This window comes from Pantherophis guttatus, chromosome 1, assembly GCF_059756535.1.
Source record: "Pantherophis guttatus breed Tessera chromosome 1, ASM5975653v1, whole genome shotgun sequence".
NCBI classification, from domain to species: Eukaryota; Metazoa; Chordata; class Lepidosauria; order Squamata; family Colubridae; genus Pantherophis; species Pantherophis guttatus.
Window position 1 is genome coordinate 305,957,175 of NC_142063.1, and position 243,793 is coordinate 306,200,967.

Genomic DNA, 243,793 nt, shown 5'->3' on the forward strand with positions numbered 1-243,793 from the left:
GGGCTTTATGACTAAATACTTGCTTGGCCCTTATGATCAGAGCACTTCCACATAAAGATTCTGCACCAGTTTAAAAGCAGATCCAGATCCAGTGACATCCACTTAGCCTCACAGTTTCATGACTTTTTGTGTTTTGTGAGTGTTTTGTTAGTACACCATGGCTTTATTTCTCTGTGGCCAATCTTGTCCCAATCCGAGTTTGGGGCCTGTAAGAAAAATGCCTCTGATGTCTTGCAGCCCCCCTTCCATACCCCCAAAGAACTAGTAAATTGGAAACTGCCAGCATTTTATAATCATAGTCCCCTCCTCCCACCACCAAACCACTAGGCGTGTTTTTCCCTTCACGTCTTTTGGTATGGAGAGAGAAGATCAGTTGTCTTTTGTGTTGCTGCAGCAGGACCTGCAGCTGATCAAAATATCACAACGAATTATCAGTAAGAACAAATTACATCACCAGGATCACCTGAAAAATGTATTAGAGAATTTGGGAGTGAAACAAGTGAGCATAAGAACACATACACTGTGGAAAAGCAAGCTCGGGGGTCTTCTTGTTTCTTGAAAAGAGAGAATGAATGTTTGTTAGTGTTAAAGGATCAAGCCATTACAGACAAGTTTAATCTGGATCCTGAAGGATTCGGTAACCATATGTCACAAATATATTTCTTAAATATGTTGATGATTATTGTAAGATAAAATATTGAAGTTTAACGTTTTATTTGAAATTGATCTTCCAATCAGTTGCAATCTTTTTGACAGATGTTCTTTCCTTTCCTGTAAACCCCTCAGAATAACTGAGGAGTTAGACGCCTCGAAATTGAATTAAATATATAAACATACTTAAAGCAAATCATTGGGAATTCTGTATACTAAGGAAACTTAAAAAATAGTAAACATTTTAATATGCTTGGAGTAAAACAATTCAACTTCTCTTTTAAAAAGTTGTGGTTATTTCTTTTGTCTATTCCTGAAATATAAATTGCACACTTACTACAAGTATTGGCAATAATCAATATAGTGGTAAAATTGCTATTAAATTATGTTGAAGCTGCAAATTAAAATCCCACCCTTGTTCACAGGATGCATGGTTTGACCATAGGATACATCGCTTCTCCTGTTTTCACTTTTGTTCAAATGGGAATTTGTCACAATCTTGCAGTTCAGGAAGAAATGTTTGGGATGCATTCATCTTATTTCTCAAAGAGAATTCTTCATGGGTGACATTAACCAAATCTGAATTTCAGGCCAAGAATAGGGATTAAAGCTGGAGAGATCAGTTCAAATTTCCATTCTGCTTTGATATACAGCGATTTCACACACCGCGCTGTTATGCTAAAATAAGGTTGAGTATTTTGTGGTTCAGTGTGTTTTAGAAACTCAGCCATTGTTGTATTATACAGGTTTTCACATTAGGTCACAATAGAATGCTATGTGAAGAATAATTGTGTTCTGTCAACTTGGTTTTAAGGTTTAGCACACAGTTTCAACCCAACAATTGTGTGTAATTTTGGACAAGTAACAATATTTTATCTTGACCTTTTCCTCTGAGTTTCTAAGATGATCAAATAATAGAAAAGATCACGCTCAATACCTTTTGCTCATTGTAAGAATGTTTAAATAAAAGTGCAAATAAAAGTGTGTTTGACAGCTAGATCAGAACTGAGCACGAGAGCCCTGCCCCCACTATGTTTGTTATATGCTAAAAGATTAAGTGCCAAATTTGAGTAGAATCCTGCCAGCGGGAGAACGCCAAGGAAAACAGATGAGTGGACATACCAGTGGTTTCTTTTGCACATGCTCTGAATGCTTTCTCCTTTTCAATTTGCTTCTTTGCAGCAGAAGAAACTTTTAGTGACTTCTATAATAGCTTTCAAAAATATCATATATAATTTCTGTAGCCAAATATATTATTATTTCTGCATTCTTGTCAGCACTAGCATATCCTCGCTTAGAAAATATAGTTTTGAGATATTATAAGAAATGCTTCCTTTGTTTCCTTTTTGAATACTACAGTATTTAAAATGATATGCTTTTCCTTCTTGCAGTCTAGAAAATTATACCCATAACATGAGCAGGATAGACATGATAGGGTCATCCATCAGAGTTAGCTGGCAGGAAAGAAAAACAATATGAGGCAAAATAGATATGTTATTTCAAAATCTTGCTGAAATGGCAAACTTGAGAAAGTCATTGTACTTAAACTTCAGTTTCCATCTTATGTAGCAGAGTTATTTATTTAGTAGTAGAATCATAATTTCTACATTGGCAAAAAAGTGGCATAAAATCTGTACACTAAATGCTAATACATTATGTGAGATATAAACTTGGAAATACTGCCTATAAATTTATATAGCAGCATCATACAGCCCACCAGAATGAAGAGAGTATTATAACTGATAATCCTGCACAACCTCATGTCCAATTTTTGGCAAATGGGCAAATCTAAGATAGTACCATTTACCTTCTTAAAGTTCTTGGTGTTAAATTGAGTTCCATCTGGACAGCACTTCAAAATGCAAATTCATGCAGTGTGTTTTTTCCTATCAGCTTACTCAAAGCAATAAAACTTACTTTGAGTAACTTTCCTTATTCAAGATGGATCCGTACTGCATTTTTTAAAAAACAAAAACAGAATTTACTTCTTTTCTGTGTTTTGTTTTAGAGATTTATTTTAATTGTATTTATGAAAACATTATTTTATGGTTCCAATCAACAATACACTCTCCACAAAATTCTTTTCTTCTTAATTCCAACCAGGCATTTATTTTGCTCTTCATTCCATCCCTACTGTCTGGGGTGGGGGAAAGTGTGTTGGGTGCTGGCGATGAAGAGCATTAATTTACTAGAGGTATCTAAGATTGAGGGCATTTGGAAAATATTCTTAATATGAACCTTCTGTGCCCCTGGCTAACATCCAACTCAGCAGCTCATCAAACAAATGGTAAAAGACACATGGGTGAAAAGGCCGGCGAGCTTTTTAATGGCATGACCAAGAATTCTCTTTGATTAACAAATCTGTTAATGACCATCATTCTTCATACAAACAAAAAAGTGATTTCCTTTTCTTTTTATTTTTAAGTCATGATTTAAAATTAGGAAAATGCCATGTGAATCTGTACACAGCTTCTGTGTGACGCATGCCAAACTTGTGGCGCTGAGAACTTTGCCATGCATTTAAACCAGATTTTTACTTTTTTTTACTTTTTTACTCTCATTTGCAATTGTACATTCTTGTTGTAATGTGTAAAACATTCTAAACCTGCTTTCAGAAAACCATAAAAAAAGAAGAAGAAAATACAAAGAGGTGGTTTATCATGGAATCGGACAATGTTTTGACTAAACAATATCTCAACTGATATCCTGTCTGCCAATCAGATACATTTGTTCTGTGCTGCGGGACACAGTGTTAATACAGAACTGTTCCTGGTGGGACATTTATGATCTTAAAAAACACGCCCTATCACCCATTAACAATGCAAAGTTATCAGCAGTCTGCTATTAAATTCAGTCCAAAGACATACCCATATTGTTTACATTACACAACATGTTGCCTTTCATAGGAGACATATATAGCATCCTGTTTTGCTATGCTTTTCATTTGTCAGAATAGGTGGCTCATGCTATCCTTCATCTCTTGACTGAAACACATCTGGTTTTGCAGTTACTCTATATTTCAGATTAGCCTGAGAAACAAAGTTGTAAGAGATTATATACATTCCCAAGTGACCCAAAGATTAAAAACAATCTATGGGAAAATTCAGCCCACAAAATCTCCCCCAAAACCCCCCAGAAATCTCTTTCCCGGTCTATAAGTATTCTGCCATCCAGGTTAGCAAATTCTTCCTACTCCCATTCAGAAAAACAAGGAAATATGGCATTTTGGTTCTAAAAAGTTAATTTCTCGGGGTGCATGGTAACATAAAAAGATGATTATAATAAGCATGGGAATGAAGTTGCTTAACCTCCTGGGGTCATAACCTTTGTCTCATATTTACAACTCCAGTTGTATACTGTATTATACAGGAATACATATTCTGCTAAATGTACCGGTCCAAACAGCAAATGACAGAAAAACTCCACCAAGAAATTGTTTTGTTTCTTTAACCCCTGCATAAGGTCTAATATAATTCAATGTCCCTTGCTACTTTATTGTATTTCACATCTTCTTACTCATTAGATTTTTGGTTTTGTTGATGATAGAAAGAGAAAGGTGGCATTGTGATATGTGCTAAATTCTGGGAAAGGGAGTGTGGGGCAAGATAACTACTTTCAATGGCACTAACTCTATGTTACCCTTTGAAACCAAATTTATAATGCATAAATGCAAAGATTCTGACACTAGGACATCCTTGATAGATGGCTGTCTACTGTCCAGTTTCTTCCAGCAAAGGAATATCCCGACCCCACCCCCCGGTGCAGTCCCAGATCCACTCTCAAATTGCTCTGAGCATTAAGACATTCCTCTACCTACACTGTCTCCTTAGCTGAGGGACTCTAGTCTGATCATCTGGGGCAGCAGAGAACAAGTCTTTGCCTTCATCACTGCTCTTTTCCTTGAGAAATTTGTTTTCCACAATCCCGACTAGCTGCATGGGTCTACTCTCCAAAGAGCCAGTATAATCTTTAACAAATCTTTTCTTCCTTATAATTCAGCCTTTGGGCTCTTGGTCTGAAATGCATTTCAATTCACCCTTTTTCACTCTTATATTAGGGATGAGTGGGGTGAATCTGTTCAGAATCCACTGTTGGTTCTCTCCTCCTTTTTCAACTTTTTTTAATGATAATTGCTGGAGTTGTAGGGGGAAAACAAGTATGTACCGGACTGCACCTCATAATTTTCAGTGTTTCATAATAAAAGAAAATTATAAAAGTGCCATTTAAAAGATTACCCATTGCAAATCTACTTGAATGAAGGTACTACAAGGCTTTTGTCTATGCAGAGGGTTAATAGGAGCTTCATTACCCAGTAATTACTTTTCAAAACACTTGTCACCCCCCATCCACTACCACCCATCCACCATAATTGTATTATGGTGAAGTGTTCTTCCCATTTCTTTTGATCAACACTGTTGCTTATGAAACTAAAGCATCACCCATACACAACAAGGAAACAGAAGTGCAAAAGAAAATACTATAATGGGGGAAGGAAAACGATAACAACAATGAAGGATGTCCAGGCTGGCTGATTTGTTGAAACAGATAGTGGAAAATGAGGGGAAATGGGTCAGGGTACCTGGAGTTCTGAACAGAAACACTCAATGTTATATTGTTTAAAAGGTAATATAAAGAATATATCTGTGTGTTTTGCTTAAATTGTTATAGAAATTAATTTTAATGGAAATCTCAATAAAAACTATGCTATTTATATTTAATTCTCACAAGGTCTTCCTAGGACACGAAGTTGGTTCTTAATCTGCTGTTGAAATAGATGGGAAGAATGAGTTCATAATCAGATGACTGGGGCCTTAAAGCAAGCAGTATATTAAAGATGCTAGTCTTAGCCAGATAATGCCCAACCAAATCTAGCCCGATTGTTCATGCTGATTCACACAATAATCAAATGGCAAAGATCTGACTGGGTTACAGTAAAAATGTGAGGTCTGTGGAGGTGCTGAAGCCTGAAAGCCTCCTCAGACAAGCACCTTGTTTTCAAAGTCCTTTTACTTTACTTATTCATCTTGTAGCCCGCATTTCCTGATTTCCCCTCTCTCCCTCTCCCAATTCTACTTCCCTTCCTGACTCCCAAAAATCATCCCAACTGAATCTGCAGAAGACACTCCCCATTTTTAATTAGCACAACAGGAAAGGAAGTGAGCAAGCATAGCAAGAGGAAGAATTTCTGTTCCTGCTGCTCTCACTGAATAATTAGAAAGAAAAGACAGAAATAGGTTTGGGAGCTGGAGATGGTTTGAAGAACTGAGGCGGGCACAAATATTTTTTTTTAAAAAACCTGCCAATCATTTTATTAATACCAGAATTATTCATGTATGCATGTTTGATCTATTATATCTGTTCATTTAAAAAAAACATGCACTTGTAATATAGGTTACCTGGCAAAGACTTGGTCCCAAAAGCCAGGCTAGAAATGCACTAAATAGTGTAAAAAATGAGGCTGCACTATAAACCTGTGTAGATAACATTAACAGGGATCCCACCATCCCTAGTTAATATACCAATTTAATTTATTATAAATGTAATAGAAAAGTGTAGCATCAATCAACAGGTCTAAAATACAAGTACTTAGGAGCAATAATCACAGCTTGTCCTCTGTAATTAATATCATTGTACTAGCTCTGAAAAATGAATGGGCTGAATGCATAATGTACTATGATGTTAAGGAAATAGATTAATTGGAGCTGTCTCATATGTTCAGGTTCTGGGCAAAAAAAAAATATCAGAGTCAGCAATTATAAGCAAAATACTATAAAAGGAAATATGAAGGAACTATGAATTCTTGAGGACATAAAAAAAAAACAGTATTCAGGATTCAAAGGACACAATGAAGTACTGTAGATGTAACAATCTGTAACCCTAAGAAGAAATATAAGTGCTTTTTTTACTTTAGAGCAGTGGTGGGATTCAACCAGTTCGCACCACTTCGGGAGAACCGGTTGTTAACTTTCTGAGTAGTTTGGCAAACTGGTTGTTGGAAGAAATCATTAGGGCAGAGAACCGGTTGTTAAATTACTTGAATCCCACCACTGCTTTAGAGTGATGCTTGCTTACCGTATTGCATGGCACCATAGGTAACATGAGCAACTAGCAATCCATGAAATCTCGTTTTTGACCTGGAGTTTTGATAATAGTCCTGATGGAGTATTATTTGGATCTCTGAAACAAAGCACTCGTTCCATCAAGATTCACAGCTGTCTCAATCACCACCAAGGACTAAAGCTGAATACAGCTCAGGCTTGCTGCTACAACAGCAATATTATTTGTTGCAAATGAAAGTAATATTATTTGTCTCTATGCTGCCTTTTTTCTGCCCATGATCAACATTTATGCTTGATACATATTCAAGTAAATATGTACAAATGTCTTAGAGGAATATTGATTCCCACAGTTCCTCATCCTGCACGATAATTATATTTACAGCATACAGTACATGCTATTGATTCTGTACTTCGTTTCTTTTTATGTGCCAAGAGGTATAACATGTTTGTGCCCAACACTAATACTATTTGGAGGGCAGATTAAAACTTTCTTGCTCTTCCAGTATTGCTATACATATACACTGATATATGACATATTTAAGAATTAGAGTTGTATACCAATAGAACAGATCTGCTTACCACATATCACCCAATTAAAATAATTTAGGTCTCCTAAACAGTAACTATTTCATTTACAATGAGTAATGCTTGACCACGGGCATCTCTAGACAGAATAGCTATTAATTCTGGATTAAACCAGAAAGTAATATTATTATTCTATTGCATGGAGGAGGGCAGGACTGAATTGTGGCTGTGTATGAGTAGACTGAATGCCTCCCTGCCTCCTACATCGTGAGGTCTAGGACATAATATGTCAAAATGTTCTATGTCCAAGAACTTACAGCCACAGGTTCAAGCAAAAAGTAATGTGCAGGTCTTTCTTCCCTTTCTACATTTGGGGTACAGAGGAGGAGGGGGAGGGGGAGGAGGAGGAAGAGGAAGAGGGTGAGAAAGACTGCTAATTCTGTTTTTAGGCTAAAACAGTTTCTTTTTGAACTGTTTTTCTTACTGGAATCGGGAACATATACAGGAACCTTCTATACGCCACATCCCATTTCTCATATGGTCAAAAAAATCACAGGGATAACATTCTGAAAAACTGACCAGAAGGGGAAGGAAAAAGCCTCCTTTGTCCAGGCTTGTGCTCAGATTTGTACCTAATGTTTACATAGCATCTTGATTTTGGGATAAGAATTAGCTGGCCCAGACGCAGAGAAGAGTTTATACCTATTCATTTTTTCTTGAATAAAATCTAAGTTTCTGAATTGATGGGAAGGATTCAGGCTTTCACAGATGAATGAGTGCATATATCGGTTGGCTGGTTTCATATATTGTGCTGAACAACAAATTATTGTTCACTGACCTTAGTGGCTGGGTTCACAGAAGTAACACAAACAAGCAAACCATATTATGACTTAGCACAATATGTGAGTGAAGCCAATGTATGTATGTTTTTTTTTTTTAAAAAAAACAAATAAACATAAAAGGAGGAATGATGGACTGGGTCATGATATTCTTGCCCCATCATTCTTTGCTTATATAAAAACAAAGGTTTAAAGTAGTGAGTCTCTTGAAGTAATCAATCAATGTTGTAGATAGCACTTTTAGGCTTCCCACTTTTTATTCTTTTACTACCAAGCACAAAGGATGACCAAGATGATTGACAGCTATTTTCCAATGCTATTGGCACATCCCTATTTTACATGTGAGGTCTAGAATTGAATAGGCCAAGATGTTCTATGCCTAACAATGTCTTTGGAGAGCAATATGGCCAAGCTCAATAAAATGGCCCAGTCTTCTCTTCAGATACAAATCCCAACATATATATAAGATATTCAATAATATTAATCTCAAATAGCTGTCAGAATAATAAATTCTATCAACATAAGCTTTATAATTTAAATGCTCCTACATCTCAAAGGGGGCTACTGATGACTATATTATAAATAATATAATTATTATATTATTTATAATTGTCCCCTCAAATCCTGGATGAAATCCACTAATTCAGCTTCTATCAGTGGTTCCCAACTGGCAAAGTCTGGCCAGATTCTAAGGCAGTCTTGTTTATTACCAAGGAAAAAAACCAGGTTAGATTAGATGTTCTTATGGCTCACGAGATGCTCACTACTTTCCTGCTTTTTCAGATATATCTAGGCATCCTGCAAATAAGATCATTTGTCCATCTACCATTAATATTCATCCAGATTCACAAGGGTCATGCTGGGTCCCAGTCAGGGATCTTACTCTTTTCTATCTCTCGAATACATTCAAGTAAAAAAAACTTCATTCAAGTAGATTGGGCCTATCTATATGCAAGACTTAATCTATATTAAGAAAACTAAAATCATGCCTCTTGATTCCTGGCAAATAGATGAGGAAGAAATGGAGGTAGTGACAGATTTTATTTTCCTGGACTCCAAGATCACCGCAGATGGGGACTACAGCCAAGAAATTAAAAGACGCTTCATCCTGGGGAGGAAAGCTATGGCAAACCTAGACAGCATACTAAAAAGCAGACATCACCCTGCCAACAAAGGTGCGTATACTCAAGGCTATGGTTTTCCCAGTTACAATGTATGGCTGTGAAAGTTGGACCATAAGAAAGGCTGAGCATCAAAGAATTGAGGCCTTTGAACTATGGTGCTGGAGAAGATTCCTCCGAGTCCCTTGGACTGCAAGGCAATCAAACCGATCAGTCCTAGAGGAGATCAACCTGACTGCTCTTTAGAAGGCCAGATTCTGAAGATGAAACTCAAATACTTTGACCACCTAATGAGAAGGAAGGACTCACTGGAGAAGAGCCTAATGTTGGGAACGATTGAGGGCAAAAGAAGAAGGGGACAACAGAGAATGAGGTGGCTGGATGGAGTCACTGAAGCATTAGGCGTGAGCTTAAATGGACTCTGGGGGTTGGTAGAGGACAGGAAGGCCTGGAGGAATGTTGTCCATGGGGTCACAATGGGTCAGACACAACTTTGTGACTAACAACAACAACAACAATATGCAAGACGTGTGTTCTGCCACGAAACTCAGCCCCTTTCCACTAGGATGTGAGAATATCTAGTGGAGGACTGAGAAAAGAGGTTTTTAATGAGGGCAGGTGGGAAAGTTAATGAAAGAAATGGGGAGGATAGAATTATTTGTGTAAACATTTAAACAAACAAAGAAATAAAAAGCAGAAATTATTCAAAGAGGCATGACAAACACTATCACCCTTGTGGCCTTGGAAGCTAGGAATAGCCTGAAGTATGACTGGGAGGCTCTTGCTTACTATGGGTTCCTAGAGTTGCAGAACAGAAAAGTCTGGATGTTATGAGGCAAAAGGAAAAACATAGATATATATTAAAAAGGAAAGAAATATTGTAAAATCATAGTGTTTCTTATCAAAACCTCATTGCAATTGTGTCTCAACTAAAATCACACTGTAGTACCAACTAATGTATCAAAAAAATAATCTGAGTTGTTTCTATTGTTGTTTCTTTGTTGTTTCATCAACATGATCTTACCAAAACAAAGACTTGTGGCTTATATTGCTATATATTCCAATATATTCCAATATCTCAGGGGTTGCCACAAAGAAGAGGGAGTCAAGCTATTCTCCAAAGCACCTGAGGGTAGAACAAGAAGCAATGGGTGGAAATTAATCAAGGAGAGAAGCAATTTAGAACTAAGGAGAAATTTCTTGACAGTTAGAACAATTAATCAGTGGAACAACTTGCCTCCAGCACTGGGAATTTTAAAAAAGATGTTGGATAACCATTGTCTGAAGTGGTGGGCAGGGTTTCCTGCCTGGGCAGGGGGTTGGACTAGAAGACCTCCAAGGTCCCTTCCAACTCTGTTATTCTATGCTCTTAGCCCTGTCCTGGAATTCTGCTCTAAGCCTTAATAATCCTCTCATAGAACCACAAGCCCCATGGTTCCTCAGGTGTATGTCATAACAATTATTCTATTGATTAAATAGGGTATTCTAGACATTCTCAAATTATCCTCCGTTGAAAAGATGGGCATGAGATTAACAGTATATTATCTTTTTTTAAGGTCACCTTCTAATACAATATCAAAAATAGTCAACATCTCTTTGATGCAAGAACATTCACTGGTAATCTTGGGCCTTGATTATCTATTGATAAAATAATTATCACAGATATTTTCCTTTAACTGCCAATCGAGTCCCAAATTCCCACCAAGAAAAGTAGTAATATTGAATAGCCAGAATCTATTTATCTCTTACTAAGAAGTTGCAAGTGTCATTTTATTAAGTTTACACAGCATCAAAAAATTAGTTTAAAGAAATGAATGGAAACAAATTCCATTCATACTTCATATAGCTCTGCTTGACAGTTGAAAGGTGAAAAGAAAACAAGAATATCTAGAATTAATAATAAATTAGCCTGATCTGCTCAAATCCTTCACTTCTTACTTTTTATCATTGCAATTTACAGATTCACATAGATGGTGGGAGAATATTATTCAGTACTATTACAAGAGCCAAGCATTCATATATTTCCTTTTTTTTTTTTGCAAGTCTCCATATCTAAAGCTAGATTCTTAGATATAAGTACTTAGTTATAATGTGTTTCCTGATCATAATGGCAAGTTCATATAACTTTTCAGGCCAGCGCACAGAAGGGAGGGGGTACCATGAAGGGAGGGGTATCCCCCAAATTAGCCAGCTTCAAAAGCTTTATCGGGATTTATCAAGCGCCAGGTTGAAAACCAAATAATTTGAGAGGTGCCAAACACCAATGATTGTCTGGCAGCTGAATTTCTAGAATAAGCAGGTACTATCATTGCAAGGCATTTAGAAATGGAAAGCCTGTTTTAAAAAAAAAACATAAAAATTAAAAACTGCATGTCCAACATATCCTAGAAGGAGAGGCAGTCCATGTTTTAAAATGCCTTATATTTGGATTTTGAAAAAAATACCATAGAGTGGAGCCCTATTGGTTCCCTAGGTCATTATTTAGGCTTTAGCTCTTTTCTTTGCACTTTTGCACTGTTTTTACCAATAAAGAGATCATGTAGAGCTCCCTGAGAACCTTTCACTGCTGCCTTTACACAAAACACTACTTCTGGTGGATATTAGCTTATGGACATAATGCCGAAGGGGAAAAACTGATGCCTCTCTACTTCAGAGCAATCTGGAACAGGTTGTCTCAATAAACCTAACACTTCTCTTTAGCAGCCTTCTGAGGACTGCTGCTACGGGATGCTATGCATCCAAAAGAAGCTGCAAAGGTACAGCTTCTCTCCCCTTGGCTGTTATTGACTCTTCATATAACTATAGGCAGGATAGCAATTAAGGGGTCTGATTGTGACTTTCTTTCTATTAATACACCAGCATTGCCAGAGCTACACAAAAGCAGGCTCAGAGAGAGAGTGGATGCCAAACAGGGACATCAATACATCTAGACCACCGAGAAGCTCATGCCGAGATTTCTCTTTCAGGTTCTGTGCAGCCCTTTTAATTTCTCCACTGACTGGGGCTGATGTGTGCTATAAAAAGCCATCTCTCCTAGCAATCTCTCAGGGTTCTGTAGTGTTGCTAACCGAGAAACTAAAGAAATGAGGATGAAGGAAAGAATATCAGGCACTAGGCAGGCTGCCTGAGTTGTTGCTTGGTGACCGGCAAAAGCAAGCATGAGCTGGCCAGGAGGCTCTCAGCCAGAGAGAGAGCTGGGATTGAGACGGCATGGGCATGTGTGGGCAAGTGAAGCACTGAAGTACAACTAGCTGCTATATGCATATATTTCCGACACATAAGGCTGTGCTGCGGCATCTCGAGTGTATATTATACGCAGAGGTTTTTCCAGCCTGGCAAGATGGTAGGTCGGTAGGTCTAATGGACTGGCAGCAGCAGATCATTATCTAGCAGTAGACTTGCCTTCTTGGAATACCTGTTTTCCTTTGGTTCCTGGAGTATGGGTTTTCCCTTTTGGTCCTTTTCTGAGCATACCTGGTGACACAGGAATATCTCCCAATAGGCCTATAGCCTGAGCCCTGGATGGAGCTTTGGGAGAAGACTGAGCCCATGGAGGAAATGTAGTCCCAGGCCTATGCGGTCGAGATGGTGATGGGCTTTCCTTTCTGGATAGGGATTGGCCTTTGGGGGAAGCACTGAGGTTTCGTGGAGGGAGAACAGGGCTTCTAGCTGGAAGATGGGAGGCTTTCCTTGGGCTGCTCTTCATGGAAGGGGTAGCAGGAGTTGGGGTAGCTTTCATCCGGGGATCACCAGATATGTTCACAAATGGCCTTTGCCCCTGAATCCTGCAAGAAGAAAAGAAGGGGAAAGCACAACGTTTTTTTTTTGTAACCAGGTCACCACAAGTATCTTACTCTAAAAATTTACAACATATGATAGAAACTAATAGTCTGTAACAGGTTAAAAAGAAACATATGGTGGCCAAGTGCTACCACATGCCACAACAAAGAAGAGGACAAGGTCAGTTATCACCCGGGGGTCATCATGAACGATCTGCACATGCGCAGAAGCATGCATGCGCGCATGAAGCTTCTGCGCGCATGCATACTCCCGTTGCAAACCGATAGCAGAGGTAAGTAGAACCCACCCCTGATCCTAATGCCTATTTTTAGTGTGTGACTCACATTTGCACTGTGACATGGTTATGCATATTTTGTCATTCTTGCCTTCTCTGTGGATACCCATATTTGGACATGTTTATACAGTGTTTGCTTCAGCCAAGATGTTATTTGCATGGTAGAGGTGAGATGCAGGTTATGTATTTGCAGGAACAGCATCACCTTTGCTGAAAGTCACATAAACCAAGCATATAAGCCACTTCTGTTAAAGAAGCAAACACTACATACTGAGTGAGCATTTAAAGGTAGAGAATTTCCGTTAAGATACTGGTTTCTTTTATTGAAGTATTTAAATGATATTTTGTGTTTATTTTCTAATTCATTGCCTTGTACAGTATATATTATTTGGAGGAAAGACAGGATACACATTAAATGAACAAGAAATAGATTTTTCTTTCCTTGTTTCTACAGCCCAGCAGAGGGGGCTAAGCTCCATTTGGCAGGCATCTCTTTCAGCCAGTCTCCAAGATGAGAGAGAGTCCTCTCAGCAGGCAGCAACAACTTGCAACCTTCCCTGCAGGCTTCCCCATTGACTTTCTGGGGAAGCCAATCGAAAATATTGTAAATGGTGATCACATGATCGCAGGGTGCTTGGAAACTAATCATAATTGTGAAAAGGTTGCCAAGTGCCTGAATTGTGGTCATGTGATTGGGAGTGGATGCACCATGGCATTTTATAGGATGTAAAACATCCCATCTGAGGCTACAGTAACTTCAGCTGGTAGTTAAATGACCAGTTGTAAGTTGAGGACTACCTGCAAGGAAAGTAAACATTAGAGAATCTAGATGCAGCTATGTAACTACGTAACTTGTAGCTAAGATAATAAAAGTCATAGACAGTTGATACATATGTCAGAATTGTTATCTCCAACCTTATAAATAGGAACGTCTAGTATACAATATTAAGTTGAAAAAATCTCCAGTAGGGAATACTAAACTAAGAGGCCATAAAATAGGCTTACTCCTTCAGTTGTGATTCCTGCCTAAAATGTCCTTTTTATATCTTTTATTTCTAAATACCCCTGTAGAATTTTTTTGTGTTCCAATCTGGTTTTAAAAAGTTTCCATGACCCCAATGGAGTCTCTTTTAAATGCAAAAATACCAACTTCCATCTAATTTTGAAGGCAAAGCCATGGGATGTTTGGGAAGGCTCTGTAGGCAGCCTATTTTAAAATTATTGTCTAACATCATAGCATGATTAATCTGGGAAAAAATGGTCGATTACAGTCTAGTGGATAGGTTGGGTAAATATAAAGAAGGAGCTGAGGAGACAGCAAGGACAAAAGTAACTCTAAATCCGACTGCTTGCTGAATCAGAAAGAAGTACCACATACCTTATGGACCCAGCTGCATCACCGGTACTTCTACTTGGTGCTGCTGGCGGAAGGGCGGAAGGGCTCCCATATTTTAGTTCTATCACAGGTGGCTTTACAGGTACAATGGGGCGAGGGATTCTGCTCCTTATATTTAAACTTCTCTCCTCCATCTTTACCAGGGAAATTCTCTCCTGATTTCCAATCTTCCTTGGGGTGAAATCATCTGAATCATGAGTATCTTCCTCAGAACCAGTGGCCGACAAGGTTTCTGAAACCCGCTGCCTCTCATCACTAGAGGAAGCAGAAGATGAAGCTCCAGAAGCTAACCTGAACAGATGGCTTTGCCTTTTCTCCATCACCAGGCGGGCCAAATCCTGCTGTTTCAGTCTCTTGTATAGCCTTTCTTTGCCAGAGTGTGAAGCTGAAACATCTGATCCAGTGTCTTCTTCAGACAGCAAGACAGGAATCCGGCTTCTATACCTTACATTCAGTGGCTTTTTGGAAGTTTCTGCTAGAATATGTGGAAGCAACTCTGCTTGTCTAAGGGATTCATTTGCAAGGGTTTTATTATCAAGGCCAGGTTCTTCTGAAATTAACTTACTATCTTCTTCCACATCTGACTCGGGAATAAGTTTGCCCTTAAGTTCTAGCTCCTCTTCTTCTCCCATTTTAACACCATTCAGGAATACCAGTTCCCCTGCAGCTTCAGAGGTGGTTTCAATATGATTCACTGAGAAAGCACAACTTTCCATTTCTCCCCCTTCCAAGGCTGAATTCACACTCCCATTTTCTATCAGTACCTGATTTTCCTCTAATTCTTCCTCAACGATTACCTCTTCAAACTGCCCTGTATTAGAGTATTCCTCGTGCCTCATAAGCTGGCCACTGGAAGACATGATGTTTAGATGTGTCTTTTCGGCAATATGGACAAATGTGCGTTCAACTTTAGTAAAAGGGGAGGAGGTTGTGGCCACAGACATAGGAGGCTTTGGTTCAGACTTGAGGATGGAAGACAATGTTCCTGGCTCAGATACATCAAGCTGGCTTCCCATAGGCTGAGGTTTCTCACTTTGAGGAGTCAGTGCAGCAAGAGTTCCAAGATCAGCATCAGGAGCCAAGTCTGTATTCACAGGAGACTTTTTCAGGTCACCTGGTGAAAAAAGAACTAATGTTTTTGAGCCTTCCTCAAGTTCCAAGTCTCCTTCGGCAGCTGATGCTCGACCCTTGGATTCCTTCTGGTCATCTGCTAAAAGAGTGGATGGAGCACCTTCCTGACTACGCTCAGTACTTTTTTGACTCACTTCACTGCTTGTCTCACTCTGCAAATCAAGTTCTTCCCCTAAATTATCAAGTTCTTCATCATCATCATCATCATCCTCTTCCTCTTCCTCCTCTTCTTTTTCCTCCCTTTTTTCTTTGTATCTGCCATTTGCCAGTTGAAGATGAGCATTAGGTGGTTTACAAGGGGCAGTTAAGACAACATTTGAGAAATCCACTTTTTTTATTCGTTGGAGAATTTTGGATCTTTCCCTATTTTCTGATACATCCCTTTTGAAATCTTGGTAAGGCAAATTTAAAGGCACCACCCTGGGGAGACCATTCATTTCAAAAGGTTTCAGTGGGAATACCTGGAAAAAGACACACAAAAATAGTTGGTTATCCAGAATGTTAAAACTATATAAGCAATGTTGTAATAGCTGAAATTAGCCAGGAGAATTAAAACCACAAATGAATGGAGACCAAGAGCTGGGGACCCTTTCCTGTCAGCTTCACACCACTTGGGGGAGCATCTGTTTGGACCCCGCAGCAAGTAGAATCAAAGTGGAAAGTAGAAGGACTTTGTCTCCTTTCACCCCTTTCTTGGACTTATATCTTTCTCTCTCTGAGGGAGAAACATTTGCCCCGAATGTGAATGTTACTTATGCAAGGATTTCAAAATTATGCAGAGACCAAGAATCACAGGATGCCCCTCCCCAGTTTTCTCAAATAACAAGAATTAATGAGGTTATGTTTGAATAAAGATTCTGCAGGAAAAAATTGGTATTCATCATAATGGCAAATCCCTTACCACATGATATCAATACCCTGGTTTAAAGCCCAAGGGTAATTACTGGGATGCCTGAAGAACAGCTGGTAGAATTCCCCCTCATTCTTTTTCAGTATTCCATCTTCAGTATCCAGATCTAATACATATAGGAAGGAAGGAGAGGCAACTGCCTCCCACTAATCCGATGCTGCTGCTACTAAAAACAAAACCTGCCCTTCACCTCCTACTAGTGTGATGTCTGATTAACACTCCTAAGAGGTAACAATGCAAAAGGTTATTATTCAGTAAATACACTAGCAAAGCCCATGGGTCATCCTGTAAAAAGAAAAACGTAACTGGAACAGAAAGAAAACCAGTTAAAAAGAGGATATACACAGTAAAGATAAACATTTTATGGTTTCTAGCAACACATAGTAGCAGGAAGGTCATTTAATAAAAGGAAAGCTGTAGAAAAAAACAGAGATGTCCAGGGAGACATATATGACATTATTTTGAAGTGGAAATACTGTTATTTAAAAGAAAAAACTATCTGAAAATTGATGAATATTTCATGAAATGAGTAGGAAGCAAGCGTTACATGGGAAATAGGAACTAGATTACTGTACAGTTTGTTAAGCATCAATTAGACAATAACAAAAATTGCTTAATGTAATTGTGATTCTTCAAGTGATCATCTGTGCTTTCACATGTATAGGTGATACACTTTTATAGAATTAATGCCAGAAACCTTTTACAGCTACTTTCTACAAAACTTTATGAAAGTGGGCCCTGCATTGCATATGCTCCAAGCAGTTGCTCCAGTTATACTTTTCATGTCATATTACTGATATGTCATTCCAGCAGCTCTAAGTATTTGATAGATCAGGCATCAACCAAAGGAGGTGAATTAATCATATTAATGCATATAGCAGATATGAATGATTTGGAATATACATATATAACATCTTTCGTTAGATGGACAGTTTTAAGATTTAAATATAATAGAATTCTAATATCCCTAGAAACAATTATATCAGGAAGATATGGAATGTCTAAAAAATTTTTTATCCTTTTTCGCATACTCTAAAGGGAAATCTGACATTAAAAATTGGGAAGAAGATGGTGATGCAGAAAAATTGATTAACCCTGTGGCTGTTGAAAAGGAACTGAGGGTTGGGAGGGATCTTTTACAAAACTAGATCCCCATATCTGTGATGCACAGATATCATATTAAAAGTACACCTTCATATAACATGGATGAAGAGTTCATTGCCAGATAATATGAGAGTGGTCATAGGTTACATAAGAGATTTGATAGAAAGGAAACCAATGAACTTATTGTACAGCATTTGAGTAAGCTTCAAATTATTTTGGCGCATATTTTGGAGGTCATAGTTCCGGCAAAGATAGTTAAAGTATACTTTATACATTTAAAAGAGAAAGAATTAAGTAGTTACTGAAATCTACTTGATCAGATATGAATAATATTCAGTAATATAATTCTAAAGCAAAATAAGAACAAATAACAGGGTGCACATTCGCTGAAATCCCAGAGTCTCTTAAGGCAGTTAGATCTAACAGGTCTTACCTTCTTGCAGGGAAAAGTAGCAGCAGTAAACCAAAAGGCAATCATGACAAAAGACTGATGACACTGCCCCCCCACCTTGATCATATTGCAAGTATCTCAAGATTTAAAAAAAAAACTAACATATGACCTCCAGCACGCGTTGGGTCAATAATTTGGGTCAAATTCATGGTTGTCATGGTGACCATGAACTCCTGATGAGCCCCAAATTCAATGCTAACTGGAAGCAGCTTTATATTAGCTTGAGGAATTCAACTGTCAGACCAGCAATGGAATCCAGCAGTCAGATATGTGTTCACTTTACAACACGAAGGCCAGTGTAGCAACAACAAACCCAGCTGCTGTCTAGAACCTCACCTCAACCATAAAGATCTCATATCTGATTATCTACAGCACAGAGGCTCTGAAAGCTATCAGAACTTCTCAGATAATAACTGCCACTCCTTTGTCATATCCTGAGGTCACAACTGATGCCAAACACAGAAACAAGGTGGGCACATATCTGAAAGAGGAACCTCCCTGACTCTGGCCCTCCAAGTCTAATAGATGAGACTCCCCTCACCCTTTGATAGGAAAAACACTGTCCAAATGAATGCAATTATATTTATAAGGAATTCCTGTACACGTATTTTCAAAAATGGAAACATTGTTCCATCAATAACTATGGGGTCTTCAATTGCAAAGATATCTTTGAGAAATGTGCAATTTGCAGTTAAAGATGGACTTTGATCTTCGTTATGCTTTTGACCAGAACGTTTACCTTTACACTAGTACCAAACTCAGATACTCTTAACATAAATTTCCTGCTACAATTGAACTTGATGCCCTGGCATGCCTTGTTGCTCTCTTCTCCACTGCCTTAGTTAGTATTGCATTTCATTGCCCTCCCCATTTAGAAAGAATAGTTTACTCCAGAAGCATCAAACCGTTAATTGTTTTCTTAGGCTGACACGTTACTACACTGGTTTATCTCTGTCCCAAGGCCAATAAGAAGTCAGAGAAATGAGGAAGGGAGAAAACATTAGCAAAATCATAATACAGGGTCCAAAGAAGGAAGTTCAAGAAAATCTATCCTCTTATGCTGATAAATAAGATGTAAAATTTAGGCTAGTAGAGCAGGATATATCCTTCTCTCTATTAAATCCAAAATTTATCCCTCTCTTTAACTAATAAAAATCCTCCACAATGCTAATGCCAGGTAAGGAGTTAACAGGAGAGTTTGCATTTGGATTTGAAGTCTACATTACAAGAAGAGTGATGGTCTGGTGAAAAATGAGATAAAAAAAACACTGCCACAAGTTATGCCTTTGATTCTTTAATAAGGTTTTGGTAGTATACAAGCTTTTTTTTCCGATTGTCTGGATTAACATACATGGATTTAAAAAAGGCACAAAATCCATTGCACAGCTTCGGTTTAGTTTTTTTGTTGTTTTGTTTTAAAAGATGAAGTTGCTTGTTATTTGTGATTTCAAGTGTAGGATCTTACAGTACTCTGCAGCATTTACAGCATGTTCTACATACAAGTAATTCAGTGCATGCTTTTATACATAAGATAGAATTTCAAGTTCTGTCTTGCCATTAGTCTCTCTATATACAGAAGTTAATACAGTGCTTTTATCCAAAAAAAAAAAAAAAAGAAGCTTCAATTTTTTTTCTTACATGCTTGGTTTGCCCAGGGGAATAGTGCAAGCATATTATACAATGTCAGTACAAAAAGGTGAAAGGCAGGAGCGCAGAAAATTATCTTCAGTTCTAACAGGCAACACACACAAAGAATAAAAAGGCTCAGGGAAAACAAACTTTTGAACCCCTTCTGGTAACTTGGTCCTTCCGAATTATTTCCTGCTATGCCACAATAAAGTTATACCTCATAACTCTCCCAAGAAGGGTTTTAGGCCTTTTCAGTCGATGCTAAATATACATGTATCAGTCTGCAGTAATACCGGGATGATTCTAATTCCTGAGGTTTTCATTAAAAAGATATTTAAAATATTAAGAATTGGCACTCCATATAAGAAAAAAGCAACACAAAACAAACTTGGATGTTTGGAAAAACACACCAAGATAGTATGCTGCCATAGGACAAAAAGCTGGTGCAAATGTAATGTGATATGATATCTTCGCTGCTGGACCAAGCATTCATTTTCTAACATGAATTCCATTCTTTCTAAATTTCTTTTTAAAGAGCGTCCCATAAATACATCAATACTGATTGACACTCTGGTTTAGCTGAGAAGCGATGAGCCTTAAAATCAAAAATTTGACATCAGAAGTCCGTTATATGCACAATTAAGGCCCCAGGACTGTGTGTCGACTTTCACCCCTGCAAGTTTTCAGTGCTTTTTCTAGAAGCCTCAAAAACTATGATAGAAGAAAACTATATGACTGGGGAATAATTATATTAACCACATTTATTTTTTATTAAATTTAAATGGAAATAAAATTAAATTTAGTTTTTTGTTGTAGCCTCATCTTTTTGGAATGTGACTTTTGGTCTTTATGCTCTGGGACAGGGGTGGGCAATTGTGGCTCTTTCACAACCTGTGGACTTCAACTTCAATTGCTTAACGCATTGTAAGCCGCCCTGAGTCTCCAGAGAAGGGCGGCATATAAATCAAATCAAATCAAATAAATAAATAAATAAATAAACTCCCAAGCTGCTCTGGGAGTTGAAGTCTGGGTTGTAAAAGAGCCACAATTGCCCACCCCTGTTCTGGGACAACAGAGAAGAGGTTTTGATTGCACAGCCAGAGTAAGATGTGTGTGTGAGAGAAGGAGTGGTTTTACTCTAGAGAAAGAGAATATGATTCCACCATTAAGTCAAACTGTAGTTAGAAATTAATTCTTTGTATGCACACTGATCCTACAAAATCATCACTGTTGCATTTCTATACATATTGGGACCAGTGTGTAAACAGAAGAAAAAAAAGTATCCAATCCTTCTCGCCTTCAAAATCTTAGTACTGCCAACTGCTGACCCATAATAAACAGTAGCAGCAAGTGTTTGGGCTTAGGATAAGGCAAAAGAAATATACTCTAGTCCCTGAGGGTGCTGATGATTATAAGAGAAATCTAGAAAACCCAAGAAACACAACACAAGTTACATCAAGTGATCTCAGGCATAAGAAACTAGAAGATGCCTTAGTCCTGAGAAATGCAGATGTATTTCAACAAATAACAATCCAGCTCCCACAAGAAGTAATAAGCATGAGCTTAGTATATCCTGAAACTGGTATGATCCTTTGCAGGCAGAATATGTTATTCATTTAGAACTTGCAGATTTGGCAAATCTAGAATTTCAAGATGTTGTTAAAGAATTTGTAGGATACCTGCTTTGTAAAATATAAATTCAGCCCTTGCATGATTGCACTGTAATATGTCCATTCTCACCAACTTAGTATTCTAAATTCTGGACACATGTATTGTTTGATGGCTTTCAAAAGCTATTCCTCCATTTATAGTTATGGATAGGTCCCAATGTGTTTTCTGTGTTCCTGATTCATCAATGTAGCCTTGCACAATGTTAGCAACCATGGCTACCACTACTGGCAGGCTAAAGTACACTGCAATCTAAATTGTATGAATCAGAAGCACTGAAATTAACCCCTTATGAAATATTCCTTTCAGTCAATCCTTTTATTTTGAAACTCTTCATATATTGCTATGGTTCTACCTGCAGAGGTTTTGAGGAAAAAAAAAAACCCATCGGAAGACAGAAAAGGAGAGAAATTTCATTAACAATCTTTGTTCCAATCTTGGGGAGAAGTAATAAACTATAAAATATTCTGAAAATATTAGTATCTTTTTGGTACAGAGATAAGGCCAAATATAAGCAAGCTCTGTTTTTCTCAGGAAGGACCAAAGTGAAGGGGCAAGTAAGTGTCCTTTGAGCATCCTTCTTATTCTATTGTTACATGGAATAGCTTTTGCAATGTAGATGCATTTTATGTTTAGAGATAGTTTGCCTGCATTTGTGATGATTTATTGATAAGGAAGCTCTGTGATTTATTACAAAGAAGATATAATTAAGCTAGGTACACTGAAGAAACAGGATTCAACCAAAAGCATAGTACATTGTTAAAAAAAATAGATCATAAATTTGATTCTGAATGTTAAATTACATGCAGGTTAATGCAAAAATGGAGATCAACTTTCAACTCCAAGTTACATAATTATAGCAGCTTGTGTGTGTGTTTTACATTCATTATTTCATTTTTTTCAGTAGTTTGAATACTACAATGACTACCAATACATCAAATGGAGTGTTAAAAACATTTACTATAAATGTTATCCTTGTGCTATTGTGAAACTGCTAAAGCAGAACTAAATGTTACCATGATTCAATATACAGAAGTCTAACAATAAAAGGAGCTTGACCGACTGTTACTTTATAAGTGTTACCAAAACTAGCAACAACAAAAATACTCTTTACCAGTTTCATATCATTGTGGGGAAAGACAAAATCCAGAAAATCATTTTTCAATACTACATAGCTTCTATCAAGAATCCTTGTAAAATAAGGTAACGTAAATTGTAAGCTGTACAAAACTGCACAAGAATAATATTGTGATAACCTAACCCTTCAAAGCGATTGACTTTGATCTACAAGTCCAAAGCCAAACGCCTTAATCCAAATCCAAATGCAATGGGAAGCTGCTCGTCAACAACAACTTCAGCTCATTTATCAGCACAGGCTTGTGCTTAAGGGAGTGATAGCTTTTGATAGTAGTGACTTACAAAAAGGAAGGTTTTTTTATTTCAAAAGCAAAATTATCTACATGCCATAAATGGTATATTATTTTGTTTCTTCTAAAAACTGCCAAAAGTAGTTTTCCATTTGATTGAATTTCTTTGCAGTGTTAATTTCAAGATGAGACCTCACATAGTAAAGCAGTTCTCAGCTTGTACTATCATAAGCTCAGGCCCAAGCCATTGAGAAATAACAGAACAAAATCTGCACAAAATTCGCTGATTTTGATCCTATGCTCCTCTTTCAGTTGTTCAATAGATCAAAGACCAGAAGAAACAATAATGGACAAGATATACAATCAAAGATGAAAGTGTCATTTGGTGCTGAAATATTAAGGAATTACTCAAAATGGCAGGAGTGCTTCACCAATAACCACAAACATTTGATGTTGGGTCAGTGATGAAAAATATCTTAGAAAAGGGGTGCTGTCCTGTATTTTTATCTAACCCAACATCTGGTAGAAGAAAAATTAGTACTTTTTTAATGTACAAATTCATTGGGGGGGGGATGACCATAAAAGCAAAGCCCTAATTAAGGTTGGTATGGTAGATTATATCCAATGACTACATTATGTCCTGGAATACAACATACAAAATAAGCTGGGATATATATGTGCATATATTGCATCTTTAAGAAAATCTCTAGATACCTACATTGAAAATAAACAGAAAAGATTGGTTAAAGTTAAAATTAATTTAATTAATTATCTGATTTGTTAGGATTTCTAATATATTTATGCTAGAAAATAACCCACTTTTAGAAGTCAATTTGATCCCAAACCCACAACATAAGAATACACAAGGTAAACCTTTCCCCTCTTATTCTAATATTCTTATACTAAGGGATTTAATTAAGAATAATGGAAAATGAGGGAAGCATCACTACAATTCAGTAAGGAAGAAATGAAAGTGCATAACTATAATCTCATTTTTAGACATTCATATAAAATGGTATAGTATTATAAAGTTTTGACTATTTTATGTGAAAGACTGAAAGATAGAAGCCAGTTCACAAATCCATATTAGTGGACTCAAAGTAGTGGATCTATGGAATAATTCCATAGATATGTAAAACAAGATCCTGACCTTCTTTGGAAATGACTGGATGTCTTTCCCCACAATCAAAATAACATCCTTAGAGCCTAACCCAAATCTAGTTTGTACTCATCTTTCTTGTATCATCTCTAGAATATCAATTTTCCTATCAGGCCACAATCTATTACTAATTGGTGTTTAGCATCAGCATAAGGAGCTTTGAATGTAACTCTATTTTACTATCACAGATAGCAAAACCAAGCTTTTAAAAATCACTATGGAGCAGCTGTGTTAAATAAATAAATACTATGTGTGTACTGCATATATTGTGCACATGTTTTGTAAAGCACTTTAGAACATTTTGGATGAAAGATACTATAAAAAGCCAATATATTATCACATATACATCATTTGCTTATTGTATCACCTACCAGCCCAAAATCATTGACTGTGAAATTGTCTTCACAAACATTGTGATTTATAAGGAGCAAGCACCTTTAAAAGAAGGTTGAGAATTAGAACTATGATTGTAAGAAAAAATAGCCTAGAAACAGATTCAGGAACATTTATGCAGAATTCTAGATATTAATGTAACAGAGGCAGAAACATCCCTAAAGAAGGGAAATTTGGAAGAAAGGAAACAAGGTATGCAACAGATACGGAAGAAAGGAGAACAGAAATTATGATGACGTAAGGTGAGGAAAACTAGGCAAAAATCTATGGATTGAGCATGAGGTGAAAGGAAAGAAACAAGGAGGAAAGCAGAAAAAGTTCAATTTCTACTATTCAATGAAAAAAAGCCTTTTACGGACCAGTGGGCTCTTAGAGAACTATGATTTTTGTCTTAGGTTTCAAGAACTCCAGTCACTTTCAGCAGTTTTGAAAAAAAAATAACATGATAAATCAGTTCATAGACAAAGAGGTGTTATATATTATGAAACACAGAGCTAAGAATCCTATACAAAAGATTTTATCAATTATATTAAGATCTGGAAATCTTAGAAATTGAACTCAAAAAACTAGAGCAGTTTTTAACTGCTGTAATTAGAGTAGCATAATGGGTTTCAATCTCCATTACAAATCAAGGTTGCATCAATGAGGTATTTTAAACATTAAGTTGATTGGCTATTATCTTGCAGCTGGGGGTATTTTAATAACATACCACATTGTGATCAATGGAACTGTTTCCCCATTTTCATGATTCATGGAATAAACCTCAAGGGAATAAATCCCTCATAGGCTCTATTAAAATTATTGTTGTCTTTAATTATTTTGTTTTTAATAATTTCCTAAACTGTCTTCTCAAAGTGTACATTTCACTTACCACTTTATATACTATATAATATCAAATTGGAGATTAGAATGTACAATAGTACAGCTTCAGACTTTTGTCCAACTGGGACCTTTGCAGATATACTAAACCACAACATTCATCACCCATGATGTGTGATTATGAGAGTGGCAAGACATGATGGGAAGTTGAGAAGTAGGCTACAATGGGGTCGGTGAAGATTATGCTGCAGAAAGGTGCAACCAATTTGTGCCTTAAAGTGCAAAGTCATTTTTAAAATCTATAAATTGTGCACATGCAAATACACAAAACATGTTACAAGGAAATAACATTAAGGGGATGCATAACTTCTTTTCACTGTACTGCTCCATAGTGTTTATACCATGTCTTACAGCACTTAAGAAATGCTTTTAAAAACACATGAATGGCTTGATGAAAATTTAAATATTTTTGTAAGCCTTTAAAAGCAGGTAGAATTCTCAAGCAAAATTAAGATTACAAAGAGATGTGGGGACTGTGACCACACTAGAAAATTCCAAACAGCATATTACATATTTAAATGACCTTGAGGCAATCTTCTTGAGTCCCTGCACTCAAGTCATTCAAGACCTAGTCATCTTGCATTGGAACTACTGCAATGCGCTCTATATGGAGCTACCTTTGAAGAGCATTCAGAAGCTACAGTTGGTGCAAGTGCAGTGGTATGGGCAGCTTTTGGGGCCCCAAGAGTGGCCCATGTAACACCACTGCTCCGCGAACTGCACTGGCTGCTAGTTTGCTCCAGGTGCAATTTAAGGTGTTGGTAATCACCTTTAAAGCCCTTCATGGCATGGGTTCAGATTTCTTAAACATTACTTCTCTGCTATTGCTCCTGCCCTTTGAAACATCTTGCCCCTCCAGACTGAGGTTGGCTCCAACCCTCCTGACCTTCCCCAAGAGCTAAAAGACTTGGCCCTGCCAGTTGGCTCAGGACCACAATTGGGGAAAGGGCTTCACATTGGGGCTGGTTGATAGATTAATAAGAGATCCCATCTCCCTCCCCCAACTTCTTCCCTCACCATCTTTTAGTCAGGGTTGAGTATTTATATTTGTATATTTTAGTATATTTTAGTATACATATACACATATTGTGTATATGTTTTGTACAGTTTTATTTTTTAATATTGTAAGCTGCCCAGAGTTACCCTGTGATACGATGGGCGGCCAATAAATTTAATAAACAAACAAATCTTAAAGTTCTTTGCTTGGAAAACAGCAAGTCTGAGAATATTAGATATTCTCACGTATCTATATTTTGAAGCTCTTGTTTCATACATTATACAGTGGGCTTGTGTTATGGTTTTCATTTAAAAAGCAGTCTGATAAGAAATATACAAACTATTCAAAGTGGGTTAAAGCTGGATTGGTATATAAGATTGATTAATTAATTAATTAGGAGAATTCGCAAATTCTTTATTTGGCTTTGAAAGTTTTCGTCTTGGAGGCTTCTTTTTAATAAGGGCATTGTAAATAATCAAGTTCAAAAGAAATATACATTTTTTTGTTAGACCTACTGTATCTTAATTATTCTTTGTGTCCAGAAGGACTCTTAAACACATATCAGAATTATGTTGGTCTCTCACCTCATGGCCACATGAGTGTTATATAGGGAATTGCCTCTTTTCCATCATTTTTCAGACGACAGGTCATTCAATCCACAGGTTAAGTGTAATTTTATCCTCTCTCTCTAAATACACCTCTCCTGCGCGAGCTGCACTGGCGGTGGTCGTCCGGGTGCGATTCAAGGTGTTGGTGACCACCTTTAGAGCACTCCATGGCTTAGGACCTGGATATCTATGAGACCACCTTCTGCCACCGAGAGCCTCCCATCGGCCAGTACGCTCCCACAGAGAGGGGCTCCTCGAGGTGCCATTGGTCAAACAATGTCGACTGGCGGCCCCCAGGGGAAGAGCTTTCTCTGTGGGAGCACCTGCCCTCTGGAACGAGCTCCCCCCGGAGATACGGACGATTCCGGATTTACGTACTTTCCGCCGGGCCCTCAAGACTTTTTTATTTCAACAAGCCGGGCTGGCCTAACTTCTCTAATTGTTTAATTTTAATTTGAATTTTAAATGGGGTATTTTAATTGTTGGGCCAAATTGTTTAATATATTTTAAATTGCTTTTAAATTTTTGTATTCTATGTTTTTTACCTTTGGCTGTTCACCACCCTGAATCCTTCGGGAGAAGGGCGGTATATAAATTTAAATATAAATAAATAAATAAATAAATAAATTCTAGACACTGATCATTTATACTGATATGTGTATTGAAAAGCACATTTTGCTTTCAATAATAAAGTTGATTTGCACTAATGAGCTTTCTATTGTTGTATCTGCAGGCTACCCACCTGTCCTGGACAAGGTCATAAACAGGACCTGTGCAACCATTAGAGCAGGGCATTTTATGGGCCACTTTTGTGCTTTTTGTTTTGCTCTACATCTCCCAGAATTTTTTGCTGAGTATGCTTTTTTGAGAGGTGAAAGGAAAATGACAACCTGCATCAAAATGCTGAAATTCTAAACTGGTGTCACCATTTTAGACTTCATTCACTTCTTGAAAGCAAGCCAGGTACCAAAAAAGATTTGTTAGTATGCCATTTTAAACATAATCCTTTCCAGTTGATGCCAAGATAGGTCTGTGTTTAAGCATGCATGTTGCCTTTGGATTGAAGATATAAAACCCCCAAATTACATAATCTTTGGATTAAATATAATGTAACTAACTTTTCCCCCTACTTTTCTCCCTAGATTTGTACTATTTAGTTTCCATTCCACTAAATCACAAGATTGTGACTGTTATCTATTAAGACATACTATGAAGGAAAAGCATTACATGGGAAGCAAAGCTTTCTTCGTTGTTGACACCTGAGCTGTCCGTTAGATAATACTAACAAAGAGACAAAAAAGAACACAAATTTACATGAACTGTACATGTGCTTATATGTATTGTATGCACCTGTACAAATGTAGAAATAATTGTTATAATTTAAAAGTAACTACATAATCTCAACATATTAGGGAAGACTGATAAGAGACTTGTGCCTGCACAGTCTTTGGGGCAGGTGCTAATGCGAAACTTCAACACCTTGGGCTATCCCTTCTTTGGGTTACATTTGTTTACATTGAATTTGGAGATAGCTCTTTTTACAGAGGATGTCTTCAAATGCAGGACTGTTATCTGTAAAATAGGACACACATCTCCTACATTCAGCCTTAGCCATTCTATTCTTACTAATATAGCAAATATGAGAGATTTACAATAGACCTACAAAACTGCCATCAATTAAGAGCAATAACTATGAAATGCTGTGACAATAAACATAACTTAATGGGGGAAGCATGCCAGCTTGTGCTTAGACAATTCTACCCCTCCTAAGTACAGGAAACATTGGAAAATATAATTGAAGTTTCATGCTATATCTGAAAAAAACAAACAGACTATTTAAAAAAATTCAATATGAAGTAAAAAGTTTAAGTCAATTCTGATTTGGGAATCTACTTCAAGTTTCTGATAAATTGAAGTTCCAAATTTATACGGAAAAGTTTTAGTTATACTGAGTTCATAATGCAAATACCTAAAATCCCAGAAAATTCTATGGAAGTTCCATAACAGAAATTTCAAAATGGTACATTACTCAATCAATTTCTTTCATTTTTATTATTGTTTTACAATTACTCCCTCTTCTGCTTAACTGAAAATCTGTAGCAATGACATGCTTGAGCATTTCAAATATGTATTTTAACCCAGGTTCTGACTAATGGACACAATTTAAAATATTTTTTTCTAATTAAAAGCAGGTGGTTTTCCAACAAATTCTTTTTTTTTACATTGTCTTAAAAACTGACTGATGAAATAAGTATTGAAAGAAAAAAGGGGGAACCTTCTAATTAAATATAATTAATCTCTTCATGAATCAGCTAGTTCCTTCTTAATGCACAATGATTTTAATATCAAGAATGCACTAAGCCAGGCCAGAAAACTGGCAGGCAAACGGTTCCTAAAGATTAAACACCTTCATAGCATTCACTGCACGGATCAAGATAAAAACATGAATCAAGTCTATTATATCCTCATGCCTGAAAGGCTGAGCTGGGGATGTAGAAATGCAGCTAAAGCTATGCAGTGTGAGTTGCAAAGTAAAGGCAAACTCAAAGGGAAGCGAGATGTGCAATTTGACTTTGGTACAGAAACTGTAGTAAAAAGACAGTGATTTTTGACATTGTAATTTTTAAAATATGCATCTGTGAATCCTTCTTCCAGCTGACTCCAATTTCTCATGCATGTTTATACTTAAATTAACAAGAGTAAAATGTGAAAAGAAGGCCTCAACATCAGCACAGATTAATGCAAAACTCTGCAATGATTTTATCTTAGTGTGAAAATAGCTCTCTCTCTCATGTCTGTGTTGTCTCTTTGCTCAAGCCTTACTACTGTATCTTAATTATAGTCACTGTTACAGCCTCATACTTGCTACCCCACTGTTCCACACCATCCCCTTGCAGTACTGTACGGTGACCAGCATTTAATAAGCTATATGCAATTCTAGCTGTACTCTTGAATCATGATGAGCCTCTGAACCATGTAGTGGAGAATTAAGAGAGAGGCAAGTGTTCTGAGTCCTTTTCTTGGCAGGGGATTTAGACATTTACAATACCTTCTAGGCCAAAAGTTGACTGGGATTCAATATTGCATTAAATGGTGACAAATGGGGCAGGTGGGCTTTATTATTGCATTACAAAGGCTGCTGCTTTCCCCAGTACAGGCTATGTTTTGTGTGTGAAGCGGGCCCACACCTGCTGGAGCTGGGATCTGGAAATGCGGAGGACAGAAGGCATAAGTCTGTGGTTTCCTGCTGTGAGGGGCATGTGCCTGCGGTGGGGCATGCGCACGGGGCTGCTCTCCGCCGAACGGCTGCGCTGTATGAAAGTGCCGCCAAGGTGAGGGTACTGTTCTGTCTCCAGGGTTGAGGAGGAGAAAACGGAGGACGCCAGTCTTCTTAGGGGGCTGTACCTCGGGAGAGAGTGTTGAGAATGCCTGTCCTCCTCCAACTGCAAAAGACCAAGAAGAGTGGAGGAAAAGGTGTCAGGCAAAGACTTGACTCGCTCCTGGTTTGTGCTGTGCATGCTGCAGAAATCTTCACTGGCGGAGGGCAAACACTTCTGCTTTATAGGGACTTAACATAGCCTGCATGTTCACCCATCTCTAGGCTAATCTCCTACTGTTACATGAAGGGGCCCTTTAGAAGTAAGAGGTACACCTAGGCCTTACCACTGCACTTTCACAGAAGTGAGGCAGTTCCATACTTTCTCTATTACAGGTTTTTTGAATCAAATAATGGAAAGAGGATAACAGCTCTGAAATTAATTTTGTTTGCCTCCTCACTTTTCTATTAATCCCTCCACACCCTCTTCTAAGTGGAAAAAAGCAGTTGCTTGGATAGAAGTCTAAATTTTTTCTATATTCTACATTCATATTTTCTATATTCTTAAAACTAAAAGTCACATTTTAAAGTAAGGAGCTTTTAAAAAAAAACAAAACACAATGATATCTTATAATAAGAAGGTTTAATTTAGGCTACCTCAAGCCTATCTTGCTGTAGGGAAGCCACCTACAATACCTTGATTGGCAACTAAATAGAGATGCAAACTATACAACTGTAAACTCTAAAAAGTTACAATAATAGGCACAGCATGAATAGTTGGGGTCACTATCACACATGAATATGATTCCTCCTGCAAATTTTATTTGCATCTTAGGAAGAATAAAAACAGACCTTCAAATAATGTGAAAAGAATTGATACTAAACTAAAAGGAAGCTAGCAATATTTATTTCTAATTTGTTAGGCAACTTAGATTTCCAATATATTCTGCTCTTCTCAAATACTGTACACAGAAGCTGTACTATTTATAAAAGTTTCACACAAATTCCTTTCAATCTCTCTGCAGAATTTACAACAGGCCTTTGTACTGTCTCAATAGATTAATCTGAAGTTAAACTGAACATTAATGTAATACTAAAAGAGAAAGAAAGACTATGGCACTGCATTACTTAAAGTGAACTAGTATAAAATCATTATATTAAGTATTTCTCAGAATGAAGTATACAAAAATTCCATTTTTAATTGAGTTAATAGAGGAAAACTATAGCAGATACAGAGATCAAATGTAAAATGCCTGTGTTTTATACCTTCAGAATAATGTGGTGTATATGTCCTCTCTTTTCCTCTCTTTTATCCCAGCTACTCTCATATGCTTTTCTTCTTCAAATTCTCCATCCCCCATAACCTGATTAGATCCAACTGCCTTCCAAAAGAAGAGGTATTCCAATCTTATGAATAAGATCACTTATGAATCACCTAGTTGATCTTCTTTATCAACTTCTGTGCAAGTACAGTGATGTGCTATTCCTAAAAGTAGCCTTTGATGAGCCTAAAAGTTGAGCTCTTGATTTTTTAAAATTGCCTTGGCCTGTTAGACAAGGGAAAACTGAAGCTTGCATAATTATTATATGCTTTTACTGGCAGTTCATTCCATCCCTTTTTTCCTTTATTATTTAACATAAATCAAATGTGGATAATTCCTTCAATGTTAGAAGTCTTCTGTTGTGTTAATTGCTGTGTCCTGGACCTATCCTAGTTTGTTTTTTAAAAATCTGTACAATGATAGGATTTATATAGTGATGCCACTATTCATGTATTAAATAATGTATTTCTACTAACAAGCAAGCCACAAAAATATATTACTATGGCATGTTTGATGTATTTTATAATTGTCATATTATAGATTAATATAAATGTAGACATCATTAGGAAAAAGCAGTGATTAAATGTTATTAAAGGTCAGAGCACCTTTTTATTTCAGGATTCACAAACATTTTTTAAAATTAAAAACAGATAAATGAATCTTGATATAAAACACCCACGTAGGATAATTAAGCAATGCATTGTTAAATTAAGACAAGCATGAAAACACTGTCTCACGCCATATTGATAAATATTAATATTCTTAACAGAAGCCAGGAGCATGTTCCACAATACAACATTTAAGATTATTTTTAACATGAATATTCTTCATTTCAAAACTTTACACTTTTGGAATTTCAAAAGAATAAAAGAAATCTATGCAAAATAGATATAAAAATATATTACTTTCCTAAAAGTTACCAAATATTGCACTTTATCTAAGTACTATAAAACAAGGAGGTTAGAGCCCAAGCACAAAATGATTTGTTTAAGATATTGTGGGAATGACTAATGCATGCTTTACTGGATTTTGCCTTGTTCTTTCCTATATCCAAGATTCTAGCATCTAATATGGATTCTAGAATGATAATGGCACAGAAGATAATCGGACATGATAAAAAAAAAACAGGTCTGTTGATATTTTTTTCATATCTGCAGAATAGGCAGCATCTCAAGTTTAAGGCTGATAGAAAAATGGATCAAGAAAACCTAAAAGATTTGAATAAGTATAGTTTTCTGCATCTAGTTGAACTAGATTTAGGAACTTCAAAAGATGTATTGAATAAACTTGCAGAATCAATTAACAATTGCTATCATATATATGTGAGAAATAAAGTATTGTAGGGCAATTTTTTACTCATTAGCTCAATCTACTGGAGAACTACCTCCAAAGACTGCTTAATGAGTTCAAAATAGAGAAAATGATTGACTGGGTTATTACTAGGTTTGGTACTGGGCTCACCCTCAATATTTTTTCCTAATGACTTGGAAAGAAAATCTTACTAAAATGCAGATGTCACAAGATTAGATGGAATAATTAAGACTAGGGGGTAGGCTTCGAGTCAATGTTGACTCCTGGTAACTGCCTGGACAAGTCTCTGCATTTTTCTTGGCAAGATTTCCGAAGTGGCTTGGCATTGCCTTGTTCCAAGGGTTTAATAGAAGTGACTGGCCCAACATTACTCAACTGGATTTGTTCCTACAGTGAGACTAGAACTCAGTCTCCCGATTTTTAGTCTGGTGCCTTAACCACTACATCAAATTAGCTCTCTAATTAAGATCTAGAAGACAAAGAAAAGTCAGAATGATTTTTAATAGCCTAGAAAATTAGAAAAGCCATGTACAAAGACAATTTCTTATATTTAGAAAAATGGAATCAAATGCACAATTATAAGCTTGGAGAACTTATTTTAACAATATGAATCATTAGAGCAGAATATGAATCACAGCATGAAATTGCTGCAAAAAGAATAAATATAAATGTTAAAAGCTATGCTTCTTTTAAATCAAGCCATGCTTCCTTTGAATCAAGCTTGACTCCTTGAGTTCATGAATACCTCTCTGACGCTTTTTTCGCAATGACACAGAAGTGCTCACCTACTGCTTTGTCCTGAAATTTCCTGAAATTTCATGGTGGTTTCTCACCTAAATATTAATCAGACTCAACCAGTAGCTTTTTAAAGTCAGCCAGAATCAATCAGGTGTGTAATTTTCAGGATCTATTTAAAATAGCTTCCAAACAGAGAAAGCAATATTTTTATTCAAGTCAAGTTCTGCACCTTAAGTATTGTGTCCAATTCTAATCATCACGTACTTTTGCATATTGACTATAAGAGGTTCGATGTTAGAACCCTAACCCTTAAAAGTTAAAATTGATCAGGGGAAAAGAAAGTAAACCCTATAAACCCTAAAAAAATAGTAAAGCCTTGCAAGTTGACAGATTGAAAACAGAGTAGAGAAGCAATTAAGTTATAGGTAGATAGTTTCAACCGAACAGCTCGAAAAGCCTCTAAATGGTAAAGAGAATTCAGAAATTGAACCCCATACCTAGACACAGGTTACCATAACTATAAATGTATTCATGGGGAAACTGGAGATACTTTTCCCACATCATTCCTTTCTCTTCTTCCTTTTCAATGTTCATCTTTCTTGTTCCAGATTAACAAGAAAGTAAAAGGCTACTCTCTTTTTCAGCGTGGTACATTTTTGGCACATGACCTGTTAGGAATCCTTGCTTCTAATGTTTCTCCTAATGTGATTAAACTGTTTCAAGACAGTTTAATGTATTGAAAAAAAAGATGTGGAGACTCTAGAAAGAGTGCAGAGAAGAGCAACAAAGATGATTAGGGGATTGGAGGCTAAAACATATGAAGAACGGTTGCAAAAACTGGGTATGTCTCGTTTAATGAAAAGAAGGACTAGGGGAGACATTATAGCAGTGTCCCAATATCTCAAGGGCTGCCACAATGAAGAGAGAGTCAGGGTATTCTCCAAAGCACCTGAGTGTAGGACAAGAAGCAATGGGTGGAAACTTATCAAGGAGAGAAGCAACTTAGAACTAAGGAGAAATTTCCTGATATTTAGGACAATTCATCAGTGGAACAACTTGCCTCCAGAAGTTGTGAAAGCTCCAACACTAGAGGTTTTTAAGAAGATGTTGGATAACCACTTGTCTGAACTGGTGTAGGATTTCCTGCCTAAGTAAGGGGTTGGACTAGAAGACTTCCAAAGTCCCTTCCAACTATTCTATTCTATTCTATTCTATTCTATTCTATTCTATTCTATTCTATTCTATTCTATTCTATTCTATTCTATTCTATTCTATTCTATTCCATTCCATTCCATTCCATTCCATTCCATTCCATTCCATTCCATTCCATTCCATTCCATTCCATTCCATTCTATTCTAAGACTGTTAGGAAAAGTACAATTCCTGCTGCATGCTTCTGTGGCTGTATACCAGGTGAAAGGAGTAATGGTAATTGTATTTTTCCTAACATGTAAGAAACAGTTGAAATAGGGGGAAAGTGCATCCCTTGAATTTCCAGTGACTAAGGCAAAGCCTGAGACAGCTTCTGAATACAATAGCAATAGTAATAGCACTTAGACATAGAAACCGCTTCACAGTGTTTTATAGCCCTCTCTAAGTGATTTACAGAGCATATTACCTCCAACAATCTGGGTCCTCATTTTATCGACCTTGGAAGAATGGAAGGCTGAGTCAACCTTCAGCCGGTGAGACTTGAACTGCCAAACTGCTGGCAGCCGGCAGTCAGCAGAAATAGTCTGCAGTACTGCATTCTAACCACTGCTCAAAGCTGCAATATAGGGAAAGTTGGCCTCTTCCAGAAGACATTTGTATTTCAAGTTGGAAATAGCTGACAGGATTAGGTTGGTTACACCAGAAGACTGATTTTTTTATATAATCAGTTGATTTGGTGTATATGATATACTTCTGGTATATATAACCATATAGCTACAATAATCATACTTTGATAAATTAGTTAAAATCATATATTTCGTTTAATTGGGATATAAAACATTCAAAGAATGTGGAGAATACTCCTGTGAACATTTGTCAATCTGTAACAAGTTGTCATCTTTAAGTTTATTAATAGCCTACTTAAGCTATCTGAACTAAGGCTATTGTGCCAGCAATGAAAAATTATTCCTAGAAGTATCCTTTTTATCACAAGGTATAAAATTTAATGTATAAATCTAAATCATTAACACCTTTCTACCCAGTGAAGTTCTTCTGTATGGACACTGAGATCTTGACTTCTCCTTAGCTTCTCCTGAGTGGCCCTGTTCTCCTTCCTTCTGGAGTAAATAACACTTGAAGAATTGTAATACAGCTTTAGGCTTGTTAAACTATAGTTCAGCTTCTAGGTATAAAACAGTTCCAAAATTCAAATCAATACTTAAAACTTTTCACACATTCAGATTTTGTTCTATAAAACTCATGCTATAATTACAAACAGAAAAAGGATGTCCACCCTAACCATGGAAGTTCATTGAATGACTTTGGCTCAGTCATTCTCTCCCTCTCAGTACAACCAACCTGGTGTTGTGCGAGGAAAAATGGTTATTATGAAATTAAAAACTCCTGAAGAAAAGTTATTAAAGTTATGAAGAAGTTATTAAAGTTACAAATAAATAAACAGTTTTCAAATTGAAACAGAAAAATTCCCAAATGAATAAACAGTCAATTTCATGCTCAAAACAGCTGTTTTAAACTTGAAACAAGCTGTTTCAAGTTCATAATGCTCCAAATGAGAATTTTTTTGTCCAGTGTTACATTGAAAAAATAAAGATCCAGGTTTTTGCCTTTCTTTTCTCTTTATAGCTTAAGTTAAAATATTCAGTAGTTTACAAACAAAATTATGATATTTCATACCCATCCAGTGATACCTTCAGATCACTGGACATTAGATATTTTTGTTTGACTTTTAGGCATAGGTCTACCCAAGAAAAAACTTAGTACAGACATCAGATCATATGTCTCTTTAGAAATTAGAAGTTCATAATCCTACAAATTAAGCAAAAAGTATTATAGTCAGAAATAACACAGAACATATTATATGGCAGAATCTTTTGTTAAATATCAGAAATACCTCATTACAAATTGAAGATATTGATATTTATGCATCATAATCTTCCTAATTTTAAACAGATTTATTTTTTTTATTCAACTGAATTTTACTATAGAATAATGACTATTTAGTAAGATTAAATCCTGAACTCAGGGATTTTTTTAGCAAAAAAAAAAAAAAAAGCCAGAGTTCCTAATTTATCTTGTGAGCAAACACTACAGTCTTCTAACTCTGATAATGCAAGTTGAAAACATAAACCAAAAATTGACTGTGTGAATTCTGGTTTCTTGTTATTTTCAAACATTAACAGAGAGATTTACTTCTCAGTTAAGTATTATCAGGGTCAGAGTGTAAGTTATAAAAGACTTGCAAAAATTGCTAATTACAAATTTTCATTTGTTGCTTGCTCATGCTGTACACCTGATGAATACAGTTACCAAAGGGATTCATATAGTATGCAGTTGCATCAAACAAATGTATTCCCCAGGATATTTACCTTATTATATAAGAGTTTATAGAATAAAAGGGTATAAAGAAAATCTGTAAGTTATTTAGACCAGTATACTCAAACAACAGTACTGAGCTCCCTTCCTCAAGTTAGGGAAGAGAAAGGAGAGCAAAGGACAGAGATATACATACGATGGGGCAAAGAGAACAACTGTACTTGTGCTTCATCATGCAAATGATGTGAATCTTGTGCTTTGCATTTTCAGCATAATGCAATTGCTGTAAATTATATAGTTTATGTTATTTATGCAATATAGACCAAATTATTATGAGTTGTATTATACACCAATTCTGTACCAAAGAAAGACAGACCTTCTTGTCTCTACTTAAACATTCTGGGTAAAGGAATTGAACATTTCAACAAAGCATTTTTGGAGTCTAGGAATATAGTACTTTGTGAAAAATTTAGTCTTAATCACCAAAATAAAATAGAATAAAATGTTTTATGCCAGTTAGTTCTCATTATTTGAAGGGCTTAGGAGAAGATTGCTGTCAAAGTCACAAATGTTGCTTCAGCTCTCACTCATTATTTTACTATTGCAGGAAGCATGTTTAAACTTAATGTAGTGAAAAAAGTTGTAATAAAATACTACTAAAGAAATACATACATCCTTCCCTGACAAAAACAATGGCCCTTTTGTTTTTATCTTGGTTTGAGCGAGTTGAACTTGGCAATCACCGAGTTATTGGTGGAAATTAAGATATGCAAAGTTGAAAACCATTGGCAACTATTAATTAGTTGACAACAATGAGTTCACAACATTTCTCTGAAAAAAAGCATAGATGAGAGATCGCTCTCTAATCAGTTGTAAAAATTTGGAGAATGATACAGACATTCAAACATGCCCAACATTTCATAGCCTTAATCAGCTAGCACTAATATATTAAGATATGTTCTAAGAATTTGTTTTAACATCTCCTAAAGTGTATTTAAAGAGCAGAAGAAAATCAGTGGGTTTATTTGTACAAATTTGAATGTCTCATAGCATGGGGTTATATGGATATTACTGAATACTACCACATTCTACTGCTATAGTCCACCTTTTAATAGGCCATTTCCTTTGGGCTCCTTGGCAAAGGTGAGCAGGAAACACCAATAGAATATAATGCAATGCAATATGATGTACAAAATCCAAGTTACTAGTCCTTGTATATTAATTACATTAAAAATAAAGTTAATATTTTCCAAATGTTCTTCTGTACTAGGGAAATCCCCTCACGTGGCTTTCTTTTTGAATAGAATTTTAAATCAATTGAGGTTTTTTATTGAGACAATTAATTTATCAAAATACTATGGAATATGGTAGTAGAAAATAAGATATATTTGGAAAATGTGACAGATATTTTTATTTTTTAAAAAAGAAAAGGAAGTCAACAAAGAAAGGGGATGACTACCTGGAGTTTACTTAGATTTGAAATTTCAACAGTTGCCCCTTCCAGCAGTCATGTGACTGCATTTCTGGCACTTGGCAACCAGGCTGCATTTATCGCTGTTTGCAGCATCCCATGGTCACCAGACCACATTTTATGACAGTTTTGCTGAAAACTGGCATGTACGTCCAGTTTTGGGCAAAACCATGCCCATAATGAATGATTGGTTCAGTTAATAACTGTCACATTCATTTAATTAAAAAAAAAAAAAAGAGCCTTGGTAGTACAGTGGTCTAAAGCACCCTGTTATTAAGACCAGCTGCCTGCAATTACTGCAGGTTCGTATCTCACCAAGGCTCAAGATTGACTCAGCCTTCCATCCTTTCTAAGATAGGTAAATTGAGGACCCAGTTGTGGGGGCAATAAGCTGACTTTGTATAATTATACAAAAGAATGAAGGCTATTGCTTAGCGCATTGTAAGCCGCCCTGAGTCTCCGGAGAAGGGCGGCATATAAATCAAATTTAAAAAAAAAAAATAATAATCACCACAAAAATGGTCATAAAATTGGACTGGTCATGTGACCGGCCAGCTTTACAATCCTCACAAGTTATGACCGTGATGGGTAGGCTCCATTACAGTTGTAACTCAAGGATTAACTGTACAATTTCTTCACAGGGGATGAGCCATCTTTATTTAAATGTCAAGACACAAATTTCTTATGGAATTGAATTTAATTTCTGAAACTTCTTTAACTACAGAATGGGAGGCTAATAGAGCATTTATGAGACGGCAATTCATCTCTCACATATTAACTAGGACAATTATGCAAAAGCAAAATGATATCCTATTGAATTATCTGAAAAAATTGGAAACAAGTCACAAATTAAATTCAGGGTTAGATTTTAGTGCAAAAGATAAAAACTATACAGAATCAGCCTGATTTACTAAAAATAAATATATAAAAAGTTGAATCTTATCACAGAGAGATAATCTGAACAACGTAATAACGCAGACAAATTATTGCTTTACAATTGCAGGAAGAGCAGAATAAAAGAAGGATAACTTTGGAATGGAACCAAATCTGTCTCTACAATGAAAGGCATTAGTCAGCATTTCATTATTTTTAATGAAAAAATATATATATTATACATTATACATCTCCACCCCGGACCACCCCAATGATGCCCTTAAAGTGATGTCCCAGTGCCTGGAGGCTGTACGGATCTGGATGGGGAGGAACAGACTCAGGCTCCACCCATCCAAGACCGAGTGGCTGTGGTTTCCGACGTCCCAATATAGTCAATTGGTGCCATCACTGACTATTGGGGATGAGTCATTGCCCCCCACGGAGAGGGTTCGCAACTTAGGCGTCCTCTTGGACTCACGGCTGTCTTTAGAAGAACACTTGACGGCTGTGGCCGGGAGGTCTTTTTATCAGGTTCGCCTGATTCGCCAGTTGCGTCCCTTTCTGGATCGGGACTCGTTAAAAACGGTCACTCATGCCCTCGTCACTTCACGCCTGGACTACTGTAATGCTCTCTACATGGGACTCCCCTTGAAGAGCACCCGGAGGCTCCAGCTGGTCCAGAATGCGGCCACGCGGGTAGTTATGGGAGCAGCATGGCACTCCCATGTGGCTCCCCTCCTGCGCGAGCTGCACTGGCTCCCTGTGGTCTTCCGGGTGCGCTTCAAGGTCTTAGTTACCACCTTTAGAGCGCTCCATGGCTTAGGACCGGGGTACTTACGAGACCGCCTTCTGCCACCAATAGCCTCTCACCGCCCAGTATGCTCCCATAGAGAGGGGCTTCTCAGGGTGCCGTCAGCCAAACAATGTCGACTGGCGGCCCCCAGGGGGAGAGCCTTTTCTGTGAGGGCACCCACCATCTGGAACGAGCTCCCCCCAGAGATACAGAAGATTCCGGATCTGCGCACTTTCCGCCATGCCCTCAAAACATTCCTGTTTCAGCAGGCTGGCCTGGCCTAACTTTCCCTTTATATTGCTTTTTGATTTTATTTTAAACTGGGATGTCTTGAATTATCTAGGACCAGAATGTTTAGTATATTTTAATTGGTTTTTTATTATTAACGTTTGTATTACATGTATTTTTATCGTTCGCTGTTCACCGCCCTGAGTCCCTTAGGAATAGAGCGGTATATAAATTTAATAAATAAATAAAAAAATATATATAAATAAAATATTATACAGAGAGCAGCAATCTGACCCAGCAGAAACTGAAGAACATTTAAATACCCTGATTCCCCTAAAATAAGACAGCTCCTGATAATAAGCCCAATCGGGCTTTTGAGCGTATGCACTGAAGTAAGCCCCCCCCCCGAAAATAAGCCCTCCCTGAAAATATTTAAATGCATGCGCAGCCGGTCCCCGCCATTTCCTCAGGTTTTCTCCACGTGCCCCAAAATAATAAGATCTCCCCTAAAATAAGAACAAGCGCTTATTTCAGGGTTCAAAAAAATATAAGACAGGATCTTATTTTTTGGGGAAACACGGTAGTATATTACAAAAAAAATAACTGATCAACAAAAAAGGTTTTTAATCAACCTATAACTCAGAGGTGGATTCTAAAAATTTTTACTACCGGTTCTGTGGGTGTGGCTTATTATATGGGCATGGCTTGATGGTCATGTGACAATTCTCTAGGATTTAGTAGAGGTACTGGTCTACCAGGCTTTTAACTGCTTGCAGAGCTGTACCGGTCTACTCATTTGTTTTTGGAAGCACTGGTCTACCCATTTGTTTTTGAAGGCACCGGCCTACTCATTTGTTTTTGGAGGCACTGGTCTACCCATTTATTTTTGCAGGCACCGGTCTACTCATTTGTTTTTGGAGGCACCGGTCTACCACCACACTGCCTTTTAACACTGATCAGCTGTAGGGCAGCCCTTTGAAGCCCCGCGGCAAGAGTTTAAACCGTTTTTTTCCTTCTAGCCGATCAGCTGGGACTCAGGAGGCAGCAATAGATTGGGGGTGGGGCCAAATAAAAGGTAAGAATAATGCGGGGAGGGCAGAACCGGTTTGGTTACGTCATATCATCACCGCTACCGGCTCGGCAGAACCAGGCGGAACCGGGAGGAACCCACCCTGCTATAACTAAAGACAAAACTTAATGAATTTTAATTAAGCAATTAAAAATTTAAAAATGAATAAAACTGCATGATCCTATGGCATTTCAGCAATATATTATAAGATTTTTCAATAAATTCTGATTAAACGTTTAAATCAAGTAACAAACAAAACTCAGGCACATTCTGGAAACAGGCTTTTCATTGCTATGATTTATAAAGTAGGAATGGATTTGGCTCCTCCTTAAAGATATAGACCTGTTTTATTATTGAATGTGTATTATAAACTTCTTTAGCAATTCCTGCTAAGAGGATAAATGTTTTTTTAACTGAGATAATATATCCTGACCCTGACTTTGTCCAGAAGATATATATGAGAGAAAATATCAGATACATTTTGAAGGCTACTGGCAAGATAAACCAGAAGACCAAAGATAAGTTATTATTTTTCTTAATGCTGAAAAAGCCTTTGATCCTCTAAAATGATCTTTTTGGTTACAGATCTGCAAAAAAGTACGCTGTGACCTTAATTTATTTTCATGGGATATAGGGTACTATAAAGCAGTAATCCCCAACTTTTCTGGCACCAGAGACCGGTTTCATGGAAGACAATTCTTCCACAGCCCGCGGGGGGGGAGAGGGGAGGGGTTGCGTGCAACCTAAATTCTGTACATATGCAGATGAAGCTTTGCTTGTTCGCCCACCAATTGAGGGGCCTGATTCCTAAGAGTAATGAGCAGCCAAGGATTAAATTCAAAAACCTGTAAAAAAAATTTTTAAAGGTGTACAAATATGCCAGTTGCCTAACATGGATTTCAGAATGGATTGTATTTCTTTATTGTTCCATCATCTTAATGGAAGGGGCAGTATATATTTAGGTTAATATACATTAAAAAAAACCATTTTAAGAGACTATCAAACAATTTACTAAATGTTTGAGATAAATATAGGAAAATAATACGTCCATACTTTTCCTCTTGTGGCTCCTTACTGAATGTCTTTCTTTATGATGAAGAAAGCACTAAGAAATTTGCTTAATGGTGAGAAAATAGTCTGCTTAAATTATAACATATTAGTATTTAAGAGGACTCTCAAATTGTTTGCTATGCCATGCTCTTTCATGCTTAGTTGGTTCCAATATTCTCAAGTAAATAGTACAGCAAAACTAGCAAACGGTTACATGAATTATTAGGCTTACTTAAGACCAATTAAATTAAATTAATTAAAGGGACGTGGTGGCTCAGTGACTAAGACACTGAGCTTGTCGATCGAAAGGTCGGCAGTTCAGCGGTTCGAATCCCTAGTGCCACGTAACGGGGTGAGCTCCTGTTACTTGTCCCAGCTTCTGCCAACCTAGCAGTTTGAAAGCACATAAAAAAATGCAAGTAGAAAAATAGGGACCACTTTTGGTGGGAAGGTAACAATGTTCCGTGAGCCTTTGGCATTTAGACATGCTGGCCACATGACCACGGAGACATCTTCGGACAGCACTGGCTCTTCGGCTTTGAAACGGAGATGAGCACTGCCCTGTAGAGTCGGGAACGACTAGCACATATGTGCCAGGAGAACCTTTATCTTTAAGACCAATTTATCTTATCATCTTCATTATAATTTTCATATTAGTCCTACTTCCATCTATAATCACTATTTATATTTTTCTCTATTTTCTCCTATCCCCTCTCATTTGTCACTCCCTCATCTATGTATGGTGAAAGCTGAATTTGAGAATCCATAGCATATTAAAGACATCTAAATATTTTTCAGAGTTCTCTGATTATTTAAAAACAACTGTGAATCTAAGCAAAACATATGAACTATGGCATATATTTTCTGAAAGAGGTTCATCAGTACCTTGAACATGGGATATTGTAACTGTTGAATAAATAAAATAAGTATTGGAAGAATAGCTACAAATGTATAACTGAGAAAAAACAAATAAAAATACAAAATTATAATATATTGATTACTGAAGAAGTATAATGGTTAAACTTGTTTTGGGGGGCATGTATAATAGTTTTTTAAGATGTTATTTCTGACATGTAATGATAATTTTTTCTACAATACTGGGTATTTATATGACTTTCTTAAAGTGTTCTGCATAGTTTATTTTAATAAAGAAATAGACAACATGTGACTCATTTCCTTACTTAAACAGAGAACAAGAATGATCATCGGTGGGTTAAAAAAATCAGTGACAGCAGGAGCAACTTCTAATTTCCTGTCAGCTTCCCAACTTCCTTGTGGGAAGTTGGCAGCGAGCATCAGAAATGTATTTCCTCCTTTACTCTTTCCTTCCCAGCAGGTAAGTAAGTGGATGCAAAATGTGGAAGTACAAAATGTGGGGAGTATGTGACTCCACAAATGGCTGGCACAGTGCAAGTGCAGAGGGACTAGTAAAAGGTGCACCATTTCTCCATTAACTTTCTCCATGCAGGCTTTCCACCAGCAAAGACTTTGTTAGTGGGAAGGTGACAAGAAGCCTGGCAATCTTATCATTTCTTTCTAGTTCCCTTCCACCACAGCAGTGCAACAGTGGCACTGAGCAACAGGCACAAAGGGGCACAAAATCTTCTCCCAAATTCATTCCCTTAAAAATACAGCATTCTGTACATTAGCCCATTTGAGATTCTTTTGTTCGTGGAGTTTTGCCTTATGATTTCGCTCAATGAAAGGTTACAAAGCATCAAGCAGACACAAGAGTTTTAGTAATATATAGATGAGTGATGACTAACCTTTTTGCCATTGCGTGCCAAAAGCAGGGGGAGCGCAGGGGGTCGTGAGTGTGCGTGCCCACACCCATAATTCAATGCACCCCATCCCCCCGAACTCCCCCCACTTTTGGCACGCGATGGCCCGGTAAGCCTGTTTTTTGCTCTCCCCAGGCTCTAGAGCCTTTCTAGGAGCCTGGGGAGGGCGAAAATGGTCATCCCCCCTCCGGAAGCCAGAAACAGTCTGTTTCCCGACTTCCGGTGGGCTAGGAAGGCCCGAAAATCAGCTGGCCAGTGTGCGCATGCGTGCCGGACCTGAGCCAGGGCAACGCTCGCGTGCCCACCAATATGGCTCTGCGTGCCACCTGTGGCACGCGTGCCATAAGTTTGCCATCACGAATATAGATAATGTTCCTTAACTACCCAAAGAAGTAGTTCACAGGAATTGCAGCATCAAAAGGAAGTGAAATAAGTCTTGAATAAAAGCATAGCAAGCCAACCCAGATCTTGCCCTAGCTTGAAAAAGATTAGCTACATTGTCGCCCCAGTCACCAAGTCAAACAACATACAATGGCAACTGGGACTTGATTTTCCAAGGCCAAGAGATGAAGTCATAAAGCACGATTGCATCCCTAAGTGTTGTCACTTGTGTTGTGTATAAAGTTGCACAACAGCCATTGCACAGCTCAGGGAAGAAGCATGAGAAGCACCACACAGGTCAGGAAGGAAGCACATGGGTGCAAGAGTGGATCAGAGGAGGTGATAGGAATGTGCGAGAGGTAGCATGGAGGTTAGGGACACAGCACAAAGGTATGGAAAGAGGAAGTGAGAGCTGTGGGACAGGTCAAGAAAGGTGCAAAAGGGTGCAAAAGGATATGCAAGCAGTGAAGCATGTGTCAGGGACAGTGTGCATGGTTGAAAGAGTGCATGAGAGGCATGGTGAGGGTCAAGGAGGGTGCAAGGGAGTATGTGAGGAGGACAGCATGGGTCACAGAGCGTGCAAGGAGATGCCCTTGAGGTACTGTGCAGGTTGAAGACAGTACATAAGATGAGTGATAGGTATGGTGCAGGTTGGGGTGGGTGCATAAGAGTATATGAATGGCCAGCAAGAGGGAAAGGATACATAGGTAGGGAAATCTTAACCCAGAGATCTGCAACCTTCCCTGCTAGCTTCCTCACTGACTTTCTGGGAGCCACTTGGGATGGCCAGATGGGTGGCGTATAAATTTAATAATAAACAAATAGAAAGAGCAATAGCAATAGCACTTAGACTTATATACCGCTTTTACAGTGCTTTTACAGCCCTCTCTAAGTGGTTTACAGAGTCAGTATATTGCCCCCAACAATCTGGGTCCTCATTTTACCCACCTCTGAAGCATGGAAGGCTGAGTCAACCTTGAGCCAATGAAATTTGAACTGCAGGTAGCAGTCAGCTGAAGTAGCCTGCAGTACGGCACTCTAACCACTGCACCACCTCGGCTCTTAATAAATAAAATAAAGCTGGCATGGAAGATTGCAAATGGCAATCATATGATAGGGGAATGCTTAGCAACTGGTCATTAGTAGAAATGGGCTGCCAAGCACTTCGATCATGATCACATGATCATGGGGCTGCTGCAGGGGTGAAATGCTACCAGTTTGGTTTGGACCGGTCCAAGTGAACAGGTAGCGGAGATTGGGGCTGGTTCGCCGAACTGGTAGCAATTGCTGGCTGGCCACACCCCTGAACCTGTCTGTGGCCTGCAGCCCTGCCTTCCACTCAGCCTTCCCGGCATCCCCGTGGCCAGCTTGTGAAGGCAGGCTAGCGGAAGGCCACATGGAAGGCAGGCAAATATGGCAGGGCTGCAGGGAAAGGAGCTAGCAGCCTACTCCCTTCCCCGCAGCCCTGCCATGCTTGCCTGCCTTCCAGGCTGCCTTCCTGGCGGTCCCACATGCCCGCTTGCCTTCCAAGGTCAGCGTCCAGCCCGGCCCAGCCAGTGGGTGGATGGGCGGCCCTTGGTGGAAATGCAGAAGCTGAGCTGGGGCTGAAAGGGGTGGCGGTGGTGCTCTGGGAGGGCAAGTGGACATCCCTGGGCTGCTGCATATTCGCCTGCCCCGTTTCTGCAAAGGCAGAGCCCTCCCCCTGCAGGACGATCAAAAGAGGGGAGGGGGATGGTGAAGAAAAGGCTGCCTTCCACCCGGGCCCGCGTGCCTCCCATGCTGGCTCCGCGTGGCTTGGGGCTCCAAAGCGGCCCACTGGCTTCCCACCCGACCACCTGCCTGCTCTCTTTGACTGCTGGCACCACTCTGGGAACTCGGCCTGCAGAGTGGTGCTCCGGGGGAAAGAGGCTCAGCCGCGGCACTGCTTCCCGCCAGTGAAGAACCAGAGCGAGAGGAGCGGAAGCCTCCGGCGGCCGGTAGGGTGGAAGCCCCCCACATGCGGAGAGGGCCAGGCCGGCCGCGCCACTACAGAGCCTGCGGCACTTTCCCTTCGGCCTGTGTCACGGCGCTTATCCAGCCGAGCCAGTGCGGGTAGCCCTTCATCTTGCCGAAGATCAGGCCACCACACTTATAGTCATGCAGCCAGACGGAGCGGGACATGGCACGGGCAGAGAGGCCAATGCAGCCCCCGCCAAGGCCACCCTGGCTGAGTAGTTGCAGTTTCTCTGCAGCAACAGGCAACAAGCAACCCCGCTGTTGTTCGCTTTCATTTCGCAGCGGGAGAAGGAAGAAAGCGAACAGTGGTGGCGCGCCACATGCAAGTGTGCATGTGCAGCAGCCCCGGGACGTCCATGGCCAGCTTGCCCTCTCGGAGCACCGCTATTCGCTTTCATCAGCTGCAGCAGGCAACAGTGTGCATTTAAGAAGGGGAGCGTCTTGCATATGCTGCGCTGCCACCGTTCACTTTCTTTCTTCTCCCGCAGCGAAATAAAAGCAAACAACAGCGGGATTGCTTCAGGAAGGCAGCGGCGGCAGCCTTTTCCAAGCGTAGTGCATGGAGGCGAAGGCGGCTGTAGCACGCCTGTTGCTGCAGAGGCACTGCGATCACTCAGGGTGGCCTCGGTGGGGCTGCATTGGTCTCTCCGCCCACACCATGTCCCGCTCTGGCCGGCCATGTGACTATAAGTGCTGCAAACTGGTCTTTGGCAAAATGAAGGGCTACCTGCACTGGCACGGCTGGGTAACCGCCGCTGCACAGGCCGAAGGGAAAGCGCTGGAGTGTGGCATGGCCAGGCCTGTCCCTCCCCCCACGCACTTAAGAAGGGGAGAGCGGCTCTGGTAAATTTCGCTACAAGAAGCCTACAGCTGCTGCATCTTTCAGAACAAGAAGGCACACCGAAAAAAAGAGGCTGCAGCTGCAGGCATCTCACAACAGGGGAAAATAGGGTTTTAGAATAGAAAATAGAAATTTAAAAAATTTTCCTGCCAGGTTCTGTGAGCGTGGCTTGGTGGGGTTGGGGTCATGTGACTGAGTGGGCGTGGCTATTAGTGACATCAAGTTGGTTATGCCCACTCAGTCACAGGAACGCCCCACCAAGCCATGCCCACAGAACCGGTAGGGAAAATTTTTAGATTTCCCCACTGGGGTGGTGGGATGGCTGGAACTCTGAGAACTGGTCGTAAACAGCATTCTGACTGTTTATAGAATGCTGTAAACAGAATGCTGACTGGATGGTGGCCTATTTGTATTCAGAATAGGAGATTTTCTCTGGATGAGAAATAATAGAGAAAAATTGTTGTCTGTTCTGAACCAACTCAGTCTAGGAAAGTATACATTAGTGCCAAATTATCTTTTGATTCCATGCATAATAATACATATATATTTCAGGATTAGCACACAGATGTTGTCTAATTTGATTCTTCCAATCTACTGTCCTCATTCTATAGCAGAAGTGGACAACCTGTGCTTGAACTATAGCTTCCAGCATCCCTTATCATTGGCCATATTGGTTCAAACTAATGGAATAAAAGATTCAGCAACATCTACAAGGCCATAGGTTTCCCACCACCCTGGTGATCCTCAGGACTTTTTTACATCAAAAACAATTCACATGGATTCACTTCTAATGGAATTTGCTATAAAACATTACTGATGCTGGTGTAATAACACTAGTATCGATTCTTTAGATACACTCGATCTGGATATGATGCCCAGATGTGATGACTTCACTAAATAAAACAGACATCACTAAAATGAAAAACAATGGCAATATGAAGGAGATGGATTTCTTTTGCATATCTTACCTGTCTCTCGGGACCCATTGGCTCAGATTCTCGTCTCCGCTGCCGGATAGCTGGTGCTGAATATAAGGGGGACTGTGATGGGCTTCCTGGTTGTTGCTCATGTTTACTCTCAGAAACTGTGTGGCACTGCATTTCATTTCTGTGGGAACTGTCCTCCTCAGCCACAGGCTGCATACCTCGGACTCGCCCATCATGTATTTTGGGCCTGACTGCTGCTTCTGCACCCAATTGCCTCCTTTCGTCCCCTTCTTCTATGGGCTTTAGTTCCTCAGGTTCCTCATCTGTTGTCCCAGATGTGCTTGGTTCAGCGCCAGGATGGAAGTCCTTCAGTTCTGTCTCTTTATCAATTATAACCCACTCTTTGCTGTCAAAGTCCTCCTCCTCAGCCAGGGGCACTGATCGGAAAGCATTACTGAGAGCTTCATGCTCCACAGAAGCAGATACATCCATCCTGCCACTTGCCTGTCGGTCTACCTGACCAGTCTCAATAGAAAGCATCTGTGCTGGTTGAGAAGAGCATACAAGCCGGGAAGGAGAACAAGGTAAATCTACTCGGGATCTAAAAATAAAAACAAAAAAGGCCAGGTCAAATTAATTTTTAAAATTAAGAATTTAGGATTATTAAAGAATAATAGGGATGACTATTTCCTATAATCTAAGTTAAAGAACCTTCTGAGAATAGCTTCCCTAAAATAGGATCTGTTCCCTTCCAAATTCATTGAAAATTCAAAAGATCAAACTGAATATTAAAGCTGCCTTTCTTCAAGTATAACTCACTAGTCACATGTTTCTTTGGTACAGAATATTAGCAGAGTCAAACACCTGTAACCACCTGACCACTTTCCTCTCACAGCATGCCTTTGCTCGTCTGTGCAAGAAGATGGCCACTATGCAAGATGAGTGGACCCTATTCATTCTGTTGCCTCACGTATGGAATTATCTTCCAGGAAAAGAGGGAGTAATTTTTAACATCTACTAAATCATTTTCAGGCTACTTAACTTAAAAAACTTAATTTCATTTTATGCTTTTACATTTTATTTTTTTATTTTATTTTCCATTTGTCTAGACCTTTTTGCCGTCGTGTGCCAAAAGTGGGGGGAGCACAGAGGGGTTGCGTACGTGTGTGCCCACACCCATAATTCAATGCACCCCGCCCCCACGCATGTGACCCCTCTGCACTCCCCCCAGTTTTGGCATGTAATGGCCCAGTGGACTCGGTAGGCCTGTTTTTCAACCTCCCTAGGCTCCAGAGGCTTTCTTGGAGCCTAAGGAGGACAAAAACAGCCTTCCCCACGCCCACAGAGGCTGGAAACAGCCTATTTCCCAACTTCCGGCGGGCCTGGAAGGCCTGAAAAATCAGCTGGCTGGCACGTGCATGCATGCTGAAGCTGAACTAGGGCAACACTCGCATGCCCACCAATATGGCTCCACGTGCCACCTGTGGCACGCGTGCCATAGGTTCGCCATCACGGGTCTAGATGAACTAATACCCACTGAATTACATAAATATTGTACATTTCAATAAAACCCATTTATCTGTCTAAATCAGAGAGTTTTATATGAGTAAGTTATTAATTGACCAGCTACAGTTAGTAATTTTAAAATGTAAGCATAACAACTTAAAGATTCAGTAGAGATCTACAAGTCTTTGAAGTAATGAACTGCACAATTAAATTTCTTTTCTCCATCGCTTAGCATTGATAGGTCTGAGTAAAAAAAGGGGGGGGGGAATAATACCGATTCAAAATAAACTGACCATTTAAATCATAACTTAATGTTTGTTTGTTTGTTTGTTTTTTGTACTTCGAAGTCAACCAACTCCTTGATGAATTTGGGTGAGAAACAACATATGTCTGTGTGGGTTGGTTTTTTTTTTACAGTTGACATCAAAATTATCAAAAGAAAACAAAAACTATAGTCTCCACAACTATCCTGTTCCAAGGCCTGGGAGGACAACCAAATTTTTTAACAGTTTATGAAAAGTCATTACATACAGATCTCTGGTGGGATGCTATTTCAGCTTTTGCATTGCTTTCTTTGTCTCTTAGCTATATGCCCAAAGCTTGAATAAGAATGTATAAAAGCCACTTAATTGGCCCTAAGCAAACCTTCGTTCATGCTGATCAACTTTTCCATCAGCAGTGGAGAGGCGTTCCGACTCAGGACTATTCACACGGCGGTATCTCAGAGAACGTGCTTGGGTTGTAGGGGAGTCTGGCACTGCTCGCACTGGGGAGATGGGGCATACACCACTTTTCTGATCTTCTTCTGCTAAACACTGCGTCTGAAACAGAAAAGGAGAAACCCTTGAGAATAAGATAAATCCACAAAAATACGCATGATAGCAAGGATGATGCAGCCTATCATCTGACAGTGCTAATTAAATATCTGATTTCACACATGCATCAATCCTTGACAAGATTATACCTAGGAGAGTGTAAGAGTGATAGTGCAGTTTTGGGCAAGAACACATAATCCAATAAAATAACAGAATTCATGTTAAACATCAAGAGAGACATTGCAGTTTGTAATGTAACCCTTATATCTTTAGCTCAGTAAAGACATACACCTCATTTGAATGCCAGATAGAGTCAGTTTACATTAAAACATGCTTCCATGTCTAAAATTAGCTATTTTACTTAGGGTTGTATTGTTTACTCACAAAATCACTATTCTTTGGCAGAAAATGAAAAGATTAGTACACATTCAAAATGGTCAAAAAGCTTTACTTTGCTGATGCTGATCCTGAGTTTGTTGCGATTTACATCAGTCTCTTCCCAAACTTCTCCTTCATTGAAGGGAACATTTGGAGCCTGCCCTAAGTTATTTTCTGTTGGCCGGACAGATAAAATTGGGGGTGCATTCTCTTGGTCACTCAGGTGTTCTCCTTGCAAAACATCCTCTGTGTTCTCGCGAAGTAAATCTCCAGGAATTGGAGTGATATTAACCACACTAAAGGAGAAATAAAGTACGAACTTCAGATTACAAAACTAAATAATAATAATAATAATAATAATAATAATTATTATTATTATTATTATTATTATTATTATTATTATTATTATTACATTATTATTACATAATTATTATTTCTCGCAGTATCACAAAGACCTTCACTACTATACTATATATAATGTATACAAAGCCCATTGCAACAGAACATGAAGCTTTAAGTAAGTTGTCTTATCTCATCTTGAGATACCACTAAATTCAATGGATGGTTGAAACTGTTATTCCTCTTGCATTTTACTATTGAAAACAGCATATTCTTTATTGGCTTACTGTATGTCTATAATGCTTAGATTCTGACTGATGTTTATGATCTTTCAGGAGAATTGCCTTAATAGGATACAAGGCAACCAGAATACAAGGTCAAAAATTTCCACAGAACTATATGTCTTGATATAATTCTATAAGTATTTTCCCATGAAATAATTGTTATCCACTCCCACAGAAGATCTTTAAATAACATTGGCAGTGTATTTCTTCCTAATTGTCTTCACCAGATCCACTCAAATGGGAAATATTCACAAACTCAGAGAATCTCCCAAGATTTAAAAATTAGAGTGTTCTGAAGCAGCAAATTTTATGATGCAACAAGTCTTCTTCTATGAGAAGAGCTCTGTCGTTTACTCCTATTCATGACAGGAGGTCAGAAGGTGATATTTTCCTGTCCTTTCTTTAGCTCTCCCCACTCCAAAAAGATGAAGGACACATAGTTGGAGAAACTGCATTTCTGCATTCCCCACCACTAACCATGAACCACAGTATAAACTAGATAAACATTCTTTGGATTTCTGAAAAATTATATCCCTAAACAGTAGGACATATTTGGATTCAATCAACTCAAACATAATCACATATACTCAACATGTCAAGCTCATATATAGCATTAATGTTAGCATATCTGTTTTGGGGAAAGATCTGTAATTACAAATATATATTGACTGTATATCAAATAATTTGGCAGCACACCAAAAGGCCCTGTAGTGAGATTCCACAATATTGGTTACATGTAGTCTGCCACTCACCCAAACATGGCTGCAGTTTGCCTTGTATTCTGCTGAGGTGGGGTGGATGTACTTGTAGATAATAAAATATCTGTACCAGCTTTCTCCCAGTCAAAGGCCTCATTCTCAGTAATTCCCCTTTCCTTCATGCTATTTTCAAACACAGTCATGATCAGCTAGACAAAAACAAATTAGAATACTAAAGTTCAGATGTTTATCCACAATCAGAAATAGGAATATAGAAAGTCATTTTATAGGAGATGGAGAATGATCTACTTCATAGATTCACAACTTGAGCCCCAGAGCCACAAATAACCCCCAAATCATTGGATGCATCCTCTAAGCTTTGCAAAAAAACCCTTAAAAAGTCTAATTTTTTATTAAGTAGAAATTGAAAATCATTATATACTTGACTGAAGAGTATGCACCATAACTATATTTTCATTAAACATGAATGTGGATGAAACAGAATTTAGCTTATTCCATAACTGCATCATTATTTGAGTGTCCCCAAGTAAAAGCCATGAATACCTGCCAACTAGATCAGCTGCAGCTCTCCAGAATAGGCAAAGTATTTCCCAAAACATAGCTTTCTTAACTGGATGTTTTTTGGAATTCTTCTATAATATTCCCTTACTGCAAAATTACTGCCTCCTCCTTAAAAGAATCTCCTAATACATTTGTTTTTTTATTCATCTGATATATTAAAACAGATAGCTAAAAACAGGTTAACATCATTATGGGATTATCCACTGATTACAAATAACCCTAATTAAGGCAATCAGCATACAACTGAGAGGGAAGATCTGCTTGTAGGTTTTTATTATGATGGTCAGTCACACTGTCAGTCAAATGTTTAGATGGGATTTGGCCTTTTTTATCCACCTATTGAGTCCTTCCCAAGGATCTGTGATAGGCAAATGTTTGATAGTGTTAAAGTTATCGTTGTATGAGGTAAGCTGTTCTTACTAAAGCTTCCTTTTGCAATTGACTGATAGTGATGCCAATGATGTAAAGATGTTGTGGAATTGCAGCCAAAGTGTCTATTACTATTGGTATTGCCTTTGCTTTCTTTTGCCACAGTTTTTCTACTTCTGTTTGCAGTTCTTTGTATTTTGTGATTTTCTCTATTTCTTTCTCTTCTATTCTGTCTCCAGATATTGCAACGTCCAGTCTTTTTTGTCTTTCTTATCGACAATTGCAAAGTCTGAGGTAATATGGCAGGTGCTTGTCTGTTTGAATTCTAAAGTCCCAAAGCACTTTAGCTTCTTCGTTTTCTATTACTTTGTCCACTTTGTGGTCCCACAAGTTCTTGCTGGTGGGACCACAAATGGCAGGGAAATGGTATTTCTTGCAGATAGTCCACTGCACCATTGTTGCTACTGTGTCATGCCATTATTTGTAGTCAATCTGTGCAATTTTCTCAAAGGAGCTATGTAAGTAGTTTTTATATTGTTTAATGTAGTCATATATCACTTCCCATGCCAAACCACTGAAATGGTTTACAATAGAAACAGCAGCAAAACACGTAATAAACTAATCATAAAACAATAGTAATCTTCTGCCCATTTGCAGACGAGTAGGGTAACCAAAGAATCAGTACAAACAACATTGTCAGTGTAACTCAAAGTGAGATAGTTCAGTTTTATGGGAAGAGTAGGGTCAAGTACAGCTCTCCTGACACTACTTGATTTCTAAGTGGCTATGATTGGTTGTCCGTGATACTTTTCTAGATGGTCTTTGTGAGTTGGGAACATTATGTTAGAGTGATTTTGTTCCTTTCTGCAGGAATTGTCTCAGTAGTATTAGTATTTACACCTGGTTATGTATTCATTAGTATATGCAGGGTATTTTTGCCTTGCTCTAGAAGTTGCGGCTGGTGCAGAATAATGTTACAAGATTGCTGAGTGAACAGCTGTTCGTGCACATGTTGTATGTTTGCTGGAGCAACTAAACTAGCTCCCAATTATTACTGAGCCATATTGAAAAATTTGGTCATGATTTACAAAACTCTAAACAATTTGGGGCTAAAATAATCTTCATCTTTAGACACCTGTCTGATCACTGAGGGGAGGTCCTGCAACGTATACTGAAAACTACTGGTTCTTATTAAACCAGTTTCATGTGGGAAATCTAAATTATTGACTTGTTTCAAGATAGTAATAAAAATAGGATTTTACCTGATAATCTGGTTTGGTGAAATAATCCAGATTTGCAATGTGATCCAGAAAAAGGTGGAACTCAGAAGGCATATGTTTTAGCAGCATTCGATGTTCATATTTCTCCTTAATCATACCAACTTGTTCCTAAAGAGATCAAATTCATTTATTTGTTTGCATGTATGTATGTATGTATTAATTATATCCTGCTGTAATCATAAACAGGGTTTTGGTGGCTCACAAAAATAAGGAATGTACTAATACATAAGATAAATACATTAAAAAAAATAAAAACAAAATAAAAACATGTGCATTATACCCTAAAAGCTCTCCAGAAAAGCCCTCTGGAAAATTACAGATTCCATCATCATAGAATGCTACTTATAATAAATATCATTGGCAAATAATACAAAACAATACATGGCTTCAAGTTAAGATATTAACCTCTGTTCATTGTGGTGATTATATATAATTCCAGTATCAAAAGCAAAATTGTTTCTGAACACTGAAACTTTGACTGCTGGCATACACAATCAAGAAAATGTTCTGATGTACTGCTGTGCACATCCCATAGGCCTTTATAGAATCCAGCAGGTTTTTTTAAATTGTTTTATTATTCATCTTGAAAAGGGAGGTATTGAATTGTTGCTGACTATATTTTCTACCTTATCTTTAATCTTGCGCCATGGAAGTTGACCAACAGCAAACTCTACCAGCATGTAAAAAAGGGACCACAGATCATCATGTCGGCCCATTTCCTGCAAAAAAACAAAAAGTTACAAAATATTGTACCTAATTTAGCTGCTAACACTGTCCACAATGGCAGGAAACTATTGCTACCTAGGAGCTATTACAAAAACATCAATTGTATATGCAGTATATTATGTAATAAAACTTAACAGTTCATGTAACCAGAGTTAAAAATCAAAACCAGTAATTTCCATACATTCTAATTTCAGTGCAGTTTTCTGTATTGTCTTGTCTGTTGAGAAATTACTCCACATCAGTAATGTGGAGTAATTGTAATGAAACTCTATGATGCATGCTGCACATCTTGATGTGTCTGAACTACACAAGGTCAAAAAAGAACATGCCTACTATTTTGTAATACCAAAAGAGACATAAACAAGACTATAGCTGGAAGAAATTCGAAGTTGAAATTTATAGATTTCATGAAGACAAGCCCTTTTTTCCCCATTCTGCATTGTAGTATATGCCCGATTGTACTGGAACTGGCTTGATTTTACTGTTATTCTAAACAGTATCCTAAAATATGCCTAAATCCTTAAGCTGCTGCACTGAAGGAGATTTATCTTTTAACCTTCTTTGTACTGAAGAATAAGAATCCATGTTATATTCCAGTTATATCTTAACTTATTTAATTGCTAAGTGACTGAATGAGCTTTGCACAGTGAAGAGGCAGTTTAGAGCAAATCTATCCCAACATAATCCGCACTTCAACAAGGACATCTCTCATACTAGCCAGAAAAATATCCAAAAGCCCTCTAGCATTCATTGGAAACTAACAGCCTCTATGGGCAGACCATCCTAAAAATTCTCCCATTCAAAAAGAGTAATTGCTCAAAGTTCAAAGCTCAGCAGAAGAACCACCTATAAATTCCATCAGCTTCAAATCATCCAATTCATGTTCAGCAGGAAAGAAGCTTCCTTGTATACTTTTTGTTTAGATTACAATGTCTGTTCATGTTTGAACAGTCAAGCCACTAGTAACGCAATGTAAGGCAGTTGGCAAACTGCTGTGCTGGGAAAAAATATTAATAAACACTGCTTCATGCGTATAAATTCTGATATTCAAGATAATGGAATCTAATATTGCAGACTATCAGCATTCTAGACCTTTGTAACGGCAGAAAATTTATTAGAATGCCTCAATCATTAATAACCTATCATGTGAGTTAAGAAGAGCAGCATTTTGTGTTTCAATCCAGAATTCTTTTAAGCCTGGAGAATCTGAAGCAGTGGACAGGGGCCTCTGTAATATGAATTCCACTCCCTAGGAATTAGATCCATGTCTCTCCTTGCTCCTTCAGGCAGATGGAACAAGATGAATGCAGAGCAACAGCTTGCCTTCAGAAGTTGTGGATGCTCTAACACTGGAGATTTTTAAGAAGAGATTGGACAGTCAGGGACCACCTTACAAAATATGATTCCACCTATCCACTCCCAGCATCTACGATAAGCATGCTAAATATCCCACCAACCAGTGGTGGGTTGCTACCGGTTCGCCCCGGATGTGGCAAACTGGTAGCGGCGGTGGCGGGAGGCTTTGCCCACATGCCCAGATGGTTCTGCACATGCGCGGAAGCATCGTGCGTGCGCGCGAGCCCCCACGAGCAAACTGGTAGTGCCGGGATTTGCAACTCACTACTGCCACCGACCCACCCACCCTGTGTACAAAGGAACTGGAGTTCTTGCTAGCAGTCTGCAAACTGAGAAACATGCAGTCACTATAGATTCAATTGCTCATAATTTCAACAATTTATTTCAACAGGCTTTTGGACTATTAGCAAATGGTGAACAACTGATCATTTGTGGGAGCTGCTTCTTTTTAAATGGTGCAAATATTCTGTTTATGGTTTGCTCTTCTGAGTGCCCCACAGTCAGTTTGATTTGGGTAGTGCAAAATATTGCAAAGGGATACTTTTCCTTTAATCTCACTCATTTTACTCCTTCCATACACATAAAGATAACACTTACTCTATTTTTATGTGCATTCACTGACGCATACCGGACTGTTCCCCGGAAGCCAGCAACATTGCGAGGCTAATGGAAAGAAGATACATTAAATTTATTTTTTTTAATGTGAAAGTATGCAAAGCTGTCCACCTTTTCTTCGTTGTTTAGGTCCACAAACCATTTTGATGACAAATATTAAGATGAATTGATGGTCAAATTAGACATTTGGATTAAAGTTGATTTTTGAACTATCTTTTAGAAACAATAACACTTCCTGCTGGAAAACACCATTGTAAGATAAATTGAAATTATCAATTTTTTAAAAAAATCTAAAAAGATAAGATCTCCACAGAAAATACTATAGACTTCAGTGGACAAAGGATAACAAGCAACGTATTTTTTTCGAGTACAAAAACCACTGGCGTCAGAAACTTAAGAGCAAGCTAATGTCAAAAACATATTCCTTTGACTATACAGTAGAGGGATAACAACCTCAACTTTCTTAAGGGATAACAACCTCATCTTTCTTACCAAAGTACTTCAGTTGCTAACTCAGTTTCTTTCTACTGCTCCATCTTAATTCACATGGATAGAATCCCTTTGGTGCCAGGAAATAAAAAGTTCAGGAATATCCCTATATATTTTAAAGTACATTTGAAAATATCACATTTGAAAACTATCAGAAAGAAATATATAAATGTGTGTGTGTGCATGTGTGTTTGTATACAGAGTATTGTACATATACATTGTTTAAGAAAAAAACCAGGACGGATTATGATTCATAGATGAGCATAAATTCAGTGTCAATAATTTTGGTTCCTTTTATTGTGCTGAAAAAATTATCTATGAAAAACAAAGAAAGAGCAGCAACTGGGTCTCCATTGTACTAATGTTTTTGTTGGATTCCACAAAGTGTAGATAGGCAGTCATCTATCAGCATAACGCGTACCATTGGAGAATTGCCTTTTGCTCCCTGTAACTCCTCAAAAATGCTCCAAGAATTAGAAGGCCAAATACAAGGAGGTGGTACAATGCAGAGCATAAGGATAGGTATTCTGTTGTGCATCTAGTTGTGTAACTTTGGACAGAATCTTCTACCTTCAATTATTTAATAACTGAAGCCTGATTTTCAGAATTTACATGATGTACTGATACTAAAAGAGGGCCATTGCTTACTTAACTCCAAACCAGGAGTTTAGTCACATAAATTTCAGTCACATAAACATAAATCACCAGTGTTATATACTCTACTTCCTGGAACAAATTATTAAATAATCCTAGATGTTCTTCAGTATATTTGGAAATATATATTTTTAAAAATTATTATAAATAAAAAATAAATGTCACAATTGTATTGGCTTTAACAAATATTTTGGTCTCCTTAGCATATGCTAAAACAAAACTTTGAGGAACTGTCACTTCCTCTTATTGTTAGGATTCCACAATTTTGGGAACATGTTTCTAAAGGAAATATATCTTCATGGGTGTAAACAGGATTTGGCATCTTCAGCTTTTGCACAATAATTACAAATTTTAAATAGAGATTGTTCCTAAGGCCCAAAGGATCGTCAACATATGATTTATTGCAGTTCTACAAGGGCCAAATTCCCATAAATTCAAAATCCAGAAAGCTCCTGGCCTATGCATAAAATATTGAAAGCAAAAATTATTTCATGGAAACAAAATAAATGGAGAAAAAACTCAAGAATTATACTCATTATTAAAACAAACACAAACAAAAAAAATAAGAAGCATTATGATGGCTCACTCACAACTTATGGTTGAGATGGTTATAAGCAGCAGATGGGAAGCCAACGCATCAAACAGTCTCAAAAAACGAGCCCAAAAGAACTGTAAAACAAAGAGAAACCCAAAGAAAACCATGACAATAAAAATGCAAAATGGAGGAAACAAAACAGAAACAAATATAAAAACTGGATCAACATGATTATCTCTTCCCTTACAGAAGTGCCTTGTATCTCTTACTTGAGTTAGCTAAAGCTCATCATTCTCTAGATATCCTATCCACAGTAGTGCATTGTGGCCAGTGATGGGTTGCTATTGGTTCGCCCTGGATCAGGGGAACTGGTAGCGGTGGTGGCGGCAGGAGGCTCCGCCCAACTGCTCGGACGTCTCTGTGCATAAGCGCCCACGAGTGAACAGATAGCGGTCGAAATTGAAACCCACTACTGATTGTGGCTCATATTTTAGAGCAGTGGTCTCAATTTTACAACCTACGGGCAGATGCAGAACCTTCAAGTCATTTTCTATGACCTGCCACTAAGGACACTGGCCATCAAGGCTAGTTCCTTGAGTGGCATATAAGTGCTCAGGCTGAGTAACAGGAAGAACAACAGCAGGACCTGATCAGTTGTGCCACATAGTCAGCTCCGCAAACCTCTTGTGCCAAGTTCAACTGTTGTCTGGGAATCCCACCCACTCTCACGCTTCATGGCAAATGCTGCTTCCAAAGCAGTGCCAGGCTGTTTGGGCAGGAGCAATAGGAAGATGGGATTTGGCAACAAAAGAGATGCTGGAATTGCCCAGAGAAGGGAGACAGAAAATAGCTGAAAGGCAGAGGGACAAGACTGGCTACCCTATCTTGAGTTTTTCACAACTTTGCAAGAAATGGGAAAAACAGAAAGCAATAAGCAAGCAAGCAAAATCTCTTGAGAAAAAGGGCAGAAGAAAAAGGAAAGAGAAAGAAGTAAGAGAAAAGCAGGGATTTGGACAGCTCTTCATGGAATTATTTTCCCTTATCCTCTTCAATATGATCCTGGAAAAAAATTACATATCAACCCAGTAACAAACCAAATACTAATTAATGAAATCACTGAGAACTAATTGGTTGAAGTGAAATAACTGTTTTGCAAGAAACTTTACTGTTTTGCAGTACATTTTTAAAATATACTTTAATGGCATATCATGATATTCTCCATTTTTTATTTATTAAAGACTTTTGTATCAAAGACTTCAATGTTTTAACCCAAGCCAATAAACTACTCCTCAGATGGACCCAACAATTTGAGTTTGAGATTCCATTTCTAAGGAATGACCCAGTCTTTAGCAAGAGAATTATAGTCAATATCCTGTAGTCAATTTCAACAGCCTTTTGGTCCCTATGTTGTAGTTTGACAAAAGGTAAGATGGCACAATTTCTCAGCTAGATCTTCTTCACTGTTTGTTCTAGGCATGGCCATCATTTGAATCCTAGGGATCATACTATTCTTTATTTCCAAGGTCCTTATTTACTAAGGATAGCTTCTGTTTCTATTTCCTAGCAATTAGCTTTTATTTTTATTTTTTGAAGATTCTTTGGATACTTTTAAAAATCTGTTTGTGGGTTATTGGAGCTCACATTTTCTGGGAATAACCATGCCTCCCGATAAAGGAAAAGTATATGTATCTGTTTATGTATCAGCAAAAGAGAAATTACAATGCACTCTTACTCAAACATAGGTATATTCAGCAATTCTGGCCTTTCACCTGTATTTTAGGCAGATGGAAACCATATTCCATTTACTTTACAGTGTATGTATCTATTAATCTATATAAGCAAGAGGAGGAAACTTTGCAACAGCTACTGCAGAATGAGATGGGCAGACTTTTGACAAAATCGTATTAGGTAGATCCATCTTAATTGATCTGTGAAATAGGGAGGCAGCCAAAGCACCTGAGGCAGCTCCAATGAGATCTCTTTTATGTTATCATTTTCAAGTTGAGTTCTTAGTTTACTGAGGAAGGAGGGGGGGATATTTGAAAATTTGCCTAGAGCAATGAAGTCAGAAAACCGGAACTAAATTAAGTAAGCATTGCTAGATCTATCTGAATTTACACTGTGATGATAAAAGCAGTGATATTCTCTGTACTTAAGTAGTCTGAAAATTCCCACCTGGTGGCCCTATTCAGAATTATTTAGACCCTTTTATAGGAAGATGCAGGTGAGAAACATCTGTAGCTATACTGGATAAATTCATGGCTTGGCAGATAAATCCATAAATCAATTCATATACATTGTAGATTGGTAAGAAATGGGCAAAGCCCATGGTGATGACAGAGAAGGAATCTTGTGTTGTAATCTGGGGTATGTTTGGGTATGTAGGACCTGTGGAATCAGATAGGGATCACTGTAACATTAACACTACCAATTTGTAAATTTGACTCATGCCCCTACTGACTGCATTAGATGACAAGTTGAGGCATGAGGCTTTGGATCTGGAAGGCAATCTATGTAATTTAAGAGAGATGGGTAATGCCATTTGATTTGAATGAAGTAGTAGTTCTTGGATCCAGCCTTGTTTCATAATCCTTGCTTGGTCTCCAACCTCCCATCTGTTGAAGGTTATTGAGAAAGTGATAGGAATCAACTAGAGGATCCTAGAAAAACAGATTATTTGGATCCTTTCCAGTTTGTATTCAATCCCAGTTATGAGACAGAAATGGCATCGGTCATCTGATAGATGACCTTCATAGGGATCTAGATGACAGAAATATGCCCTCTTGGCTCCATTTAACTCTTGGTGGTATTCAATATTATCAAACATTGTATCATTTTGGACTGTTACATGCATTGGAATTATTAACACTGTTCTAATATGGATCTGCTCACACCTGAGTGGATGGTTCCTGTCAGTGGTCCTGGGGAAAAAGCACTTGAGTTCCAGTGTAGAAAACCACAGGGTTTAGTGTTTTCCTTTTTGTTATTTAAATGAAACCACTGAGAGAAGTCATCAGATGTTTCAGGGTGAAGTGTCACCAGTACACTTAATGTATATTCAGACTGGGCCAGAGATGCCATGGAAGTCTTGAACCTGTATCTGGAATCTGTGAAGATCTTGATGGACCAAAACAAGTTTAGAGTAAAACTTACTTCCCTATCCTACTCCTGAAAGATGAGGTTTGTAACATAGAAGTCCTCTTGACCTTCCAGTTCCTGCTCAAACAGCAAATGGAAATCCTGGCTAGGGCATATTCTTAGCTACCATGCTGAGAATATAACACAACCCTACTTGAGCCAGCATGCCTTACATCAGTAATTCATGCACTAATAGCTACTCGCTAAACTAATGCAGTGGGCTCTACATGAGACTACCTTTGGAGATAACTCAGAAATTGCATCTGGAACAACTTCATCAGTGTATTTTATAGGTGTTACATTGGCTGTCCATAGGCTTCTGAATTTAGTTCAAAACATGGGCCTGTCATCTCTAAAGCCCTTTATATCAAAGTGCCAGGTGATAAAAGGTTAATATCTTGCCAGAACTAATCTAGGTATCTAAAAAGGGGTTGTTGAGAATCCCTCTCACAAGAAAACATGAAGAATAGAGCAAATGTCAGTCCTCCTTCAAGTTAGTACTGATTTATGCAACACCCTCCCTCTCAAGTTACATGCAGACTTTGCCCTCTTAATATTTTATAATATATAAAATTATCTTAATGAGTTAATCTTCCACATGAAGTCACAGTTAATCTAAGGTCATTTATCATAGGTACTTAACTAGTGGATGTTATTGTTATATAGTGTTTATTGGTTTTAGATTTTGTTTGCTTGTTGTACATCACTAAGAATCTTTCCCTAGTCATTTAGATTATAAACGCTGTTATATTACAAGTAATGAATAGGTTTTATGTATAGTATGATTCTGCTGCCAATTTATAAAACATTTCTTTAGAATCTGTTCCGGATATGAAAATGTACATTTGATCAGATCGCAACAATGCCATTTCCATATGGGCGATATCCAAATGGAATATTCTTTTGAATCAGGGCTAGGCTGATTTTCATGAATATAAAACTCCATAGCATTGTTTTCCACTATCATATTAACAATAATCTTTCAAGAGATTATAAATTGTGAAGTGTGAATTGTACCAATTATGTATTATGTGCAGTGAGATGTTAAACATTAAGATTTTGTCTTTAAAAGAAGCCAGTATTTAACAGACAATTTTAAATTAAACAAAATTTATTTACACCAGGAAAAATGTAGCTTTCTGAAATATGCAATCATAAGAGTGGGTGTAGGTGAGCTGATTTCCACATAATTCAATTGTTGGTTTGCTTGTTTTGGAGTTAGTATGATGTGTAAGCACATCCACCAAGATGTCTAAGCCAAACAAAGCACATCAGGATTTTCTACCACATTAAGTAGGTTTTCAAGTATATGGACCTTATTTTCATCTGGGACTGGGAGCTGTTGAAGTTATCTCATTCCTTAGGGATCTACAAGTGGGGAGTAAAATAAAATAATAAGATAAAATGAAATGAAATCATATAATACGGATCTGTTTTGCCATAATTGATTTCTTGAAAAGTGAACGGATTCAATGCAAAGTTAGTATCTTCTTGAAATAAAGCCTTTGTATTTCATAAGCTCAAACATAACAGGCACAATTGCAAACAAAACATAAGAGAGATACAGTGATGGTTTCTACCCACCCCCATTAGCAGGCAATTTTTCTGCTCTGTTTAGAGCAAAATTTAGCAAAGCTTCTGAAAACCAAGTAAAACTGAAATGGAATTGGTAATTTAACTTGGTTGTGGGATCATGATGTGAAATGCCTTTAATTACAGAGACAATGATTAACTACCACCATAATACTGTTATGTCTTAGAGTGATAATGATTAATAAACATTTGTATCAATATTAGGAAATACCAGAATCAATAACGATCTTCATTTTTGGATTTGGATGCTCTATTTAAAAACTGGTCATGTTATAAATAGGATTTTGTTGTGGGTTTTTTCTTCTTCTTCTTCTTCAAATTTCTGATTTAGACAAAGCTTATCAGGAGCTTTTTCTGTCACATTCTGCTTCAGCCATACAGTCAAATCCAGAAACCAACTCATACTTACACATATATGCAATATCCTTAAACCAAGTATTGCAAACTGCTGCAATGCAGTCTGATTCATGAGGAAATAGCTTTAATCAATAATCTAGAGCTGAGTCAGCAGAACAGCAGCATGCAAAGTTTTCAATTCATGCAAATAAAAGAGACTTCTCATGATAAAATGCTGCGTATTTTTCATCATTTCAGAAATGCTCTCTGGAAAACCAAATAATTTTTAGCAAGGAGGTTTATTAAACTGGGAGGAGCATCACACTATCAAGATAGATGAGCCCAGTATCAATGGCAATCTAAGGCAATGTGTGTCACTGCATGCAGTATTTTAGATAACAGCTTTCACTGTCAAACTGCTCTTACAGTTTGGAAACTTTTCTAGTGGGTTTTTCTTCTTGTGCACCAAGATAGAGAGTAAAGCAGGAGGAAGAAAGAGAAAGAGAAAGGGTGGCTGCCATCTCATTCTGCACCTTCTGCCTGCACATTGTAATCAAATTTTTTTTAAAAAATGGTTTTAACAGTATTGATTGCAGATTTACTCTGCACTTTAATCTTTAACATACTGAATAGTGTGATACTTGTCTCTGTATCACAATCTTTTCTTTTAAAGCATTTTGAAGAAAAGATTGTGATACAGAGATTTTGAAGAAAAAGTAAAAATATAGAATAATTATATTGGTACTTAGAGCTTCCATTGCACAAAGTACAATTACCTGGTAAGTAAGATGGATTTAACTTTTCAAACTTTCAAGCTTATCATTAAGCTTTAATCCTAGTTTTGGTCACTGGCTGGAATAAGAAACTTCAGTATTCAGCTCTTCTTTGGGCTCATCTTGAGAGATCTCATTTGATCCCATTGAAATATTGGCAAATAGTGGGAGCAGTGTCTATGCAGTGATTAATTACAATGCCTACATTCAATCCTGAAAGATATGTATAGAAAATATTGCAGAGATAATATTAAATATTTACCCATTCAAAGCTACACGAAGCCAATGGGTACAGTCAGCATTGATTCACGGTATCATGATGATACCCAATGCTGCATTGCAACCTCATCCCATCATCAAATAGGAAATGCTATTAGTGTTTTGTTACAGTATCTGAAGACTGTTGGGAATTAGGCAGGATGAAATAGACTAAAAGTGAATCCCAGCAAGGTAAAGTTGCACTTTATCGATTCAGATACTGTGACTAGTCCAATGTTGACTTTGAAAGAAAGTCCCTGAATTGGGGATCCTTCTGAACTCAATGCTCCTTCTTGAAAGATAGGTGGACTATTTCGCCAGCTAGCTGGTAACCATTTATGGACCTTCCTAGAGCAAGAGGATATCTTAACTCATGCTCCATCACCACTAGTTTGGACCAATGCATTTTATTTGGCGATGCCTTTGAAGACTTCTTAGAAGATTCAATTAATCCAGAATGCAGCATCCAGCTATTAGCCAGTAATGAAGTTAGAAGGGACCTTGGAGGACTTCTAGTCCAACCCCCTACTTAGGCAGGAAACCCTACACCACTTGAGACGAATGGTTATCCAATGTCGTCTTAAAAACTTCCAGTGTTGGAGCATTCACAACTTCTCGAGACAAGTTGTTCCAATGGTTAATTGTTCTAACTGTCAGGAAATTTCTCCTTAGTTCTAGGTTGCTTCTCTCCTTGATTAGTTTCCACCCACTGCTTCTTGTCCTGCCCTCAGGTGCTTCGGACAATAGCTTGACTCCATCTTCTTTGTGGCAGCTCCTGAGATATTGGAACACTGCTATCATGTTTCCCCTAGTCCTTCTTTTCATTAAACTAGACATACCCAGTTCCTGCAACCATTCTTCATGTTTTAGCCTCCAATCCCCTAATCATCTTTGTTGCTCTCTCTGCACTTTTTAGAGTCTCAACATCTTCTTTACATCATGGTGACGAAAACTGGATGCAGTATTCCAAGTGTGGCCTTACCAAGGCAGTATAAAATAGTATTAACACTTCACATCATCTTGATTCTATCCCTCTTGCTTATGCAGCCTAGAACTGTGTTGGCTTTTTTGGCAGCTGCTGCCCACTACTGGCTCATATTTAAATGGTTGTCCACTAGGACTCCAAGATCCCTCTCACAATTATTACTATTGAGCTAGGTACCACATATACGGTACCTGTACATTTTGTTTTTCTTGCCTAAATGTAGAACCTTATTTTTTTCACCATTGAATTTCATTTTGTTAGATAGCGCCCAATGTTCAAGTCTGTCAAGATTCTTCTGTATCTTAAGCCTATCTTCCAGAGTGTTGGCTATTCCTGCTACCTTGGTGTCATCTGATGAGTCCCCCATCTATCCCCTCATCCAAATCATTGATGAAGATGTTGAAGAGTACTGGGCCTAGCGGTACCCCACTGCATACTTCCCTCCATGTAGGTGCAGTTCCATTGAGGATTACACGTTGAGTGCGGTTGGTCACCCAGTTTCAAATCCATCTGCTGGTAATGCTGTCTAACCCACATTTTTTCTGTTTTATCTAGTAGTAGATTATGGTCTACTTTATCAAATGCCTTACTGAAGTCAAGTAAATTGTATCGACAGCATTCCTCTGGTCCACTCATTTTGTCACTTTGTCAAAGAATGCAATAAGATTAGTCTGGCACTTGACAAACCCATGTTGGTTTTTGGTTATTACTTTGTTTGCTTCTAGGTATTCACTGATCATCATCAGGAATATTGTATAGGTGCTATGAATGCTATATTGCTCCCTATTAACTTCTGGATAAAATTCAAAGTTACCATGTGATTGCCATTTATAAAATCTAAAAGACTTGTCACACCTGACTTCTCTCTAACAGAAAATAATATTGATGATCATCAATTTCCATGATAAATAAGATTCAGGGGCTTAAAGGGGCTGAATTTCAGAACTGGTTACTTATCAGTGGAATAGTAAATAATAAAATATTACTACTTATGATAGTAAAATTGCGTTCAATATTTTGGTTTTGTAATTTAAATATTTTTGAAAATCAAACTGTTCAGAGGAATCTATGACTAGCATTAGGATGCCCAGTTTAGTTATTGGTTGATTTTTTGGTTTTATACTTTAATTAGTAACCATACTGTAGAATGTAGATACATTATTACTGCAATCTGCCAAGTATCTGGCAATACATTTTATAAATAAATAAACATAACACCATTTTTGTACCTGCTGCATTAGTTACTAAAAGTGTAAATACAAAGTACTGGTTTTAATCTATGAACCTCTTCATCACCTGTTTACTAGGTATTTTGAGGAATCGTTCCTTCAAATAAACCAGCTCATCTCATGATGAGGTTCCCCTTCTTTTTGAGGGTCTGAAGGCTCTCATTGCATTATTTCTCTACTGTAATCTCATTATTTTGAAACAGGCTTCCTTCCCTAAGAGGTTATTGCCCAAACTGATGCCATTTAGTAAGGCTATTAAAATAATCCTATTCCAAAGAACCTTTGTTACTTTCACCAGTGGGATTGGGCACATATTTGTTTTAACTGTTTTAAAATCTGTTTATTATTCTTATGCTACAAACCATACTGAAATACTGTAGAGAGGCACAGAAGAGCTATCATAAATCACTAAATTAACTGAAATCAAACAGAAGAATCTTATACCAGTAGAACCTTGCTCTTCAGCAGTTTCTTCTAACCCACTGGAGATTTTTAGGGATGGTAGCAGGAGAAAAAGTAAGATCGGTTATATATGCCACTACCACTCACATTACTAGGTTCAAATTTGCTTTTTCTGAATGAGCATGAATTCAGCATGAGCAGTGTGCTTTTTTAAAAAACTAAAAACAATCTTCTATAAAAGTTGTTAATGGGATAAAAGGATGAACAATTTACAGTGTTCTCTTTTTTTAGTACTGATATAAGTAACTGATAAAGAGACAAGACATATGTAAAGTAATATTTTATTTTGAAATCATATGTAATAACTCTTTGGCAATTCAGTTTTCATCTCAACAAATAGGTATGTTAAAGTGACAGCACTGCAGACATGAATAATACAACGGTGCCCTTGAGCATACTGGCAGTAATAAAAAATAAAGGTTTCCCTGTCAGTCATGGCCGACTCTAGGGCACAGTGGTCATCTCCATTTCTTGACTGAAGGAGCCAGCATTGTCCAAAGACAATTTCCGTGGTCATGTGGCCAGCAGGGATATATGCCAAAGGCACACAGAATGCTGTACATACAGCGTTCAGTGTGCCTTTGGCATGTACAGACTGGCAAAATAAAAATACACAAATACACCGATTGGCAGCATATAAATGAAAGTAATAAAAAGTGTAAAAATATTATGATACTGATAGAAGAAATATTTATAGCTCAGGTTTGGTGGAGTCCTTGGTGCTTTCTGAGTTTGGTTGTTTTATTGCAGGCATTTCATTACCAAACTAAGTAACATCATCAGTGCACTGTTGATGTTGCCTAGTTTGGTAATGAAACGTCTGCAAGAAAACAACCAAGCGCAGAGAGCACCAAGGACACCCACAAAAATATAATAGTTTTTTTTTAAAATCTGTTACAATAACAGAAAAAGAAATAGAAAAGACATCACTTACAGGTCGGACTTCACCATTAGTATTGGTATACTGCCGGGCCAGACCAAAGTCTAACATATAACATTTCCTGTAGGTTGAAGGCAGGCGTCCCATGGCAAAATTAGACTAAAGAGGAGCAACACAATAAGAAGATATGTTAATATATCAGTATCTCTTCACAGGTGATAAAGCCACTATCCAAAATCTGTTCCAGTTACTATTTTTATCGTATTTCCCATTATCAATCATTTTGCTGTTACATCTGTGATTAAACAAAGTTCTTGTATTTACTTCAGGAGGTTCCTGACAGACTAATATACCAATCTCAATTCAATCTCTGTTTCTAGTCATCTGAAAGTAGAACCTGTTGCCCTTCTATAATTTGTTCCAATTTCTCTAAACCCATTTTAAAATCTAATATCCAAACTGAATATAACATTTGAAGGGGGGCCCCAAGTGAAGCAGAATAAACTGATTTAATTATGTAGGAATCATCCTTGTATATCATATTTCTTGCAGATGCATTACATTATTAATTCATACTCAGTTTATAATCATTCCAAGATTTTTTTATAACTTTTTGCCAATGCAGTTCTTCTGTAATTATACATTTATGTATGTTTCCTATTGTCATATTTTTGTCTGTTGAATCTGATAATATCATTCTAAACCCATTTTTCTTCCAATATCAGCTTGTATTTTATTTCTAGCTCCTAGAATGTTAGCTATATATGCCGTTTTCGTCTGATTCCAACGACTGAGTGAAAAAGACTGTGCATGCGGAGACGGGGTAGGCGTGACCCCGGCTGCAGAGGAAAATGATTGGCACTCAGTCAGACCAATAGGAGTGAGGAGAACCCATGCGTAGGAATGTCAGAGCAGCGAGTCAGGGAAACACACTGATATTTTGCTATTGTTTGCTAAGAGGGGAAGAGTTCCCTTTTCCTTTTAAAATTTTTACATTAATATTATATATGTGTACAATAATACAAGATTATGTGTGAATGCATAGAAAAGTCTATGCATAAGAAAAATGAGGTTTGAAAGCACATGAGAAGGTGAACAGTATGCAGTTGGGCATGCAATCACTGTTAAATGTACTCTTGAAAACCAGACTTGGTAAAGGTATGTTTTCATCCCCAAAAGACCCTGGATTTTCAACAGTGCCTAGAGCAAAAGGAAGGATATCAATCCAACTCCTGCAAGAAATAAATATACACACAAACTTAGGAGTTTAAGAGGTCAGCTGGAGAAAGTGTTACTGGTATAAATAGAGCTTGTCTGGTATAATGGTTAATGTGTTAACCTAGAAACTGGAAGGCTGAGTTCTAGCCCTCACTTAGGAATGGACCTGTGTCACTCTCTCTCAGTCCAATCCACCTCACAGGGGACAATGAGATGGCAGCATTATGTACATTGCTTGAGGTTATATAAAAATAAATGGATATAAATCTAATAAATATTGTTTCAGTTTTCTCAAAATTTAAGTACTAGGAATAATTCTGAAATTCTTATCTGAATTTGAATTCCCTCTATTGAAGAGGGAATCATAGAAGGAATCCTCTTAGAAAGCCCTAGCCAATTTCACAAGAATATTTTCATTTTTTAATAAAACTAACAATTTAGTCCCCCAACCAGGGTTGTAGTATAGCTATTACTGTCTTTTTTGTTACTGATCTTTTTACATATGCATATTCTCATTTATTGATATAAAAAGTGATCACAAAACATGAAATGATAAAATGTCTTTGCAACTTGGAACTAGTTAAATACACAGGCCCATGTTGTAAGTGAGGCCTTACCTATCCCAAAACATAAAGTCATGGTTTTATGCGCTTCTCTCTCTAAAATTCATGCAATGCCCCTGAGAGGTATGTTTTCCAACTGCAAGGAGAATTGTTCTTAATAAACATCAATGCCAGGTAAAGCAAACTATGCAGAGAAGGTCAGCCACCAGACTCTACTTACAGGCTTGATATCTCGATGCAAGAATCCCACTGAGTGAATGGCTTCTATGGATTCTAAGATCTGCTTGCCTAATCGAAGAGTTGTGCTCAGTGTAAAAGTTCCTCGAGGCTGGCTTCTTCTGAGGTCTGCAAGATTCCGGCCCTGAAAATAAATGAATATCAGATATCTATACCAGATTTTATCAGCAGATATTATTTAATCCACCAGATGGAAAGAAAAAAATGATGTTCTGCTTGGATCAATTATGTTTATGTCAAAGAGATTCTTCTTGGCTCATTTTGACAAACAATCATCTGAAGATATAGCTGCAAGTTCTGTCTTCTGTTCAATCAATGCTGGTCTTCATTTGTAAGGAAAACAAATCTGTTAAGGAAGAACAACTGAACTATGTCTTTTGGCTATCAGCATTAAGTCTGTCCATCCAAAGGTGGACGGGTAAGCAATTTCATTAAGTTAAAAATCAGTTTAAGACAAAAGTCCGATTTTTCTCTTCTATCTGCTGAAAAATGAAATAAGCATACCAAGAGTCAGTTGGCAACTCCATAACCAGCAATTTTGGAGACACAAATAGCAACAATGAAATTTGAAAGGAGTGGGGGATTTTCCTCTATTGCCCCAGAATCAATGAGTGAAAATTAGAAAAATGAAGATTCAGGCTAGACATCAGGAAGAAGTTCTTGACTATATAAGTTGTCAGTCAACCACTAGAGGTCTTCAACAGAGGTTGGATAGCCATTTGTCAAGGAAGCTGTAGTAGGTCCTCCATGGAATGAACTAGATCAGCGGTCACCAACCAGTGGTCCACAGACCACTGGTGGTCCACGAGAAAATTTCGATGGACCACAGAAAAATTATTTGCATTTTTTATATTGTACTAGATACTATTTATTTTTTAAAAAAAATCATATTAGTGATCCACAGGATTTAAAATTATGAATTTAGTGGTCCCTGAGGTCCGAAAGGTTGGCGACCCCTGAACTAGATGATCCATATGGTCATTTCCAACTTTATTAATCTATTGTGAGGCAGGAGGAATGGAAGCAACTGTAAGATTATTGTGGAAAAAGAAAAGAAGCAATGATAGGAGAGTAGTCAAATAGTCCTCTCCCCATATCCTCTGGATCCTTGTAAAGACAGCCATCCTGCCTTATTTTCAGAGGCAAATGTCCGCATTAGTAGAGCCTTCTGAGACTTTCAGGTGATCCCTGAGAATAAGAAGGTGATTCCTTTTAACTCCTCCTCACTAGTCCTTTTCCATCTCTATGGTATTTCAAAAGAGAAAAAACTTTCCACATGTTTGGCTAGCCTGTAAAACTGATCATCCGGATAAGATACCATATCATCACTGAGGATATGGTAAATACAATTATAAAGGTTTTTTTTAAAAAAAAAAAAGCAGAAAAGCTTACCTGAAGTTGCATAACAACATAGTTAAACTTCTCATTCCTTCCACAGCCAATAAATCTGCAAACATGATCTTTACCTGCAAAATGTAAATTCCATGCTCAATCAATCAGAATGCAGTTAGCTTGCCACTATCATCTTATAAGAGGTGTTTTTCAAAGAGTCTTCCAGAATCCTTGTGACTTCTAAGTACAAAGCTCAAGGGACCACACACACACAAACATGAACCCACTAAAAACCTCAGACATCCAGGATTTCTTTGGTTTCCTGAATCATTCCATGTAGTTTGTACACTGTACTCTGCTCTACCATATAACCCTGAGCTTCTTTTTTTGCCCTATTTTTATCTTCCTTTCTGAGAATGAGCTGTTTGCCTTAATTGTTATCTTCGGAAAAAACACCTGCCAATTCCACCTGGTTCTATCCAAGCTATTTTTACCTGATCAATTTTAAGCTATGTCAGTGGTCACTGGAATCACATCCTTATTGTCCAGAGATCGAAATCAGTATCTGAAGTAATCAAGCAAGGGGAACTCATAGGAAACAGCTACTAAATTATAAATTCTAAATACTGATTATTTCCACTTTAACCAAACAGTTTCATACCTAAATCCCCTTGCTAAACTCAATCTCTACTGAAAATCCCCACAAATCACTATCAGAATTTCCATTTAGAAATCTATTTTCATGTCTCTTTCTGGGTAATTATGTACTCTGAACTGTGCTTAAGCAGTTTCAAGTGTTTCAGCTCATTTGAATTTAGATTAAAAAAAAGACTGTAAAATGTAGCCCGAATACATAGTATCTTTTTATAGTAATTCTTGGTGAATATACTTCAGTTGAACCTGTACTGGGACTTACAGTTAGCTCTTGCTGTCTTTTTTTTTTCTCTGAATTAAAAACTTTTGCTTTGCCACCTCCCCATTACTCCAGCTATTGGTTTCCTCCAATCAGCAAAGTTGGACTGTTACATGATTTCCCCAGCAATGCCCCTTTTAGTTTGGAAAGTGCTATTTGACTATTTCCAGAGGGCCTATAATCTGGAATGATATCATGCCCTCCCTTCACCAATCCTTGAAGGCTGATACAGGAAAATTCTCTTCCAGGAAAGGCAATGCCCCGTGACTCTGGACATACAGAATCAACGGAGAATGTGCTCCACCAAGGCTTGTGCTATAGAGACATTGGCACTACCCTCATCTCACTAATACTGTATAAACACCCATAGGACAAATAGGGTGCAGAGCACAATTTTATACCTCTCTGCTGCTTGCAGACAGTAATCCTGTTACAAGATAAGTATTGCAGATTCTGTGCAGCAGCAATTAAAATCTGTCAGATGATGGATGACCTGTGCCTCAGACCAACCTTAATATTTAACTTCTTAGTATTTAGTATTGTGATAGATTTCTGAGAACGAGCCATATATTAACTTTTATGTTTCTCCATTTTTAATTAATGTCTTTGCCCCTTTTTATAGATTTTTTAAAAGATTGGTGTGGGGTTTGTATGTATGTATATAAGCTTTTTTAAATGTTTTTTAACCATGTGTATTTTATATTGTTTAGTGCTTTAAATTGTTTGTATCCCACTCTTCTTTTGCTGCTTATAACCATAATAAAGATTGGATTATATTTGACTACTTTTTTCTCATTTTCACTTTTTCAAATAACATGCGTGTCCATAAGAGAGAGAGGCATAGTAACTAAGCCACTTACTCTTCTGTACATATATAAATATTTATTTATCCATATGCAAAGCTAGCAAATAACTTTTTGACTTTTATTGAGTGTAAGGGCAAATGTTTACTTAAGGTAGTAATTCTTCATCAGTTAAGAGTCTGAATGAGATTTTGTCTAATTGTTTTCCAAGTAAGTACTTATTGCCCAGGCTGATGAAACACATGCCATAAATCAAGTATTTGTAGATCACATATCTGGAATGAAGTACAAAATATAAGTTCCTGGCCAACTGCATATTTGCAGAACATAACATATAGGACACTAGTGTTATGTTTTATGTTCTTGGTATTATAATATATGCTGCAGTAACAAAAGCACTCCCTTCAGACTAAACCAGAGCATGTAGTTCTCTTGGAAGTGCAGGAAAAAATATTAATAGTGCATCTCCATAACATAGCTTACCTTGTCTAAAAGAGCTGCTTTCTCTGACAGGGTTCCAATTATTGGGGCTTTGGATATGAAACATGAAATGTCCAACAGAAAATTATAATCTTTCCTGACAAGCTACAATTAATGTAGCTCTTTGTAAAAAAAAACTGTGATAATTAAAATTGTATTAAAATCATTTGACATTGCAATATAAGAATTTAACTGAAAAGAAACATTGGATCTCAAACAAAGCTGTATTTTATGTTTAAATATGGTATATTGTCATGTATTAACACCAAACAGATAATAATGCAATCAAACTCTATAAACCTCCATACACTTTCCAAAATAATTATATCTCCTACCTTGTAGTTTTTTTAGAACAGCCACCTCCATCTTGAGGACTTGCTTTGGTTGCTGAGCTGACTCAACCTTCAGAGCTACATTCTCCCGAGTTAAAAGATCCATTGCTTCATAAATCTCACCAAAGCCACCACCACCAATCTTCTTCAACTAAATGGGACACAAAATCATCACAGTATTTAGCAATTAGGGAAATTCCACAGTTTACCTAGAAACCTTTGAAAAAAAGTACTAAGCCATGCAATATTGTTATATTGGATATAACTAAAAAGTGTACTTAAAGACACAAAACCAAAACCAAATAGTTGGTCTCTTAGGAATAATATGTGTAATAATAGACTTTAGCAAATATGGGCTAATAAAATCCAGGAAAGATATTAAGTGGCAGTAGATACAGAAAATTAAATAAAATTAAATGTACATTTAATAAATCATTAACATTTGTACCCTTTGCTATCAAGGCAACTTGAGTTAAAAGTAAAAGCAACCAGAATGCAAAAGATATAAAAATGAAATGATATTATGGGGAAGCATATTAAAACAGTTTTACCATTTTACGTAAGTCATCACTTGATGGAACCACAAAACATCATGGCCTACAGCCTATTCAAAATCCTTTCTAAATGCCTCTAAATCAAAGCAGAGATAGGGCTTAACAAACTTCTGGTAGAACTGGATTCCAGACAGCAGGAACAAAGAAGGATGTCTCCATGATCCCATAAGATTGGTACATGCTTATTGTGTTAGTTCTTATGAGACAACCAGAAAGGCAATCCAATAACCAGACTCCAAGTTATGTTACAGATATCAATTAGCAATTTGAATTGGTAACCAGCTCAGAAAGTATAGGTATCACATGGGCATATTGATGTATGCCCATAACTGCTTGCAAATTTGCATTCTCTATTAGATTCTGACTGATCAAGAGCAGCTCCATCTATAGCGCATCCAGGCGGCAGGCAATTGAGGCATAAGATACCATGAACAAGTTCTGCCGATAGAGGAGAAGGGTAGAAAATGGCACATTTTCTATTCAAAAGGCATCTGGCTATTGATAGCTTTTGCTCTTCCAAGAAAAGCCATCAGTTCCAAATGCACACCAGTTCTGCCTCAGAAATTCTACACAATGGAGAACTAAAAATGGAAAATCCCAGGCATACCTGATCCCAAGTCATTCATTTTTATTAGAATTAAAACTAAATCGATTCCTCCTCATCGAGTGGCTAACAGCCTCCAGACACTGAGACATCATTTCCACAGTCAGTCAGATGGGGCTCCAAATATACAACTGGTAATCATCTAGCAAAGTGATGATACCTGAATCCATGTTATCAAATTAGCTCCCCAAGCAGTCTCATTAGATATTAAATAGAAGAGGAAAGAGCACAGATCCCCTCCCCCTCCACTGATACCAACTTCAAAGAATGCAAAATAGTGTCTCCTTCTCCCAAAGTCCAGAAGAATACCATGATTGATGGTAATGGTCATTAAGAAGTCAAGCAGGTCCAGGAGAGTGGTATCATCTCTGTCCCAGTGCCACAAGATGTATCCACAAATAAGAACAATGTTTTTCAGCATTATATCCTGGCATGAAACTTTACTGAAAAGGGTCAAGATAATCTATTTCTTGTAGATCTTTGCTCAAAAGGAGAAGTGGAAAATTGCCCAATATCACTGGATCTAGTAAATATTTGTTAAGGTGAGAGCACATCACCACCTTTTTCCGGCAGGGAGAATCCCATTATTCAAGGATTAAATCACTTCCACTTTCCCTCCAGAAGATTTTTCCCAGATGACCTTGACTAAGTAAAAGAGGCTTGGATCTAACGGAGAGTGAGCACCCTAAAAGCCCTGAAAATTTCCTCTGCTTTCTCAAGTTTTACAAGCGTAAACTACTCCCAGTTAATGGATGAAAAATTGTCCTAGTAACCCCAGTCAGAGTCCTCTTTCAAAGAGATCTGAGGGATTTTATTCAACAAGGGCCTAGCATAATCTTTGCAAAGTAGCATGCATTAGCCTTTAGGATATGGTATTCCTCTGACCATGGTAATGATCAACTTAAACATGCTAATCAGAAACAGATCAAAGAAATAGTGGAGCTTCAAGTCAAAATAATTTGGATGCAAGATTCATTCTTCAAAAATAGTGAGTTTTCTTTTAAGCAGAGTGAGAGTAGTCCCTAGAGGTATTTATGGAAAAGTTCTTTTTTGAACTTTTTTTCATTGCCATCTGAATGAGATCTGAAAATAAAATCTAGCTAATATAGGGATTTTCACTCTTATTCAAAATTGAGGATTAATTATATTAATATTTTATATTTAATTATATTAATTATAAAAATTCTGCAAGGTAGAATTTTGCAGTTCTCCCAACAATCATCTTTGTATTATACTAGAATGAGGATTTTTCCTAACCTGCCTCTGTACATAATTAACAAACACAAGAATTTAGTGAGGAAGTTTTATTTTTTTATCCAGCAATTTTTGTTTACTGCTAGATATAATAGATGGGGATTATCTAGAAAAAATACCTCTTAAGAGTTAATGTCTGCTTGATAACATATAATCAAATAATCAAAACCAGATTTGGGAGCCAATATATATCTTCTCAAGTGGGGATCAGAAAAAATAGATTGAATAAATAATAAATTAATAAATGTAATTTTGATTGCAGATGATCTCCCTAACCAAAGGATAACTATCTATTACATTGCAGAATATGCCTCTGAAGTTCACAGTTTTCTTTTAAGGTTTTTTTTTTTACCTTTGAAAATGTTTGTTTCTATGTTTTTAAATTAATATTTACGCATTTTGCTATTTTTCTAAGCACTTTTTGGAGTACTAAAAATGTATTGGTGTGGGACTGTTTATTTCATTTTCCTTGATTTGATTTAATGATTTATGAAAATGCATACAGTTTTTATAGGTATTTGTTACTTTTAACTGTTTCCTATTTTAAGACGCTAGATATCTAAGAGGAGAAGGATTTCTTAAAATTAGTTTAACCTAAAGCTGATTATTTTTTAATTTTTATTTATTTATTTTAAAAAAAGTATATGAGATTAATTCAGCCAAGCATGGCACTTTCAGGAAATCCTTAACTTGTATTGCTGCCAACTTACTCCTTCAGGGAATGAATGAACGCAGAAAAGAGTCAACTTCTTTGAACTGATAATAAGTAAATGGGAAGTGTTAAAAAATAGAAATAGCATAGTATAAATAGAATACTAGGATTCTTGATTTCAAAGAAAACTAAAGCTGACTGCAATCAAACATATAGCTTTGATTTTTATATAAAAAAGAGATTTTAAATAATTAAATGATTTAAAGGTGTTCAAGATTAGTTGGAATTCCGAAAGAAACTAAACTTTAGCAATTCCAGTGAGGAGATTTTTTAAGCACATTAGAATAAATCAGTGCCTATTCATTTAGTGAAAATCTGAATACCAGAAATGCTCAGAGAGGCAATGAAAAGATGATGATCTTATATGCAGAGAACATGAAGTGGTAGCAATTTTGTCAGAAAAAGTAAACGCTCAGAAAGAACCAAGGATCAAGAATGCTAGGAACAACAAAAGAAACTACTTCAAGTTTGTTATAATAAAAGGAAGAGATTATAAATTTCAAAATTCCCTTCAAATGGAATTGAACTATAATTTCATATATATTAAACAATGTCTGCATTTTTAAAAGAATGTATGCTACAATGGGTGGCAGAGATGCAATCATGACCAAAGTTTCTTGGGACAATTTTTAGATACCACATCAAGATAAACAGACAACTAAACACAAGTTCAAAGCAAATAATTCTATAGAAGAATCCATCTAGGATTAGAAAACAAAACTTGCCATTTTAAATAAACTGAAGATGTTTTGTACAATGTCCACAGTTTAGTTTAGTTATCTTGTGTATCTTCTTAACCTAACTTCACTGCACCGTTTACTTGGGTTTTTTTAAATTATTGCATTTATTTATTTTTTAGCTGCCCAGACCAAAATATTTAATAAATAAGTAAGTATAGTTTATATCTCTATCTCTACATATAAGTACAAAAAATATTTCTTATTACACTAAGTACCTTTACACAGCAGTTCCATTCTTTATAGCAAGTAATAGGTGCCACAAAAAAAAGACCTGACCTACTTTTACTTCTAAGTATTAAGTACAACCAGTGGTGGGATTCAATTTTTTTACTACTGGTTCTCTGGGCATGGCTTGGTGGGCGTGGCATGGCTTGGTGGGCGTGGCTTGGTGGGCGTAGTAGGGAAGGATACTGTAAAATCTCCATTTCCACCTCACTCCAGGGGAAGGTTACTGCAAAATCCCCAGAGAATAGATGGGGGTGGGGCCAGTCAGAGGTGGTATTTACCGGGTCTCCAAACTACTCAAAATTTCCACTACCGGTTCTCCAGAACTGGTCAGAACCTGCTAAATACCACCTCTGAGTAAAACCCATAAATGGCCCGTGATGAGTTAAGTGATGCCGGGTCCTCCCTCTCTCTGGAACATCATTCCCCCAGAGATTAGAATGGCCCCCACTCTAACACTCTTCCGGAAGGCACTGAAGACCTGGTTCTGCCAGCAGGCCTGGGGAACCCAGAGCAGGATGGAGCCCATTAAATGGCTCATGTGATCTGCTCTTGACAGGGAGGGGGGGTGGGAGATGATTTTGTTATATTGTACTATATTAATTTATTTGATTCTTTTTGTTAGTTTTTATTGTTTGAAATGTTTTTATATTCTGTAAGCCGCATGAGTCGCCATGGGTGAATAGGCGTCAATATAAATTCAATCAATCAATCAATGCAATAGAGGCATCATATAAAGCATTCTGCATTGCCAATCTAGGAATAAACACTGTGACCTAAAGTAGATTGAGATTTGTTACATTTTACATTCATTATTTATTTATTTATTTATTTATTATATTTCTATACCGCCTTTCTCCCGTAGGACTCAAGGCGGTGTACAGTCAAGAAAAATATAGACACACAAACATCATAAAATTGCTAATTAAAATTATTACTTAGTTTGGTCAATTAAATAAAACCCAGAATTAGATAACATTTAAAAAATCATTCACATGTTTGTATGTTTAGCCCTGCCTGTTGGAACATCAGGGTCTTGAGGGCACGGCGGAAAGCACGGAGATCAGGGATATTCCGTATCTCCGGGGGCAGTTCATTCCAAAGGGTTGGAGCCCCCACAGAGAAGGCCCTCCCCCTGGGAGTCGCCAGTCGACATAATTTGACTGACAGTACCCTGAGTAGTCCCTCCCTGTGAGAACGAACTGGTCGGTGGGAGGCTATTGGTGGCAAAAGATGGTCTCGTAGGTACCCAGGTCCTAAGCCATGGAGTGCTTTAAAGGTGATAACTAACACCTTGAGTCGCACCCAGAAGACCACCGGGAGCCAGTGCAGCTCGCGTAGGAGAGGTGTTACATGGGCGTAACGAGCTGCGCCCATAATCACCCGTGCGGCTACGTTCTGGACCAGTTGGAGCCTCCGGGTGCTTTTCAAGGGGAGCCCCATGTAGAGAGCATTACAGTAGTCCACATTCATATTCATTTTTCATAGTAAATGTGGTAAGAATAACTAGAGTGCACTAACTATATGAGTACCAAAATCATAAATCCAGCTAAAATGTTTAGGTTTCTTAGTAGTACAAAATGAAATAATTTTGAGTTATTGATTAGAAAATGCTTGTTTGGGAATATAGCAGGGGAAAATAACCACAAATGTAAAACCAGTTGACGGACATGTATAGATAGAACAAAATATTTACTGATAGTTGCTGAGAGAGTACTTTCAGAATAGTAGAAAAAACTGTTCTAAAAAAATTAAAATGATATTCCCTAGCCATTTTTTAAAAATCTCTACTGTCAGCAATGTGAGCATCAAATGCTTAGAAAGCGATTAGAAATTGAAGTGTCATCTTGTTACATGAGAAGAACTAACAGCTCCATTTATCAAAGTACTGGCAGCCTACAGTATTTCAAAGGAGGTTTGACATTTGCATTAACATTTTACTGTTTTGCTATGGAAACTATGCAAGTATTAAAAGGGGAAAAATATCAGCCACAGCCCACCATTATAATTTTGTGCTTGGGGTCATGTCTCTAGGATTCCAGCTATGAAAATCAAGCAACATGCCAAAATGTTTCTGACAACAAGTGAGAAGATTCTGTCCCTGCTGGTCTCTGCAGTTCCATTTTGCCAAATAATTATGCAGTTCAGAGGATTGCTTCCAAGAAATAGGAAATATGTTAGCAAACTAAAAGGTGAGAAGAAACTATTTTACTTTACCAATATTCTACCCCATCAACCTCACTTAAATGATTATTGGAGGAAATGACAGGCAATAGCCCCTAATAGTATCAGACAAATCTAAGCTAGCCAGTAACTTTGGGCCAGTCATTTTCTCTCAACCTGAGGAATGAGGCAATGGGCAAACCACTTCTGAAAAAACCTTGCCAAGAAAAGTGCAGGAACTCATCCAGGCAGTCTACAAGAATCAGAAAAGATTGAACAAAAGAAAAAAAATTACAATATTTCTAGCCAGAAAGCTGCTAAGGGGCCATAAATGTTGTAAGAAAAATTGGCTTGTAGACCTGATATAAGACTTAGCAGGAGAAATGCCACAGAACAGTGAGAATGAACTTGAATTTAAGTTTCGTAGATTTAAAGTTCTTACACACACCTGAAGTTACCTGGTGATCTTAGCAATGAATGTATTTATATCTAAATTTCTGAGGATTGTCAAGATGATCAAATCTTGGGAAGGGAGGAGAGGAAGAAATCTTTACAGATTACCACATCCAAAGTGAGTATTCCACTGGTTACTTTCCACTGTCTTCCTTTGTTCTGTTAATCATTGAGAGATTAAGGGAAGGAAGATTGTATAATGGATCTTTCCTTCCTCATCTTTGGGATCATAGACACAGGAAAATTGGGTGTTCACAATGGATGATAATAGTGATTGTGTGATAGTATTATAGAATTCCAGTTTCAAGTTTTCCAAAAACTTGTAGATTGCTAGTACAGAAAAGTTACACAGAAAATTTAAAAACTGGCAATAATAATATCCCCTACCCAAAGGTAGAGTATCTTTGTGACATTCTTTGCAAGCTTCTTAAGCTAAACAAGGATTTTCCCTTTGGTTATTGAGAAATGTGGAGGTAGTGGAATTAAAAATTATAGCTTTTTCAAATATTGTCAGTCTCCTTAAATAGGAAAATCCTAGCTTCATAACAAATATCAATAAAATGTATATTCAGAAAATAAAGAAAAAAATATATCTTAAGGCCTCAGAAAGGGGATGAGGATTTCTTAATATATAACACTTTTGAGCTTTTCAGTCAAAATTCCCCTTTTCAAGATATTGTTCCCATTATGTTGAAGATAAATTTAAACATGGATAGAGATTAAAGAATCACATTTATATAGTCTAAATCTGGATGTAATTTTATATAGCTAAAGAACAGATTTAAAACAGGATGAAGAAAATCTGCAAATTCTTCCATGGAGTATGCAGCTGAAATCCAGAGTGACATTCAAACTTAGCATCCCAGCCTTCATCACGAATGCCTCACTGCGGTCTTTTCTAGAAAAATTAAAGGAAGTAAAAGCAGAGAGAGAAACTAGCAACTCTATCAAGACTAGATGATTGCTTTATTGGAGGAGCAATATTTAATAGACATAGAATATCTTAGGGTTAATTTGGCTAAATGCATAACTGGTACCATTCCTAAAGACAAAGAAGTCAAGAAAATATTCTTAAATCCTCTCACTAACCTTGAAATAATTTTTCTTGAGAAAAAGGAACACTATAAAGGGGACATACAAAAACCTGTAGTATTCTATTGAAGGTCCGGGAACACAAACAGACTGTTTGTGGGAACTGGGCATTGACAAAAATAAAGCTGACAAAATATAAAAATTATTTAGGGAAACAGATATTTTTAAAAGCTTTATCTGAAGAAATTAGGAAAAGTTCTCTGTAACTAATACATGTGTAATATCTTAAGGTCTGTATATAAGGATGATTGCAGGGGGTGTGTAATATAGGTAGTCCATAGCTCAAAATTTCTGTTGTTAAATGAGGTATTTGTTAAGTGAGTTTTACCCCAATTTAAAACCTTTCTTGTTAAGTGCATCACAGCAGTTGATAAGTTAATAACCCAGTTGTTAAGTGAACTTGGCTTTCCCATGGACTTTGCTTGTCAGAACTGAACTGCTTGTTTGGCAGTTCAGGTCTCACCACCTCAAAGTTGACTCAGCCTTCCATCCTTCCGAGGTTGGTAAAATGAGGACTGTTCTGACCTAGGCTTCCTTAGAAATTAAAAGCACAGACTTAGTCCCGGCAAACTTCTTTAATTCATACGGCTGTAAATTACTTTCATTTACAGTCCGTAAGGCTTGATAAACAGTCTTTCAGAGGAAGGTTATCAACACCCACCTATCTTACGTGGAACGCTGCCAAAGAGCTAATTTCCAGAGGCAGGGCAAGGCCAAACTTAGCACAGAGTCACAAACAGAATTTTCAAATCTTGAATTGGCCAGATGAACTAATTGCTTCCTGCAAAAGCTCACGTCCCGTTCATTTCTCTTTTATGTCTTATGGGAGGGGCTAATCATCTCCAAGCCTTACTCCTAAATCGACCCTGTTTCCTTAATTGTTCCTGTCTCTTGGCAGCTCTGCACATGGGAACAGGCTCACGCTGTTCTTCTGCCTCGCTGATGTCAGACTCCGGAGACTCCGGAGGCAGCAAAGAACCCCCAGATGGCCTTGGCCCCTTCTCTGCCTCCGACTCAGAGTCATTGTCCAAGCTTTCCCCAGACTCCAGGGCTGGCCTACGTTCCTCCCCAACCTCCTCACTGTCCAAATCTGCTGCTAGCTCTGCTGGCCGCTAGCGGGCCACAACAAGGACCCAGATTGTTGGAGGCAATATGCTGACTCTGTAAACCGCTTAGAGAGGGTTGTAAAAGCACTATGAAGTGGTATATAAGTCTAAGTCCTATTGCTATTTCTTTTAATTAATTGAAACTAAGTAGAACAATTAAGGTACCAGGTTAACTGTGAAACTGTGAGTTCTAATCCTGCTTTAGGCATAAAACCAGATGGGGGATCTGGAGTCAGTCATTTTTTCTCAGATCTGGGAAGAAGGCAGTTGCAAACCACTTCCAAAAACCTTGCCGAAGATATTGCAAGGACTAGTCCAGGTAGTTGCCAGGAATCAAAACTGACACAAAGACACACAAACACAGACATAAAGAATAACACATTTCTAAAATTTTAGTAACTATTCAGAAGTTGCATAAGCATTGTATAATATCTTATCCAAAAGATAACAATTTGGAACATGGGTTTGTTAAAAACAGATCATGCCAAATCAATCTTATTTCATTCTTTGATATAGTGACTAAATTAGTAAACCAGTGAAATGCTGTGGACATAGTAAACTTAGATTTCAGTAAGGCATTTGAAAAGTAGACCACAACCTACTTCTTGGTAAGCTAGAAAAATGTGGAATAGACAACATCACCATCAGATGGATTTGTAGCTAGCTGACAAACTATACTCAATGAGTAGTCCTTAATGGTACTACATCCATATGAAGAAAAGTAAGCAGTTGGGTATCACAAGGCTACATCTTAGGCCCAGTAAATGACTTAATTGAGGGAATAGAAGGGGAACTCATCAAATTTGCAGATGACACTAAACTGGCAGGAATAGCCAACACCCCAGAAGACGAGCTCAGGATCCAAAAAGATCTTGACAAACTTGAACGATGGGCCCTATCCAACAAAATGAATTTTAATGTGGACAAAAGTGAAGTTTTACATTTAGGCAGGAAAAATCAAAGGTATAAGTACAGATTAGGCAAAACGTGGCTCAAAAACAGTAACTGTGAAAGGGACCTTGGAGTCCTAGTGGATGACCATTTGAATATCAGCCAGCAGTGTGCAGTAGCCACCATAAAAAACCTAATACAATCCTGAGTTGTATAAACAGAGCATAGAATCAAGATCATGGGAAGTATTAGTTCAGCTTTATAAAAACCTAGTAAGACTACACCTGGAATACTGTAACCAATTTTGGTCACCAAAGTACAAAAAAGATGTTGAGGCTTTGGAAAAAGTTCAGAAAACAGCAACTAAGATGATCAAAGGCCTGGAGACTAAAACATATGAAGAACAGCTGCAGTCTACTCTAAAGAAAAGAAGAATTAGGGGCGACACAATAACAGTATTCCAGTATTTGAGGGGCTGCCACAAAGAAAAGGGGTTCAAATTATTCTACAAAGCACAAGAGGGTGGGGCAAGAAGCAATGATTGGAAACTAACCAAAGAGAGAAGCAACCTGGAATTAAGGAGAAACTTCCTAACAGTTAGGAAAATTAACCAGCGGAAGACCTTGCCTTCAGAAATTGTGGACGCTCCATCACTGAAAATTTTTAAGAATAGACTAGACAGTCACTTATCTGAAATGGTGTAGGTTCTCCTGCTTGAGCAGGGTGCTGGACTAGAAGACCTCCAAGGTCCCTTCCAGCTCTATTCTATTCTACTCTAAACTGCAAAATCATGCAATTGTAACCCTTAAGTGACAACCCAGAAAAGTCTCGCTTGCATAATCCAAGATGCATGGGTCATTGTGTAGGAATCAGTGAGAATCCCAGATAAGGCACACAGAGGTGCCAAAGGAGAGTGGGGGAGAGATCCAACGCATACATGCCAATTGAGAGGGGGGGTGCTATTGTACAGCATCTGAGGGAAGAAGGGAACAGGTGCATGCAAGCACAGGGAGGCCAATGGAAGGAGGGTATAGAAGTGTGTGTGTGAAGGGAAGCCAAGGGAGAAAGCACATCATGGTGCATGTGAAGGGAAGCTGAGATAAAGCAGGGTGTGGCATGGTGTGTATGAAGGGAAGCCAAGGGAAGGAGAGTGTAGGTATACGCAGAGAAGGGAGGCTGAGGGAAGGAGGGCCCAGGTCTGTGTGAATGCAGAGAGGCCAAAGGAAGGAGGGTGTGGTGCAGAAAGATCAGGAGTAACTTACCCTTGTTTGTTTTTTTTTGTTTTGTTTTGTTTTGTGTTTTGTTTTGTTTTGTTACACACACACGAACACACACACCGTATTTTTCGGCATCTAAGACTCTCCAGAGCACATCCGTTTTGGGGGGAGAAACCAAGAAAAAAAAATTCTGCCTCTACCTACCAGCATCCATCAGTATTCATCTGGCTAGCATCCTTGCAGCAAATAGCGAACAGCCTGGTCAGCTTCAGCACATTATTGCAGCCTGATTCAGCATGAACAGCTGATTGGTGGGGAGATCGCCACAGCACATCGCTGCCAATCACCACCGCCTGGAATCGCCCAAAAATGTGATGCACAGAGGCCATCTGATGCACAGAGGCTGAAAACGCGATGTGTAGAGGTGGCGATCAGCAGCAATGTGCTGTGGCGATCCCCGCAGCCTGGAAGAGGTATAAAACAGAGCATTCAGAGGCCAAAAACATGAGGCAGAGAGGCCAAAAACAAGAGGCAGAGGCCAAAAACAAGAGGCACGGAGGCGGCGATGGTTTGTGGCAATCCCTGCAGCTTGGAACAGCTGATTGGGTGTATTCCGGGAGGCTGATCCACCTGCTAATCAGCTGCTCATGCTGAATCAGGGGGAGATAATGTGCTGAAGCTGAAAACGGAGGCAGGGAGGCAGTGATGTGCTGTGGCGATCCCCGCAACCTGGAGCAGGTCTAAAACAGTGTGCAGAGGCTGAAAATGGCTGAAGAGTGGGGGCCAGCAGGTGGGCAGGGCTACATTTGGTGTATAAGATGCACCCAAATTTTCACCCTTTATTAGGGGGAAAAAAGTGTGTCTTATACTTCGAAAAATACGGGTACTTTCTTTTTTATTTCTATTTTCTACATGTTATTTATTGTAATTAAAATCCTTACTAACAATTGTGTGTATATATAAAAACACAAAAGGGAAAAGAAAATGAGCCCTTAAGACCTAGGTCTATCCCTAGAATGTGAGTTAGTGTGGATGACAGCCTCTATGCACACTGCTTGATTGGGTCCAATATATTGGGAATACTTCCAGAAAAAAAATATTAAAGAAACGACAAGACTTACATTTTAATTAAACTATATCATTTTCACATGACCTCTTTGAACATTTTTATAGTGAGCTCACTGAAGACACTAAAGCACCATCTGTCCAACATACCATGGATTATGGTTTGAGAAAATAAATGAATATTCCATCCGGCTACTTTCTACTACTCTACATAGTTTGCCACTGATTATCACCAGCTTCCTTAAGATTTCTCATATTATCCTTAATGATTGATGCCCACTACAAAAAGACTATTAGTTTCAATAAGCTAACCATAGTTCTGAAATTGCCCTGTGATTCTCAGTGATTTGGGTAACAATAATTTTCACATAGACATATAGCACTTAAACTGAACACCGTAGAAAGAATTTTTAGAGATAAGACTACTAAGACAAGCAATGCCAAAGAAGGAGAAAGAGGAAAGGAAGGAAGATTAAAATGTTAAAATAACTCAGATTGGTAAAAAACTGCATCTTCATTAAATTATTGTAGGAAACTACTGTTTTCTAAGCGTATCATTTGTAATAGCAAAGATGCTATATTTAGCACTTCAGTCTTCTCCTGCAAAAATACTATGCTTAATTCAATATGACATTGGATAAATGAATACAACAAAAGCTGGTCTTGCTGACTCCTGCCAAGTCCTTCATAGCAAGCATGAAAACCACATTAGCAATTGACCTCCTCAGTATTCTGAAGCTACACAAATAACCGGGAAGGAAAGCAAAGCAAATCTAGATACAATTACATTGCTGCAGATGAATTGGAAAAATGTCTCGGATATCTGCATCTTAAAATTGAGATATTATGTATAAATGGCATTAGCAGAGAAAGCACAGACATAAGTACTGTAATAGTTGTTATACAGAAACAGATTGTTATATAGAAACAGATTATGAATAATGTACAGAACTAAGCTTTGGCAACAGTTTAGTGGTTGGAGGGGAAATGATGGAATATGCTGAAATACAGTATTGGGGAGAAGTATTCAATGGTGCAATATTTTATTGTTGGTAAAAATAGGTAAAATAATGTTTTAAAGTAATTTGACATAGTGTAAATATCAGGCTGCGGTTATGTTTTACTGTACATAGCTGCAGCCTGATAATTTACAAGCAGCTGTAAATAGATCATGATAAAAAAACCCTCAAAGAATGCCCAGGTAGTGAAACAGTAACGTAAAAGTAATTTCTGCACAAGCCCACTTTTCCCATTTTTCAATGGTGATACTATTTTGTATACTTTTTTCTTCCATTCAACAGTGCCTGAGTCTCAGAGACTACCTGGACAAGTGCCTGCAATTTTCTTGGCAAGGTTTTTCAGAAGTGGTGTGCCACTAACTCTTTCCTAGGGATGAGAGAAAACAACCTAGATTAAGATTACCTAGGTGGCTTTGTGCCTAACGGCAGGACTAGAATTCACCATCTCCTGGTTTCTGATGCCTTAACCACTACACTGCACTGGTTCTATTAAGCAGCTGGAATACTGCATCCAGTTTTCATCACCACATTACAAAAAAGATGTTGAGACTTTGGAAAAAGTCCAAAGAAGAGCAACTAAGATGATTAAGGGCCCAGAGACAAAAACATATGAAGAACGGTTGCAGGATTTGGGTTTGGCCAGTCTAGAGAAACGAAGGACTGGGGGGACATGATAGCAGTAGCCCAGTATTTGAAAGTCTGCCATAAAGAAGAGGGGGTAAACTTATTTTTCAACGCACCAGAGGGCAGACAAGAAACAATGGATGGAAACTAATCAAGGAGAGAAGCAATCTAGAATTAAGGAGAACGTTCCTAACAGCGAGAGCAATTAACCAGTGGAACAACTTGCCATCAGAAGCTGTGGGTACTTTATCACTGGAGGTTTTTAAGAAGAGACTGGAAAGTCACTTGTCTAAAATGGTATAGGGTCTCCTGCTTGAGCAGGGGGTTGGACTAGAAAACCTCGAAGGTCCCTTCCAGCTCTATTCTGATTGATGCTACATTAATGCTCAAGGGCACACGAGTATCCCTAGGCCCCACTGACTAATGGCACCAACCCCTGCTGATGTGAAGATTAATCTTTTTAGAATGTTTCAGAAACAGAAATGGCATTGGCTCCACCTAAGCTTTTCCACCCTAAGCTACTGTCTATTCAGCCTTAGCTTAGTCAGTCTGAGTACATACTATTCAGGTGTGAGAGAATAACTAGGCAAAATAGAAAACATGTAACCATACAACAAAGAACTTAGCTGAATAAGTATAAAACAGCATCACAAAATCTGTTACAAGATAGCAAGGAAAAAGTGACTGCACACCAGATGATCTCCCAGTCCTTGCTGTATCCCTCCAGTTCTAAGATTAACAAAACTTATCTATTTGCATCTACTAAAGCTCACCATTCAAAAGGACTTCATCCAGAACGCATTATATAATAAGAACACCAGCTTACATTTTGTTCTCATAAAGCCTCATTAAAAACATCAGATACCACAGCATCTACCTGCATCTTGTGCAGGATTAAATTCATGTAACATTGTTTGGGAGGACAATAACCCCGGTGAACAAAATGATTATTCAAAGTGAGCAGGGCATGCTATGTTGAATAGGGATTGGATTTTCTGCCCCGTCTCCTACCCCTCAAGTTTGCAAGTTTTTGATTCTTTATATAAATTTTATTAATCCTCTAATAAGCTGTTATGAGTTTCCTGCTTCAAAACAGTGGCAATCCGTGCTGCTGGATTTTGGTGAGGTGGAGATTCTGTGGGCTGCAAAGACAATTTCAGGGTACATGCAGCCCTCAGTCTTTGAGGGTCGCTCACCTTGTATTGAAGACATTGTCTCTACCAGGGTAGCAGCTAATTCAGAGCATAACACAAATCCTTAGATTGGATTGGCAGGATAGAGATACAGGCATACACTCACCACTTTCCAACGGTCCTTTACCACATAGTTAGCCGGCAAAATGTCAACCTGTTCCCCTCCTCCGCTCATGTTTGGTTCGTCTTTGATAGCAGCTGCTAGGCACTGCATCTGCCAGCCAGAAAATAGTTTAGTAGCAGCTCCCAATTTAAATGAGCCATTTATCTAGAAAGAAGAGAAAATGTACACAAAAGGGGATGGGGAAACACAAAAGAGTTAATGCAGATTATAACGGGACAAATAGGTAGCAATCGGCAGTAACGTGTAAAGAAGGTGGCAAACTCACCTCAGGATCGAGCACAGCTTGCAATAAGCCTGGCTGGCTCAAGCAACTGCCCTCTTTAAAAATTCTTCATCTGTCCTCATGCACAAAGGAGCAGAAGCAACCATGCTGTGAGACGCGGCACAAAATTAAAAATAGTGGACAAGGTACTGGCTTTTACCATGCAGGATTTTCAGTGCTCAGGGACAGGAAAACTGAAAGCCAGTAACTCAGTAACTTGGTGGTAACAAGAAGGCCAGCAACAATTCAAGAGCCATAACTATCTTAATAATATGTATGATATTGCAGAATTAACCAGAGATTGATACTTTAAACAACACCTAGCTCAAGACTTGCCAAATACCACACACAGCTGGATTGAAGAAGAGCCAGAGTACTACAGATTGTAAAGTTTTAAAACATTATTTTCATGAGGCAACCATGAAACACATTGACAATGTGTTTTTGATCATCCAAATATATGAGGTTATATTAATAAATAATATACTATAAACAATAATTAAAAGACAGGGTAGTGTGAAAAGTAATGCAATATAATGATTAAGATACTTGATGGGATCCAGGCTCATGTTCTCATGGGAAAGCCTCTCTTGCATATCACGTTCTAATATCCCAAATCTCTCTCTCTCTCTCTCTCTCTCTCTCTCTCTCTCTCTCTCTCTCCATATATATATATATATATATATATATATATATATATATATATATACACACACACACACACACACACACACACACACGCATACATACATACATACCAGTGGTGAAATGTAAAATTTGTTACTATCAGTTCTGTGGGCATGGCTTGGTGGCGGGGGTGATGGTAATGTGACTGGGTGGGCGTTTTACTTTTAAAAGCATTTTTTCTACAACCTCTTCGACCGAAGAGGTTGTAAAAAAATGCTTTTAAAAGGCTCTGACAATCCCAGCTGAGTTCCCTGATCGTCAGAGGCTTTTGTTTTCTTTTAAAAGCATTTTTTTTCTTTTAAAAGAAAAAAAAGCCTCTGACGATCAGACAACTCAGCTGGGATCGTCAGAGCCTTTTAAAAGTATTTTTTTTTTACAACCTCTTCAGCCGAAGAAAAAATGCTTTTAAAAGAAAAAAAAAGCCTCTAATGATCGCGTGGCTCAACTGGGCATGTGGGGGAGCAGGGATTTTTGCTATCAGTTCTCCGAACCACATGCCACCATCTCTACTGGATCGGGTGATCCGGTCCGAACCGGGAACATTTCACCCCTGATATATACACACACATACATACACATATACACACACACACTAAAAAGCAGAGACATCACCCTGCCAACAAAAGTGTGTATAGTCAAGGCTATGGTTTTCCCAGTTGCAATGTATGGCTGTGAAATTTGGACCATAAGAAAGGCTGAGCACCAAAGAATTGAGGGCCTTTGAACTATGGTGCTGGAGAAGACTCCTGCAAGTCCCTTGGACTGCAAGGCAATCAAACCGGTCAGTCTTAGAGGAGATCAACCCTGACTGCTCTTTAGAAGGCCAGATCCTGAAGATGAAACTCAAATACTTTGGCCACCTAATGAGAAGGAAGGGCTCCCTGGAGAAGAGCCTAATGCTGGGAAAGATTGAGGGCAAAAGAAGAAGGGGACGACAGAGAACGAGGTGGCTGGATGGAGTCACTGAAGCAGTAAGCATGAGCTTAAATGAACTCCAGAGGATGGTAGAAGACGAAGACAGGAAGGCCTGGAGGAACCTTGTCCATGGGATCACGATGGGTCAGACACGACTTCGCAACAACAAAAATACATACACACGCACGCGCAAACACACATACATACATATATATATACATATTATATATATGTGTGTGTATATGTATGTATGTATGTGTGTGTGTGTGTGTGTGTGTGTGTATGTATGTATGTATGTATGTATATATATATATATAATGTTTTTCTTTCTTTTTCGTAGGTTTTATGTGTATTTCTCTTTAGCCAGGTTCTACCTACGTAAACCAAGATATTATGCAGCCCTAGTTGAGGCCTTATAAGGCTGAAATAGATCTATCTTAGTCTCCCAATGGGCAGCAGAGGGTCTGCTGGCTGCCAGAAGAAAAAAAAAAAAGCCCAGAAACTAGTGAATTGTGATTTCACTGAACTAGGGCTGCATAATATCTTGGTTTATGTAGGTAGAACCTGGCTAAAGATATATATATATATATATATATATATATATATATATATATATATATATATATATATATATATATATATATATATATATATATATACACGTGATATATTAGCTCTATAATTGAGTGGGAACATGAGCCTGGATCCCATCAAGTATCCATTGTATTGCATTGCTTTTCATGCTACCTTTTTTTAAATTATTGTTTATACCATAGTATATTATTTATTAATATAACCTCATATATTTGGATTATCAAAAACACATTGTCAATGAATAAAGAGAAAAATAGTCTTGCAATGTTACATTTTCCACTCCCAAAATTCACATGTGTTAACAGGTAATATATCTAAAGAGCACTACGACTGCAGCGGATTAAACAGGTAATAAATGTAAAGAGCATTAGGACTACAACAATTTCACTCCAAATCATTTCTTACAGCAAGGTGATATTGTTCTGCCTCATCTGTTTCTTCCTCTATTACATATGTAACTGCATTGAAGAATATTATAAACTTTTGGTGTTTTAAAAAAAAAAAGATGTTAAACTGGATATGCAAAAGAAAAATTATAGGTACTTTCTTCTGATTGTTACAGTTCTCACGTTAATCATAATGTATGGAAGAGTGTATCAAAATACTTTGTCAGCAATAAACAGCCAGAATATAACTGGATAAATAGAATTATTGGTTTCAAATTTTTAAAAAATGCTTTGTTTTTCAATTGGAAAACTAAATATCCTCTATCATATGTGCAGACTCTTTTAGCATGTGGTAATCCCCATTCTTTCAGTGGGGGCAGTTATGGGAGTTAATCAAAAGTAATAGGGAAACTATCATTTGAATGACAGAAACACAGAAACGCATTTCTCCTATTCCTGCTTCTTCTTGGATTGAGATGATAATCCAGAAAGCAAGAATCTACCAGTTCAACCAAATATGTTTGCATTGTTTGGCATGAATGGCTTAAAAAACAGGTTATTTTTATTTAAAAAAATCAGAGCAATTAAGCATATTATGTTTTGAAAATAAATTAACTGAAGAAAGTTAAAACTCTTTACTATAAATGTGCTTTCTGAATTGTTAAAGAAACTCATGAACAATTAACAATGGTAATTATTTTCCATAAATTGAAAGATGTAGGCCAATGCTGCATTTAACTTTCTTTTCAAAATATAATTGTGTAGTATCTTCTTTATGGACTGGAAGAAGGGATGAAAAAGATGCTAGTTATTAATAATGGAGATGGGAATCAGTTCTCCAACTGTCCATCTTCTCATTAAGCTCCCCCAGAATTGCATACTAATTCATGTAGCAACCATAATTTGCTTTGTTTCACTTTGTTTTGTTGTGTTTTACATTGTTTTGTGGATTAATGAACTCCAAAATAGTTATTGTTTATGAGGCCGAATTGTATTAAGTATGTTATCCTAGTTTGCTCACCAACAAGTTAAAATGAAGCGATTGCCTAAAATACAGATTTTTGAAATCTCTAGATTATTGTAATATGTTCCCACAGGACTGCCCTTAATGAACTTTTGGACATTTTAACCTGTGTAGAAATCTACAGTTAATGACAATCAGAGTTTGAGAAATGGCAATTTGGGGATTAAAATTCTCCCACTCACAGTGAAAGCATATATTGAATTTTCCATCATCAATAAGCCAACAGCCATCTTTTTTTCTGTAATTGGTTTCCTAGAAAAACATATAGTAGTAACAAGCAACTTACTGGGGTGCCCAAGCCAGTGGTGGGTTGCTACCAGTTCGCCCCGGATTGGGCAAACCGTAGTGGCGGTGATGGGAGGCTCCGCCCACCCACCCGGACGCTTCTGCGCATGCACAGAAGTGTCACACATGTGCATGAGCGCAGAAGCGTTGCACATGCGCACAAGCGTAGAAGTATCATGCGTGCGCACAAATGCCCACGAGTGAAGGGTTTTGGAACCCACCCCTGGCCCAAGCTCCATTAAAGTCTATAGTCCAAAAGACAGCAAAGCACCAACAAGCTATTTTGCAGCTGACAACTGGAAATGTGAAACTAAAAAAGGAGGGGAGGACTGAATCATAGAAAGCAGTGCCATCAGGAATTTAGCAGTCTGGTTTATAGAGCATTTTACTCCAGTATTGTTTTATTCTACAATAGCTGCCTACTCAATTATTCCAAATGCTGGTTACTACTTTAAACTCTAATCAACATGATATAATTTCCTTCTGCACATAATACAGTAATCACTCTATCAAGCATCTGAAGTGCAACTCTGTAAGATCACATTTACATATGGTAATGTGTAATGGTAGAGGCATTATGATCTTGTTTTTTCTAGTAGAAACATCGGTACTACTGAATCTTCTCCAAGGAACCCTTGTTCCAAGGCTAAACCAAACTAATTTTTAAAGAAAAGAACAAATTAAAAAGAGGTAAAATTCTTCTGATTGAATACCACCCAACTCCCAATGATAATGCCTTGGTAGTTTCCCAATCAATTATTAACTAAGCTTGAATAGTTCAGCTTCTCAGCACAAGTAAGGTCAGCCAAATGCTGCTCATGCGAAGCATAAAACAAAAAAAAAATCTTTTGGAAGTAGCCAATTTCTCTTCTTACTCCTTTTCTGCTTTTCTAATAGCATTATTCTCATATTTTTAATTATTGTGACTCCTTTTCTATAATATGGTTACATCATTTTTACTGTGTTATTGCTGAACTGAGTTTAATATTTGTACGGTAGTTTGCCGTTTCTTGAAATGATTTTGGTACCTGTTTTGTTTTACTTGAAGAGCACAATAAGAAATATTTTTATTCCCAACATAGAAGATACTTGTAAAGCCGAAGTAGTTGCATTTAATTCTGTTTTCCATTGACAAAAAGGGTTAGTAAGCCAACACTAAGAAATAAAAATTTTAAGTTTTTTTTTTTAAAAAAAAATCCCTTTACTGGCTCTGTTGCTTTATGCATTAACTAAATGTTCACATACAAAATCATTCATGAAACTAACTGCAACATGCACTGCACCTTATGAGATTCATAAGCAAAATTACACCAGGGCCTGCTTAATATCTAAACAATAATGTGATTTTATTGTTTTGGGTTTAGCTTGATGTGTAAACTGATTCTTCATATTCTATATGTAAATTAGACAAGCACACCTTGTTCAACAAAATAGTTAAAAATCTGACTTAGCATGCATTTATTAGGCCAAAGTGTTTACTAAACTCTCTCCCTCTTTCACATACACTCCACACATAAACATACAAATTAGGTCTGGCTTGGGCCAACCAAATCTTAGAAGCAATTTGGTTATCAGCATTTTTAGGCTGTTCAAGAACTTAAGCATATTTAAAAAGATAAGTCATTGTACTATTTTTGTCCATTGAACTAAAGCATGAAGCAGTATGCTCAGTAACATAGCCCAAAGGGATAATGTGATAAACTTGCTAGATAAGAATGTCAATTTAATCCTTGAGTCTAACACACCGTGTTATAAATCTCCAGCAGTTTCCAGCCTTACCAACCTCCAACAATTCAGGACCAGAAATTCCAATACACTTGAATAGGGTTAAAATGCTGAATTGCCAGTGGACTGCTAATGCATGATGTGGCATATTCATCTCTTTTTAAAATTTTCTGTATTCTTTGTGCATTCTTGTAATAATCACAGCTAACTATATCAAAGATGGGATGTGGATACTCATTCACCCAGCTCAGCATTTCAAGCACCCCAGCAACCACCTGCCATTTCAAAAGCTAAACTTGCAGATTGAAAAAGATTTCTTGCATTCAGGAAAAAAAGTAGGCAAACATTGAGAAGAGAATTTGGACAATGAGTCTTTTAAAACCTTTCTCTCAGACACACTAATCCTAGATTTCCATAACTTAAGATATATAGATTTAATCCAAAAATACTTTCAGCGAATAGAGGTAATGGAAAGTAGACATTAGAAAACTGGTATTCATTAATTTTTAGGTAACCAGCCATGGATATGGTCTCTGTCATCAGCTAGCTAGAAAATGCAGTGCCATTTGACTTTTCTTTTTCTATATTAGAACACAGTCTGGGAAATTTCAGTATAATTTGAGTTTTCTATTTTTATTGCAACTTTTGTTGATTTGCCTGTCTATATTCATGGTATGTCAGAAGAATTTCTCTACCCGGCATCAGCTCATGTATTACAGAAAACCATAACATTGAAGTATTAGAATTGTTTGCTTTTCTGGTGTTCTAGTGAGAAAGTTAACACCATTGTTGATTATCAGTAGCAGCTGCTTCTTTAGGAACTAAATTGGAACACCATATACAATAGAAATAATTAGGTTAAAACAGGCAGTTGAATAGAACAGGCAGGAAAAAAAAGTTGAGATTAAAAAAAAACCCTCTAGAGTATTATTTTCAGTACAGCAATCAGCTGATGCCCCCTACATGGAGGACAGCTAAACAAATGCAGGTTATAACCCTGTTTTATGTAATTAGTAGCTCTCTGTCAAGTCACACTGTAATTCAAATTCAAGTGCTGCATAAATCTCTTAATTATAAACTGAGAATAATTAAGGCTAGAAAAATTGTTCCACGTTGTATCTTTAGGATAAAAGCTTTAAATATGGAGTCTAGGGTGTTCAACAGTAAAGACTCTGTCAGATGAAGTCTGCTGTAGCCAAAATATAGACAGTAACATCCAAAATCTCTTCAGAATGCTCTATGGCCTCCATTCATCAAACAAAAGCTACGGAAAACTCTCTCACCATCTTACTAAAGGTCCTGTGAAACACTTTAAAGTGCTTTGTGCTGGAGAACTGCAGTATCCCAGGTTATTTCAGGATACATCCTCACCTCAGGAAGCCTATGAATTAGAATAAGCAATATTTATTCAAGTTATTGGAAACCACGATTCTACCACTATCAGATTGTTTACCATATCTGTTATTTGACCATTTAAAAGGAGTATAGTATTCATATACTTTTTAAAAATTTTATTGGACTTTCGAAAGTATGTAATAATTAATACAAACCTTATACTGGACACTTATTTGTAGAGCAGAATGAAAATTCCCAGCACGCTGAATGGATTTTGATAAGACTTATTCCCTCTCAAAATAAAGGGGACAAACAGTAGAAAGTTGCAAGGATCTAATTCATCCTCCAAAATGTAAAGCAACGCTTTCTCTACTTGCCCAGAATATAAAAGAAAAAGACACAGAGGGTTTAAAGAAAACTAAAATATTCTGAAAGCTTCTGAAGATGAGGATTTAAAAAAACCCCTCAACAGTTCCAGCAATTATCATGATTTTTCACTGACCACACACACATTGCAAGACAAATTTCACATTTACATGCTAGCCTTCTTTAGACATAGTAGCATATTTTATTCAACTTTTCCTTAACTGGTATGCTGAATGGTTATGGAAACCTAGGTAGTCTTAAAACCAAATGAAGATTTGAAATCAAATATCCTCAGTCTAAATCCAAACTACCTCAGGAGTTAGCAATCTTTTCAATCCAGGCACCATTATGCAAAAGCAGGGGCACGTACAGGTATGATTTTAAAGTGGGTCAAAATCTAATCCTTGCATCCACATATATACACACCTTCTCTTCAAGAGATGCCATCTACAGATGCTGCAGGCTCTTTGGCTGTTGCCATGTTGCCAAATCTTATGTAAGCTACCATATTGTATAAGTTATCAACATGAAACTCATTGAAATTACCATTTGGCATCAACATAGCACAATTATATTTTCTGTCCCTACTATTACTATGTTTTCTGACTTACACATTATTTTAAAGGTCACAAGAACAAATGTAACCAGCACACACAAAAAAACCTAAAGCTGACAACAAAATGTTTTATACTAATAAAATATTTCAAATCTTAACATTAAGTCCTAGAAACAGGAGGAGAGCAGCAAGTAAAGATTTCTATCTTGATCTTGAAATATTTATTTCTCAAGTAAAAATACTGAAAAAGATTTGAATATCTCTCAAAATTCCAGTGAAATAACATTCTGATCAAATAACAAAATTCTGATCAAATAACAGCTATAGTTCCTACCTCTGCTGTTTGGCCTCCTGTCCTCTGGGATGTCTGCTTCTCATTGAACTCAGGAAAGGCTTTCCCCTTAGAAATTTCTTACATCACAGGATTCAAGCTCTGGAAAAATGCAAAATTCACAGATCAGGAAAAGAGCTTTAGCCTGTATAAACTTGGAATATTACATTCCATCAATAATTCAAATAATTCCATTATCATTAGCTCTGATATGTCATATCACATATTGAAATATATCTCTTTTTACATACATGTAAAGTATTGAAGACACAGAATCTCCAGTATTAAGAAACACTGTTTCTTGCTGCTTTCCTATATCAACATTTTACTTTGGGGGTGTTATGAATTCCCCATTAAACCACCAAAATATTAATCAAAGCTGATTATCAAGACATACATTTTATTTATTTAGTGAATTTATATCCCACTTCCACATAGGAGAGTCTTGGCAGCGCTTTGATATGCCCAAAGCAAAGAAGAACTGAGGAACAGTCTAGATCAGTGATGGCTAACCTTTTTGCCATCGCGTGCCAGGAGAGGGGGGGTGGGGGAGGGTCATGCGCGCACGTGCCCACGTGCATGTGTGCGCAACCCCTCCCTCCCGCTCCTGGCACATAATGGCCTGGTAGGCCCGTTTTTCTTTCTTACCTGGTTCCAGATCCTCTCTGTGTATCTGGGAACGGCGAAAACAGCCTTTCCCACTCCCTTGGAGGCCCTACGGAGGCTGAAAAGACCCATTTCCCAACTCCCGGTGGGACAGGAAGTGACATTTTTTGCTGACCCCAGCCTCCAGAACCTCTCTAGGAGTCTCTAGGAGTCTGTAGGAGCCTCTCTAGGAGTCTCTGGAGGCTGGGGACAGGAAAAAACGTCACTTCCTGTCACACCGGGAGTGGGGAAATGGGCCCTTTGAGCCTCCGTAGGGCCTCCAAGGGAGTGGGAAAGGCTGTTTTCGCTGTTCCCAGATACACAGAGAGGATCCGGAGCCAGGTAAGAAAGAAAAACGGGCCTTCCCCACCCCCCCAGGCCCTCCAGAGGCAGAAACAGCCTGTTTCCCTACTTCTGGTGGGCCCAGAAGGCCCGAAAATCAGCTGGCCGGCGCACCCATGCGCCCCAGAGCTGAGCTGGCGTGCCCACTAATATGGCTCCGTGTGCCACCTGTGGCACGTGTGCCATAGGTTCGCCATCACGGGTCTAGATTTAAAAAGGAAAAAATTATTCAGAGTATCCAGGGCATTCACATAGCACCTGACAACAATTGCTAAAGAATTTGCATCCTTTCCAGAAATCGCAAGGTTGCTGCAACACAAAAAAAATATCTATTCAGTTTTAAGGAAGTGCTACCTAATTGCAACAAGTACACACACCCTCACTCACTTGAAATCAGCTTTCCCTCTTCAGTTCTGCTATCTGCCCAGTGCTACAAAAAATAGTATAGAATGCTTGCATCTCCTTTCTCCACAGCATTTATAGGTGCTCCCAAGCAAGATTTTATTTGGCAAATGCTGAGTCATACATAGGATTTAATGAGATCCTAATGAAACATCTATGAATAATTCTCCCCAAACCCTTTTGAAACATTTTGGATGAAATATTTTACTTTAGAATGAGAAATTAAATATTTAAGGCAAGGTAAATTCCAAATTCATTGGAGAAGGCAATGATAATAGGAATGGTTAGTGGACAAAGAAGGGGCAAGCAAAGTACACACTGGCTTGGTAACATCAAATCTGATACGAAGTTGAACATTCAACAATTGAAAGAAGCTGTGCTTGACAGGGTAGACAGAAGAGCAATGCCTATAAAGTCACCAAGAGTCAGACACAACTACATGGTTAAAAAAAAAAAATCCATATAGTCATCAGGGATCAGACCAACTCAGTAGAATCTGTTGATTTCAGAATTTAGGGAAACAGATTTGATTACATAGGTCCCAGTGGACTTAATCTTATTGGATGGAATTATAAGAATGAGTATGACAAGCACATCTTCGTTGACCTGCTTGCCTGTGAAACAATGTAGATCTGGCAATGGGAAGGGACCAATGAACTGTTAAAAGGAGAAAAGACAATTCGGTTCTGAGAAAGGGTACACTAGCATGGGAAAGAAACTCAAAATAGCTGCACCTTAATTTTGTTTAGTATAAAGTGGGGCAGACAGACACTCTGACAAGTTTTTATTGTTAGGTTAGGTTAGGTTAGGTTAGGTTAGGTTAGGTTAGGTTAGGTTAGGTTAGGTTAGGTTAGGTTAGGTTAGGTTATATGTTATATGTTATGTTATATCTTATATCTTATATTATTCCCAGCTCTTTGAGGTAAGCCAAAGCCAAAAAAAGAGAAGCAGCAAAAATATTTTTTATTGCTGTACAGTAAAGTAACAGAATTTTGAGATTCATGACTAAGATTTTCCATCTTTTAGCTGCTACAAGTAACCACTCTGACATTTCTGGAAGTAGTATTGAAAAGGGGATGCTTTTTTTCCTAATGCATCCCACACATATGAGCTTTATATAAAGAAAGAAATATAATATATTCCCTCATGTACCTAACTGCAGCTTTAAAAGAAATAGGCTGTGAAGCTGGCATTTCTGGTAAACAATGTAAGCTTACCATTTCCACCATCACTCCCATTAATTTACAAAACCTGCTAATCAATTTTTGCTTTGCTTTATAAAAATATTTAGTCTACTTGGCCAAAGGTCATAAAATATAATTTTCCTGGACAAATAATTCATTGAGGGCTATCAAGAGCACGATCAGAATATCATTAAGAACTGGTAATCTAAGAAATGAAAAATATTAGTGAAAAGAACATTGTTTTTGTCTAATAACTAACCTGGCTTTTCCCACAGATTAAGTTTAAGTGAAATTAAACATGGCTTTTCAATCAAATTTATCACTGAAACAATCAGTGTGATTGTTTCAGTGTGTTTCCTTCTGATTGTGAAAATCAGAAGGAAATTCTGTAAATTATGAGATCCTGCCCTGATGTTAATGAATGTAAGCCTCAATAAGATTAACAATCTATTCCTATCTCTTTAAATTCAGTAGAAATTTCCTATGCTCAGGCAAGATAATATCAAGTTGTTGAAAGTCACCAAGAAAAAACCTGTGCAAGGATACATCTAGAACAGGGGTGACAAACTCGATTTCATTGAGGGCAACATCAGGGTTGTGTTTGACCTTGGGAACCAGGGTGGGCGTGGCCAGGGTGGGCATCTCCAGCTCAACGTCACTTGTGTCGGGGGCATCTGTGGAGGTCCAAGAACTCTGCCAGCAAAAACAGGCTCCCAAGCTCCATTTTTGCTGGAAGAAGCACCACAGGCCGCTCCTTTGCTGTTTCCAGGGTGGCCCCGCGAGCCAGATCTAAGCACCCCACAGGCCGGATCCAGCCCTGGGGCCTTTAGTTTGACACCCCTTATCTAGAACATGCTGAAATATTCTTGAACCAGATTCAAGTCTGGAAAAAAAGTGGAATCACTGTAAGAAAACAGTTCCAGTCCAAAGCACTCCTTCTAGATCATTTTCAAAGTGTGCACTGCCTTATAGTACACCACTTCAAAATGCTTCTACAGTAAGGATAAAATGTACTATAAATGAATAAAATATTGCAGAACCATTTCAGCTGCAATCACTTAAGTAAAGTAGTGTTGTAATGTGGGAAAGGAAGGTACTCTATCTCAAATACCATTAATTAAAGGATCAAAGAGGGCGGCTTTCTTACCAGGAAAAAAAAAACCAGAAATACACAGAAAAGTGTCCAAAGCTATCAAAATGGTTGTTTCAATCATTGCAGTATGCAGTATTCACAAGTAGGTTCTGCTTTGTGGAGGAACACTGAAGGAGTTTCATCAAATGCACAAAGTGAAGTGCTTCTTCAAGGCTCTACACAGGCTACTTGTTACTATATTTATCTCTCTGAATACAGCTTTGAATTGATGGGGTTGTTTCCAAAAGCAGTGACAAGATCATAATAACCATCCTGGATCAAACCAACGCAGATCTAGCCCAGGATTCTGCTTTCTAGAATGGCTGACTAAATGTTAATAGAAGCCCACACAATAGCATCTTTCTGCTCATATGCTTTGGAAATTGTTATCAAGTGATTGTTTCTGAAACTAGTGGCAATGTTTAGTCGTTAATTTCTAGCCATTGATTGTCTCATTCTCCCTTGATTTGTTCAGTAACATACTAAATGCAAATTAAAGGCTATATTTATATTTTGCATTCGTTTCTTCCACAAGTTAACCATGCACTGTATAATGAAATACATCTATTTCATTTTAAACTTCCATCATGCTGCTATTTTGCATGATGGTTCAGACCTAATATTGTAAGAAGAAAGTGCATTATTCTAAGCATAATATAGTTTAGAGTATATTTGGCCTTACAATCATATGTAATGCAGCTTAGGCCTCAAGTCTATTCATTTATCTTCCTTAGTAAAGTAAGTTACAGCTATCCAAAGCTAAAATCTGAAGTCTTCAGTTAAAGCATTTTATATAGCTGTTTTAGGTAAAATTCCAGAAACTGTTACTACTACTGAGTTACATAATAATTTATTATATAATGTATTAAATGTATAACATGTAGCTCTACTTCTGAATTCTGCTTCCAGTAGTGTAAACAACAAGGAAGGGGTAAAACTTAATTCCACCCAACATGTACTTCACTAAATATCTCCTCCATACGTTTAAAAAATTTCCATTAATGTCAATGGAGTTAGTTCTGGCACCACCTAAGGAAACAAAAATTGTATTATGCAAATGATTCATATAACTTTGCAATCATGCCTTTTGTACAAATACCTATCAGGACTTCACATGCTTAGTTTAACTCCCGCATCCAATTCTTAATACAAATCTCTGTAAACAATCAATGCATGTATTTTACAGAAATCACATCTTAAAATATACTTTTACTAAACTACTTTTTCATTCAAGAATTTACCACATAGGCCTTACATCAGGGATAGAGGATTTCCAGACATCAACAAAGTCCTCTCCCACTCCTACAAGTTCCCTCAACATCATCTAGTCAAATTTTCATCATCTATTCATCTATTCCCTTTGAGAAGAATCAGTTGAGTTGGCTCTATCATCCATGTGCCACTGTCTTCCTTTGAAGGGGAAAAGTAACAGATAGGTCATAATAACAAAAACCAATCCTGCCAATACTGCTACATCAGAAAGCACACTCCTTCTTGCATGAGGAAAATAAGTAAGGAGAAAGATCTTCCCTGTTCAAATGTCAGCTCCCAATGGCTTCCAGGTTTAACCCAGCCCTCCAACCGGGTCAATTATCTCTTTAGTATACTTAGCTACTAAGTTTATCAGTTAACAAGGTGTTCTTTCAAAAATGCTAATTCTCTGCCCATAATTAAAACTTTGACATAATCAGATTTTTAAAAATACATATAATTTAACTCGATGGTTAGTAAAAGCAGTAAAAATATAAAAACTGAGAAACTTATTCTTAGGAAGAGGAGTATGTCTATATTCCCAAAACATATGAAAACATATATCACCACGTAGCATTATATACAAGTTTTGGCGGCTGATTTTATATTAGAAATAATAAAAATTAAAATACTACCAATAAACTTTTGGATAAAAACAAGTATTTTATTAGGTCAGCTGGCTCCATGACATCCTACATTTTATTATATTGGCCAATCTTTTTTAAGCCATCTATTTTAATGAATATCACCGAATGACATAGATTTGATGTGTTATTTATGCTCTTTCTTTAGATGTAAGCTCCTTAGCAATCAATTATATTGATTGGACCTGCCTTCTAGAGGAACAAGAGAAAATGTGTCTATGTTCGCTGTAAACACATTTATATTAGTACAATGTTCTAATGCATCAGCTTCCAGTTATTAGAAGTTACAGGTCAGAGATACAATATATGTTTCATATCTAAAGGGATCAAATTCAGCCCTTGACTTTGCCATCAGAGCTAGGAAAACCTCTGCCCAAAATTCTAGAAGGCAACCTTCAGGCATCATATTGTGCTTGACATTCCTCTATAGAACACCGTTTCTTATAATCTCAGGAAAAATATTGTTCTAATGATCGAACAGTTTCAGTTTGTAAATCATTTTAGAATGTTATTAGAGTTTTACAAAATTATTTTTGAGATTGCACACTCAGAATGGCATTGTAGTCTAAATGTTAATAACCTGAGGTTTATATAACACTATGAAGTTTACAGTTTAATTTTCAATTATCTTAGTGTCTGGAAATACCATATTGGGACATTAGAATAAAAGTGCCAATCACTGCATACAGCATCAATAATTCCTTTAACAGTATCAGAATCTTTTTTAGAAAACTGATTTTAATGACAAATGTTTTCTGCTACCTCAATTCAGTCACTGGTATATTTAAATAAACAAATTTAAATTATGTATTTAATAATCTAACATAAAAATTCAAGAAGTCATCAAATTAATCAAGGTTTGTATGAAATCCTGGCCTAATTTGTCTGGTTCAAGTCATCGTTCAAATGTTCTAATGCCCCTATATCTTAATATCTGCCCACAACAAAATATAAATTTCTAGGATTGAAAATTCAATTTCCTGGATTACTGAAACTCCTTTCTCAATCAGGACTGTCACAATAAAACACTGACCAGGGTGATCCACGATCCAATTATATTCTTACAGTGACCAAATCTCTAGATTATGCCATGAAATATATGAAGCTGGCAACAAAATTACAAATATTTAACATAACTCATTCCCCCAAACGCAGAAGTATGACATTCAAAACTTAAGAAGTGACCAGATTGTATATCACTGTAGACAACTGTATCTGCAAGATATATGTGTAGTGAAATATTGCATTTTAGAAGAGATAACAGATTAGAAACCATTCCAAATAAAACCGATGTATAAGAATAAGAACAGAAGATTAATGATAAAAAAGAATAACTGAAATTGATCTAAAAAAAGGAGATAGCAATGGTTTATAGTACATAATGGGATAATAAAAGAAAAAGTTCTCATTTGCAAATACAAAACTTCAGTATAAAAGTATGAAGAACCTGAGTCTAATCTGTTACTGTCACATAAAAGTTTTGTTATTAGATAATCAGAAGTTTCATCCCAAACAGAATGATGCTATCTATTCAGCTCAAGCTGCAAAACCTTTCTGTCACTTTTTCTCATATCTGCATCCCTCCTCCTAAGAACAACTCAAAGGAATCAGGGAGAAAAAGTCACCAAATCTAAGTAAATTTGCCATTTAATACTCCACCATCATTTCCTAATCTCCAATCCCAGCCTTTTTGCAAAATCCAATCGTATCTTTCAACACTTATTTAAAGCCTCAGTCTGTGCATCCGTCCAGGAATAAACATTTTTAAAAGATGTTCCTACTAACAAATCCAAAGGATGGGTTACATTTGAAATGAAGATACATCTACCGGTACTTCAAGCGTAGTTGAGGAAGGGTAAGTGCATACACAGCAGTCTGATCATCACCACTTTCTTAATGTTAATGTAGGTTTTCCAAAAAGCAGAGATTTCTGGAGTGTCTGAAAATTTCCAAAGCCACTGAGAAAGAAATACAGCTCTACTTTCTTGGAAAAGGGCACATCTTCCATACAAAAACTTTGTATGGTTATTTCACCTGAGCGGCTCTCAACTCGGACTAATGACTCATGTTCTCCGTCTACACACCCGTCATAGCTAAAATAAAGATGCTCATAATCATTAATAGTTAAAATATTTTTTAAATGTTTACAATAACTGTAATGATTTATATTGTTAAAATGTATCCATCTAAGCAAAAAGGAAGAGAAAATGGAATGATATTTGGTTAGGATCTAAGATTTAAGTAACGGGTTTTTGGGATAATGGCATAGTTAAATTGATAGAATTTAGAGAAATAACTGAGTAAAATATTACTCAGTAATATTAGTTTACACCACTGAGTAAAGTTGTGTTAATTGGAAGTTAAGAATTGTTAGTGATTTGTACTAATTTGTGACCGGATCAATGCTTCGTTTTGGAAAAGATGTGTTTTATGTTTGTGTTTTAAAAAATAAAAAAAAACTTTTTTCAAAAAAAAAAAGATGCTCAGAAGCTTCCATTTACTTCCACCCCGCCGCCTAAGCGTTTCCCGGGGCGATAAAAATCAAGCATCAGAGCCCCGCCCCCAGCCTCTCAGGTAGACCACGAGGCCCGCCCTTGAAAAGCTCCGCCCCCTCGCCTCCCCTCTTCTCCCCCCCACCCTCTGCCTGCACTGCAGTTCGTCCAAACTCGCCTCCATCCTTCGGCCGCTTCCACCCCACTCAGAGGCTGCTCCGAATCGCGACTGGCCAAACACATCGTCAATCCAGCCCCGAGGCATCCTGGGAGGTTAAGATCCCAGCCACGCCGAGCCTCCAGTCTCCGTCTCTGCCCCCCCCCACACACACCCTCCGCGCCCTCGAAGGAGAGACAGAGAACTACAACTCCCAAAATGCACCACTAGGCCACACTTCAGAGGAGGGGTCCAGGCACGGCCCTACCTCCTGGGCCCCAGCCCCCTCCTCGTTCCCCCAAGTGTTCGATTAGGGGGATAGCGGGGCCGTAGTCCCGCCTCAAAAATCCCCCAATCTCCGGGCAGGCCAGCCCATCCCCTCGGCGCTCACCTGGTCCTTGCCGCAGCCGTTGGCGAGGGTGGTGCATCCTCTACCAGCTGCCCTCAGTCAGTGCGGCACCGGCGCGTGGCTCCCTGCCCTGCCTGGGACCGTCTGGGAAGCTGCCTCCTCCTGTGGGGGCCGCCCGGGGAGCATCCTCCCCCCTCCCGCACCGGCCTCGGGATGGGTCCGCGGCGGCAGAAGGGAGGAGGAGGAGGAGGCTCCGCTAGCGGGATTCGCCCACAATGCACTACGCGCAGAAGCAGCAGCAGCGGCCGCCGCCGTGCCTGACATCAGCTCCAGCCTCCGCAGCGTCGCCCCGCCCTACCTTGCCGGCTTCCTTCGGGATCTCCCGTGGCTTCCACGCGCCACAACGGGGCTGCCTGTCCACGGTGGGGGCGCGTGCAACCCTCCCTCAAACGCCCCGAGCCTTCTGCGTGCCTTTGAAGAGAAACTAGGGCTAGTATGCCTGGACTGCAAAACTCCAAACCTCACATCACAACACGTTACGATTGTCTGTACTTATTTGCTCTTGTCTGGGGTTTTTGCTGACCGGATATGATTACCTTCTGATAAATGGAAAATCCTGATCGCTCCGACACGAGTGGACACTAATGCACTAATACTCCTACTAGGTCTTTCGAGGTGACTGAGGGAACAAAAGTTTCTTTCAACCTATTTCCCTGTTTTATCCCTCAAGTATTTTCATGACTCATTCATCATTACTAAATGCACTTAAAAATAAAGCACATAAATATATTCATTAATTTTATTTTTAATTATGTCCCAAATTACAATGTCCCAAATATCTGTATTTGTACAGGTAGTCTTCCACCAACGACCACAACTGAGCCTCAAATTTCTGTTGCTGAGGCAGTTCTTAAGTGAGTTTTACTCCATTTTACGTTTCTTTGCCATAGTTGTTAAGCAAATCACTGCCGTTGTTAAGTGAGTCATGCTCACTTAAATCTGGCTTCTCCCACTGACTTTGCTTGTCAGAAGCTGTCTGGAACATTACAAATGGTGATCGCATGACCCTAAGACAGTGCAACTGTCATAAATACATGCCAGTTACCAAGCGTCCTAATTTTGATCACATGACAGTGGATGCTGCAATGGTCGTAAGCATGAAAACTGGTTATCAAATCCCTTTTTTCAATGCTAATGTAATTTTGAATGGTCACTACACACATAAAGTTGTAAGTTGAGGACTATCGGTAGTAAATTGGAGGGTTTTTTCCTACATTGAAACGGTAACAGAAGACAATCGACGAAATGTGCAAAAAATTAAACAACAGAAAATAGCCAAAGCCTCCATGTCAATGGACATCATAGATGCTTATGGAATAGAGATATGAAGACAGATAGACATTAAAAGCTATGATTAATGGATGCTAAACTTTAGAAATAAAATTTCAACACAGCAAGAAGAATGTGGACTAAATCTGTAAAATTTACATCGAATTGTAACTCAAAATTTGTACAAAATGTTCTATAAACTGTATTCAAGCGGCAGACATTTCTTGAAACCATGTTTACTAACACATTCTTTCCTTTAAATTACTATGGATCTAGAATATAGTGCAGGAAACATACACATATAACAGCCTCTAGGTATAGAAAAATTTAACTAGCTGTCCACTCAAATATGGACATTTTAATTGCTCCCTGGTTCTTCAGATCTGACTCTTAAAAAGTTCACCCACCACTCCAAGAATCTTTTGCCTGGAGAGTGTGAATGTACCTTCACCCAAGTAAGGGGCTTTCAGACAGAACACCTCTGCCCATGCCTATTTTGCATTGTCTGGCAACCTGGATTATTCCCCTCCTCATCCCCTAGGTAAAATGTTTGCCAGCTCAACTCCAAGTACTTTTAACTATTTAATTTTTTTTAATCCTTTACTTTTATAAATAACTCAAAATGGGACGCATACCTAACATCTTTTCTCTTCCTATTAATTATTTTTTTTCTTTTGAAAGAATTTTTTTCTTTCAAGTAAGTTTCTGGCAGCAATATGGAACTTGTTTGTCAATATTTGTGGGGGACAAGAGGGCTTGCATAGATCCACTTATCACCAATGCCTGTTGAAATAATTGCTACTAAATTTGAAGGAACTATATGAAAAAACTCCTGTATCATTCTTTAATCTTCTAGTGTCCATCACATCTCTGTTATTGGATTAGATGACCTCCAAGGTCCCTTCCAACTGTTAATGTTACTGTTTGTAATATGTAACCACACGACCATGGGATTGAGCAAATGCAAGTTTTGCCTAGAGTGGACATATGGGTATCAAGTCCATTGTTGATTGAAAAGATTGATATATCACTGCAAAATGGGCATCCCACCCCACGAGGTTGAAGTCTCTAGTTTTCCCTGTAACATGTTTGCTTCTCCCCTCACAATAAAAGGTCTTTTTTTTTTGCATGTGCATTCTTGATATCATTGCTAGTACATTTCACATGTCATTCAATGTAGCTCTGTTAGAAAATCCATACATCTCAAAACCATACTGTTCATATGATGCTCTGGTATCTTCTTCCAGCAAATAGTTTCACATCTGCATGCCTCCAAGTTCAAAACCGCACACCCCAGTGATGGTATTTAAGATCTTTTCTTAGTAGGTATGGGTTCCTTTTTACAAACTGTCATATTAGGGCCGTGATAGCGAACCTATGGCACACGTGCTGGAAGTGGCACACAGAGCCATCTCTCCAGGCACGAGCCATTGCCCGTTATTCTGGGTTCCGGAGCACCAACCAGCTGGTCTTCACGTGCGCGGGAGCACTGGAAGCCAGAAGAGCAACCACCCGGTGTGGATGCAAATTTGGTACAATATATATTTCTCTAAAATATTTCAAAAATATGCTTTACCTATCACTAATAACTTCTCTCCTTATGAGCTGACAAGTGATATACGAATATAGAGTAAATGATAGTAATGGGTACATTTGCTGGCACAGTGAATTTAAGCTATGGCATATATACAGACAACAGAGATGTTGCATGACAACTATCTCAAATCAAAAGAAACTTAAAATTCAATATCCACAACTAAAATATGTATTCATAAAGTTTTCATAACTGATAAGACATCCACAACTGCAAAATTGTTTCCACTTTGGAAACTTAAGCTTTTTCTTTTCTTAAAAACTGCTTTTGGGTAAAATCAGATATAGTTCAGACAAGAAGCATAATGAATACTAGCTCTACCTTTATTGTAAGGTTGCATTAACAGATTCTTGCAAGTCTGAAATTATTTCTCCCTTCCTTTTCTTTTACTGTCCAGAAAATTAGGAAGAGTCCCTTCTAAAACACCTTCCCCCTTCCCTCTGCTTCACTCGACGTTTGCATGATGGTTGTGTAGTCTGTGGCTCTTCCTCCTGTCTCACATGTCATTCCTACATCCCATTACACCCCACACTTGCTCTAGTCTATAGAGTGTAAAAGATGGATATTGTGACATTGCACATACAATCCTGTTCTCTGTAAACGATGAAGTATTAGAAATCTGCTGAGCTGGAGAAACTGAGAAAATGGCATCATGGCAAATGTTTCTTTTAACTAGATACTCCCAAGATTATGGGGCTTCTCCCAAAAACCAACTTCCCATTCTCATTTAACATTTTGGTACTAAGAAAGAATAGCAAAGCAGAATCAAAGAAAAGCATATAAAAAGACAAACAGAAGAAAACCAGTTTATTTCATAAACAGAAGTTGTATAATTTTTGGGTTCTTTTTCATTTTCAAGAAAAAAGAAAGCATAATACTCCGAACAATTTTAGCTCTTGCATACACATACACACACATATATGTATGTATACATATGTTTATATTGTATATATGAACCCTTTGAACTTCTATATCCTGCGGAATTCCCACCTGCAGAGTGCATTCCAAATGGCAAAAGAACATTAAAGAAAAAAAATATCTTCATGAAAGAGTTCCATACAAAATACAAAACCATTTCAGTTCAAAACATAAGCAATCTACAGATGTATCCAACAGGGCCAAAGTAGGGCATTTTAACCAAATTTGGAAGTTGTTTTACTTTAAAAAAAAAACACCAGTTTACCAACATTCATAAGCAAGCATTATATGCAAGCGTGCAACCGCACGTATGCACACACACACAATTTTTGCCCAAATGAAATGCAATTCAAGTGATTCACGCACAATCTCCTAAGTTGCCCTTTTCACTAATTAGAGAATATCATTGTCCCTGGCACTGAATCTTATAGAATAATTTATATTGAAATGAAATCAAAATCTCCGTTCATTGTTTTGGAGCTGTGTTAGAATGGAAATGAAAATTGTTCAGACAGACAAGAAGCCCCTTAGAGACTTTGCATATTTATGTACATTTGTGTAGATACACACGCACACATTCATGCTTCCATGTATTTACTGTATGAATCGCTATTGAAGAACAAAACTGAACTGGCACTCATAAATAAGGCTGTATTGCTATTAGGTCCTAGAATTTTAACTCAATGCTGGGCAAAATAATAAAGTCAAATATATTTATCAAATAAAACCTCTGCGTAAGTATTAGCTAATGGGCAATAAGGTACAGGGAATATGGGAAGGGATGATGTGCAAACTTTCACATAAATGGATGATATACAGTGCTCTCTTAAAATTGAAGCCTGCATTGGAGTTTTAGGCAATGGTCTTTTTTCTAGACTGGAGCCTAGTCTTATTCCCTAAGAAAGTTTGCAGTCCTGCAGCCCCACTGCTCCCCAGCTTTTTCATTTGTTTATTTGGCTAATGAACTTTGTATGTAATCAGGCACTGTGAATTTTCCAACAGCCACAAAGATCTATCTCAAAGAGAAGGTGCCCTTAATTGTAAACGATCATATAATTGACTCCCAATTAACTGAAATTCTCTCCCTGCCGTTTGTGACAATGATAGTAGCAGAATTAGCAGGGACAAGGTTGCCTGAAGCTTCCTCTTCTTCAGAATTTGGGAAGTCCAAAGGTGAACCCTAATCAAATGGTTCATCTTCATCGTCAAAAAAAAAGCAATCTCTCTCTAGATTTTCTGATTCATCATCATAAGAAATATCATCATCATCATCAAGGTCTTCATCATCATATTCTTCTTGCCACTCTGGAACATACTCATCTTCCTCATCTTCCTCTTTGCCCCCATCATCTGTATCAGGTGAATCAGATCCTTCATAAAAAATCAGCCTGTGCAAAAACAAATATAGTGTCATTTTACTTTTGCCTTAAAGTAGTCTTCTAAATTCCAACAGGATACATTGAATCAAGCTTGACTTACACCCCAATATGTTTGACATGAGCTAATAAGAACTTTCCTCAATAGAAATTTCTTGATTAGCTATTGGGGGTCCCTAAATCATATTTTTGGGGGTCACCCCAGAAGTTTCCGTGGATGTTGCTGTTAAAATTCACTAGTATTGATTTCTACTGATTTTTAGCAAGGGACAAGTGAACTATAGAATGGATAGGCTTACTGAATATAAAACCATTTTTAAAAGGTTTTCTAAAATTGGGCAAACCAAAAGTAAGAAATGGACTTTCTATTTACATGACATGATGACACTGCCTTCAGCTACTTGAAAGTAATACCCTGTTTTCCCTAAAATAAGACATTGAGCGCATGGCAATAAGGCCAAGTGCTTATTTCAGGGTTCAAAAAAAATATAAGACAGGGTCTTATTTTCGGGAAAACACGGTATAATTCATAAACATAAACAGACTACCTGCCTCTGCTTTAAATGCTAACATTCACAATTAATATACCAGATTTTCTAAACTGTAACAGAATTCAACTCCATATTTGTTTTTACCAATGTTATTTTAAGAGATGCAAGAGGTTACAGTTACGCTGACACTACGAAGAACTGGAGAAATGATAATAATACATTACATTACTCAAGGAGCAGCAAAAATATGGCTGCTTTTGTCACTCCCAAAATCTTGTTTGTTCCAAATCTATATACATCAGATCACTGATTTAAATACCTGACATTCAAATCTACCTGGCTTGTTATAGAAAATATAAAGTTATTTTATATGTAGAAGAAGGAAATCATCTCCTGATTGACAGAAAGAACTTTGATATAGGTAATCCTCAACTTCCGACTGGTTGCATAGAGACCGTTTGAAATTAAACAGATCTCCCTCAGGATACTTTCAACTCAATTCTGCAGGTCTGACAGTCGTCCTCCCTCTGGTCGCAGTTGCAAGCCTTGGGAACTGGCTTGCATTTACAGCCATTTGAAGCATCCAAATGGACATGTTTTGAGACAGTTTTGTTGAAAACTGATATTTACCTCAAGTTTTCAGTAAAGTCAGCCTATAGCAAACAATAGGTTTTCTTTTTGACTGCAGCATTTTGCTTAACAATCATCACATTAAGGGACATAAGATCAGATCAGTCATAGCTGGCCCACTTTTGGACTATCACAATTTATGATTGTAATGGGTAGACTCCACTATAGTCATAAATCAATTTGTATGAGGACCACTGAGAAATACCACTTATTTAAATAGTTGAATGCTTGAATTAGGCTCCTCTTAGCCAGGCTGCTTCTCACTAGAAACCTGAAACCCGTCTTACTATTCACATATCCCCATAAGAAAACTTACTGTTTATAAGCAGAAGTGCCATTAAGTACATTGGATAATTTAATCCCCCCCTGTTCGGAGCTTTGTCGAGTTTGGAATCCCACTCTGAAATCCTGCAACAAAATAAAAATTGAAAGGATATAACAAGATGCTGGAAACAGAGATCACTTTCCTAAAGAAAATGGAACCATTAAGAACCTAGATATAATGATTTAGCACATTTCTTTTTGCTGCAATACTGAATTGGCAAAAATACATTTACTACCATATATATCTTGTGTAGGCAGGTATTACCTGAGTAGCATGATGCAGAATTGACAGGAGCCGTTCTTGGATCCTTCGAGCCAACTCTAAACCGATATTAAAATGCTTCGCTTTGAGCAACCGAATGGAAGAGGCAAGATCTTGGCAGTGTAACAGCATCTCCTCTGAAAGAAAACGCAGATCCATTTCCAAACTGTAGCACTTGTGAATGAATGAATCCAAGTGTAAAAACAAAAATGAAATAAACTTGCTATAAAACGAAATTAATTCATCAGAAATATTACTTCAAATCACATTTGAAAAGGAATGGATGTTAGATCCTTATAAAATGTTAAAGCTTTTTAACTTATATCATTCAATGTTGTTCTTTACATCCTTGTTTTAGTTTAAATAATATGCTAATATAATCTCATGAAGAAATCTTATAAAGGTGTCTATGTGATTCTGACATATTCTTAAAAATATGGAATCTGTCATCTCATGTAAAAGCATGGCCATCAAGGTCAGATTAAGTTATTTTATTTAATAAAGGTACACATAAAGAAATGGTTTAAAAAATGTTTAGAAAATGAAGCAAAATTTATTATTTAGTTGACCGATATATTGGAAGGAAGCAGTGGTTAAAAATGTGCCAGGAGATGCTGTAGTCAAGTCCAAAAGGGCAGTATTAAAGGGTTAAAATGTCTCTACACCAATGTTCAACGTATAGAAAAAACAGAGGGGATTGAAGTCATATGGCAAATACAACATTGTTAGTGTTTCTGATGGGATTGAATTTATAATTGGAACTCCTGGAAACATAATAAATTCAAAGAAAATTAAAAAACAATAAAGGGGAGAATTGAATTATATATAAACCATGCACGGCATAAAGGGCAAAAACGCTGCTGAAAGCTTGTGAAGGTCTGTAAGTGGAAGAGAAACAATAGATACTTTTGTGGGTGTGTATTATAGACCACTCAGTGAAAAGGAAGATACAGATAAAATATTTGCAAATCAGATGGCGAAAGTGTCTTGGAAACACACTGAGAAATTTAAACTATTCTGATATGAACTGGATATATCACATTCTGCATAAGTAGATTTAGGATCTTCTTGCAAACAACTCAAAAAGGTGGAGGATGAAGCTAAACAACTGTCTATACTGGAGTTATTACTACTAACAGGATTGAGGATCTGGAAACTTTAGGATCCTTGGAATCCTTTTTGAAATGGCTATTTTTTTCTAGTAATTAAAAAATAGTATGTTTTCCATTTAACAGTTTCATGTATTTCAAGAAAAGGCAAATTGCTGTGCACAATTTTATATATTGTTATTATGTGATTGACTATGTGATATATTTTGGTGATTTATCTTAATTTATTACCTTAATTTGGGAGAATTATTTTTCTGTTTATTTTCTTTTCTTTTTGTTTGAATATTTCTTTTTGTTTTTCAATATTGTTTTTGTATTCGTGTGTTTTAAAAAATTGCAATAAGTTTTTGTAAAAAGGCAAAGAGCTTTAGGTCTCTGAGCCTAGAAATACAGCAGAGGATACTTTTATGCAACTGGAAAGAAATTTATTTTTTATTTTAAGGAATGAATCCAGGATATGAGTTTAACTAATTCTGGAAAGTCTGTGTTCTAAAAATGAGATGGAATATGCTGCTATATAATCCAGAGTTAATAAGCTTAATGACTGAAAAAATATTACTTATAGATACTTATTATTCCTATTAGTTTTTATTTTGTCAAATTTAGTTTATATAATACCATTATAATACCATTTTTCCTTAACTATATAAACACTATCCGTTTTGTTGGTGATGATAGACTTTTTAAAAAAAAATTTTTTTTAAAAAGGAAGAGCCCCAGCCTACATACTAACAATCTAAAGGTTATAGGTGCTTCAACAAAATTGCTATAAGCTGAATAAAGTTTTCATTCTATTTCGCTTCCAATAAATTCTAAATTAGTTTAAAAGAACTATGCAAAATGATTAAATTTACATTACTCCTAGGTTTTTTAATTTGGATACTATGCATTTATCTATAAATAATCCATATGTCCCCTTTCCTCTGTCTTTACCATTTATTGAATAAAACACAAGTCTTCTTGGCCACTACAATGAAGATACAGAAAAAAGTGTGGAAAAAATAAATGAGTCACAATAGTTATTGTCTCAGCATACTGAAGAACTTGCAGACATGGGTGAGCTGTACAGGTAGCAATAAGGAAATATTATTATGACAACTGATGCTCTCCATATTACGAATATTGCCAGTATTCTCTGAACTTGTCTCAAAGAAATGACCGTTATTTGCATGTCACTAATGGCTCACCCAATAGGATCTGCAAAGCATTAGTATGTAGCTCCAGATTCTCAGATTGTTGTTCCATGATATCCATTTTTTCTGTGTCTTGGTTATAGTAGCTGTAGATGCAGGAATATGCCAGGACCTGAAATATATCATGTATCACAATGCATATAAATCACAGATTCCAGTTAGAACCTTTCCAATGGGGGAATAGTTTCACTAGGAGCAGAGAGAGAAGGTAATGACTCGTCATTCCCACAACTCTGCTCCTTTCCTCTGATATTCTCCTAGAAGAGAATTAGAATGAAGTAAATTGGAAGAAGCTTGTTATAACATAGTACCACCTTCCTACCTAGAGCAGGAGAGAAAAAGAATATTTCATACCTCAAATTTAAAGCATAGGTGCTTGGAGTTGGAGGGAAATAATGCTAAGGTCCATGTTTTTGTATTATTTCTTTCATGAACATAGTTATGGAACATCCATAGAATGACAAAGGCTTTGTAACAAGAATCCAAAGAAAAACTAAGAATGAAAAAGCATTCTGGAGTTGTTGTTTTTTTCTGAAAGCCACTATAGATTCTTCTAAGGTATCTTCTAAAGAAATGTCTATGGACATTTTCAGTTATCCAGGTCACAGTTGTCCCAAAGGTGCTTTTTCAAGAGGCAAATGGACTTTCTTGTTTTTCTTTGAAGAGTTTGCTTCTCATCCAAGAAGCTTCTTCAGCTCTGACTGGATCCTTCCATTCCCTACCATCTTCAAAGAAAAACAAGAAAGTCCAGTTGCTTCTTGAAAAAACACTTTTGGGACTTCCAAAGAAATGCATTTTCTGTATCATAAAAACAATGTTGAATATGACATGGAACACCAGTGCAGAAATCTGCTCACTAAATACCTAGATTTTTTTGGAAATGTCAATGTCAAGAGGGTCCCCAATGGATTTTTCAAAAGTTTTGATACAGACCCTTACCAAAAGCTCCTGAACAACCTTAACATCTACATCATAAGAGGACAGATGCTGTAATAGTAACTGAATAGAAAATAGAGTAGGAATGAATGGAAAATCTTCACAAGGAAAGTTCTTCAAAATGAGGTCCCTGGCTAGCGTTAGGAGTGTTACATTTTAATTTTTTAATGGGAACTAAGCAAGCAGATATTGATTCTAAAACAGATTATGGAATATTTCTGGACAGCTCAATGAAAATTTCAACCCAGGCAAATTCCAAAGTTGGAATTATTAGGAAAAGAACTGAAACACTTGGTGTCTTATGTAGAAGAAGCGTTATCATAGCATTTCTTTTAAAAACTTCACTGAAATGAACAATAGGTTGACAGTTTGGTAGGTAGGTAGGTAGGAAGGAAGGAAGGGTTGATTGATTTAGAAATCTGCAGAGAAATAATCTTGAAAAAATTAGGGAGAAAATTATATCTCAAATTTAAAGTAATGGCTGAATTGTTTCAGAATAAATCAGGGCACATTCATGATTACTATGCTTTGAATGTAAATTTGACAAAATACTATTTAGGCTTTGAACAGAATGAAAGTGTCCACAAATACCTTATTATTCTGCATTCTACTGAATTAAAATATCATGTTGCAATAACATTTTAGCCTCTTAATTTTACACTGTTCTCCCATTCCATTTTTTTTCAATTACTTTTATTTCCACTCTTCCATTTACATGCTGACCATCCAATAGCGTTCTATGCACATGATGTGGACCTCCTCTGTTACACTTTCTACATCCTTTGTGGGGCTATAAAAAGTATAAAATAAAAAAAAGCAGACTTGAAAAGAAGGGGACAATGCTGCAGAAAAATGGAGCATACATTGAAAGATGGGACTTACTTTTCGTGCCTGTTCCAGCATTTTGCAGGCATCAACAACAAAAGTCAAGGTCCGAATCTGTGGCACATCACTGACAGTGGAAACTCTACTGCGTAAGTTCATAGCAAATTCCTGAAATTGATGAGAACTGCATCAGTTTTCCTGATGTCTACTCTTATTTACTACATTACTCGGAAAAAAAATATGTCTTTTTATGTATATAAAACTTCTAGGGTAATATTGAAAAAACATTGAGGAGGATAACTTGCAGAACATTTACAACAAAATGAAAAAGGACATGAGCTCTACTTTCCTGCTAAATGCAGAAAATACGAGGGAAAGGCGAGTTCTTTTCTAGTAACAAGATTTAATTTCATTTATTGGTTTTGAAACAAAACAATCAATCTTCCTAAATTGCCTTTTCATGTGATGATATACTACTGTTCTCAATGACTCGAATGGCCTATAGCTAAATATTCTAAGATGACCAATGCATAAAAGTACATGGTTAATGAAGCAGGTTCAACTAAAGAATAGTGATCCTGACCTTTGCTTTATGATGAAAAATGCACCTTTCATTATAGTCTTGGAAACGCTTTTCCTGTCGAGCTGCTTTGCTTACCTGAAGGAGAGAGATGGAATGCAGTTATTCAAAGTAACAGTGAACATTATTTCTTTTAAAATTACTTAGGCTGTTCATATAATTTGGATTTTATATATAGATTGGAAAAGAAGTCCAAAATTACAGATGTAATTATACTTCTAAAATGTATAAGTTGGTAACTGATATACAGTATAATGATAAAAAACAAAAGTAATATTACAGTAGAACCTCTGGTCACAACCATAATTTGTTCCGTAACTTTGGTCGCAAACCGATTTGGTTGTTTCCTGAACCTACTTTTGCAAATTTGGCGCTTACAAAAAAAAATGGCATGGAAGGGGAAATTGGTTGCTAAAAAAAAAAAAGTGATTTTTTTTTTTTTTGATCGGAACCCGATTTGGTCGTGGTCAGAAGCGTTCATGACCAGAGATTCTACTGTATTTACCAAAGGCCAGGATATACAAACAAAAAACAAAAAAAACCTGGACTTGCTTTAGATTAAAAAAAGATCATATTACTACTTATATTTCCTTAGAAAAAAATATTCCTATATCAGGCTTGTCTTTTGCACAAACACTCACCATGGCAGAGCAGTTGTAGTAGTCCTTATGAGTTGGTTTCCAAGGTTTCAGGCAACGCCAACAAAATCCATGGTTACATTTGGCACAAGTCATACTGCATATAATGGGGATGAGGGCCATTAGTAAGATGTAGCCACCAACTTCATGCTTTGGATCATCAATGTGAAAAGTAACTTTAGGGCTGTTTCAGCTAAGTACACGCTAATGAGCAAGATCCAGGTCCCTCCACAAAGAAACGTCATCTGACAAGACCCAATAGAAAAGTTTTTTCTGCCACAGTACCCACCATTTGGAACTTAATTTCCCTGGGGGACAGATTGGCCACGACCTTATTGGTCTTCTGGAACGTTCTAATCCATGGCTTTTCCATTTGGCTTGAATCTAGTAACACAGAACTTGCAAAATGGCTGTGTTGGTAGGAACTTACAGTAAGTGTACTCTCCAGTAGATTATGGGGGCGGAGTGATTTTTTTTAATGTTTTTATTGTTTTTTACAATTTGTGAGATGGGTGGCCACATAAACTGACCAAATAAATAAAACACGGAAAGCCATACAAAATGGCATTACAGTATTCAAAAGGAAAAGGAAGAAACATTGCTTTAATGATAAAAATAAAAGCAAATACTAGAAAACACTTTCTCTTCCAAAAGATGATAAATAGTAATGTTCAGCTGATGCTCAGCCTGTGGCATCACATCTAAACATGGTCAGTGAAAACACTACATGATAAATATATATTCTTTAAACTCTATTTGGATTGTATTTGCCCTGTGAGATTTCAGATCACACGAGGAACAACTAAGGCTGCAAATGTTGCCCAGACACCAAGAACCAATATGTAAGGAGGAAACCTAGAGAGTACTTTCTGTCCATCAAATCATGTTTTTCATTCTAACTTTTCAAAGGAATGTTAGCAATAATGGCAAATAACACCCACACATCAATGTAATTAAAGAGGGAGAAGAATGTTCCTTAAATGACAATGGAGATAGGACTGGTATTATGAAAACTACTTAAGGAAAATGCCCCAAAACAGCAAAATGGTTTAGGTATGGTAGTTCCCACATATCTAAAGGGCACCAGGATGGAGAAAGGTGATCAAATTGGGTGTTATTTTGTCTTGCAGCCTCTTGCCTCTAAAGCAGGGGTGTCAAATTCAATTTCATTGAGGGCCGCATCAGGGATGTATTTGAATCTGGGGGGCCAGGGTGGGCATTGCCAGGGTGGGCATAGCCAGCTCGACGTCATTCATGTTGGGGGGCCTGAGCGCTCTGCCAGCAAAAACGAGCTCCAGAGTTCCATTTTTTACTGGGACAGCCTCCTACAACCCTCTGCCAGCGAAAACAGAGCTCGGAAGGGCCACCCACAGCCTTCCCAAGCTACATTTTTGATGGAAGAGGCACCACGGGCCGGTCCTTTGCTGTTTCCAGGGTGGCTCCGTGGGCCAGATCTAAGCAGCCCCCAGGCCGGACCTGACCCCCCTGCTTGAGTTTGATCCCGCCCCCCGTTCTAGAGTGAGGAAGACACAAATCAAATCTTTGAGAGAGAAGGCACAGTAATCTCAATCTGTCAAACAAACCATAAATTACTGAAGTTTCCTTCTATATGTTTTTTCCTCTTTATACAAAAATGTACTGAAACCATACTCACTGTAAACAGCCCTCATTTTTCTCTATTTGAGCTTGGCAGCTTGGACACCGTTTAGATATGAGTTTGGCCAGGTGCTTACTCTGGGCTTCCACAGTCATTCCTTCATAGAAACCACCATCATCCATCCACTGAGACATGTGACTGCAGCTGGCAGGATAGTGGGCCTGTGAAGAATCCAGAGAGTGAACTATGTGGTAAATGGTCCTAAAAAGGGAGACACCCCCCACAACCTGCCTCCAAGTTTCATGTTAACCTTACTTCAGGAAAATTGCAGCTGAAACAGGAGATCCAAGAGCACTTTGAACAAGCTTCTCCATAGCAAAGGCCTTCCTTGCAGAGTATCTGATCACAGCCTTGAGGGTTGGTGCACCAAGTCAGATTTGAACAGCATTCAACATAACCCCTTAGAAGGGCTTTCTCATACTGTATTAAAAATGCATGAATGTTAGCTTTGGAGTTCTCATTAAAAATATCTAGGACACATTTGTATTATATGCATATTATAAATCTCTTAACAAAAGAAGCAGGTTTTCAACAGGTTTCTTATTTTTTAAAAAGCTAATTCTATTTAGAATAGCACCTTAAACCTTACTAATATTACCAATGTTGGGTGCAAAAATAAGCTACCTTATTCCCTAAGAATTTCTTGAGATGAGAATTATCCCTTCATAAACTAATTTTTCAATAAAGAAATATATTTAGTAATTACATAATTAAGCAATGTATTAAGTAATATATTAAGTTACATCATTTTCTGAAGAGGGCAGGCAGATAAAATGTTATAAATGAAAGTCAGCAAAACCAATTAGAATAGTGCTTCCCAAACATTTTCCTTTATTACCCAAAACCATTTATCAGAAAATCATTATTTAAATGTCTTTATTGTGATGGGATAATGGATTTGTGTTTCATTGTGTGGAATTCTGTAACTAGGTTAACTAGGAAAAGCTCTTACCCTTTGGGAAATTTTAAATCCTAACACTTCAGATGGAATAAACAGATTACTTTTAAATCCATTTTAACGATATGGACAGGTTAACGTGGAAATGATGCAAACTCACAATTAATCCAGTGCCTTAAATCAGGGGTCCCTAACCCCAAGGCTATGGACCATTACCGGGCCCACTATGTGGCCTGTTCGGAACTGGGCCGCATGAGCGGCGTGCGTGCACAAAGCTTCCTTTGCGTGAGAGGTGGGTGTACCCGCTCACCACTCACACAAATGGCGTTCTTCTTGCAGTTGTTCCGAAAGCTAAAAAGAGCCTCTAACATTTAGAAGCATCATGTTCACTAGCTTTCTGCCTGGAAAACTAACAAATACAATGTTTCTGAAGGCAAGAGGTGCTGGAAAAATATACACACACCCTCCAGTAATACATTTTAGGGGATTATATCTACATCTATTTTTTATTTTTACTATAACATAATATGCAAGAGAGAGAGAGAGAAAGTACAATAGTAGGCAAACCAGTATATATGGATAAAAAAACAAAAAAAAAAATTATTTTTACTTTGTTTTGTATATCGCTCTCTACAAGGTCATATACCAAGTACTTTGACCAAGTACTCTTTAGATTCCACCAATATTCACTGCACAAGGAGAGGAGACATCTGCAGAGCAAATTGCTTCAATTATTTTAGGAAGATTTAAGATTTTTTCAAATAAATTCTGCAGATAGTCCTCACTTAATGACTGGTCACCTTTTGAAGTTATGAGGGTCTCAGCAAGGGCGCTTTATGGCCCATAAATCACTTTTGGCTGTTGTAAAACATTGTGCCATGATTAAATGACCACATTTCAGGTGCTTGGCAGCAGGCTTACATTTACAACTAGTTGCAGCATCCCAGGGTCCCGTGATTGCAACTTGCATTATTTTTTGCCACTTTCCCATTGGATGTGCTGGATTTCTTAATGACCAGATGGTTTGCCTAATGACCATGGTGATTTGGTTAACAACCATCATAAAAATGGCCATAAAATGTCAGGTCCAAAATCCTGAGCGCAATTGTGGACGTTAAGCAACAACTACCTGAGTCATATACAGCAAGGAAGTCTCTACTAATGTGAAATTTAGCATGCCTAGCATAATGGATTAACAGCTTAACCTTCTATGACCAACTTTCAGGCTTCAAGATATAGCAAGCATCCACTCATAAGAACAAAATTCCTTTCTGGAGGGGACTGGTCAGTTTTTCAATCAGCTAAAGCCTGTTTTTTATAATTACCCTGCTTACCTTGGCAATGACTTCTTTGGAGGAAATGATAGAGCGGATAAAGGCAGTAGTGGGTTGTGCAGGGCAATCAGAAATGGGACAAGTGCAATTCAGAATCAGGTTTTGTTCAATCCGAGTAGTCAAGTATTCATTCCAGCAGGACTAGTTAAGAAAAAAATAAAAATAAAAATAAAAATGAAGGCAGAGGAAGAAATAGGGAATATTTCAACTGCAGTTTACCATACAGTATAAGAGAAAATGCTATTAAATTATTTGGGAATGGAAACCAATTCTAAATATTGACAACGTTCTTTCATGGATATGAATAAAGTCCACAGCAATCCACAAAGATGAATGAAACACAAGATGAATGTTTCAGGCTTCCAGAAGAAGATGGCAGACTAACATACTACTAATGTAACAGAAAGAAAGCAATTGCTCCCCCTCCCAAATACCTATTATCACGGTAGTAAAGAAGCTATTACCTTACAGCAGTAGTGCATACAACACAGAAGAGGCAGATCGTCTGTTTCATTCAGAGGATTCACACAAACTGGACAGTGGGTGACAGGGCTTGAAGGTGGCTGAGGATTTCGCACTTGCAGCCCTGAGAAAAACAGCATCGACTCTTGGTCTTCTGTGTATCGCTGAATCAGAACATCCACATTCCACTTACAGTGTATCAGCAGATGTTGAGCTATATCTGCAGTCACGCTTAGAGTATCTGACACCTTCTCCACTGTTTTGGTCATCAGCAACTCAACTTCTTCTTGATTCATTGTACGTCCCATAGGCAAGAGGACCGTCTCCATCAGAACCTGTTCTGTGTCAAGGCCAAAGGTATCCAATCTGACAAGAAAAGCCTTATCAAGAACAACAACAACAACAACAAAGGACTGCTTTCACTTTCTACTGTATCTGCACAGCATGTTAACATACAGCATTACCTTTTGGTTGTATCTGTCCCAGAAGCGATCTTTGATTTTTGGCAATTAATGTTTTGAAAAATGAGCTGGGCTTGACCCCGGTGAGGTGTGGTGGGCTCTGCCGAAATGTACTCCATGATATGTGGGTTATCCTCCTGGCGTTGGATGTAACCTTGGCTCAGCAAATGCAGGATGCAAGAGAGAACATCTGTGCTACTACAGCAAAAGTTCAAAAATTTCTGGGTACTGCCAGAGTCCCGTTTCTGGCAGGCATCAATCACCTGAACAAGGTAGAAAGAATGAATGAAGAAAATCTTCTTTTTGGCTGCCAACTGAGCTCAACAAGCGGCTTAAGTCCTTGCGTTCCATACCTTAAATACCAGGTTGTCAATATGCATCTCTTTCTCTGCTTTCAAAATCTGGACAAGGAGACAGCAAATGGTATTCCTCTTCTTCTCCAGAGCACAGCCCTCATTTTCTTCCACATTCAAATACATCTGTTTGGGCAAGAGCCACAGGCGCTGACCGGATGCCTGGCTCAGTGTCCCCTCATTCAGCCTCAAAAGACCTAGCAGTCAGAGAAGACAGGGACTGAGCAGAGCTAAGATATTTTTGCCTTCCTAAATTCAGCTGTATTCTGTGACACATGGCTAGGAAAATTCTTTTAAATTCATCACTAAAGTTGAAATGAAGCTTCATCATTGAGTCATGAAATCAACTAAAAGCTTATTTAATGATTCTGTCATGTAGAGATTAAAATGGAATATATTATATAGACAAATAAAAGTCATAATCCCATATGAATTTTCAGGCCAGTTTACATACTCTCATTATCCCCTTTCCTTTTACAGGAATGTCCTCTCTACTTACTCTGCCTCTGGGTGAGGATCCCATTCTCCTTTGTCAGAGGTTTCAGGGCATGATTTAGGAGGACAGGAGAGAGACCTGTGACTTCTAATAGTGTCTCCACAGAAACTTCCTATAACCAATAAAAGAAAAAAAAATAGTTAAACATATAAAAAAGGGACACAGAGAAGAAAGCGGTGACATCTAGTCTTTAGCCCCTATTGTAAAGAATATTGCAAATTCAATAACACTTCCATTCTGAGACCTTAACATGTTTACAGGGATATGTGCTACTGACAAGAGGAAGAGCCTCTAATAATTTCCCAGTACAGTGCAGAAAGAATCAATCCAGAATCACCAACGGTTCAGCACAATAATCCCATTCAGAATAACTCAGTTCATACTGAGATTATAACGCAGCAGAAAATGCCAGGAAACTATTTTTTTCAGAAGAGGCAGTCTCATTGAAAGGGTATTCTATACAACTGTCTGCAGCTTAAATTTATTTATTTATTTTATTTTTAATTATCAGATTTTTATTCTATCTTTATAAGCAATACCAGTAAATAAAAGACAACAGAACCCCTTAGCTACCTCCAGCCTAAATCAGGCAAACTAGATGGCTGACCACAAGCTGATAAACAAGTCATTGATCCAACATTATGCCACTACAACTCACCTAATCAGGGAGAAAACATCCTTATCTTATGAAAAAGACAAATTATACATATGTACCAAACAAAAATCCAAATAGAGCATGTTCAAACCAAATTCCCTATCACTAATGCCTCAGTACAAAACAAATCCTTGGTAAATGCAAGGATATGGGAAAGGAATGGAGGGGCTAAATAACAATTACTCTATTCCTAGCCCAATCAATGTCAATAAAACTAAAGCAGATGGATAAATACTAAGTATAGGTATGAAGCAATTTCCTATTATGTCAATGAAGTAAGAATCAAAGTAGTCAGGACCTCAGCATGGTTGAAGCACAGAAGAATGTACATTTGCAGGGTGGACACCTGCAGGATGTAGCCCTGGTACTTTAGCTCAGCATGACCCAGCCATGTCCACTGTAAACGCTGTGGTTTTGTATGTTCCATCCCAAAATGGCTCCGGCCTAAAAGAGATGAAAAAGTCAGTCAGAGAAAAATACACTGAAACATTTCTATAAGCTCTCAGTCCCAGGCATGGCAATTATTTAGACGCTGTGAACTCTCCTTTTTAAGATGGCAACAATAATCATATAAGCCAATAATGATAATCCCATCATCTAATGGGATGCAGAAAGCATATCTTCACTATCACTAATCAGTAGTGCTGCCCTCTGGAGAAGCATTCTCCTTGAGATTCGTATGCCCCCCATTCTGACCCTATTCTAAAAATTCCTTAAAACCTGTTTTTCGTTCTCTCAGATCTCAAGGCAGCATGATGGTGGGATCCTCAAGAGTACTCTTGCTGTGAATAAATGCCAACCTTTTTGTGTTTCTTCATATTTTGATAATTATTTTTATCTGCTTCTAATATTATACGCAGCTTGTTCTGAATTGGGGAGCCTTACTATAAAATTTAATTAACTAAATCATCTCCTGGTCACTGAGTACATTACTTATCCTTACTAATGGAGGAGAGTGGGCAACAGTATGCTGGTGTGCAACAGAGATTGTAGATAATGATGGTAAGTTTTACATCCTGCCATTGTTCTGTACAACTAAAGGTGGGGGTTTTTGCATAATGTTTCACTCTTGTTTTCCCTGCAATAACAACTCTGTGAAGTAGGTTGGGCTGAAAGAATGACTGTTTTCTAAATATGAAAAAATGATAAGATAAATTTTAAGATATGCAAAACACTGGAAGAATGACAGTAATCCATTGTGAAAAATGAATATCAAAAAAATGAAAAAGGGCTGAGTTGAAAATGGTATTTTTGCCTATTTTGTTATAGAAATGTTGATACATCTGAGGGAAAAAGTTTAATGAAACGAAGTGAGAATAGATTAATTAAGGAGTTTGTGTGATAAACAAGAACAGATAATGTTAATAATAAGTGGGTGTTGAATGAATGTTGACTGAATACAAACTGAATGACCAGTATGAAAAATGTACAGTGAGGTGGTTTGGTTACAAAGAGAATGAGGATTGAAGAGCAAAACAGATGAAAGAGTATGTCAAGAAGAAAAGGAAACTTGGTGGTAGCCAAACATCATTTCTTTTTCTAAGAATATCATTTGGATCTTTTTGGAAGTAGAAACATTAATATAAGTAAACCAAAGGTGCTTTTTCAAGAGGCAACTGGACTTTCTGGTTTTTCTTTGAAGATGTTTCGCTTCTCATCCAAGAAGCTTCTTCAGCTCCAACTTCTCAATGAAAGAATAAGACAGATTAATTTCACAATTGAGGTTTTGAAAGAGAGTGGAACACAAACTTCAAGAACTGAAATCACTTCTACCAACAGAAGTATTGAAACAAGTCACAGAATTTATAAAGAAGGCACAACTAACACAGAGCTGAAGAAGCTTCTTGGATGAGAAGCGAAATATCTTCAAAGAAAAAACAGAAAGTCCAGTCGCATCTTGAAAAAGCATCTTTGGGACAACAATGAACTGGATGACTGAGAATCTCCAGAGATATTAGAAGTAAATATTATGCCAAATAACAGTGTACACTTTGCAGTGTACATCTCTACTGTAGTTTTCTATTCGTTTTTAAAATCTCCAACCATCTCTAATTTAAAACAATAAAATGAGGTAGGCACAAAATTTGGCAAGTGCCAGGCAATATTCCAGTGAGGTTAGCCATGTTGGAAATTTAGGATGTAGACAACTCTTTGCACTTTATAAATACTGAAATTTTCACTTCTAAGATACAGTTATACTAACTAAATATGATTTTTCCTTGTCAATTGGCTACTACATTCCTTACTCCTATAATTGATCAGTTCTTCCAGAGATAATAAATATTTATGATGGCCTCTTTAAAAATCTACTGAAATTTCTTTAGCGGAAATCTAAAGTAGTAGTTTCCAGGTTTGTGAACCCCCCTTATTATAAAGTCTCTGGGTGAAGTTTTTGGTTTGCTTACCAACAACTACACCAGGATGCAGTGGGACCTATAAAGGACACTCCTTCCTAACCCAATTTGGACTCAGGATAACTTCATACTCACTCTGGGTATAGAAGTCTGCAAACTTTCTCAGCTGCTGACTAAGGGAGGATGGGAAAAATTTGGCAGGGTCTTCCAGATAGCAAAGGGAAGAGATGGTCCAACAACGTGGAGACAAAGCCAATATCTTCACTTCTGCCTCTTCCTCCTGAGAAAATGGTTTATCTTCCATCATCTGGGAGCAAAACAGATTCAATATCTATTTTGTGACTAACAACAGGACATTCTTGGCAGCAATCAACCAGACAAAAGAGATTTGAGAAGACAAAAAAACCTTTTAGTTCAGAGGACTACTTTTGCTTTAGCTTTGTTCTTTTCGTCTGCTCACCTCATTTTCTTCCTCCATCTCCTCCTCATGGTTTCCTTGCTGATCTAGTTCCAGCAGATGCTTGTCCAACTGCTGCAACTGGAAAAGATGAAACTGTTGCTGCTGCTCTTCCATCTCACTCAAGTTCTTCAGCATCTGCTGAGGGAAACGGTTGGGGAAGCAGATCCCAATGTGCTCCACTACAGCAGATTCCAGCCACGTCTTCCCTTGAGACAGAAGACGATCTCCTAGATAGTATCTGGAGAGGCAAAGTGTTCAAGGTGAAATTCAGAACCAGGGTCATCCATCAGCCACACTTATTCTCACAGTCCTTACAGTGTGCCTGGAGATATAGGCTTATTTGATTCATAAGGAGCCAGGTCCCTTCAAAGTACAGCTAGTCCTCAGTTAACAAACACAATTGAGGCCAAAATTTCTGTGGCTAAGCAAGACAGTTGTTAAGTGAGTTCTGTCCCGCATGACTTTTCTTGTCACAGTTGTTAAGTGAATCACTTCAGTTGTTATGTGGTTAACTTTTATTAACTGTTAATTGAATCTGGCTTCCCCATTGACTTTGCTTGTCATGTCACAAAATGTGATCACACATGGCCCTGGGACACTGCAACTTTCATAAATACATACCAGTTGACAATTTTGATTGCATGACCATGGGAATACTGCAACAGTTGTAAGTGTGAAAAACGATCATAAGACACTTTTTCAGTGCTGTTGTAACTTCGAATAGTCACTAAGCAAATGGTTATAAGTTGAGAACTACCTGTACTCATTAAAACAGAGCCATATTTATGTTCTTGAAGATACCTTCATCCAGATTGAAGGAGCAGCAAGATGCTTTACCATTACTGCCAAAAAGCTTCCTACCTGAGACCTGTCTACTCTGTTAGTAAAAGTAGTACATTCAACTTTCCCTTCCTTCTTCCTCTCCACAAAAGCCTCACCGGTAGAATCGCTCAAAAGTGTTGGCCAACTCCAGATCTGCTAGGAAGAGGACGGGTTCCAGACTCTGCTGTAGGCACTGAAAGGTCTCCACGTTACCCGAATCTGCCCAGCTCTGTTGGATCCATCGGTCAATGTAACGAGCAAACTGCTCACTCACCTGGAAATCAGATTAATATGTTACTTGCCAAACATTTATTTAACATGTATTTCTTTCTGTCACATTAACCAACTCCAAATTACAATTTAATTTGGAAATCTTGGGTAACCACATACTATTTTTTAGAGAACAAATTTGGGGTCTCAAATTGTACATCTCTGTTTTATGGAAATATCTACTTGATCTCTAACTTACATGCATCGCTGTCAGAAAGGAGAGCTGTAACAAGCCTCCAGAGAAACCATGGCATAACGCCAGCATGAAGGAAATCTGTTGTCCAAAAAGCTCCTCCATGGCAGTCCGGAGGCGCTGGTAGGTTCTGCAATATTGTTCCACAAAATCAGGAGCCTGCCAGGAAGACTCCAAGAAACTTTTCACCTGGACAACAGAGAAGAGGGAGAGGCAACATTTCAACTTTTTTTAACTAGCTCAATGGGACCTCACCTGGGAACAGTTTTGTTAAGGAAGGCTTAACAATTTTTCATTGGATTCAAGCAAATTTCATGCCCAACTGTTATTTGTTCAAGATGTTCCACCTAAATATTTTAAATAATTGTCTGTTTATTTGTATACATAATTGTCTAAAAGCAACTAGGAGCCATGTGCTGGAAATTTAACAATAAACTCTACCTAGCTTAGCAGATAACAAAGTTGGAATAAACATACTTTCACATGAGAGCTTGATTTCACATCAGCCTCTCTTTGAAGCCTCAGAGCTTCCAATACAGTTCTCTAAAGATGCCTTAACTTGTACCATGAATTCTAAAGAAGCATGAATGATGAACTAGCTAATAACTTATGATAGAAGATGTCAGTACAAAGACCCCAAAGCCTGCATTAATTCCCCACTTCATGGATGCATTCGCCCTCTTTTTGCTGGACACCACCTTTCAGCCATCCTTACCTGCTGCTGTACTACATCTTTCCAGCATTGTGTGATGCCTGTCATCCCACAGGGTTTATTCACTGCTGGCTTGATAACTCCTGAGCTTGATTCCTTGTTCTTACCATTTTTCCCATCTGAAAATTGCATGTTACACAATATTAAAGAGCCATACAAATCTCAGGTTTTTAGTATGACACAACAACAATCCTTAAAAGCACCTGACAAATTGGCTCTCCTAAACAGGTGGGATTCTACTACTGTTTCCCAAAAAGTCTATTCCATATCATTCCGTTTATACGATTGTACAACAAAGGGAAATTTGGTGTACCTTTAGAATTATCCCCATTATAAAAGTGGGTTTTTAGACACTAGATAATTTCAGATTTTTGGCTATACCCAGGGCATTTGATATGGAAAAAGTAACAGTCTCCCCGAAGATACTGGTTTTCACATATTCTTTGCATTCCATTAAATTCAAAATAGAAAGAAAGGAAAATAAAACAGGAGACAATATTTTACATTATTTCCCCTCTCAGACTGTAGCAAAAGATTTCTGAGATACAGAGCTAACAGAGTCCCCAAATACTTGTCTCCAACTTCCCAAATCCTTGACTCTTCTCCAGGCAATAATTCCATGCCATCAATCTTTACAGTATACTGGTAATCTTACAGATGACATGTGTTCTTGTCAGTATGATCATACAATATATCCAAGGGTATACATCCTTTTGTTACCATTCTGTCAAAACTGGAAGAAGGACTTGCCCCCTTTTCATTTATTTGCCCCAAAGGAGGACACTCACTGGTTTTAACAGGAGGCTTCAGCTCCTCAAGTTCAGGGCCAGCAGAATCCACGTGCACTAGCAAGTGGCTCAGGCGCCGAACACGGGAATTAAAGATGGAAGCTCGGCTCATGGAATTCTTGGCTGCATCCAGATTTTCCAAGTATTGAGTTAGTAACCATGACATGGGGCTTATGCCACTAGAGTCTGGAAAGACAGAAAGACAGTTAGCACATCTGCTTGGAATGGGAAGGGATAAGCAAGATCTGGTTATTAAAAGACCTGTGCAAGGAAGCAACCAGTACCTGGAGAGGTGATACTCTGCACCAAGGGAGTAATCAGGGCCTCCCAACAAGTCTTGCCTAGAGCCTGGGCAGCCTCATCATCAGGAAGGAAGCGATTGGCAAATACTTGCTCATGGCGCAAGGCACTGTTCAATCTGCAATAGGAAAAAGATGTAGCTTATTTGGATTGGAACAAATACATTCCATAATGTAAAAAAAAGGAATACGGTGAGGAGGCAGGAACTTAAGATACCATGATACATTGGTTATATGTTGCGAGTCACCCAAAATCACTTATGTGAGATGGGTGGTTTGATCATACAAATCAATTCAAATTATTAATATTAATAATAACATCTGCCTATCCCAGGTCCTTGGAATGGAGTCAACAGATGAACAAGAATGCCAAATTCAGTCTAAACAACTGGCTGACTGTACGATGAACCATAATAATGCATGGAGCTGCAACCAAGGCAAAAGTCAGATAAACATAATCTAAATTTGGGGCAGAAATGCAACTCAGAAAGTCATAAAGTCATAAAGGGAGGGAGGGAGGGAGGAAAAGCATTCAGTTTTTACAAGATTCTGTCACTGTAACCTTTTAAAAACCATAGCATTCATAACTCAGGGTCCTATTTTGATCTAACTTGAAGTGCTGACATAAATTAACGAGCAGGAACATGGGTATTTTAGGAATATTGGCCTGTAGCAGTGTTCATTTCTTTGATTTTCAAAAGCCAACTCTGGGGCAGATGCTAACCTCTAGGACAGCCCTGAGGAAAAGGACAAAAGAATTATATCAGAAGAGGCCTGACCTGTTGAAAAGTTGCAGCAGCTGCATCCGATCTTCTAAGATTTCCTGGCACCAAGTGTGTGCCTTGGTGGTATAGAAGAGATATGTACGCCGGCACAGCTGCTCTTTGAAGATGGGCCAGAAGGTGGGCTTCGGACCTAGCACCTCAATGCCACGCACCCGTGTGTCAATGCCACCCTGTAAATAACACAGTTTTCTCCAATGGGGAAATACTTTTCACATAACTCCCTGTCTAATATGCAGGTGCTTTTCAAAGATATTTCTATTTAATTTGCAGAGCATTCAGTTTTTACAGTTGTACAATGATTCTCAAATTACTAACAAAAAAAAAACAGTATTCTATCAATTAGAAAATTGTAATAATCCTTTTTTGCAGGAGAACAGCTACTATGTTTTTAAAACCAGTTTTTTTATGTATGAACTGTGCAATAAAGGAATGCCAGAAGGTCAATATTTCAAGGGAAAAAAAACCAAAGAAATTAAAATTCCATACAAAAAAGGCAGCATAAATGGTGATTAAGCCAAAAACAATTTGTCATCCATCATACTGTATAGCAAAATTTATATCTTTTCAGGCACTCATGCAGTTATAATTCACATAGCCAATGAATCTATTTTCTCTATACCATTCCCAAATATAAACTATAAGTAAGTGTCAACTTACTGTTTGGAAAATGAAACACTTATGAAAAGCCTCATTAATCTATGGAAAGACCTATTTTGCTGATGGATTTATAGCAATGGGTCAAAAACTATTAGGGTGGTTAAGCACAGCTCTTTATAGCCTTCGCTTTGTTTCAAGAAACAACATTCAGACTTACCTGTTGACAGCGCTTAATTTTGATCTGTATAATTGGGCAGAAGCGGCCCATATTCTCCAGAAGAACTACCCTATTGGCTGTAGGTAGGACATTCACCTGTTAGAAAAAGAGCCCAAGTCTCACCAAGATAAGAAATGCAAATGGAGACAGCAACCTGCCTTTTTCTAGTGAAGAAAACCACAAATCGAGTATGCGCTGTCCACAGATGTAATTAATTAATGTAATTAATAATGTATGGCAGGTTATAACGCTCACTCTATAAGAACAGCATAAATGCATCTAGCAGGGCAGGAGAAGAGGGCACGCCTTTAAGTCTGAAGTGAGAAAGTTTGTAAATACAAAATTAAAGAACCCTTCTCCATTCAACTGAAGTTTTTAGGGACAGGAAGAACATCACCCTTATCAACAGAAGAATATACCTTTCATCAAGAACATCAATCATTTCTCTCAATTATTTCTGAAGGCAGCTTAGAACAAAAACAGATGTGTACAAAACACATCTGATTAAATCTTCTCTACCACCAGTATCCCTTCAATTATATTTGTAAACCCTATCCTCTGAGCCCTAGCATTAACACTGAGAATCACAAAGAAACTTTCAGTAAAACCACCATAAAACGTTTGGGACTACATGTTGAGCTACAGGTTGGCATTTAAAACACGGCAATAATGCAGCTCCATCCTTATTTAAATGAATAATGGAGAGGGGGATCTTCTTGCTTGCAGAAACTCTTGGTTATTTCAATTTTTAACAGAGGTCAAGTTCCAGGAAAAACTACCGTAGTTATAAATTACAAGAATATATTTTCAGCAGTGAGGCAGTAGAAAAGAAGCTGACAGATATGATTAGATGTCTAAGAAATTATGCTTCTGTTGCCACATTTATCCAAGAGTCAACCAATGCAAACATTAAGTATACGTGTACAAAATCCAAATGTACTTTCACATTAATGAGCTTTAGCTTCAACCATGCAGTGGTTAAGTAACAATATTTGCTTCTGAAGTTTCATCATATGTCACTCTGGTTCATTGGTTAGGTAGCAGTTGAAGAGAAACTATTCTACACCTAAGATGAGTGTCACTGCTGGTTAATATAGCAATAGGAAGCCAGACAAATGTTTTCACTCAATATATAGCAACTTGATCTGTTTGATAGGATATAAATTGAAAGAGGCTTATATCAAATTATGTCCCAAACATATTTTATACAAAATTTCAATTGTGTAATTTGAGGAAACGAAATATGGTTTGGAGGGTCCTTAGAATGAATCATGTAAAAGGTTGCTTGTACACATGCACAAACAGTTTCTTAATTAGACATGGGTTCCAATAGAAGAGTTTCCAGATAAGGTTCACAATAAATGCTGCTCTCTAAAATTAAGTACAGGTAGTCCTTGACTTACAACCATTCATTTTGTCACTGTTAGAAGTCACCCAATGGCACTGAAAATGCCACTGTACATTACAACCATTTTTCACACTCAGAACTGTTGCAATATCCCTGTGGTCATGTATCAAAATTCTGATGCTTGTCCCAGGGCCAGGGGTGTCAAACTAAAGTCTGGGGACCAGATCCGACCCACAGGATGCTTAGATCTAGCCTGCGGGGCTGCCCTGGAAATAGCAAAGGACTGCCTGCAGTGCCTCTGCCAGAGAAAATGGAGCTCGGGAGGACCGCAAGCTCCATTTTCGCTGGCAGATTTTTGTAGGAGGCTGTCATAGGCAAAAACGGCAGCCCTCCTGAGCTCCATTTTCGCTGGCAGAGGGTTACAGAAGACCGTCAGGAACCCATTTTCTCTGCCAGAGCACTCGGGCCACCAAAGGCGCCCCCAATACGAGTGACATTGATCTGGCCACACCCACTCCGCCCCCCCCCCAAAGTCAAACACAATCCTAATGCGGCCCTCAATGAAATCGAGTTTGACACCCCTGCCTTTGGCAATCTTCTGACAAGCAGAGACATTGGGGAAGCCAGATTCACTTAACAACCATGTTAACAAACTTAACAACTGTAGTGATTCACTTAACAAGTGTGGCAAGGAAAGTCATAAAATGGGACAAAATGGGACAAAATTCACTTAACAACTGTTTGCTTAACAGCAGAAATTCTAGTCCTAGTAATTCAAGGACTACCTGCAAGCAGTTTCTCTGGATCTTGAATTGCTTCATTCAGCATTCAGCCTCTTTCAACATCCTCTGCTATTGTGGGAATAATTGATTTTAGGAATACTTTTTTGCATTGGATAACGAAAGGAAAGTAAGCTAATATAGGTGAACAAGAGACAGATCCAACCAAGTGGCAGTCAATAACTCAAAGGCACTGTGAGCCAATTAGAGATGATAAAAAGGAAGTTCTGTGTCGTCTCTGTTCCTCTACGTCACAATTACCAAACAGCCAATAATAAAAATAGCTAAGGTGGCAGTGGTGAAATCTGAACCGGTTTGCTACCAGTTCGCTGGCTGCGCATGTGTGCTGTGCACCAAACATGCACTGCATGCGCGCACACAGTGCGCACCAAACTCACGCTGCGGGCGCACATGCGCAGTACGCACCAAAAGGAGGCTTGGGAAGGTAAGTAGAACAGTGAGGGGGGGAATCAGCTGTGCCGCACGATTTCCTGCTTTCTAGCAAAGCTAAACCCCGCGGCACAGCTGATCATCGGAAATACTAGTTCGGAGGAACCGGTAGTTTTTTTTTACTACCAGTTTGCCTGAACCGGTAGTTTTTATCACTACCGGTTCACCTGAACCAGTAGCATTTCACCCCTGTAAGGCGGGTCAGGGATCTCTACACTGTAACCTCACTCAATAATTGCTAGACACAAATCCCTGGCAGGGTGTCAGTCGCCAGGGAGGTTCCATGCTATGGTGTCTGCCTTCTTGAGGGAGGGGTGGTGCCTCCATCCTTGAAAGAAGCAGTGGTACATCCCATTCTCAAGAGGCCTCATCAGCCTTGGATAACGATTGTTCTATCTTCAACTTTCCTTTTAAGGAATGGTGTTGAAAAAAGTAGTTGGGGATTGCAACTGCTGAGGATCTTAGAAGAAAAGGACTATATAGATCCATTTCAGTCACATTTCACTCTGGGATTTCATGCAGAAAAGGCCATGGTTGTACTGAGGTGAAGCCAGGAGGGAGGTAGCACTTCCTGATCTCTCAGCAGCATTTGATATTGATAACCACAGCATCTCTCTGGATTAGCTCCAGCGTGGTTCTCTTCCTACTCTTGGGACTGGATCCAGTCCCACCCGGGGGGGAGGCAAGGAAGAAAGGTCACTTGCTAGGCTCCTCATATGTGGAGTGCCCTCTCCCCTCTCCCTTTCCACTCAACATCAACATGAGACATGCTACCGATTTGGGGTTTGATTTCATCAGCCCAGCCTAGCCGATTGAGACTGTCAAAATCCTGTCTTTGTGCCAGGAAGCTATGTAGGCAGTACTGGGAAAAAATAAATTCAGATCAATCCTACCAAGACTGAGTGGCTGTATTTATTGAGATCCTCAATATTTCAATTTTGATCTTGAGTGGGATCACTCAGTTCACTTCCCCACTCAAGATGGTATACAATCTAAGGATCCTCTTGAACTCACACTTCTGAGAAGTTGGTATCTATGACCAAGATACCTTTGCATAATTTCATCTACTGTGCCAAATGTTCCCTTTCCTGGATAGGAAAGATCTTCAAATAATTACTAATGGCTTAGTCAACTCATAGCATGATTATTGCAATGCACTCTACAGAGGTAATTTGGAAGCTTCAATTGGTCCAGAATACAGCAGCGCAGGAAGAGATGGATGTGCTTTAGTACGTCCATGTGACAACTCTGTTATTACTCTGCTTCCAGGTGTAATTCAAGGCTCTGGTTAAGACCTATAAAGCCCTACATGTTATAGGGCCTGGTTATTTGAAGGTTCCTCTGCCTATCATGATGTCTACCTGGCTGTCTACCAAAACTTCAATTAAATGGTGTCATCTTTCATGACCCAAGTTGTGCACTTTCTCCGTCATGGCACTTGCCCTCTGGAATGCAATCTCTCCTGCCGTCTGAGTGGTTCCTACTCTGAAAGCATTTTGGGGGGTCTTGAAGACCTGTCTTTTTTCCCAGACTTTAGGCTAGGGTGGTTAAAGTCCATTAGTTTTGTTTTTGACCAGAATCACCATCTTGTTCTTTATCTGACTTTTAGTTAATACTTTATTGGCTTTCTATTTAATTGCAACTGCATTTTATCTTTCTTGTTATATTGTGAGACACCAGAGTCATTTGGAGTTGTGCGGCGCCTCGACAGAATAAGTTAATTAAACTGTATCAGAGAATGGAGCATAGATAATTTGAGAAATGGCAAGTTTCCAACGGGATCTCAAATCAAGGATGGACAGCTCAAACAAATGCATATTCTTTGTAGAAGGTCTATGAATCCTGACTGTATGTTGGTTACATAGCAGAAACTCTTCCTTACTGAAGGTTTCTAAAAGCAGACCCGCTTTAGAGAAAAAAAATGAAGCACTCACAGTATTGAGCTCACTAGTGAGGCCAGATGTGTTATCTCCTCCCATCACGACAATCCGAGCTGGCATGTAGCTGGAATCCTCACTAGCTACTATTAAAGTCATCTGCCTGCAGCAAAAACAAAATTTTGTATCTATGTCAGACTTTGAATGCATCCTGGCATACTCACTAAAGTCTGCCTGGGTAACTAAAAATATTTCATGAAATAGCCCCAAATACCATATTTTTCGGAGTATAAAACACACCTTTTTCCCCCCTAAAAGGGGGTGAAAATTTAGGTGCGTCTTATACACCGAATGTAGCCCCGCCCCACCCTTTGGCCTGTGCCTCGCAGCAGTTACTTCCTTGCAAGCAAACAGCAAGAAAAAACAGCTCCTTTCAGGTTCAGCACAACCTACTTAGCACAAGATCGGCCTCCTGACTCTCAGCTGATTTGCTCTCAGCTGCTTTGCGCAGGGCTCTGCTGCTTGCTGCAAAGAGGTAAATTGCTGGAGCAAATACCTTGTGCTAATCAAGCTATGCTGAAAACGAAAATGAAAGTAAAGCAGGCTGTTAACTGTAACGTTGCAAAATTAGGCAGAGGCAGATGGAGATTTCTTTTTCTTCTTTTCTCACCAAAAAAGATAGGTGCAAACAATGGGAAATTTAGGGCAAAAGAGTTCAAGATTTTAAAACACAAAAGAAAAAAAGGAGAAAGAAAAAGACAAAAATAAAAATGGGGAGAAAAAGAAATGAAAGAGAAACATGTTATACATATTTAGAATTGAAATATGAATAGTAGTAAGAAAAAAATGGGAAATCGTGATTGTAAAAATGAAATGAATAATTGGAATATTTGTCTTTGTATTTTTGAAATCTAGACAACGATAAGTTTTTATTTTTTTATTTTTTTAAAAATATGAATAAGTATAAACTGTAACAACTGAAATACCTTTAATGGTATATGGTGGTGAAAGTAAAAAGGAATTGTAATAATTGAGATACTATTAATTGTATATTGTGTTGAAAGCAGAAATGGTTAAGTTGTGGTTTGGAGGAATATATGGGGAAAATTATTTGGTTTATTATTATTGGTAAATATAATTAATTGATTTGTAAGAAATTGGATTGCATGGAAATACTTGGAATATTCATGTTCATATTGTATATTGATTAATATACAAAAAAGATAGTTATATAACTAATTGATTTATATTAAAATGTTGAATTTGTATTAAACAATTGTAATATTACATAATTAACCAATGTGAGGATGGATATAAAAATAGATGACAATGGGAAGGGGTATAATATAGAATAGAAGGGAAAAATTGAATTTGATTAAGATTAGAGATGAGGATGAAGGATAATATTGGTTTTTTAAAAAAACAGATGAGGAATAAATATGGCAAAAAGGAAATATAGAAATTGTAAATTTAATTGAAATGACTAAACACTGTTTAAATTTGTGAACTGGCCAAATACTCTGTTCAAAGAAAATATATTGTATGTTTGTATGTGTGTTTGTCTAAAAAATAAAAAAAAACTTTTTATAAAAAAAAAACAAAACAAAAAGGTAGGTGCGTCTTATACTCCGGTGCGTCTTATACTCCGAAAAATACGGTATATTCCTCTCAAAGGAATACATACTCAATACATAGATATAAACACTGACATATAGACCTACATATGCAATCATAACCAACCCCCAAATGTAACTCAATCAGGGCAATACTTTTTCTAGGCCATTTTACAGTTAAATGTATAATATTGCATTTTTGCAAACAGAGCAATTTGCAAAAAAAAGAGAAGAGGAGATTTTTAATTTGTTTTTTCATTGCAAAAGTCATTATGAGAAATTATTTAATCATCTGCTATCTGCTAATCTCACAATCCACCATACTGAAATTAAATCCGATTTATCTACCCCCTCCTCCCTGCTTTAGCTTTATTTATCATTTTGCCTAATGAAGAATTCCCAATAACTGAAAAGTTTGCACATACCGGTAATTTCATGACTTTGATCAACTATCTGCTTAATTCACATTTAATCATAGAGCTCGCTCTTACCCTGCTGCCTACAAACTCTCAAAGTCAATTAGCTAACTGCCTCCATTGGGACTTACCTGACTACCACTCCACGATGCATATAGACATTGATGTAATGGGAACCTGTGCTACCATTAGACTCCCAATAAGTCTTTGGATTTTTGTCAGTTAGTTTATTGGCTCTATGTGGATTAGAAGAGACTTCTATCCTCTCCCAACACTTGTCTTCCTTCACCTCTACATTAGAACCTAGGAAGCGAGGGGGAGAGGGGGGGAGAGAAAGAGAATCACTCTTTTTACAGCAGATCTGTGCATGAATCCTCCAATTTTTAGCTTCCAAAGGGTGCAAATCATTTACCTTGGCAAAGGTTGCGCAAGAAAACATCAAAAAAGGGGATATTAATGGGCTGGTGGCTTCGTCTATGTTCCTCTATCTGTCCTAGAACCATCTGTATAAACAAAGTAGATAACAGAATATATTCATTAATAAAGCTTAAGATTTAGTTTAAAAAAACTTTTATTCTTAAATCTACTGATTCTATAATGCAAGCTATTCAACTGAACAGAATTTTCTAAGCTTCTGTTTCCTACCACCCTCTGTATACAGCTCTGAATCATACAGACAGACAGACAGACACACACACACACACACACACACACAAGGGTCAGAAAGTTGCTTATTCCTATACAAGAACAGAGAACAGAATCTCATAATTTTAAGAAAGATGTTTTTGACCAAATTTAGCTCTTGACTATTTGCTCTGCTCTTATTTATTACCCATGTTTCTCCAAAAAGAAGGCTGGGTCTTGTTTCCTTTTGACCCCCAAAAGAACGGCTAGGCCTTCTTTTTGAAGGGTTCTAATTATTGACTCACCTCATGGCAGTGGCACCGACAGCCCCACCCACCAGGAGCCTGCTGCTGGCCCACTTCTTCTGCGGCCACTTGCCGCCACTCGCAGGCATCGCCCCGGCCTCCGTTTTGTATTCAGATGCCTGCCGGAAGGCCTCTGCAGCTGATAACAGAGCTCCGGATCGATCTGGAGCTCTGTTATCAGCTGCAGATGCCATCCAGCAGGCAGGTGGCCACAGAAGCAGGTGAGGGAGGTGTCAGGGTGTGCAAGGCCTGGTAAGTAGGGCAGCTCCACCCCACCCCCATTCCCACCCTAGCTTATTCTTTAACTGTGTGCCTCGCCCCACCCCCTGCACCCCGGGGTGGGTGGGGTCTTAATTAGGGCTAATTTTGTGGTGGGGCTTAATTTGATCACATGCACTCAAAAACGTGATAGAGCTTCTTTTCAAGGTGGGTCGTCTTTTTGGAGAAACATAGTACAGATTATTTGACCAGTCTGATGATATTCATTGTCTATCTGTTCCTAGGCCGGCTACCTAAATACACACACAGGAAAGGTCAAAGTTACCTGAATGCAACCAGCCAGGATACTGGTTGTCATCTTCTTATAAAGGCTAGCATATTTCTCACAGTCAGTCACAAGGTCCCGCAACTCTGTCACCAATAACAGGTTGGAGTTGTGCTTGTCCATAGCTTTGGTCAGAGCTTCCTTTGTGCCTACACGACACATCACAACCGCACAATCTTTGTTGGTGGTAGCTAAACGATGCAGGAAACGGATGAACTCCTGCACAACCTGTTGACAGAAACATAATAAAAACTCAGCAAGGAAGTGTATAGAAAAGGTTTTTGACAAGTCAGTTCCTCTTTCTATCTGTATTTCCTTTTATCCCTTATCACCAGTCACATCTTCCAGGGGATTACAACCCTTCTTCAATGTAACTTCAGGAACACCTGATCAATCCATGCATCAGGGGTATGAGACCTATTTCAGCTCAATGGACAATTTAACTTTTTCTAAACATGTTGTGGGTCATATGCTATCAGTGAATGTAGTGTGCAATCTCTACATTTTTTCTCTTGCCACTTATAAAGACAGAAACTCCAGGCATACACTCTATTTACCCACAAGAATTTAACATTTAAGTAATATCTGTAGAACCTATTTAACGGCATAGGGAGGAGTTACCTGTAATCAACTGCTAGTTAAAAATTAATTTGTATCAAATTTGAGTAGTTCTGAGCATAAACCAGTTAATTTGATCATTCTGAAAGTGTTTCAAGTAGAAACTGGAAAGAGATTATTACTGTTGGAAAAGTAAGCAAATTTTCACAAAGACGATGCCTATTTATGAATCTCATGCAAAACCTCTATCACTCTATTTAGACTGATAAGAACTTAGCTATGCCTGTTCTATACTTGCAAATATACCTACAGGTAGTATATACCTACATACAGTAGTTTATTTAGTGACTGTTCGAAATTACAATGGCACTGAAAAAAATGACTTATGACCATTTTTCAGACTCATGACCATTGCAATATAATGTGATCAAAATTCAAATGCTTGGCAACTGACTCATATTTATGATGGTTGTTGTGTCATGGGATCATGTGGCCACCTTTTCCCATTTTTTGACAAGCAAAGTCAATGGGGAAGGCAGAGTCACTTAACAACTATGTTACTAATTTAACCACTACAGTGATTCACTTAACAATTCTGCCAAGAAAGGTTGCAAAAATGGGGTACCGTAAAACTCACTTAACAAGTGTCTCACTTAGCAACAGAAATTATGGGCTCAATTGTGGTTGTAAATCAAGGACTACTTGTATATGCTTTTGGCTTCCTGACCCAATTCTATCTAATTTTCAATCCAAATTTCATTTACTAGTAGTATATATTTACCAGCAGGATGAAAAATGCTTTTTACCAACTACATCTGGCTTGAATTGAGAATCTGCAATTTCGTCAACATGCTCACTAATATTTTTCATACCTTCTTCAAATACCTCTCATTAAACTCCTTTTCAATTTATGCTGCAATTAATCCCTTACCTCCCGTTCATTATTGTGGGTACTCATTGAGGACAGACAAGGCTCAATGCACTCATGCCAGGGCAATGCATCCTCTTGGGAAATATCCAAAAATTTATTCAAAATCCTGCAAAGAGAATTGTTATAAATGCAGAATTCAGTTTAAGAACAACAGCAGTCTTGAGTTCAGTGTCTTAAGTTGACTGTCTGGACTATTTTAATAACTGCATTTAACATATACAATAAATAGCAGGTTTTTATTGTATATATATTTCATTATTAACACTTTCTTGCAAAAAGAATACAATTCTTCTCATCAATTTAAAATGCTCCAATACCATTTGGGATGAAGCACATTCTCTAAAGGCCTAACGCTAGCAACAAACATTTTCGATATTGTCTGATGCCAAATATTCATTTTTATGATTTTGATCACAAAGCTGTTTCTATGCTGTGGTTCAGTTCTTTCACATACAACCCAAAAGACTATAGGCATTTCACCCACCTCAGTGCCGTTTTAGGATTGCAATTCCCACAATTATAAGCCTCTATTGTATTGATAGTTTTCTTTTTTTAAGTCAAGTTTTTTTATTTATATATAAGTATTTTGAATAGTGTATTGTCCAGCCATTCCATTTTACAGGAAAAAAAATAACAGATATACTGATAATAATACACATAGTGATTCTAACCAATGATAGTTTTCTATAAAGTGCAGTGTCCCAAAATTTATAAGAATAAATTATTCCCATTTCAAACAATTTCCTGCAATGTTCTATTTCCTAAGCTTATGGTATATACAAGCCTCAAGTCATTTTCTTGTACTTGACTTGTGGTGATGCAGGTCAGCAAGTTACATTATTTACAGATAAATTACCTACTTCAGAGCTTCCGTGTTAACCTATCCAGAAAAGTGAGTGGCCCCACCTTAAGAAACCACCGCTCAAACCACCCCACTTTCTCTGAATCCAAATACTCTTCTAAAAGTATCTTCCACAGTCCATGATGGTAAAATACATCCTCATTCTACCTCATCATGGCCATCTGGACGGTCTTTTCAGCTCCCAACTGTTCTAGGGTTTTCAACAGCAGCAAGAAATGCTCATGATCTGGCAAAACATCTGTTCCATTTCTCTCAGGGTAAACACCCTCGTCACAAAGGCAGTGCTCCAGTGCGAGCACTACATCTTTTGAAAAGCTGGTTTCATGCAGGTTTTTCAGCAGAGTTGGTACATCCATATCTTTGAACTCAAAGGAAGCTTCAGATTCTGTATAGAAAAGGAGAGAGGAGGAGAAGATCTATGTCAAAATAGAATTTCCTGAAATAGGCTATGGAGAAAAAAACCAGATACTAATCATGTCCCCAATAAATGGCCACAGGGACAGGGCATCTTCTCCAGCAGGGTCCCTTCTCCAGCAGGAAAAGATCCCTGGAAGCCGCATGGGGATAATTAATCTCTGGCCTTCCAAGTTCCAAAACAAAGCAAGTGAAAACCATCTCCTGTGATTTGCTATTAAAAGGAAGCCTATAGATAACCAGAAAGACATAGTGAAATAGAAGAATAAGAAAATGATGATTGTGTGCTTTCCAACATAATGGAGACGTAAGACCTTATTAGGTCTTCAAAATAGGGCACTTTATGAAGCAAAGCCTAATGGAAATAAAACAAACCATTACACACTTAGAAAGAAAAATGCTAAAAGGAGAAAGATAAGCAACTGGAAACTTAAAAGCAATCTGTACCTGCATTCTCCTGGCTCAATGGCAATTTATGCTCAGCCAAACGATTGAGCACTATTCGAGCTAGCATCTCATTGGAGCTCTGGCCTGTTTGGCAACAACTCTGCAGGACTGAACGGAGGTCACAGCTTCCCAACTGTTCTGCCAGGCCCTTGTGATTGTTGATCAGCATGTTTAATACCAACAGCCCGTTCTGCACTGCTGATGAGGCTCTGAGGAAAAGAAGAATGGTTGGCATAAGCAACTGAGGCAATGCTGGAGGACATGGAAGGAAAAATTGTTGGAATACATAATATTCCAACACTAAGCAATTAATAATCCTATTCAGTTCCAAGAAATGATTACATGTTTTGAAATAATAGTAATACTATTAATAAGTACAGGAGCCTTGGTAGTACAGTGGTTTAATGCACCCTGTTATTAACACAGCTGCCTGCAATTTCTGCTGGTTCGAACCTCTCCAAGGCTCAAGGTTGACTCAGCCTTCCATCCTTTCTAAGGTAGGTTAAATGAGGACCCAGTTTGTGGGGGCAATAAGCTGACTTTGTATAAATATATACAAAAGTATGAAGGCTATTGCTTAACGCATTGTAAGCCGCCCTGAGTCTCCGGAGAAGGGCGGCATATAAATCAAATTAAAAAAAAAAAAAAAAGTGTTAGATTGCCTCCAATCTTAAGGTACAGAACAGAAAATTTATCAAAATGAGACATCAACTGAATTCTCCCTACAAAAGAAAAAAAAGTGAATTCTCAACATTCCCTCCTTATCCTTGTTTAATGTTAATTCCTTGAACTTAGTTATAATCTCCTTTATTTTGTCAAGATTTCATTTTCATCTTACCCAGGTGTAGCCAACATCTTCTCAATAGCAATACAAATTACACATAGTAAATTATCAGATTCTTTGCTGGAAGCAGAACCAATGCTGGCAAAAATTTCCCGCATCATTTGAGCATCTGAATGATTCAGAGGGTATGATTTCCCACTGGTACCGAGCAGCTCGCAATTCCCAGCACCCACCAATACTTTCAATGCCTAGAAAAACCAAAAACAGAAAATGAAGATCAGAAATGCGTCTGCTTTTCTTGCCGATGTTTCATTAACTAGGTAACATCATCACTGCTGCAAGAAAACCACCAAGCTCAGAGAGCACCAAAGACCCCTCATTTCAACCCTGAGCTAGAAATACTCTCCTTTATTGGTATCAATCTGATAATCCAGAATGGAGCAAAATCTTTTATCAATGGGAGATATTTGTTAACAATGGACACAAAAGGATGGAATTCAGGTGGGTTTATTAGATCAAGCATATAATAGATAGGCTGATATTTCTGGTAACCCTTAATGGACTTTTGCTGATTAAGATAGATAATGAGGTTTTAAAGATTTGTTTAAGAGAATGAGGCGAGGTATGGGATGGAAGAAATTGTTGTATTTTAAGAGATGGTAACAAGTTGCTAAAGTTGTTTATACTTGTTGAGACAAAAGAAGAATTGACTTCTTTCTTTCTCTTTTCTCTTTTTTCTAAAAAATATACTTTGCATTAATTTTATCTGCACAATGTAATTTTTAATAAAATTATAAACAAGAATTCTTTTTCAACCTTATAAAACAATAGCTTCTCACTATTCAAGCATACTAACTTCTTTCATTTTTTTATTTCATATTTAAGGTTTAATTCTCCGCTATGTTGGAAGGGATTGTCCAATATTTTCTTATTCTTTTATATCACTGTCCATTTCTGGTTATCCATAGTCTTCCTTTTCATAGTGAATTATTGGTTTTGCTTGTTATTTTTAGGCTCATGGAAAGTCTGAAGTTAATTTACTCCTATGCTGCTTCCAGGGATTTTCTCCTCATGCTGGAGAAGATGTTTGACACACTTCTGTGCCTCAGTAATCACTTACTGGGAGCCTTACATTAGACTGAAAGCTGAAATTCAAACAACTGAATTTCATGCTGAGTGTTACATTTATGTGGGATTAAGACATATTATATTATTTACAGAACGTTATATTAAAAAATGATAAACGTTAAGAATTTTTCTGAGAAACATTCTTACATAGTTTTAATTTCTAAGCATATTTATTTGCTCTGGTACTTTAATGTATTAACTATTGTTTAATATATGCTTTATTTCCATTAAGAGTTAATGGAAAATTCTTCTAAAACAAAGAGAGATACACATACATCAAATTCCCACCAACAATTTATGTCATTTATATATTCAACTTACTGCCAAGCCAGCCTGCTGTATCAATGCTGAAGGAGAATATTCCTGCATGCAGCACAGCACAGCACGCACCCCGCCTTCTGTGGCAAAAAGGATTCGCCAATCGTACTTTGCCATTAACACATAAAGCAGCCTTAATGCTGTCACCATCAATAATTTCTCCTTCAGCTGGTTGCTGAGCAGCTCCACCAGCATTTTCACCATCTTCTCTCTGAGGAGCACAAAAAAGCTTTCAAATCTATAGTTTTGTCTTTATAAGTTGCTGAGCAAATAAAGTCCCAGGTGCTACCTCTAGTTTTTCCTAAGGAAAATAAAATGATTACTAGAGGACCAGATAAAAATCAAACCAGGAAAGCTGGAGGTAAGCTCAATAAAGAGAAGGACACTGAAAATTCAGAAGACTACGTACAAAGGTATATTTCTGTGAAAGAGACAGAAATATGCAACTATATATACAACTGACAAGGAGTGACTCCAGACTTAACAACTGTTGATAAGAAAGACAAAAAAGATCTGGATAGTGGAATTTGATGTACCTGTAGACAACAGAATAGAAGAAAAAACTGGAGAAAATCACAAACTACAAAGACTCACAAATAGAAGTAGAATGAAAAGAAAGAAAGAAAGCTGTTAAAAGAAAGCAAAGTTAATACCATGGAACTACAGATAATTTAATTAAAGACACTTTATAATGAAATACAAGCCTTCTATAAATATTGCATATTGAAGGAAAAAAACTGACCTGATTGAGGGTCCACTTTCTACTTTAATAATTTGTCTTTCTTGACCAGGTTCATCTTCTAAGATCTTGATTATGAATCTGAGTCCAGCCACCTGTAGTGCAACCTCAGAACTGGATTTCTGTATTATGTCTACAATATCTGCAAGCTTCTCCAGGGAGTTCCTCTTTCCCGACACCTTCCCACTGAAGAAAGCTAATCAATAACAAAGGACAGATCAGTAAAATAGACTCTTAGTAACTACCCAATTATGAAGTTTTTGTTAAACTTTTATTCTTTATTTTCCACAACAGCTGTATGTGCACCAAACTAGTTTCTGATTTTTTTCAACCCTACCCTCCCGCTCTTTCCTGCAATTGTTTGACATAAATGAGCTTAAATACATATCTTTTTGGCACTTACCTTTGGCTTTTTCATCTGGTATGTCTGGAAAGTTAAGTCCTTCTACATGAAGAAGTTTATTAATCAACTGTGTGTCAGTCTTCTCTGTTGTGGACAGCACTGGAGAAGACATTTCAGCAGTAACGGACTCCTTTGGTTTTTGGGAAGCCATAGCTTCAGAAAAGCCATTATCTTTTACAGAGGTCATGTCCACACTTTGGCAACCTTGCTCTGAACTTCCCTTGCTGAGGGTGTATTTGAGATAGATGTGGGAATTCTGGAGATCATTTTGGGTGCAGCCTTGACAGTATTTGCTCAAGAGCGGCAAGAGTTTCCGAGCCAATTCTACTGATATTGACAGCTGAATCAGGCCCTCTTCGTCTAGTTCTGACAGCTTAAAATGCAAAAGACAATTCAGTAATCAGAAGTCAGTACATAGTGCTTCTCAAATCCAATCACAGCTATAAGAGGGTAAAAGAACCTGCTTGTCCAATGGACGATCCATATACTAGGGCAGGAAAGGGCACATTTGATCAGTTAGAGGCTGTATTTAAGCTTCTTGGCCCTATATAGAATCATGGGATCCAATATATAAGAATCACTGGAAAGAATATTGAAAAAAAATTTCAGAGTTTTTAACGTTTATTATTTAGAATGATAGTGGCAGCACATGGTAATAAGAAGGTAAAAGCATTACCATTCTTACATTTAAGCCCAACCCCTTGTAAAATAGTGCATTCTGATTCTTAATCTGCAAAATCGTATCATGGGAATGTGGCCAGTCTGACTTTCAACAGTACAATTCTAAATAATACGGGGAAGGGAGGGGCGGGGGACAAACAAGTCACTGGTTGTTTATGTCTTTATTAGGAAAAAAAACACAGGAACTGCTCTTCCTGGCTGCCAGTTCACATTTCTTAATTCCTAAGAAATAGGAATGGTTGGAGGTGCCATTGCATTTTTCCTAATCAGATAGCAATAGCACTTATATATACTTCATAGTGCTTTACATTCCTTCTTTAGCTGTTCACAGACTCAGCATATTGCCCCAACAATCTGGGCCCACATTTTACCAACCTTGGAAGGATGGAAGGCTGAGTCAACAGTGAGCCGCTCAAAATTGAACTCCTGGAGTGAGCAGTGAGTTAGCCTGCAGTGTGGTACTGCATTCTAACTACTGTGCCACCACGGCTCATTTTTTCCTAATCAGATTCCTGTTTTGTCCTGTTCCCTTCCTCCCAAGTTAAATTTGTTCCATTTACCTGTTCCTCGTGATTCTCCTGGATGAACCGAATAATTTCCTGTTGTTCATGTTGCTCTAGCTTTTTAATGAAAAAAAGTAGCTCCCACCATTCAGCCCGGCTCAACATTCCAGAACTCTCATATAGCTGATCCACTAAGTATGGCAGGCAGTAAAGTCCTCCAAGAGGTTTGCAGTAAAATGTCTGAGTAGCTGGAGAGGGGGGGGAAGAAGGAGGAAGAGAGAGGGAGGGAGGGAGGGGGAGAGAGAGAGAGAGAGAGAGAGAGAGAGAGAGAGAGAGAGAAAGCAAAAACAAACTTTTGAACTCGGAGACTTGACTGTCATTTGTCTACAGTTTGAGAAAACAGGATAACATTTGGAAAAGTTCCCAGCCCTACAAAGAGGAGAGGTGATATCTGCTATTCTCCCTTCTCCTTTCCAGTCCCCAGTACCAGCATTTCCATCACTCAAGATGGTCCTCCAACTCATCAGAGCAAATATGGAGGCAGCATAAGATACAACAGGGAAGAAGGAATGAAGATTTCTAACTAATTTGTTAGCAAGATTCTTCCTCAGGAACTTCTCATTTGTAGGCACTCTACAATTCTACAGAAAAGAGTATGCTCAATCCTGATATTTGTTACATTTATTTACCGCCTATCTCACCATATGGCTACAGATTCCTGTAAGCAAACAATTATTCAGCTGCAGAAGAATGTGAATTTTTCAACTAAAATGCACATCTATTTTACATAAGCCAGCTGGATGACTTTCGGTCAGTCACTCTCTTTCAGCCCTCTCAATCACAGGGCTGCTATTGTGAGGAAAGTAGGAAGAAAGTATGGTTGGATCACCTTACAGGGGAAATGGGTGACATAAAAATGTAATAAACAAATAATAAATATGTTCACCACCTTGAGTTATTTGTTAAAAGAATAAAGATGGGATAAAAATGAAATAATAAAATGAATAATAAAATAAATAATAAAATAAAATGCAACAAAACAAAACCATCTCTAATGCAGTTCAGAGAAAATAATATAGTGAAAAATGTAAGGCACAAAATAGCTGCTACTATTCAACTTTCAGTATTTGACTATATTTCATTTCTTCAGATGACAATGGATAAGGCTGCAGAACTAATATATCTATTGTATAATACTTCATACTAAGTATTCTCTTCTTTGATTTTAATCCTAATAGTTAGGTACAATCCAACCTAAAGTGTAATATTAGCCAAGTAAACTTTTTTCTCTCTGTAAACACATCTAAAATTTATTATCTCACTAGTTAAAAGAAATGAGCAACAACAATGAATTCATAGCATGCAACAATTCAAACTAAAATTACACATAATTTAGTTTGTAAGTACCTCTAATCTCACCTGTGGGTAGTTTCAGGTTCTCTGTTAAACTAGATACTTTTTCTTGTGCAGCATCCTCTTCATTTTGCTCCCCAGAGCCAATAATTTCTATCATGTGCCAGTGCACCCAATAAGTCTGGCCAGTAGACTGCCAAGAAACCTGTGAAACAATGAACTGCATAGTTAAAGCCATCTATTCCCTCAAATTCTCCATGCCACAAAATAGTAGCTCTGAAATAAAGAAAAACAAGCTGCCCAGCTTGTGGGGGACAGAAGTACTTATAATTTCATTTATGTTAATGATCAAAATAAACTGAATCGCTTTTTAGTATCAGTAAGCGATATAGTCTGGTCTGGTGATTAGAAAGCTAGAAAGCAGGAGAATGTGAGTTAGTCCCGCCTTACCCACGAAAGCCAAGTGGGTGACTTTGGATGAGTCACTCTCTCCCAGCCCAACCCACCTCATAGGATTGTTGTGGAGGGGAATAGGAGGAGAAAGATGTGTTGAACAGTTCCTATTGCTATTCAATTACTTCCAAATTCTCATAACCCCAATGGACATTATTTTCTCAAGACTTTTTGTCAATAATTGCTTCTTTCAGTTCTTGTAACTTCAGTGGTGAGATCAACCTCTCTAATTGCCTTATTATCTGTAGCTCTAGCCTCATTATTAGTTCTAATAATCATGTTTACTTTACTCCATCTAATATTGAATTATTTACTTTTCTTGCAGTCTAAGTATTCCAACATTTTCTTTGGTACATTTCAAAAACACCATGGTGGCAGGGTGGTTAGAATGTAGTATTGCGGGCTAACTGCCCACAGCCAGGAGTTCGATCCTCACTGCCTTAAAATTGACTTGGCCTTACATCCTTCTTATGTCGGTAAAAAGAGAACCCAGATTGCTGGGGGCAATATGCTGACATTTGTAAACAACTCAGACAGTGCTGTAAAGCACTATGGAGTGGTATAGAAGTCTAAGTGCTAATGCTATCCATTTTTCTTCATTTAACAGTTTTTGATGATTCAGCTTTCTCAATCATATGTACCGTATATACTCGAGTATAAGCCGAGTTTTTCAGCACATTTTTTATGCTGAAAAAAGCCCCCCTCAGCTTATACTCGAGTGAAGAAAAAATGCCTTTTTTCCTGCAACCCGTTTTCGCTTCCAGGGGCTGCAGGGAGGCTTGCTAAGGCCAAAATGGGGCCGGGGGGGGGGTGCCTAGCAAGACTCCCTGCAGCCCCCTGGAAGCAAAAACGGGCTGGGGGGAGGGCTTCAAGGGAGAAAGAAACAAAGAAATCCTCACTGTTTAGGGAGATCCCCAAGTGCACTGAGCTTGAGTTGAGAGCTTATTGTAATAGGCTGGCTGCTAGCTATCCTTGCTCAGGCTAAGCTAATCAATAGTGGGGCTCTAAGAATGCCAGATGAGAAGGAGAAAGGGAGGGAGAAAGAAAGAGAGAGGGTGGGGAGGGAGGGAAGGGTAAACCCTTTTACTCACACTTCATCCTCACTGTTTGGGGATCCCTAAATTCACTGAATTTGAGTTGAGAGTTTATTGTAAGTGCCTGCACTAGCTATCCTTGCTCAGGATAAGCTACAAAACATTTCAAAATGTCTGGCTTTTCTTCCTCCTACCAAAGACCTTCTCGGGGTCTTCAGAGAAAGGAGAAAGGGAGGGAGAAAGAAAGAAAGAGAGAGAGAGAGAGAAAAGAAAGAGACAAAGAAAGAGAAAAAAAAAGAAAAAGGAAGGGAGAAAGAGAGAGAATGCAGGTATCTCTTAAGAGGCTTGAACTTGCCTGAAATTAGATCAAGCCCTACGTCACTTAACCCAATGTATCAGATTAAATCGTTATTGAATTATTTTTGGTATATATACTACATTCTCTTGTGTAGTTTAGTTATAGTGTAGTTTACACTATGCACTTACAGAGCTAGTTTACTGTTTTTCTTTGAAATAAATGTTCAAAAACATTTAACCTACTGATGCCTCAATTAATGTAATTTTATTGGTATCTATTTTTATTTTGAAATTTACCAGTAGCTGCTGCATTTCCCACCCTAGGCTTATCCTAAGGGTGTAGGTAGCCTATACCTAGGTTTATACGAGTCAATAAGTTTTCCCAGGTTTTTGTGGTAAAATTAGGTGCCTCGGCTTATATTCGGGTCGGCTTATACTCGAGTATATATGGTATGTATAAAAGTCACCTAAGCTCATGGAAACATATGGGTTAAAAATTGTACCCAATACATTAAAACAAATAGCAATAACCAAAGTTTCAGACAACTTTAACATGATTTCACTTAGGGACACACTCCTAAATCAGAGCCTGGGGAAAAAAAGCCAGTTCTTCAAGTCCTGTTAAAAAAAGCAGCAGAGCCAGGGCAACTTGAATCTCCAGGGGCCAGGGCAACTATTCCAGGGGGTAAGCAGTGCAAACAGAGAAGGCATCTCCTAGGTCCGTGATGGCGAACCTATGGCACGGGTGCCACAGGTGGCACGTGGAGCCATATTGGTGGGCACGCGAGCTCAGCTCCGGCACGCATGCGTGCGCCGGCCAGCTGATTTTCAGGCCTTCTGGACCCACCAGAAGTCAGGAAACACACTGTTTCCGGCCTCCGGAGGGCCTGAGGGGGTGGGAAAGGCCGTTTTCGCCCTCCCCAGGCTCCTAGGAAGGCTTTGGAGCTTGGGGAGAGCGAAAAATGGGCCTACTGGGCCCACCGTGCCATCACGTGCCAAAAGCAGGGGGAGCATGGGGGGGCGTATAAAATTATGGATGTGGGCACACATGTGTGTGCCTGCCCCGCACTCCTCCCACTTTTGGCACGCAATAGTAAAAAGGTTAGCCATCGCTGTCCTAGGTCCATGATGGTGAACCTATGGCACGTATCTTAGAGGTGGCACGCAGCACACGCGCGCCGGAATCCGGAAGTGCAGCTGGCCGCCACACACATTCCAGCTGCTCTCTTCCGGGTTCCGGCGCTTTGGTGTGCGTGTGCGCTTGAGCTCCAGTTTCGGCACTTAGTGCCAAAAAGGTTAACCATCACTGTCCTAGGTCCTATCAGATAACATGGCTTTAAAGACGGGAGGTGATCAAGCCTACTCTTCTCAATCTTATTGGACAGGAAGAGACAATGAGAGACAAGTAGTGCATAGCCTGGCCCCTATGCCATGAAGGGCTTTATAAACAAGTATTGGTTGAATTGCAGCTGGCTGCTCCTGTAATAATAAAAAGGTGGTGGTTTTTAACTTAACTTTTATACCAAACAGCATTACAAAATCAAACTACCAAGACACTGGAGGAATTTAAAGAAAGCTCTACCCCTCAACCTACCTGCACAGGAGGCATTCCACTATTGCTCTGACGAAATTCACCCTCATCCCCAGCATCAATCTCCTCGTATTCTTCCAACATCCGCACAGTCATTCCTGGCTTGAGATTCTCCTGCACATACTCAACATAGCTGCTGCGACTGGAAAAATCTGACAGAGTCAAAAATGTTTGTCCTTGCTTTTTTCTTGGTGAAGGGTTGGAAGTTACTAAAGGCACCTGAACAGCAGTACAAGTGGAACCCTTGGGCTGGAAGATGGATCGAATAATTCGAGGCTGGGTATTCGTCAGAGAAAGAAGTTCCCTTTCTTGGCTGCGATCCCAGCCCATGACCCGGACTAGCTCTGAAATCAGGTTAGCCATGGCCATGCTGAAATCAAATTCTCGCTGTACCCGGCTTTTTTCCCCGAAGCTTGAACTGGGTGCTGAAGAGTCCTGATGATCCCCTCCCAGTTCTGTGGTACTGTTTAACTTGTCCATAAGGGAAGTGACACATAGGTAACGCTTCACTAGAGAAAACAGCAGCTTCCCTGGAATCTGAAAAAAATACAGCTTATTATACCAATAACTAAAAAAACATATATTTTACAATTCTATCCCAGTAAGCAATACAGTTGGAGTCCAAGAAAGGCTTAGGTCATGGAATTACCTCCAAATATTGTCAATCATCTCCATCAACCCTAGACAGATTGTCAAATTCCATGTGAAGTTATACAGGTAGTCCTTGTTTAACATCCACTTGTTCGGCAACCATTCAAAGCTACAAAGGCACTGAACGAGGAGAACTTACATGGGTCCTCATAGTTGTGGTCAGTCCAGTCTCCAGTCACATGATTGTAATTCAGGCACTGGCAACCAGCTCACAATTACATTGTTGCAGTCAAGTGATCACCATTTGGAGCGTTCACTGGTAGCTTCCAACAAGCAAAGTCAATGAGGAAGCCAACAGGTGGTCACAAATGGTGATTACATGACTGTAGACTGCAGACTGCAGACTGCGGCTGCCTGTTATTCACCTAACAGCAACTGGGACTAACAGCAACTGGGACTACTGAAATTGCTGCCGTAAAATGGTATAGTCACATGATATTGCATTTTATAACTGCATTGCTTAGCAACAGAGTTTGTAGTCCTGATTACATTAATGAACAAGAATTATCTGTACTATAAAACATCTGGATAGCATCAAATTTGTCAGTCGTATCACATATCAGTTTCCATTAGGTGAATAACAACCATCACATTTTTTATATATTTATATATTTACTTGGGGGGAGGGGAATTATATGGCCATCCCCATGAATGCTGCATGGCTACCGACAGTCAACCAAATCAATATAATAAACACATAAATCAATCAAATAAAAAAATCTGAGTTAAAAATCAAAATACAATAATTAAGACACCACATAACAAATCACCCACACCAACCACATCCATACAGCTTGGCACCCAAGGAAAATTCAGGCCATTTCAGCTGAGGTATACTGTTCCATAGGGCAGGTGCAATTCCTTAGTCCTACAAGGTAGCACTGTTCAAAGCCTGTCAGATGGGCAGAGACTCTCAGAGAAAGGCAGCCCCCACAAATGCATGTGCCATGCATTTTAAAAGTGATCATCACCTTGAATTGCACACAGAAGCACCCTGAGCCAATGCTGCATCTAAAATGATGCCATAACCCAGGCAAACCCTATGCATCCAAAGCCGTCTAGGCCACTGAAGCTTCTAAATGTTTTTCAAGAACAGCTCTGTCTAAAACATTTGCAGTAATCCAGTAGAGAAATGACAAAGCTGTGAAGGATAGCAGGTAGGATTTCTGGTACAGAAATAGGTACAATTGGTCATCATCTCATGAATGTGATTTCCCTTAGCTTTGATTTTAGACTATCCTTCTTTCATGAGATATTCATATATAGCCTTATATTTTGCAAACACCTCTTGAAAAAAGAAATCTTGATACCCATATCAATGCCAACCCAAAGGCTGGTACCTGAGGGAGATGAATCCCTTCAAAGGACATACAGTGCTCTTCAGAGGATGTAGTCTCAGCAAAAAGCTCCAAGAGAGTGTAACGACTGTCAAAATCCATGTGCTGTTCAATGCCATCTTGCTGGCTCAGGGACAAGAGAACATAAGCTCGGCTTCCTGAAACCAAAATAGCCATGCTTAATGTGATCCTTCACTAAATTTTATTTCTCCAAGATTACCTATCTACTTGCATGCTGAAAATCTATTCAGCTCTAGACATACAGTATATTTGACATAGCAGAGAACTGAAGGTATATCATAAATACAAGGCATATAATTTACATGAAATTGGTAGACTAATATTCATGGTAGATATCTTACTTTTTCACAATATTTTAGCTAGCAATAATAACTAAGACAAGCGGCATTGCAATCCTCTTAAAATCATGTCACAATACCACTTAATACCAAAATACCATATTGTTTCAAATATACTAGTCTCGTGTTTACAAACTTGTTTTCCTAATTTCAAGGGCTCAACCTTATTTCCCCATAGATGACATCAGAGATAGCTAATATCCTAAGAGGAAACTAACTTGTTAAATGAACTGAGAAACTTAATAGCTCCAATATCCTCTTCATAGTTAAAATAGCATGTCCAAAAGACACAAAGTGCTGAGACTTGTAGATGGAATGGACTTTGGGCTTGAGGTGGAAAAAAATGAAACTTTGATTTTGGGTTTTAGATAGGTTTGTTGTTATAGAAATGGCTAGATTATACTATTATGTAATAGTAAAAAGTTGATGTTTGATGTTATTTTATTCCAGTGCACCAAAGGGAGTCAGAAGTCAATGCCTTTTTTTCTCTTTCCCCCTTTTTTCCCCACACGTTTCCCTTCCCTTTACCCTCCCCATCTTTTCTATTTTCTTTTGTATTTCTATACTTACAGTATTAATATATGAACTAAAAAGAGGGAAAAAAGAAACTTAATAGCTTCAATATCCTCTTCATAGTTAAAAAAGCATGTCCAAAAGACACAATGTGCTGAGATTTGTAGATACAATGCAAAAATCAGCAGCCAGCCAATCATCCTAAATTTATGCCGCATTTATTTGTTCAATATTTTTCTAAAAAATGACTGATCAGTATGAATGGGGCTGCAAAAATGCCCTACTCACTTATACGGTTGAAATGGTGCCATGATGACATGTGGGAAACAGCCATTCATGAAAATGAAAAGGGATTCTTTTCCCACCAAAAAGAAACTGTTGCTTTCAAGTTCCAGCAATTTAGATGAACAACTATATTTGTAACATTATTTTTGTATCACTGCTAAGATAGAAACAAATAATCTGTTGCCCAAAAGCATGTGCTGTAATTGCATGGGTAAAGAGCCAATCTGGGAGCGGCCCTAGAATAGACACTGGATTCAAAAAGCCTTATTCGTGATTAACTTTTTCCATTGATTCCAACAATTTTATTCAAATCTTGAGTAAGCATAGATTTGCTGGGTGACTTGCCCAGTGACTCTTTCTTAGTCCTAGGAAGAAGGCAATGGCAAATATCTTCTGAAATCTTGCCAAGAAAACTGTAGGGACATGCCCAAGTAGTTGCCAGGAATCAAAGCAGGCTTGAAGGCAACGAAACAAAAAACAAATGCTTACAGAGCAGATAGCAGCAAAGAACTCACTGGGAGATACTCTGCACTGTTTCTTTGGTGCTATAAAATTATTGAGCTTGTTTATTAGCAGAGTGGAAAGATATGCCAAGTAGGAAAAGTTTGATTTTCTCCAGGATAATATACCTTAATATATCTCTCAAATATGACAGGACTCAAAAACAGATTGAATTACTGCAAGAAAGCTCATACACCTCAACAGGCAACCTCACCTGCATCATGAGAAGCCAAAGCTCTCAGCATCTTGCCAGCACTACGACGAATTTGCTTCTCTTCGTTACACAACATCTTCATCAACAGGTCTAAAGCACCCGTTTCCTTAAAGACACCTGTCAATGAGCCAATGCTGGCATAAGCACTGAGCACATGGACAGTATTAAGGATGGAGGACTCTGGACCACTTGTCCTGGCCATCTGTCGATTAGCACGCTGTACCAGGTTCCTGACGTCAGCCTTCATTTCATGCAAGGAAGCTTCATCCACTGTGACATCAGATGGGAATGTGCTAGGTGATTTCTCCTCTTTTACTCGCTGCCCCTCAGGCTTCCTCTTGCCCAATAGTGTGGGGCAATTAGCATAAACTTCTTCTGCTGACATCCACATAAGAATGTTATCCATTTTGTTCTCAGTTGAAGCAGCATGGGAGGTATTTTCTACATTGTCATCTAAACTCAGGATGCTCCAGCGAATCAAGTATTCAGTATGTCCATCGTGTCCACGACGTTGGCGGATTAGCTCCTCAGCATAAGCTTGTAGTTTTGGCCCAAGATTTCCATTCCTCTTTTCACCCACCATGATGGAAAATATATCTATGAAAAAAGTGTAAGAAGTTAGAGTGTAACTTGAAAAGTACCAAGAAAACCAGGTAAGGAATTTTCAAATAATTAACATTCACTTGATACATTTAGAAGCATTGTTCTATTTCAAACGCATAAGTAACTTTGCTGCAAAACACATCAGAGGCATCTTTTCGGCAGAGGCAAAAATCTTGTCTTAAAAAGACAAGATTTTTGTCTACAACATTTCTCAATTTTTTCTTTTATATAAACATTTTGCTCTAAACAAGCTAATAAGTTTTTTTTAATTTCTGTCCTGGAACTCTAGAGTGATAAAATGTTTTGCATTCAATGATTTTTTAAAAGAAATATTTGGCATAATTAAAGTAACAGCATCCGTTACCCACAAAAATCACATTGTTAATTTCTTCTAAGAAAGTATACAATTGTATGAAGACAATTCTTCCTCTTTCCTGCTCATTTAAATCTCATTTAATTTTGGGCTAGAAAATAGAAAACTTCAAAAGCTGAAAATATACTTAAGAACTCCAGTAAAATGGCACTGAAGAAATTGTCTAATAGGAGCACTTTTACTCTTCCAATTTTGATGATTCAATTTATGTTTAACCTGCAATCTTCCCATTACCCTTTTTATTTTACTCTACTTCTGTTATCCCCATAGAAGTCACAGACCCACCCAGAATACTAATTATACTTTCACTGCTGAGTCTACTAAGGCAAATGGAATTTAACAACAGTGACTTGGCATTTAAGAAAAGAACAAAGAAAAACCTTTAAAGACCCCTTGCCTGGACCCACTGGAGGAAAAATGAATAGTCTGGAGGTTCTCAGAGTACCACAATGTTTGACTATTTTTTGTCTTACTTTTTCTTGATTTTAAAGCAGTGATTTTTAAACTGGGGCAATTCTCTAAAGGGATAATTTGGCTGGGGGGTAATGGAGCAATTTGTAATTGTTTGATTGGGAATTTAGGATCCATTTGAGACTCCTGCTGCTGAGACACTTCTGTAAAACAAAGTCTGGTTTGTTTTTTGTAGAATGCTATTATTTAAGAAGGAGGGGGGAAGGATGATTGGGTCAGTTTAAAAATCATTGCTTTAGACAGTTAAATTGTAGATTATGGCTGATAGACAAAGTTGTGTCACAATTATAATGGCTGAAGGGGAAAAAGTATACTATAGTATTTGTTGGATAGTTCCAGCTGACAGAGAGGAATATTCAGCATTAAACGTAATGATGTGGCACTTAATATGGAGGATAAATTCACATATAAGAAGAAATAAAGACTTCCACTACCAATGGAACATATGACTGAGTTTTGACTCCTTAAAGTCTGGAGACAACTGGTGGGTGTGTAGTTCATAAGACTGAAAAGCAAATTCTGTACTGCAAACTCATATCCCATACTTTTATTTCCTCAGTTGAGTGCTTTGAACTTTAAACTTCAACAGAAAGGGATCACTTAACCCCATAGATCAGATGGAATCAGGAATTTGGAATATCATGACAATCATGGCCAACAAATTTAATAAAATAAACAGAAAAAATAAAATAGTATCAAAAATAAAAAAATGGAATGTATAGGGATGGTTATACTTACAGTATAAAATATATTACAAAACACAAGGATGATAGACTGGATGGTTCCTGTACTGCTTTGGCATCTCATTAGTTCCTTAGGGATATCTATGAATTAGGTACCCAATGTTTTAAACTGCATTTATCTAAACTAGCTCAAATTTCAAAAGTCAGTAGAGAGACATTTGGTTTGCCAGAGAGACCCAATTAAGGAAAAGCAAAGATTCATATGAATAGTACAGCAAACGATGTAAGAAATATAATTTACAAAGACTCATGAACTGATAGGAAATAAACCATCTCCTTCACTCTTAGCAGCCTGGATTCAAGAGAGATTTTAGCAAAATCAGTCAAGCGAATGTCTGATACCAAAAAGGTTGACTCAGCCTTCCATCCTTTCTAAGGTAGGTAAATTGAGGACCCAGTTGTGGGGGCAATAAGCTGACTTTGTATAAATATACAAAAGGATGAAGGCTATTGCTGAGCACATTGTAAGCCGCCCTGAGTCTCCGGAGAAGGGCGGCATATAAATCAAATTTTAAAAAAAATGAATGGAAAAACCTTTCTGGCACTTCTTTACGAAGCCTCTATTCATCCTTTCAACTGGCAAACGGAGCTGGATTATTTGGGGGGGGGGAGAGAGAGACCTGTTAGCCGCAGCCATTGATACGCTCTCTTTACACAGTAGAGGCAATGCGAGCACGCAATATACGAAATAGATTCTGACTCATCAAATGAAGCAAGAAAATGTACCCTTGTATTTTTTTTTTAAAAAAAAACAAACTTCTGCCCTTTCGTTTTCAGTATAGAAATCTTCCTCAGGCTCCCTTTTTTTGTCCCCGTATTCAGAGAAACCTCCCAGCCCGCGCCCGTTACCAGAGGAAAACGAGCAATATTCTAAGTTCCGTTTTCACACTCTCCTCCTTTAATGGGAAAAGGAAGGAAGGAAGGAGGGAGGGAGGGAGGAAAAGGGCGGGAAAAGCGGAAGAAGGGAAAGAGCCGCTACCACCCTCGGCTGCACAGCCAGGAACTGTTTTGTTTGCCTAACCCTGAAGGTCGCCGAGCGGAGACCATCTTAGAAAAAAGCAGCCGGGGAGAAACGAAAGGCGGGAACGAAAGGAAGCCAACCTCTAGTACGACACCCCCCCCCCCGCTCCCACTCCTTACCCCACTATCGAGGGCAGCAACGCGCCTCTCCCTCCTCTCCCTGCTCCTTCTGCCGGCCACTTCTACCGCTTCGCGAGTTCCGGGTGATTAGAACGCATGCGCAACAGCCCCCCCCCCCGTGCACGCACGGATCCGACTCTTTTAGACTCTCTTCCGTCGGCCGTTCTACGGATCCATGCGAGGGACATTTTGGGAGCGGTTAAAGCGGCGGGAATAGAACGTGGAAGGAAGCGGTCTTGATGAGTCAGTTCTTCTCTCGATCCGAATCCTTCGCTCTGCCTGGGCTGCTGTTGCTGAAAGGAGCGTGCGCGCTGCCGTAAGCGGCTGTCCCCGCTGAAAAAGGCTGTCGTGGTTGACAGTTTGCAGCAGCTGCTTTATTACTCTTATGCCATTACTGCAAATTAACGCGATAAGCGACACAGAATAACTATTGGAACATTACATCGTAGTTAATAAAGTCAAAAATATGGAAAGTTTTAACTATATAACTATTGCTTAAGTTACTATTGCATTGTAAGCCGCCCTGAGTCTCCGGAAAAGGGCAGCATATAAATCGAACTAATAAATAAATAAATAAATAAATATAATAACCAGGAGGCGTAGAAACTGACAGATGAAACAAGAATGTTTATTTTACAGCACTTTCCTAAATTACGAAGAAAGTGGAAAAAGAACAAGCTGTACTAACTGCTCTTTCTCTGGCTATAATGCATTAGATGTGATTGTCAGGGCTCAACAGAAGAATCACACACTTATAAATAAGAGGAAAATTAAAATCACTCTAATTTTCTGTATCCTTTATCCTTACTTTATGCTTCAACAGTCTTGGATGTACCAAAATCATCATCGTCATTTTAGCTATTGTCTAGCCACTGCAGGATGAAGGTTTCTTCCTCATGTTTCCAACCAATATGGTCCTGAGCTTTCTTTTGCCAATGGGGCCTGCAATACTTGCTGTTATTATCGAAAGTAATTACTAAGTACCAAAGTAATTAATAATAAATACTGTTGTCAAGAATTCCTAAGTATCATCTCTTTTCATCTGTTGTTATAATGAATTAGTGACTAATATCCAATGCCTAGAGAAGTTAAACTGGTGGGTTGCTTGAGATAATATCTTTGTGGAGCACTGTGCTGAAAGATGTGTCCAACGTATGCAGATTTAGACTTTAGACTGAATCGTGTGGTTTACAGCAATGGCAACTACACCAACCAATCACCAAGCTTCACTGAAACAGTGAGTAGCTTTTGCCTTTTAGGATTTGCTAACAATAGTAAAGGAACCAATTTTCAAGAAATATACCACAGGCTAACACTTGATGAAATAACAATGAAAGCCTTGAAAAAGGCTACACAAATCAAGACTTGTCCAGGTAATGGTTTTCCCTATGAAACTCTATGGAAGCAAAATTTTAAGTTTTTAAGTTTTTTTTTAAATTTAAGCTTTAAATTTTAAGTTCTCATTTGAGGTACAAATGATCATGCTCAAGTTCCGTTATTTTGGATACATATGAAGACCCTTGAAAAGTCCATAATGTCAGAAAGAAAAGAAGAGGACAACTTGCACCTATGTGGTTGGCCTCAGTTACAGTGATAATGGATGCATCAGTGGAACACTTAAAGGACCAAGTTAAGAACAGATCATGGAGAAGTTATAAATGCATGGTTGCAAAGAGTTAATGCCATCTTGATAGCACATAATTAAAAATTAAACAATAAATCCAGCCCTTAAAATTTATAAACATGTGAAACTAATTGTGGTTTATCCAAGTAAACACAGATAACAAAACCATGCCTTAGAGAGATATGTGAACTAACAAAATCTCACATATCCTAAATAGAATCTAACTATAACCAGCCAGATTCAATTATGTCTACTTTCACTAGAAATGACCAAATGACCAAATCTGTCATCCGCCCAAAAAGAGGCAGTTTATCATATAGAACCCCAAAGTATTCCAAACCAGTACATTTTTAGATAATTGTTCAATTTTTAAAAAGGCTTTTGTACATTTACTACTTATATAGAGTGGGAATTTCAGCTTACATGGCAAGCTGTTAGACACAGAAGTTTTGTCCTCTTATACATCTGGCCAACTATAGCATTTATTGGAAATCCATTAATTAGAGGAAAAAATCTTGGGAGTTTTCCCTATCCACAAATTCTCCAAATTCTTTTGCTTTACACTTCTCATTTGTGATATAGTTGTAAATAGTTGTATATAGCAAGTGATATAGTTATGATATAATTATAGCAGGTGATGGTATCTAGCCACTCTTAATTGTTCTAGTAAAAGCTTGACAGAGTGGTCCTGATTAGTACCCAGATGGGAACTCACCAAGGAAGCCCCAAGTGTAAAGGAGTAAGGAGCTTCTTTCTTGGAGAAGGAATGCAAGAATGGTTAAATTAAAAAGGGGGAGGAAGAGACAGTAAAAATGAACCTCAAGATAAACCTGCTTTCATTCTCTAAACCATAAATAGGGACAGCGGGAATTTTTTACCAGATTTTCTAAATGCTGTTATGTATCTTATACTATTTGATTTCCAGTAATACTTGAGCAAATGGAGCAGGCAAACCAAATATAGAACTGTATTTGACATGCTGTATCTCTTATCAGAACAATTGACTTAACTATTGCCTGTTATTTTGCTTACTGGAACCCCACCTTTTGTTCTTTGTACTTTGGACTTTATGCAAAGAGACAGGCACTTATCTTTCAGGAGCATTTATATTTGCCAAAATCTGCATGCAAGTAGGCAACAGACACATATAAGAAAGCATATCAAAATTGCAGGGGAGGGGGATATTTGGTGTGGCTTTCCACTACATTTTTATTTTCAACCCATCCATCTAAAAGCTGGACTCCAGATTTTGATTCCTTTTGTTACCTAGTAAACTAATTCCGTTGTCTTTGTCATTGCCAGCTTCTGTGGATTCATCTGGTCTTCCATCAGGCGCTGCTTGCTTATGAGGAGCCCCCATGCCCCTTGCATTCCAAAACTGTCCCTTTCTATTCTCCCGACATCCTGATGGACAGGAGAGAAGAATATGAAGTGGAATGTATTCTGCAGATGTTTTGAATATCTTATTCAGTAGCCTGAATCTAAAAGGTCATGGGAAAGTACAACAGATGTCCGCACTCCATATCTTGTACATTGGTTTCCTCCGAATTTTTTCCATACAGCCCTTCCCTGTAATCTGCCACTACTATAAATGACGGGGGGGGGGGAGATTTTCCAGCTCTGTGTGGCAAGTTTTCTTTACTGACCTGTAATAACGCTGGTGGGGGGGGAGGCTGTCAAGCAAGCAGGAGTAGGTGGGGAGCAAGTCTATAGTTGGTTCCCATAGCAACTTTGCAGTGTCATTTTCATGTGCAGAAGAAGAGAGGGAATCTAACCAGGGAGATGGTGTGGAAGAATAAGTAGCTAAACTTGAGGAAATGCAAGAATATCAACAGATCTGGAAAGGAAGAGGCAGTGCAAAAGAAACTCAGGAATAACGCTGCCTTGATTTTTTTTGCTTTAAGAGGGGGCGGAAGAGATGCTATAAAGCAGAAGTCTTCAAACTTGGCAGCTTTAAGACTTATGGACTTCAACTCCCTAAGCTTTCTATGCAGCTATGCTGGCTGGAGAATTCTGGGAGTTGAAGTCCACAAGACTTAAAGCTGCCAAATTTGAAGACCTCTGCTATAAAGCTTTCAAAATTCTGCTGAATCATAGAGTTCTTATGGTATCTGTTTCTTGACTTGATTTATCTTGAAGGACTGACACCAAAGTTGTAGAAACTGAAGACTGAAAAGCAAACTGGGGGTAACAGTGAACCACTTCTACATTCTTGCCAAGGAAACAGCAGAGATACATCCATGCAGTGATCAGAAGTAGACTTGACATGGAGACTTTACCTATTACCTATAGATTACACTTCTCGTCTCACGCTACATTTAAGCATGAGCCAGGCAAAATCCCCCTCCTAGATCTCAACCGATCTCCATTTCCTCCTCTACTATGAAATTATTTCTTTTAATATGCATGCTGTTAACATCACAGATCATTGCAATCGGTTACTCGTTTCCAGTCTGTAATTATTTATCATATTTCTTCATTGGCACTCTCCCAGAGGACTCATGGCAGTTATTGGTCAAAGAAGAATATTTAAGACACAAAGGTTTGTGCACAAAATGATACATTTATTGAAAGATTATTTTTTTTAATACAAAAGAAAGCTCTGTACATAGTACTGCGATTACTGTCACATCCTTCCAGAAACACAACCCTGGAAATTAACAAACCACACACACACAGCCACTCACACACGCACATACACACGCGCACACATGCGCACGCACGTGCACACAAAAAAAAAATCCAAAAACAATCGGTAAAGTGAACTAAAAATGTCACCACACAATAAATGCCATTTCATCCCTGATAAGTGTTCTTACAATTCAACACTTTAATCACATGCAACATTAGCGTTTAACCTGCAGGTACTTTTTCTGTAGGAGGGAGAACTTCCTTGAGGTGAAGGATGAGTATCAAGTGTAGAATCCCCAATCATAAAATTAGTACAGTATCATAAAAAATAGATAATTCTTGATTTTAGCCTCTCAAGACTATTTCAGCAGAGGATTTTTGAATTAGCAACATGATTCGAGAATTACTGTTTTGCAGGTGTGCCTTTATCCCGAGCAACTTCCTAGTAACAGCCGAGGAATTCCTTCTTGGAGAAAAAAAAAATCTACATACAGAAAAACAGCTATCAATTAGTGGTGGGTTGCCCCCGGTTTGGACCGGTTCACAAGAACCGGTAGTAAAACCGGCAAGAGGCTCCGCCCACTGACCTGGACGTCATCATTGGTGATTGCATCAGTGGTGGGTTTCAAATTTTTTTACTACCGGTTCTGTGGGCGTGGCTTGGTGGGCGTGGCATGGCATGGCTTGGTGGGCATGGCAGGGAAAGGATACTGTAAAATATCCATTCCCTCCCCACTCCAGGGGAAAGTTACTGCACAATTCCCATTTCCTCCTGATCAGCTGGGAATTGTGAGGCAGAGAATAGAGGCGGGCAGGGCCAGAAAGAATTTTTACTACTGGTTCTCCGAACTACTCAAAAGTTCTGCTACCGGTTCTCCAGAACTGATCAGAACCTGCTGCAACCCATCTCTGGATTTCATGCACAGAAGAGCATGTGTGGGTAATGATGTGAACCGGTAGTAAAGGTAAGTAGAACCCACCCCTGCTATTAATGTATAGATAAAGTTCCATTTGCATGGCAAATCTTTCAATACTCCATATCAGAATTAGGGGAAAAACAGGGGTTGTTGAAGATTATTCCGCTGACAAATGTTTTCATCAGTGGGTAGATATCACTGTATATAAACCATTGTTCCATTATTGCTGGCAATGGAAGAAGACAGTTAACCAAGCAACTTTTTTGCCATAAGGTGTATCTGTTTTGGGCTAGAGGGCAAAGAATAATCGTTCAGCTGCCTTGACTGCCTTTCTTTCTCATGTCACTGATCTAATGGAGATGTTTAAAAACCTGCATTTTAATTAAAAAAGGAATGAGGGTTAAAACAAAGGGATACTTTTGCACCAGTCTTGGAAACTTCACTACTGAAGTTAGTGCTGGAGAACTACCAGTAAATTTAGATTGGTTGTAATATACATTTAAAACAAAAGAACTGAATACACCATTTCCTTTCAAACTGCAACTAGTTCGAGAAATATACTTTTCAATGTTTTCCGACATTTAAAACCAAAACAAACAATAAATGTAACCCATCAGAGAAGGTTTTAAACAAATTACCCTAACATTCTCTTTGAATCAGATTTGAGCCAGATTTGATGGAGCTTGAGTATATTTTCATAATGTGGCCATGTGAGCTGAAGATGCAAACAACAGTAGTACACAACTTCAGTTTGGCTTGAATGGCCATCCCAGGTTTTGTGTGGCTTATTGATCTCTGCATCCCAAAGTGGAAGGGGCATGGCCCATTTTAGAAATGGGTGCAAGGTTTTTAAAGATGGCAAATGGATGCCTTAAGTATCCATAAGGATAAAAATCTCTACTTTGCTTCAAGACCAGACAAAAGGACCGACACGTTGGTTCCATCTATTCCAAGTGTGACTCTGGCACTACAAAGGGAATGCTGATGCAGTTGCATGTGGCTTCCAGGTAGTACTTTTTGCACAGCTAGTAAAAGCCCTCTCCTCCCCACTGGTGCAACCTTTCCACCAAAGCATGATTCAAGTGCTAGGGACAGAGACATGTTTAAACGCTAATGTTCATGGAAACAATTTCAGAATATTACAATACAAATTTAAAAGGGCCCTTTCTTCTCCTTTTTTTCATCGCTGCCCCATCCATGGCCCATTTCCCCCCCACCCCAACTACAAACCCCATGAAAACTGTACAGGAGCCAGACTTTAATTCCTTTAAGAATTACATAAATACTGAGTTTAACACTTAGAAAAATAAAGTCTTTTTTTTTCAAGGCTTCTTTTGTCTTTTAATTAAAAAAAAAGAAAGAAAGGAGTTACAATAGCTGCTTTCTTTCTCTAAAAGTCTGCAGCCTCCTTAATCCAAAGCTGGCCCTTTTTTTTTGGGACGGGCGGGGGGGGGGAGTGTTTATAAGAACCACTGACCTGTTCTGGGCTGAATGAAATGCATGATTGTGTGCAAACAAATGATCCAATAACCCAGCCCTTCCTCTCTATTCCACATCTCTTTCCATTCTCCATTATAGACTAGCAGTCCTCCTGCAGCTTCCCCTTTTAAATGTGTTACGATATATATTCATTCCAGAACCTCCTGTTTGAAGCGTCATAAATTTTTTTCTAAAGAACGTGGACACAGCAGTGGCTTCACAAAGAAATGGGAAGAACCTTTATCACAAATGGTTAAGCGTGCCCCATCCCATCTACCCATTCCCAGGCTGTAGGTCTCACAGGTGCAGGCCAAACATGCTTCATGATGGTGGCGCAACATACCATCTCATTTCCAGGGCTATCTGAGAAGCAAATAAATGCCACAGGCTATGTTACATCATTGTATCCCAGACTGGTTATAGTTCATTTCTGGATGCAATTGCCTTGGGAAACCCTGCTGAGTTAAGTTTAAATACTTTTTCTTAAACAACCCTTATTTGTTTCAACTTCATTCCTTAGCACTAGCCTTCATCAACCTTTTTCAATCTTTTAGTCGACAATTCCCAGCATTGCCAAAAGCTAGTGGATATGGAGTTTGGAACCCAATACATCTTGGAGAGCACCAGTGGGGAAGGCTGTTTTATACCTTCCAAAATTAAAATAATAATTATTATTATTATAACATGACTGTAGCTCTTCCTTCTCAGGAAGAAAAAAAAATCAGCAAAACTCAAGCATTACACAAAATGAAGCCTGCTACTGGGCTTATGAGTTGCTGAGTGTGTTTCCAAGAAAAAAGGGAGATGGGTAAACAATTCTTGTTTGGGCTGTAAGATGTGTATACAGCCAGACTAAATGGGCAAGAAGCTGCTCCAAGTCAGTTCCTATGCAACAAAAAAAGAGATTCCAAGGGAGGGATACTTTAAGGGTAAAAGGAAATCCAAGATGCTCAGTTGCTCCAGCTGGAATGCCAACAGGAAGAACCCTCTCTTTGCCAGCCAAGAATAAAGGCAAGCCAACCCACAATGCATCATGGATTGCTTGAAGGCACAAAGCTGCAGCCAGGAAGTGACCTGAACTGGAATGGGGGAGGGGAAAGTGGTGACTGTCCCAGCTCTGTGTGTGTGTGTGTGTGTGTGTGTGTGTGTGTGTGTAAGGATATCAGGGCTATGCCTGAAAAGAGACTACCTTTTTTCAGAATGGCTTCGCAGCCTTCTGGACTGCAGCTTCTTCCCACAGCCTCAATTGCTCTGCCTAGAGGTTACAAACTAAGGACATTCAAGGACATTCTTATGTATCAGAAGCAGCAAGGCAAAGAGAGAGAAAAGTTCCCTCCCTGGCAATGGAAACAGAGGGAAGGTTTTATACATGGCAGAGCGAATTCTCCCACTCATGAGAGAAAGTTTCTTTGGCTGGAACAAGAAGGAAAACAAAACAACAAACAAAAAGAACAGTAAATGCAGTGTAACAAAGTCCCCCTACAGCCCAGGCTCAGCTTCCTGCTGCTGGCCTTGCAGCCACTTTTAATATGTATCTATGTACTTCTGTGGGTGCTTTTGTGGATGGGGGTGTCAGTGTAAAGTGTGAGAAGAAAACGTGTAAAAGGCAACAATAAATAAGTGATGGAGTCCATACAAAAATAGGGACTGCCGAGATCCTTGTGCAGCTTGAGGAGTGCCATAGATCCAGGGCCAGATGCAGCATAAAGCTGGGAGGCGTAGGCGGTGGCATCTGCTGGTTCATGTTGGGGTGCTGGGTACACACGTCTTCCCTTCCCCTCACCAGGTCCCTCCCAAAGTTGCTCAGTCACTCTTGGAACTATGTGATGCCTCCAAGTTGACCACCTGCAGCTCTGTCAAGTTGGCAGTGCTGCTGCTCTGCTGACCAATGACGGCCATCTGCAGAAAGAAAAGAAGCAATGAAAGAAACAGTCCCTTATGGGCGAACACCAAACATTGCTCTGGGTCTCACATAGGTGTAATCCCAGCTTACTTTCTCCACTTACATTTCAAAACTATCTTTTAGAATTTCAAGGCATACGAAAACCTCACTGTACATATCACAATTATTAAAAGTCAGTGACAATTATTAAAAGCAAAATGACACCAGTGCACAAAAGCCATGTTTATATATTCAATGAGCAGCATATGCCACGCAAGCTCAGAGGTTCAGTATATATTTGATTGGAGCTGCTGTTAATAAACTGACATAGCAGTCACATGTTTTAAACTGGGGTGTTAAACTCACGTCACGTTATGTATGGCAACTTTCCCCCCCTTCGCTAAGCCAGGGGTGGGCATGGCCAGCGCATGACGCATCTGGCCCACAGCCAGTGAGTTTGACACCCGTTTTAACTGAACGTTTGACACCCCTGTTTAATTGAACACAACACTTCTGTAAATGGAACATGAAATATGAAATCTTCATGTCTTAAACAACTATGGGGAAAAAATCAGATGCTGCAAAATAATTGCAACCATAATTACAATTAATTTTTATATCATACTTACTCCTCCTGCAAGTGTATCTCATTTTCAGTAAAATGACTGCAGTCTCAGAGTAAAAGTTGAAAAGAAAAATACAAGGTTGTTTGGAACCTACCTGGTGAAGCTGAACAGCTGAGACTGGGATCTGAACTGTTCCTGACGGAGCTGTCAGGAATACCTGAGGGACTCCACCTGCCAGAGAAAGTGACAGATGTATACTAGTCATTCTCCAAAATTAGCCTCGATCACTCTAGATTATGCGGGCATAATCACAGTAGGAAATTAAAAAATGAACTACTGCTATCAAAACCAAATAACTCACAAAGCAAGCTATGTTTTTATAGAACAAAAAAAATAGCCTATAGATAAACTGAATTCACATATGCTATATCATAATATGCTTGGCTTACTCTGTTATGTGAACCCAGCCATTGTGGTTTGTAAAACAAGATTTCTAGTGTTGCATATTGTAGATCTATCTAGACAATTGGAATTAATTCAATATATGAAGTTTAAATAATTCATGCATTAATATACTATGTGATCCTCCCCTTTCATATAAAAACCTCACTAAGAGAATAGACTCTGAAGTGATTTGGGAATCATTTTTTATCTCCCTCCTTTATAATGTATATCCCAGCAGCCTATGCAATGACCAGCATCTCCTTTTTGGGCCTCAAAGAGTTGTGATTTTTACAAAAATTGGAGTAGGAAGCCATTGTAACAGCCATAAACAGGATAAGGAAGCTTCAATCAAATGCTTCTCCTGAATTACTACCTAAAACCGAAAGCCACTGTGTACATAATCTGCATGTGAATCGTCTCTCAGATCACATCCCTTATTCATCTGTGTTAAACTTTAAGCAGGCTAACTAAAAGAATCCTCTTTCTTGATTTCCTTCCTTGTTTCTACTTTGATTTTAGCAAATTTGTTCCTAAAATAGAGAAGAGAGCAAGGTCTGTTTCTAGGCTCAGTAAAATATTATTTTGAATAAACAATGCTATTATACAGGCAATGCATCTCAAACATCTATTTTCTTGAGTTCATGTGGCTATTGTGGCAGCTAAGGAAAAAAAATATGGATACTGTATCTCACAGATACAGTAAGGTACTCATGTTGAACTGGAACTGGAAACACTCTGCTGGTTGAGAAGCAAATGCTGCTTTATGCTATGTATATGTATAGCTAGAGAAAGAGAAATCAGATGGGCAGTAGGCAATATAGGTTGTTCAAACATCAAACTTATCCGGGTCCAGTCTTACCCTGATCCTGGACTTGCCCATGTGAAACCTGCATTGCTGATGGGGCCTGGGAGAAGGCATTGAGAACCGCAAGGCCACCATCCGTGAGGCCCGATGTAGGAGCATACATCACTGCATGAGAACTGGGATACATCATATGGCCTCCCACAGTGGTTGGCACAGATGAAGTCATGATTGTAGCTGGCAGGGTCACTGGCAAAACAAAAGAAAAGACACAACTGAAATATCTGGATGCTACATTGGTTTCCCTCCATTGTCTTACCTGCAGAAGCAAGACCTCTTCACGCTTCCATCAGGTGTGTGCACAGTCACAGGGTAAAACCTACTCTAGAGGATCTCTGAACCATTTGCTGCAGTCTGAATCCTACGGCCAGGAGATAAAATTGTCCAAAGGCTTCTTAACGCATGACAGAATACAAATTCTACAGTTGTTTAATGTATCTGAAAAGATGTGATGTATGCCTGAAAATCAGGCTGCTCCCTCATATTCCCAGATCAGATCTCTTTTCCTTTATTGAGAGGGAAGGGTGGGGATGAAGCTATTTTTTAGTGGAACCAAAAATTTTTTTTTTTAAAAAAAAGAACATACTATTTTTAGACACGGATAGAAAATTGTTTCTAAAAACAAGTATCAATGTATAAAATATACAATGAGGATCCAGAGCTTTGATGCTGCTCGGAAAGCAGGGTTAGAACAGCCCCATCCTCTCCTTAATTAGAGAGTTTGTTCCATAAAACAGACCAGAGGTGAAGCAGGTGTATGATGAAAAAAGAAGTCGTCAGGAAGTCAGCAGAGAAGGGGGAAAGAAACTTCCAACACAAACAACAAACCTTGGGAGAGAGGAAGAGAGAGAGTGCTGAGGGGGAGAGAAAAGCCTCCATTCACAAATCTGTAGGAGAAGAGTAAAAACAGGTTTTACATGCAAAAGGACTGAGACTGGCTACAAGAACTGAGGACCTGGGAAATAAAAACAACTTAAAAAAATTAATGTAGAAAAATAGCACTACCAATTAAGATTAGAAATAAGGAACCGGACTTTAATTTTGTATAATAAAATAGTTTTAGAGGAAAAATCAAATACAGTCTTTGTGATTGTATCAGATTAAGAAAAACCATATAGGAACATATATTTTTCTTAATCTGCACCAGATTAAGAAAAACCAATCATATAGGAACATCAACACCCAATTGGGGTGGTCTGTTCTTGGTTATTCCTGGTTAATGTTGGATGAGAGACCACTAGAAACCTCAGGACAATAGATTATACTGAAAAGTTAAAACATCAATACCCAAATGACATCCTGGAGGAATAACAAATAACTTCCATGTTGTTGCTGTGAAAACTGCACACATGTCCATAAAGTCCCCAGTAATCAAGTCTGACACAAAATATACTGGTACTTTGGTTTATTTAGCCTTGTAAAATAATTTTCATTAAAAAAAAAAAAGAAATATTTTTGGAATATATTTTTATTAGTCTCACTAGATGGCACTAAAGTTGTATGCTTTTTTTTTTTTTTTTTTTGCAGATTTATCAGTATTAATTAGTCAAGGAATTACTGACCTAAAAGATCCTAATCACACAGATAATAATAAACTTTGGCTCAAGACAAGAATTAATGTAGAATAAATGCCTATTACTGTAAGAACAATAAGATTAAATAGCACATTCTGCAGAATATCCCTACTTTGCCCTACCAGGAGCAGGGAGAAAACAGCATCTTATTATATAATTGGAAGAGATGCATCAAGTACGATAACCAGGATAACCTGCTCTTCAGCCTCAAGCAAAGGAGAGCCATTCATTTCCTAGATTCCATCATCAAACCATATTAGGAGTTATCTGCTATCTTGAAATTTTGACTCACTGATTACAGATCTGCCTTTTGCCCCAAAAGACAGGAAGTCTGGTCTTCTTTCTAAGAATTAGGAAATGCTAATGACATATTGTCTTAAGCATACATGGGAACTGAGCAAATGTGATTGACACCAGGGCAATTTTGATCCAACTCATTTTATTACTAAAATGTAGTTTTAAAATAGCAACATACTATTGCTATTGGTCTTCTCATCATGCCTGTCACCCATCTCCTCCCACTTGTGACTGCATGACTGTAACTTTGTTGCTTGTATCCTTGCGATTGATATTATTTCCTAGTATGATTTAATTGCTTATTGTACCCTATGACTGTCAATGGGTGTTGTGCCTTGTGATTCTTAACGAGTGTGTCTTGTCTTTTTATGTACACTGAGAGCATATGCACCAAAGACAAATTCCTTGTGTGTCCAATCACACTTGGCCAATAAAGAATTCTATTCTATTCTATTCTATTACTGTGTGACAATGGGGGGATGGCATAGAGAGTTTTTTTAAAAAACATGCATATATGTGCTTAGTCCATTGGAGGCTTTGCTCATTTTGTCTCTAAATTTTTCTGCAAAAACTCAGCAGAAAATTACACCACTGTTACATGGCAACAATTCAGAGTTACAATGGCACTAAATGAGGAGGACTTATAACCGACCTCTAAACTGTAGTTGTTGCAGTATCCCCACAGTCACATAATCACAATTTGGGTGCTTGGCAACCAACTCACAATTACAATACTCGCAGTGTTCTGTGATCAAGTGATTGCCATTTGTGACCTTCCCTGCTGGCTTCCCCCAAGCAAAGTCAATGAGGAAACTAGCAGGATGTTCCAAGTCACTCCAGCAAGTATTTCCCACTCCTGCCACTTTTTCAGTTGCCTACCCAGGCTCTGCATAGCCATGCTCCACAGCGCCTACCCACAGTAGCTGCCTGACCTTATTATTATTATTATTATTATTATTATTATTATTATTATTATTATTATTTTATTTCTATACCGCCCTTCTCCTGCGGGACTCAGGGCGGTGTACAGCCAAGATAAAACATTGCATATAGAATTTAAAAACAATTTAAAAAACAATTAAATAATTTCGGCCCAAGATATTAAAAACAACCCAATTAAAACCAAATTCAATTAAAACTGAGAGGATGGGATCAAGCCAGCCCAGCTAGACGGAATACGTGTGTTTTCAGGGCCCGACGAAAAGTCCGGAGGTCTGATATCGTGCGTATCTCAGGGGGTAGGTCATTCCAGAGGGCGGGTGCTGCCACAGAGAAGGCTCTCCCCCTGGGGGTCGCCAGCTGACACTGTCTGGCCGACGGCACCCTGAGGAGGCCCTCTCTGTGCGAGCGAACCGGTCGGTGGGAGGCTATTGGCGGCAGAAGGCAGTCTCGCAGATAACCCGGCCCTAAGCCATGGAGTGCTTTAAAGGTGGTCACCAACACCTTGAAGCGCACCCGGAAGACCACAGGAAGCCAGTGCAGCTCGCGCAGGAGAGGTGTCATATGTGAGCGCCCCGTCGCTCCCATAATCCCCCGCGCGGCCGCATTCTGGACTAACTGTAGCCTCCGGGTGCACCCCAAGGGGAGCCCCATGTAGCTCTTACCTACTGGCCTGCTTGCCTGGAACTCCCACTTCTTCCCATGTCAGAGGTCACATGAGCTCCTTGCTTAAGGACCCACATGATCCTGAGGTTACGACTGCAGCATCACTAAGTAATGCAGTCATGTGAGCTCCTTGCTTAATGAGCCACAAAGTCCTGGGGTTACAACAGCAACCAGAATTGCTGTCACTAAGCAATGTTGTCATGTCACATCACTCTTTGTAACTGTATTACTTAGTGATGGAAATTCAAGCCCCAGTTGCCATCGTAACCCAGGAACTACTTGCATTGAACTTCTTGATGTTGAGTTCTGGTGGACAACCCTGAAGCGCTCCTGACCTTTGGCTGCAGAGTGAGAGTTAGGGGTGATTGGTTGCCTACCTGTCCCACTGGAAGAGGTCTGTGTGACATCAGTGCTGTTGTCGCTTGTAGGAGACGTTTGCTGGGGGGCCTGATGCACCTGGATGGCTTGCACAGGAACCTGTTGAGCCACTGCACCACCTGGGAAGCAAGACAAGCTGTTCTTAGCATCTGCTGTTGCTTGAACCCTTTGATTGTAGTTGACAAGATATGTTAGATGCTTTTTCAAAATAATTACAGCAACATGCTATCCCTCCACATTGTTACAGCAGTTTTTTCAAAGTTATTTTTAAGAAATTGTTCAAATGATATTGCCTTCAACCACAGCACTCTTAGATGTTAGAAGCCAATGAGGGAGGAATTAAGTCAGACAATATAAATAGGATGAGCTGTAGAAATTTCTATATTTGAAATAAAGCACTGTACAAGAAGTGATGACTTTTGTTATTTAGGATCATGCCATATCTAATAAGTCAGTAACGTAAGACAATTCCAAGAAATATGGATATATATCAAAAACTAATCTCAAAATCATCACAAACAAGAAAAAGCAGTTTTTTAACAATACTCTCATACAAACATTTAGATACAATGAAAGCAATTTGTTTGTTTGTTTGTTTGTTTGGTTATCAATCACATTTAGAAACTGCCCATCTCCCTCACAGAGGGACTTTTTAAAATACACAGCAGTGTGATGTAATGCTTAAGAGGCTGGATTGGCAGCCTTCAGCATGGAAGTTCATTGGATGAACTTCTAAACTCTAGACACTCTCATTTAGCCAGACCTACCTCACTGGGTTGTTGTCATAGGGCAAAATGGGAAGAGGGAACACTATTAATACTTCCTTAAGCTCCTGAACAACAAATGGGAAATAAATTTAATTTAAAAAAAAACTTCCACAAAGAAAGGGGGATCTGTGAGGGAGATGGGCAGTTTCTAAATATTGGGAAGTTACATTTCCCCAACCTGATGCCGTTTAGAAATACTGGACATATAATTACCATTAACTATAACTTTCAGGTCCCAGCAAATAAGGCTATGACTTTCCTGGATGAATATTTTAGTTAGGAGACTTCTAGCAAGCACCATGTAACATTAAGAACTGTTCCGAAAAGATTCAACCAGATTTTGGGAAAAGCCACCCAAAAAGTATAAAGAAAGCTACCATCGCTTGCACCTGAGCAATTCAGAATTGCAAAGCTGTAGTACCCATGAACAGAAAGGATCTATTGGGCTGCACTGAATAATTCTTTCCATAAATTTATTTGTATCATTAATTCTATAATGTACATGTATGTAACTTTGTGTTTGTCTCTAGGTAGATTTACATATAGCGAGAGAGAGTTTATTTATATGCTAATTATAAATATATAATTATATTTTGTGTGAGGAAGCAGTATTACATAGGAATAAGTCAAAATTGGAATATGATAACAGGCCCTCTTTTTTTTTTTTTTTGCATCAACATGCTTTCTCATCTTTTTCTAATCCATTTAGAGCACAAATATAGCTAAAATAATATTTATACCCCCCCCCACCAGCCTATCCAAAGGGATTTTTCTGTCTACCAGCATCCAAAATAATGTGCAGAAAAATATAAGGTGAAGAGGAAAGAGCCTCCTAGTAAAGCATTTGGTTAGCTGTTGCCATCATGGGTTTCTACTCTTTCCCAGCAAGGACATGCAGATCTAAATTTCCAGGTTTAAGTGTCTACATCTCTGGCTACATCATTTCCCTTCTCTTTACATATTTATCAATTTCAGTCCAAGTCTTCCATCAACTGTAGCCTTTATATTACCCACTATTATCAACCTATAAAACAGCTTTAAAGACAAATATACCATGTTCACCGAAAGATGGGGGTCTCTTTTGCTCTCTTACTCTTTCTTCCCTTTAAGAAAAAAGATCTGATAAATACAAATAGGGCTGTCAACTGGATGCCTCCTACAGTGCGCAAATATCAGCAAATCACACAAGGTTTAATCAAATTTCTGGCATCTTGTGCAAAAATAGTGTCCCAACCTGGCAGCAGCACCTGGTTAACTTTGGATATGATTTGGATAAGCTAAGTAGGGTCATCTGATTTGCTAGCATGATAGAAACTACCAGGATATCCCAGAACAAAAACTAGATTTGGAAATTAAAAAAATATATTGTGGAGAAGAAAACCTTATACAGAACAACTTTAGTAGATTTAGTAGATGCTCACTTCATATGACCCATGACAACCCTTAGCAAAAAGATACATCTTGCATTTTCCAGCAAAACCTTCTAGAGTTTTGTACAATTTTATTTCATTGCTACCACCATGAACTGATCTCCCATGAATAGAAGCTAATACCAGCAACAGGCAATTTGAGAATTCTTCAGAGTATTTAACCACATCTCCCATAATCCATAATCACCGGCTACACTGACAAGGGCTTTTGGAGAGCAATAATCCAAAATCTATAAAGTACCAGTTTGTTTTCTATTGGGCTATCAGGACAATCAGTATGGTGTAGCGGTTAAAGCAGTGGGCTAGAAAGTGGGGGACCGTGAGTTTCAGTCCCTCCTTGACCACAAAGCCATCTGGGGGACTTTGGGTCAGTCCCCCTCTCTAAGCCTAGGAAGGAGGCAATGGCAAATCACTGCCAAGAAAACTGCAGAGATTTGTGAAGGTGGTTGCCGGGAGTCAATGCTGATTTGCAGTCCACTTAATTCCAGTGCATGAAAGTAATGAAAACACTAACTGTAATAAATGAAATAATTTGGCAGTTTGAGTAGGATCACACACACAGCAATGAGCATGATTATATTAACCATGATTTATTGAATAATGGTTGGGTTTATATAATACCCAAACTTGAAACCATGCATGTTACAGTTAAGCACAATGTGCTTACTCTCACCTTTGGCGTTTTTGCTGCTACTTACAGTTTTTGCTGCAACCTGAAATAGGTTACGATACAGCTATTCATAAAGTATATATTTTTCAATCCTCACAGCTATGCCAAATGGTCACAACTTTACTCAAGCAAGTGGCTTCTTGGTGGTTGTCACCAATAACTTGGATTCATTTCAACCACATTTATATTTAGAAGTTACACCTAAGATTTCTTTGGTGGCCCTAAAGGGGCCTCTTCTATGTCAAGAAGAGGACAAAAAGAAAGATAGTTCTCCAAACTGCTCTAAATTTCTCTGTTGTTTGGCTGGCATCACACAGAAAGCTAGGCTAAAAAAGGACTGAATTGCTTTTGATGAATTGTGGGAACCCAGCCATTTTCTTAGCATGTTGTGTAAACAGATCATCACATTAAACATTAATATGATTTATTTCTTTAAGCATAATATATTATGTGACTTCAGCAACTGTGTTTTCTTAACTTAAATTTAGGGTTATGTAGCACAACAATTTTCGATGCTTTGTTCTGTTCATACCCCATCTCTGAATTACCTTCCCAAGAGAATAAAACAACACCAAATTTATTCTGTGTATCTTTCCATATGTGTATGTAACATTATAAAAATACAAGCAACACATAAGAATCAACATGCACATTCTAAAACAATGGGTGTCAAATTCAAGGCATCAAGTTGCCATCACGTGACGTTTCGTGACGTTTTTCCTTTTGTGGAGCTGGGGTGGGCGTGGCCTACACATAATGCATCTGGCCTGCAGGCCGCCAGTTTGACACCCCTGTTCTAAAAGGACTGGGTAAAGTGAGTGTAAAATCCCCCTACACTCTCCCCCAGCCTAATGTTTCCAAATACTTGAATTCTCTATCAAGAGTCCACACTGACTTTATCTTTTATTTTCTTCTAGTGGTTAGTAAAAACACCCTTCTATCCTTTGTAGAATTTAGATGAAATAATTCAACTCCAGAAATGGAATTAAATAAAAACAATTTTATGTGATTGTAGATTATTTTAAAAAATGTAATCTAATTTACAATTATGCATTTCATTGCTGCCAGTTGCCTTGATTTATGCAGGAAAGATAAAAAAGCAACATAATGTAAGCTTGTTTCTGTCTATCCTTATTATAGTCAATGGAACAATTTTGTGACCATAGCTTTTGTAGAACTGCTTGGAATCAAGTGCACAGAACAGGAGAGAGAAGAGACACGAGCTTTAGTAACCAGATACAGAAAGTGGTATGACGACAGAAAGTACAGAGGTCAGAGTTTTCCCTTTTTCGCTGGATTGAGAAACTATTTGTCCTTTTATTTAAAAATAAAACTACATTAAGGCTGAAGGGTTACTGTATAGGTGTAGTTCAAAATGTGTCACCCACTTTAGCAACTGTGAAGAACAATACAAACAAAAGATGCTCCAGAAGTTAGAACATCTAAAAGTTAAGGTAACAACTAAGAGTGCATGATTAGCTGCAGTGGCACATTGGTTAGAGTGCAGTACAGCAGGCTACTTCTTCTGATCACCAGCTGCCAGCAGTTTGGCAGATCAAATCTCTCCAGGCTCAAGGTTGACTCAGCATTCCATCCTTCCAAGGTCAGTAAAATGAGGACCCAGATTGTTGGGGGCAATATGTTGACTCTGTAAACTGCTTAGAGAGGGCTGTAAAAACATTATGAAGCAGTATATAAGTCTAAGTGCTATTGCTATTGCTATTAAACCATCTCCCTCTTTTCATTTGTGTGACAGGGTTTCAATCATATAGCCACCATCTTGACTTCTTCATCTCTCCTGGGCATGCCTCTGGCCCTGAATTTGGTCTTAGGGCATTAAATTTCCCATGTCTGTCGTAAAATGATGTTCTCATTCTGTCCTACCTATATATAAAGGTTTGCTCAATCTAAGGGTTAATCAAGCATGAATATCCATTTAAACTCACACACAAAAATTACACCAGAACAAAGTGAGAGTGATCTAATCTAACAGGGTGTTGCTTAAATTGTTGCCAGGCTAATCCAAATTTACACCACCATTGAGAGATAGACAAATTTCTTGAGAGTGAGTTTGTTCCAATGACCTACATAAAATGCATTCCTAGGCACTGAATTTCACACACCATTATTCTGTCTAGCCCCACCCACCCACCGGTTCTTCCCTTGGGCTTTCTCTAGACCTCCCAATCTGATTCATTATGCTACTTTGAAGATATTACTGACTCAGTAGTTTTCTTTTCCTAATTCAAACTACCATAGAAGTAATGTTACAGCCCCTCAGGGTAGGCTAATGTAACTGAACAGACTTCTTTTCTAATCTCTTAAATCTGGGTATCAGGAGAAATCTTTATGTCTTCTCTCAGGACTTCAATCTCAGTTTGTGACAGAACTAAACTGACCCTACATCCTGCAGCAGCACTAATTGAACAGGAAATAGGTCATCCAAAAATTCTAGTTACGTGGCAACCCAAGTATCATTGCACTGTTCTATTTTTTCCAAAGGGAAGCTAAAAAAATGAAAATTATAGCAAAGCAAATTCTGGTAATAATTAGGAGAAAAATCACACAAGGTGGCAGCACTTGGCCAACCTTGGATGATCTTGAAAAAGCTAAGCAGGATGAAATCTATTAGTACTTGGACTGCCATGAAATACCCAGATATCTATAAGATTTAGAAATAAAAAATAAATCCAGAAAGAGCAATGGGAAACGACTTCTATATTATTAACAAGAAAACTCCAGGAGTCAACTCCAATGGGATAGGGGGAGATGTTTGCTTTACCTGAGGTGAAATCTTCCTATAGTAAAGTATTGTCATTCATGAAACAAATCATATCATAAAGTGCTTGCTACTTATCTGTAGGAGGCATTTAGCTACCTATATCTGTGTAGATTCCACACTTGGCTGGATTAGATTACAGATGGATCATCTGTGGCTTTTCATAGGTGGCATCCTTCATTGCTGATTGCAGGGGCTGTGGATGCTACAAATTGTGGTTTAGAAATATTAGCAATCTTCAGGGGAAGACTTCTCTTGGGATGCTCCCAGGCTATGGAGAGTACTCAAACAAATATTGCCTGCTTTCAACTCATATTTTCTCTTCACTTAGAAAATCTGTAAAGACACATCTCTTTCATAAGTGTTTTCTTAATTAATTTTAGTATCAAGTTTATTTTTAATTTCCCCCCTATTCTCTGCTGTAGCCCCTGCTTTGTGAAACATTCTCCCCTTTGAGATTAGAATGGCCCCAACCCTCTTGGTCTTTCATAAGGCTTTAAAAACTTGCCTGTGTGCGAGGGCCTGGGCCTCATAATGTGCTAGGGACCCATTCCTTTACAGTTAATTGGTTGCAGATTAACCAAAATAGTGTTTAACTCTTTTGGCTGCTGTATGTATTTATTCTTTGGATTGTTTTTATTGTTTTTAATTGTTTTACAGTTTTATAATTGTAAATTGCCCAGTCACTACTAGGCTGAGATGGGCAGCTATAGAAATTGAATAAATAAATAAGGTAAAGGTTCCCCTTGCACATATGTGCTAGTCACTCCCGACTCTAGGGGGCAGTGCTCATCTCCATTTCAAAGCCGATGAGCCAGCGCTGTCTGAAGTCGTATCCGTAGTCATGTGGCCGGCATAACTAAACGCCAAAGGTGCACGGAATGCTGTTACCTTCCCACCAAAGGTGGGCCCTATTTTGCTACTTGCATTTTTTACGTGCTTTCGAACTGCTAGGTTGGCAGAAGCTGGGACAAGTAACAGGAGTTCACCCTGTTACGCTGCACTAGGGATTCGAACCACTGAACTGCCAACCTTTTGATTGACAAGCTCAGCGTCTTAGCCACTGAGCCCTACTTTTAATTACTATTTCTTGTCTTAATTATGCAGTTGAACAGACCAGGGATGCGGTGGGCTAAAAATCAAATAATGAAATATCAGTACTGAACTCCATAGTCACTTTTCCAGCTCTATGTTCCACTTAGTGGCAATGGTGGGCTCCCCGTCTCTAGAGACAACTGATTGCAGGTTCTCCCTGTAGCTAAAAATATCAGTGCACAATTTTATTTGCACACACTAGAATAACAAACAGGGGAAGAACAGCAATCAGCAATAGTAGAAAGATGGCCTGTAATTTGTGGGTAGTGGTCTCACAAGATTCAGAAGGTAGGATAGGCCAGCTGGAGTATGAGTTAGGCCTTTGGGATTCCCCATTCCTTACATACAGAACATTTTTAACCTGCCAAGTACTCAAATTAATATTCCAGAGGCCTTGGTAAATGCCTTTTCCCCTGCTGCATGTCAGGCCTGGCAGACAGTGCTTTTCATTTTAGTTCTGATATTCTGATAGAGCAAAAAAGTTTGATCAGTTTTTCTGCTGTGATCAGAGTAAATCTAAATACATAGTTAATGCCCCTGCTGATATGGTTATTTTTAAGATATCTCCTGTAATATCTGGTTTATTTCTTTAAATTATTTTATGCTTTATGTGCTCGAAGCTATATAATATTAGTACAGGCAGTCCTCAACATACAACTATAATGGAGTCTGTCCATTATGATTGTATATCATAATGGCTGTAAAACAAGTCGGTCACGTGACCAACCTAAATTTTATGAGGCTTTTTTGTAGTAGTCATTAAATAAGAGTTTTGCTAAAACAACAACAACACAGAAGTGCCAGTTTTCTGCAAAACCACCACACAATTGTGAAACATCTTGCCCTCAAAGGAGAGGAACGCCCCCAATCTTTTGGCCTTCTGCAATGGGGTCAAAACATAGTATGTAGCTTTGCATGGGGGACACAGGGGCCCAACCAGCCATTGGACTAGTTGGCCCTGTGAAAATTCCCCCCCCCCTCACATACCTATATTAACAACTTCTAGTCTCTCCATTTAGGAGCTCTCCCTCATTTGCAATTTTATAATGTTGTTTTACATTTTTAAAAATTTAATTTTAAATTATTCTGTTTTAATGTTTTATTGATTAAATAAATTGGGTCAGTCAATTAACCCTTAACTATTGAAATAGCAAATATTCTTTTTCTTAATCAAATTCCTTTCATTCTATATTAGCTTGCCATCTTTTGAATAGAAAGAAAGCCTGGGGCTAGCAATAGCTTACACTAGTCTCTAAATCTTGTGTCATTTAGTTTTTAAACTACAGCATTATCCAATTCATTATGACTTTATATCTTGTATGAAATGAGCCACTGTGGTTTGGACTTGACATTATGGTATGAAGTCAACTTACAGTGGTTCTTCAATAAGCTAAACAAAGCTCACTGTGTGAATCCTGTTCATTTACTTCATTTCAGTCAGTTATTCCCATCTTGATCACGTCCTTCTAATTCTCATCACAAGGTTTTTGTAGAGTGATGGAGGTTGTCTGGGGTTCTGAAACACCAGCCAAGATAGCAAGACCTTTTCTGAACCTGCCACATGATATCTGCCTTAGCCAGGTAATGGCACTAATGTTCCCGTAAAACACTAACATAGACAGAAGGAGAGAGAAATATATTGATTTGGGTCATTTAATCCAAATGCCAGGTAAAGAATCTATCAAAAGTAAGTAATTAACTTCAATCCTAAAAACATGCTTTGCAGTTCAGAAGTATGTTTTGCAGCAGATCTAATAATTCATTTGTGCTCACTAGCCAATTTAATGACAATGGCACTCAGATAATGGCCATACTCTATACTACTCCCATTCCATTCCAAAAAGAAAATGGAACATCCTTCCTATCTTACTAATATTTTAATATGACATACATTACCAAACTGTTTAGGTCAGGGGTGAAATCTACTTACCTTCCCTACCGGTTCGGAAGTGCACGCGCCACACATGTCACATGCATGTGCGGACCCTCTGCGCATGCACAAACCCTTCTGTGAATGCGCAGAGGGTAAAAACCAGGTTACTTCCTGGTTAAAACCAGGAAGTAATGACAACCGGGTGGGTGGGCGGAGCCTCGTGCTGCCATTGCTACCGGTTCTCCGAACCACCCGCCACCATCGTTACCGGTTCAACTGAACTGGTCCGAACCGGCAGCATTTACCCGATTTGGGCCCAAATCACATGCAGAACACATCAATTTTGATATAATTGTCTGCAGAGAGACCTGCTGGGAGGGAAGGAATATCTTGTGATGACATTTCCATACTGTGTAAACTGCAATCTTATGTTAAAAATGCAATAAACTAAACAAAGCGTGGATTGATTATCCATTACTCGTGGGTAGGAGAAAGCAACATGTATTTTGCACGAACATGTTAATAATGCACAGAAATTCAAAACTGGTAACTGGTCCTGGGTCCAACGTAGAGATCGTGTAAGGCAGGATTTGGGGGGCAGGGTCTGAAAAAAAAAGGCCTAACTTGCTTCTCACACTAAAGACTAAAGAGGGGCTAAAAGTTTCTCTCAAATTTCAGAACTTTACCAGGGAATCACAATAAATACCTATGCCAGTATACCATTTATCATACTACAGGTAGTCCTCGACTTACAACAGTTCATTTAGTGACTATTCAAAGTTACAGCTGCACTGGAAAAAGTGATTTATGACCATTTTTCACACTTATGACCTTTGTAGCTGCCCCATGATCATGTGATCAAAATTCAGATGCTTGGCAACTGATTCATACTTATGCCGTTGCAACCTTTTCACAAGCAAAATCAATGGGGGAAGCCAGATTCCCTTAACAACTGTGCTACTAACTTTATCAACTGCAGTGATTCCCTTAACAACTATGGCAAGAGAGGTCGTAAAATGGGGCAAACTTCACTTAACAAATATCTCACTTAACAGCAGAAATTTTGGGCTCAATTGTGGTCATAAGTCAAGGACTACCTTAAGAACTTTAAGTCTTCCCCATCTCCTTTGCTACCATCCAACACTTTGCTTTGAATGAAAGGTGAAGTTCTGATAGACGTCCAACATATGGTTTCAAGTTTTAAGAAAACCAAGTCCTTTATGAGAGCTGGAAAACACCATCTAGAAACATTAATCAAAAGTTCAGGCTACTGATTGTGCAAACATAGTTGCAAAGACCTTCCCGCTACCTCTCCCCCAAATCTCTTCCTTTCCTAAATTTCATATACTGACAGTTTTCCACAAAGTAGTTACTTTCCACTACATCACTTGTAAGGGAGTGGTCTCTCTCTCTCTTTCTCTCCTTCTGTTCCCTCCTAATAAGCATTTACTTTATTTAACTTCACCAGTCACAACTCAGGAGTAATGGAAATTTCTGTCACAACCAATATTGCTTTGTCTTCCTGCATTGCCCCAGAAACATCACTCCCCAAAGCAAAAAGGTACCACCACAAGAGCAGCAACTTTAAATTTTAAAGGAATTATGCTCCTAAATATAGTTACTGTCACCGCAGGCTAACATCCTAGAACTGTGATGGCGAACCTATGGCACGCGTGCCACAGGTGACATGCAGAGCCCTCTCTGCGGGCACACCAGCCATTGCCCCAGCCCAGCTCCACTGCACATGCGCTCACACCTCCTGCCAGCTAGCTGGTCTTCAAGTCTCTGCCACGCATGCGGGGATGCATGCATGCATGCATGGGGGGGGGGTGCAGGTTGGTGCAGGAGGCTTTCCAGGCCCAAAATGGGGTGGGGGCCTCATGCGGCGCTCCCGCACCGTTTTGCCTTCCAGGTTGGTGCAGGAAGCTTTCCAGGCCCAAAATGAGGCCTCATGCGGCCCCTTGTGCTCCATTTTGGCTTCCAGGTTGGTGCAGGAGGCTTTCCAGGCCCACAATGGGGCACGGGGTGTGTGTGCGGGGGGCACATGAAGGCCGCATATAAATTTAAGTAATACTTCAAGACTAGAAACCACCAAATAAGAGCAGGCTTTTGAATTTTTCAAGCACAAGTAATAAGATTTAATAGTAAAAAAAAAAAGAGCAAGTGGATGTCTGTTAACTGGACAATAAAATAGGCAATCCTTTTAAAAAGTAGTATTGGACAAACAAGAGAGGAAAGAAAATGGTTAGATATTTTAAAAATGAAGATGGCAGGCATGGTCCTGAGATTGCAGATGTAGAAGGATCAATCTCAGCTAGGTGACAAGTTCTTAGGACTACCTTTCAGACATCTGAAAGAATTGCCTTCTATTTTGGGAACTATATTACCAGTTATTAGTCATATTTGTCTTTATTCCTCCTAAAATAAATTATCACTCGCATTCAGCTGACAAAGCAACAGCTTTTGCACCTTCCACTCCTGTCTCAGCACACCTCCATTTGAACCTAGCAGCTAACTTTTCCCAACTTTCTATCATTGCTCTTAGAAGGGCCTCCCAAAAACACAAGACAACTCAACCCCAGACAGGTCAACCAGCTGCCCTGAAAACGTGCATTCCCACCAACCTTCCATGTGCAAGCAGCAGTGTGAGTGCAGCTGACCTGTCAGAGACACAATCTGCCCTCCGGCTGTAGATGGAAATCGGAAGACTGTCTGTTGTGCCTGCTGTAGCTGTCCAGGTACAGCCTGGCCCTGCTGGTTGGAAAAGGCCAGCGAGTGTGGCTGTAACTGAGTGAGAGGAATGGTAGGGGTCCCGGGAGGGAGTGGAGCACCTGCTGGAAGGAGGGAGAAAAAAAGGCTTTTTATCAGGGCCAGATGTTTTTAAAATCTCCTTCATTCCCTCTTGGATTCTTGTTAATCTCTCTCCTCCCAGATTATTATCATATGCAGCCTTCTCCAACCTTGTGCCTTCAGTTGGGTTCTGACTATAAATGCCAGAATTCCAAGTGGAATTCTGGGAGATGGAATATCCAGTTGAGGGAGGCTGCCATACATCTTTCATGGGAGGAAGAGGAGGGAAGGCACTGACCAAGCTCCATGTCCCAGTTCCAAACCCTACAATTCTCACAATCAGATGTCAAAGTGGGACTTTCCATTTCCTCAAAGGAACGAGGAGGCTGGCAGCAGAGACAGCAACACTACCATTTCCCTAAAACTTCCTGTTCTCCTGGTAGAACCTGTCCCTTGACCAGCTGGCCTCAGCCATACTCCTTTATGAAACAATCGTATTTAAGAGAATGCAGTTTTGGCATTTCCATTCCAGCTTCTCACAAGTCAAGGAAGGGCGAAGGTCTAGCGTGCTCAGTGTAATTGCAGAAGAATCAGCAGCTATCGCAAAAATGCTTCAACTGGCAAAAGAGAAACTGACCTGACATGAGGGTAAAGCCGGTAGGTATCTGCATGAGTCCTCCAGAGGCCACTGCGCTGGTTCCAGTGGTTTTCAGCACTGTTCCGTTGGCACTGGTGACTGTACTGGGGCTGACACTGGCAGAGACTGGTGCTAAGTAGTTAGTAATGGGGAACGAGGGCCCACTGCTGACCTGCATGGATGTGGATGTTGTGGGTGCTGTCTGGATGGTGGACGTCGTCCCTGGGAGGTTGGTGACAGTGAATGCTGGCTTCAGTGAGTCCTGCAAAAGAAGCGCAAGTAGGAAGAGCCAAGCCCAAACTGAGTACATTCCCCAGAGTTGAATACCCTTCTGACTATCTGGCAGTACAGTATCCACATCTAAAAGTAAAAGATAACATGTAGATAGAAGCCAATAAGCTCTCAAAATCACCATACTACTCCACACATGGTTGGATTCAATTCTCACTGCCCCTGACTACTCCCAGGCTACTGGTATAGACCAGTATTTTTCAAATTTGACTGTCTTTTAAAGAAGTGTAGAGTTCAACACCCAGAGAACTCAGTCAGCCATAAAAGAAACTCCTGGAAAGTATTTCAAAATATTATTAATGGCAGATCAATATTTCAGTGCTAGGTTATCAAGGAAAAAGGCAGTTAGCCCTTGAGTTACATAGCCTGGAAAAAGCGATTCAAGCAACTCACAAACATCCCAGTCAAATGAATTCACTCATAAATAAGGGCAGGAGTTTTACTGAACCATTTTCCAAGACTCAGGATCCTAACCCCTGATTCTTTGACATTAAGCCATTATTAATGCAATTCCATGAAATTCCATGTCCCTGGCCATGGTCTGCTATTCTGGATTTAACAGATTGAAATGGTATCCACCACCAACAGCTGGTGGATCACTGTCTTCCCTTCTCCCCATTCTAAACCAAGGATATTCATTCTTACTTTGACATTTCACAATGGTTGAGAGTCCCATCAGCAGTCTAAGTAGCTTACCAAACACTTTCTTGGGGAGGCAACAAAGGCTTAAGAAACAGACTTATTCAGTCTCTTCTGGTAGGCCCAGTTTATGCTAAATCTGGGACCCAATGGCAGCAAGGACCTTCACCAGGGAATTATTTTTTTCTTAACATTTCACTTGGACATGCTTCCTATAACAAGTCCATGATTCTATATCCTGTCTTCTAGGAATACGATAGATTGTGTCTTTCTATATGACACCACTTCAGAATTGGCAAGTATTCTCATCCCCCCCCCCCCAGTCTTTTTTTTCTTAAGGCTAAACATACCCATTTCTCTCAATATCTTGTCAAAGAATCATATTTCTGATCTTTTGAGAATACTTATTGTCCTTCTCTTAATCACTTTCAAGTTGCCTGAATCCTTCTTAAATTTTGTTATCCAGAACCTGATGCAGCACTCAAGATTTATCTGGTACAGGTATCTTAGATGATGCAATCTTTTCATTTTGGTCTCTCAATATCTTGCCCTAATCCCTTCACAATAATCCAGTATTCTGCTGCTATAATCATTCACCCAACCCTGATTACATGATACCGATTCTTTAAATCCCTATACTAGGCTTCCTATACGTTCTATTTCAGATCCAAGTTACTTGCTCAGCTTCTATATGATATTCACATTTTCAAACCTAGAAAACTTTGAGATTTTCATAACTATTTTGGTATCTTCAATTATTTGGTTTATGCCACTCCTAAGATTAACAACAAATCTGATTTCTGTAGAACCAAAGTTTAGTCTTCAAATTTATGCTTTCGTTTTGCTTTGAGTTTCTTGTTTATTCATTTGCTTACACATCATTAATTCATATTGGTCAATATGTAATGCACAAACTGAATGCAAATAAATTAAAAGAACAATGTTGCTTTTCCCCTCCATGTAAATCTATTAAGATCAGATTTTGTAATATGAACAAATGCATTTCAATGCACAAAATGTCATTCATTTTCAATGTTTGAGATTACTTAGCTTTTGTTAATTAATAAGCCAAAACATGCAATATTTCCAACTACAGAGGATTGTTTATACTCACTATCTTGTATGATACCACTAGCTTTCCTGGAAGAGCAGTCTGGAGAACAATTTGAAGGGTTATCTCTCCAAGTACTTAGAGAAAGTTTTTGTTTTTGTTTTGTAAAAAATACAAAGCTATCCATTTTATCAGCTCATTGGAGCAGGAGTTGTTTTGCTACAAATAGCTTATCACTTACTATGAGTAAATTTTGTCTAGAAGCAAGGAAGGCTGCATCTATCTAAGTCAGTGTAACTTTAATTCTCTGTTAATTATATGTTTAAGTTTGTGAATTTCTGTTATTTTAATTGATTGATAATTTTATTGAGAAGTTTTTTGTGACCAGAGCCATAAACTGAATTGACTATAAATTCCCACTGTAACTTCCATGCTATAAAGAGTCATGCATATTTATGGCACTATATAAATGTGTAACTCTACAGAATGGACATTTTTAATCTGTAAATTTTACCTCTAAGAGATGGCTTTTCCAGAGATGACAGGTTCAGGTAGCATGACCTCTGAGTTACACATCCCATGAGACCATAATGCAATGTTGACTTAGCATTTCATGTGATCTGAGCCATTCTGGCTATGATATAAGGCTTGGTACCATATATGAATTCAGAAAACTATAGCCTATTCAAAAACCAATGCTTAAGCAAAACATAACATAGTCTAAAACATGAACCCTGTTATTGTACTTCAGGATAGGATAATAAGTCACATACTAGATTTTCTAGGATTTGCAGAGCAACTCTTAAGTGGGATAGAGAGGCCACTTGGTGGACATTGCTTCAAGAGTACTCTCTGGATCTATTTGATGCTTGAGATACACTCTCTAAATTCTGACAGCCCTGGTGGTCCAGGGGTTAGAATGCAGTATTGCAGGCAAACTCTGCCCACAGTCTGGAGTTCGATCCTGACAGGGCTCAAGGTTGACTCAGCCTTCCATCTTTCTGAGGTCAGTAAAATGAGGAGCCAGATTGTTGGAAGCCGTATGCAAATGCATTGTAAACGGCCCAAAGAGTGCTATAAAGCATTATGGAGGCATATAAGTAAGTTCTACTGCCAGGTGCTATTGCCATACAGGTCCCATCCTGTGGGATCCTGGACAGTAATTAATCTTAGCTGGATTAGGAAATGATCTGATCAAAGTAAATGGGTAGAAGTAATGCCCTCCATATTCAGATAAACAGTGATCTAGCATATGACCCCCCCCTAGATGTGCTGGATCAGAAATCACTTGGAACAAGTCACCTTTATGATGTAGACACTGAATTCTATGGCTTTCCCAGAGCTACACCACACTTATGGAATCATTCAATATTGAAAACTATGGTTACTCAAGCCTGGAATCCAGATCAAGGAGGCCAGAGAATGAGTCAACCAGAAAGCCATCCAGCATGCCTATTAAAATGGAGGTATTCAGTTCATGTCACATCCTTCATTGATGGTCCCAATGGCCTCTTCCCAATCTGATTCTAAACAGATGTAAATGTAAGATTAAATTATATATTTAATTACATTGCTTTCAAAATCTAATTAAATATATAATTTTGAAAAGTAGGGACTGCCAAACTGTTGTCTGCATGGAAATGGATCATTGGAACAGCAGTGATGTTTCCATACAGCAAAGGCTGGACAAGAGGCACAGTTGCACCAGTGTTTACTTTGTACTCAAAATACATTAAATTTTCCCCCTCTGCAAGTTTGATTGCCTAGTGTTCTAGATTCAAATCAGACTTTCAAATACCTCATAACAATATTCCTAAAAGAAGTATCTGACTAGTCCCCAAGTGAGTAAAAATAACCATCTGCTTACATGAGAAATATAATCGGCTAATTCTGAGTGAAGGCCAGTTCTGTTTGTTTGTTTGTTTGATTGATTGATTTAAAACATTTATGTAGCTACCCATCTTCTAATCAACTCTGGGCAGCTCCCAATCAAAAGATTTGGAGCTTCAGGACAGAGTTCCAGCCACTGGGAATCAAGCATATTTCACTTGCATAGTCCTGTCCTGCTTTAGTGTCTTGATAAAAAGTTGTTTTAAAAAACTATTGGGGTGGGGAGGGAAGTATATATATGGTAGTCATGTTTTAAGGGCTATTAAACTGGAGAAAATGCTGTCTTTTGGGATTAGAATGGCTATTTCTGTTTGAACTCTATAGTCTGCAATATCTTAACCTGTCCGGGGAGGGTTAATGTCTTGTTGTCATTAATGTTGTCAGTGTTCTTTCTGCTGCCAGCCCCCCCTCCCCCTCCCCTCCAACTCCCAGCACTACTATGTAGATCCAGCCGGCAGGCACTCCCATGTGCTTCTCCAGGCTCCTGACCTGACACACTGCCAAAAACAAGGAATTCACAGCTCAACTAACATCTAAAAAAGGAAAGGCAGACAACAAATCCAGAACACCCTTCCTGCTGCATAGAGGAGGGGGAAGACGGGATGAGGAGAGAAGGGGAGAGCCAGCCAGCAATTCCCTTCCCCTCTGCTCCTCTCCAGCCCTGGCACCAAGAACTGTGTAGATGGAATTAGGATGAGCATGTGATAATGGTGCACTGTTGAGCAAATTAACTTTCCATTATCTCAGCTGCAGCCTCCTTCTCATCACAGAGGACAGACCTATTGTTAAGGACAAAGCCGGACCAGCCACAGGACAAGGCCCCTTGCTGTGTTAACCTGAGGGATCACAGGATTTCTCCTAGACCTAGCAGGATGCATCTAACTTAGATCTTTGACAATGGGTCTGCTGGACCTGGACAGCCAACAGACCAGACCAAGAATTGTATAGTAAACTTTATTTTCTTAGCACTAGAAAGAAAAAATCTCCTATAAAACAGAGAGACCCTGAGCAAGTCAAAATACACAGTATTTGTACAGATTTCCACCAATCTGTTTTGAATCCCAGTTGTCCCCTCTATCTCCTCCTCCCTCCTGCCATGTCTGTCCATTATCTATTAGCAGTTTTTCAATCATCACCACCTTCTTATCAGCAATTGAACTATCAGCAATTGGACTTCCTCTTTAACTGAATATCAAGCATAGTTACAGTATGACAGCTGTCTTATTTTTTACATTCTATTCATCCCTTACACTCCTTTGGCTTTAGAAAGTTCTCTCCCTTAGAGCCATCCATTCTGGTCCTAACTGGCTTGAACCAAATTGGTCGAGTGAATGTGGGGACAAAGCTGGAATGGTGAGTATCTGGAGAGCAACAGAACTTCAGAAAAGACGCAAAAGTAAATATATAAGTACAGTGACAATAACTATCAATTGGCATACCAATCTAGGAATGGAAGTCAGGTTACTCAAGATTTATCTCAATCCAAATGTCATGGGAATGATCCTTGGGTTCAGTTTTCTAATTGATAACAGAACCTAACAGTGGGTTTGGGATCGGAGGGTTTGGTCTTCTTGACATTCAGTTCTACCTCTCATGATATGTTAACATGGGCCCCATGATGCTCTATGGCAGTGTTCTCAATCTTCCTAATGCCGCAACCCTTTAATATAGTTCCTCATGTTGTGGTGACCCCCAACCATAAAATTATTCCTAAAACCATTGAAAATATGTGTTTTCCGATGGTCTTAGGCGACCCCTGTGAAAGGGTTGTTCGACCCCCAAAGGGGTCACGACCCACAGGTTGAGAACCACTGCTCTATGGGTTTGAAATCCCCAATGAAATTTAATTATTGACCTTTTCTAGAATTTTAGGATTAGTTTCTAAAAGCCTCCTGCAAGTCTGCAATACCCCCATTCCACTCCAAAACTCTGCCCTGCTGATTCCCTGTTACCTTTGGTGTATATCCTTCAGTCAAAGGTTTTATGAGCCATCAAAATCCTCAAAGTTCTTTCCCTTGCAAGGTAGAGAAGGCCAGTTTCCCAAATGTAATATTTCATTGCTAGTTAGATTCCTTCTTATGTGAACAGGAGAGGTGATATGTCTGAGAATGCATGTTCCTTTCCAGCCAGATGGTACACTACAGTATATACCTTTCCCAGTCTGCAGACAAAAAATATTCCAGGCTGAATAGGTTGCAGGTACAACCTGGCTCTCCACCATTTATGCTGTGACAATTCTGGACCTGGAGGAGAGCTATCATATGGAGGTCACCATGTTTGCTTACATCATGTATTATATTATTACATATGTATATTATATTAATATATTACAATGTAATCTATTATTATATATTTATTACATGGGTAATAAATGGTGCTGGCTATATGGCACATCACCATTCCTCCATGAACTGAACTGACTGCCGGTGTGTTTCCAGGTGCAATTCAAGGCGCTTGTTGTCATCTTTAAAGCCCTACATGGCTTGGGATCAGGTTACCTGAGGGTTACCTAACTCTTTTTCCAAAAAGTTTCTATCCATCCAGATTGGGCATGCTGCAGCAGATCCCATCAGCCACAGAGTATCAACTGGCAGGAACTAGAAGATGGAATTTTTCTGCAGTAGCCCCTGCTTTATGGAATATTCTCTCCTCGGAAATTAGAATAGCCCCAACCCTGTTTGCCCTTTGCAAAGCTTTAGAAACTTGGCTATGTACCACAGGCCTGGGGCTCAAGATGTTTTAAGGATCCAATTATTTGGCTTTACTATTAGTTGAAAAATCATCATGGTTGCTGTTTGTACTTATTTATTTATTTATTTATTTATTTATTTATTTATTTATTTATTTATTTATTTATTTATTTTACTCACATTTATATGCCGCCCTTCTCCCAAAGGACTCAGGGCGGCTCACAACAATAAAACACAAGACAATAAATTAATGCTAAAACAGTCCAATTATAAAAATCCCAACAATTAAAACTAAAAACTCTCAGCAGATCAAGAGATTTGCTGAAAAAGCCATGTCTTCAGGCCAGTGCGGAAAGAGCGGAGGTCGGGGGCCGTCCGGAGCCCAGCGGGTAATTCATTCCAGAGGGTCGATGCGGCCACATTTTATGGATGTTATTATTTTAATGTTTTTAATTGTTTGTAATTTTAGAATTGCAAGCCACACAGAGTCATCTGGCTAAGTCTCAGCTACAGAAATTGAATGAATGAATGAACGAACAAACTGTAGCATTTCTCCAGTGCTGTGCAGACAAAAAGATTCATTAAATGAACAAAATATTTGGAATCTAAGGGTTGGAACAGCATTATTGATGTTAAATTGTCTGATCCATATAATTCTGAGTTTTCATAACATATATGGCCCATTTGAAGTTTTTTACAAGTTCCCTCCTCTTCTATACAATGGTATAGTTACCTGAATTTATGCTACAGATACGTTATTCATGTAATCTGTGATTAGAGAAGAGCACTAAGGGCTCCTATACCTCCTAGGCTTAATTAAAGTTAGGGTCACCTGGCATTCCTTACCCTCCCCAACCCCGCATTCCTTATCCTCCATGTCTCCAAATACTTTCATCATTCAAAAACAGAGCAACAGCACTGACCCATCTTAAATAGGTTACAGGAGCATCTTGATATAGAATAGAGAATCCCCCATGGGTACTATTATAAAAATGTAATTTATGACTTGAGAAAGAACCTTGGGTTACTTCTTTGGAAATAATCTAGAAATGCCGCTATACTATAAATGGTCTGTCAGATACTGCCTTATGCTGGTATGATAGTTATATTAATAATTTGTTGCAGAACTAGTAAACAGAAAGGTTTGTTTGCCTAGCAATCAGTTGGCAGGCTATCTATTAAGATTATGGATGGAAAAGACTTCTAGACTCCATCCTTTCCCAGTAGTCCAGCAATGTATGAGCAAAATCAATTTGCCAGCTGGATGACTCTCTTTCAGTCCAACCCTCCTTACAGGGTTGTTGTGGGGGAAATAGGAGGAGGAAGGAGTATTAGGTATCTTCACTACATTGAGTTACTCATAAAGCAATAAAGGCAGGATTACAAAAAAATCTAATCGATAGCTTGCATGATAAGAAGTTAGCAGATGAAAGCAAACGTCTTAAAGATCAAAGATAGCAATAATTACTAAGAAGAGACACAGAATTATAATGTTGCCTAATCATGGATTTTAAAGTGGTTCCAGGATCTGTGGTTGTATGCATTGGTCACAATGCAGATGAAATTATAGCAGATATGAAACAGCCTGGTTTGCATCAACAGAAGGAGTTCCTAGATTGTTCTGGTCTCTACAATCAATGAATGCCTGGCGGTCAGCTTTTTTTTAGGTTGATTTGCTGGTTTCTTCGCATTTTTCCTGCCAGTAAGGCAGGTGAAATGCTACGGTAGTGATAAAAACTACCGGTTCGCCCGAACCGGTAGTTTTTATCACTACCGGTAGCACTTTTTACCGGTAGTTAAAAAATGCTTTAAAAGGTTAGAAAAAAAGGTTCTGACAATCACGTGGCATAGCTGTGAACATCGGAACCTTTTTTTTACTTTTTTAAAGCATTTTTTTTACTACCGGTTCAGGGGAATAGGTAATAAAAAATGCTTTAAAAAGTTTTTTAAAAAGAGTTTGCCACGCCCACCCAGTCACATGACCCCACCACCAAGCCACACCCACCAAGCCACGCCCACAGAACTGGTAGCAAAAAAAATTTGCATTTCACCACTGCAGTAAGGTAATTCTTTTCACTTGGGTCCAATTGTAACAGATTTCTTTCCTTTGCACATTTATTAAGTCTTGGTGGTAAGCAGGATAAGGTATACACACTCCCCACCCCCTTGATTCCAGAAAGGTCTTGCATCAGGGTCTCTTAAGCAGAACCAAACACATGGCTGGATGGAGTGCACTGGGTTAATTGAGGGGTACAGGCTGGACTGTGAAATTTTGGCAAGTATACATTTTTTTAAAAAAACCTGAAGTTTGTGACTTCCCAGCAGAGAGGTACAAACTTCAAGGTACATAGCATCTAGTGGCAAGACTCTACCAAATAAAGAGATCCATTATTTGGCTTGATGGCTACATGAATATGAGAGCATATGGCAAGCACTCTACCCAATTTAATCCCATTTCAGTATAGAATTTGGCCAATTGAGTCTTTATACAGTCAGCTGGTGTCTCTATCAATTCATTGTTGTTGTTAGTTGCAAAGTTGTGTCCAACCCATCGTGACCCCATGGACAACATTCCTCCAGGCTTTCCTGTCCTTTACCATCCTCTGGAGTCCATTTAAGCTCACACCTACTGCTTCAGTGACTCCATCTAGCCATCTCATTCTCTGTCGATCCTTTCTTCTTTTGCCCTCAATCTTTCCCAGCATTAGGCTCTTCTCCAGTGAGTCCTTCCTTCTCATTAGGTGGCCAAAGTATTTGAGTTTCATCTTCAGGATCTGGCCTTCTAAAGAGCAGTCAGGGTTGATCTCCTCTAGGACTGACCAGTTTGATCGCCTTGCAGTCCAAGGGACTAATCAATTCATTAGAAATTGGGTAATAAGGAGCGTGAAGCTTCTTCTTGGTTCCCAAAGCCTTGGATATGGTTTTTTTAAGTGGCCAGCAAACTGTAGACCACCATCTTATTATGGAAGAGCAGCCATATTGTGGAATGATCTATTTTGTAAGTACTTTACTGCTGCTACTATGTTGGCCATAGAAGTAGGAAAGGCTTCAAGCCCTTTTGAAAAGGTGCCCCATTACAATCAGTAGGTGGCAATATAATCTTCAAGGAGGCATATCCATGAAATGAAGTTGCAAAGACTGGAATGGACCATGCATCCAAGGGGAAGTGCTGGTGACAGCAGTTAAGAGAGGGTGTAGGCTGAGTTCTGCACATACCCCACAGCTGTCGACCACTTGCTATGCAACTTGTTTGAGACACACCAACATGTCAAAATTTGCAGTGTAATCTAAAGAAGTACGGGGGAGGGGGCATGAGAAACCCATTAAATGCCATTAGAAGGGGGAGCCTCCAGTGTTTCCAAGCAGCCTCTTCAGGAAACAGAAGGCATTGTGTCCCAGAAAAAGGACAGACTGGGGAAGAAAAGACCAAAACTTCAACAGCAGAAGGACTGAGAGGGGAAACAAAAAACCAGAAATAGCAGATCTTGGGCCGCAGCATAATCCAAATTGTTACCTTATGCTAAAGATGGGATGTCCTTGTCATCCCAGCAAGAGGAAACAGAAATTGCGGTAGGGAAGCCACAGCTGTATTAACAAAGGGATATCTAGGAAAGGGAAACTCCTTTGTTTCCAAATCTGACCAAATACCAAAAGCATACTGGAGTTAAGTGTAGATGGCCACTGGTCAATGAGAAACCTGCTGCTTGCGTGTAAATACAAGTTAGAGCAACAAGCTCTGTAATCTTAGCAGATATCATTGTGACAAAAGCATGAGCCTCTATTACAAAAGCATGACGACAACAAAGTAGTCAGAGCACCATCAATCATCCTCTTAAAAAAGATGACCCATAGGTCCCAGGTAAGGTGATGTAATGGGTCTTCAATGAGGTCAAGACCAGAAGTAGAAACAGTGCTTACTACTGCCCCACAATCAGGAGGAAAGCCATTAGGGGGGAGCAGTATTTTAAGTCTGATAGCACTTGAGAGTCACATTAGCAGCAAAAGTTTCTCATACTAAGTAAAAACTGAGCAGAGATATATTGGATATTTTGAGAAAGCAGCAAAATTTCTATTGCTTGTGGAACTAGCAAGGTCATGGAATGGTTCAAAAGAATATCTTGAGCTAAAGGGCAGCAGCTGCTACCAACTGCAAACACTATGGGCATCCAGCTGCTATCAGATCAGGTTTCAAAGAATAGTAAGCCACAGGCCATTGCCCAGGACCCATAAACTGAATTAGTACTCCTGAGGCAATGCCCTGCTAAGCATGACAATAGCATAAAAGGATTTAGATTAGAATAACTATGGAATGTATACGCTGGTGCAGTTGACAGACTTTGCTTCAAAGTAATGAAAGAAGAATTCTCTTCCTCAAACCAAGAAACAAGATTGGGAATCGTAGTCAATTTGAACCAAGAGTGGAGACAGGGTGGAAAAGTTAGAGATCCATGTAACAAAAACTCACCATTCTTATTTTTTGGTTGTAGGAATTTTCATAATAGGATAGGGCCAAGATAACAAAACTGGAGTAAAGACTTAGAAACCTTGTGCCCATGTTCAATCAAAGACATCAGCAGGGCTAAGTAGCCCTTGTCCACTGAATGCAGAAGAATATCATATGCATACTGAAGAAACCAGGAATCCCAGAGGGGAGAGAAAGTGGTCAGATTAAAAGGCAAAATTTGATCAAACAAAGTAGGCCTATCAACCAAGCCCTAAGGGAGATGACTCCAGCTGAATTGAGAGCTCTTCAAAGTAAAAGCAAAAAGGTATTGAGAAGTAGAATGAAAGTGAAATAAGCAGCATTCCAATCAACCACAGAAAAGTAAGAAGCAAAAATGGGATACAAGTGAAAATCGCAGCTGGGTTTGAGACAGCCAGGATGCAACAGAACAATATATTTATTGATAAGACACAAATTCTGAACAAACAATAAATAGGACAGATGTTTTCCTATTCAGGCTTCTTGACAGGGAAGTTAGGTGTACTGCAAAGAGATCCAATAGCAACAAGTGTTCCCTTTTCTAGTAAAACCTTATCCTCCTCCATTTCAGTGGAGAGTTAACATAGATATTCCTCAACTTAAAACCATAACTGCACCCAAAATTTCTGTTGCTAAGCAAAACAGTTAACTGACTTTTGACCATTTTACAACCTTTCTTGCCACAATTATTAAATGAATCACTGTAGTTGTTAAGTGAATTATTTTGTTATTAAGCGGATCTGGCTTTCTCCATTGACCTTGCTTATCGGAAGCCAGCTAGGAAGGTTACAAGTGATGATCACATGATCCTGGGATAGTGCAACATTCATAAATACATTGTAACAGTTACTAAACACTTAAAATGGTTATAAGTGAAGGACTACCTGTATAGTAAAACAGAGGATGTGCTAAAAAGAAACAAGCCTGCATCTGCAGAAGAAGATGTCCTTGAAGAATATTGGGTATTCGGAGTTTAGTCAAACTCAGATTGTCTTACACAAAGAAGCTATGATCAGAGGGCAGAATTAAAATAAGATTATTTGAAGTATTTAATGCAGTTAGTCCTTAGTTAATGACCACTCATTCACCTGAAAGATGCTTTTTCAAGGAGAAATTGGACTTTCTTATTTTTCTTTGAAGATGTTTCACTTCTCATCCAAGAAGCTTCTTCAGCTCTGACTGGATGGTGGGGGATGGAAGGATCCAGTCAGAGTTGAAGAAGCTTCTTGGATGAGAAGCGAAACGTCTTCAAAGAAAAACAAGAAAGTCCAGTTGCCCCTTGAAAAGGGGACAATCATGACCTGAATGACTGAGAATCTCCATAGACAGTTGATCACTCGTTAAGTGACCGTTCAATTTTCTGGCCATTACAAGCACCCCTATGGTCAGTGATTGTAATTTAGGAACTTGGAACCCAGCTCGCAGTTACAATAGTTGCAGCATCCCATTGTTGAATAATTGCCACTTGTGACCTTCCCTACCAATTTCCCACAAGCAAATAGAATGGGAAGCCAATTGGAAAAGTTGTAAGCCACTTACTCCCACTTTTTTTTGTCCCAAGGAGCTCACTACAGAGTAGCAATAGCATTTAGAATTATATACTACTTCACAGTGCTTTATAGCCCTCTGTAAACAAGTGATTTACAGAGTCAGCATATTGGCCCCAACAATCTGGGTCTTCATTTTACCAACCTCAGAAGGATGTAAGTCAACCTTCAGCCAGTGAGAACTGAACTGTTGGCAGTCAGCAGAATTAGCCTGCAATATTGCATTCTAACCATTGCAACACCACGGCTATGAGGCTATGAGAGTATAAGAACTGTCATGCCACAGCACCCCTTCCCTCCCTCAGCCACACTCATATGGTAACCACAACAATCACAACAACACTCACATGGCAACCACAACAACCTGGGCACATTCCATACCACTCACCTGCATACTAAAGAGCCACCTAAAGAACAGTCCTGACTGTGATTTGCAACTTCCTGTTGGTTTCCCCATTGACTTTGCTTGTTGGAAGCTGGCAGGAAGTTGAAAATCACGGTCACATGGGGTCCTTACTTACTCACCCACGATCCTCATTTAATTATGACAAAAGAAAAGTGATGTCACACTTTACAAATGCATTGTATCAGGTCTGCCATCGTAAACGCATCAGCCTGCTTCGCTTTGCTGGCATCTTGCCATAAAATGCAGGAGGGGGGAGAATGGAATGCAGGGGGGGGAAGGGATGATAGGATGACAGAAATCAGAGGTGCCAATCCGGAATAGACCAGCACATCCAAGGACATGAGCGTGAGAACAGAATGCAAAAGTACACCAAAGAGGCACTAAACCTAAATCGGTTACCAAAACACCAGATTCAAATGTCATTGGTCACTCATGAACACGTCACATGGAGGAGGGCCCAGGAAATGGGGGAAAGGAAGGTTTTGAGCAGGAATATTCAGATCCAGCTTTTCTTATAACATAATCACTTGGCTTTTGTAAAAGTATACCTTTTGTTACAAATGGAGTCGAGGATCTTTCTTTCCTAAATACTCAAGCTGGGACAAGCCTGACACATAGTTTAGCAGCATAAATCCCAATCCTAGTTACTGTTGTAAAGTAAGGACCATCTAAAGAGGCAGACAATTTGGACAGCAAATCCTAATCCAAAAGATTGGGGACCGCTGCTATAGACGGTATATATCTGAGAATTATGAATAGCTCTTTGCAATGATAAATTAACACAAGAGCAGACTTCAAAAGGTGCTTAAATCATCATTCCAATGGGGACTCCTAAAAAGGGCTCACCCACTGAGACACTGTATAAGGAAAGGCTCAAGGCCTATAAATTCTGAAAACTGATCACGCAAACTGGAGCTCATCAGAGTTCAACAGCTTCACCACTGTTTCTTAACCTGGGCACTGCCAATGCACACGTATTAGATGAGAGCTATGACAGTGTACACATGCTAAATGCATATGAATAATGACAGAGTGGAAAGATGCAGCACCTTTCAAACATTGCCCTGGCACAGACAACATAACACTTCAATGCAACTTTTGTGGACAGCCAAATACATTTGGGTCAATTCCTAGATCATGCAGTTTTACCGGAAACCATTCTGACTGGCTCCAGTCTCCCAAGCCTTTGAACTAAGGGTCCAATTCTCATGTAATGCTCCCTATTAGCCTGTTTAATTCTAGAATGTAAAATTGTTGAACTTTTCATGACTTGAAAGACAGAGTAATGTCTTTGAGTGTTTTTTATGTTTTTCCCCTTTGTTGTATTGTTATTTTTCTTTGTTCTTTTGTTACAAATGATCAACTTATGTTAATGTAAACAAGAGGAAAATAAAAGAACATTCCAGTTTAACTGTTCTCTCTTTCCTTAGAAAACTGCACACTGTAGGCTACATCAACAAAAAAGACTGCATTTCAATCATGAAATGTTAGATTGTGTTATTCTGCTTTTCACTTCAGGGGACACTATAGTTTAGGAACAAGACTGATAAATTAAAATATATCCCACAGCATAGAGGCAAAGATGACTGTGTACTTTCTGGCCAACTGGTATTAGGAAAGCTTGACAGAATTGCCGTTACACTTGGAGACGAGGCCGTTAAAAAGATATATAATTTATTTGAAGGATAGTTCACATACAATGAAATCATTGCTTCAAAGGAAAGGCTTAGATAACAGCAAATTACAAGAAAAAGAATTCAGGAAAATATTAGAAAGCAAGTAAGAGAATTAATTGTTTAAGAAGGGAACAGTCGGTTTTAGAAAGTGGAAGAGTTGTAATCATAATCATTAAGAGTTTTAAAGCAAAGTCTGGATAGCTATATTGGGAATGTTGTAACACTAGATATGTTGCAGTGCAAGAGACTAGATTAGTTGACCTTTGTGTTGCCTTCTAATGATATGCTTAAATGTTTAGGTCCGTCACTGATCATAAACTTAGTCTGAGAACTAATTTTGGTATGTGGGTTGTGACTAGCAATTTCTCCGCCTTTGCTGTTAGGAGTGAAGGAGAAGGATTAGTTGATTACCATACCATTTTATTTTAGATCTGCTTGTTTCAGCTATTTTGATTTTGCTCTACGTGAAAATCATTTTAATGCATATTTATAAGTGTCGCACAGAAAACCCCACAAAAGTAAACAGTCCTATTGTCAGCCCCGGCGTGCCAGCCGGCCCGGGACTGCCATCTGGAGTGGGAGTGACCACCCCCACCTGCCCACAACCCTGCACAGCATGACCAATTGCCTGGAGGATCCGCGGATCCGCACGATGCCAGCCTTTCGCTCCGCGGGGCTGTAGTGCGGCCACTGCACAGCTGAGAGGCGGTCGTGCAACAATGACATTATCAGGCAGATCGGCATGAGCGGGAGAAGGTGCCGCCGTCATCTCTGCTGTTGATTTGAACATTCTGGGATGCTCGTCCCTGCCAGGGCTGAAGGGTGGCTGCTCTCCTGCCGGGCCTGCTGAATGGGCCAGTGGGTGGCATTCCTGCGAGTCGGGATGTAGATTTGAACAGTGCAGTTAGAGAGGGAGAATACAACACACATGATTGGGCGGGGGAAATAAGGGAAATAACATATAAAAGATGGTGGAAAGCACGGGCTGTTAGCCCTAACAATAGTTCCTTATTGGATATCAGTGAGTGCCAGAAATAAGGGAAAAGGCAGCAACAAACCTAGTTTGCTTGTGTCCTTCTTTCTGATACTGATAACCTGATACTTATCTACCATCAGTACAAGGATCTTCTCTCTCTCTATAAAAACCGGTGGCCAATCATACTTTCCCAGCATGTCCATATGTATATTTTTCCCTTCACTCCAAAACAACCCAATGATCACTATACAAAGTTTCCACACTCTCAAAACAGTTATACAGTTGCAAACAGCTCCTACATTGGCACAGCTGCTAAGAATAGGATGCAACAGCATGATAGTATGAAGATGAAGGAGGGAACAAATATAGAAATATATTTTTCTCTCAACAGGAAAGCTAAAGCCGGTAGCATCTCACATGAGTGAATTAGGACTTGCGAGGAAAAAGAGTCATCTCAACGCCTGCTGATACAGAGTTAGAAACAGGAGCTGAGGTTTCTAAATGGGGGGTTTTATCTGTGTTTTCTGTTAAAAATATACCTTGTCATGCCCTCCGACAAATCTAGCAGGAGACAATTACAGTATTTTTACTTCTGGCATTATCACGACTCGGGCATTCCAAGATAAACAGTCTAAACTGGCCAAGATTATTAGAAACCTAAAGAGTCTCAATCTGCTATGTCATAATTTCTATTCTCCTTATTATGAAAAATATCTACATAGGTATATGCAGAGCTTACCCTTTATAAAAGTATACTATGTTTCTATTTCTCTCTATTATGGAGAAATGTTTTTAAAGATTGCAGTGCTACCTTTTAGTCAAAGAGGAAACCCACCTTCAGAATTTCAATAACCTGTGAGTCTATTTTCTCCCTATGATCAATTGCATCCAAATCAGTGGTGAAATCCAAATTTTTTTACTACCAGTTCTGTGGGCGTTGCTTGGTGGGTGTGGCATTGCTTGGTGAGCGTGGCAGGGGAAGGATACTGCAAAATCCCCATTCCCTACCCACTCCTGGGAGGAGGATATTGCAAAATCTCCATTCCCACCCCACTCTGGGGCCAGCCAGAGGTGGTATTTGCCGGTTCTCCAAACTGCTCAAAGTTTCTGCTACCGGTTCTCCAGAACCTGTCAGAACCTGCTGGATTTCATCCCTAATCCAAATTCTATTAAGCCGTAACATTCCCCTCTCAGTTCAGTAATATTTACCACTTTTTCTATTCACAGAATAATTATCTAAAATTCAAAAATATTCAAATGTAGTTCAACATATCTGAGAATTGGCACATTATATATAATATGAATATAAAGAATTCGTTTCTTGCATGTACACACACACACACACACACACACACACACACACACACAAAATTAATACTTATAGGCAGCCAAAGCAGTACAGTTTTGTTAAATATCTACAGTTCTCGAGGAAATTAACTTTGTTGGAATGCAGGTTGCTCATTAATAAACTAAATTTCCTTTTCCTCATTATTCCTACATGCCTTGTGAAAAAAATACCATATTTAAGTTTTGCAAAAATCCCAAGATCTAGACAGGCAGATACTTAAGACAGTCAGAAATGCCTATGTTGATATGATCAGTATGAAATATTAAAAATTAGTGCAGAGTTTGCAGTTTACATTACGCTGATGCCCTTCTGTCTGATAGACACCAAATAGGACATAGTATGTTAGAAACTTTAGAAAAAATAACTTATGGGGCCGGTTTCTCAGTCATTTGTTTTCACAAACAAATGTGAAAACATTTGTTCATTTTTACTAGCCAAGTTATCATGAGAATTAGTCCTATAACTTTTCATCCCTTCCAAAATGTAGTATCATTTGAAAGGAGGAAAAGGCTTTAAAATGGGTTTTATCCAATTTGGTAACTTCTAAATAAATTGGACTTCAACAATAATCCCATGGAAGATAAAAATTATGAGAGTCAGGACTATCACATTTGAGGGCAGTTGAGAAATATTACTATGAAGTTTCTGTTGCCTGAGTCAAGTGAAACTCAAAGCTGTCTTCATTTATACAATGCAAGTGTAGAGCAATTTAGGGTGAAACATTATGTTTTGGCCATTTATTAATAGAGGGTTATTTTTAAGTATCTTGCATTATGCCTAATGTGTATGTCTATACAAGTAGTCCTCAACTTACAACAGATCATTTAGTGACTGCTCAGTTACAATGGCACTGAAAAAAGTGACATAACTATTTTCACACTTACAGCATCCCCATAGTCATGTGATCAAAATTCAGATACTTGACAACTGACTCGTTGATGATGGTTGCAGGGTCTTAAGGTCATGTGATCCCCTTTTTGCGACCTTTTTAAAAGCAAAATCAATGGGGAAGCCAGATTCACTTAAGAACCATATTATTAACTTAACAACTACAGTGATTCACTTAACAACTTTGGCAAGGAAGGTCATAAAATGGGGCAAAATTCACTTAACAACTGTTTCACTTAGGCAACAGAAACTATGGACACAATTGTGGTTGTAAGTCGAGGACTGCTTGTAAAGCTACTGGTATACCATTTAGATATGAAATGTGACCAAGAAATAGGAGAAAGTAAGATGTGAGGAGAATGGAAGAAATGTACAGGAAGAGTCTTTCTGTACTTCACCTGTTCCTCTCTTTCTCTAAAGAGGCACTGTGGGGAAATTGCTTTCTCCAGGATCAGAGAAAGTTTTCTTCATCTCATCATCTCTTTGCAGATGAGATACATATCCACAAAGCCACTTTCACCTCAAGCAAGCTATAATAGAAGAGCACTGAGCCTTGGGACAAAGGGATACACAAAAAAGAATGTCAATGATGCAGCTGTATTCTGAAGCTCATGCTCAATAATGTTTAATGAAACCTAAAGAAACTTTCATCATATTATTTCGGTCACTATACCACATTTCACTGGTCTTCTATAAAGCAAAACTTAGGAAAACTGAGAAAAAATATGATACGACTATAAGTCAAAGTACTCCTAGTTTTCCTTGCTCATCTTTTAACTTTCTGGGTTTTGAAGACTGATAAAAGAAATCAATGCGGCTGAATAACCACTCCCATCTTCATTAGCATGACCAGCAATGAGGGACAATGAATTTGTATCTTAACAATATGAAAAAAGCCCTATTATCTACTCTAATCTAAAACAAGAATGTTGACCATGACAGAAAGAATATGCTATCACATTCTTATTCCCCAATCCAATCAACCTGCAAGTTAGTTTTCAAGTTTCTACTTTCTCTCTTTAGTTTTGATACTGTAGCAAGCACTGCCTGTTGTCAAATTGCAGGCTTTTGTTGCTATGCTGTTTTGTGTGCCAGAATATGCCTAGTTGAAAAGTGTTTCCATGGCAAGTAGTACACTCTTACCCAACTGTTTGATTCTGGAGAGAGAGGCCAGGGCCATAATGATGCAAGCTAAGATAAAATCCCATCACCTGTTCTTAGAAGGAACATGGGTATTCCTCATTCAGGTTTAAGCTGTTACATCTGTATTTCTAATAGCCAACGATCCCCAAAGAGAGTTATGCATCAACCAGACATATTGCAAATAAGACACATCATCCTTTTAGAAATTTACTTTGCTAATTCCAGATTGCTCCTTCCTCAGAAGGCATGGTCTGTTTGGTTCTTCTTCAAATTGACTTTTCACCCCCATCTTCATCCCCAAATCGTGGCTGATGATGATCAAAAGAGATGGAATCTATGAATAGTACCTGCAAGTTGTTTCTTCCCAGAAGCCTCCCCCAATACTGAGCCTCCTGTTGGGACTATAAAATCTATAACCATTGTTTAGTAGAACCAAAATCTGACCACAAATCATCTCTCATGTTCATAGTAGAGTACCAACTGAAAAAAAACCATATTAAATGGAAGCCTAAGGTTATAAGTTTTAACTTGTAAGAATCTAAGAACTCTGTTTAAAAAGTATCATAGACCAGAGAAAAATGGATTTTTGGACCTATTATATCTTCCCCAAAACTGTGTTGATCTGAAACAGAGTCTGAAGGAGTTCAAGCTGTGGTATTACATATGGAGATGGGAAAGAAAAAATCTTAAATACTCAAATTTGGCAATACATCAAAGTATTTAGGTAGGTAGGTAGGCAGGCAGGCAGGCAGGCAGGCAGGCAGATAGCTAGGTAGGTATCCATTTTCTAAAATGCTGGTTTGGCCTTTGAACAAAGATAGAGAGAACTGGGATATTGGAGAAGGAGACTGTTCTTTTCTTGCACTGTACCTGAAAACCTCTCCAATAAAAAGGTAATGCAAGAAGCAGAGATTCTCAGCCAGGCTGTAACATGCTACCTACTTTAATGCTGTGCTTCAAGGACAAACAGAATAATTACGGTACATTGCTGTTAACCCACCCACCTCCTGCAAATAATGCACCAATGGTAAAATCACTGCTAGAAAAATAATCTACAGTGATTAGTCATACCTGTATTCTCCATACTTAAAAAAACAATGTGTAGGACATTATATGATGTCCAGTTGGAAAAGCCTGAAAATGAAGTTTATGTTTACTCAACAGGGGGGTCTCCCCTGAACAGTCACAAGAGGCAATATAAGTAGGGCTGGTTTTTAGAGGAATCATTTGCTTCATGCAACTGACGATTGTTTCAAGCCAAGGCAGACAGCTGTGTGGGATCTGAAAAAGCTATTACAGGAGTTTCATTTCCTATCTCCTGCCTACATGCTTGCCGAGAATAAGAAAAGATTTTCAGATTTGAAGAGAAGGATGTTGGCTTGGGGGTAAAGCATTCTGAAGTTCCTGGGTTCAGTCTCTGGCATCTCCTGCTAACAGTCAGGTAGCAGGCCTTGAGAAAGTGCTGTGCTGGCCACAGCAATAAAAACTGGGAAGAGGGTGAACCGCTGAAGCAATAGCAAAGAACATAGAATTCATCATGTGGGATCTGGCAAAACACTGCCTCTTTAGCCTGCAAAGTGAGATAACATGACTGTTGCCATTAGAAGGCTTGGATCACCTTTGAAGTAGCAAACAACTTTGTGACACAGATTTACAGAGATAATTTAAGCGGTATGAAGACGCCTAATGTTTTAAGGCTGGTACTGAAGAAAAGCACTTAAAACTTTTCTCCATCTTGGGGATAACAAAACAACTGCTCTCTCCTGCCAAGAGAGGCAGGTATTCTCTCCCTCACACACACACTAACACATACAGGATGTCCTCTGGGTACCCCACTTCTCTAGTAATGCTCCAGCTGCTGTAGAGAAAGTAAAGAGTTAAGCTAGCAGAGTATTTGGCTGGACACTCAGAGAGAAAGAAGGAATAGTCTGTTCAGCCAAGTGTTTCAATTCCCCCTGTCCTCCCTGCCCCCTTCCAAAACAGCACCAAGCAAGAGACAGCTGCAGCTTATAAGGAATGTGAGGGGCCCAGCCAGGGACTCCAGGGAAGGAAATCAGGCCTTATATGGCCATGGAGGCAGAATTCAATTTTTATCAATGAGCGGGAGCACAGAGACGCCCAAGCAGAGATAACCAAAAACAGAGCTGCTCCAGGAGGTCCTAGCAGGAAAGCAAAGAGCACCTGCCACATTCAGCCCAGCCCAGCCCAGCCACCCAACGCCTGCTGCCATTAGAGGAAGGCATGACACGGGCTGTACCCATCCCATTTCGGCGGATATCCAGCCCATCTACTCCAGTCCCAGGGAAGGTGGTGGGAGAAGGGACAGCAGCCTCCCAGGAGAAGTAATACTAGATAAGTCTGAGCAATCAAAGCACTCTCAGTCAGCTTCAGCCTTTCTCCCTGCCAAACTTTACTGAAGCTGGGTAACATGTGCACAGAGAGGATTCCTGGGGATCAGGGGAGACGCTGCTTCTCCCCAAATCAATGCCCAACAGCAGAATCCAGGTCCTGACAGCTCCTAATGTACTGCATCCCGCAGAGCACCTCATTTTTTTTTCCTTCTAAAGTTAACCTTGCAAGGTTAAGTTATGGGAATTAACTCTTACACTGCTAGACTTCATTGGTGCAATGAAGGAAACAGTCTGCTCCTTGCAGTTAAGCTGGTAACACGCAGATCTACTGCACTGAAGCACATGCAGAGAGCAACAATGCTAGTAGCTCTTTCTCTCGCCAAAGACTGACAAGATAAGGTAGAAATTGGGGGTACCTTTGTTTCTCCGCTGCTGTCCGACTCCGACACCTGATACGTAAGGTCCGTTTCCTCAAAGCCCGTAGCACTCATGCGCTGATCGCTGGTTGGGTCCGACCGAGGAGGGGAGTCAGGAGAATTCAAGCATGTCTGGATCAGCGCCTTGCCCGTCTCGCTGGTGATCATTGGCTGCAGTTTCCGTGTGGCGAAAGTGTAGACGTGGCCTGTCTCACTGGCCACAAGTAGCAACACTTGAGTGCCCGTAAGAGTGGAAAGTTCATAGGCCTGGGGTAAGAAAAAAAAAAAGATGGAAAGGAAAGGAACAGGAAAAAAAAAAGGAAAGGAACAGTCAGGAACAGATTCTGAAAAATGTCACTAGTAAGAAGAGGAAGTACAACTGGATTCATCTCACAACAGGACATGAGATACCCTTTGGGGTTGATTATGGATTACATAAGCCATAATGAGGTTTGGCATTCAAGAAGCCACAGTTAAAACAAATCATGGCTTAACATGGTTTTAATCAACATGGACTTCTCTTAGGTTTCATTCCACAATACTTAAAAAAATAATACTAAATGACTAAGTCAGGATCTACTGCTAGTGTTTGGATGGTTCTAGATAAATTACAGCTTTCCTGTACACCTGTGCTAGGTGTAGCAGTAGCTGACCTTGAATGGATGTCAGAATCCTAAGTAGAGTCAAACCTAGTTACCACGTGGATGAAAGACCATGCGGAAAATTTAGGGATAAAGACTAGACTGGTAAACAATAGCAATAACCTGGAGAATAACTACAAACCAGTCCTGTTTTACTGCCAAGAAAATTATATGGAAATCTCCATGTAGCTACTTAATAGCTGACCTTGACTCCAAGGAGGTTTATATTCATTTAAAACAGCAAACTCTTTGAAGTGCAAGAGATATATGGAACACTGAAAAATTATAGACATTATGGTTCAGGAAGCTGACAACTGCATTATTCTGCAATTATGAGCAGAAAGTCACAGTAGCATCATTCACAAGCATAGTTCCTTCCACTTGCAATCTGCACAGGGACGTTGGTCCTACCTGATACGCTCTTTCTCAGGGTGAGGGGAAGATCATCCAGAAATTCTAGGTCTATATACAGGTAGTCCTTGATTTACGATCACACTTGGGATTGGAATTTCAGTCATAAGTCAGTAAGTTGAACCATCCTGCGACTGGACTCGATTTTATGATGATTTTTAGCACAGTCATTAAGCACATCACAGTCATTTAGCAAACTGTGATCAAGTGACCGCAAGATGCTGCAACCAGTCATAAATGCAAGCTGGTTGCCAAGCACTTTCAGTACAATCACATGATTGTGGAGGTGATACTACAGTTATAAGAGCAAGCACAGGTTGTAAAGCACTTTGTCCAAGGCAGTCATGCCTTTCAATCGTCCTTAAACAAACAGCTGTAAATTGAGGACTACCTGTTTATAATGGCATAGTTCAGTGATGGCTAACCTTTTCCGGACTGAGTGCCCAAAGCGTGAAGAGGCGAATGCACACACGTGCGGCCAAACCCCCAAAATGTAATGGACGTGCACCCCCACGCATGTACCCCATGTACCCACCCCTGCATGTGCACGTACGCCCCCCCCCTGCACGCCCCCCGCCCATGTGTGGCAGAAACTCAAAGACCAGCTAGCCAGCAGGAGGCACGCGCGCATGCGCAACCAAGAACTGGGATGACGGGTCATGTGCCACCAGAGAGGGCACTGCATGCCACCTGTGGCACGCATGCCATAGGTTCACCATCATGGGCATAGTTCATATGGTATGTTAATTTTGCTTTGTTCTTCGTTCATTACAGATATCATAATGCACTATATCCTAAGCCTGCAATCTGGCCTTTCTAGCCTGGGGCCTCCAATCACACAGCCATTGAAGTCAACTACAAGTCTCAAAAGCTTGTGCATTAACAAATGCATTGGGTTAAATAGCCACAAGCTTTCTTATTGGTAAAAAAGGTAAACTAGCCACAGTTATATTTCAGAAAACTATCCACTACAGAAAAAACTTTATATAAAATTTAATGTAATCTAAAGTTTTATCATTTTGAGTTTTTGTTTTGTTTTGTTTTGTTTTTGCAGAATATTGATCCAGAGAGTTGAAACCAGATTTGGTGGCTTAGAAGAAAATACTAATTAGTAACTGCATAGAAATAAAAACCGGTGGCCAGCATACCAAACCACAAATCTACCTTTGACCACAATTTCATTTCCCAACCTGGTTCCTTCCTGTTGTTCTTTTCCCCAACAAAACCTTCCCCTGTGCTTTCTATTAACAAGCTATGACAATAATACGAATCTAATACAATCACATAAGATGGGAAAGTTATGCTTGCTTATAGCAAACTTTGCTCCATTTTTTAATTCCAAGATGAACACTCACGATAAAGATGCATTCCTGAAAATGGGAAAGTAAAAAAAGAAAATGTTAAAAATAAAGTGTATGCCATATTGAAGACAAGAGTAGCAAACAGGCAATCTGACAAAAAAGGTTACTTGGAGTAGGATGACTGAGGACATAAAATAAAGATGAAAAAGGTTCTAAGATAAAACATGCAAGTTAAATGGGTAGCCTCCAAGTCCAAAACATTTCATTTTGGTAACGCATGGGTAAATAATTCCCTCTTTCCAATTCTTTCACATATTGTGCAACGTATCAACCACCTGGCAATGTTGTGCTCTCTCTTTATCTACCATGTTCTCTACGCCCTCATCCCTCAGGCTCTACTAACCCGTTTTCCCAATTTCTTCAAGTCTTGTTCTTCTCCAAATAGTTCTTCAAAATACAAAGCTAATTGGATGTCATGTCCGTAATCTGTGCATTGGTTTCATATGGGGCAAGAATACATGATGAGGCACCTACGGTATTGTACCTGATGCTCAAAAGTCTTCAGAAATACACAAGTTGAAGGAGAGGCCCAACCCCTTAGCTAGTCTCTGTGTGGAACGTAGTATTTGGCTGCCCCTTGGATGGGATGGTTCATTCAGGGATACAGAGAGTGGTTTTTGTAATCAGAACTGAGGAGATTTTGCATAGTCAATTGGAGGCCAGGAGCTCCAGCATTTAAGGCCCACCTCAACATAGCACAGTGCTAAAATTAATTCCATGATATAAACTACTGTATTTGCTTTCTGGACAGAAAAAATCTGTCTTTGCTTTAGCTTATGCTTTTACTTCTTTGAATCTCGACTGGGAATATAATTCTGTTTTAGCATTCAAGGATAAATGCATCTACAGCTTTAGCATTTTGGACAGTTAACAATCTTGCTGTGATCTTGTGGGCCAAAAAAGGTGAGAAAATAGGCATGAGAGTTTCCAGTGAATGATGATATACAACACGGATGTTATCATATATAGTAGGTCCATCCAGCACAGCATTGCTATTCAGACCAACCACCACAATCTAGGAATTCCAGCATAGAGCCTTTTGGAATAGAGGATGGATCTTCTATATGCAATCGATGTGATGTGCTCTGCTACTGAACTGTACTTCCCTTTTTCCTTGGGTAGAAAGAAGACAGAAGACAGACTGAAGAATTATCAACTGAGTGTTAGTGTTTAATGGACACTTCACTGTCAACCAGCTGGCCTGTATTTCCCAGGAGTGATTAGAGGATTAGGCACATCCTGAGGGAAGCAGAGTATTGCCAGGAGGCACTGCTCTTAGGCTAGATGAAGGGATTTGGAATATGAGGTGGGTGGCCATGAATGTTTATTCATCAGGCTATGTTTGCAAAAGTGCCTTGGACATGGCAGCTGATGTAAGTACAGGATGGGGAGGGGGGGAGCTTGGCAGTAGTACCTGTGAAAAAGATCCGGGTGTCCTTGTCATCCAAAAAAACATGAACTAGAAATGTAATGTGCCTGCTAAAAAGACAAATGCTGTCTTGGAATCGCTTAAGAGAAACACAAAATCTAGATCAAAGGAAATATTTTTTCTTTTCTAGTTTGTAAAGATCAGACCCTATTTAACTATGACATCTTGATGTGGGCATCACTGTTCAAAAAAAGATCACGGCAGATGCAAACAAGCTGAAAGAAGGATTACCAAGATAGTGAAATATTTGGAAATCAAACTCTGTGAAGAACAGTTAAAGGATAGGAATATGTTTAGCCTATGGAAAAGACAATTAAGGGGAGATATGACCACAGACTTCAAATATATGAAAGACTGAAAAGTGAGTGGATTTACATCTTTTGCTCCAGAGGACAGGACCAAAACCAAAGGATTAAAACTACAAGGAAGTTCAAGGTAGACATCAGAAAAATATTTGGACTTTAGCAGCCATCAGCCAGTGGAACCAGTTGCCACGTGACATGGAGAGTTCACCATACTTGAGGTCTTCAGAGACTGATTATGTCCATCTGTCAAATATGCTGTAGAACAATGTTTCTTAAAGTGTGATCTGAGGAACCCTGGAGGTCCTCCAAGATTCTCTAAGGGCTCTGCGAAATTATTTGTCAGATATTGAAGATACTAGCAGGAATTTAAAACAATGTCACTCTTCTCATGAAAAATATTTTACATATGTTAATATCTAATGAGTTTAATATTATTTTTACATGATTCGATAAATATTCTACATATGTTCAGTTTTAATTTTTTAACATGACAAATATTAATAAATATAAGACAAATAAAAACTCTTTTGGGGTGCTCCATAATTTTTTAAAAGTGGGAAGTGGTTCTGAGAGCAAAATGTTTAAGAAACACTGCTGTATTGAATCCCAGACTTAACATGGGTTGGACTACATCAACGGTCCCCAACCTCTGGGCCGCAGACCTCTACCGAGCCGTGGCCCGTTCAGAACCAGGCCATGGAAGCAGCGGGTGAGCATGTGTGTAGCTTCACTTGCACATGCAGCAGGTGGGCAAGTGCCCATGTGCAGCTCTATTTGTGCGAATGACAGGTCCGCGTGTCCACTGCTTACCCAAATGGAGCTGTGCCCATACGCTTGCCCGCTGATCCACAAAGCCGATGGTTGGAAGAAAGGTTGGAGACCACTGGTTAGATAACATCTACAATAACTTTACATTTGATTATTATGGGCATCTCTGGGGATTTTCCTTTTGTTTCTGATGGAGACTTATTGTGATGTCCTTCTTTCTTTCTTTCTTTCTCTCTCTCTCTCTCTCTCTCTCTCTCTCTCTCTCTCTCTCTCTCTCTCACTGTCTCTCCCTCCCTCCCTCCCTCCCTCCCTTTTTTTGTTTAGGTTGATATTTGTCAAATAGTTCTTACAGAACTACAATGGATTTTAACTATCATCAGATAAATCAAACTACTGTTAACAAAAGAAATAAAGTAATGCAATTACAAACAAAACCATACAAATTTAAATAGTATGTGAATATTTACTAACATAAAACACAGAAACTACAAAGAACAAAGAGATGGCTATAGGTTTTTCATAGCATAAAATTACAAAGCTAAACTCTTATTCTGATTAGTAGTTATGATGGATGATTCCCATCCTGGGAGCACTGAACTAACTCACATTGAACAAACCCTGGTGTAGTTCCTTTCCAATCTGGACAAAATATGCAGTCTGTTAGATTTAATGCAAATCAGTGTAAATGTCTGAGGAAACAACTGAGCAGTTAGAAACCTTGGAACATATTGGATTTTAATTATAAAGAGCTGGCCCTGCAGAATTGCCTAAAAGGCCACAAAGAACAGTACCTTATTTCCAAAATAAGGGCATCCAGATATAAGCAAACCTACAAAGCAAGGTATAAAGGTAACAGATCACTAGAAAGACTTTCAAAATCTATATAAACCATTTCCTCCCTACGTGCTGAAAATCTGCTGGATAAGATCAGTTTATAGGCAGCCGTCGAGACCATCTAAAACTATCTAAGAAAAAAGAATGCCACCTTTTGGGATAGTTTATTCCAATCTCAAACAACATGCACCATTTAAGAACAATCAAGAAATTCTTCTGAAAGTTCAGCGGAAAACTCATTTTAATTGTTTGAATCAAGTCCCACCATTCCTTTAGCCAAACAAAATAGATTTCCTTCATCATCTATTTAACAATCCTTCAAATATTTGAAGTCAGCAACCCTACCATGCCTTCCTTGCATCTTCTCCAAACTAAACATACTCCAACTTTGTCAATTCCCATGACAAATATTAGAGGAACAAAGAGAGTGCAATGCATGGTCAATACTAAACCAATGACTAATATTATCAACACTGATGGCAACAGCATATGGGGCTTTCTCTAATGTACCCAGAGAAGCAGAGATTGCAAAGAGGGATTTTCCTTGTGATAACCATGGGCTTTTCCATTTAGCTACAATGCCTCCCCTATTTTCCTGAAGTGCACCAGATGCAACAAACAAGATATAAATATAGTAGAAATAAATAAATATAAGCTGTTGCACAATGCTCTTGTCTCATAAGCCTCAGGCCGTTTATTGGCCCATTCACTACTTCTCTAAGGCAATAATGTACAAACCAAAGCATTATGGAGTTTTCCAAACTGTACATGGTCTATCAAGCTCATGAAAAAAACAAAATGTTAAAAAATTATGATATTTATGTACAGTAATTACTTACCAGGCACATCTAAATTATAGCATATTAAAGTAGCCAAAATATCTTGACAATCCCCAAGGCATGTCACAACTTTTGACCAGCCCTAATGTTTGGAAATTGAAAGTTGAAAACTTGACACGCCCTACAATGTGCTCCAAGAAATAGGATATACCAAAGCATGAAGACTAGTAATTCCGATTCCACTTTCAAACCCAAGATTTGTATTCCAAAACATGAGATTGCTCTAAGATGACATACTGAGATGCTTTCCAAACTATCAATGTACCTTCTTCCATTAAATATTTATAGGGCAGAATGGTCGTTGCTTACCTGAACGACCCTTTTATCCTCGCTGTGAAGACACTCCTCAGACTGGGTAACATTCACTCCTATTTGCAGGGCTGAGTGTCAATCAAATCCCTCTGGAGCTGGATCCTCCTCACTTCCTGCTCCTTCCTCAGACTTTTCACGAAGACAACTTGGTCCAAAAGCAGTAGGACTGACATGAAGAAACTCCGCCAGATAGTCACACAGGAAGCAGACAGCTACAGAGGGAAAGAAAACAGACCTCCACCAAGGCCAGACGCGGCGAAGATCAGGGCGGGACGGAGTGTCTTCACAGCGAGGATAAAAGGGTCGTTCAGGTAAGCAACGACCATTTTCCTCCTCGCTGTTCAGACACTCCTCAGACTGGGACATACCCAAGTTGAAGGAGAAAAGGGAGGGAACTAAGCCGAAGACTGGCCTTGTGGAGAGATTACCGACTGCAAAACTCTTCTGCCAAAGGCAGCATCTGCAGAAGCAAACTTATCTAGCCTATAGTGACTTACAAAGGAAGAAAGGGAAGACCATGTGGCTGCCCGGCAAATATCATCTACTGAAGCCTGGGTAGCCCAAGCCGCTGAAGTCGCGGCGCTACGAGTAGAATGGGGCATTATACCACCTGGGACAGGGGCCTCCCTCACTTCATATGCCTTGGATATACAAGCTTTGAGCCACCTGCCGATAGTAGTGGAAGACACCTTCTGACCCAAGGAAGAGGGGAGGAAAGACACCAACAGCGCCTCAGTCCTGCGGAATGAGGCAGTCCTCTTAAGATATCTTCTCAATGCCCTTCTCACATCCAAAGTATGCCAGCGCCTCTCAGCAGGATGACGAGGGTTCGGGCAGAAATTAGGCAATACGAGTTCTTGGGCCCGATGAAATCGAGTGTTCACTTTGGGAACAAAGGCTGGGTCTAAGCGTAACACAACCCGGTCAGGATAGAAGACGCAGAGATCATTCCTCATGGACAAAGCTGCAATTTCGGATACTCTGCGAGCCGAGGTAATAGCCAACAAAAAGGCCATCTTTAAAGTCAAGTAGCGAAGGCTGGACGAAGCAATGGGTTCGAATGGTGGAGCTGTCAAAACCTGCAACACCAAGGTAAGGTCCCAAGTGGGGTAGCGGTGAATCTGCGGCGGCCGTAAATTGGAAACCCCTTGGAGAAAGGAACGAATCCTGGGATCCTGGGACAAAGGAACTCGAGCCTCCCCTGACAAGACAGTGGCCAGAGCCGCCACCTGTCGGCGTAAGGTCGCAGTAGCCAAACCTTTGGAGAACCCCGCATGCAGGAATCGCAGAATGTCTGGAACAGACGCAGTTGTGGGGTCAACATGATGGTCTCCGCACCATCTCATGAATGCAGCCCAAGAGGCGTCATAAATACGAATTGTCGATGGTCTTCGAGCAGCCTGAATAATGGAAATGACGTCATCAAACAAATTGTCTTTGAAGAGCTTTATGCGCTCAAATGTCACACGGCTAATCGAAGCCATTCTGGTTCCGGATGACGGACGGCTCCCTGAGTTAGTACAACCTTGTCAGGTGGAATCCTCCACAGTGGTTCGACAGATAAGTTCTTGAGGTCGGCGAACCATTCCCGACGAGGCCAATACGGCGCTACCAGCAGAAGATTCGCCCGTTCTTGAATAACCTTCCGAATGACTTTGGAGATGACAGGAAGGGGGGGAAAGGCGTAAAGAAGCCCCCGGGGCCACTGGCTCCGAAGAGCGTCCCGACCCTCCGCTGCTGGAGACGGGTAGCGGGAAAAGAATCTCGGCAATTGGGTGTTCTGAGCCGTCGCAAACAGGTCCACTAAGGGCAGACCGAACCTCCTGGACAGGTCCTGGAACAGGCCGGGGTCCAACCGCCACTCGGCGTGATCTATTTGATCTCTGCTGAGCCAATCCGCTTCTCGATTTAAAGTCCCCGCAATGTGTTCGGCTTTTATCGACGAGAGGTGGAGTTCCGCCCACGACAGAAGACGTTCCGCCTCCTGCATTAGCGTCCAGGAGCGGGTCCCCCTTGTTTGTTGATATGGGCCTTGGTGGCCACATTGTCCGTTAGAATCAGAAGGTCCTGGCGATATACAATGTGTTTGAAATGCATCAGAGCGAGTCGGACTGCTCTGAGCTCTAGCCAGTTTATATTGTGTAGCAGTTCCGTCGACAACCAGGCACCTTGGGCTAACTGACGGTTGAGGTGAGCCCTCCAGCCTCGCAGACTTGCGTCCGTGGTCAACACCATCCGAGCCGGTTCCAGAAAGGGGGAGCCCTTGTTGAGGGCCGGAGACAGCCACCACCTCAAGGAAAGGCGAACTGGAGCTGGAACTGTTACCTTGAGAAGAGACTCTGCTCGACCTTGTCTCTGGTAAGGGAGCAGAAACCATTGAAGGCGACGAAGATGGAAACGCGCCCACGGGACAATGTCTATGCATGATATTAACTTTCCCAGAAGCTGGGAGAGAGACAGTAAGGTCACAGTCCTGTGTAGTAAGATTTGAGACACCAGTTTCCGAATGCTGACTTGTCTATCGGGAGATAGGAAGACCACACACAGTCTCGAATCTATCATTGCTCCGAGATGTAGAATACGAGAAGTGGGAGCCAGATGGCTTTTGGCAAAATTCAAAGTGAACCTGTGGTCTTGAAGGGTCTGAACTACTAGCTCCCGGTCCTGGATTGCCTGCTCGGGAGAAGACGACAGGATCAAAATGTCGTCAAGGTAGCATGCCAGACGAACAGGAACTTCCCTGAGCGACGACGCCACTGCCACTAGCAACTTTGTAAAGGTCCTCGGAGCGGACGAAAGGCCGAATGGCATAGCCCAATATTGAAAGTGGTGGTCTCCAAACGCAAACCTGAGGTACTTTCTGTGTGCCTGGTGAATGGGGACGTGCAGGTACGCTTCCTTTAGATCTACAGATTGCATCAGATCTCCCTGCCGAATGCAGCCGAGCAGAGACCTGAGGGAATGCATTTTGAACCGACGGTATAAGATGTGTTGATTGAGACGTTGTAAATTCAAAATGCCTCTCCAATCGCCCGAGGACTTCGGTACCAGGAATAGTGTCGAATAAAAGCCGGTTTTGAGTTGATCTGATGGAACCTGTTCTATGGCCTGAATTTGCAACAGATGGTGAATTTCGAGCGACAGAAGAGATCGCTTTTCCGGCTGGATCGGCCAAGGGCAGTGAACATAAAAATCCTGTGGCATGGTGGTGAATTCCAAACGTAACCCTTCGGTGACAGTTTGGACAATCCAGGCATCCGAGGTGGTAGCTGGCCACAGGTGAGAGAAGGCCTGGAGTTTGCCCCTGATCGGGACCAGGGGCGGTGAGTCACTTACCGCGCCTGGAAAAACGGCCCGCCGACTGCTTGAAAGGTCGCCTGAAGTTGGATTGTCGGCGACCACGGTCACGAAAGGACGCCCTATCTGAAGCTGGCTGGTACTGGAACTGCGAAGATCTGTAATAAGAGGCGCCCCCGGCGCCTTGCTCCTGTCGAAAGGGCTGTCGATTATAAGGTACATAGCGTCTATCCTGATGGCGGAAAGACGTGGGTAACACTTTCTTCTTATCCCTATTCTCGACCAGCACAGAGTCCAGGGATGAGCCAAATAAAGCAGGGCCCTTGTAAGGGGCAGCAGTCAGGCGCCACTTAGACTTTGCGTCAGCTCTCGTTACGGAGCCACAAGAGACGTCTTGAAGATACCGTCGAAGCTAAGGCCCGGGAAGCGAACTTAGCTGCGTCCAAGGATGCGTCTGCCGAATATTCAGCAGCTGCGACTAGTTTGGCCAGGTCTTGTTGTAAGCGTGCGTCTTCAGGAGGAAGTCTGTCTTTCAATTGACGCAACCACACCAGCGATGCCCGATTAAAAAATGATGAGGAGGTTGCGGCACGAATGGCCCAAGCAGCCGCTTGGTGCGTCTTACGAAAGCCCATTTCAGCCCGTTTGTCCTCAAACTTGAGGCCATCCCCAGCCTCACCTACCAGGATGGAAGACGATGTAAGACTAGCCACCGGATCATCAATCGTAGGTAACTGCAGGAGAGCATCCAGCACAGGAGCCGAGGCATAGAGCTTTCAATCAAATGAATTCGGACCCGATAACGAGGCGGGGCGGTCCCAAGGCTTTTGAACGACCTGGCAGAAGAGGTCAGGACAGGGAACAAAGTCCTCATCAGGTTGAGGCAAATTAACAAATTACTATTGGGGCCAGGTGGAGCAGAAGAAGAAGAACCCTGAAGAGGCGTGGTATCCATATTAGTGGCAGCTTTCGCTTTGCGTAGCAGAGAGCGAAACAAAGAAGGCTTAAATAGTCCTGGGAAGGCCGGCTTGTCCTGAATCTCGTCTTCATCCTCAGACATCTCAAAATCCTCCAGGAAATCGTCCTCCCGGGCTGATTCAGGCCCAAGACCATAAGAAACAGATTGCTTCGGTTGTTGTGCACCAGGAGGATGCATACGATAGGCAGAAGTAGGAGGGCATATAGGAGCAGGGAAGGCACCAGTGGACTGTTGTAACCCCATTTGAAACATATGGGACATGGCCTGAGTAAAAAAGGACTGAAAATCCACAGGCTGACCAAACACAGGGCCCGCCTCAGGGCGGAGCCCGGCTGCAGTGGGTGTAAAAGTAGCTTCAGGAGCTGACCTGGAAGCCTGAGAAAAATGGCTAGCAAAACTAGATGAACGAGACCTAGCGCTAGCACAGGACTGATTAGTCACAGAAAGTGGGACCCCCTGAGAAGTAGATGGACAATCCTCTCTCAGTCCACTAGCCAGAATACCTGCATTAGGAGAGGCCGAGGGCTCACAAGTCACCTCATGGCTCAAACCTTCAGCAATTTGCCCTTGACCAGGGTCTTGAGCCTGTTGCCTTGCCTTAGCAAACTGCTTTTCTAATGCCTTGTGCCTCCGTTGGGCATCCTTGTCTAGTTTGGCAGATTTGGAGGACTTCACCTGTCTGGAGTTTTTAGACTTCTTCCCCCTGAGCTGTTTAGGGGAAGGCACTGGGGAGGGAGAGGGACTCCTGTCCAACTCAGAAGAAAGAGCAACTGCCTCCCTGTCCTCCATGATCAACAACCCCAATAATAACTATCAATAAATTGTAGATAGCAACTTATCAATTCCTATATATATAATTGAATATTATTAATATTATTATTATTATTTATTTTATTTTATTTTATATATAACTATTAACAAGAAAAAGGGGCTATCAAATATAACTAGGCAACAGCTAAAAGGTAAATAGATTGTTTGTTTGTTTGTTTGTGTTTGTTTGTTTGTTTGTTTTTAAAGAAAATTAAACAATATGTACTTCCCTGGAACCTTCAGGCACCCCTCTGCAGGTAGTTGGAAATTGCAGGTATGATCAGGACAGCGTCCACACCTGCCGGCAACCTGGCGACCCTGGGAACCAAAGCCCAGGTCGCTATGCCCACGGATCAGTTGCGATGGTCAGGGCCCAAAATGGCGGCCCGCGAGGCGAACTCCAACAAGTCCTAAGCCAGGCGAAACAAAGCGCCTGTGGCCGGACTGAAGCTGCAGCGAAAAAAGGCAGTCACGATCTCCCAAAACGGCTAATGAGTATGCCAGCCGGCAGGGACTCAAGCCGATAGGTCTGATGGTCACTAAACCGATCCACAGCCTCGCACAGTGACTGGCAGCAAATGGCGGCAAAATGGCGGCAAATGGCGGCAACGATAGAATGTAAATGAACTGCCAGCCAAGCCAAGCCGCTAGCGGCGGCCGGAGCCCCGAACCGCCGATATGCGCTTTAAACCTTACCAACTGAAGGCAGCCGAAGCGCAGCACTTTAAAGCAATAAACAAATGATATTGAGCCAAATCACTAAGGAAAAAGGTAAAAATAAGAGCTAAATTTAAAATGGAAGACAGACCCTCAATGCTTTTGCAATGGCTGAGTGAAAAAGTCTGAGGAAGGAGCAGGAAGTGAGGAGGATCCAGCTCCAGAGGGATTTGATTGACACTCAGCCCTGCAAATAGGAGTGAATGTTACCCAGTCTGAGGAGTGTCTGAACAGTGAGGAGGAAAACACAAGGTATGGATGTGATGCAGAAATACAATGCTTGAAACTTAGGTTGAAATTTACAGGATGTAAAATGAGGGGGGAAACAATATACAATACAAATTTCACTTAAACAATGATGAGCAGGCAGGAAATGAATCTTCAGATCCCAATCTTCAATCAGATATGCCTTATCTTTGCTCCTTCCTTTTATCTAGCCGATTCCCTTTAAATAAATAAAAAAACTAACTTGCTGATTCAAGTTGCCTGACATAAAAGGATGCAAATACACAGGCATAAATACAAAGCTAAGATAAGATAGCAGTTGTAATCCAAAAGTAACATAGCGGGAATTACATCCTGTTATTCTAAAAATCCATAATAGTATATTAAAGGATTGCTCAGAACCACCAGAATGTGGTCCTGGAATAGAAGGGGAAAATTGGCAGAATTTAGGGAAAGGGATTCCTTGTTCAAGTAGCACTACTCTACCCAGGGTCAGTCACTTTCAGATGATGCCAAAAACATTATCAACACTGGGGGAGATACGATTATTCACTATATATATGTTTCTACGTTAAATGAGTTTGAGCAAGAACATAATTGCGTATGCACACAAAAGCACTGGTCTCTCTGGCCTTTTCCTGATGCTACAACTACTTTGAAATATAAATAGTGATTTTGACACATCTATTTTTATTTATTTATTTATTTATATGCCGCCCTTCTCCAGAAACTCAGGGCAGCTTACAATGCATTAAGCAATAGCCTTCATACTTTTGTATATTTATACAAAGTCAACTTATTGCTCCCACAAACTGGGTCCTCATTTTACCTACCTTAGAAAGGATGGAAGGCTGAGTCAACCTTGAGCCTAGTGAGACTTGAACTTGCAGTAATTGCAGGCAGCTGGTGCACTGTAACAGTGCTTAATCAGCTACGCCACCAGGCCCCTATCTATGAAGGTAACTTGTGAATGTCCCATCAGAAAGATCCCAAAATGAACCATTCTATCCTCAGAAGAGCTGTTTTCTGAACACTTCTAAAGTGGTCTTACCCTAGAATAAGTTATTTCAAATATTCAAGAAGTGATCCAAAATAATCCAACTATTTGTAGAATACTTACATTGTGCATTTTGGGCTTAGACCATTTTCCTAACACTTGGGAGTGGCTTGCTCAGGGTCAAAAGATCCCATGATAGAATCTTTTCCACACTCATAGTTTTAGAAATTTCTAAAGTTCTGAAAAATAGATGCACATCAACAAAGAGAGAGAGAGAGAGAGAGGGAGGGAGGGAGGGAAGGAGAAAGAGAGAGAACTCCTTTTGTTGCATTGCCACTCCATCAGTGTTTTACATAACTTATATCAATGTCCCAGCAGTTCTAAAAGATTATATGCCATGATTAAATTTCAGACTGTTATTTTCAATCCACTTCTCTAATAATTTTGAATATTATTTCCTCTGCAACCATATTAATATCCCATCCATTTATGTGCCATCTTAAAATTTGATAAGCAAAACATTAATGACCATGTCAGGTGTAGTTTTTGAATTATCTTTGGATATGCAAACTAGATATGCCAGTCAGCCTATTCAAGAAGAGTCAGTTTGGTGTAGTGGTTAAGGCTAGTTGCGAGTTCTAGTTCTGCCTTAGCCATTAAAGCCAGCTGGATGACCTTGAGACAGTCACCTGTCTCATCCCAATTCACTTCATATGAGTTATTTGTAAAAATAATGGCAGGAAATAAATAAATAAACAAAACAAAACAAAACTTGCTGAAAGTAACCTCCTGATGTGACAGGTTACTTTGTCAAATGCTTTGCTAAAACCAAAATGTATTATATCTATAGTATGCCCAGAATCTAAGGAAGCTGCTCAATGAAAAGATAAAGTAACAACTACTCTAGCAAGACTTGTTCTTTATGCATTTTCATGCTAAATTTTGCCATTTGTGACCATACCTTCACACGAGTAAACTGGTTCAGACTTATTATATATGTATACACATGTTCAGCCACAACCACTTTCAATAAGTATATTTATTTTAAAGGAGAAGGGGAGACAGTACTAGCTCTCATTCAGATTATCTAGTGGATTATATTCAGATTTTGTCCGGCCCCAAACTAAGAATAATATGTAGTAATTTTTCAAGTATTGTTTCATATCCATAGGCATAATGTTGCCAGACTAAAGACTCTACTATCTGCATCTACAATATACTCTGTGAACTATTAAGGAGGGGCTGTCTTCACCCTCTTTCTCTCACACATACTATCTGGACTGAGTTGCCTCTTATTCCTTTGGAATGCTCACCCTCCATCCTTTCTCATTACACTCCACCACAGATTTTTGGCAATTTTTTGCATCAAAACAAATTTTGGGCTGGTAAACTCTGACAGTCCTTTCTTCTCCAAATTGGAGTCCTCCAAATGCATTGCAATTGTACCGTATTCCAGTCAGCATGACTGACGTCCAAGTGAACAGGGAATTCTGGGAATTGTAATTTAAACACATTCCAAGGTTATCACTGCCTTTAATCCTCCATACAATTCTTCTCCTTAAAACTGTGCAAGACTGGTTCTAACTAAACAGAAGTGAGACATGTCATTTTGTACTCAGAAAGACTTTTATTATTCCAGTTAATCCAACTTCCAAATACCAAGCTAAATCTTGTTTAAACTTCTTCCCCAGCCGTTTGGTTCCCTCTTTCTATCTACCATATTTTGTCTTGATTATCTTGCAGCTAGCAGCAATCTTCTAAACTTCATTACTTTCCAAGTCAATTAATCAAATAAAAGGACATACCAAGGATCAATAGCACAGCATAGCGTCTATGAGCATTCTAATGTCCTGATACCTTTAAACAAAGAGTACTGTACTACACAAACACTGTACTACAGGTAAAGAGCCTGTAGTACAGTGGACTAAAGCACACTGTTATTAACATCTGCTGCTTGCAATTACTGCAAGTTGAAATCTCACCAGGCTCAAGGTTGACTCAGCCTTCCATCCTTTCAAAGGTAGGTGAAATGAGGACCCAGATTGTGGGGGCAATAAGCTGACTTTGTATAAATATACAAAAGTATGAAGGCTATTGCTTAACGCATTGTAAGCCGCCCTGAGTCTCTGGAGAAGGGCGGCATATAAATTAAAGCAAAAAAAAAAAAAAAAAAAAAACCAACTGTTTACTATATCAACTATTGCAATTTTAGGTTTACACCGAAGCCTGGAAAAGTGTCTGCTTTAATAAATAGCAGATAATAACATTTTTTTCCAAAGATTGGACAATCACTTGTATGTATGGAATAAGACTTCTGCCCTTGGCAGGGGGTTAGACTAGAAGACCTTCATGATCCCTTGCAGCCCTATGATTCTATGATTTGCATAGTACGAATGCCTTTAATATACGTGGCAAAGTCTCACAGCATTGTCAATTATTGCAAAGTTTTAGTGTTTTTATGTAAGATTTCATAAAGTTTTGACATTAAATAGCATATCAAGAGTGTGACTGCCAAAGTTTCATGAAATTGACAAGATTCTGACTTTTATAAATACAGGCAGTCCTCGACTTACAACATTCATTTAGTGACCATTCAAAGTTATAACGGCACTGAAAAAAGTGACTTATGACCATTTTCACACTCACGACCATTACAGCATCCCTCTGGTCACCTGGCCAACATTCAGACGCTTGGCAACTGACTCACATTTATGACAGTCACAGTGTCCCAGGGCCATGTGATCCCCTTTTGCGACCTTCTGACAAGGTCAATGGGGGAAGCCAGATTCATTTAATAAGTATGTTGCTAACTTAACAATTGCAGTGGTTCACTTAACAAATGTGGCAAGAAAGGTCATAAAATGGGGCAAAATTCACTTAATAAATGTCTCACTTAACAACATAAATTTTGGGCTCAATTGTAGTTGTAAGTTGAGGACTACCTGTAATTGGCTGGGAAAGTTGACATACTCTGTTCTAATCTATAAACCTAACTTTACATCTACAATATCTGGATCCACACATTATATTATGTCAAAACTACTACAGGTAGTCTCAATTTACAACCAATTTACAACCAGTCACTGGTCAGGGACTGTTCCAAGTTACAATTACACAAAAAAAGGGAGTTTATGACCAGAATCTACGCTCCAATAGTCACCTCAATGACCTCATTTGGGCACTCGGCAACACAGACACATCTATGGCCGTTTGCAGCATCCCTTGGTCATGTGACAACATTTTACGATGGCTTTGCCAAAGATCAGCACTTCTGATTTTCAGCAAAACAACGGATTCACATTTACAATCACGGCATTGACTTAATCGTCATATCATTTGCACTTCGCTACCTCAGAATTACAATGTTCTATGTGTGTCGCGACCATTTTTCGGGAAATGAGCCTTAAACATTTGAAAAAAATTACAAAGTTTAATAAAAAAATCTTTGAAAAAAGCACTGAATTCAACTTGATATTAACTCGAATTTGTTTTTGTGACCATAAAATGCTTGTAAATTACTATTTGAAGGTTCAGCACTAAATGTAAGAATGTAAATGCATGTCTTAATACCAAGAATTATTATTTAACCCGTTTTGCATAACAGTTTCTTCAAAATGGTGCAGAATAGTAATTATCGACTTTAGGCATCCATTTGAGCATACTTTCTATGTCATCTTGTTTTGCTTCGGATAGTACGTGTACCTGAAACTCTGTCTTAGGCACAGGCAATGTAACAGATGCGGCAGGCGGTGTTGGTGAAGCAGGTTTCCCGCGAACACTCGTCTTCTTTTCAAAGGCACAGATGGTGACTGTGTTCCAATTTTCCACAGCAAAGGTTGTCTTGAACCTTACTGTTGAATGGCTCTGGGTGAATTTTAGTTGTGAAACTTTAGCATACGGCACATTACTGTACTGAAACTGCTCTGAACACATGGAGTGGCAATTTCATGTTCCTCACAAATGTCACAGTGATCTTTTTGGGTACGTGGAATGCCAGGTTAAACTCATTGTTGAATACAGTTTGACAGTAAGAGTTTGACTGGTCAGTTCCCATTTCGCTGTTTTTTTCTTTATACAGCTCGTACATGATGCTTACATTCAATGAAGATTCAAGGCAGTGGTGGGTTCCTCCCAGTTCAGCCCGGTTCCACCGAGCCAGTAGCATTGACAATATGACATCACTGAACCGGTTCTGCCCCCTCGCCCCCCGCCCGCATTATTCTTACCTTTTATTTGGCCCCACCCCCAATCTATTGCTGCCTCCTGAGTCCCAGCTGATGGGCTATAAGGAAAAACTGTATAAACTCTTGCCGCGGGGCTTCAAAGGGCCGCCCTACAGCTGTTCAGTGGTAAAAGGCAGTTTGGTAGTAGACCGGTGCCTCCAAAAACAAATGAGTAGACCGGTGCCTGCAAAAATAAATGGGTAGATCAGTGCCTGCAAAAATACATGAGTAGACCGGTGCCTGCAAAAATAAATGGGTAGACCAGTGCCTGAAAAAATACATGAGTAGACCGATGCCTGCAAAATTAAATGGGTAGACCGATACAGCTCTGCAAGCAGTTTAAAAGCCTGGTAGACCAGTACCTCTGCTAAATCCTAAAGAATTGTCACACGACCATCAAGCCATGCCCACAAAATAAGCCACACCCACAGAACTGGTAGTAAAAAATTTTAGAACCCACCCCTGATTCAAGGTATTCTTTTTTAGTTCTAGGACGACAATAATGCGACTCCACCCTCAGAAATGAATTAATATGGTCAATTACTGTTTGTCTAGCTATAGCAAAGAATTGCTTATGAGGGTGTTTCCCCCTCTTTATAGGTGGGGTATCTGTTACTAAATCTTTCTGGCTATGGTAGTTGTACACTGGCTTTTGACCGATTGCCAGTGTTCCTAGATAAAAATCCTTGCAAACACGAATTGACCTGATTCACTGAATTCAGAATTCAGTGCCCTGAACATGTATATTTGAGTGTGACTCATAGCCACAATTATTACTAGGATCAAAATGCAGGATTCCGGGCCTGCACTGCAATAGCGTTAGTGAATGGTATAGACTTAAAAGCACAGAATACTCACTCGTTTTCAATTAAAAGTTCCATATCCGATTGGTCACCTTCAGTTTCTGGAACATACTTGGATCCACTCGGTTCATATAAGTCTGAACTTGCTTCCACATCGTGGAAAAGAGACATTATTTCGGTATTCACGTGTCCAGAAATGGAGGCAACGCTAGGCGCTGCAGGCTCCATCCTTGCTCCGTCACTTGGGAGCAGCCAAGCACAATTGGCTGCTGCAAATAGAACCCTGTAGTTCTGAGTTTTTATGCGGTAGTGTAGCTAGAACCTTGTAATTTTGCTATTTGTGGCAAATCTATTTAGAAATTTTACTTAAAAAATTAAGTCATGGTAGATAGAACCTTGTCACACTCTTAACTCATTTTCGTCAAAAATGTCAGATAGACCCTGTAATTCTGAAGCAGCGACAACCTACAGGCTTATTTAACAGCCATGACAAAAAAGTTGTAAAAGTGGATTGATACACATGACCGACCTGTCTTATTACTATTGTAACATACAAACATAATGGACAGGCTCCATTACGGTTTTATGTTGAGGATTATCTATCCTAAAACTCTCATCATAACCTTTCAATAGGCAAAATGGTCATTGAAGAGCAACCATTTTTGAACTAAGGTACCTCAAATAGGCTAACTTACAGAAAGGTGTCCAAAATCCGACATCCATGACTTTGAAGGGAATGAAATATGGAAAAGCTGAGGTGCTACTGGATGCTGCTGTGATCACATGAGTTTCATTTTCAATTTACTGTGACAATTTCACAGTCACTCTCATAACCCCTCACTCCCTCCCCAATTCAGCAGCAGCCATTTACCTGACAGACGGGAAAGAAAAGGAAAGGGGATAGATGGATGAGGGAGGGAGGGAGGGAGGGAGGGAGGGAGGGAGGGAGGGAGGGAGGAAGGAAGGAAGGAAGGAAGGAAGGAAGGAAGGAAGGAAGGAAGGAAGGAAGGAAAGGATTTCCAATGCTCCCTGCAGATTCCCACAAGGAAACTCAAAATGGGGAAGCCAGAAGGGAAGTCAGAAGCTGTTCATACTCCTATTGCTTTTTTGTCTGCCTTTCATCACTCTTTTTCTCTGTTTAGATAAAGAAATATCTCTGGAACGATGACCCAAAGAGGCACAGATTGTCTAGTATTATGCCAAAAATCAAATGAACTGCAGTATCTTTTAGCGCTATGTGTGAATCCATCCAATCCAATTCTTCTGCTTAGGTCATGTACATTCAACACAAAGAGTTACACTCTCCAGTACCATCATCAACAAAGATAACAAGCATCAAGCCCCATCCAACAATGACCTTCTCTAAATTTCATAAGAGCTTTCCTCTCATCCAAATCATTTACAATAAATCTTTTGCTCTAAGACCAAAGCAACTGACAGGAGGAACACAGAAACAGACTACAACTGACAGCTCACACAGACCATCATTCAACAAAAGGAAGCAGACAGGGTCAGAGAGCAGGAAAGCAATACATCTAGTGGTTACTTGGAATATCTTCCTGTTCAGAAAAATTCACCTGTCACTGCACAAGTCTGTACTGAAAGACTTATATGCAGTCTTGCTGGGAAAACACTAAAGAACCCCACTACTTGAGCGGTTCTCTTACACCAGTAGCCAACACGATGCTGCTGAGAAATTTCTAAACACCATCCCACCGCTAAAACTAAGAAAATTTGATTTAACCCTCCATGACTACGAACAGCATTATCCCAAGAAATATAAAAAGTATGCAGGAAGTTAATAACTTCTGGTGAATTCAAGAACCACAGAGAATATCCACAGTTATGCTCCCAAAATGTGTGGGATGGGATTTTGGTCTACTTAGGGTAAGGATCTCCAAACTTGGCAACTTTAAGACTTGTGGACTTCAACTCCCAGAATTCTGGGAGTTGAAGTCCACAAGTCTTAAAGTTGCCAAGTTTGGAGACCCCTGACTTAGGGGAAGGGGGCTTATGGATAAAACGAGCTTTTACGCCTTGCAGAGGCTTAAGGCACCCATTTCATTCCACACCCCTGAAAAAGGTGCCACATATCGCAAAACGGATATGACGTTTCCGTACGGATTTGTCAGAGGACGGATTTGTCATACTTCTGTTTTAAACTCTCACAAGGAGCCATGAGCAACATGCAGGTGAGCTGATGACATAACACGCAGAGATGAGTGAGTGGGTTGTCAGAGTCACGATGGGGCACTTCTGTAACCATCAAAGAAACAAAGTGGAATGACAGGGAAAGGAAGCCCTCTCCTCCAAGCTGATCAGAAAAAGGCAACCAACTGGAAGAACAGAAATGAGATTGTACACTCTTCCATTTCTGGTTTCCAACGAACTAGTAAAAAATAATAATTTTGGTACAGTTGTCAAAGAAAATTGATTATCAAATATTTAGCAATAGCACTTAGACTTATATACCACTTCACAGTGCTTTACAGCCCTCTCTAAGCAGTTTACAGAGTCAGCCCCCAACAATCTGGATTCTCTTTTTTTTTTTAATAATTTTTATTGAGTATTTTACATTTTAAAACCAAACACACAATAGCAAAAGAAGTCAAGAGACAAAACACACACACACACATCAGATGTTAAAATACAATACTAACAACAGATATATACAATTTTACAACTTTTTGCATCAATCTTTGTCTTAGCTTTTATCCTCCCGCTCCTTCTCTTTATTTTTAAATATTCATAATTAACTGTTTTGTTAGCAGGATCATTATTTACATTTATATCCAGTATGTAAATATCAAATTTCACTTTATATTCTTATTTCTTAATTTGATTCTGTTTTCCAACCATATATAAAACCTATTCCACACTTTATAATAATTGCCAACAATCTGGATTCTCATTTTACCGCCTCAGAAGGATAGAAGGCTGAGTCAACCTTGAGCCTGGTGAGATTCAAACTGCCAAACTGCTGGCAATCGGCAGTCAGCAGAAGTAGCCTGCAATACTGCAAATTAACCACTGTGCCACCATAGCTCACTTAGTCTTCAAAAGTTCAAAGCTTTCTCTGCCCACATTTCTCACCAAACCACTTAAGGCTGAATGAAATGCAAAACAGTCTGCCATAGCCAGACCAAAATAAACTGGGTGAGAATATGTCAGTGCAAAAGCAAGCGTTGTGTTTTTACATAAAGAATGGGACAAATGCAACTGACCGTCATTATATTATAATTCATCCCTGCATATGCAGAACATTTTGTCTCTAGCCAAAGCATTCAGATCATTTCAAGAACGTAAATTAGTCAGCTTCCACTGTCAATGAATAAAAAGTAAAAAGGAAAGCAAAACAGAAGTCCAGCTTTCAGCCATGTGCCCTGACTTAAGTTCATGAAGAAGTATCTAGCCAGAATTTTTGCAAAACTTTATTCAACCCACAACAAAGATGAAAGTACTCCAAACTAAGCAAGAGATGCTCAGCTATGCAAATAGCCCAAAGCCAATACTTATTGCCAATGCTTTTGTAAACAGATTTAGTAGCCAAGGCATCGGATTGGATACATTAAGGACCCTGAGCTACAGAAAATCAATCCTTAGTTCAAGATACTTTGAGAACTTGCCAGCATTATTTCATGAGGGCGAGTTCTTAAAAATACACATCTGCTATCCACTTGAAGAATTCAGTTTTCAAGCACTGCTGCAGACTCTTCCGGCTCATGGTAACTCATAGCAAGTAGTCACAAAGGAAAAAGAAGCAAAGTGAGCTAAGCCCAGAATGAAATTCCTTAAAGTAGAAGGAACTGGTAAAACTAAGTCCGCATGAAATATTTAAATATTTAATTATATTTAAAAGAGCAAGGGGCTTGCGTGTACACTCACACGTTGAAATCAATGCAACAACATGCCTACTCAGGGAACTCCTCACCATGTTTTCTGGTGCAATAAACATAACAATCCTGGACACCATGGTGCTTTTAACCAAGAGGCTCTAAAGTTCGTATTTTGCAGCCTATTGCAGTTATATGTCTGACTCCATCCATTTCAAGGAACCCTTATAATGGCATTACTAGAGAGAGATAGCAACACTGGCTTCCAGTGCATGCAAAAGTAGATGAGGCATTTTTATCCCAAGGACAATCCAATCAAGGTGTAACACAGTTTGCCAGGTGCTCAAGAACCTTCCACTTCTGGCAATCCTGGCATTCTATACTTAAAGGATTTTAATCAGGCTCATTATAGCGTCTAAACTGTGTTTGAGCTGATATGTAGCAAGCTGAGCAAATTCAATCCTCATTGATACAAGCAGCCAATTGTCCTTTCTAAGTAGCCCAAACCTAATTATTTATTCTGTATCTTTCTACCCTAGGTGTTAAAAAGCAAAACCAAGTGAAGTACAGACAAAACTACAAGCAACAAAAATAAATCATTAGATTTATTAGATCATTTTAAGGGCTTGATTAAACATGACAATTGTGTCCTTCACCCCCAAAGGTGAGAGCATATAGTCTTCAAATTATTACCATTCATTTAGCAATCATTCAAGGTTACACTGGCACTGAAAAAGGTATTTATGACCTGTCCTCACACTTACGATCGTTGGATCTCCACGGTTACGATAAGTGTCACACATTTACAATGATTGCAGCATCCTGTGGTCATGTAATCTTTTTTTTTTTGACCTTCTTAGCCAGCTTTCAACAAGTAAAGTTACCAGGGAAGCCAGGAAGAAGTCACAAATCATAGTATGTGATGTCTCACTTAACAACCATGAGCCATTTGTTTAACAGCAGCAAAAAAGATTGTAAAAATCAGGTGTGCTCACATGATGCCTCACTAACTGTTCCGCTTAACAAATTTCCCAGTCCCTATTGCGGTCATTGAGGATTATCTGTAGTGGGACTAACAGTACAGGTGGTCCTTGATTTATGACCACAACTGAGTTCAAAATGTCTGTTGCTAAGCAAGACAGTTAAGTGATTTTGCCCCCTTTACAACCTTTGCCACCACACTTGTTAAATGAATCACTGCAGTTAAGTTAGTAACCCGGTTGTTAAGTGAATCTGGCTTCCCCGTTGACTTTGCTTTTCAGAAGGTCACAAAAGGTAATCACATGATCCTGGGACTCTGCGGTCTTTATAAATACATGCCAGTTGCCAAGCATCCACATTTTGATCACATAAACATGGGTTGCTGCAACAGTTGTGTGAAAAACAGTCATGTCACTTTTTTAGTGCCACTATTAACTTCAAATGATCAAAACCAAATAGTTTTAAATGAAGCACTACCTGTATTAGGAAAGCAGCTTAATAGATTAGAAGCAATCCAGAAGGCATTAAAATAAGCGCTGAAATTAAAGATTAATAAGAGAAATTGATAAAGATTTTAAAGACTTTAACATTTTACAGATTTTAGCATCTTGACAGGTTTATCTGAATGAGGTCCTTTTAAAATGCTCAAGCCTTCAGATAATTATAGCTTTAAAGATGAAAACCCACACTTTGAATTGCTCTGGAAAGCAACTGGCTTCTAGTTTAAAACGTTCAATATAACCGTCTAATCCCAATATTATGTATTGATGCCTCTGAGTAAGGCATGCAAGATACAAATGGCTCAAAAATGATCACCACTGCTCTTCTAGATGCTTTATACGTCACTGCATCCTCTTCACAGCTGCTGCCACCTGGAGAGCCAGAGAAAGGCAAGATCAAAAAGCATCCCACCAAGCTGCTCTTTCAGGTCAAATAGGTCCCCATCTTAAATACACTGAACGCCTAAAGCTGAGCAACCCCTTTTCCTTGGATTTAACTGCAACCTCTCAACATAGAGCCAAGGTGGTACAGTGGTTAGAGTGCAGTACTGCAGGCTACTTCAGCTGACTGCTAGCTGCAGTTCGGCAGTTCAAATCTCACCGACTCAAGGTTGACTCAGCCTTCCATCCTTCTGAGGTGGGTAAAATGAGGACCCAGATTGTTGGGGGCAATATGCTGACTCTGCAAACTGCTAAGAGAGGGCTGTAAAAGAACTATGAAGCAGTATATACGTCTAATGCTATTGCTATTCATTGACCTCATTATTGAACAATGGTCAATAACTTCTAGAAAGCCAACTCCACTAATGGCAAGAAGCTGCTACCCCCCTACAGTTGCTTGATAACATCTTACACTATTCCCCAGACACTAGGTTGAGTTTTGTCCAGAGAGCTTCCCATCCAAGAACTTCACTCATCTTCATTCTTATTTAGCTAAACTGTCTGCAACACATTGTAAGAACTTGGGAGCTCTAGCAATATACCCAGAAAGCAGGACAGCTGAGGGGAAAAAAAGAAGCTATTCAATTTTGTCCCAAAGAGAAACAGCTGCCATGATCTTCATTTCATACCATCAGCAGGGGAAAGCAAGACTATTAATCTGTTTCTCAAATGGAGACAATATATGGAGGTTTGCAATCACACAATGCATTTTTTCCCCAACAGCACCAGTCTAAATCTTGCAGTTTGGTTGGGTTTTTTTTTTAAAAAAAAAAAAAGCAAAGGGTGAATACTAGGTGCAAATAATAGTCCAGTTCCCATTTTGCAATGCTTCCTAGAATATACTAACTGTCCTGAGAATTTCATGTGAATTGCCTGGAGTCTGCAATGTACCGCATCAGAATGAATTACCCTGAGGTTCTCTACAAATGTATCTTTGTGTGTTGGATGGCCAAGAGATGCAATAATTTGCCTGGACCATAATTCACTCCATACCTGCAGCCCAAGGAGGCTTGGCATCCAACTAACACCCTAGATAAATCTTACCCACCCTTTATATCCACAGACCTGGTAGACTCTAGGTTGAATAAAAACTACTAAGTTGTTTATTTGAGAAGATCAAAGTGTAATCAAAATCAAAGGACCATCCTTTTAGCAAAATTAAAATACATTTTGGAAACAATCAGAATAGTAGATATGCAATAAATGGTCAATCTATGAAACAGGATTCACTGGCCCAATTTAGATATAACGAAGTTAATAAACGAGACAAGCTTCAGGTTCATTCCTCATTAATATGCCTTAGTTCAAGAGTTCCTAATGTGGGGGCTATCAATATGTCTAGGGGGACAAATGACAACATGCGTTGACCATATCACTAGCAAATGCTGCAATATTTGATAGAATATTAGTGATCATAATTAGGACTTTCAACTTGGTTGTTATACAAAGCTATTGCTAAATAAAACTGTCATAGTGCTTATGATCTTCAGCTTTCTCATCACTGTTGTAACTACAAAATGTTACTAAACAAGACAGTTGCTAAATGAGAACTATCTGTAAGCAAAGGCAGGATTTTAGGGGGTTCTCAAAGTCAATTTTTTTTTAATTTTTCTGTTTTAATTTCTAATACAATAAGTATCAATCAACCTAACCCACATAAACCAAAGTTCTTTGAGGTCCTCAATAATTTTAAAGAAGGTTAGGGGTCCCGAGACCAAAATGTTTGAGAACAGCTACCCGATACTCATAACAAGAAACTTTTGATTATCAGCAATTGCTTGAATATGGGACAGCTTTTAATATATCTGCTCATACCCATTCACTTAGATCACCCATCTTCGATGTCCTGTTCTCCCACTGAGTTCAGCTACTATTACCATTACTGTGATCTAGTCACAGCCAACATTCATTGATAGCTCCCCTTATTTCCAGCCAATCATGGCTGGCTGTGAACGGTAGGAAATAGGTTCCAGCACACTAGAATGACATCGGGCAGAAGGCTGATTTAGGTTTTCAATCTAGATCTTCCTCTGGGTGGAGTATTCATATGTGATGATGATACCTCATTTACAGACCTTTACCCAGATCATGTCGCAATCCAGTCTTATATTTCATATAGTGACTGCTTTACTCTTCATCTTTACCATGTTGTTTGAAAAAACTGTCACCTGTGTTATGGTATCTGTTGGTGGTCGTCCTTTTCAATTGTTTTATTATTTTTTAAAATTAGTTGAAGATGATCCAAATATTAAAAAGCATTAGAATAAAAATAATACCCACTGATTTTTAGGTCTTTTCAGAAAACAGAACATTTGGACCCAATTCATGATTTTAGTACTGCGGAGTTTTGTAAACATAACTTGCAGAGAGGAATGCCCTAAATCAGGGGTGTCAAACTCATGTTGTCACAGCGACGTCACATGACCTATCAGGACTTTTTCCCCCTTTGCTAAACCAGGCGTGGCCAGCACGTGACACATCCGGCCCAAGGGCTGGGAGGTTGACAGCCCTGCCATAAATAAAACAGCACTATAACACAGCAGTAGAACTTCTTGTGTTCTTAAAGAAACCTTTCTCTAATAAAGCTATTAAGCTGTACTTAGAGATAATGGTTCTTCTCCCTCCTGATTGTTGCTGGAGAAATCTGACAAAGGGGCACCCAGGTAAATTAATATTTTGTAATTAGCAACACCATCCATAACAGTCATTTTGGGAACAGGAAGCCTCCCCAACAACGGTTTTGTGAGAATACCTATAAAATATTACCAAACTTATCCATGAAACTAAATGCCAACAGAAATTAGCTCAGAGCAGTTAAAAATACACAAGATGATTTTTTTTTGAAAAAAGTATTTCAGACAAAATTTTGGAACTGTTCTTGGTTTAAATGCCATTTAGACAGGTATACATCAGTTACATAAAATTTGTACTCTGTGTATGTGTGTTTACATAGTAACAATTTTTCCTTTCCTTTTTTTTTTTTTATTTATACAGGAGATAAAGGTCAAAAATGAGATTCTGTATAAGTTCACAACATTTCCCCATCAAAACAAAACTCCCATATCTACTAGACAGGGAATGATAGTTTCTGAAATGCAACTATTTGAGCACTCTTAGAAACATGACATTGGAATACTGGCTTGACTTTATTCTTCAACTATATTCATTTGAAAGAAACATTTACACTGCATTTAAGAAAGAAAAAGAGCCCACTAGGTTATCAGCTGTAGTTGTATCTGCGCCATGTGCTACAAGTCTGTACTAGCCCTTAAGGAAGTATTGGTAGTTTGGGGCCTATTTTGGTCAGTATGTCAGAAGTGAAGCCAAAGCTCAGTTTGACCCCAAACACATAAGCTAAGATTTCTTATCTGCAAGCTAGCAGGTTGTTGCTTATATTCCAATAACTAGATCAGTGATGGCAACCTTTTCAGCACCAAGTGCCCAAACCAGAACATGGGTGCATGTGCACATGCTGGAGCGCTGGAAACCTGAAGATCAGCTGGCCAGCGCGCGCATGCCTGTTTTTGGGTCGTTTTTCGGGCCGTTTTCAGGCTGTTTTTTGGGTTGTTTTCAGGCCGTTTTCTGGTGCTCCGGCACCTGCAAAGACCAGCTGGCTGGAAACCAAAAGAGCAGCTGACTATGGCGCATGTGCCCACAGAGAGGGCTCTGCGTGCCACCTCTGGCACGCGTGCCACAGGTTCGCCATCATGGAACTAGATCATATAAATGTAAGACAAACAAATGATTGTAGAAAGGTATATTATGTGGTCTGTTATACAGGCCAGAGAACACATTTGTAAAAATGCTAGGCATAAGACATGCTTCTGGGCAATGAAGCAAGCAATAAATATAAAAGAAATATAAAGTTGAGAGCAGCAGGAATGGGTTAAATATTATGTATTGTAAAATAGGACTGGTTTCACAATGGATGGGTGCTCAGTTAATATGGATTAAATATATAAAATAACAACCATATTGAGAGATGTTGAGGTGGTTGGATCATATAGAAAAAGGGAATTGAGGGAAGAGTGAATGGGGTCAGGAGGAAAATGCAAAAATCATGGCTCAATTGGATTGATCATGTCTTAAAAAAGAAAGAGTCATTTAAAGAACAAAAGGCAATGTACAGGTAATACATGCTGATAGTGTAGTAGAAGCAGGTAGAGTTTGCAAGGGCAAAAAGATAGAGATATAATAGATGGCATAAATAAAAAATAAAGTTATTTTCATTTTTTAAAAATGTTTTTTTTGCCTTTAACTTCATTGGTCCATTATTTCTCATTTTGTTCTGTGCCTTGCATGTTGTGTACCTTGAAAAGGAATAGTGTAGTGGCTATGTCACTGTATGTTTGTTACAGGGGTAAAAATATACAGCTATCATGATTCAGAATCTAATACTTGCATACTTTAGGCAGAGATATTATCAATTTTTATGTACTTGTTACTGTTTCCTAAGCAGGCATAATTAAATCAAGAGATACGCTTATGCATAGCAATTTAGTTGCCTCTAGACGAGATAGGTGGCACACAAATCTAATAAATAAAAAACCAAGGGCACACTTATAATACAAACATAAAACCAGGAATCATGGAATTCTGGAAAAATGGGCTCTTGAATGGTTCTGAAAAATCTGCATGTTCTCCATGGTATTACGGTACTTCTTCAAGGATGAATATCCACAAACTCACTACCGAAATGTTTAATTGCCAACGTGAACATGCCAGACAGATCACCCAGTATTGTTATGCAGCTGTATACAAATATGTAGTTCCTTTTCTGCTGCAATTCAATGTGATTTCTATAATTTGTCATATAATTTATGGCTATATAAAAAGATTTTTTTTCTTTGAGTCAGGTTTAACTCCTGGTGACATCATGCACTTTTCTTGGCCAGAATACAGAAGTGACTTTCCATGGTCTTCTTTCAAGATGGCCCCAGCTTCCCAGTCTAAGTGACAGCCTTTATATTCCCAGGTAGTCTCTAAAGTGAGAACTAACTTGGCCTGACCCTGTTTAGCCTCGGAGCTAAGACAAGGTCACCCAGGAGTGCCATCAACTGAGCCATCATTCCATTTGTTGCCTGTATAGGACTTAACACGAAAAACAAAGCCGAATGTAGATGCTCAAGCATTTACTAGCCAGCTTTGCTTTTTCCTGAAAACCCCATTAAAGTTATATTCATGCTTTCCATATGCTGTCTATGGAAAATTTGATTACGAGTCTACGGACCAGAGTTCATGCTTTTCATGGAATCCAGGAGCCTCAGTTGTTAAGGAGCCTTTGTTTTACATTTAAGCCACTTAAATTTAGCAACAGCAACAGGATTATGTGAATTGAGTACGTTTAAAGCCCAACAGATATTGCAATTTCATTTTCAACTGTAGAAAACTAACAGCCTTGATTTTTCAAGGTAGAAAACAAAAAATTCAAATTAGGCCTAATATTTTCAAAACAAAGATCACGCCCCTGCAAGATTCCACCATAATCTAGGGAAAAAACAGAAAATCCCTGTCCTGCCAACACACCCATTCTGCCCCACCTTGCATTACTCTGCAGCCTTTCCCCTTACCTCAGAATCATAAGTACAACCCCATGCACCAAACTAAAGCCCAGCTATTTTAGAGTATGGCCGAGAATTTTATACTCCTACAGATTATTCCATCCTGTGGCTCTTGCCACCTTGATAGCAGCATTTGACTCTAAGAATAGTTTTGAGTCTTCACTATGAACAAAAATTTTGAGAAATACTGCCTGCATTTTCTTTTCCTTCGCTCCTTTTTCTCTTTTAGATCATAAGCTTGCAGACAGGGTCTTAGCTATGTCTAATCATTTTAGTTGCTTTGGAAACTGTTTTGGTTTTTAAAATAAAACTGCCCAAGTACGTTGGAAGGCTAAATTAATCAACAGCGTGAGATCTCCCAACTGTCGGTCATTCAGGGCAGTCCCAGAAAGGATATATTTGTCTTCCCTTCACCCTGGCAAGAAAGCATCAAGACTTTGCAAATTTGCACCCTTTCTTGAGTCAAGCTGCAGGCAACAGGTCATATGCAAGATCATGACCCAATATGTGCTGCTGCATATGTGCAGCTCTTCCATTATTTTAAGACTGGCAACACCACAACATGGGGCTAAACTGTGTGTACTGAGAAGACCAATATTGACTCAAGATAAAATATCTGCAAATGACTTTTTGACCCAACATAAGAAACAATGTATTATAGCTGAGTTGATATATTACACTACTGTAGGCCAGAGGTTTTCCATTTTTTTCATCTCACAGTACACAACTGATAGGTGGAACCTCTGTGTCACTAAACCAGAAGTCCCATGATGCCACTAATTGCTGGGACTTGTGAAGAAACATGGAGGCAACCTGCCACTGGTGAAGTCACAGGAAGCAGCCTTCTGGCTGATACCTGCGTATCTTTTGCAGCACACCAATGTGCCACAGCACACCAGATGAAAACTGCCACACTACATGTTTTGTTCATCTGAACAACCCCAAATGGCTGGCTGCATATGTAGTAAGCCACAAATGATGATTTTCAAATTACAGAACAGTGGCTATGCTCATACAATGTTGTTTTAATGAACAAGTCAATATGAAATATTTAAAATATTTGCATGCTGATTTTTAAAATCCCCAGGTTACCCAAAATGATAAATGCAGCATTATAAAATGTTTTTATCTTACTAATTTTTTAATTTATTTCTCAAATTTATGCACCACCCATCTCTGGGTGGTATAGAGATAAAACAATGAAATATGCATAAATTTGATAAATAAAAATAAATGAATGGAATTGATGTTTTTCACTGGCTTCTAACATAAGCTAACTAGAGTTTCCCAACCAAATAATCTTCAAATGTCATGAGAGGGAATGATATTGGGAAAATCAGGGTTACCCTAGTTCAGAGAGACTATTAGTAGCTCAGTGTTGGATACTGGAGCCCCAACTCCATCCAGTGGGGCAGTCAAAGTGTTATGGTCTCTTTCCAAATTCTAAAAAGGGCAGAAGCCCTGGTATGAATAGGAAGTGGCTTCATGACAGCAAAGAAATGTATCTTTCACCAACCCACCAAGCTATAATGATTTTATTTGGTTTTAATTTAGACTGTAATGTGAATTCAACCAGTGTGGTTTGTAAACAACAGTTTTAGTCTTGGTACTATTGTGCTGCTTGGCATTAAGTGAATTCAGCCAACTATGGTTTAAAAACCCCTAATTAAACAATGATTTAGCTTTAGCTGAAGCCAATATCAATGATAATTAAACTGAATAAGGAATCAGATTTGCACAAGACCAAAAACTTTGGACAATCCTAGATTGTACATTCTTATTTTGTCTCCAAGATACTGTATACAGTAAGAGCCAAAATGTATAAATAAGGAATGCCCAGAAATACAGACTAAGCACTGGACACTAGATTTTCAGAATTCATTAAAATTGCACCCAGAAGTACAGTTGCAGCATTAAAGTGATCCAAATTCTACTGTGGGATGCATACAGAGATGCATATGCACGTATAATTCTTTTTATGCTATTCCTGACAAGGAGCAGGCTAAGCAGTGTTTTTATCTAACAAAGTTCTGGGCCAGGCAGACTATTGCCAAAGGCTATCAACATTCTTCAATGTCCATGCTGATCTATCAATTTATAAAATTAACTTCAGAAATGTTAGTATAGCCATTGATGAGTTACAGTCCAACACATCTGAAAGTCAATTCCTTGAACTTTGTCTACTGGTTACAAGTAATTGGGATTATAACCCCAAACTTCCAGAAAACTCAAGATCATATTTGAAGGGTTTTTTTTTTAAGTTGTCTAAAAGTTTTATGGGTGACCATTTAGCCAATCAAAGAGTAAAAAATCAACTAAATACTAGTGTTCTCTAGTTCCAACAATAGCTATACTTTAGACAAAAACTATTTTCTATCAAGCTGGACATAGAAACGTCTAGTGGCATATTGTTTTTTTATGTACATTTGTGAAGTCTATTAGTAACATACTGGAATACATCCTGACATAAGCATAAGCTACAATAAGTGGAACCCATTGCAACTTCAACTCCTTAGTCACCTAAGGTTGCAATCCTATGCAACCGGGAGTAGAATTCCTTGAACAAAACAAAGGTGCAGGTCTGATCAAAGTTATCTTCAACATTAATCCAGTGAAATTCTATTTGACAGGTAAGTTAAAGAACCAGTGAGGGTACCGGTTTGGACACATGCTTAGCATTCATTCCCTCCCTACAGATCGATGGATCTGCTGCATTTCCAACGTGCCGGTCATTCTTCCCCTTTATACTCAGAAAGAACCACAAGCCTTACATCTCAATGGAAACTCGGGTCTCTTCAGCCGTTGCCCAAGTTTCCCGGCTTGAGCCCAGAGAGAGGTGAGAAGTGAGCTCGGTTCTTGTGCAGGACAGGCCAACGGAACCGAGACCCCTGGTTCACCCAGGGCTAAAGGAGGGCAGCGTTTCCCCCTTATCGCCTTTTTGCTGTATTTAAACTAAGGATCTCTCTCTCTCTCTGTGTCTCCCCGCAAGGGTCTGCCTCGAGCTGAATCCGGGCCGGAATGGGGCGTGCCTTTCCGGCGCGAAAGCGGCTGATAGGTAGGCCCGTGTCTGTCTTCCCTTCCGGTATCAATACTAGCCCGATCCTTCGGGAGAGGCAGCGCTGCACCGGACAAGCAAGTCGAAACTGGCCGCCGTTGCTGCAAATGTCAGGAGAACACGTGGAGTCCAGAGCAGTTCTCCTCAGCGGGTTAAAGAGCGCTCCCGCATCCCAGTTGAAGGGACCGGCGGCCGAGGAAGCAGCTTTGGGCTCCGGCACTTTTCTTTTTTCGCCCGCCAAAGACCCCGTTGCCCGCTTTTCATTCAGAGCCCCCGCACCGACTCCGATCGCCCTCTCCTTTTGCACGGCCATCCCCCCCCCCAACGCCCCGACCGCGGTCTACCTTCTTCATGATGCCCGTCTTCCTCTTGCTGAACGTGGTGTAGCGTCGCAGCTTGTTGTCGATAAATTCCATCTTGATCTTGACCCGGCCGCGGGTCTTCTTGCCGGGTTTGGCGCCGCTCACGGCCCCGCTCACTCCGCCGTAAGCCCCGGCCGCTGCCGCCGCGGCCACCGCCTCCGTGCCCCCCACCCCCAGTTCCATGTCACCCAAAGTCCGCTTGATGCCGCGGCGCTCGCCCACCAACTCCTCATCTTCGGCCGAGTCCGAATCGCCTTCGCTGCCGCTGCCCGCCGCCGCCGCCGCGCTTACGTCCCGCTCGAAGCGACCGCCGATCGTCCCCTGGCCGCTAGGAGGGCCTGTCCCGTTGCCGGGCCCGCGGACTCCTGCAGCAGCACCGCCGCCGTTCGCCCCACGGGGAAGCCCGGCACCTGGCCGCCCGGAGGAGGTCCGCGCCATGCCCATGACCGCACTACGGGCCAAGGCGGGAGCGCCGTTCCCTGCCCCGGCCTGGCTGGGTAACATAGTGCCGGTGCCGCCACCTCTTCCTTCCAAGTGGGGCTAACGCGTCGGGTCAGACCAGCCCTGCCATGGGCCCGAGCGCCGGCTGCTCCGACCCGGCCCCCTCGCCTCTCCCCAGCCTCCGCCCGCCTTCCTAGCCGCTGCCTCGCACCGGAGTCAGGATCCGCGCCGGCCCGGGGCACCCCCTTCCCCCCCCCTCCGCTATCTTCCCCCCATATAAAGCGATACAATGTTGCCTTTTATGGCGAGGACGCTCCTTATATGGTGAGAGCCGGCGCTTTGCATCTATTGGCCGCCCCCTAGCAGCGCTTGGACGCCGTTGGCTGTAGGGGACCGGGCTAGGGTTCTCGTTGGTCGAAGACATAAGGGCTCATTTGCATACATTCCAAAAGAGCTGCGTTCGTTGAGACGTCACCCCGAGGCGCAGCTCTTAAAGGGAAAGGAGCCTGCTGGCTTCAAAAGAGAGCCTCAAATGATCGCTACTGAGCCGGTGGGGTTGCGGGGGGGGTTGGGAGAGGAAAGAAGGAAGAGATCCGGTGAGCCGATTGAGCCACAGAACGGGAAAAGACCCAACCTTCTCCCAACCTATCGCCTTTCGTTTTTCTCCAGAGAGAACCGTCATTGGCCCGGGCGCGGGGTTATAGGGATAGTAGTCCCCATCTGGAGGGCTCCTTCCAGGTTGAGGAGGCTCGAAACGGCTCGGAGCCGAGAGCTGACAGGCGGTCGGACCAAACGGTCCCCCCCCCTTTCCCCCATAAGTATGCGTCAAACTCGGTGAAGCCGGGACGGATTCTGGGACTTGCAAAGAGCAGGAATGCGGCGGTTCGCGGAGATTCTGCGGTTCAGCCGCCGCCGATTGAAAAGGAAAGGACGGGAGTGCAGAGGATCGGCGGCGCTCGCGGAAGTTAGCTGCTGACGACAACTCCCCCCCCCCCCACACACACACATCCGAGAGGGGGTGAGAACAAGGCGCTGAAGCCCCAAAACCTTTGACTGGCGCGAAGGGGATCTTAGCCCAGGCGTGTCTCTCGACCCTCCCGCCTTGGGGCTGC

The 243,793-nt window shown here is 39.0% G+C and overlaps 3 protein-coding genes across 7 annotated transcripts; all 3 read right to left on the reverse strand.

The window, feature by feature from the left end:
- Positions 1-12,443: 12,443 nt before the first annotated feature.
- Positions 12,444-107,171, reverse strand: TTBK1 (tau tubulin kinase 1). Of its 3 annotated transcripts, none has more exons than XM_034427614.3 (16): positions 106,844-107,171; positions 98,207-98,305; positions 89,720-89,881; positions 74,705-74,852; positions 72,234-72,307; positions 70,825-70,965; positions 68,878-68,982; positions 57,474-57,539; positions 55,421-55,513; positions 54,777-54,902; positions 52,618-52,772; positions 51,316-51,538; positions 50,695-50,870; positions 48,586-49,144; positions 14,649-16,258; positions 12,444-12,980 (listed from the first exon to the last, which is right to left on the reverse strand). In XM_034427614.3, the coding sequence occupies exons 3-16, from the start codon at positions 89,825-89,827 to the stop codon at positions 12,578-12,580; spliced, it is 3,987 nt and encodes a 1,328-aa protein (XP_034283505.2). In that variant the 5' UTR covers positions 89,828-89,881; positions 98,207-98,305; positions 106,844-107,171; the 3' UTR covers positions 12,444-12,577. The 3 variants fall into 3 exon arrangements, with proteins under 3 accessions (XP_034283505.2, XP_087743935.1, XP_034283506.2); XM_087887809.1 differs by lacking the exon at positions 106,844-107,171 and adding an exon at positions 96,899-96,996 and having other exon boundaries at positions 98,207-98,303; XM_034427615.3 differs by lacking the exons at positions 68,878-68,982; positions 70,825-70,965; positions 72,234-72,307; ... (2 more) ...; positions 98,207-98,305; positions 106,844-107,171 and adding an exon at positions 59,225-59,303.
- A 3,343-nt stretch (positions 107,172-110,514) lies between these two features.
- Positions 110,515-160,805, reverse strand: LOC117671610 (cullin-9-like). 2 transcript variants are annotated; one of them, XM_034427611.3, is made up of 42 exons: positions 160,462-160,537; positions 159,317-159,402; positions 157,132-157,728; positions 155,263-155,417; positions 153,275-153,808; positions 149,963-150,101; positions 148,601-148,791; positions 147,360-147,732; positions 146,960-147,152; positions 146,221-146,428; positions 144,826-145,019; positions 143,988-144,196; positions 143,274-143,511; positions 142,265-142,370; positions 140,776-141,003; positions 139,715-139,805; positions 139,434-139,605; positions 137,331-137,436; positions 132,820-132,915; positions 132,000-132,175; positions 131,206-131,339; positions 130,922-131,107; positions 130,137-130,252; positions 129,428-129,610; positions 129,075-129,232; positions 128,137-128,374; positions 127,812-127,983; positions 125,621-125,766; positions 124,671-124,779; positions 124,172-124,368; positions 123,822-124,081; positions 123,360-123,723; positions 122,896-123,036; positions 120,919-121,083; positions 120,661-120,824; positions 119,010-119,103; positions 118,372-118,446; positions 117,846-117,956; positions 116,022-116,139; positions 113,729-113,862; positions 113,456-113,547; positions 110,515-112,030 (listed from the first exon to the last, which is right to left on the reverse strand). In XM_034427611.3, exons 3-42 carry the CDS (start codon positions 157,712-157,714, stop codon positions 111,823-111,825), a joined length of 7,557 nt encoding a protein of 2,518 aa, XP_034283502.2. In that variant the 5' UTR covers positions 157,715-157,728; positions 159,317-159,402; positions 160,462-160,537; the 3' UTR covers positions 110,515-111,822. The 2 variants fall into 2 exon arrangements, with proteins under 2 accessions (XP_034283502.2, XP_034283501.2); XM_034427610.3 differs by lacking the exon at positions 159,317-159,402 and having other exon boundaries at positions 160,462-160,805.
- Positions 160,806-164,628: 3,823 nt separating this feature from the next.
- Positions 164,629-243,071, reverse strand: SRF (serum response factor). Of its 2 annotated transcripts, XM_034427607.3 has the most exons (8): positions 242,223-242,975; positions 208,557-208,823; positions 186,762-187,023; positions 185,995-186,168; positions 174,720-174,839; positions 170,864-171,055; positions 169,715-169,791; positions 164,629-169,011 (listed from the first exon to the last, which is right to left on the reverse strand). In XM_034427607.3, exons 1-8 carry the CDS (start codon positions 242,742-242,744, stop codon positions 168,916-168,918), a joined length of 1,710 nt encoding a protein of 569 aa, XP_034283498.1. In that variant the 5' UTR covers positions 242,745-242,975; the 3' UTR covers positions 164,629-168,915. The 2 variants fall into 2 exon arrangements, with proteins under 2 accessions (XP_034283498.1, XP_034283500.1); XM_034427609.3 differs by lacking the exon at positions 185,995-186,168 and having other exon boundaries at positions 242,223-243,071.
- Between the last annotated feature and the right edge of the window lie 722 nt (positions 243,072-243,793).

Excerpts from the sequence above, each read along its gene's own strand:
- LOC117671610 (XM_034427610.3), bottom strand. The coding sequence starts at position 157,714 with ATGGTGGGTGAAAAGAGGAATGGAAATCTTGGGCCAAAACTACAAGCT. Across the intron at positions 145,020-146,220 it reads TACAGCAGGCTGGCTTGGCA|GCATTGAAAGTATTGGTGGG; the intron begins GTAAGTTGAATA and ends TGGTTTTTCTAG. Across the intron at positions 131,340-131,999 it reads CTGCTGCAACTTTTCAACAG|ATTGAACAGTGCCTTGCGCC; the intron begins GTCAGGCCTCTT and ends TTCCTATTGCAG.
- TTBK1 (XM_087887809.1), bottom strand. Across the intron at positions 55,514-57,473 it reads TGAATGCACATAAAAATAGA|GAAATGGGCCGACATGATGA; the intron begins GTAAGTGTTATC and ends GTTTTTTTGCAG. Across the intron at positions 54,903-55,420 it reads GGCGCAAGATTAAAGATAAG|GAACAAGTTGGTATGATTAA; the intron begins GTAGAAAATATA and ends TGATCTCTTTAG.
- SRF (XM_034427607.3), bottom strand. The coding sequence starts at position 242,744 with ATGTTACCCAGCCAGGCCGGGGCAGGGAACGGCGCTCCCGCCTTGGCC. Across the intron at positions 186,169-186,761 it reads CGGCTTTACCCTCATGTCAG|CAGGTGCTCCACTCCCTCCC; the intron begins GTCAGTTTCTCT and ends CCCTCCTTCCAG. Across the intron at positions 174,840-185,994 it reads GCAGATTGTGTCTCTGACAG|GTGGTGCAGTGGCTCAACAG; the intron begins GTCAGCTGCACT and ends CTTGCTTCCCAG.